General features: G+C 42.7%; 1 protein-coding gene and 2 long non-coding RNA genes across 3 annotated transcripts; 1 reads left to right on the plus strand and 2 right to left on the minus strand.

The window, feature by feature from the left end:
• Window positions 1–123,074: 123,074 nt before the first annotated feature.
• Window positions 123,075–127,061, minus strand: LOC310895619. The gene is made up of 2 exons (XR_014580802.1): window positions 126,971–127,061; window positions 123,075–126,217 (listed from the first exon to the last, which is right to left on the minus strand). It is a non-coding gene; the product is annotated as an uncharacterized lncRNA (long non-coding RNA).
• On the plus strand, window positions 127,055–243,521 carry SNTB1 (syntrophin beta 1). The gene is made up of 7 exons (XM_083827104.1): window positions 127,055–127,628; window positions 186,235–186,451; window positions 202,038–202,245; window positions 229,012–229,151; window positions 236,670–236,866; window positions 238,313–238,503; window positions 239,846–243,521. The coding sequence occupies exons 1-7, from the start codon at window positions 127,103–127,105 to the stop codon at window positions 239,936–239,938; spliced, it is 1,572 nt and encodes a 523-aa protein (XP_083683230.1). The 5' UTR covers window positions 127,055–127,102; the 3' UTR covers window positions 239,939–243,521.
• LOC310895618 lies at window positions 176,890–185,211 on the minus strand. Its single transcript, XR_014580801.1, has 2 exons — window positions 184,874–185,211; window positions 176,890–184,469 (listed from the first exon to the last, which is right to left on the minus strand). It is a non-coding gene; the product is annotated as an uncharacterized lncRNA (long non-coding RNA).
• Window positions 243,522–243,793: the final 272 nt, after the last annotated feature.

The raw sequence follows: 243,793 nt of genomic DNA on the forward strand, positions 1-243,793 counted from the left end.
TGGAAAAGACCTCCAAGATCATCAAGTCCACCCATTAAACAGATAGGGATGTTTCACCATCCACAGAGGAAAACCATAATTGGATCATAATTAAGTAAAAATAGTCATTTTCTACATCAGATCAATTCAGAGGTTACCATTTATCATTTTAAACGATGATTATCAATTTATAATGGAAAATCAAATGCATCTAAGCTACCACATGGCAAAATCATTTTTTCACAGAGGACACATTTTTACAATGATTATATTATATAATAATAAACCATGACTATAGCAAAGCATTCATATAGTATAATATATGCACATGGGACTTAAAAAATGGAAATGGAAGGAAGGAAGGAAGGAAGGAAGGAAGGAAGGAAGGAAGGAAGGAAGGAAGGAAGGAAGGAAGGAAGGAAGGAAGGAAATACAACAATCAAATTTGATGTAAAAGGGGATGCAAACTGTTATGGTCCCTTAAGTTTCCCTCTTATCCCAAAAAATTCCCCTAGAGACAATTTCACAAAAGAGTCAGCAAACATTATAAATATAATTTATAATAAATATAATTAAAAAAAAATTATAAATGAATGTGCAATCACAGAACCGAAACTCTGTATCGCAGCTCGGAGAGCATTAATCTCTCTATCTGAGTCAGAACTAAGCAGTCCTGGAGGAGCACCAAGAACACAACCTTTAATCATGACCTAAGATTACTTTTCCTTTTTTTTTTTTTTCCTTTTTTTTTTTTTTCCTTTTTTTTTTTTTTCCATGCTGCAAAAACTCAGTACCGCTACAGCTTCAGCAGAGTTTTTGGAAAAGCTGCTGTTAACAATTTTTTGTTCCTTGTGTTTCTTGTTCTTCTAGTAAAGTGAAATCAAATAGATTGGTTAACAAATAAAGGAATTTAAACCAGTCTTATAAACTTGGACATCTGTTATTTAAAATGGTATTAGTTCTCTCTGTCAAGGAGAACATACTTACTAGCTATTAATACATACCTAGACTGGAGAAAAGATAAAAGGTAAATTTTTTCCTACTATTTTACAACACATAAAAAATAAATAAATCATATTGTATCTGCCAGTTTCCAAACAAATATATTTTCTGTTGTCTGTGTTCTCTTTTTACATCTGGTTTTCTAGGGCTTTATACTTAGCTCATGCTAGTAGGAACAGACAGCCTTATTAACTTACCATGTTGTTTCTCTACATGAAGCAGATGATCTTGAAAGACATCAGAAGAGTATTATGTGCAGGCATGAATGATCCACCTCTGTGAAAATTCAAACACGAACAAAATTATTATCAAAAGGAAGACAGAATCATGCAAAATGACATGATGTAGGAGGATTGGAAGCCTTCAGAACTGCAGGGTTTATAAAGGGAAATCCATTAGACCAACTGCTACAGCTGAAGATGTATGTTTTTGATGCACAGACTGTCAGGTCTGAAGGGAAGAAGCAATATTCCAATTAGAAAGCATTTTTTTCTGAGACTAATTAAACCTATCAATCAGTCAGAGCTTTGGACAGACGGAATACTTGGTTTCTGTGGAGCAAAAGAAAGGCAAGGGGATATAAAGAAGGGGTATTTCTCTTATGAGAGAGAGAGAGAATCAGAGCTGTCTGTTCAACACAAAGGGTTACAATTTGATAGTCAGGAAAAACAGCATGCGATAAACCTTTGCTAAATCCATGATTTTGGTACCCAGTTCGGTTATGAAACCTTCCTTGGAAATTTGTCCTTCATCCTGTTTTATGGGATATCTTGTGAAGATACAGATTCAGTTATCAGAGACAGATTAGGTGGTTTGAAGAAATATTTCCCCACCTTCCTATAAGCATTTCTAGCCTTTTTCAGTTGTATGGCTGGCACCATTCTGCGGCAGTGCGGTAGCTCATTTCTAGCCATGTTGTTTCCATGAGGCCATTGGATGGCTTGGACGAGATACACCACATGAAAAAGTTCCATAAAGTAAGCGTAGACCCTGGTGGTTCTCTTTTCTCAGGTATCAATTGAGATGGTTGTGGAGGCATCTTGGAGATTTATACATTATTGCTCAGGTAATGACTGGATCTATTTTGTGTAGACACAAACTTCTCTGGATGTTTGTTACTGATGCCCAGTTTATCTCATTCCGCAATCCTACTCAATATTGCAATCTATATTATAGAGCTCATTTATTATTATGACATATGCATTATTTAAAGAAGGGTACTGTGATTTTTTTAATGTTATGTGATAAAAACAGTCAAATTCTGCCATGAGATTGTGGACTGCAAATAGGGTAAGTCTGTGTCACCTCTGTAATTCTTTATACAACTAATAAATAACACTAGCACCTCATAGGTATATATGCTTGCAAACACATGCTTTCCAATTTAGCGATGCATCCTCTTGAGACCCTGTTCCTCACTGCTATCACTGTTCTTTCCAAAGGTTAAATACTTTGCAATAGAGATCACTAGTAACACTGTAAATGGCTAATGGTGGAACTGTTGCAATGTACTCCTCCACTTGATAATGCACTTCTTTGCAGCTCCCCTGAGCACCTTTGGCGAGTTTGGAGCTATGTTGCTAAGATTAATTTGCCTCAGGTAATTATTAATGGGCTGCTGTGTCAAAAAGCTGTAGAGAAAGCATGGAATGTGTGTGATTAAACTCATATATATAATATGGAAGGAAATGTAAAAATTTGTGCACTTTCTGAAAAATGTACTTTTGTCAGCCAGCCAACACTCAAATAATGGATCTGTATAATGGAAGAATAAAATGTAATAGAAACAAATGTGCATACAATAACTTGAAAGTGCTATTAAGCTTGTTCCCTCTGAAGTGATTAGTCAAGGGCCAATTCATTACATGCAATTTAGTAGTAGGTATAATTATGGTTAGCTGTGGCAGCTAAAATATTTTCATCTCAATAGTTTGAACCAAACAAACCATATCCTCTGCTCCTACCTTATTAAGACAATCTTTCTCCAGCCAATTGAGTATGCAGGTATATAATGAACACAAGGACCAAATTGTTGCAGACAACCCAGAGCATTCTGAGTTATCATGGGACAGCTCGGGAAATTATTTTCACAGCCAAAGGAAAATCTGTCTTCTGAAGAACATAAAGTGTGATGTAAAGGGGATTCAGGCACTGACACCCAGGAGTATAATGCACAGAGGCCTAACATATTATAGGAAATTGAAAAGCAAGAAGCATCTAAAATTTTGTCTCCAAAGTTACATAGGCATTTAGAATACTCATCACAAAACCCAGCAGACACAGACAGCTCTTTTTGCTGTGTGAATTTTGCTCACTTTTTAGGCACCAATCTCATTCAAGCACCACGACCCCTCAGTGATAGGATCTTCTGAGGTTCAGCATTCACTCCTTCCCTCTCCCAGAAAAATGTACTAAAGGTAAGACCGGAGAAAGGCAAGTCCCATCCCTTCTCTTGAAGATTTGCCTGTGCACAAAAGGGACCAGATCTTTTCCCCAGGAATATGATTCTTTTCCAATGAGTGTTCTAACAAAACGTAATCCACAGAAAGGTGGAAGATTTAGGTTTGAATTGGTTCTGTCTGATAAAGCTACAGATATTAAACAGCATTCAACAGACCTTGGAATAAAGTCAGAGGGTGAATTATAGAGAATGCATTGAGTTCTCTGCATCTTCTCTGTGCTCAGAAGACTTGATGTAAATACTTTGGAAAAACTCCCAATGAGATACACTAATGCTCATGGATGTTGTCATAGGAGGGATTTCAGCCAGACAGCTCCACTACCTGTCACTCCACCTTTGATATATTTTCCCATCTGCCTAAGGCACTTCCAAATATATGTGATTCTGTGGCAGTTTATAAAGATATGCCAGGCACAGAGGAAGCCACGTGTCTCAGGGCCAGAAGAACTCATTTTTGGAGCACTCCATAGAAGAGGAAGGAGGACAGATGCTTTGAGAAAGAAAGGGGTGGGGAGGTGTTCTGTCATCAAATGTAGCAGTTAAAGAAACAGGACAGGGAGCAAACATATCACAGACAGATTTTGGCTAAAGGCTAATCATGCCGAAATTATCATCGATCCAAACTGATCTTGACATGATGGCTGGTCTAAAACAAGAGCCAACAATATTCCACAGTCTGTGATCTCCTTTCTATCATTTCACAAAGCACGATTAGCAAGTTCTGACTTTAAATGCAATCTACAGTTCATTCTGTCTGAAAACAATATACAAACTTGAGATGTTAATATTGCCCCACCTAACAATGAATTAACAAGTTATTTAGGTTGTAGACAAAGGGAGCAATCCTTAGCCAAAGGGACATTTTGTTTTCGGTTCTGAAGGTGGGAGACATTGCTTCAGCATTTCCCAACTGCATTAAGAAAGAAGAAATAATGAGCAAAGAAAGGATGTGAGGACTTAGTCAAGTAAATCCTCAGTTAAAAAGCAAATAAATATTTTAATAGTTTTCAGCTAACACCACAAAAAGAGACTTCTAAGCTATTCTAAGTGTTAGGGTGTGTAGGGTACACTGTTTTCTCTTCATTTACTTTCACTCCTCCCAAGATGTTTTCAACAATGCTGTTCCTATTTGAATTTGTAAATACATTTTCCATTTTATTTTACTGCAAGTTGCTTTGGATTACGGATGATTTCATGGTAATAGAGAAGTTGGGATAATGGAAATGCCTTCATGGCTAGTAAGGAAAAGTCCCCGGGGGAAGTAGATAAGAAGAAAAGAGCTTAACCTTTGGTGATTTGACATGTTAAACAGAAATGGCAAAGTGGGACTGATAAAATCAGGGTGAATCAAGATTTCAGGAATTAAATAGGCAAAATCAATGAATCTTGTTCTAGCAGAAATTAGGCAAAATAAAGTAGGAATATTAGCACGTTAAATGCAAATAGAGAATTGATTAACAATTAAAGAGAAACAATCAATTAGATGTTTGCCTGCCACTGCTCTCATTCTTTTCCTTTTGATTGACTCTCATTTTTTTCTGCTCATCTTTCTCTCCCCACTTGTGTATTTTTGTCACTTGTTACCTTCCTTTGGGAAAGAAGTCATCTTCTCAGTTCTGACAGAAACCCTTAGGTGTAGTAAAGGAATAATTCCACAGGATTTCATTAGAAAAAAAGAAAAAAAAAAAGTTGTTTCTCTGTAGTAACACCATTAAATAGGGTATTTTAACTAAAAAAAAAAAGAATTATTTTATCCTGATTCCATAAGTGTCGAGACAAAAACTGCCTTTGCTTTCAATAAGGCTAGAATTTCACTTCATTTACTTGAGAATTAGCTAGATCTGGACTCACCCTAAGGATGTTCTGTTCATAAAAGAGCACACCTGGGAAGCCTAGAAATATGACCACAAATTTCCTGTGTTTGCGTTTTCTGTCAAAGAGACAGAAAAGCTGGACAAGGCTGCAGTGGTCCCCATACCATATCCTTTCAGAAATACAAAGGGTGTTGGAGCGAGGGGCTGGATTTGCTGACCCACGCAGTATTGGAGTCTTTTTATCTGCCATGTTTGTAGACTCCCAAACGAAAGTGAACTGGCCAGGAAGTTTTGTAAGGGAGGGAACAGAAGTTGGATAATTTGGCCAACATAAATGTGATCTCTCTGTAATCATTTTCTAAATTACATTTTTATGTGCATGAAAAGACATAATGGAATTACTGTTTCATTACATCATTTGGGTAACTTTTTCAACCCAATGTTATCCATTCAAGATTAAAAAAAATAAAAATAAAAAATTGCTCAGAAATATTGAAAAACGCATTTTATTTAAATTAAAAAGAATTTTTACAAATCCCAGAGAATTAGACAACAATAAAGACAAAAGAATTTAGAAGAGCAAACCACCAAATTAACTCTCTCATCCACTCAGTCTCTGCTACACAAATGGCCACCGATGTGAACACCACCTAATGAACATGTCTCTTTAACATGACAGGCTGTTGTGAGCTATCAACATATCCAAAAGCCAGGTTACTTTCTCCTGATGTCCATCTCTATGAGAAAGATTTTACCCTTGTTTTCAGCACTGAAACAGTTTCCAGATTTATAAAATAAAAAGAATACATGGGACATCATCAGAAAGTTTCCAAGTGTACCTAAAATGTCATTGTGGAAGGGATCCCAGTAGGCCGTCTAGTTGATTCCCCTCTATTAACTACATTAGTTATCTATCTGGCTTTCACCATTTGTTTATCCAAGCATACTTAAAATCACTTTGTGATGGAACTATCTCTCTAGGCAAGTTATCTCTCTGTTTTATTATCTTTATCTCAGAAGTCTGGATTTTTCATTTCCTTACATATTTGAAAACATTAGGATGTTCCCCTATAATCTTTAGGCTAAACGACATGCTTTTTTTTTTTTTTCTTTTTTTTTCCTCCCCCATTTTCCTTGTAAATTATGCTCTTTAGACCTTTAATGACTCTGGACCGCTCTAATTATTAAAGTGAAAAGCCCCAAACTGAACACGACGTTCTGGCCAAGGCCTTACCAATGCTGAGTACAGCGGAAGGATTACTTCATGTGTCTACAGGCTGTTTATGCTGTTTGTGTATCTCAGTGTGTTGTTTGGAGGGCTTTGCAATAGCGTGACATTTTTAAATTATAGTAGGTATGTGACCGTCTATAACCTCAGATCCTCTTCTGAAGAGCCACCAGTTGTTCCCATCCACTTTTTGTTCAACTGATATTTTCAAAATAAGTATACTGTGTGGAAAATGCCCCTCAGTTTTTTGATTTTTAGTTTTCTTGGATAATAGCAGCATTATGTCCTCTGCAGATTTATTAAGATTAATCTCTATCCTATCATCTATGTTATTAGCAAAAATACTGAACAGGAATAGATGCAGGGCAGATTCCTGCAGATACCATTAGATTAAAAAAACTTACATCTTAATAATGAACAATTTGTAATTTTTCCCATAGTACAGTTTTCCAAATATTTTGACATCCATTCTACAGCTGTTTCTCCATGAACACATTTTTTACCTGCCCTTTGCAAAAGCCACACAAGACTTGTCAAAACTTTACTAAAGCCAAGACATGGGATTGTCAGCTTCTCTTTTTTGCTAGGCCTGTTTGTTGAGGAAAGAAAAGTGAAATGCTGTGCTTAAAATGGTTTGCTCCTGATAAATCTGTGCTATCTTCAATCTTTTTTTTTCTTCAGACTAAGTTTTTACAAATGGCTGTATCCTTTTTTCAAGTGGTGTTTTTTTTTTTTTTTTAGAAACGTAACTTCAGTTGACTGGTCCACAATTCCACAGCTTTCTTTTCCATTTTAAAGGTAGGCTGCATACTTGGCTCCATTGTGTGGGCTTTTTTTTTTTCCTCAGATTTTTTTTTAACAGCTCTGGTATTATTTCCAATAATCTCCAGGCCTAGAATTTTCTCTCTTTCTGCTGCTTTGCTGTAAGATCCAACATTAGTTATTACTTGTTGTTGTCCCAGCTGTCTGCTTCCAGCATATCTTTCAGTGGTGACTGAGACCATGAGGCAATAAACGTCTGAGCTGCCTCTTTACTTTCCTCTGTAAAACATGAAATTTGCCCCTCCTTGTCTTCTACTCCCAATGGGCAGACAGAATGATTCTTTCATGTCCCTTGCTAGTCGCATGTCAGCTTTGTGCCTTTCTGGTTTTGTCCCTCAATCTTCTCTTATTTTATTTTTTTTGCCTGACCCACTTTCTGTTTTCCTTTTTTTTTTTTTTTTTTTGTATGCTTCTGTCTTGTAATTGAGGTCAACAAAGATCTCATGATTTAGCCAAGTTGGTCTCATAATAAGCTTCCGATCCTCCCTCCACTTTTGGATGGTTTGTGTTTATGTCCTTCTCCAGGGGTTACTGCCAATAATGGGAAAAAATTAACTGTCTTTTAGTTGCTACTATTTAATTTTTTTTTCTCTAATCCCCGTTTCTCTTTTGAATGCAACCTCTCATTTGGGGCCTTGTTATGGCAGATCCAGTTAGCTATCGTTATCTTTTCATGTATTCTTTGCCATACCTATTTTTGCCAAGTTTAATTAGGGAACTATCCCTGTTGATTTCCCCTTTCCCAGTTGGGAAAGAATTAGAACTCCGTGCTGGCAGGAGTTTTCCACTCTCCTTTCATTTCTTGAAGAAACAATTCAGTCACTTCTTTTCTATCATTCAGTTGAACGACTAGTTCCCCTTTAAAAAAATGGTTTCAAGATATGGAAATGTGTGCTGCTGGTATCTGGTATTAGCCTGGAACACCCTACAAACCATCAAAGGCAGGCACAAACCTCAACATTTTCAGATGTTTACAGGGTCTAAATCTTGGACAATCTAAGAGGCTTGCTAATAATTTGGTTTCTAACGATCCAGTGGCACAACCTAAGTGCAATTACCCACAGCCTTCCAGGCTGCACACAAGCCCAGAAACCTTTGGATGACACATGCAGGGGAAGTACCAAACCACAGCAATTAGCTGGCTCAAATAACCCAAAATCAGTATCACCCTTTTCCTCAGGGAGCTGCTGAACTGCTCAGAAGGGTGTTGTACCACTGCATTAAAGGATAGAGATGGAGCCTTCTGCTTGTGGCAAGCTGACTCTTGAAATGGGTGCAGAAATGGGTGTAGAATCAAGACCTCAGGGACAGAGAAAAATATATCGAATGGATGAGAATATAAAAAACGTATTTGCAAATTTTGTGAGTCACGAAATCTCTCTTTGTAAAAGAAAAGACTTACAAGGCTTATTGCAAATTTTGGGGTGCATTTCTTGCTGTATATCACAAATATATTTTACTAAAACTGTAAGTATAGAAATAAACATGGCAATCAGAAAATTTTCTTATTCTTAATAAAATTAGTGGAAATGACTGCATATTTTGGTTGGATTCTAGACCAAAAAAAAAAAAAAAAGACCCTTGTGTCCCTAGAAAGGGCATCAAGTACATAAAATTTCCAATCTTGATCTTCTCAGTTTTTAAACAGTGGTCCAATTCCCATGCTCTTCATTCAGCTGCCTGTTTTACAACTCATCCACAAAAATATCATTGGTATAGTCATTTCGCATGAGCTTGCTGGTAGTTCATTCATTGGTCAGTCCATTAAAACGATATATTTCAGGGAAACCTTTCAACATTTCAATAATATCTCATTTCTGACAACTTCATTAAGCTGAAATATTATAGGGATATGCTTTTAAAACTGTTGAGGGAGCCCAGCTAAATCCTATCAGAGCATCTGGCCCTCTAAATCCCTACCTATATAAAGTTAAATTTGGCTGAATCTCCACAAAGAACTACTGTTGTACAACAAACCCTGACAAGTGTGTTTTACAGAGCTCATAGGAAGATAACGCACACTTTTTATATTACTAAAAATACTGTAGATATGATATCTCTGCTTTTAAGATGACATACATTTTTAAACACCTTGTACTTCTTTCAGTCTTCCTTGTGAGACATTATTATCACCTGTGTTGTAGAACTACCTTTCATGAATAATAAAGCTTTTTCTGGACAAGTGTTGCTAAAATGCCCCTTACTTTGTTCAAGTGTTACTTACAAGGCAAGCTGTAAAACCTTAAGATTTGTGAATTTGGTTTTCATTGCCATCTTCTGCATTCTTAAATATCTTAAGCAAGGCACAGCCTGCTCATACTTGTCCATTAAAATTCTTTATACTGAACATATAAAAAACTGTAAGATTGTACCTTTCCTATAATCAGCACAAAAAGCAATTATACATGAAATTTGACATACTTCCACCTATTTCCATGAGTTAAGCTATTCTGCTATAATATTTTCTCCATATTGGCTTTTAATAACAGTAGTTGAAATGGTGAATTTTCTGTCTCTTTTTTTCTCCAAGCAGTTAATCAAAATCCACTTCCCAGTTAGACAGAATACAGCGCTTGCACAGTTAAACTGCAGCTGTTTCTCATATGGGTAAGCTCCAGAGATGTTATGAGGGATTCAAACCCTGGGAGGAGTCAGGCACAAAAGGAGAAGGCTCTGTCTAGAGTTATTTCCTGCCTTCCTATTTATTAGAAAACCCTATAAAAATTCTAAGCTTTTCATTAAATTTTCTTTATGTTGGTTTTTACCTAGTCTCTCATGCTTTTTTATTCCTTTTTTTTTTTTTTTAATTTTAAGAATTTTAAATGCAAGCTATTTTTTGTGATTTTCAAAGGAAACAGAAAATGACACACAAGTATGTTAACACATAATTTTGTTCATCAAACAAATACTATGTATTTTATCAAATAAGAGACTTTTGAAACAATATTCAACCACTGCCAGCTGTCTGCAACTGGACAAGTACTAGGAAAAAAGTCAGATGACTTCCCACTGTTTCAGTTGGCTTTATTGCTTCTAAGTGCAGTTACTTAAGGGAATAAGATTGATGATACTATCACGCTCCCTATCTGTCTCTCACCAATTTTGATCCCATTACTAATTTCAAATAAATCTAATAGAAAGAGACAGGCCTCCAAGGTAATTAAGTTCCCTCAGGTTAAACAAAAGACGACATATAGAGTAAAAGAAACTGAAATATGTTTCAAATTTGTGATGAGCTTTACCACTAGATTCCCCTTTTAGCTTAAGAGGAAAAAAGCTGAAAAGTTTTGCACAGAGGAGTGATACATAGCCAGAAGTAGAAGTGTAAAGCACTTGTGCTTGTTTCCTGGGTTTCAGGCAAGAAGAAAAAAGCCTTACTCTTGGCTATACCTCATTTGCCACCATGGGAAGGACACATCCCCGGTGACATGTCCAGCTTTCATCCTTACAGCCATGAAACATTGGTTGAACTCTAACTTAAAGCAATAAATCATAGAATCTTAGAATCATAGAATGGCTTGGTTTAAAAGGGCCTTTAATGATCACCCAGTTCCAACCCCCCTGCCATGGCCAGGGAAGCCACTCACTAGATCAGGTTGCTCAGGGCCCCATCCAGCCTGGCCTTGAACACCTCCAGGGATGGGGCATCCACAGCTTTTCTGGGCAACCCCTTCCAGTGCCTCACCACCCTCTGAGTGAAGAATTTCCTCCTAACATCTAATCTAAATCTCCCCTTTTTAGTTTAAAGCTGTTCCCCCTTGTCCTGTCATTTTCGGCCTGAGCAAAAAGTTGCTCTATATCTTTTTCATAAGCCCCCTTTAAGTACTGACAAGCTGCAATAAGGTCACCCCAGAGCCTTCTCTCCTTCAGCCTGAACAGCCCCATCTCTCTCAGCCTTTCTCCATAGGAGAGCTGCTCCAGCCCTCTGATCATCCTTGTGTACCTCCTCTGGACCCACTCTAACAGCCCCACGTCCTTCCAGTGCTGGGGACCCCAGACCAGGACGCAGCACTCCAGGTGGGGCCTCACAGGGGCAGAGCAGAGGGGCACAATCCCCTCCCTCCCCTGCTGGCCACTCCTCTGGTGATGCAGCCCCGGATGCAGTTGGCCTTCTGGGCTGCAAGCACACACTGCTGGCTCATGTCGAGCTTTTTTGACCACCAGAACCCCCCAAGTCCTTCTCTGCAGGGCTGCTCTCGGTGAGTTCTTCTCCCAGTCTGTCCTCATGTCTGGGATTGCCCTGACCCAGGTGCAGCACCTTGCACTTGGACTTATTGAACCTCATTAGGTTCACATGGTTCTACTTATCTAGCTTGTCCAGATCCCTTTGGATAGCGTCCCTTCCTTCTGTTGTATTGACTGCACCACTCAGCTTGGTGTCATCTGCAAACTTGCTGAGGGTGCACTCGATCCCATTGTCTATATCGTTATAAACATATTAAACAGTACCGGTCCCAGGACAGACCCCTGAGGGACACCACTTACTTCCAGCCTCCATGTGGACAGAGAGCCATTGATCACCACTCTCTGGGGGCGACCTTCAACCCAATTCCTTATCCACTGAATGGTCCACCCATCAAATCCATATCTCTTCAATTTGGATATTAGAGAATCAAGCAAAGGACAGAGAGATTGGCTCATTAATAGAGCATCACTTATAATGGTTGGCTTTATGAAGTTTTATCTTAAAATAAGAATCTTCATAGCTATTAATGATGGAAAAAGCCTTTCTTCCACCTCTTTCCCCTTCCATCCACTACAGATTTCTCTAACGAACACTTAGCATTACTTAGCTTGCATGTTTGTATGAGTACCAAAGGACTGAGCTCCCAACATTTCCCTTGTGTGGGAAATAAGGCCACTGTGGCCTTATTCCCTATTAGTGGCCAGTAATCCCGCTCAGCATCACAGATTTTGGACTCATTTTTCAGCCTTCTTCCCTGCTTTTTCTTTCATTTCAGTACGCCGAATGCCTCACTTCCTGTAACTCCAATACTGTCAATGGAATTAATACCTGTGGATAAGGGGAAATAAGTGTTAATGAAGGCAGAATCAGATCCATAAAACAAACAAACAAACAAAAAAAAAAACCCTAACCAACCAACCTATAGCATAGATCACATATGGGAAGGTGGCTGGCTGCCCATGGATTCTATGATTCTAGTGCTTGTTAATGTATTGGAAATGCATAAGGTTATTTTTCTGCCTGTCATCTACAACATCCTTGGCATTTATCTCACACTTAAGCCCCAATAACAGCAAAAAGAGGAAATCTCAGTAAAAGAGGAATTCTTTCACCCGTTTCAATGCGGGACCAAATTAGTTGTGTGCATTCAAGTTACTTCTAACCCTTCTCGCTCAGCAGCTACTGAACTCATCCAAAATATAGGAGTCAGGAATACAAAACACTTTTCCTTTGCCAAAAAACAGAAAATTGGCATGTTGTGACATGAATGGATAGAGCAAACTGACTAAGGACTTCTTTCTGAACAGTCTCTTCCAGTTAGATGTTCAACAGCCAAGGGACCATGCAGCTGTGAGTAAATATGATCATGTAACTTCACATTTGGACTGTTTACCAAATGCTCTGGAGATCTAGCCTAGTCCTTGTTCCAGTGACAAGTTGGTATAATATTGCAAGGCTTGTGCATGAATAGGGCCTCTGCCCCTCTCCTGGTGACTATCCAGAAAAATTTATGCTGAATTTGTTAGGACAGATACAAAATCAGAATACCTCACTTTCTGGTTCCAAGAACGGCTAGGCATCTCACACAAAGCTGGAGCAAGAAATACCAGAATGATCTGAGAGTCCACCATAGTTTGTGGATTATTTCAGGAAGTTAGGAGAGAGTTTCCTGAAATTAGGAGGTTGGACGAAAGAAGTGGAAAGGCGACATCATCACAACTAGTGATTATTTAGGAAACATGACCCTATTCCCAGTTGTCTACATGTTTACAAGAAATGGAGGTGACCTAAATGAGTCAAGAAGGACACATCCACCTATGAAGGGAAATCAAAGTTTTGATCCTTGGAGAAAACAATTTAGGCACCTTATTTGAGATGATAGTTGATGGCAGGACTTTTCTACCTGTATCACATTCCCTGTATGTGAGAAGACCAAGCATCTGACCAAAAAGACAGAAGAGAGCAAGCAAGAATGAATTATTTCAATTGGCTGAACATGTTCCGTGTTAGCCCTTCCAAAAAACATCGTTCCCAAACAATTAGGTTTCTCTACTCTCATTTTTGGCCTCAGAAATCTCCCCATGCATACATAGAAATCACTGATACCACATTGACTATGTATCATCTGCCTTACATGCAATGGGGTGACTAAAATTAAATGTTATTGAATTGCAACGCCTAAATCCTCTTGAGGGTCTATTCCTATCTCTTTAAAACTTCTGCTTGTGAGTAGCAAAAATTAGCACAAAACTGGCACCTCTTGTAAGGTAGGCTGGTTCTGACTAGATTTTTCTGCCTTATGCTAGTATGAAAAGCCTACAGGGAGAAGTTTTTTGTTAGCTATTTCAGTGGTCAGAACAAAAAGCAACATGTAATAGTCAGAATAATAATAATAAAATTAAAAAAAAAAAAGGCCAAAATAACTGTGTAATTTGCATACTCCTTAAGAAAGGGAGTGACAAAGTGGTAGAAAATTGATATTCTGATGGTAGGGAAAAATAATGATGGAAGCAAAAAGAAGTGGGAGGATCTCTTTGGAAGGTCAAAAGGTTCCAAGATGAGAAGTCACAGGGCACTGGATTTCTGGAGAATTGCCATAATTCCTGCCAACAGCAGAAAGTTTCTTTTGAAGAGAAAAATAAGATGGGAGCAGTAAGAGAGAGAAAGATTGAAAATATTCCCGGATCACTGAACTTGTAAGCCATTTTCACAGAGCTTTCTGCTGCCACACTTTCACGGAGAGAGTTTGCACCTCAGGAACTTCTCTACATCTACACCAGTGTATGCAGGACAGACTCTTCAACACAACAGATTTGTTTCCTAGCCAGCAACACAGCTGTTTGCTGGTTAACAGCTGTCTGTGCAACAATACGCTTATTATTAATAAATTATAATTCAGTAGGTGACTTCCACACAGAGTACAATAGTCTAAGAAAATGTTGAATAGCACCATGAATAGCACCAGATCAGGGACAAACAAAAGTCCAAAGCCCCACTGAATGCACACTGACAGCAAAGTATCGACAATCATTTTCTGAGTATAGATTTTCAATTTAAAGACATTCCCTGTTTTTGCCAAGACCATGTTTCTCTAGCTTGCTTGTCAGTATATAATACAGCATAGCTTTACTGAAAAAAAAAAAAAAAAGGCAAGATGCTCATTATTCACTGTTTTTTTTTCCCCATGAACCCTGCTATCAAAACAACCTTCATTCGTGACAGTTTGACAAATCTATGTTGAAAGCAAGTATCCCTTCCCTTCCTTTTTTTAGATAAGTACCATGTTTACTTATCTTTAGTCAGTTAGGATCAGATGTGTACTTAGGACTCAGAAAGATTTGCACTGTCAACCCGTGCTGAAAACACTCAGATTTGTGTTCTGGAGTGTCTGTTTTGTGATGAGTGCTGTACACTCATCTTCATCTTGACAATGGCTCAACTGTTTGAAGCAAGGGAAGATGTTGGGAACAGGAATCTTCTTTACATTTGAGATAATCTTTATAACCTAGCCTGATAAATAAATCAAAATTTCCCAGCAAATTAGTATTAATTAGAAAACGCAGCTCCAGTAGTCCAAAACCCTGAGTTTAGTACCTTGAAAGAATAGTTATGTTTCACTTTGCTTGTTTTTGTTCTGATTGTTCATAGAATCATTGAATGGTTTGGGTTGGAAGTGACCTTAAAGATCATCTAATTCATTTAATTCATCTAATTCTAACCTCCCCTCTGACATTGTTAAGAACACTTTCCCTAGACCAGAATGCTTAAAGCCCCATCCAACCTGGCCTTGAACACTTCCAGGGATGGCCTGGGAGGTGGGCCTGTGCAAGCCCATGACGTTCAACATGGCTAAGTGCAAGACACTGCATCTGGGCCAGGGTAATCCTAGGGACAAATCCAAAGCATCCTTTTTACTATGACAGTGGTGAGGTACTGGAATAGGATGCCCAGAGAAGTTGTGGATGTCAGACAGAATCATAGAATCACAGACCAGTTTGTGTTGGAAGGGACCTTAAAGATCATCTAATTCCACCCCCTGCCATAGGCAGGGACACGTCCCACTAGACCAGGTTGCACAAAGCCCCATCCAATCTGGCCTTGAACATTTTCAGGGATGGGGCATCCACAGCTTCTCTGGGAAACCTGCTCCAGTGCCTCACCACATACACAGTAAAGAATTTTTTCTTAATATCTGATCTATCAGTCAATTTTCAGTTTTAATAGCGTTTAAAAGAAACTGGATGTTTTTCTCAAGTATCTGCTCCCCCTGTCCCCTTATAGCATTCTCCATATGTGAATCCAGCTGTAGATCAAAAATAAACGTGAGTTTTTTAGAGGAAGCTTCGAAGCTTGAAGGCCAATCAACATACTAGCAAACCCACCCATTTATTTGACTAGGTGTTACTGCCCTTGGGATTCTCAACTTAGTTTTGAAAGTTGTTTTTTGTCTAGTAAGGATAAAAATCCTGAGGTTAGCCCTACTTGTACAATGCGGGACATAAAGATTTGTAAATTACCTGAGGAATTTTTGTCCTGGGACAAACACGGGTTATAGATGTGACAGTTATCTGCTTTAGTCTCTGTACGGAGAGGAAGAATCAAGGTCTTGCCATGCATCAATGTTTTGCACTTTCCTGCAGCTGCAGCACAGAGAAGTCTGCTCTCCTTAGAGCAGCATGAGGTGCTGCTGCGTCCTCTGGGAGAAAAAGTGTTTTACTTAGGAAAACACAGCCCAAATCACAATAGATAGAGACACTGAGACTTATTCTCTGACCTAATTCATGATGAGTTACTACTAGGTGTTACAAAGCAGTTTTTTTGGCAGGAGCTTTGTAAGGGAACAGGTGGAAAGGAGCCAAACGTTATCATTGGAAACCTCTGTCCTAAAAGACAAAGGAAAAAAAAAAAAGAGAGAGAGAAAAAAAAGGAAGAAGAAAATTAACAGGAAATAGAAAAATTCCTCTTCTTGTGGTTGTTTAATTTACTCCTTTTCAGAAAGAGAAAAAAGAAAAGAGAAAGAGCCTAGAGCAAACTACCTACCATAGACTTGAAGTGACAGCAAGTAAGTTCCATACGGATATAATATCATATAATTGCTGAGCCAACAATTAATGACTCTTTATGCAATACTTCAAAACATTTTTTTTAATTAAAAGCATTTCTTTGTACAAATTATTCTGCTTTTCCCTTTCAAATCACTTGGCTTCTCTGCCACCTTTAGTGAGAGCCATAAATCCAATTTGTTTTCATCTGGCAACAAAGAGGAGCTGAAAAAAAACCAAACCTTCGCTCTTTGAGGAGATGGGAAGATTGCTCCTGCATAAGCGTTAACTCAGGGAAGCAATCCAAACACTCTTTAAAAAACAAAACAGCAAATATTGCTATTGACTCCAGTGGGCCTCAGCCCAGCTTCCTAATGCTAGTGAACTCCACTCCCGTAGGGCTTGGTGCTTCTACCTGAGCTCTGGAGAAGGCTTCATTCACGTGCACTGCAAGTATAAGCTCCTGAAAGCTTTATTCCTCCAGTTTATCCTGTCTTTAGTATGTTCTTTCCTCCTTGGAGTGTGCAACCCTTCATCCAGGAGCAATAGCAGTTTGACTCATGATCAGATATTCACCAGCAGCAGGTATGAAGCCTTACAAGACCCAAACTCAACTGATTCAGGGACAGCTGGGTGCTAGGAAACTTATGATGAGGGAGTGCCAGAAGAGTGCATGCTGTCCCATGTCCCCACCACAGTGAAACACAGGATTAAAATCGTCCAGGAGAAAACCTTCCCCAGCAAATAAACAAGAGACTCCAGATTGTACTTCGCCCTGCATGGTGGTTTCACACAAATGGACAGCTGACCTCCACCACACCACTCTCTCACTCCGCCTACTCAAAGGAAGAGGGGGAGAAAATTTTATGGAATAGGGCTTAAGGGTTGAGATAAGGACAGGGAGATTACTCAACAATTACCATCGTGGGCAAAACACACTCAGTGTAGGGAGATTCATGTAATTTATTGCCCATTACTAATAGACTAGAGCACTAAGAAACTAAAAGCCAACTAAAAACACTTTCTTCCCATCCGTGCTCTTCTACCTCCTTCCCCTGAGCAGTGCAGAGGAATGGAGTATGGGGGTTCATAACACTTTGCTGTCTGCCGCTCCTTCATGGTCCCTCTCTGCCCCTGCTCCATGGGCTCCCTCCCACGGGATGCCGTCCTTCCCAAACTGAGCCTGTGGGGGTGCCCAGAGGCAGCAGCTCTTCAACAACTGCTCCCACACGGCTCCGTCCCACGGGGTCCATCCCCCAGGAGCAAACTGTTCCAGCACGGGTCCCCCACGGGCGGCAGCTCCCCCCAGACCCCCTGCTCCTGCGTGGGCTCCTCTCCACGGGCTGCAGCTCCGGCCCGGGGCCTGCTCCTGCGGGGGCTCTCCATGGGCCGCAGCCTCCTCCAGGCCACATCCACCTGCTCCACCGGGGGCTCCTCCACGGGCTGCAGCGTGGAGATCTGCTCCGTGTGGGACCCGTGGGCTGCAGGGGGACAGCCTGCTCCACCAGGGGCCTCTCCACAGGCCGCAGGGGAACTGCTGCTGCGTGCCTGGAGCACCTCCTGCCCTCCTGCTGCACTCACCTCGGGGTCTGCAGGGCTGCTTCGCTCCCATTTTCTCACTCCTCTCTCTCAGCTGCTGTTGCACAGCAGTTTTTATTCCTTTTGGTAACTCTGCTCTCACAGAGGCCCAACCAGCGTTGTTCATGTCTTGGCTCTGGCCAGCAGCTGGTCCCTTTTGGAGCCAGCTGGAACTGCCTTCAAACATGGGGCAGCTCCTGGACTCTTCTCAACGGAGGCCACCCTTGCAACCCCCTTGCTACCAGAACCTTTCCACATAAACTCAGTACACCCTACAACTGCCCAGGAATGGCAATATATCCACAGTGGGAATAGGCACAAATGGAAATCGCTCTCAGGAGGTCAGGACAGTGTCCTGGAAGGAGTCAGTGGTTCTAAGCATGAGATAAGTGCGTGCAGCCCTGCATCATAAGTTAGTCGCCACCGTGCTGTCTTCATATTTGTATAGGCAGGAATCCACAATTTAAGACTCCAAAAAGGCCAGTTGCAGAAGGAAGAGAGTTTTACTGAACCAGCACATGCCAGGTGACCCAAGCAAAACAGAGCTGGGCCAGGCCACTAAAGAACCTACAGATGGCTGCTAACATGGGTATCTTTGGCATTAAGTCCAAAACACTGGCATCTTTCTACTTTGGAAGATTTCCTGCCCCTTTTCAGGGTGTACAAAAAGGCAAGGGTTATCTTTCTTGTTATAAAAAGACCACAGTAAATATAAAAGTGTCTTAGCTCATTCTTGCATTGTTCCTTGTCATTCCATTGAGTCATTTGAGTGGTAAGGAGAGGGACCATGATGAACTGTGAGACCACTGCAGGCACCAGCAGACCTCCTGAGAACAGCTAGAACAGCCTGTCAGTGGCTTTGCGTTGTGCTTGGGTACAAATATCACTAGAAAATCAGACAGCTGACTCTTTAGCTGACTCAGTAAAGGTTTTGAAGATAGCAAAGTGTATGACTTCTAAGTTTCAGCAAAACAAGTATGTAGGGCAAGAACAAGTATAAAGTTAAGATAATATTGAATTGAAATAAAATGCTAAGAAATGTCAGATATTTTCATGGTGTACAGTTAACAGACTAATACGACTTCAATTTAAATTATACTTCATTCCCTTTGGATTTGATGACATTGTGACCCAAATACGTATCTTTCCAAGGATGAAAAAATGCTACTTTTTCTAACTGTAGTAAGCGGATTTCTGGTACTATCCCATGGACACTTGTGTCTGTGAAAGTATTGAAAAGAAAAATATATCATTTTAAAAAAAGGAAAAAAAAAAAGAAAAAAAAATGGAAAGATGCCACATTGTATGCTTGCAAGGTTAGGCTAATTAAAGAAAGAATTTTGAATCATGCCAGGTGTTAAGTCAGACTTGTGCATTCAGGGTTTTGGAAGAGAGGAGTGAGGAGTTAAGCACAATATATGTAAATGCATATTCTTATGTGGACATATTCCAGCTTCAGATATTTTTGGAAGAAAGAATGGAATTGAGATTAAAGAGTGTCTGCAGAAGAGTCACACTGAACCTCAGCAGCTTCCTCACAGATTTTGTATCTTGAAAACGAGCTTGTGTCAAGCGAAATGCTTGGCTGAGGTGTTGGTTGGACAGGATCTGAAGAATCACACACTGTGATGTATGAACAAAGAAACAGATTACAGACTCACAACACTAATTGCCAAGGCCTCCGGTTACCATTCTCCATGTTTTGATGTATACAGTAGATTTATAATGGCCAAGGGCCTGATTCTCATTTACATCACCCAACACTATATGAAATGAAAGTGGAATAAAGGGACATGAAGGCAAGCAAGAATCTAGCCAAATACCTATAACTTTTGAAGTTTTGGCTGGCACCCAGAACTAATTTGGAGACTGAATCTTCTGGTTATTATCCAGTTACTGTAACCCAGATGTACTCAAATGAGGGTGCGAGCCTCCAGCTGGGAGGACAGTCCCCAAGGAGTGGTAAGACTGGCAGAAATCCATTAATCTGATGTTTGGCTGATGAGCCAGAGAGGTGGGGCTTATGACCAGGTGTGGAGGTGATCAGAAACAGGTCTAGTCAGAAACAGGTCTGGTGGTCAGAAACTTGGAATGGTCTTCATCTCACTTACAAGAAACCAGTGGTGATCCAAAAATAAATAAATAAATCTGAGGTCCGTGCTTCTCCTCAGGAAGTCTGGTCTTCAGAAAGCACCAGAATCAAGCTGCATCACCTAAATTTCTCAAAAAAGTCTGATATTGAAACCAGCTTATAAAACTTGCAGACACCTAGATGTTGCCAGCCATGTTTCTTAATTCAGTTGGCCAGTCCCACATAAGTATTATCAAGTTCTCACTTGGCAAAGCAAATGGACCAAGTGAATACAACCTAAGTCATTTCCCAGCTCTGCAACAAGTTAATTTTGCTTGGGAAATGTTGCTTAGGCTCAATTCAGAAATGGTTGCACTGGGTTTCTCCTCTGTATACAGGCACAATGAAGGTTTGCCCAGTTTGTGAAATGCTTCCAAAGTAAAATCCTGCATACTATCCTACATGCCAGCCTTTACGCTAATTGTTTATTCATAGGCTGCTATGTTTTTTTTTCTACCTCTCTTAATGGATATAAAAATTGCATCTTCCTGTCTCCAACAGTAGCTCCACATACACAGAACTGCCTTCTTCTCTCAGGAAAAAAGAATATTTTCTTCAAGGTAAAATTTCTATGAATTAAAAACAACTCCAGGCTCATAGCTCCAACTGATAAGGCTCACATTACCCCTCTGCATGACAAGGCAAACACAGAAGATTTATATGCTCTATCTGTCTTGTACTTCAGATCTGAAGAAGGGCCTGCGCATAAAAAAGCTTATCTATTTTCCAGCCATATCCAATGCTGTGATGAAAGATACCAGCTCTCTGTACAAATCTTCTTCATCTGAATTCTTAGGCCACTATAACAAAGCAAGACTGTTATTAGTATTGTTGTATATTCTCTGTTTTTCCTGGAAGCAATATGCTAAGTCTTTAAAAGAAAGCTGTGTTACTTCTGCTAGGCTATCTTGAGCACTTCACCTCAGCTTTTTCTTATTATGCAACATTTAAGGATCACTTTCTTTTTCCTTCATCACATTCAAAGAGATTGTGAGACGATAAAGTTGCCTTTTCATAGATGACATTACAGGCCAGAGATGGACACTGTCTGGCTGCCCTGCCTTCTGTGAGTCTGAGTCCCCAGCTGGTACACTGTACGCAAGGGCAATAGCACCAAACATAGCTTTGTTTGCTCTCTTTTCATCCATTCCTATGAATCTCAACTTCTGCCATCATCTGCAGCGGTGACGCACGCTAAAACATGAAGCACTTCACCTTAAGAACTGTGTTTCCAGTTTGTCTATTTGCTTATTTCATAGTTTAGTTCCCAGCTTGTCTTTCTAATGATAAACTAATCCAAGCGGTCTTTGTAGGGGAGTAGTATATGAGGTCTAGGGACTAAATCAGCCTCAGTCCAATAAAAAGAAGTGTCAGGACATTGACGCAATGTTAGTAATCATAAACTCCTTTAATCCTATGCTGAAGGACTGAAAAGCTTAACTTTTCTTGGAATTAAAATAAAAAATTAATATGTGCTCATGGGTGACTGTAAGCAATTAGCAGAAATTCCCAACACTAGCTGTAGTGAATCCCAGTGTTGAGAAAGTCTAAGCCGTAGACTTTGAACAGCAAAGCACATAACTTACCTCTTGGAGTGGTGGGTTTCTGTGTTGCTTTTCATCGACCACACTGAATAACCAATCTTGAAGGAAATACTGTGCTGTTTTTAGGAAACTAGCTGAAACTCAGAAGGCCTGATGTAATGGAAAAACTTGGAAAAACTCCTCTGACAGTCCAGCAAGAGTAGGTGAGTACCTTAGGTGGGATTTGCTATTAAAACATGACATGTAATGTCAAATACTTTTCCATACCCTACAACAGTATGGCTATAATCTCTTCACATGTGCTGCAGCACTGTCAGTGTATAACCAAAGGCCATGTAATGTAAACTCCAAATTAAAAGAAAATCCATGTTCTTGCTGCATTCATACAAGCAGGAATCTACAAAGAGAAAGCAGAAAGCAATTTTACTGACAGTTCAACAATTTCTTCCACAATGCTAAATAAGCAAGCATGAATAAGATAAACATGTGTGGAGGATATTTTCAAAGACTACTTCCTAATTTACATAATGTATTTCTCCTACAAATGGAAACAGATGAAATATATGAAACATGGAACATATGGAACAGGACTTCCTTTTTGAAAATCATGAGGGTGGGAAAGAAAACCTTTTTTAGTCAGTGACAATTTCCTCAATAACTGCTCTGTTTACTCTAACAGATTTTATTCTGGGGGTTGATCTAGCATGGATGTCTGGTTTAACCAGCCATACCTTTTTATTGATTATGAATTGATTGTGAATATCACTGGGGTGGTGGACATGGGAGTGTATATTCATAGTTTATTTATTATGAATCAAGGGACCATTTGCAAAATTCAAACATTCATAAATAACAGAGAAATCCAAATCTTGGGTTTTGGCCATGGCCCAGCTCTTGTTTACAGGAGGATATTACATACAGAAAGCTGGACTCCACTTTTGTGTTCAGAGGGCTAAAAGAGCAGAACTTCTGTGTTTTGTTTTAGGATAACATCCATATGCCCAGCAAGCGTTGAATGGGTACATATGAAAGATTTGGCAACCACTGAAGAAGATGCAGAAGAATAGAACTTCAGTGTTTCTGACAACAATTTATATTGTATAAGGAATAATGTAGCCAGCAGGACCAGGGAGGTGATTGTTCCCCTGTACTCTGCTCTGGTGAGGCTGCACTTTAAGGCCCTGGGACACGTCCAGGGAAGGGCTACGAAGCTGGTGAAGGGCCTGGGACACAAGTCCTGTGAGGAGTGGCTGAGGGAACTGGGGGTGTTTGGTCTGGAGAAGAGGAGGCTCAGGGGAGACCTCATTGCTCTCTACAACTTCCTGAAAGGAAGGTGTGGGGAGCTGGGGGTCGGCCTCTTCTCACAGGGAACCAGTGATAGGACCAGAGGGAATGGCCTCAAGTTGCACCAGGGGAGGTTCAGGTTGGAAATGAGGAGACATTTCTTCTCAGAAAGAGTAGTCAAGCATTGGAATGGGTTGCCCAGGGAGGTGGTGGAGTAACACCTGGGGGTGTTCAAGGAAAGGTTGGACGTGGTGCTTAGGGACATGGTTTAGTGGGTGGCATTGGTGGTAGGGGGATGGTTGAACCAGATGATCTTGTAGGTCTTTTCCAACCCTGATAATTCTATGATTCTATGTGTTATCTTATATGAATCTGAAACACACTTACAAGATGGCAGAACATACATTTTGACTTGCAGTCCTCCCACTTCCTTGTAGTTTTACAGACAGTTGGCTCACATTAATCACTTCAGTTCCAGCTACCCTTGTGCCTGTGTAATATGGTTGTATTTTAACTCTGTGTGCAGCTAATTTGACAAGGGTCATATCTTGATCTTAACTCAAAAAACTGTCAGCAAGTCTCGTCCCCTCTAGCTACTAGAATGCCCCTTCACCCTTCACACTGTCTAAAAGACTGGACATTCCCTTGCATGCTGGACAGAAGCAAAGAAACTGATGAAAAATTGCCTAAAATAGTTTTCTATTCACTCAGGTTTCTCCCAAGAAAATCTTTATCTGCTCTTTTTTGAAATGGCTTAGTAATGAGGAAAAACAGGCCCAAAACTCTGCATCATAATTAATGTAGGATCATAGAGGATGGAAATCTTCCAGGATTCATCTTCCCTAAAGGGAGAACCAACTATATATATGGCAATTATTCTGTCATCCCACCAGTTGTTAAAACCTCTAATTATGAAGATTCGACATCCTTCCTAGACAAGCCTCCACTGTTAGACTTTTCTTACCATTAAAAAATGTTTCCTACAATGTAACCAGAATCTTGTGTATTTTAAGCCCTTTATATATTTTTGTGTCCTTCACAGTCATGAAAAATTGGTCTCTTTCTCTTGGAAACAAGTTTTTAAGACTGCTGTCATTCCTTGTCCTTCCTGCCCCCAAGCTTCTCATTTTTAGCTTGATAACCTTGCTTTTGTTTATCCTCCCTCATGGGCTGTGCAGTCTGGCCCTTTCATTGCTGTTGGTGTTTCCTTCTGGCTGGCTTGTATCATTCTCAAATACACTGCAGTTGAAATACACTGCCAAGACTGAGGACAACAGCTCATCATCGTGAAGTGAAATGGAAATATCAATTCATGGTTTTACTTCTAACTCCCTATTTCAGTTTCTTTTTTTCTGCAGGACATACCGAGTTTGTGACACATATATGGAATGCAGATCCTTCCCCAATTTACTATTTTGTCATTGTTTCCTGTCCTCAGCCTGTACAGTTGAACAATCCTGCTGAAGAGAATTACCTCTCTATCATTCCTCTGAGTTTTGTCCTGTAATTTTCCTGATTACTTTTGCAGTTTGTCAAGGTCATTTTGAATTTCAAATTTTACCTCCAGTGTGCTTGAAGTTTCTCCCTGATTTCATTTCATCTGCAAAAAAATAAGCACCCTTAATATTCAATCACAGAAACAGGAACAAAAACTGCAGAATTTGAACAGAACGAGACTCAGGGAAAAATAAATAAACAAACAAACAAACAAATAAATAGATAAATTGTTGAGTATTGAATGTGGGCTTCTTTGTGAACCATCAATAACAGCTCTGTGAATACATTTTCCAAATTGTTGTACACATCTCGTACAAGTCCCGTAAAGATCATAACTTCTTATTTATCAGTAGGTGTGACATTTGAAAAGTCTCTCACTGCTTATATGACAGTTATGTTTTTCCCCTGCTCACAGTCTATTGTAACACATAGAAAATGTGATTGTTATGACATGAATCATTTCTGACAAAGATATGCTAGCTAATAGGCATTTCTGAGTATTTGAACACTCATCTCTGATATTTATCACTTCTTCAGCCTTTTCAAGGGTTCTCAGCCTGACTATTTATGAAATTCTTCCTCAAAGAAATGAAGTGAGACTGATGGGTTCCCTGTTGTCTTTTCTTTTTGTTTTTAAGTTCCTTTTTAAAAAATAGATGTTTTTTTCCCAGCCTTCTGGTATCTTTCCCAGCTATCACAAGTTCTAAAAGGTGGCCAAAAATGGCACAGAGACTGTTTCCAACCATTTTTAAGCATACTTTGTAATAGAAACAAAATTCAGTCTGGAGCTTGTTGTGCTAAGGCTGACTATGACTCCAAATACTCATTACAAATAGAACAGGAGCCCTCAGAAGACTAAATCAATGCAACATGTTATTTCTTACTCATCTTTTTTCTGAATATTATTCCCTCCATCTGTGCCTTAGGGTGAAAAACAGTCAAGGTAATTACACCCTGTGATTGAATATCCCAACCACTAAATTTCAGCACACTATCACCACAGTTTTTCTATCGTTTGTTAGAAGTGACATGTCCCCATCTTTTTATAGCAAGTTTTAAAAGAAAAACCATGGGCTGCGATGCACAACTAGAGCAAGGTGTGGGCTATTCTGAGGGCTCCAAATCTAGCAGGGAGGAGGGATTGAATCCTTTTCCTTGTCCCTGGACTTTCTATACCTGCTGGGCAGCAATTGTGCTCTCTGCTGGCCGTGCCATGTTTTGTGGGTCACACTCCAGATGCCCCATGCCCATCCCCATACTGTCTGGCCACAGTTCTGGATTTTCACATTGCAGTTAGATGGCTAAAACTGATATAATCAGACTCTGAGCAGAAGTGTGCTCATAACACAGCATCAAAAATGCTTTCAGCCTGGAGGTCAGTCTTGCACATTCTCCTTTTCTTTCAGATTTCTCTGGTTCCCTCTATTTGCCTTCCCTGCCAGAAGCTTTTACTCATGCTTAGTCTGACTCCCAGTACTACTCGGGCTTCCATTTCATCTTTCTCCACTTGAAAAAGTAAAATTAATATTTGAAATATTTCTCAGGCTTTATTAGCAAACCTCCCAACTTTATCCTTGACTCACACCCCTGACATAGAAGTTTTTCCTAACGGACTTGCTCCCACACAAACTTTTCTACTATTCATAGTGGTTTTACTCTTTTCTTGTTCCTTATTAAAGTCATATCCCTGTGCTGGCTTTCTTCATCTGGGAATGGGAGCCAAGCCTGGCTCAGGTGCAGCTCTCACAGGGCTTGCCCATCCTCCTCCTCCTGCCTGATTCATTCAGGAGATGTCCCAATCCAATGTTTATGAAATCTTCGTTTTGCAATCACCATGGTAGCAAATCAAATGTCACTAACGCTGCACCACCAAATGAATCAGGCAGGAGAAGGATATAAAAAGGGAGAGCTACTATTTATACACAGATACTGTGGTAATCAGCAAAGATGAGAATGCACGTGGAAAGTGATCTCTGAGCAGCGTGTCCATCTCCTCGGGGTCCTCCATGTCACATAGCAGTCAGTGCGTCTGCAGGAGCAGCAGAAGTGCTCCCCTCCCACTCACCAGACTCCGCAGGCAGGATTTGTTTAGGGAATTTGTCTTTCAGGGAGGGAAACCTCACATGCTGGGAGAGTGGCGAGAAAGCAGCTGCCTCAAACAAGCACAAAATGCAGGTTGTGGGACCACAAGGGACGTGTCCCGATGAACTCACATCCCTCTTGTTTTATGATATCTGGCTCTGGGTGATTTGTTTCAGTTTTGAGTGCTCACTGATGGTTATGGGGGGAATTTTCTCTCCTGTGATCATCCTTAATGCTAAAAACATGTAAGGCTGCAGAGGCTTTCAGGAGAAAGGAAGCAAAGTCTCCTTTCAAAATCTGTTCTTCTCACTTAAACTGGATTCACACTGGAGCAACTCCACCTCACTCCATGAAATAATTACTGATGTACCAGGACAAATCAGAATGAGGCCAGCTGGCAGTAAAAAAGCTCTGTTTCACACCTTTTATGAAGTTTCCCACTGTTCCTATAGACTTCATCTCTCATCTGCGATGCACAACGTGTTAATCTCACAGGGTTTGTATGACATGGTGCCACCGTGGCCTGAGCATGGCAATCCAGATGTCCCTCCCAGTCCCAGGTCTCTACGCTGGTCAGCAGAAGTACCATCAAAAGGAGACTAAGGAGAAAAAACAACTGTCTCAACATATGTAGCCAGTCTCATGATCGTCTGTTGAAAACATCTTTAAGTTCGTCAAACAAGGGCAGCTATTAGCTACAAATAGCAGTTAAAGCAGAATATATATATATATTTCAAAATTCAAATAGATTAACTGACTTTTTAATGATCCTTGATGACACAGACACTTAAAGAATCTAATGAAAATGGAGAGCTGACTAGAAAAAAGCTCAGATCAGAAAAGATTATATAGTAATATTATTCTCTGATTACAAAAAAAGTAACAAAAAAAACAAAAACAACAACAAAAAATACTACCAACAGCACATGAACACACTCAAACCAGAAGAGTTTCCAGCTTGAAAAGAAATACATTTTTGATTCAGACATGTGCCAGTAAGCATAGGAGTGGTCTGTTCTGAATTCAGATCTTGCATTTATTAAAACAAAATCTTCTTGGATAAATAATACAACTTTCATGTGTTTAGGCAAACAACCTCTGTCCTGAATTCCAGGCAGAAGAGCTCATTTAGATGCAGTGTAAGCTGGCATTGACTTGAATGGAATTTTCATTGTTTACCATAGCACTATAACTCCCCCCGCCCCCCCATTATGTTAAAGTCTTTTAAAAAAAAAAAAAAAAAGTCAATTCAGATAAAAAGTCCTTCAACATCAAAGTTAATAGAAACAAACAGAGTAGAAATAAATCGTGCCAGATAACTTTGAAGGTAGGGCACTTGAAAAGGCACTAGGCATGGGCCATGCCAGCTCGGGCATCTCTGCCAGCACAGGGGTGCCAGTGCAGGGGTGTCCCCATGCACCCCAGTCTGTGTCAGCGATGCTTCACCCTGGGAAGGGAAGCTGCAGGTGATTGTATGGAGCAGCTCGGGTGCCTGGAGGTGCACCATGTCTGCAAAATCGGCTCCACAGCTATGCAGCAGAGCTGCAAAGGTTCCTGCTGACGGGTGCTCTGCCTGAAGACAATAACTGCATGAAAGCAGACTTAATTCTACTTTTAATCCTCATATTTATCTTGTGTAAGGTAGTCTGGTGCTTCTCTCAGCAGGTTTATGGTGTAGCTACACGGTGCTTTGCCTCTGCACCCAGATGGATAAGTGTGAGATGGATAGGGTGGCACGATACAAAAACTCCTAGCTGCACTGTTGGACCTTTGTGGGGCCTTCCCATTTCTCAGTTCTTCAGGTTTTCTTTTCCCCATGACAGGAGATTACATGAGTGAGCAGGTGGGAAGCCAGGCAGAATTCTACCCAAGACCACGCAGATCTGGTTGAACACCCTTTTAGAGTGAGTCCTTTTAGCCAAGTGCATCAGTCAGGTCTCTGACCCAAGGAGGAACATTAATGGAATTTAGGTGCCCCTTCCTGATGCTATGGCCTGTGAACACATTTCTATATATACACAAGAGCTTTCCTGTTTGATGCTCAGCATGAGGAATGTGTCTGCTAGAGACATCCTTCCTGGGAACACTTCAGCAGAGGACATCCTACTCAGCCGATGAAATGACAGAGGGCTCTAAACACTGGCAAGGGGAGAGATCTCAATCGAGGACCTTGAAAGGTCAGTTCCAGAGAAGGAAGCGAAGGGACCCTCAAGTACTTGGGAGATAAGCCATCACTTCAGAGCACTCCAAAAAAGTGACAAGCGCACTCCAAAAAAAGCAAGTGGATATGGATGTTTGGATGTTCACAGTGCTTCTTTAATGCTTATCTTTCCTTGACAAGGAAATTCCTCCTGATATGAGGCAACTTAGGACAACAAATTTTATCAGTGAAAGTAAAATCTACATTTAAAACATTTGCATGGGGATTTCAATTGCATAATAAAACATCAAATGTTTCAGTAGGAAGTGAGCCCCCCTCAGAAGCTGACAACAAAATTTAAATGTTTCCCTCGACTTCCGTGACTTGGTTGTATCTGCAGTGTTTCTTAATATCTTCTGCAGCATCTCTGTCTTCTACAAAACAGCTTGCTCCTCAAAACAGCTTGCTCCTCAAATAGAAACCTAATCTGTCTTTTAGATCTCTTAAGGAAGATAACAGAGGGTTTTACTCAGATTTGTAGGGCTTTTTTTACCTGGGTGTTGTCATCAGTGTTGATCTTCTCCACATGTGTCAACCTTCTGAACATGTTTTCTCCAGCAGATTTTTTTTTTTTTTTTTACACCTGATCATTCAGTTACATCGGTTGAATCATCACCACTTTCTCTGATGCTGGCTTCCCTCTTTTCAGCAGCCAAATGGAGCGTGTCTTCTGGTAACTAAAGTTTGCCAATATGTGTTTGTGCTCCAGTAGATCTAAAGGACCATTGTGGTTTAATCCGGCAGGCATCTGGGCACCACCCAGACACTCACTCACTCTCCCCGGGTGGGATGGGGGAGAGAATCAGAGGTAAAAGTGCGAGGACTCATGGAATGAGACAAAGACAGTTTACCAGGTAAAGCAAAAGCCACACACACAGGAAAAGCAAAGCAAAGCAAGGAATCCCTTCGCCCCGTCCCACTGGCAGGCAGGTGCCAGCCACCCCCAGGACAGCAGGGCTCACCATGTAGCGGTGCCTTGGGAAGACAAACAATACTGCTCCCAGCACCCCCTGCCTCTTTTTTTCCCCCAGCTGCCATTGCTGAGCATCCCCGTGGTGTGGGATGTCCCTTTGGTCACTTGGGGCCAGCTGTCCTGGCTGTGTCCCCTCCAGCTCCTGGGGCACCCCCAGCCCCTCGCTGGCAGGGCAGTACGAGGAGCTGGGGAGTCCTTGGCTCTGGGTGACCTCTGCTCTGCAACATCTGAAACTGGTGTGTTACCAACATTATTCTCATCCTAAATCCAAAGTACAGCATCATATGAGCCTCTGAAAAGAAAATTAACTCTATCCCAGCCAAAACCAACACAAAGTATCAGTTTTAAGTCATGCTTGATCTCTCGCTGTTCTACATCTGGTTCTAGATTGAATCCTCTGAAATTCTGGAAGGTCTTCCACACTTCTTTCATGCCCAATCTTTATTTTATTTTATTTTATTTTATTTTATTTTATTTTATTTTATTTTATTTTAAACCTTTTGCTTATATGTTTTTCATATAAATTGTAGTGGTTTCTTCCTTTCACTTACTTGGAAGACTTTTTCTCAGATTTTGAGGAGGACTGCAACTCTATTTAACTATTTAACCATTTTAATATATTTCTTTCTTTCTTTCTTTTCCATCTTTTTAAATACTCTGATGCTTTTAATAAGAAACCAATGAAGTCCTCGATATCAAGTGAGTGAATAAGTTATTGCACTACAATAACAGTGGGTGGTCCTGTGCGGAGCCAGGAGTTGGACTCGATGATCCTGTGGGTCCCTTCCAACTCAGGATATTGTAAATTCTGTGAGTCTCTCTCTCTCCCTAGAATAAAGGATTTTTAGGGACTTGTATGAAAACCATCTCCCTTATTTCTTTTCTAAGCTAAAGAATTCAGCTTAGTTGTTTGTTTCAAACCTCCCAAGTTGGGAAACAGTTTATATGCCTGCCTGTCTTTGCTACCTTTCTGTTCAACCTCTGTGTCTTTCCTGGGGACAGAAAAGTTAGAACCATGTCCTGGATACAAAATCATGGCCTATTATGGCTTTGCAGAATGGCACAACTTCAGTACTTTTGCAATCCATTCTTACTTGCTTTTTGAAGTCTATTTGCTTTCACAGTTTCTTACGATTTCATAAAACGATCAACAATGCCTTTTCCACTTCTTTGCCAAGTATTATTCAGTGATCCCATCTTTGAACATCAGTGGTATTTTTCTAAATGAGGGTTACTTTACTTTGACATTTCCTCTGCTTGCAGACAGTTGCAATTGTAAAATCATTCTGCAGCTTTTTACACTTAGCTTTAGGTTTGACAGTCCTGACCCACTTCCTAAAACATCTGTGTAATTATAAAAATAAAAATGAATGGAAAGAGCTGCCACACTGCATGAGACAAGCAGGATTTGGCATTCATAGCAAATGAACATCACTGAGACGTAGGAGTAGCCTAAAAGCCAGACCTATAACTCAAATTGCTGCATAATAGCCATTTTTTAATTCTGTTACATCTGATGTTTCGTCATTTGCTTACTTTATATAATTGCTTTTCTTTTCTCTTTCAGTTAATTATTTTTGACTGCTTTTCATTGTATTAATTGCTGAATAGGTGCTACATTATATTGCTAAGAATGGAATTTTTTATTGCTTAATTGCAACCGTTCTTCAAGAGTAAAACTGCAAACAAAAAATAGTTAAAAATTTTACATTCAAGAGGGTAAAAGAAAAATGATATGTTCTCCTCCTATGTAATAGACCCTATCTTTACCCATATACTCTAGCATTCCAGACAGATGATGTTTATGTATATGGAGGAATATACTATCCTGAGAGTATTTTCATGTAAAACATAGTTCAGTGGATATCCAATGCCAAACTACACTCAGGTAAGTACAATACGTAAAATATTGCCTTGTTAATTTGGTTATCAGCTATGACCATAATTTCTCCTACTGTGAAGCTCAGAAAGCAACTGCTATAATGGCACAGACCATCCCTGTTTATCATAAAGTATCATATGTATTTATACCTTTTCCTTATTCTGAATGAGCTAACTGTGGGGCATCTTCCACTAATGACCACTGAAGTCCATCTTTGTCTCCCTGACATTGCAATTCCAGTTTAGTCCAAAGAGATACTTTCTTTCTGAGAACTGCAGGTTGAGAGTCAATTGGAGAAGCTGTTATGATCCATTCTGCTTAGTTTCTGCAAGATTCGAGAGACTTCCCAGTCCATCTGTCTTTTCCTGATCCATCCATGAAAACTCTGCTCATTCCAGATAAACATTTTTAATGGATCTAGAACAATCTTTTGTTCTAGATCTGTTTTTGTATAAACAAATTTTGTATAAACAAATCTGTTTTGTATAAACAAATCTTTTAGTTCCATGCAGGTTTCTACACAAAAGGTATCCATACAGGATGGAGGGGAATATCGAGCGCAGAGCTTGCTTCACAATGAGCATGGACTGGTATGCACTTTCCTTGAACCCCATTTTGAGAAAGGAAGAATTTTAAAGCCCAGCTAGCAACTCAGAGGAGGTGATGTAATTTGTTTTGGTGATATTTCTCAGTTACCACCTATTTAGGCTGGCAGTTTTAAATAATATGTGGTGAACAAATGGACTTTAATCAAACTTCCTTCAAAAAAAATAACAGAATCAGGTACAGCAAGTTGACAGGAAAAATATATGAGTTTAATTGGGGAAAATACTCTGGGTATAACGCTGGCTGGAATATTATTCACTTCATTACAAGAGACTATCATTTGTGCAGAATTTTTCAGCACAAAGAAAAGCTGCCAGAAAAAGCATTTAGCATTTTCATTCAACTGCTTTTGTCCTTTTTTTTTCTTTTTTTTTTTCCCCCAAATGATTTTTAGAAACGTTAATAAACAAAACAACAACAACAAAAAAAAGACGACACAAACACATGTGCCCGAAGCATTTAGTATTTACAACACAGGCTTAAAAAAAGAGCTCAGAACCTACAAAGAACACAAACTGGTGTAGTCAGAGCCCTGTGTGCGCCTTCTTCATATCTCTTCATATCTCGCAAGGAAGACAAGGTGTTCTGCCCCCTGAAAAATTAATTGCTGAAGTTGACTCAGTTGCTAGACTGGTTGCTAAAAAACAGGGTGGTGGCCTGCAGCTTCCTGCCTTCTCTGTTCTCGATGAACACTGCTGCGTTCAGCTGAGAAGAAGGCTCTTACTCTTCCTCTCCCAGGTCCATCTTGCTCCTGGTTTGCCCCTTGCTTCCAAAACGGGGGATCTTGCCCACCTCGTGTCCCACGCTGTGGTGAGCCCCACCACCCCTAGCCATGGCTCACATTGCTCGGCCCCTCCTCGGGGCAGGTTCATGTTCTTTTGGCAGGACACATTTGAAGATAGCAGAGGAATGCTTTCCGAGGAACTGACAAGCTCCCTGTGACTTTTCAAGTTTCCCAAGCGGCAAATTCACAAGATCTCTGTGTCCTATTATCCAGGACTCCATACAAAATTTAGATTTCCAGCCCCCCATTCCACTTCCTCAGCAGCTCCCCAGCTCTGGAATTACCTAACACTTCAGATGCTTCTCCCAATAAAATTCCCCAGATACCCAACTGTCTTTTGCTGGACACACCCAGAATTGCTTAATTCTTGACACTGCTGAGAAACTAGGCACTGAATTCATGGCTAAATTCTGTCAGACTTTATAATCTAAGCTTTTCCTCCATGTCTAGCAGCACAGGCAGAGACACCAGGTTTTCTGAGTACACATTGCCAGACAGTGCCTCACATAAAGTGAGGAGAGATAAGAAGGTGCTACACCCCTTCTCCTGCTTGACCCCAGCAGTCAGCTCACTCGGCTAAGATACGTGGACATTTATCATCAAGGCTAGAGGAACAGTAATTTTACCTCCTCTGCAAAAAAAGTCCCTGTGGTATTAGCACCACCCAGTACAGCGTACTTGCTTCTGTAATACATGACGCTGTTAAGAGCTGAATAGCCACCCTGTTCATGGGAAGCCTACATCTGACTCAACAGTGCAACGCGAATCCTTAATCCCGTATAAGTTAAGAATGTTCTAATAAACTGCAGAGCATCAGAGGATACAAAATACTCTTGATAGCTGACCTCAGCCTCCACTGTCAAGAAACCAGGACAGCTCCCTGATCTAGGGGCTACCATTTCCCAGAGCCATGAGGTTCTGAGCCATTGCTCAATCACCCATTCTTTCTCTGGCCCAATAAACATATGGTTTGCCATACAATTGAACATGCATAGCTTTAAGCTAGGACTCTGACTTCAGTTGGGTAGGAAGTGCCTGGGAGCTAGGTTCTCCAAAGTCTACACCCTTTCATGCATCTAGGCCTGAGTTCCAGCACAATGTTGTGAATGATATTTAGATCTTAAATACAATAAAGGTACAGTTAAGAACTGAAGAACACAGCTGAATATCCTTATCTGCTTTTGGAAACCTGACTGGGTAATCATTTACATTTTTACTTGACTCATACTCTTTCCAAATCTGGCTAGGGGGGCATTTTTGAAAATGTTACCCAGCCATCTTTTCACTGTGCAGATCTAAGCAGGCTATGCCAGGACAGACATCCTTGTGTTTACGGGTATCTTTAAGTGCATGAAGGTTGCCATATCAGGTTGGCTTCAGAGAGGTACCTCACCTTCTGCCTCTATTATCTTACTTCATCTACCTTACAAGTTTCTACCTTTCACTTCCAGAGCTGTTGTTCAATCTAGCAGGATGCTGGGAATCTTCATGAGACAAATGTTTGCTACAATGATATTGATGTTCTTAATTAATTTTGACTTATTAGAATCCTTCCTCTTGTTTCATTTAACTTGAAACTTGAGAAATACTTGAGGTATCTCTCCCTACTTTGCATTTTATCTTTTGCCTTTCTCTCTCAGGATTTCCCATCAGTAGCCAGAGGGTCGATTTGCTTCCAGTATGGATGAATTTTCCAGTGTTAGTTTTATTCTGCTCTGTTCTGTTGTGTATTTGGCCTGACAGTTTATCTTTTAATGTGTTTTTAGTTTGGTCTTATTATCTAGTACTTTGTGATACATAATTATAGATATGACAGTTGAAATCACAGAATCATAGCAGTGCTGGTTGGAAGATACCTCTGAAGTCTGTGGCCAAACCTCCCAGCCACAGCAGAAGTATCACCAAGTAGATGAGGTCAGCTGCAGTTTTGCCTAGCACAGTGTTGAAAACCCCCAAGGAAGACTTCACCACCACCATGGGTACCCTGTTCCATTTCTGCACTACCCTCCCACTGACTGGGTTTTTGTTGTTTTTGTTTGTTTGTTTCTAATGCCAACTCTGACCCTCCCAAACCACAATTACTCACCATTGCCCCTCATTATTGAGAAGAGTCACCATTGTAATTGTCCTTTAAATAGTTGCAGGAAGCTATTAGCTATTGCCCTTAACTTCCTCATTCCTAGAATAAACAAGTACAGTTCCTGCAACCTCTCGTCAAAGAATGTGCTACAGACTTTTATCAACTTAGTAACCATCTGCTGGACCCTGTCCAGTTGCTTCACATCACTCATGAACATGTCAGCTGGGGAATACACCAAAAACTAGGTGCGGTATCCCAATGAAGACTCACCAGTGCTCAGTAGAAGATGAAATAGCTTCCCTTGATCTGCAGACCAAGTTCCTTGTAGTGTATCTCAGTAAAAAATTTGCCTTCTTTGAGATGAGAGTGCAATGGTAGTTTATGCTCAGCCTATTATCCACTACCTTGATCACTGAGCCAGTCACTTACCAGATTACACCAAAGCAGGGGGTTATTCCTCTAGATACACAATTTTTCTTTACTGAGCCTCACAGGTGTTTTACTGGTGCAACCAACTTTACTGGGGTCACTGAAATAAGGGGTCATTTTAGTCACTCCCCCCCCTAGTTAACGCTGCCACAGATTTGCTAAGGTGCCCTCACTGTCCAGGTTGGTGATGACAGTGAACAGCATGTGCCTCGATATCAGCCCCTGGCACGCTCTCCTGTTACTGATGCAAGATATGCTGTGAGACTTCACCATGGTAACTCAAGACAAGATCCAAAACCTAGTGAGGCAAATGGGAATATTTTCATTGAATCTTCCAGTGACCCAGTGGTTGGGGTCCTTAGATATGATTAAACCTTGACTTGTAGCTCCAAGCTGCTTGAGCACAGGCAGAAGCAGTTTCAAGCAATTACCCTCATGATTCAGCCACAGACAACAGTGTATAACACATCTGGCCAAAAATATTGCTTCTCTGGGCAAAAGGCCAGATATTTAGTGGCTACAGGTACCTTGTGCCAAAACATACCTTTACATATTATGGAAGGTGATAGAATGAATATTACACGAGAGCTTTACTGTTCCTGATTGAAGTGTGGAATACTGTAAGATTACATTTTTTTTGTTATCAGCTGTGTTACAATCACCAATGTCTGTAAGAGTTTTGCTGTTCAGTTAAAGGAGACAGCAAGATCATATCATAAACTAACAGCTTATATGCTGTTAATGCAACATATTCCAAAGCATCTTTTTATCATTTATTTTCAAGAACAATTTAGTTTTAATTCCTCATATGTATGAATAAATCTGAACTAGTATATTCTGCTTGAAATTATAAATTTTTACTATAATGGGACAGGCATACCTTTCAACATTTTCCTGGAAAGACAATCTCCTTTTTTTTTTTTTTTTTTTGATAGTGAAAAAAAGCATTCAGTCAGGATGGCCCTGTATTATGCTAGGGCCTAAGTTAGCTGTTCCACTTTAATATTCTCTACACTTAAGCTCATATGATTTGAAATTATGTCTAAGTTTAAAAAAATGAGGCTCTGCTTTTCTGCACATGGAAACAGACATCTGTTACTCACTTGTAATTAAGAAGGGCATGTGGTAAAGTACAGCATCTCTGCATAAAACTGTTCTGGTTTGCTTGTGTTGTGAACCCCATTTTGTGTGGCAATTGCTTGAGCTCAGTAATAACAATCATTTCTATTTAACCAAGGGGGAATATAACTGAGGGAAATATCTAATTGTGGATTATCATCATGAGTCCTATCAAGGCCACCTTGAATAACTCAGTAACCGGGTCAATGATTTGCTGGGGTGGGTCCATCTGGTGGTGGAAATTCGTCTCTGTAAATGTCTGGCAAAAAGATCAACGAAAGAGTAATATACAATAAGGAAATCTGACTGACAAAAGAGAGCATCCAGACCACATACCAGAAGACCAACCTGGAGGAAGAAAAAAGAGAAACGAACCTGTCAGGCCTAGGATACTCTCCAAGGAAGGGCTCACAGGAAGAATGAGGTCAGAATTGGAGCAGGGAGTGGGGAGTCTAGGAAAGGGGTCTGTAACTTCTCTAGCATTTTTTTCTTTTTTTTTTAATAAAAGTGAATGTGTTGAGAAACTCTTCTGATATTACTGTCTGCCTCATGTATTTGTCACACAACTACTGAAAATGTTAATGAAGAACAGGGAAATACCCAGCTTAGCACTGGCTTTAGAGTTGTAGAGTCCAAAAAGGGCAGAAACTTCCACATTCCAAAAACACCTTGGAAACATGGAATAAGCAAAACTGACCTGGCTTTTCCCAGGCCCACTTGGCTCATGAGTACATGAGATCCTGCAATGATTCACAAAGCACTGTTCATCCAGAGCCAAGATGTGACTTTTGCACATCATGTTCCTGGGATGGATACACAATCTACGCTAGTCAGTTAACAAACTGAAAGCATCATTTAGCTTGCTGTTACACAGCAGCAAAGTTGGGTGAGGCTTTGTGGACCTGTGCCAATTTATAGCCACTGCATTGTGGCCTCACTGAGATCACTGGGGTGAAAGTTTTTGTTTTATATGCTTCAAATTAGCTTAAATTTGTGATTATTTTCTTATTAAAAAAAAAAAAATTGTTTGAACACCTGGGCCTGAAGCCAGAAACTCTTAAAAATATGACTAAAGAGCATTTCAGAGCACTGCATCAGCATGATGGGCAACCACAACCACATTAACATATATTCCCCTCCCTATACAGCCTTTTTTATAGTATCACGTTAAGTTTAAGATCTTAACCCTCACCAGCATTCCCCATAACCTGCTTCCTTGCTGCTTAACTTGGTTAAATGAGTCATTATTCTAGACCATAAGCAATACCATCACACCAGACTTTTTGCTCTACAGTAAGTTTATCTGTGCAGAACTGGACATTTCACAGGAGCTGGTCCATGGTTATGGGATAAATGCCCACAGTCCTCATCACCTTTATTCTATTTGCAACATGTAAATTTGTGCCTATGCATTTGCTGCCACAAAACCATAGTAGGGATTGAGACCAAAGAAAACAGTCCTGCCATACCAGACCACAATACTGCATACAAAATCCTTTTGCCTGAAGAGGATAAAAGAACCTAATAGATGTTGACAATACAACCTAACCCATCTGCAGTTGTCCAAGACAAAGGAGTGGAAAAGGTGGTATAGGAATCTGTCAATGAGAAGACAGAAGCGCAGCTGTCAGGGTTCTTGCCCTACATATTAACCCATGGAAATGTCTGGAGTAGAATCCTTAAGACAGAGATGGGATGAATAGCAATGCCGAGAGAAGGAGTTTGCCCATATACGCAGTCGATGCACTGAGTTACAGGTATTTCTTGAGCTCTGTCGCATGGAGCCATTCATGGAGTAAAGAAGTTGAAACTGGCTGAGTCTCCCACATCAGTTTTTTCATAGACAGACTGAAGTTATTCAGAATGTTCTTCACTGGAGGTTTTATTTTTCAGTTTTTATTTTGTACATTTTCTTTGGAACATCAGCAAAAACTCTGCAAAATACTGCTTACACACTACAAAAGGAATAATGACTCTCCTCCCTACTTATTTTTCCCATTCTTAAACCATTATCAATGCTAAACCTTGTCTACAGTGTCCAAGTGTTTCCTACAGCAACACACACCTGAGACAGATCTCTGCTCCCATAGGCTGTCATTTTTATCTCAGCAATGGAGAGAAAAGCATTTTTCCTGATCTGAACATAACAATGCAGTTTTGCGCAATGCTAAAATTTGTGCCCTGGAGAAGAAACAACTGCGATATAAACACCAAGCTGTCTGCCAGTTGGCTCTGCTTGCTGAAACAACAAAAGCAAGTCCTTTCCAATGTAATCTTTACCTAAGAAAGGTTAAAAAAAAAAAAAAAAAAGACACAACTAAGAGCAATCTGCCAAGTATCCAAGTATCCCTGTGGTGTACTTTCCAGCCAGCCACGGAGCAGCAACGGAAAGCTCATTGTTAGGCTTTCAGATTTAAATACGGACTAAATTATGACATTATAGCTCATTTACAAGTGTGGAAAAGAAATGTTGAGTATGCTTCCCCTTGCCTCTCAAAGAACTCCAGGAATGATTCTTCTCTTCATCTGGAAATAACCAGTGATGGGCAATTCCAGGCAGGAAGCAAAAGCATTTTGATTGACAGGTAGTTTTGGAAGGGACAGAGGGTGCTCATAGAAATGATGATGAGGTCATTGATGCTGAATATATTTCATGGATTTTCTTTTTGACTTGCTCCAGGCTGCCTGTAACAGCTAAAGCACTCTGGGGGTGCATCCTCCATCATCTTGCACCCTGAGACCACCAAGTAGAGCTTGATGTGTCAGGGCAAGCAGGAGCTGCCTTTCACACCTATGCTCCTGATCCAAACTGGATGGCAGACGCTGAGCTACTGCTGCTGTGCCACATAACGATGAGGCCAGGGCATCTGACACCCCCATTGCCGGGGCTTATAATGGTGGGGTGAAGCTAAAACCTGGCAGCGAGCTGTTGTTTGTGAAACGTGCCCCACAACTATGCTTGGATCTTGAGGGGAAATTTGCAAGCATACTTTGCGGGAAATTTATCTGTTGCAAATCAGTGAAACAGTTGAGAAGAGGAAGTTTTTTCTTTCCATTTATAATATTTTGCTTCCTCTGCTACGGTTTTTGTTTCATATTTTCCCTAACAGCAAAATTAATGAAGTCCTCTTCTTTTCTTAACAAAGAAAAGAACTGTTAAGAAAAAATTTGACAGATAACTAGGTCTTCTTTTGTGTAAAGGAGACATATGGCTAGCCATGTTTTTTGAATAAAAACTCAGTTGAAAGATTGCATGAAAAAGGAAAGGAAAGGCATATTTTCTTTGAGATAAATAATATATATTTTTGCCTTGCCTCGCCTCCTTTTCCCTTTCCCTTTCCCTTTCCCTTTCCCTTTCCCTTTCCCTTTCCCTTTCCCTTTCCCTTTCCCTTTCCCTTTCCCTTTCCCTTTCCCTTTCCCTTTCCCTTTCCCTTTCCCTTTCCCTTTCCCTTTCCCTTTCCCTTTCCCTTTCCCTTTCCCTTTCCCTTTCCCTTTCCCTTTCCCTTTCCCTTCCTTTAATCTTCCTTTCATCTTCCTTCATCTTCCTCACTTTTCCTTTTTTTTTGGGAATTAGTAGCTATAGAAACAAAGACTATACTGTGTTTAAGGAACTTCAGCAGTTTTCTCAGCTGTTTCTCAGCTGTTTCCTGCTGAGAACTTTCATATGACTGAAATACTGAAGCATTAAAAAGTAACACTCATCTATGGAAAAATGACAGAATCAGGGAAGTACTGACTTCATGACTTTTCTGCTCTTATGCCTTGTCTGTTTGTGGCCACTTGAATATAATGACACAAAGATATCTTACTGGGAAAACATGAGTATGGCTTCAGTGTTTCTTCTTATAGCCTTGTTCAACCAGCCAAGTCATCCGGGCTGCTCCAGCCAGCCACAACTGTGCTGTCTCTTCCTGTGGAGTCCTAGCACCTTCACTTACAGGGATGCAAATGGATCTAGAGTTTCTACCTGAAATGCTAATATTTGCCATGTTGTTAGGTCTGAGTTCCAGACAAAATGCAAAAAAAAAGTGACATTTTAATGACATTTCTGACTTTGACCTAGGTGGAAGAAGAAAATACCAGGAAATCTGCTCCTGGGAAGCTTGTGTTTTCTAATGTGTGAGATTTGGAGGAACACCAGAAATTGTGAGCACTTTCACAAACTCCTTTCTTGCCTATTTTGGTTATATCTTCACTACTTGTTAAGCTCCAAATTCTCTCAAAAACTACACTCTTCCCACTTCCCTCATATTGTGCTCTTAATGCCCCCCTCCAGCATCCACATGCTAAGGATTAGCTTCTACCCTCATGTCGTGCACTGAGGTAGACCTGAAGTGTCACATACTGCCATGCCTGGTCATACTTGCAGCAGGCTGCTGCTGGCTCTTCAGGCAGCCGTATGTCCTTTTTCTAATCGGCAAGACAAGTAGACAAGATGGTGCTTACAGCTAGCCCTGAGTCATTATCTTCTGTGCAGATGATGAGGAACTGTCATGAGTTTGTGTTCCACAAGCCCAGAAGAAAGTATTGCTAAAACTCACTAGCATGACACAGAATACTATGCCCAGCTATGAGGACACGGAGTCACATAGGTCTTCTGGATTTTTTCAATAGCATCTGAGAGTCTTTCACATAAAATCAGTAGTAATTTCAAAGTTTTTGGTGGACTTCACATAGTCAGCAAAATGTTTGGACTAGTTAAGGTGCTAAAAAAATTCCATCTGTATGAACTTGATGCTCACTATCTTTTACTGGTGGAAAATGCTTAGGAATTTCAGGATGCATGGTGTGATTTATCGTCTGCAAGGGTATTCACTAGTCAACAACAATTTATTGTACTACCATATGGAAGAATAGAATTTGGAAAGAGATAAGAGAAGGATGATCTCAGAATGGGGCCTATTAGAAGATAAGGATCGTGATCCCCCCTCCTCCTCCTAGAAGATGTTATTCAGACCCACATTTTGGATAAAACTCACAGAATATGCATAAAATTAGGGGCAATTCCATTGAAGGAGGGGAAGAGGCGACGGGAGTTATATCCCTGGAGTAAAATTCAATCTCTCTGGACTTGTATAGCTTCATTGTACGTGCCAGTTCCAACCATCATTGATCCCAGCAGGAAGGGGAGGATGATTATTTCAGAGCAAAAGGGGAAAGAAATCAAATCCAGATAGAACAAAATCACACATTTCAATTTGCATCTGTATCATCTTTGAAGTTGTGGTTGCGATTATTGAACGGAGATGACTGGAAATATCTTTCATACCAGAATGACTTGGTCGCTCTGAGTTTCTCTTTTAGCATGTCAAATCAATTAGCTGGTGTTTGGACAATGCTTTGAAAAGAGGAAGCAAGATATTACATACACACACATGCACATGTGTATCCCCACACCCTTCTGTGCAATTAGAATCTGTAAGAAGGAATGGAAATCAATGTTTTAACTAGCAGAAGGAATGCACAAAGCAGATATTTAAGGCTTATGTTACTTTGCCAATCTTGTTAAACCTTCTTAGCAGAGGAAAGAAATAAAATCACTTTTGAAAAAAAAAAAAAAGAGAGCAAACTACTGAAAAAGAGTGAATTTTAAAAGTTTTCAGTGTGGCATGTTAAGTCATGTTTAAAAAGGTACAGATACAATATGAAATTCGTCAAAAAACTGTCAAAAAAGTCAAAATTAAATGGAAGCATGAATAATTATCATTTATATGTCAACATAAGTCAAAAGATGAAATTAGTAATATGTAAAAATTCTTGATGACACATTCATAGATATCACGTTTTTTCCTTTGTTCTCTGCAGTTTCACTGTCCTTCAGAAGTGGCAGAATTCAGCTAAGTCAGAAGTATGCTGAAATTATAAAAGAAGAAGAAGATATTGCAGTACCAGTTGTTGCAAAATGCCTTGTGATTCAAGGCGAAAAGATGAGGCAAATCTTTGAAAGCTGTAAAGCTGAAAGCAGTGTCCAGGTGCTCTTGGATGGCACACTTTAGCATTTTCTACTGGAAGTTTAAACTGAACCTCTGGCTCTGGTGTAACTCTACAAGATTTTTCGTAATCCTCCATCCACTGGGCTCCATAAGCCTACCCCTGTTTGTGCAAACACATATATAGAAACAAATCATTTGTCTCTTCTGAAAAATCCCTCTAGGGTGATAAACATAAATTATAACTCAGATACCAATCAGAAAAAAAAATAAATAAAAATACTACTTTGGAGTAATATTCTTACATTTTGCTCATTTGATATCATAATGACAAATTATACCGAAGATATGAAAACAATGAGGGTGTGCCTACATTAGCACTTTAGTTTGGCTCAGAAGGACAACCCTGAAGAGAACATCCTCGTAACCCCCATTTGCTTGTTTTGATTCACATCGCAGAGCAGTCACAGAGAGCACACACTATGTTCCCCGTAGATGAAACTAAACCAGAAGTTGTGCATTGGCTGATAATGAGCATCCAGATCGGGGACCAAGCAAGAGCGAGCTGGAAACAACTCCCCAGCACAACGTACACACTTTGTACAGTGGATCCTCAGTACCATTTATCTGTTCATCAGCACCTTCTAGGTTAATATAGAGATTATTCCAGGGCATGACTACAGTTCCTCCCACTCCTCCATCCCTCTGCATGCCACAGCTTTTACTAATTCATATTTTATTAATTTATATTTATATATATATATCTATAAAGAACCTAGGATCTTCAGTGGTATCCCGTGGTTTGCATGCATTAGCTGCTGACACAGAACAACAAAGAACTGCTCCCCAGGGAGCTTCTAACAAGGTAAATAGGAGACATGGTATTAGATGGAAACAGATAGACCAGTGGCAGTGCCACAACATGAGTCCAACTGGGCTCATTAGAGATAACTCACATTCTCAGTACTAGATTAGAGATAGGTGAGGGAGATTAAGCCAATAAAAACTTGAGAAAAAAAGACAAAATTTTGCTTTGTGTGACAGAAATCGCAGAGGATAGAAAGAGACATCAAATCTATGCTTTTTGCAGCAATAGTCTGGACAGATGTACATTGTACAAAGTTAGAAAAAGAAAAAGAAAAAAAACAAAAAGAAAAGAAAAACAAAACCAACACTGTACCCAAAATGCTAACCAAGTTCTGCATGACCTGAACTAAGGGTAAGGCACAAACCTTTGGCATGTGATAACAATTCCTTCCTCTATCCAGTATCACTTCAGAGATGCAAATGTCCCCTTTTACACTTCCATTACCACACATATTCCATATTAAGAACGGAAGCATAATCCTAAAATAAAAATAGAAATGCCCCTTTTCACTTGAAATACATGGACAGTGCTGCTTTCAGCTAGAGTCATCTTGTGATATAAAGGGACCTGTGAATACTCAAACAAAAATGACTATGTGGCCGGCAAGTGAAAGAGGATATTGACAGAGCTGTTATCACCACGGTGAAGTGATTTAGAAGGCAGGAATTTAATGCACCAGCTGTTCCATTTACTTGTACTGCTTTCTACACAGCGTGCATATGTGAGGACACACTGGCAAGCTGTCTTCTCCTGCCCAGAATGGGAGCATGTCCTACTCTCTGATCAAGGGAAAACAAGAACTCTGATGACACGGAGGTAGTTGGTGTTTCCGCTAGTGACTGAATCTGCCTTAAGCTCACAGATCTTCACCCTGACATAAGAGTACCTTCAGTGAATTGAGCACCTGCTTCAACTGCACAGTGTATGTCTGGACTGACATTACAGAGCCTTAATGCAAGCGAGAATCAGGACTGTAAGTGCAGAACACCTTACTTGGTAGAGTATTACTTATTTTCAGTGCACTTCAGAGAATAAGAACCATATTATCCTGTGAACATTCAACACAGGAAACATTTTTCAAATGGCCAGACAGCTGCCAAGAGGAAGTATGTTCATTCCCAACTTTGAATCCATACAATATATACGGCCAACCTCTTATACTTACAGAAGTAGATCATCTGCCCTTACAAATCTGATTTTTTGGTTTGTTTTTTTTCTTTTTGCCTTTTGTGGCAAGAGCTGCAGAATTCAATTTTTGAGATAAGGATGAAATTCACTTTGTTCTATAGTTATAGCTGCAGTGCAGCTGGGTGTCAGAGCTGTGCCTGGGGGCACACCCAGTGCACTTAGGCATTAGCGTGGTCCCAGGGCTCCCAGCTGGTCTCTCTCTCCCCTGGTGACACAAGGGACTGCACCAAGACGAGGTGGTTGCTTGAGATCCCAGCCAACTTCACCTCAAAGCCTTTGCCTAATTCCTGCGGGAGCTCTCCAGGTGGGAATGTCAGGCAGTTCCAGAGATGTCCGCAGGCAGCTTCTGCTGTGCCTAGACCATCTGACAGGCATTATTATCATGCTTCAATGTGTTAGCGTCTAGGATACAGAATGTGGCCATGCTGGCTACTCCTCTAGGCAGTTTCTGCAGTAAAAATAACCAAACTATATACGGATATTTCTAAATAGTCAATAGAAATTATTCCTGTAGGTGCAGAAACAGTCATGTAGGAAAGCCTTTTGTGCATAGCTAAGACAGAATTTGTAAGTAGTTTATGATCATTTACAGTTCTGGATCATGCCTATCATGGAGTGGTCTGGTAGGAGCACAGCCCAGAAGGATCCTGAGTAGAGCAGAGGAGAGGTTCAGGGATTCCTTTTTCAGCTGAAGGTGCCATCACAGGGACCTTCACAGCAGAGACTTAGCCCCCTCTAGCCAGTGACTCTCCATCCTGTTCAAGAGATTTAATTTTTCAAGTGAGTTTTATCCAGTACAAAGATTCCAACAAATTAGTTTAGCAAGCAGTTTTTCTGTTATGTCTGTGCGGCAGCTCAATGTCATTCTGGCCATGCCCACTTGCATCCTGGCAGCTCCACTGATTCACAACAAGGGCTGCTTTCTCTGGCCATCTGCACAGGCAAGCTCTACGAGGCACTTTTGCAACAGGGCTACAAAAAACGTCTACTTAAGGGAGAAAAATGTCAGGTTTCCTTCTTCCTCTCTGTCTCTATGAACTTCTACTTTTGCTCCTTCTACGATGTTTCACATATGCAAACTGCCACCTGATCAACTCTCTGACCTTAAGCTTGCTAAGACAGTCACAGAAAGATATACATAACATGCAACTGAACTTTCAACTCTACTTCTGAATCTGGTCTGAGTTTTGGATGGCAGTGATTATTGCTTTTATTGATATTTAATGAAGGTGTTTATCTACTTCCAGTATTCATCCCAAGTAAAGAGGTACAGTACTATTAAGTCAGTTTCACCCAGCTACATCATAGCAATTCAATGAAAAGCTCAATATAGAATTTCTTTCCTAAAGTCCAATTAACTTTCTGTTGTTTTACATCACTGTATTGTTCTGTTAGATAAAGGATAATGCATCAGGTTTAAAAATTAATGGTACTCCTGAAATTCATTGGAAGCTTTAGCTGGAAGACACTAAAGGTGTTTGTTACAAACATTAGTATCATTATGGATTATTATTCAGGTTCGCTACAGATGAAATTCATTGACTGTATTGTATAGGACATGGCTGCCCAAAGCCGTATTTTGGCCAAAAGAATGCAGTAAGGACCAGTTCGCCTGTGGAATTTGCTTCTAAAGAAACAGGTAAAAAATAATTCTTTTGTGAACCTGTCTTTGCATGTGAGGATTAGGTCCACCACATTCTTCTCCACAGCACTATTAAAAGCTCCCAGTCCAAAAATCCATGCTTCTCCTAAACTCCCTAGACCTCAGACCCTGCAGAATGTAAAGATTTCCCAGAAATATCTTTTTGCCTTTACACTTGTTAATTGCAACGCTAGCTTCACTGTTAATAGCTGTGTGCCTGTTGCGATGCCAACTCTCAGCAGTAGCTCAGTGGTTCAGTCTATGTGTTACACAGTCCAGCATAAGGAGTCATCAACATTTTTAGTGCTAGTGTCTTTAAGAAAGTAGCTCATTTCTCTAATTCTAATCTTTAAAAACAAGCATATGAGAACACAGCGCATGAACTTGGCATAAATACCACAGAAATAACACACTGGTGGGCTGAATTCCTTCTGAAATGAGGTTCATGTAACCTTTATTTACCATCTGACACCAAAATTACTGGCTTGTTTTTTCTCTTAGAAGCCGTTGCCTACTTTAAAACCCATTTCTCATTGTTTTATTTTACATTTTAGAATGTAGTCATACAAAAATAAAACTGTCAATAAATGACGATGCTAGATAGTGTTTTCTGGTATCTCTAGATAGCATACATATCTTCCTGTGCATCTGTTATAAGAGGTGGGAAGTCCATGTACCCTTAGAAGATACATTTCTATATCAGGCGGTATAACATGGCAAACAGTCCAAAAAGGAAAGTGAAAAGTGTTGGGATTTGGTAGAAATGAAGCAGCCAAACAATACCTAAAGCTCTGTCCCATGAAAATGACAGGAACACTATCAACACAACTGCCACCACCACCCACATACTGAGGGAGTGTACATACTTTTATAACAATACCACTAATCACTGGGTCTGCTAGTTGACCAACAATATGGTAATTAATAACAGATGATCACACAAAACGACTATCACAAACAAACAAAAACTCCAGGGTGATTAATACATGTAGCTTAAAAAGAAACTTTAGAGTAACTACTAACATGCCACAATTTGTTCACCACTGAATTTTTTGACCCTTAAAATACACAAACTATAAAGCTGAAATAAAACTTGAAGAAAATGGTCACTTGAGTTTTCTTATTGCTTCTCTGCAGGAAGTAAGTTTCCTACCTTGAAGAACTACTCAAAACTTTAATGAAAAAAAAAAATGATGCATTCTGCAACATGATAAAAACGGGATCTTTCACAGTGTTTCATGAAAAAGTAAGCCTCTGCCCAAATAGCAGGTTACAAAGAAACTCATACTGGATTTAGATTAGCAGCAGTTTCAAAACATGAACTCAGTTCACATTCTCATATTTTCCCCGTGGGTGCTATCTACACTGGACCATGGTCTGTTCTATTGTCCTTATGTTACTGCCATCTCTGGTTTGAACTAGAAATTTCATTTTGAAAATAAGCACCTTTTCCCCAAAAGTCACTTCTTCACATTGGTCTATTCCCACACACAGAGAGGAGAAAAAGGGAGAGGGTATTGACTTTATTGATTTCACATTGCAAAGCGTTTTTCTTGGAAAAAAGTCTGACTGGTTCCTAGAATTAGTTCGCAGCAGGTGATAAAATAGCATCATCACCACAAACTCAGGGTCTTCCTCTGGGCTTAGCAAGCAGCCTGGAATAAAGTACACACTTTTATAACTAAGCTATAAATCATCAAGGCAGGCAGCTTAGTAATTGTTTACAGCTGATCATAGAAACTAGCTATTGCTCTGAAGAAATAGCAGCTTTGTATTACTAGAGAAACAAGGAAAAGGGAAATTCTACATGTAACACACACAATGTGACTCTCTGACTTTACAACAGTATTACACTGGTGTAACTGGTTGTTTCAGCTAGCTGATGGGGGTATCAGAGTACTGGAATAAGGAACAACCTGATAGGAAAGACATCAGTAAGTGTGGGGAAAATTATACATCTAATAATAAATCAGTGAAGTAGCATATGGCATGCTGTAGCATACAGCAGGTAAAGGAGCTGATATGGACTCTACCTTAATCTCATTACTGCTCTCCAACTGGAAATCATATGACTATTTACAAGAGTTAGATTGTACCATGGATATAGAGGTAGGAGTAGGGCAAGGACTTCCTCCTGCTCTGTGCACCAGGACATCGTCTCATCACTGATGGTCACCTCCAGGCCAGAGTGGTGCCACCATCATTCTGGCACTTGTAACAGAGAACGACAGTACCGTAATGAGCTTGATACACAGACAATCCTGTTTATTGTGCAATTCAAAGTGTCACTCAGGCTCCGGTGGCCAGATGTCCTTGCATGGTCCTCTACTTCCTATTTCTTCAGACCAAGGGCATGCAGCTCCACTTTAAAGGTACATGCCACACCTTCAGTCTCCATGCTTCAGTTTATTGCAAGTGAAGGCTTGGAAGTGTTGGCCAAGAAAGCTCTATCAGTCAGACATGCCTGAGTATGTATCCTTTCTGCATTTCAGGGTTATTCCTTCTCCATGTGGTAATTGCAAAATGAGCAGCTCTTGGGAGCCCATCTTGAAGCTCGTTAGGCATTCCACCAACTCTTACCTTCATTCCAAATACAGGACAAGGTACTGTGCCCAAAGTCCTTTTTGTTTGCAATGTGGTGCTATTAAAGTTAGGGAAGGAGCATAGAGGAGTACCAACAGTATAAAAATACATTGCTTAAGAAGAGAGTATGTGATGGACACCAAAGACTCAAACATTCCCAGCTCCTTGCACGAGGTTTTACTAAAACAAGGAAAAATTAACTTGGTAAAACTCAGAAGTTCTAGATAAGATGTTAAACAAAGGATGTGAAAACCAATCTCTCTTGCCCAGTGTGTCCCTGTGTGGTGAATTCTTTCCTCACACATGCTCTGCACTCCATCAGATTTCAGCGCTCTTCTGACTTGAATAAGTCATGCAATCCCCACTGTGTCCCTAAGAAAATTATCTACTCCCAATCCACTTGGCCCCAAAGATTCCCCTTTCTCCTGAAGGGTTTCCCCTACTCCAGCCTGGTTAAGAAAAATAGGAAATAGGAAACCTCACTGCTGCTGGCCACAGCATCTTTATCAGAACATCCAGAGTACTGCATTCATCTCTGGGGCCCCCAACATAAGAAGGACATGGGCCTGTTGGAGTAAGTCCATGGAGAGAAGGCCATGAGGATGATCAAAGGGCTGGAGCACCTCTCCTGTAAAGACAGGCTGAGATCATTGGGGTTGTTCAGCCTGGAGAAGGCTCCGGGGAGACCTTATTAACAGCCATCCAGAAGCTCAGACGTGTTGCCCATTTGCAGGGATTTAGAAGTCTCTAGGCACCAATGGGCACCAGCTAGATGTGCGTGTTCAGGCTCGGCAACTACAAACTAATTTGATTAAAGCTTGCATTTAAGGAAAGAGAAGGACCTAAGCCACATAATTTCACATTAGTTTGTACTATGTATACAGATAAGTACTACTTCTCAGCTGACCTGTATTAACTTGTTTAGACCATGGTAATTTGATCATATGTCTAAGTCTTTACACAGCATAAAAAGTATGCAAAAGCTTGTAATCCTTGCTTGTATAAAAGCAGGAGAAAGCTACAGAAGTCATTAATACAAACATTCAGGAGATATACTGAAATTTTACTCACTATCCCATTGTTCCTCAAGCAGGAGCCTTGCAATGAATACATCAGGATGAAATTAGGATTTTGGAAATCATACAGTGAATTTCTTGGGGAAAAAAATGAGATGACGAGAGAGATGGATAAGATCCAGTGCTATTAGACAGTAAAATAGGATCTGCAAACATATAGCTCTGTAAAATAAACACTGAGAGCGTCTGCAAATATATGTAGCCAAATTAGATCCACTGGCTCAGTACTTGAGGAAGTTTCAAACAGATAAATTATTATTTTAGAAGTCATGCTTAAGTAAACAGATATATTTAAAACTAGTTAAAAATCTAGTTACACAAGATAAAAACGAATAGGGAAAAAAAACTCTATTCACTCAGACAGGCTCTGCAGAGCTGAAAATATGCCCATTTTGGAAGTTATCTGAATGCTGTCAGTGTGAGCAGTGTGCCGTGTCCTACAATGGATCCCATTTGTTCCTCGGTTCCTACCGCTTTCCAGATGTTCCTCCGACTGCTCCTTCTGGCACGCGCAGCGGCAGCAGTCACAGTCTGTACTTCATCTCGCGTGCAGCCGCTGCGAGCAACACCCCAGGTACCTCCTCGTGCTCTGCCCCCGCCCAGCTCACCCTTGGGACCCAGCATATCTATAGCAAACATCACGGGAAGGAAGCTTAGGTGGAGGTAGTGCTGCCTGAGTAGAAAAATACTGCCCCCGATAAATGCACTGGTAGGTAAATCCGAATTTTTTGGAGCACTGATGTGGGACATTGCCTTGGGCTACATCATGCAGATGCTACAGTACACCTAAGGATGTAGGTCCATACCCGTCTCAAATGAGCTTTCTGCCTGAACAAGGCTGGGAGAAAGTGGTAAAAGCAGAGAAGTTGACATGGAGATAGGAAAATGTTGCCACCTTTTAGGTAGGCCCCTTTCTTCAACTCTGAAGTGCATTTCTGCTTGGGACATGTTTAAAACTATTTACAGCCAAGATATGAAATAGAATAGACATACAAACAACAAAGGTAATTAATACTTGTATTAATACAATATACAACTGGTGAATCTTCCCCATTTCAAAAAAAAAATAAACCTAAGATTTCGTACAGTTTAGGCAATAGTTCAAAGGAGGATTCAATCAGAGAGTGGGCCTGGACCCTGCTACCCTGGCTAGGAGAATACACAGTCACTGTGTGCCTCCATGGGCACCAAATCCAAGAGGCTCCACGATGCAGTGATGGCACAAGTTCCAAGATAGTGGCCTGAGTGTGGTATCAGAAGAGCATAAATAGAGGTATGCTGATGACACTAAACTGGGAGGTGTTGTTGACTCCCTGGAGGCACAAGAGGCCTTGCACAGGGATCTAGATGGATTGGAGCACTGGACAATCAGCAACAGCATGAAGTTCAACAAAGCAAAAGGCCTTGTTTTGCACCTGGGGTGGAGTAACGCCGGACACAGGTACAGACTGGGAGATAAGTGCTGGAGAGCAGACCCACAGAAAGGGATCTGGGGGTGCTGTCTGACAACAGGCTCAACTTGAGCAAGCAGTGTGCCCTGCAGACAAGAGGGCAAGCCTCATTTTGGGATGTGTTAAACACAGCATAGCCAGTGGTTGAAAGAGGTGATTCTCCAACACTATTTAGCATTGGTGCTGCCTCACTTTGAATATTGTACATCATTCTGGGCTCCACAATGCAAAAAGGATGTTAAAAGGTTCTTGAAAGCATCCAGAGGAAGGCAACAAAGCTGGTAAAAGGGCTGGAGGGCATGTCCTGTGAGGAGAGGCTGAGGACACTCATGTTGTCCGGTCTGGAAAAAAGGAGGCTCAGAGGCAACCTCGCTGCTCCCTGCAGCTCCCTGAGGAGGGGCAGCAAGGAGGGAGGTGCTGGTGATGGCAGGACATGTGGGAATGGCACAAAGCTGTGCCAGGGGAGCTTCAGACTGGACATTAGGAACAATTTCTGTACTGTGAAGGTGGTCAGGCACTGGAACAGGCTTCTGAGAGAAGTGGCTGATGCCCCAAGCCTGCCAGTGTTCAAGAGGCATCTGGATAATGCCCTCGTTAATATGCTTTGACTTTTGGTTAGCTCTGAAGTGCTCAGGCAGTGGGACTAGGTGATCTTTGAAGCTCCCCTCCAACTGAACTGTTCTATTCTATTCTATTCTATGCTATGCTATGCTATGCTATTCCATTCCATTCCATTCCATTCCATTCCATTCCATTCCCTCCTAGAAAAGGCTGAAGTGAAATTTTCAAGGCACTCCCAATAGAAAGGTAGATGGGTTCAGGCTGGCTGTTGACAGGTGTAGTAGCTTGCAGAAATTTTCTCTTGACCCCCTGACCTCCACTGACACATTCAATCTTTTGATCCTGTCCTTCCAGCTGCTCACATCTCTCCGGTATTTCAGAGAACATTTTTTCCTTCCTAGAGACATCAAAAAGTTAGTCTCCTTCCCTCCCCTCCTAGTTTACTTCTCCTTTTTTTATTTAAAGTTCACTTTAAACTTCCTTTTCTCCAGGACCATGTACTGCTTCATCTGTCCGTGTTGTCTGACTATATTTCAAAACGAAACACGCTAGGCTGGAAATGACTTCCAGGCTCTCCAAGAATCAGGTGGTTCGAATGTGTTAAGGGGACTACGGCTAGGATTGAGTCAGCAGAAGCACCCGTGTTTGTTCCTGGGGGGAGTGCAGCTGCAAAGCAGAATACAAAAACAAAAACACCAACAATAACAGCTTCCATGTCAGCCAGCTGAGTAATAGGAACATTTCCACGGCACACAGGACACTCTGCCCTCATTTAGGGTGTCCAAGAAATGTGATATTCAACAGGTCTCCATAACTACTATGTAGTACCTTTACAGTTTGGTGTTTTAAGGACAAATGAGTAGTTTTTTTTCTGTTAAAATTAAAAAGAAGTCCTTAAATGCACGGGAAGGCTGTGTCTTTTCCTCTGATTTTGCAGAGACCCTGAAAACCAACTTCTAAAAGACACAAGCAGATCCTTTTGTCTCTTAATCTTAACTCAGATACTTCCAGAACTCCTTAATGAAGTTTTCACTCCCTGAGGGGAATTATCTCATGAAGATCTACACAAGTGAACAGCATTTGCTCTTGATGGCTTGAGCAGATGAAGCTCAGGTGAAAATCCCAAGTGATGCTACTCCACTTGTGAGCAGAAGTACTATTGCCAAGAGAGACTCTAGCTTGCCACAGGACTGCTCCTCTCCCCAAAGACTTTAAATCAAACCTACAAATCCCTCCAAATGAAATCCAATTATAATAGGCTGTTTTTTCAGACAAAGGCTCAATGTTGCTTTTTTGTCCCTATTTCTTCCTGGGGGCTTCTTAATGCCTCTTTTCTTTTCTTGTGGAACTTGGGGGGCAAATATGTATGCTCAGCAGCCTGTTTCTTTCCCGAAGCAGAGCAACTCCTCTAAGGCATCCTCCTCTCCTTCCTCCTTGTTTCTTGACCGACCAGAAACCAATCTCCAAGTACACAGATTCACCTGGGACCCACTGCATCTACCAGTACTTCCGTCTGCCATGGCAGAGGTCAGTAAATGCTCATGTAAACCCAATTGCTTTTCATTTAAAGCACCTGAAAGTCCCAGATCCTATTTAAAATGCAAACATTTCATATTGTATTTCAGCATTTCTCCTATGAGAGCATTGACCCAAAATTACTGTTACGGATGTCATAATTCCTGTTTTTCACAATGAGTGCCATCAGTAAGTCAGTGAAACTCACGAATAAATCCTTATTAATAAAAGTATTGGACTAACCAGGAAGTTGGCTGACTCTGTCCAGAGGGGAAAAAAAAAAAAAAAGGAAAGAGAGAGAAAGAGAGAGAGAGATTTCTGTTTCTCTCACCACAAAAGAAGTTTGGATCACCTGATCTGACACCATAAAGTGCAGGGTAAAGTCACTGGAATGACAAGAATCAAAAGTGGTAGTTCCAAAGGACTTAGGATTGCAAGTGTTTTGACTCTCCTGTGTATTGCTAAAAAAAAAAGCATTTTTCCTAAAGTGTAAATTCCTTCATTGTGCCACCCTCCATCATATTTGAAAAATCATGGCAGTCATGCAAAGTACCCCACAACTGGAGAAAAGGGAATATCACACCCATTTTTAACAAAGGTAATTATGAGGTTCCTGGGAACTGCCGACCAGTCAGCCTCACCTTAGTACCTGGTAACATCATGGAACAGATCCTCCTGTAAGCTATGTTGAAGCATATGGCAGAGAGGGAGGTGATTAGACACAGCCAAGATGGCTTCACCAAGGGCGAATCATGCCTGACTAATCTAGTGGTCTTCTACATCAGAGTGACTACATCAGTGGACAAACGAATATCAACTGTTGCCGTCTACCTACACTTCTGTAAGGCCTTTGACACAGCCCCCACAATATTCTTGCCTCTAAATGGGAAAGACATGAATTTGATGGATGAACTATTAAATGGATAAGAACTTCTCTGGATGGTCGCATCCAAATAGTTACAGTCAATGGCTTGGTATCCAAATGGAAACCAGTAACGAGTGCTATCCCACAGGGGTAAACACTGGGACCCGTACTATTTCAAACCTTCATTAATAACATAGTTAGTGGGACTGAGTGCAACATCACCAAGTTTGCAGATGACACCAAGCTGAGTGGTGCAGTTGATATGCTAGTGGGAAGAGATGCCATCCAGAGGACCTGGACAGGCTTCACAAGTGGGCCCATGTGAATGTCATGAAGTTGAACAAGGCCAAGTGCAAGGTTCTGCACATGGGTCAGGGCAACCCCCAGTATCAGTACAGACTGGGTGCTGAATTGATTGAGAGCAGCCCTGTAGAGAAGGACTTGGGGATACAGGTGGGTTGAAACATTGGGTATGAGTTGGCAATGTGAACTTGTAGCCCAGAAAGTTGGTTGTATCCTGGTCTGCATCAAAAGAAGTAAGGCCATCGGGTTGAGGGAGGTGATTCTCCCCCTCTACTCCACTGTTGTAAGACCCCACCTGGAGTCTTGCATCCTTCTCTGGGACACCCAGAACAAGAGACATGGACCTGTTTAGAACATGTTCAGAGGAGGATGATGAAAATGATTAGAGGGCTGGAACACTTCTCCAATGAAAAAAGCTTGACAGAGTTGGGGTTGTTCTGCCTAGAGGAAAGAAGACTGGAAGGAGATCTTATTGCAGCCTTTCAGTACTTGAAGGGGTTTATAAGAAAGATAGAGAAACACTTTTTGCTAGGGGGTGTGGTGATAGGATAAGGGGCAATGGTTTTAAACCAAGAGGGTAGGTTTAGAATAGAATTATAGAATGGATTGGGTTGGAAGGGACCTTAAATATCAACTAACTCCAACCCCCCTGCCATAGGCAGGGAATAGATTGTATGTAAGTTTGTATATAAATTGTATATAAAGAAGATTTCTTTTATGAGTGTGGTGAGACACTGAGGTTGCCCAGAGAAGTTGTGGATGCTCCATCCCTGGAAATGTTCAAGGTCAAGTTAGATGGGGCTTTGAGCAAACTGATCTAGTGAGAGATGTCCCTGCCCGTGTCAGGGAGATTGGAACAAGATGATTGTTAAAGGTCCCTTCCAACCCAAACCATTCTGTGACTTTATGATTATCAAAATTGAAAATTATTGACAGTGACACATGACTATCTGCTAGTCTGCATATTCTGTGCAGTAAAACTGAAAATACTTCAAAATACCCCACTCTGATTTTTTTTTTTTTGTGATCTGTATCCAAACTGTTTGTTGTTCACACTACATTAATAACATATTCTTTATGTTGTTAACAAAAATAACACATATTCAGGCTTCCACGAACCGTATCTACCCATAAAATCCATAGATATCACTGTTTCTTTGGTTGTGGTGACAGAACTGCACAATAGATTATTTGGTTAAGAGATCAAGCAAGCTAGCCTACCACTTAAGTTTGAAGTGCATGGGAAAAAATAAGGCCGCAGCACAAATATTTGTTCAGCTCCCATGGTTTTTAAAAACATTGACCTAAAAATGAGGCGTTTGCACTGGAAACAAAAGCCAAATGCCACAACAGAATACAACATACGTAGTAGTCAGACTGCGTATTGCTTTCTTGCGAGGTCATAACTGCAGAGTGAGGGAGCCAACAGCTGTAATGTAGCAGAGATCCCCTGAAATACTTCGGCATATTTTAGGAAGAGAGAGACATCTCCTGGACAAACTGTAAATTTGCTCTTCAGTCTTCTATACACTTAACACATGAAGTTAAAATTATCTGCAATATAGCTGTACATTAGATAAGAGTTTTCCTGATTCTATATTGTATTCTTTCAAATGAATGTAAAAGAACTGAGTCATTGATATCAAGGGGAAAACAAGGCTGTAGCTACAAAGTAAAGGAAAACAAGTTTTAGGAGCATAGCTTCAGTGCCCAGTAATAAAACAGAGAACTAAACTGCGCTTTTTTTCTAGGCCTTTATTTTCAAGTGGCTTTTAAGCATTAAGTTTTTTGTTTGTTTTGTTTTTGTTTTCCTCTAAATTCATTTCACCGCTTTAGCTTTGAAATCCACTTAGGGGTACGTAACTTCTTAAATTACCAGACACATCGTATTGCTGTTGCTTAGAGGTAAGTTATTTTCCACTTTTATTCAGAACAAAAATTATTATGCCGTATTATTCAGCAAGGTATTGGTCCTCATCTTACCAGTAGAAACCTTAGCAGTTTCATGAGATGCAGAAAATGAGTAGGAAATCTGTTGCAATGTTTTCTATAGTAGTAATTCCAAGGTGATATCTGAAGTGTTATCTAGGTTGTTCCCTAAATAGTTTCAGATTGCCTGAGTGTGAAGTCCCTGGCTATTGCACTTTTAGGAGAACAGCCAATGTATTTCATCTTTATAGTATATTTTTATTCCTCGTAAGGAATTTCCTAGATAAGTTCTCAATGACACAGAAGCTAGATCACACATCTGATACAGAGATAGGGCTGTTACGCCTTACCCAGTTTTCACTAGATACTTTGTTTCCTGCTGTTATGCTAAGACACACAAAAAAATAAAAATAAAAATAAATAAAATAAAATAAAATGAAATAAAATAAACTTTCTGCAGCTCCTCGTTGATGAATATAAGGGAAACAGAACCAGCAGACTTCCCATTGCACAATGAACAAATAGCTTTTTATTTTATTTTATTTTATTTTATTTTATTTTATTTTATTTTATTGTATTGTATTTTATTGTATTTTATTTTATTTTTTGTAACAGATTGCCCCAAGGACCATATATAGGTCCTTTAGAAGAACCCCTGGCTCCTTGTCCTGTCTAAGTTGTCTTATATTAATGTTGGGTCTGGAGACAACCAAGGAGCAACAGTGAAAAGTTGTACAGCTGTGTATGGCAATTACTGAAATATCTCCGGATACCATCTTATCTCCACTAGGAAGGTAGCCTGGGAATCCCCTCTTCTCATTACGATGCTACAGTTAGCTAGCCAAATCAAGCTGTGATAAATCATGACCTTTGCTGTCACTCAAGAAACACAAGAACGTGAAATGCAGTGGTAGGAACAGATACAAACAAAAAAGAACTACACCATCTTTCTTTGAGGCATAGGCTGATTTTAATACTTAATTATGTTGCCTGGCAATACCATTCCTTTGCCTCAAAAAGCATTCCCAAAAGCCAATGATTACACAAAACCATGATAATCTTAATGCAGTGTTATTCATGCCACTCATCAGAACTGAGTTAATATGATTTCTAAATGTTTCCTTGTAGACAAGTAAGTTCTCAGAGCACAAAAATACATTGATGCAGGAGTTCAGAGGAAGCTTGTAAATGCAAGACTTTGCCCCCCAAAAAATACCCTCCGACCTGTCTAATTATAGTGGGATGCATGGATGTACTAAAACTCACAGTACAACTGTTACAGGCTGAATTCCAGCCTCTCAATGAGACTAAAATCCAGGTTATAGCATTAGGACACCAGGAAACAGCTAGTATGTGAAATGGCTGAAATACATGTTATAAAAGGGAATTTTGACTCAGGCTGACTTCCATTCTCTGTGGTCCTAGGAGCAAGGGAACATTTTGCCTTTCCAAGACTTCCAGGAGAGGCTGCAGGATATTGAATAGTATACTGCAGCAAACATGCCATCTTCTGCCCCATCCACGCTGCAGGTAAGTCTGTATTTGTACCTGTGATGGAAGGGGGTCTTGCTCCTGCAGCACAACTTGCCTCAAGCACACATTTGTATACTGTGGTTCTACACTGACTTCAGGCTTTGGAACAGGCTTAAACCTACCATGAGGAATCCTAACATCAAGCATTGAGAGTGTCTTTTATATATAGTGTAAGAGAATGGCTCTTGCTGTTATTTACCCATTAACAAAGAAAATTGAAGGTCCCAGATACTGCTCACCTCACACCTCTCTTGCTAGGACTTCAGTCTTTTTAGACCTGTGAAGTTGTAACAGTCCCGATAGCAGTTATGCTAACTGCAGAGATTGGAGAGGTTTTTCTTTGCCAGAGAAGTAGAAGAATGAAGGAAGTAGTAGTGACGCATGTGGTTTGCTTTCTTGCATTACCATTTATCATTTGCACTTTATGACCTTCTTGATTAATGTTTTATTCTACTTGGCTTGTAAGAAGTTGAAGCAGTTTCCAGATTTTATGTCTCTATATGCCATTAAATGTCATGCTAGCTTTCCACTTCTGGGCCTGATAATGATGGATTGTGGTAGCAAAACCTCAGAGTGAATGAATGCATTGGCCATATTGGCTCGTAATTCTTAACAGGCCCATGAATGGAACAACCTTGTTTTTCAATAGTTTATGTGTGACAGGACATTTTTAAACATTAAGTAGTCTATGTGATAGTATTTATGTAAGTTAAATTAAGATGCTATACTGGACTGCATTTTTCAGAATGCATGAGTTTGAACAGTCAAAGCCTTTCTGCAGACCTCTCCGGGAACATAAATTGAAAACTCAAGTTCCAAGGATTTGTTGCTAGTTATTTCAGAATCAACCATGAAAAAGCCTTAATACTAGATGTCCTGTTGCCTTCAGTGGTCAGGATAGATATTTGATATTGCATGGCATGGAAACAGCAGCAAGAAAAAACATTTCCTCAAAGTTTGTACTTACCCCATCAGATCTCATCCAGATGAGATAGAGCTCAATTGTCAGGCAAGCACAGTCCTGACCACGCATGAACAGTAATGTTCTCATAACACTTTTTGTGTGGAGATGTGTGTGTGACTGTGACTTCATGTTTTCCTTCAGTTTTGTACACTGATCAGTTTGCAATACAGTGCAGCGTGACTTAGCACACTGCGTACTGCACCAAGTGGATTGAGCTAGGCATTATCAAGGCACAGGTATTTTAATCCATTTCTCTTTAATCCACGCCTCTTTGTTCAAAGGCATATTGGCAGCGTCCTCTCAGAGAGTGCAATTATCTTTAAACTCAGAGATTTGATTTCCCCCTGACTTTTTTATCAGCACCCATCCTAGACACAGCTGGAGTCATCAGTCATTAGGCTTGGGCAGACAAGAGCAGCCCTAGGAAGCCAGGCTTGCTGCTATCACCAAGTGAGAAACGGGCTGCAAAGGACAGAGGCTATTTTTGCAGGCAGAAAGGGCAGGTGGTACTCTAGAGGCAGTGCCATCATTTCTGTCACCCACATAACAGCAGCAGGAACAGCAATAGCTATCAGACACTTACCCTCCCCCTGGCTGGAGTTACTGAGGCCCAGCCCCCGTTCTTGTAAAATTCAGAAGTCTGAAGCCAGCTTCGTTCTCCCCATAGACAAGCCCTGACTCACTATATGTAACTGAGACCACTCTAAGGAATATAGTATTGCAATGAGAAGTAGCATGAAATACTTTACTGGTCACACCGAATATACATTTCTGAAGTGGTCCCTTCAGCAATTTTGCACGGTCGTTTGTTCTAACTGAGGTGATTCTTGGGGCCTGGTTGAACCCAAAGAAGCAGGCTTGGACCTCTGGGTTGTGAAATTGTATTTCATGGAAAAAAAAAAAAAAAGGCTTATCATACCACATAGAAAGACAATGTCCCTTCAAAATTCACTTTCAGGACTACCACTTAGCAGGGATAACAGTTAGTGGGCAAATATTTCTTAAGGTCTAGCACTTTCCACATAAGAGCAGCAAAAATCCCTCCTAAGATGATGTAATTCTGAACTGATAAAGGGCACGGTCAATCATGCATCTACAGTCTTATCACTGAAGTCTTCCTGGACCAGCTGCTTTAACTCTACCTCATCCCAGTGGAATCTACTGTCCAGGCTCCCAGGCTGTACTTCATTCCTAATAGTTTCTCTTTGCTTAGTGGATACAAAGGATTAAGAACAACGGAAACCACGAAGGAATACTGCTCAAATCCTATTCTAGGCAAGCATTACCCAAGAATTTGACAGGTTTTCTGATAGATGTTTATTATGGTTTTGGCTGGAATACATTTAATTTTCTTTGCAGAGGCTCATATGATGCTGTGCTTTGGATTTAGGATGAGAATAATGCTGATAACACACAGATGTTTCAGTTGTTGCAGGGCAGCGCTCACCCAGAGCCAAGGACTTCCCAGCTCCTCGTGCTGCCCTGCCAGCGAGGGGCTGGGGGTGCCCCAGGAGCTGGAGGGGACACAGCCGGGACAGCTGGCCCCAAATGACCAAAGGGACATCCCACACCATGGGGATGCTCAGCAATGGCAGCTGGGGGAAAGAAGGTGTCATTCACTGGCTCTCTGTAATGCCTCTCCAGTGTCAGCACCAATGGGCTATTTCACAGCTGTACAATCTCATTCATGTAACAGCCCAGATGTGAGTTCACACTTCCTTAGCTACTGTTCCAAAGGTGACCTGGAATTTCAGGCAAAATATATCAAGATCTTATTGCTGAAGTTGGAAAAAAAAAAATGTAAAAAGTTATTGCTTTTAACTTAGCAGCACCTTGGAGCAGGAGCTTCTGGGTCCCTTTCTGGGTCCCCTTGACAATATATAAATAAAATGATGTGAGGAAGTATAGGATAACAAATGCAATACAAGAAAAAGAGAAATAGTCACCACCTTGAATTTGCTACACAGAAACAATACCAGACAATAGTCAGTACACCACCAGGAATAGAAAGAAGAAGGTATTTATGTATTTGATGTGTTTCTGTAAGTACTATGTACTATGTCTATACGTACTATTAACTCCATGTTATATGTAAAGGGATCTGTGATGTCCAAATCATGGAAGGACTGAGAGTATAGTACACAAAAAGCACGAACTGGGAATCATATTGCAGAGTCGTATTCATTTCTGTACTGTGGTCCCCAGTGCTCCAGGCTTTTCACTGGCTTTTTAGTTCAGTTGAATGCTATACCCATGCTTAGCCAAAGCAAATAAATCAAGCTGGGCCCAAGCTGCCTGTAGAGAACCATCTGGAAGTTTCTTGAAGATGTTTGCTAGTGGGTTTTTTTTTGTGCCTGTGTGTGGTTTTGGTTGGCTTATGTTTTTGTTTTGTTTTGTTGTTGTTTGTTTGTTATTTTGCTCTGGCATTGTACCAGAATATAAAATGTTACTGGACAGATCACCTGCATTTCATGGCACTTCACCTGAGTACATAAGTCCTGCAGGTCACACCTGATTCTGCACAAAGCCAATTTATGTGTCTCCTCCTCTGCAGCAAATTAAACCAAAGCCTGGACAAACTGTTGATAGTCATATTTTAACTGCATAACAAAATACAATTATATCTGCACTACTGATAGCCATGAGGGAGAGAGATGTGGCTATTTAGTGGGACTGAACTTCAAGAATGTTGGTACTTGATAATATTATTGCTGACTATCGTATGTTTTCTTTTGTCAATACCAAAGTCAGCAAATATTCTTAAACGCCCAGTATGCTGTCTTTTCAGAGGATTTTGAGTAGGAAGAAGCATATACTAAATCTCAGGTGTAATCTACCTCTAGTCTAGGTCCTAGTCTTTGATGAATCAAATATTTTTCAGATGAGAAATGCCACTTTCTACCAAAGCGTGAAACTGCAGGTTTGACTCCTTGATAATATGTGACTATCCAGGTGTGTCAACATTTCCCCTCCGCCCGAGGCAGGACCCATCAATTCTGTGTATCATGCCTGCCCCAGTCACTTGCCTAGACAATAATACATGTCATATCTGATCTAGTTGACATTTACAGTTACATTTCTGCTTTGCTATTTTGGATAGGCAACAGGATACCTTTGAAAAGAAATGTTGACTTGTGGTAATAAATTTTTTTCTGTTATTTGGGCAATTTTAATACACAACATCAAGAAAATTCTGGTGTGCATATGGCAGAAGAATAAATTACTCACTTTCTCAAAGTTCCAACCACATGAAATAAATCTTTCACAGAAGTTTCTGAAGTATCTATCACAATGGTATCTCAGCATAGTTTAGGAATTATAGCATATAGATGAACTAAAGTACTCTATCACCTGACGAACTGCTGATTAATGACTTCTCATTGCCAGTACCAGCACCATCAGACATGATATTTAATACAAGCTGAGCAGTCTTAACTAAGTTTAGTAGAAACACTCAAAATCTCTATCCTGCCATCTAGAGTTTCTCAACAAAAAGGAAGACCTGAGCATGAAATAATTCAATAGCATGCACTTAAGTCTCATTATGAGTCCAATCTCTGTGTATTTTAACAGTTTTCACAGAATCAGAGAACCACAGAACCACAGAATGCTACTGATAACAATTTTGGTACTGAACTAGGGGAGAGTAGTTCTTCAGCTGCCACTGAAGTATCTGACAACACTGGATTTTAAAGTGACATGAAGGTGCTATTAGAAAGAAGATATTGTCAGGTTTGCTGCAGCTGTTTCATGTGCTGTTTTGCAGCCTGCTGTGCAAGCACCATTTTAGATCATAAAATCATAGAATCACAGAATCACAGAATGATTTGGGTTGGAAGGGACCTTAAAGACCACCCAGTTCCAACCCCCTGCCATGGGCATGGACACCTCCCACCAGACCGGGTTGCCCAAAGCCCCATCCAGCCTGGCCTTGAGCACCTCCAGGGATGGGGCATCCACAGCTTCTCTGGGCAACCTGTGCCAGTGCCTCACCACCCTCATAGTCAAGAATTTCTTCCTTATATCTAATCTAAATCTCCCTTCTTTTAGTTTAAAGCCATTACTCCTTGTCCTATCGCTACATTCACTCATAAAGAGTCTCTCTCCTGCTTTTTTGTAGGCCCCCTTTAGGTACTGGAAGGAGAACTGAACAGTTCGGTTTTCTTGAAAGGAGGTACTGGTATTAATGGCCACATAGTGACTTACTCCCACTGTCCCTTAGGGAATGAAAGATGTTCATAAGATATTAGGATCTCTGAGCATTATTAGAACCTCTAGAACAGCCTGATTTACAAAATGATAAAGAAGATGACAAAGATAGAGTACTTTCCACTTCTTTTGCAGGTGAATACAAATCTGTGAGACCAGTAATGAGGGCACTGAGATAAGCTTGGTCTTGAGCTTTCCCGAAGCACTTTAGAATTTTTATTTAGTAGTTTCTATTCTGTTTTTAATGTGAAATTCATAAAACTTTCCAAGAAGCAGTGACTGGAACCAAGATGTCTCTTTGTACACATGAATCTCATGCTCATAGTAGCACTGTGGTCTATCTTCAACCAAAGTATGAAGATCTAAAATACTCATTTTAACTTAGGTGGTATCTGCACATTTAAATTTTTTAAAGTTGAAACTGCATCCCTAATCATAAGTCAGCAGCAGTAGGGTTGTGATGGGGTATTTCACTACATTGTTGTCTATTCTCCTTCAGACTCTTTGCAGTACCTACCTATCATCTCCCACTGCTATTTGTACGCTGTTTACAAAGGTGAGGAACTGTCCCGGTAAGATCATCTTTTAGCATCGTGTAGAGAAGATGCCTAATTCATTTGCTCTTGATCCTAGAATCAGATCCTTCTCATTTTCCTACCTTTCTGCCCTTCTCCAGTGTCATGATCAAATGGATGTTGTGCTTATTCATTTTCTTTGAGCTAAAGCATGATCTGAAGAAGAATCCTTGCTTTATGTCTGAGAGTTTTGTGCCTTACTTTTCCAGCTGGCTTCCTATCCAAGTAGCAGAGACACTTAGGGCTGCTGAGGATGCAGAATCAGGAAAGGTCAACATATATTTACCTTGGTGTAGCTATAGTGCTCAGTATGACAGCTAATTTAAGATATCTGCCAAAGGTCTACACTAATACCTGGCTCCTCATCAAAGCAATTATCTCTGCTAAAACTGAGCCATTGTTTTCCTACCACATTGCTGTAAAGGAACATAAACCTTTTGAAGTATCAGTAATTAACATTTCTAAGCCTACCTTTGTATTCCTGTGATAAATGAGGGACGGGGCATTTTTAACAACAGACTTACAGTGGACTGACGTACCTAAATCCCTTACATGCTTTGGAAATTTTCACCACAGACATTACAACAAACAGGCTGAACTTTACTTCTCCCTGCTCCTCTTCCTCTGCCAAACTAAGCTGTGTGATAGGCACTAAGTCCATCTGAGAAATGCTTAGCTATATTATCATGTGTTACCATAACCCCTTTGAACAAACAGAAATGTATTGCGTACTACACCCCTTCATAATTTCCAGCATATTCTTCAAAGAAAAATACACATCAATGTGTTTATTCATTGCACTTCACTTTCTTACTACACCATTTAACACATGTAAAAGCACCGTTGTTTTTGTAACATCTCCAATAGAACATATACAGACGTACCATCAGAGTTTCCCCTCAGGTGGCAAAACTTGATCTTGTCAAAATTCTGTTTGTTTTCCAGCTGATGTCTATAAAAGTTCTCTACAGACTGGATTAGCAGAATAGATTCAAGTTTCCCCACATAAATTTGCCCTTTGAGCTTTGGCATACTCTCGGAATTTTGGTCTAGGCCTGCCAGATGAAAGGGCTCTACATATTCTGGCCCTTTAAGTGGGGCTGGCATGGCCAGAAATATGATATCTGTAAAGTCTGAAAATCACATGGGAAAGCAGCATGTATATTGTGAAATTGTGAAGCTCTGGGCAAAGCTTATTTTCCTCCTGCTCTGTCAGTTTGTCTGGTGTTGCCAAATGAAACAAGTCACTTCTGCAAGAAGGAGTTTGTATGACTTTTCAAATGAGGAAAAAGTTAAAATCTCAGGGACTGCAATGTTATTGTTGCAGAGGATGAAGAACAGCCCAGCAACCAGCTTCTTGAGCAAAGAGGGCCACAGGTCTGTGCTTTTATCCTGGTGGGCTCTGGGAAGGGACTTTGCTAACAGACCGGAGATCACAGATTCCAAGACAAAAGCTTAGCAGCACTTTCAGGAATAACGATGAAGGCACAGCCTTTTGTAAAAGCTCTGCCAAAGCTGAGCAGTGAGTTAGCTGGGCTCCGAATTTGTTACCTTCTTATAGCAGCCGTTCTCAAAGCAGTGGTGGGCAGCATGTGGGAGGTCACTGGTAATTGAGAGGTGGCCCTCAGAGTGATGAAACAGCTGCTAATCTTCAGGCCATGTTACTTCCCACTGGAGGAAGGTCAGGTGAGGACTATTGGGAGGGCGGGAGGGAGAGTCAAGAAACCCTCTGCTAACTGCATCTGTCAGGTGTTTCTCCGGTGTAAATTCCCCTGTCGAATTTTTAAAAAATGCTGCAACTTTACAAGAAGCAATGAAGTTATAGGAGAACAAAACCAAGCTGGAATGGTATGCCCAGAGGTGTAGTGCAGTGAGATCTGCAGGCAACAGAGACTAAATGCTTAGACATATACACCATACCAAGATAACGTATGTGAATATAGCGTATGTCAATAGCATATGTGAATATAAATAAATAGCTGCAGGCATTTATACTAAACAAGCTGATATTCCACTGACATAACAAGTGTCCAAGTACAAAAGCTATAGCAGCTACAAGGACGAGATGAGAGTGATGTCAAAAAAATAGCTTGAAAGAAGAAGAGTAATGGGATGTGGATTATCTCCCTTCCTTTATGAAGATAGGTGTGTTAGAACAGGAAAAGAAGTGAGAGTGAAAGCCTTTATAGAAGGTACTCCACTGACTTCACATGAGACGGCACCAGTGGTTTTGTACAGCAGTGTTCTAAGGCAAAAATTTAATTTGGTGGGAAATGACAGGAAATGACTAAAACTCGTCAGTCTTTATGAGTAATTATGTTTTAGTCCTAACTCCGTGATTTGGAAGAGATTTTACTTTTGGTGGGGTTGATCTTTGCAATTAATGTTCCCACTCTGATTAAAAAAATTACACTGAAAATTAAATAAATAAATGGAAACTCATTTAACTACATGCTGAAGTACCACAGGAAGAATGTGCCTTGTGATTAATGGTTCCTGCCTTGCTGAATAATTGCATTCAACAACTTATCAGCACAATTTGCTGTCACTTTTCTCAGCATTGGTTTCAGACACATATGTAAAGTAATTGCCATGTAGAACCACAGCTTAGAGTGCAGAAACTGAGGGCGTCTAACCCAGCTCAGAAAGTTCCATCTAGCTTTTCCATCTGTTTTTTAAAGAAAAATCTTGCTTTCATGAAAACCTTTCAGATTCCAGTGAAAACGTGTTTACAGAACCACAAAGAACTTTTCAAGCCATTTTTTCCACAAAAAAAAAAAGAAAGTTTTAAGTCTACCCTGTGCACATTATAAATAAAACAGGAAATTAAATATTGGCCAAGGTTTTCTTTCCAGTATTTATTGATGTAAGGATTTTAACAATGTGTTTAACTGTGTAACACATCCAGCAATTGTTATCATGTAGCTTCTGCTCTTCTGAACAGCATTTGTTGCCCCCACTTTAGAAGTCTCCACAATACAAGGGGCATAAAAGTTCTTTTAAATTTTAAATTAATGTTTATTAAGAATTGTAGAATTGCCAGGAGAGCCACAGTGATGAAAACCCTCATATATGTTTTTCCAAGAAGATTTACAACCTACATTAGACACAGCACTCGGCCATAAAATCAAGTGAAATGTGCAGTCTTGACACACTTCCTCTGCTCAACAGAAATTAAAATATATATCCCATGAATGTTGTCATAGTAACATGTGGGAAACATTGAAAGAAGTCAACATGATGAACAGGTATAATTTATATTTCTCTAAAATCTTACCCCACACATTGCTCATAAATCATCCAGCTCAAGTCTGTAGTACAGAGATGTTCAACTTTCCATCCTGCAGTCTCACTGTTCCAACTAACAAAATAAGAGTAAGTGTAGGAAAAAATGACCCAGTGGCAATTGGGTCTTATGATCTGCTCTGTAATGGAAAGCTAAAACCAAAAAAGGCTGATACCAGTTTTACAGTTTTTAAACTCACACTTTGTATATTGACATCAGTAGAATTATTTGTATATTTAAAACTAAGCACATGCATAGAATTTGCAGGACTGAAACAAAAACCAATATTTTAAGCACATCTGGGTCAATACATTCCAATGCATGGAAAGCATTCCATGCTTTCAGAGCCCCACGCATTGCCTACAGCCCATGTTGCACGCTAACGGATATCACAGCAAGTGCTGCTTGCCACAGCATTATGGACTACTGCTACCCACCATTTGGGATCACAACTTCCAGCAAAGCTTTTCAGAAAAGAACAGTGATCCTAATTGTTTCTGGGTTTGTCTGTCCTTTCTGCCTGCCATAAAGCTGGATATTTGCATTGCAAGGGAGCTCCCACAACAGGGGAGCTCAAAACCTGCAGCACCTGAAACCTAATGAGCAAATCTGTCCTGAATGGTTTAACCTAAATGATTAGTTTCTTTAGAAAGCCTTGTTCTAATTATATGTTTAAGATTTTCCATTTTCATAAAAGCCTTGTGGTTCAGCCACCTGGAAAATGGAAGTAAAATACTGGTCAAAGCACCTGCAGACCAGCCATATAGGGAGTTTCTTGTGGTCCTGTAACTTAAACAAACCTCAGTGCTTTGACAAGATCCACTTGGGGTCTCTAAAGCTCCCTCTGGATCTTAAAGCCCACTGCCTATTTTTATGCTTAAAATAATTAAGTTCAATTTAATTTTAATGTATTTTTTTTAGCCTATATTGCCAGTAAAATAACTCTGTGGAGTGGATTTACATAAAAATGCTTCCTAGACTATCACATGAATAAAAGATTCTAAAATATGCAGCCATTATTTCACAGGCTGTAACAGTTCCTAAGGAGCAATCAAGCCTTTGACTAATATACAAAATTATTTGCACAGCTCTGTGGAGGATACCTTCCATATTATTTGTAATAATAGGTAATATGTGTAATATTTTAATATGTGTAATGATGGTTATGACTTTTCTTCAAATTTTTCAATAACTGTGGAGCTAAATAATAATAATAATAATAATAATAACCCCAGAGATACAGGAAAGTAATATAAAAGGTCTTCCTTAAACCAACTACAGTCTGGCTGTTCAAGGCTGAGTCTGAGAATCCAAATTTAATTCATACCCTTTGAGTTAAAGTCATTTTAATGGCAACAGAAGGGATGGGGTGTGCAAGAGAGGCTTCTGGGCTAGCCTCCACTGGAGCTAGAGGCATAGCTGTCAAGTATCCACAATGTGGAAATGTTGTGGAGCTGCTAACCAAGCACCACAGTGAGGACAGGGGATGGCGGGACAAGCCAGACGGTTCTGTGACTGGGAGAGGCCAGCAGCAGAGTCACACCAGTGATGCCTAGTGGCATCTGTGGGGTTTACGCCAATCTGTGAGATCAGAGGTGATTTTTCAAGGAAAGGAGATGCATCTGAATTTTCTTTCAAGTGGAAGAGGAGAAGGCAATCCTTCCCTTGTCCAAGGATGGTGGACAGCACGTTACACTGCTGCTTGCTTGCGGTGCCAGTAGCATTCAGCTCTTTGTCATATCCGGAATGCACAAAGAACCAAGAAAGCAACCCCAGATTACCTGGGGGCTCACCTGCTCAGTGTGGGAATTATAGCACCGACCTCAGCAGGACCAGCATGTCTCTTGTGCAGAAATCCACACCAGTCAGATCAAGACCTATTTCGTCTAGTGCTTTTTTCTATTGTAGCGGCCATCAGCACATGTTGAGATCAGCATGTAAGAGTATAAAAGCATAGGAGTACGAGAAGAAAGTTAGTTATAACAATACTCGCTGCATTGCGGTGACCAATTTTCAGAGCAAAACCTTCATCTAATAAAAAAAAGGTTTTGCTTAAGATATTTGAATGTGACTGAATATCTTTGAATTACCTGAGAGGCCATTTTCTCATGCAATACAAAGACAGCAAGCAGAAGTCAAAGAATATTGCAGAAAAATATCCTGAGCAAGGTATCTCAGGCTTTTAAATATAAGCTTAATATAATATGGGTCTTCCCTAACAAAGAATATCTTAAAAGAATTTTGCCCTAAAATTGCTACACTTCTCAGCAGAAAGGCCTAAACTTCTATTCACTGTATTCCTTTGAAGTATAAAATACAAATTGCTTCTTCTGGGTCAGTATTAACAACAACAACAAAATCTATTTTCAAAGTAACTACAAGCCTTATGCTTTTCAGTAGGGTCTTTTAATATAAGAGTTTAATTTCATGGATGGTTTTCTTAAAGGATTATTTTTGCTTTGGAAGCACACTGTTCTTCTAGCTTGTTTACTGATTTTTCTATGCAAATGCCTCTGTAGAAAAGGGCACTTTGCGAAGATTTATATGAAGAGTGCAAGTCGTTAATATGCTTCCTTCCCTCTGTTCTCCAAAAGAACCATCTTTTCCTGACAGTCCATATTGAAACTAAATGACTTGCTATAAATTTAATTATGTTGAAAACATCTGACCACAACACTTTTCTACTACAAAATAAATATCCAAGAAGACCACAATGCGCAGACATGATCCAAACCATTGAGCCATATTGATTTACATTATCTAAATTGCTTTGCTGTATTTAGAATTCTTGTGTTCACTTTCAACAGGTTTATATTATTCCTTTAGCTTTCCTTCAGGAAGCATCAGGCTTCTGAAATCCCAACATTCATTCAACTGGATTTATTAGAAGAAATAGTGATATGTAAGGCATCTACTCGCTGGTATCTTACCCCTTGTTGCAAAGCAGCCACACAGTTTGGAGAATGTCCAGTCTTAAAATTAATAGGTGTGTTCCACAGAGAAAAAACTCTAACCACAATTTGGCTAGACCATAAAGTCTGTTTTTTTTTTTTTTTTAATTGCTTTTGGCATCTGGAACCGTACTTCTAATGGATTCACTTCCCTTGAGATAGGTAGTAAAAGAAAGGTGCGTACTCCCAAACTAGAAACTTATGTTGTTTCTTTGCTTTCTTTTCTGTGACTTAAATAGTATTAATTACTTTGTAAGCAGAAAAGCCAATTGTCTTACAGTCGGACAGCATTTGGTTGTGTTCCTGAGATGTGAGTCTTTGTGCTAAGAAGAAATTACATCCAGCCAGGACGTGTTCCAACACTGACAACAGCCCTGGGATCAATGCTGTAATGGCTTTTGGCTCACTTCCCTTGAACGTGGCTTGTGTAAGCTCAAAGACCATGTTAAACACAAGGCAGTCCAGTACGTTAAGCTGGCTTTGAAATGAATCAAATGTAAATGAAGAAATCAAAGTAGTATGTTGCAACTTATCTAGTGAGGTTTTAACTTTCTCTGGCCGATGGACAGCAAAGCTGAGAAGGCAATATCTGTAGGTACCTACCATACTCTGTTAGCTCTGTCATTTTATACTGCAACAGGACCAAAAACATTAGGGAGACCTCTGTGACCAGCATCTTGCCAATGAGAGATGGACTGCAACCACTGGACTAACACACAGAGAGCTAAATGGACTTCTGTGAAGTGCCTGGCAAGGATAAAGGGGAGTAAGAAAAAAAAAAAAAAAAGTATTGTCCACCAAACCTTGTACTGAATGGTTGAAGTTTTTCTTTCTCTACAGCTGGCAGAGACATCTAAAGCACAAGGTTAGGTGTTAACTGAACACTTTTCCCAAGTATCTGCTCCTAAGTGGCAGAAGCTGGGATCTGGGTGATCAGTGGTGTTGAAGTCTATGTCTGACCTAGCAACCCAAGGCTCTCCTCGTACTCAGTGGTGAGAACTGGGCACTTTTAGGGCATCTGTCATTGGTTCAGTTATTTACTTAGGATGAGATGAATGACACTGTTCAAAATAAAATAAAATACCACTATTTGCTACTACTTACTACAAATTGCAGATTGCTATTTAATATTGTCCATAAAGAAAATCAGACAGTGATCTCAGGCCTGTGCTTGCATTCATTTACTCACGTACATCTCTGCTGGGGTTAAGGAATCTCTCCTAGGCTTCCCAGCAGGTGTTGTGGGTAAATTTTAGAAGAAGCATCTGGAAGACAGGCTTTTCTGGATCTGCTTTTCACCAGCAGTGAAATAGCATTCAAAATCATGAAAGTGGCAGGCAGGGGCTTCGAGTGACTAGGAAGGGTTTGGGGCTTTCTTCATTTAAAGAGAAGTACAGAATAAAAGCCTTCAAGAAAGCTAAGCACAATAAATTCAGGGAGCTGGCAGTTATCCTCCTGTAGAAATATGTCTAAAGGAAAGGGATCAAGCAAGCTGGCAGTTTCATTAAAATTAAAAATTAAAACATTAGAAGATTTAGAATAAAGCATCCCGAGGCAAAGAAAAAAAGAAAAGCAGAGAAAACAAAAGAAACAAAAGAGCCATACAGCTAAATGAGGGGCCTTCAATAACCTGAAATATAAAGAAGAATTAGCAAAGACAGCAAAGCATAGCTCAAATAGCTAAGGGTAAGAATTAAAGCTAAGCAAAAATGTACAAAACTGACATGAAAATCAACACAGAGGGAGATGCAATTAGCAAGTAATGTAAGAAGTAAAAAGGAAATATTTAATAAATGTATTAGATAGAGGAAGATCATGGAAATGCTCTTGCCACTCTCCGTAAAAAGGGAAAACCAGGAATGGAAGACGTTAAGAAACACTGAATATCTTTTTGGCTTTGCTAGAACATCTGGTTCTTGCCAGACAGCTCAACCACTGCAACCAATATGATGGTATATTACAGAAAGAACAAATCAGAGATTTCTCAAATAACTGGAGAGTACTTTGACAAATTAGGCCCACGTAAGTTATGGGTGATTAGGGAGGATCAGACATCAGCTTCATCTGTGTCCTGAGCCGGCCCATCATGTAGCAGCTGTGGTCTCAGAGGCTATGTGGGTTGACTGGCTTGGTGTGAGCCAAACCCGAGCCTGAAAAATGCATCAACCCTTTTCCTTCTTCTTATCAAATACCCAAGAGGAAAAGTGGAACTACATCTGTACTGGTTAGGATATTGGATGTACATGGCAAGGTTTTGGTAGCAGGGGGCTGCAGGGGTGGGCTCTGTGAGAAGAATCAAGAAGCTGCCCCATGTTAGATAAGGGCCAGTTTCGGATGGCTCTAACGGGACCTGCTGCTGCCCAGAGCTGAGCAAATAAGCAATGTTGTTTGTTCCTCTGGGGGAGCAGATTTAAGAAACAGAATAAAAAAATACTGTGCAACAACAGCTGAGAGAGTGAGGAGAGAGAACCAGCCCTGCAGCCCCCAAGGTGAGTGCAGCAGGAGGGCAGGAGGTGCTCCAGGCAGGCAGCAGCAGTTCCCCTGCGGCCTGTGGAGAGGCCCCTGGTGGAGCAGGCTGTCCCCCTGCAGCCCACGGGTCCCACACGGAGCAGATCTCCACGCTGCAGCCCGTGGAGGAGCCCCCGGTGGAGCAGGTGGATGTGGCCTGGAGGAGGCTGCGGCCCACGGAGAGCCCCCGCAGGAGCAGGCCCCGGGCCGGAGCTGCAGCCCGTGGAGAGGAGCCCACGCAGGAGCAGGGGGGCTGGGGGGAGCTGCCGCCCGTGGGGGACCCGTGCTGGAGCAGTTTGCTCCTGGGGGATGGACCCCGTGGGACGGAGCCGTGTGGGAGCAGTTGTGAAGAGCTGCTGCCTGCGGGCAGCCCCCCCAGGATCAGTTTGGCAGGGGCAGAGTGACCATGAGGGAGCAGCAGGGACAAAGTGCTATAAACTGACCGCAGCCCCCATTCCCCGTTCCCCTGCGCTGCTTGGGGGAAGGAGATGGAAGAGGGTGGATGGGGGGAAGGTGTTTTTAGCGTTTTTGTTTGTTTGTTGTTTCAATTTGCTCTATTTTGTCTGTAATAGGTAATAAATGCTATTAATCTCCCTGTGATGAGTCCGTTTTGCCCATGATTACAATTGTTGAGTGATCTCCCTGACCTTATCTCAACCCTTGAGTCCTTTTCATCATATTATCTCCCCTTTTCTCCTTGAGGAGGGGGAGTGAAAGAGCAGTTGTGGTGGAGCTCGGCTGCCCAGCTGGGTAAAACCACCACAGTTAGTGTTACCGTGGTTCAGAAATTCAAAGACAAGTTGTGATTAGAAACCCCAGACAAAGACAGCATAAACAGATAATTTCTGTATTTTTTTCAACATTGTGGAATTATCAGTAAGTTTCAGTATCTGTTCAGATAGCCTTGCCTCAGAAAGATCTGCAATGCTCCAAGCACTCCTTTCAGCCACCAAGATACCATCTTGGCCCAATATAAGATGCTTGCACTGGTCAAAGCCAGAGTGCTAGAAATCATAAGACTGGAGATATTTATCTAGTACAGATATTTTTTGTATTCAGGATGAACAGTAGCTTTCAGGTAGCTTCAGCTTATGACAAGTACAGCAAAGGGCTTTTTTTTTTTTTTCCCACCTACTACTTCAATTAATAAGTGCATTTCATATTTTTAATTTCATTTTAAAAGTACTAGGGGTAGCTGTTTAAGTTACTAGGAAGCACCTGAGCATGCTGTTTTACCAGCTAAGCAAATGTAAACAACAAACTTCTTCCTCTGCCAAATAAAACCATCCAGCCTATCAAATCCTACTTTCCACACCAGTAGATATGAAGGCCAAATGTTGAGCTGAAGAAATACTTTAAGAAAAGTGATGAACTAGAATTTGAGCTCTTTTTTCCTTTGCTAAAGGTATTATACTTCAATTATTCTAGAAATGTATCCTCTGACTATTCCCTCTAGTACAAAAAAGACATGCAATTATCAGATCAGATTAATTCATTAGGCATTTGTAAAGGCAAGTCCTAAACAAAGAAAGTGCCAGACTTTAGATTGCTCTTACTCTTATTAAATTGGCCTCCCTGTGCTGAAGTATCATGATACAATCTTTAATTATATGATTGCCTACAATCCTAGCTGCAGGATTGCTGCCTCATGTAACATTCCATGTGGATTTCAATAATAGTTCAATAAATGGTAGACGTAGCTGGAAAGATCCAGTCAACATGAAAAAAGATACCTGTAATCCACCCAGAATCCTTCAATAGAATCAGAAACAGTTCAGAATGAAAGCACAGGAATGATATCCTTACATTTCCAATGTGTATATCTTAGAATTTCAGAATTGTGGTATCTGGGAAATCTCGGGGTGTGCATTTTGCGGAAAACATTTCACCTTGAAGTGGAAGCTGGAAGGAACATGTAGCCATAAAGCATTTTACACATACCAATGTTTTATTAAGGTTAGAAGAATAAGAAATTCCCTTCAGAATCTTTTTGGGAAGAAAGAAAATACATTCTGAATTTTTCCATATATTATATGAAGTAAAGCAGAATATAATGTTGAAACAAAATTGAATGAGTATCTTTCTTCACTATTTGGGTTGTGTTAGGGAGTACTGTCATTTTCACACAAAAGGGAAAGAGACAAATCTGTCCATGCTTGGATTTTTCCTCTCCTGATACAGGGGTTTGTACCAGTTTTCCTAATACTAGTGACTGATACTGGTACTTCCAAAGTCCCCAGAATAACTCAAAAGTAATGAAATCATCTTCCTTTTTACAACTTGGTAAGGAAGTGAAAGTAAAAATTCAAAACTTCAAGACATGAAAATTTAAAACTTCAAACCATGAAGCTCATGAATTCAGAACAGCATTTTGCAGTCTTCTCTGTTCTTCAGGGAAGGCTGCATTTTCTTCATGGGATGTTTTCCTGAGAGGCAGAGTGGCAATTAGCATGTATCTTGAAATGAAAACCTCCTTTACTCATCTCATTCCATCTCTTTTGCAGAAGAGAAAATTAAATGAAGGCGTTCTGTGTTATCTCTCTGTATATATCAGTATGTACTAGGATCACCCTTGCTACTGTATGTCTTTTCTGTCATTCACATAATGTCTTTTTTCATCAGTATGCTGTCAAACTCCAGTCCTTGCCAGGGTAAGGAGAAATGAAGGTTGTTCTGCACCTGTAAGCAAAATCGGAAAAGGTGTTGGATCTGAGGGTATTGCACAGAATAGGATGGGGACCCAAGGGAAAATCCAGGTTTCGTAAACTGTTAGTACAGAAGTGAGCTGTGCTATTTCTACAAAATCAGTGCAGCAGACAAAAACCTCCCCTGCTTTTTGTTATTCTCTTCACACAGGACTGCTGGAGAGGCATGCCATGTTCTGCACCCAAACTCAATCTTTTTGCACAAGATACAGATTGACATTACATTACCAGCCATTAAAGACCATTTATGAAGATTTCAAACTCTTTGGGAAACTAGGGCTTAGATCTTGAGGAGAGCACCAGTGCTGAGCTGCACCATGGAGCAGGGATGTGGTGGTGCTTTAGAGATGATATCCTTTCTCCTTCACCCATATTCCACAGAATTTTTTCAGCTGCCACCTGTACATGTAGAAATGGTAGCTGTGGCATCGTAAAGGTTGTCTGCTGGTGTCCCAGGAACCATCATTATTTGCTCTGAGGCAGAATGATGGGCTAATGAACGGGCTAGGGGGAGTTCTGGCAGCATTTTGTTGGTAATTGCAACTCTGTCTTGCTCTGGGAGGTCTTTTTGAAAATGAGAAATTAAAATGTTTTAGAGAGGCACATACAGAGGGCTGCTGTTTGTAAAGGACATTTTAAAAGCATTCCAGCTCCTTGCTACTGTCTCAGAAACTCGCGAGTAACTGAGATACCAAATATTTTTAAATATCCTCATTGTCTAAAAGGTTAATAAACTATTTACCACATATATTCTAGAAAAGTTGTCTTCAAGCCATTTACATTAACCATCAAGGATGTGTTTTGTTTATTGTTTAGATATTCTTGGTCTTCGTTGATGTTCTTCTTAAGCAGGAAGCATTTGGCTCCCTGTCCCCAGATCCTACTAAACACCAAAAGACGAACAAACAAACAAAAATCCTCAACACTTTATTCACGTGCATTTAATATAATTTAAAATAATAATAATCATGTTTTTGTTTTGTTTTGTCTTTTTTTTTTTTCTTCAGAATATATCTTCTGAAGTCCAGGCTAGCCTTGAATCACATGTTCTACCTAGAACAGGTCAGAAAGGTTTTGATGAAATTCACTGAAAGACCTGGATTTTGAATGGAAATCTTTTAACTGAAACATCTCAAGTTTCTTGAGCTATTGGTACACCAAAGGCATCTCTCCAACAGAAACTTGCCTGGCTCCGGAAAGTAATGATGAGGACTCAATGCTTCTACAAGAAGCTGGAGAGACCTAGGCTCCTCGCAGTCCTCCAGAGCCAAGTCCTAGCCCTGTTTGACCTTGGTAACCTTGGGGACCTGTGCAGATCACTCAAGTGGTGCCTCTCAGATGAGAGATTTGACAGTGCCGTGCTGGCTGCCTGAAAGACAGGGGGTCCTGACTCCAGCCGCACGGGCACCCGCATTCCCAACCATACAACAACGGTGCTGAAGCTGGAGGTAACTGCACAAGCCCTCCAGGTCTTTTCCATGAAACACAATCAACTGCTCAACCTGGGAAATTTCCGAGCCTACCACACTAGCCATCAAATCACAAGGAATTTAGGAGGAGTGTTGTACAAAGCCCAGGGCACATGGTGGGACAGTCCTCCTGGAGACCTTCAGAGTTCATGCATCAGACAGATGCTCCTCTCCTAGCTGCAGTGAAAGAAACATCAGTGCCATTTTCTATCACACCGTGGAGCCTCTGTGAGCAATTTTTGTTTTCAACATGCCAGTTCATTAGATATTTTTGAGAAACAATTATTATTGTCTGCCAACTGGAAATTCTGTATTTCAGCCAACTCTAAGTAAAACCTGAATTGATTTAAAACCTGAGGACTACAGACGCGTAAGTGGCAAAGTATATCAAGACTCACAATATTGGACTCATTTTGAAGGCAGTGGACTGTGTTTGGTGAGAATCATGTCTGTTATTTATTTTTTTTAAAGTAATGGATGGCTGTTAACATAAATTGGGCTCTCCAAAGCACACTGGAATTATTTAGAGACCTTTCCTTCCAATCCTCTTTCACTTTTAACATCCATTGGCAAAAGCGTCTAAATGGACACAGAAACCAAATAATGTGCCAGAGTTCATATACAGCACAGACAGCAAGCAATTTAAATTATCAGTTTGGTTCTTACTAAAAAATACAAAGCTGTTGTGAATGAGGCAAACTAAAAATACTCACAGAGTTCACCTCCACTTCATTCCATTTCCTGTATTTATTTTGGAGTTGGATTCTGCTGTGTTTATAGCTGAAACTGACAGATAATTATGTACTGCCAGTGTTCACTTTCATTATTTAGGCATGAATCGTTCTAGCACTTTTGCATAAGTATAACTTCATTCGCTATTCAAGTTCATTGGGACAACCCATTTTGTGTGAAAGCAAGCACATGAATAGGTCTTGACAGGATCAGAGCCTTAATTTCTACAAGAAGAATTAGATGTTAGAGTAATCTGTTGTTAGTTTACTAAATGTTAAGTTCTTCCCAAAATACCAGATGTGGGGAAGAATGCCCAAAGGAAAAGAGTAGACATGACATCACCTAATTGTCATTGTAAAAATAACAGCTTGCATGTAGCATAATCCAACACGTGGCAGATATGGACCATTTGACTTAATCTCTTTGTAAAACCAAAGTAAAATTAACACAAAGTGTAGTTAAATAGTCAATTCATCAGTCAGTGCATGGGGTCCATTCTTAAACAACAGCACAAATCGAAATTCCTTCTTAAAAGTGAGTTTTAATATTCCAAATAAAACCAGTTCATTTCAAACTAGGATGCTGATCTTTCCCAGGGCAGGACATGTGAGCATCAGCTGACGCAGCAACCCCTTTTCCACCGAGCAGCACTGCCTCAGCCTCCCAGCTAGCAGCAGAGCAAACTGGTTGTGCCTAGAAGTCATGGGACCATCATGAGCACCCTCTACTACTAACCTCAAGCTGCTCTTTATATTTTGCCCCCACCATGTAATCAGTGGATGGATCCACTTTTCCTGAGGAGCAAGCTGAACCCAGCATAGGTACTACTGAGCTCTTGACACTCTGGCACATTATTTGGTTTCTGTGTCCATTTAGATACTTTTGCCAATGGATGTTAAGAAAGAGGATTGGAAAAGAAAGGTCTCTAAATAATTCCAGTGCGCTTTGGAGAGCGCAAGAGGTGGCTCACCCTGCAAGTATTTCTATCTGAAACTGGAAAAATCCTTCAGCTATTGCTACGAGGAATAAAAATAATTTTCTGCACCACATTAGCCTTATCTTAGAATTTTAGGGTAGTCCAAGCAGGTTTTTTTCTTTTTTTTCAAGGGCAAAGTTTCTACTGAATTCGCTAATGCAGGACTCGGCCTGAGTAATCACTGTGTTGTAAATTACAAAGGAATGATGCAGTTATTGCCCTGTATTTCTCTTCAAGTGCATTTATTCCTATTTTAATTGATGAGTTAGTCAACTTATCTGGTATGCTTTACTTACAAATGCTATAGCTATGGAAGATGAATTGTTATTGCTGTGCCTAAAAATACTGAGGAGCATTTGGGCATTTTTCAGTGTCTTATTCTTAAATTAATATAAACATACATTGTTTGGTCAAAAGTTCAGCTTCAAATGACTCTTAATATCCTTACCTACATCAGGTGAATAGAGCTAACTTTATGCTATCCATGATAATGTCAAGCTGGGTTTTATCACAGAAGGAAAACCCTGACTGCTGTGCTTCAGACGGACACAGTGACTCAAATGAACCCACACAAAACCCAGAAAAAATAACATGTCCAGAAAAAAAAAAAATATTTCAAGGTGATAACCGGTTCTGATAGCCAGCCTGGCTCCTTCCAGAGCCATTAAGCAATCTCTGTTTTTAATATCATGGATGTGAGCTAGTCAGGTTGGCAGTGCTCAGGGTCCCTCAGCAGACATCGGCTTCACCTCCACACCGAGTGACAACAGACAGACTGGCTACAGCCCTGAGCTCTCTTGGAACTTGTGACTTAGAGTTATTCCTCTTCAGTAAGAAGCATCCTAGTCTTGCTGAGCTTACTTTTCACTATTTCTAACTCACCTGGCCAACATACACAGTTCGTAACAGATTGATTGAAAGGGAAGACAGAGCTGGATTTTGTGAACAGGACTGTCAGCAGCAGTGCCACCAAATAAATAATGAAGGAATAACAAGAAGAAAATGAGTACAGAGGAGAAGCCAGTAACCTTCACCATTTTATTGATCTTTGCTTTTTGCAATGAATACAATCAAAAAGGGACCTACCCATTTTCAGCTAGAATTACAACCACGCTGCCAGCAAGGAAAAGTTAGTTTTTCATTTTCCTTTTTCAAGGAAAATGCTCTATAAGAATATAATGAAAACTAGTGTGAGACCTGATAAAAAGTCTGAGATGGGACAGTTTCTGATGGATTCAGCGTCTATCAGAGGATTCAGAGAAGTTTCTGTCATCGGGGTCTTCACTCCAGATCCAGACCACACGTGCTATGTAAGTTCTTATTCTCATTTGGGCAGCAAATGCAGTTCTGCTCTGTCAGGACCATATGCTGAAATGCCATGGAAATAACTCAGAAAGGGTGACTTTAAATAGGGGAACCTTCTGTTCTGCATTCAAACAATTTTTTTTTGTAATAAATATAAAGAAATGCAAACAAACAAAAGACTTAAATGCAAACTGCATTTAAAAATACTCTCGGATGCATGCTCCTGCTTTTATTCTCTCCATGCCTATTTTGGGTCTCCATGAAGAAACATTCTTGCAGTTTTGGTTGCAATGCCGTGGAAATAGCACTGAACTGTATGAGATTTCAAACACAGAAACAAAACCTTCATCCACTGAGGCATCTCTGTTGACATGATTGTTTTCAAAATCCATTACTTTGTAACTGGAGTGTACACCCCAAAAGGCCAATGCTAATGGATTTTTCCTGGTACTATTCAGATCCAGTGCCTACCAATCACTCAACTTTATCTGTTTTTGGAATTTTTCACAATTTCACAATATTTTTTAATATTTCGGGAGGAATAAATAAATAAAATAAATAAAAGAAACAAAATGTCTGCTACAGTCTTACAGACATCCAAAATTAATTGTAGCTCGTAAGTTCTAAATATCACTCAGCAGTTAAATCAAGATTTAAGCAATTAATTATAAGTCCATGTAGAAGTTCATTACTCCAACAGCAATTAATTGTATATGGCCTTTGATCTGTAATGAGTCTGTAGATATGTTACCTCTTTTTCAGTTGGTCTGCAAAGCTTCCTCTAGGTGGATCTCTCCAGGAATCCCCGGAGACACAGTCCCAAGACATCTCCCCAGTCTGCACCCTCCTTAGGCTGCTCTCCTGCTTCAGGGGCTGCCTGGCTCTCTGACTGTCTCCAAAGCACTCTTGATGGCCACTTTGTCTGGTAAAAAAAACACAAAACACAACCAGCTGAATCCCAGGCAGACCTCTTTTCTCCATTTTTCTCATTTTTTTAACTTAGGTCATCCCAGCTGAAGATTTTGCTGGCCAGCACGCCTGGCCCTAGACGAGGGGTTGTAGTGGAGCACACGTGCAGGCATCTGAGAGCACCTGGCCCCCACAATAAATAATTACAATAAGTGGCTTTCATCGAGTCCCTGTTCTAGTCAAGGGCTGCCTAAAATAACAGCTTCCCATTCTGAACACCATCTCCATTTCTTTCTGACTTGTTTTTCATTTCCGAAAGCCTACAGAGGTGATCCTTTCCTTCAGGGAGAAGGCCTGTGCACATGTAACTGCTGTGAACTCATTACGCCTGGAAAGGACCTCCTACCTCTGTTTAATTGAGCAATTTGACCGAGTGGCTCCTTCAGGGCTTCTCTGAAGTTAATGGGAGATTTATTAGTTACTTCAGCAGTAGCAGGATCAGGCCCTTTGACTTCATCAGGCATATCATCCGTCTTCACATGAACAGGCTGACAGGACAGGGATTGAAATTTCACAGTCTGTGATATATTTAGAGATTGTTTAGATTGGATTAGGCTACGGAAAAATACTGTGCTGACCAAGATAATCATCCTTCAGATATTGATCTAACCCCTGTCTGATCCAATTTGTTCTTCCAAATAACATTGCCTGCAGCTACCTACCACTATCTTACAGTGATATGGAAGTGACAGCTGCTAGAATTCCTGATTTTTCCCCAGTGGAAATCAGTGGTGAAAACCCAACTGATTTGAATGGTACAGGTTTGTTCCCTATCGTCCCTGTTTTCAGCACCACATTTCCCACTAATATGTTTTGAGCCACAACACTGAAAAATCAGACTAATATCTCAGGTCAGCCTCAATAATACAGGGTATAGTTATAGGGAATAGGATGGGGAATACAGCCACAGAAATCATACCTACAATGCCATATAGAGCTACCTAGACCTGATCCAAACACATTAGTGGGAGTATTCAGGGAACGTGCCAAATTTCCAAAAACACTCTACCAAAGCATAGACACATGGTTCCAACAGGGCTAAAATGTCCCCAGGAAACCATTGCAGCACCATGGCTGTACTGCTTCCAGCATGGCGTTAGCGTGCTCCAAGATAGCTAAGGTATCTCGGGACGGTGCTGCCTTGTCAGACTGTGATTTAGACACATTTTCAGACCTTTGCTGAACTGGACCTAAAAATATACTTGTGGAACAGCTCCGTGCTCAGGTTCTCCATTACGACCACAGATTTGGTATGCAACTCTAAACACTTGGGATGGCTGAAAAGGGCACACAAAGGGAACAACTCTCCACAGCCTGGAAAACCAGGGACCATTCCAGCAGGGTGTAAGGCAGAATAAAACCACCGCCTGTCAGATATAAGGCAGGCACAGTGAAGTGCTGTTGCGTAAAGAAATAACAAAATGTTATGTTAGTTCTGTAAGTAAAATTTCTGCACCAGTTTAATTCATTAGACTTCACATAGTATTTTGGTCAAAGCATGCTATGGAAATCAAATGGAATTTATTTTTCTAAGAACCTTTTGTGCTGGAGGGAGACAAGTGAATTAAGGTGAATTGAGCTGCTTCTTCTGATACCTACACACTTCAGAAAATAAATGTAAAGCTGTACCAAAGCTATAAAGATCTGGGATTTTGCAATAATATAAATGTTTGCCCCTGGGGCAGAACAATAGGCCGCCTGATCCTCCTTTCAAGGATTTGCTGCTAATTCACATAACACTAGTCTCTGAGTCATGGTGCTTTTCCTAGAATCCAAGATCTCGTGTTTAGCAAATCATGTAAGAAACTAAATATTCTCCCTCTCTCTCTTTTTTTTTTTTTTTTGATTTGGTTTGCGGTAATACTATGAACGAGGCAATGTAGAGTTCCAGCCAGGTGTGCAAGAGGCTTTCGTGTAATATTGCTAGGTGTTTACTGAGGTCCTATAGTTTTCTCTAACTTTTAGTCTCTTATTCCAGATTGTGCAGTGCAGGCTCCATGTCAGCAGCACACACAGTACAGTTAGAATTCTTAGAATTTGCAATAAAACAAATATTTTCAAGACTTTCGTCAATTGATTTATATATTATTAACCTTAATATTTGAGATAATTTTTTTTCAGAAAGTTGTATTAGAGAATGAGTGCAATTGGGTTGTAATTTAGGAGATTATTTGCTGCAGCTAAACAGATGGGATGCCTGAAGAGAGGAGGTAGTCACAACAGAGGTAGATGTGGAATGAGATCAGAACAGGAGGTTAAAATAGTCAAGCATCTATCAATATAGTAATAAAAATGACATAATAATGAAAATGAGCTTTCTCTTTAATTGATCTTTAGAGGGTTTGGCTGTTGGTATATTTTTTCTTTGTTTTTGCACCACATGGCTCTCAGACAGAGTACTGAGGCATCATCCTTGCTCAAAGAAGAGTATTTCATGGGTCTTGGTCTATAGAAAAGGCCTAGACCTTCTGGATGTGATTAAGAGAGACACAGTTAGATACCCAAACATGCCTGGGATGTGCTTGACACACATCATGACATGTTTTGTGCTGGTGAACTATGCAAGGTTTGGGGCAAAGATTTCTGAATTGCAGTCGTGCTTTGCACATCACCACTCCATCAACCCCCTCCCTCAGTGGGGTTTGGTGCAAACTTCCAATGTTCAATGCCTGCTATTGCCTGCCCTGAGTGAAAAACAGAAGCTGCTCCTCTGACAGTTTAGGTATACTTGGCAGCTAAAACATGACTTCTCCTGTCTCCAGATCTGACATGGAGCAGGTGCCTGCCTGTAGGCCCTGGCATCCTTCACTGCTTGCAGTCAGCTCACAGCTCCTCCAAACATCCAGATAACACTTCAGGCTAAGATGTGGCCTTGAAGCAGGCACTGAGAAGTGAATGCCACCTGAAGCCTCCAGGAAGCTATGCCAGGATCTTTATGGACCAGGAGGCAAGAGGTGAGGGCACATTGCAAGGGGGTACGGCTGCAGATCTGCACTCCTCCTCGGTGGGAGTGTGGTTGAGTTGGGGCATGAGGAACCACAGTCACCAGCTGGAGGAGAGAAGCAGACATGGTAGGCCCCCTGGTCATGGCATGACCATGGTGTAGACACATGGATGAAGTGTTACCACCACTGAGACTGGCTGAATGGAGCAGGAATTAACAGCCACCGCTATGGCTATGGAAAATACACTCTGGGAGATCACAAACAGCCATATACAGGACCGGGTTTTATACTGACCCTATAAATAGTCCACTTTTTCAATTCTGTGTTTACAGATAAGAAACAGATCTGAGCTCCAATACAAGGGGTGTCACACAACATGTACCGTGCGCTTTGACCGACAACAGCCCAAGTTCACTGCAGTACAGGCATTTCACAACGTGCAGGACTGCTACTTTCTTTCCACAAGAGGGCCCTAGAACTTCACTCTCCAGAACACGGAATCTGTGACATTTGAAGCAGGACTTGTGAATAACTCTAATTCCACATTAGCTCTTACATGCAACCACGGAGGGGTCTATGTTGTCACATATTCAGCAAGGAAACAGCCCGGCCTGCCACGAATGAGTCAACCCTCCTTGTGACTCCGCAGAGCCAGAGGAGTACGATTTGAGCAATAGCAGGACAATGAGCCTCTCTGAAAGAGAAAGAAGTAGTTTCCAGTAATCCCAGTTTAGAGTGAAGAGATGCAATTAGATGGGACCCATTTTCCGAATGCTCCAACGTGGGAGGAACCTGTCTCAGCTTGTTATGTAAAGCAGCAAACAAAAGCAACACCAGGTTGGAGATAAAACGTGGTATATAAACAGGATTGATTTCAACAAGAAGTTTTGCAGTAACACTATCCACTGGCAGGATAACAAGCAGAAATGTTTGAGACATGAGACAGAATATCACAGCCAGGCCCATCGGCGTGTTTCCTTGGCTGGCTGTGCTGACATGTGGTCACTAGATGAAAAATGACTGGAAGAAGCAAGCTGTAACCCTGACTGGTCCTTCCCTCACCATCTCCTGGGGCTCCTTGGGGAAGTCCTTCACGAAGCAGACTGCGAGGACTCCTGCCTGAGTTTGCAGAGCACAACACCCAGAGGACATCAGTAGCCTAGAAAAATGCAGTTCCACCTTCACTTAATATAGAGACAGTGAACTTGAATTGTGCTGCAGACCCTAGAGAGGCCAGACAGGAGAAATACCTTAAATAGTGCAATGCTGGTAAAAGGTTTCCATTTCTCCAAGTGGATTTTCACACCAAGAGCTGAGTCCACACTTTTCCACAGTAAGATGCCTGCTCTGCTCTGGGCTGAACAAACCAAGGGACCTCAGCTGCTCTTCATACGTCTTGCCCTCTAGACCCTCCTTCACCATCCTTGTAGCCCTGCTTTGGACACTCTCTAATGGTTTTATGCCCTTCCTATATTGTGGAACCCAAAACTGCACACAGTGCTCGAGGTGAGGCCGCACCAGCGCAGAGTACAATGGGACAACCATTTCCTTTAACTGGCTAGCCATGCCATGCTTGATGCACAAGAATGTGAACCAAGTGACGCACAAGAATAAGTGAAAATCAGCACAAGAGGCATTTTCACCTCTGTCACTTCTTCTCATTAGTGTGTGTTTGTCTTGCTTTGTTCTGAAAGGAAACTGGTTCAAACTTGAAAAATAACCAACTGAGGCAATTTTCCTACTATAGCTTTCTCAATGCTGGAGAAAAACTTAATGCCAAAACCTTTTTTCATATTTTGTATTTCAAATTCCCCTACTGAATTATTTTTTTTTCTTCCCTTAACTTCAGTAAACCATTAAATATTTTAAAGGATAGTCATATGCAATCACACAACACAAAACACCAATCACACGCACGCTATTGAGTCCACATGCCCTCCTGAGCCTCAGCAACACCCCTTTAGCAAACCAAAGTGATGGCACAACCTTGATCATTACGTAAAATTTCTCTTGTTGTCACAACAGTTATGAGAAAGGTGAAGGGAGACTTACAGCGACTCTTACAAGTGCAGACCAGAACAGATCCTTGCAGTGTTTGCAGAACAGATGAACAATAGAGTCTTAAAGGGCAAAACAAGAAAGCGAGTGGAACAGCCAGCTTCACTTAATACACATCATTCCTGGGGAAAAATAAATGTTTGTACAAAGCTGCACTACCAGTGCAGTCACCTGGAGTTTTTTTCATCATGTGTTTCGCATATTGACTAATTCCAAACATTTTTTTTTTTTTTGCTTGGGTTCGCTTCTAGGTGCAAGGACAAACACCTGGTAAACTCAAAACAACTGGGGGCTCATTTAAGCCTGGTTGAAAATGATTCCCAATTAATAGCTTGTTCAAAGCTTGCAGAGGTAATGCTGTTGCCAGACTATTAGTACAGTGCATTTGCCAACCACTTTCTGTAGCATTGCTGCATTTCAAGTAGTTCTAAAAAAATGCACATTTTTGCTTTGTTTATCAATGATTGTAATAGAAATCTGGAGACACATTGTGGAGGGAAGTGGGATAACAAAAGCTTATGGTGATGCCATTTTAATACACCATTTTCTTCAGGCTCAGGTTCCTGTTTCTATAAAATTCCTTCAGACACACTCAAAAGTGTTTATGAAGACAAATTCTGAGAGAGAGAGAGAGAGAATTATAGAAAGTTGTGGTTCCTTCTTTGCACTGTGGTCCAAATTTAGGAAATCATGTCTGAACTTACCTCTAGTCAGCAAAGAATTTAAGACAGCATTTGACTCTAAACACTTGATAAAGTTCCAATGAAATAAATGTAAAATATACACGTATGCACTGAAGTAGATCGTCTATATTGCTACAGAGGGATTTGGCCATTTAAAATATAATCAGCTAGTTTAGATTAGAGATTCCCCCAACCATGAGTGGAAAGACATAAGTCTGTTCCTGTGGCCACTCACCCAACCTGTCTGAGAGCCCTACACCAGACAGGCTGAGGGCTCCCCAGATATGCCCACTTGTCCCCAGCGTGGTAGAGGGACAGCCAAGCTGAGGCTCTCACCTCTCCCAGCCATTGTCTCCTATGTAGGGGATATTTCTGAGTGTCGCCTGGGGTACTTTCAGGAGAAGCAGGCGCTGCTGGGGGCTGTTGGTCTGGTTAGCTTGAGACTTCCTTTAAAACAGGTGTATCTCTAATTTTCAAAGTGCCTTTTTTCCTCACTGGTTATAAAGAGAGACAAGAGAAGAGACACACCCCTTGATCTTTAGGTCTTTAACACGTAATTGGTGTCACTGGGTCTAGGATGCTACCTCATCCCCTCATTGCACACTCAAAGTCAGTGATGAAGCCATCTTGACAGCCTAAGAGAGGGGGGCTAATTACTGGTGTTCAAATAAAAGTTACATTCTATTAAGGGGGGAACGACTTCATGACACTTCATTTATGATTGATTTCTGTTTCCTCTCAAGCTGCTTTGCAGTATCTGCTTGTCAGCAGAAAGGGCTTTTGGAGTCAGAGATCTTTTTATCCTAATAAAGTCATGCTCAGTCTATGACTGTCCTCAGTATCTGCACAAAATCCTTTCTGGCTTCCATTACAGAAGTAATGCTTGAAGCAGTATAAAGCTAGAGAGGCATCAGATAAAGCATGGGTTCATTACAACCAAGTGGAGCTGCATGCTATGAAAGCTCTAGAAATGTCATGAACATCTCTAACATGACCACCTTGGCATTACACCAGAAAGTCGCTCACAGAAAAACATGTCCCTACCCAATGGCTGTACATGGCTTCTGTAACAAAACAGAGGAAACATGCATTAAAAAGAAACAAACAAACAAAAGCAAAACAAATCAGAAGTAGCATCTTGTTCAGTGAAAATGTCAAAGGGGATATGCATGCTAAATTGTGCAGCTCCCAATATCCTCTGGTATTTGGCAGGGGGTCATTCCCATATAGGCAGGCTTCTCTCCACAGCCACTTCCAGCTCTCCTTTATTAGCTTTTTGTAGAAAGGACATGGTACAAATTATATGGCACTTAGCAGTACTGATCAGGAAATGTAACGGGTTGCTTTTGGGGGCCATGATTTTAATTCTGAATTTTCTTCCAGTATTTTTTTTTTCCAATTTTCTCTTCAGCTCCTACTTCTTTGATTAAGGTTCAGAAGCTTCCTGGAATAAATGTGTTATAGAGATTTGCCTGGTCCGTGCTTGACGCATCCTGAGAGCTATTAGAAGAGGTGGAATCAATTGGTATTTAGAATAAGTTTGCAAGCACTTCTGCCTATTTTATTACCCCTAGACACTTTCTGTCTGCTTTAAGATTCACTGTTGGTTATTAAGGTCAGGTTTATAAGCTAGTTTCATTCCATGTTTCTTTCAAACATCCTGTGAATCTTGTGCAGGATTCAATTTGCTGAAGATTTATGAGTCCTTCCCATTCCAGAGTCATATACATCATATGGAAAGTATTGTGCAATACAGAGCTTCAAGGTAGTCCCTCCCTGGCTGTCTCCAGAATGGCATTATGAACAAATAGCTTCTAAAAACAACTGCCATAACACTACTGTAGCTTTTTCTTTTTCTTTTTCTTTTTCTTTTTCTTTTTCTTTTTCTTTTTCTTTTTCTTTTTCTTTTTCTTTTTCTTTTTCTTTTTCTTTTTCTTTTTCTTTTTCTTTTCCTTTTCCTTTTCCTTTTCCTTTTCCTTTTCCTTTTCCTTTTCCTTTTCCTTTTCCTTTTCCTTTTCCTTTTCCTTTTCCTTTTCCTTTTCCTTTTCCTTTTCCTTTTCCTTTTCCTTTTCCTTTTCCTTTTCCTTTTCCTTTTCCTTTTCCTTTTCCTTTTCCTTTTCCTTTTCCTTTTATTTTCTTTTTTCTTTCCTTTTTCTTTTTCTTCTAATTTAATTCAGGCCAATTTTGTCTTTGTACTTGAATGTTTTCTAGCCAAGTCTTTTAATAGCACCAGGGATGCAGGGAAAAGAAGACAGAAACTGTGACTTGGTTTCAGTGGCTAGCTCCCAGTTAGAGGTAATGGTCTGAAACATCCAAACGAGGAACCCCTAAGGTTGTATTCAGAATATTTGCATGTGGGTATTGTAGCCCACAGTCTCCTTAAATGAAGATGTATATATCTCCACAGTATAAACACCATTTTTCTGTTATCTCACCTTTTGTTAACAAGTTGCTACCTTGCCTGAAAAAATATACAATCCAAAGACAGCAATAGATGTACTACATTAAAATGAGCTTTGTTCAGCACGAGGATATAAATAAATACTGGGGAGAGCCCCCCCTTAGTCACACAGCAGGTCCACCTAGTGCAGCGGCCAGCAGTGAGCACAATATGAAAGCACATTAGAAAACACGGCAAATATAAATACTGCCTGCTCTGTCTTACAGCTTCCAGCGTTCAGGAGGGTGGTTCCTAAAGCATTATTTTTAGTAACCAGTATTTTTAGTAACTAAAGACTAGTGTTTAGTAACAGTGTTTAATCCTCCCTAAATTTGTTTTTTTCCCTTCTTCAGATTATACATATGCCTGACCTATAGAAAGTCATGTGGCAAAGTAGCTCATAATTCGGCCATGCAATGGGTGAAGGTATATTTCTCTAGGTATTTTTAAGCTGCAGATTGTCTTCTAGTTCTTGTACTGTGAGAAACAGTGAACAGTGAAGCTCCTTTGTCCATTCATCTTCTTTTCATCATCCAAACTATAAGGAATCTGTTATATTCCTACTTTTCCCTTTGTAATTTCTTCCAAACTGAATAGCAGCAGCCTATTTAGCTTTTTGGGCTATAGAGGATGAGCCAACTGAGAGCTTATGGGTCAGGATTAGAGGGCAGGCCATTGTGGGTGACATTGCACTGAGTGTCTGCTACAGACCACCTGATCAAGACAAAGAAGTAGATGGAGGTCTTCTTCCAACAGGTGGAAGAAGCCTTACATTGCAGGTCCTGGTCTTTATAGGTCTGAACCAGCCCAATATCTATCTGCTGGAAGGGCAGCACAGAAGTTCAGGACACAACCAATCCATGAGGTTTCCAGAGTGCACTAAGGATAAATTCCCGGCAGAGGTGATTGAGGAACTGATGTACAGAAGCGCTCCCTGGCAGATACAAGCAGGGAAGAACTGGTGGGGAGGTGAAGGTTAGAAGCAGACTCGGTTGCAGTGACCACAAGGTGCAGAACTTCAAGATCTCAAGACAAGGAACAAGTTATATGGCAGGATCATGACCTGGAGTTTAAGAGAGCAGACTTTGTTCCATTCAGGAAAGTGCAAGGAGGAATTCCACAGGCTATGGTCCTAGAGAGAAGAGGGGTTCAGGAGAACTGGTTGATTTTAAAGCATTACTTCCTCCAAGCTCCAGAATGGCCCATGAGTCAAGCAAGACAGGTAGGACACCTGCGCAGACAAACAAATAGCTCCTGACAAAACTCTAACAAAAAATAAGTGTACAAGAGGTGGAAGGAAGGCTAGGTAACTCAGAAGGAACATGAGACACTCTCTGAGCGTACAGTGATGGGGTTAGGAAAGCCAAAGCCTTCCTGGACTTGAACCCATGTCCCTGGGTGAGGGACGTGAAGGACAAGGTAAATGGGCTGTGAAAGGAAGACTGGGGAAGGCATGGGCCCACTACCAAATGGAGCAAGAACATTCAGTGGCAAAGAACACAAAAGACCAAGGCACTCGATGCTTTTTTTTTGCCTCAGACTTCATTGGTAATCCCTGCCTTCAGGAATTGCAGGTGAAAGTCCACAGCAAGGAAGACTTTTCCCTGTGGGATGAGGATCAGTTAGGGAATGCTTCAATATCCCCATTTTGCAGACAGTTGATTTGAGCAGGAGGTTGGACTAGATGATCTTTGGAGGTGACTTCCAGCCTTCAGGATTCTGTGACATTTCACCTTTCTAATCATCCTTCACCACCTTTCTGTCTTACTTTTCCAATCCAACTATGATTCTTTTCCTTTTTTTTTTTTTTTTTTTAATATAGTACCTACTGGATATATTGGTCAAGAAACAGTCATACATTGGATCTACACAGTGGCATAATGATATATTCTTTTTTGCTCTTCTGTTGCTTTGCTAATCATTTCTAAATTTCTTTTTTTTTTTTCTTTTTTGATCTCTGCTGAACTTAAGGCAACATTTTGCATACCATGATCCAAGACAGGTGAAACAAAGTTCATCACTGTGCATTTCATCTAGGGGTTGTTTCTTTCTTTTTTTTTTCCCCACCTACATGTATCATTTTGCATTTACTGACTTGAATTTCATGTGCAATTTTACTACCAAAACACTCTCTATCAAGAAATCAGAAGGATTTCACGGCTTCAAAGACTTTTTCAATTATCCTTAAGCATTTTATATTTTCTTTAAGCTTTGCCACCTTGCACCCTCACTCCTTTTGTTGTGGATCATGTAAGGGATGTGCCCGTCAGCAGACTCAGCACATTTCTCTGGGGGTGACCACTGGCAATCTACTGCCTTGTAAAAGTGATCAGGAATTCCCACACTACAATTTAACCAGATATTAATAATCCATGAAATGGTGTTTCATTTTGTCCTGGGATGACTTAGTTTCTCTAAAGGTCTGTAGTAAAAGACCTAGTCAAAAGCTTTTTGGGAAACCAGTTTAACAGTACCAATCTCATACCTGGTGAGTTCTTCAGAGAAATCTAGTAAATAGGAGATACACAATTTTCCGTTACAAAAATCCAATTGGACTCTTGCTCATTTTATAACTTTTATGTATGTCTAGTAATTCTGGTAATTTATATTATACCTCCACCAATTTGTGGCTAGATATCAGATTTAATGCTCTGTAATCTCAGCGGATTACTTTAGACCCTTAAAAAACCTGGTGCCACCTTCATTCCTCTAATATCTCAAAGGTAATTTCAAAACGCCATAAAATTTACATGCTGCTATATAGTAAAATGTATCTAAAGTCTCTTAGAAACAGACCAGTGATTTGTAGCTGAAATGCTGATCTTTCACAAGGGCTGAATCACTTCGCAGATTAAAGTACAGGTACAGTTTTTTAAACTATGACTCTTGTAGTACTTTCTTGGAAACACAGCAGAATCTCATTGCAATATTTTTCAGAGTACTTCAGAACATGTTCTAAAAGCAGATTTAAACCTTGTGAAATTACTGCTTCTTTGGGGTATTAATATATATATATATATATTTATCATTGCCATCTCATACAAAAGCAAAGTAAAGCAATTATTAGCCCAGAAGCACAAGAGAGGATGCCAGACCCAGGAATAAATATAGGCATCCTACCTTTCAGCACCTTGTGCTAGACATAAGGTTGCATTTTCTCTCCCAATTTATTATATTGCAAACTGAAAAACAAACAAAAACAAAACAAAAAAAACAACAAGAAAGCCTTTAATTGTGTCCCTGCTTTAAAAGACACTTTCCTATGAACCCTTCCTGATTTTCATTATGCCTGTGGCTCATGACAACTGTGCAGAAAATAAATAAATAAATAAATAAATAAATAAAAACTTCAATTCCATGCACTTAAGATGTTCTTAATGAAATAAACCCCTCTAGGAATCACTTTATTTCCTAATAACTAATTGACATTTTAAAATTAGGTTGACCAGTGTTTACTTTACAGTGCTGTTCTGGCATGTAGTTCATACTATCAGAAAATATGCCTTCTGACTGAGAGAGGATATGAGGTATTTTTTATCCCCAGATACAGCAAGTGTGGGTATGTACCTACGCTGTAACGTCTGGGACAAAATTCCAGAGTCCTCCTGAATTAAAGAATGTGAATATGGACTAGCGGGTCTGGTTTTAATGCCAGTGCAAGAAGGGTTCTTATTTCCAGTTTCACAGCCTATTCAGAAATGTGTTTGTACATGTGTTTAATGCAGAAGTCTTATAAAGAAGAATTCTGTATTTGCTGGACAAAGATATTTTACATTTTTTTTTGCACGATCATTACTAATGATGCAGTGCATGTGGAACAAGAAGCTCAGATTATGTGTTTTCTATTTGGTCTTTATCAATTTGATATCCATAGGACATTTATAAGTCTTCTTTTGCTTTCTTCATATGTAACTTACCTTGGAATTTCCAGATTCCCTCTCGTGATGTAAAGCTCCATTCTTTTAACTAACCAGTGGATATTTACAACATGTATTCAAAATGGATGTATGACGGTAAGTGTTACCAGCATTCCCAACTTAACAGTCTGGCCCTTTTCCAAATGTTATAGCAGAACAAATAATTTTCATATCAGATTTCTATTTTGCCCACTGTTTACATTATTAACTGTAGTAATATAGTTGCCAGGAATAACTGACTGCAAGTAGTGCTTGCGCAAGGTTTCACATGTAATAACTTGATCCACATAGTACTCTATATGGTTTTCAATATTTTCTTGCCTTTTAGAGCACCAGAGGAGCTATTGCTTTTCTAATGGTTACTACTGAAATAGGAATGAGGCAGAGGTGGACCAGCACAAAAAAGGAAGTTATTATTTAAAGCACTGCATGTGTACATGTTGTACCCTAAGCAGGTCGCCTGCTCCTAAAGGCTTTCAAAGGTCAGGAGCTGCTGTGTCAAAACCTTTTGGCTTTTTCAATACCAGCAAACATTGCTCTGGTATCTCTGTAACATATACAAGCAAAGGCTGCCAGCTGCTGCAATTCTATCTCCAGTCTCATCCTATTCTGTAGTTTCCTGCCCCTTTGCTCAGGCAGATAATGATAGGACAAGGGGGAATGGTTTTAAACTAAAAGAGGAGATTTAGATTAGACATTAGGAGGAAATTCTTCACTCAGAAGGTGGTGAGGCACTGGCACGGGCTTCCCAGAGAAGCTGTGGATGCCCCATCCCTGGAGGTGCTCAAGGCCAGGCTGGATGGGGCTTTGGGCAGCCTGGTCTGGTGGGAGGTGTCCCTGCCCAGGGCAGGGGGTTGGAACTGTATGACCTTTAAGGTCCCTTCCAACACAAACCATTCAATGATTCTATGAAGACCCCACTGGTAGAACAGAGATCTTCCCCAGAGGTTCAGCTTTCATTTCTAAGGCAAGTTTCCATGCCCCATGATTAGAGAAAAAAAAAAAAAAGCTTGAAGATGAAAAGCAAGTGCCACTAAAGGATGGGCCCAGGCTGGCAACTAAAACCAGAATTCAGAATATGCTATCATAAAAGAATGGCTTGATTCTGCCAAGCTGGGTTTACCTATTTGGCATCTGCCTGTCAGATAGTGCACCTCAAAATACAAATAGTCCAGAGGTATCCGTGCAGTGCTCTTCAGCAATTAACGTCTGCCTTTGTATTTATGAGGGGATAAACAGATTGTCTAAATTATCGTGCAAATTCTGTTAAAATTTGTGAAACATTCAAGTTATTGGAGATGAATAAGGAATTTCCTCCAGACAGCCCATACCTCTCCCTTTACACTGTCTTTTTCCTAAAATTACATTAGGATTTTGGTTCAGGGCATTCATACAGTTTTAAAGCAAATTCTCCGATCCCACCTATTTACTGTATGTTGGCTCAGTTCACAGAGCGGTTTTGGTGCATGTGAACAAGCTTCCTTTCAGGAGAAGTTAAACCATGCCCCCACCAGATCCTCCAGCCCCTCGGGGGGGTTCGATGTAACTGGCTCTGCAGACATCTTCAAGCCCTGTGCACAGTGGGATGCTCAGGCCAGTCCCAAGCAAAATCCCAGAACCCCACAAAGTGCAGTCGTAAAGCCTCAGCACCCATGCTTTACCTACTGGTCCTCCCCTACAGCACTTGGCAAACCCATTGCTCCCCTTGGGCATCTCCTAAGACTTTAGATAACCCTCTTTAGGGGGTTATCCCGGGCTGACTAGCTCGACATTAGGGCCATTTGGAAAAAATTACATCTGAATCCTTCCTGCCTTACTTGGACGCATGAAGGGAGAATGGTTCATATTTTGCTACAAACCTCTTGCAGCATCTGTCCCTCTGTGCTGTATGTCCCTTGCAGTCCCCTTCTGCCCTCCTGCTGCTTTATCCCCGCTCCATGCAGATGTACCAGGTGCAAGGTGGGGGATATTAGGGCACCAAGCAGGAGAGCATCTGAGCCATTAACTCAGATTTTCTCCTCTAACGTCAGAAGATTCAGCCAAATAATTACAGCACACAGCTGGTGCTTGCTAATACACTTTAAATTTGATAATCTGTCCAGAAGTGAAGAACATTTTTATTCAGTAAAAGTTGGAAAGACAAGGCAGGAGAATTGAATGAGACAAGGTATTTTCAACATGAGCTTTTTCATTCCTGTGCTTCAACTCTATTGACTTTAAGGCTAGAGCAACAACTAGGCAAACAAAAGACTTCTTTTCCATCTTCAGAAGTTATATAATTTAACAACGCTGTCTTTTTTTTTTTTTTTTTGCTCTCCAGACTTGCACAGTCTTAGCTACTCCTCTCTGTCAAAACAGTGTCTGCACTCAACACCAAATTTTCTTAATTGCCCCACCTGAAGCAGAAATGTGCCAATTACGGTCTCGTCGTGATGATCAGACAACTCACTGGAATATGTTGCACCAAGGGAAATTCACTTCTGAAGACAAGCCTGTGTAACGAACATTTTGAACACATAAGGTGTGAAATCAGCAGTTATAATTACAGCCAGGAAAGAGAAGACAAAGCAGCTCTCTTCTGGCATGGAGCTCGGTGCAGGGAGGTCCATATGGGCAGAGAGCACCTCCATGTCCTCCTGGAGGCCCACCTGATCCACACCCTGCCCTCGCAGACCTGCTGAAGGCTTCAGCCCATAGAGAGAACACGTGAACCACAGATCCCAAAAAAACATATGCAAATATTTAGGTGGCCTCCTTTTATCTCTGAGAAATGCAAGAGAATGTAACTTTGCCCACAGTACTGGTGGGTAAACAGCATTCAGTGACCCAGGCAAAAGGATAACCAGAAAATGTAGAGTTTCCTGTGAAAACAGAGGCTCACATCTGCACGCCACGGCCCTTTTTGTGTGTGACATACCCCGGGATGGATATGCCCAGTGCTGAGAGCCACTGCAGGAGGCTTAGAGGAGTTTTCTGCTCCCTTCTCCTTCTTGAGGGCTCATGCTGTTTGGATGGAAACTGCAAAGAAAGTTTTGACATCAACTTGCAAGCTTTAAAATTCTGTAGCAAACTGTGTGTATACGTCCTCTGGGACCATTTTCCATATAAAACAGAATGACATATAGCTGTAGTTGCATACATTGAGAATGAGCTATGTGTTCGGAAAAGCAAAATTCACTCTCCCATTAGTAAAGCAACAGTGTAAAACAGCATAGTTCATCACGAAAGCAGAAGTCTTAAACTACGAGGAAGAACTAATCTGTATTTGGATATCCAGATGCAAATTATACCTCTGCTTGATATGAATTATCAATGGGTCATGCTGTCTATCCAGTATGTTGGGGACAACCCAGTGCAGGGTCGCTCTCAGGAGAGGAAGATGAAATAAACCAATACTTCATCACCAGCCCCTGCTCCCCAGTGAGATCTGCCATGTCTTCAGCTGGTCCCGCTCAATGTGCTCCAGGTTGAGATGACGAAGATGAAGACAGTATCTCCAGAGGGGCTGGTGTGAGATGCCAGCGTGGGCTGTGTGAGGGCCCAGCAGGTGCTCGCAGGTTACAGGCAGCCTCTGCCAGACTTCGCCAAGGATCTGATGACCCTGAGAGTTGCCCACGAAGATATTGCTGAGTTGGGCAAGGTGTGCATTCACTGGGAAGAGCAAAGGAGCGTTGGAAATATCAGCTTTTGTGTTCAAGCTTAGGGAAGGGAAGGGAAGGGAAGGGAAGGGAAGGGAAGGGAAGGGAAGGGAAGGGAAGGGAAGGGAAGGGAAGGGAAGGGAAGGGAAGGGAAGGGAAGGGAAGGGAAGGGAAGGGAAGGGAAGGGAAGGGAAGGGAAGGGAAGGGAAGGGAAGGGAAGGGAAGGGAAGGGAAGGGAAGGGAAGGGAAGGGAAATATGTGCAGCAAAATTGCATCTTTTCATGTAAAAAAGATTTGCAAAGTTGCAGCTATTTAAAAACAGGTAATATTATAGCTGCATGAAAACTCCTAATTCAGTTGGAGCTCCTATTGCTTTGATCAGGGACACGAAGTTCAGTGTGGGAGAAGCAGTCCCTGCCCTTCATGTAGCTCTTCTGGACTTGAGTCCAACGAATCTGGCTTTATGCCATGCAGTGTATATTCCCACACCACACCCCCCAACAAATATATATATACATTAAATCCTTATCCCTTTTGCATGACTGAATTTCCAATAGTGGCAGGAGCCCACAGAAGATACATCTGAGATGTCATGCTCAAAAAAAAAAAAAAAAAAGGAAAATTTAGAGTAGAATACATGAAAGGGAGGCAGATGACTACACAGAAAAATATTTTCCACAAGGAGTAGTGGGACCATTTGTCACCTCGGATTATAAAGGTGAAGCAAAATTGGAGGAATAGTCTTCACAAGCAAGAAGTCATGCTAACTTCTCTGATCCTATACAGCACGCAAAGACTAACAAAGCCCAGCAGAAAACAATGTATTTTAAAATAAACTTATTTCAGATCACTTTTTCCTTTGCTTATCCATCACGATCATAGATTAGACCCAAGACTGTCTATCGTAATAGATGATATCCTCATTAGAGTGGCTGAGGTAGCAACACAGGCTTTGGAAGTGAGCTCTGCACTAGGCGTTTAGGTGTTAGTGATGGGCACAACACAGATCTTGTCAAGCAATTAAAACTTTATTTCATTTCCAAAAAGTGCTTAGGAGTGCAGTCAAACACCATTTATCCAGGTAATCTTGGAATAATGGAATGGCTTGGGTTGGAAGGGCCCTTAAAGCCCACCCAGTCCCAGCCCCCTGCCATGGGCAGGGACACCTCCCACCAGCCCAGGTTGCCCAAAGCCCCATCCAGCCTGGCCTTGAGCACCTCCAGGGATGGGGCATCCACAGCTTCTCTGGGCAGCCTGTGCCAGGGCCTCACCACCCTGAGAGTGAAGAATTTCCTCCTAACATTTAATATAAATCTCCCCTCTTTTAATTTAAAACCATTCCCCCTTGTCCTAACACTATAGGTAAACATGTTTCATCTCTCGATAATTTAATATAAATCTCCCCTCTTTTAATTTAAAACCATTCCCCCTTGTCCTAACACTATAGGTAAACATGTTTCATCTCTCGATAGGTTCTTTGCTCCTGTTTTCATTATTTAGTGTATAATAGTGGCATTGTGGGAATGCTTAACAGCTTGAACCAAGAAGGAGTTCTCATTATCGGGGCTGTTGTACAAGCACACAGCAAGAGACAGCTCCTGCCCTGGAGAGATCCTGCCCTGAACAGAGAAGCAGGCACCTACTTGGAAAGGCAAACTGACACAGTGAGGGAAAGAAGTTCAGGAACAGCAATCCGTGGCAAGCACAATTTTTACACTGAGGCACAGATTTTTCAAGTATTTTCTCTTTTGTTGGGGCAATTTGTCTGCAAAAGATCACACCTGTGTTTTTCTGTGTTGGACCAACCATGATCATGAACATCATTGCCGAGCTGGCTTATTTCCCTATTATACCTCAGTGCTTTTTTGGCCCAATTTCCAGTTGAATTGTGTCATTGTTTTGTGTTTGTTTAACTCTCATCTCCTCCCAAATAATTTTTGAGTCTTTTGGCTCACAGCAGCCAAATTTGATAGAGGGGGAAAGGTCTCAACATTATTAAGCTCCTGGCAAGTTCTGGAGAAATACTGAGCAATCAGAGAGAGGGGAGAGACCTCGTTAATCCCCTCACTTAGATGACTGTGCTGTGACCTTAGCTGCTTCCAGAAACTGGGCCATTCCCACAGCTTCAAAACACAAGCACTCAGAGAATGATTCTCCATTAGTTCTGCTGCTCTTGGGACAATCTGGTCATGCAAATGCTGATATTTGGCTGATTTGGCTCACAGAAATGAAACAGAAAAGCCATGTCATGTTCACTGCAACAATACATCATTTTTTTTCTCCTTTCCTAGGAGTGCCACACTTTCTTAAAGAATAGACCATGTTAAACCCTGCTCCTAGCTGTGCTGGGACACTCAAAGCTGTCTTAAGGCTTTGCAGCCAGGTAGCAATAGTTGACTTCTCCTAGACGTAAGCATAGAAATATGCTGTCATTACCATCTTTGAGAGAATCCCAGTATTTATTATGACAACAGAGCTGATTCGCAGACTGTGAAGGGAAAAAGAGGCTGTGCAGGAGGTCTCTCTGCTGGGTCTTGCAGAGCTGGAGATGTTTCTGGTGCCCACTGGAAAAAGCACTCTCCTGTCCTTCCTTGCTCTTCCTGCATCCAAACCCTCCATCAGGAGCTGACCCCCACTGTCCCCCATTGTCACTCTGTCCCTCTTGGTAGTACATCCTTCACTGAAGATTGAACTGGTCCTGGGTAAAGCCCCACTAAGAGGCAAGCAAAGTATTTCACAGCAGAATTCAGACTGATGTAAGAACACTTGCTCACAGGAGGACATAACCTGTATTTTGACTGCACAATGCCTTGGTGTGCTCATTGCCATGCCTCACTCCCTTACAGAGCATCCCAAACTGCATCACCTGCAGCGTGCAATGGATACATCCCTAGTATAATGCCATAAACACCGCATGCAAATAATCTCCCTCTGTGGCCAGAATCACTGGACATTGGTATCAAGGCTGCTGACCAACTATCCCAAAATTTTCTCAGGTGCTGCTTGTGCAAGAGAGAGACAGAAGGGGAATGGTTTGAAGACAGAGACAGCTACAACTGCAAACTTGTCAGGGTCACACAGTTTTCAACATTTGTTTTCTTAGATGAGTCTGCACAGCATTTGTTGTAGGAAAGCAACAGCTAATCTTAGCCAGAAAAAGTCATGCCTCATGGGTGCGGCACAGAAAGACTGTATATGGGAGCTTTTGGGAAGAAAACCGAGTGATGGTGTGACTCAGTCAGCACAGCAACAGAGACAAACAACATGACCATACTGTGCTGATTTTTTGGGTGCTGCACCCTTAACGAGAGAGAAAAGTTCAGAATAGAGGCACTTTCCTATTGCTCCACTGTCCTGCAGTGCTCATCCCTTTCCCATCTGTGCAATTGGGAACCTGAAGACCCCAAGGTACCAGCAACTTCTGTTCCTGTGTTTTGGGACAGTGGGATCCATCCTGCACACTCCCCAGTGCACACTCTGGTAGGTAGCAACACCTTGTCATGCTTAGCTGACTTTCCTCTGCAAACCCCTGTCCTCAGCTAGCAAACAACCAGCTTCATTGCTGAAAAATAATGGATTACATGTAGGGAAGGGATAATGAAAAAGGAAAGGTGGATGGATTTACTTGTGCAAAACCTGCTCAGCTGGGTATTATCTTTGCTCATTTTTTGGCCAGATTTTAGTTTGGTGCCAGCATTTGGGCCAGATCAGATGGGCAGTCCATACCTCTGAGAGATTTGGAGCAAGAGGCTCTAGCACCGAGCTGTCTCCCAAAGGCAGTCAGCAGAAAGTGAATCAGCTGCTGTACTAACAGAAATGAGCAAGAATAGAAAGTAGATTTCCAGTCTTCCTGCTTTACAGCAGTTTTGTTTTCCCTTGCAATGGCAGCGGTGATTACCTTATCTGTGCGCACCAGCCAACCACACAATCCAGGAAAAGCCATCATCCAAGAAATACCCATTTAATAAGTCTTGGCATGGTGAGCGCGGACTCAGGAAGGCAGGATGCCTCAAAGAATATCTTCCCTCAGACAGGCTCTGCAGTGACAAACACAAACTTGCAGATACAAAGGAAATGAAATTTCCATGAAGGAAACATCTAGGAGGATATCTACCCTCTTTGGGAGAGCTTTGCAAAAGCCCTGGTTCCTGAGTGGGTGGAAGTTGCTTTCTAGTCATTGGCATTGGATAAACATGAATTTTAAATTTTAAACATGAATTTTCTTCAACCCAGAACCCCGTAGTTGTGCACATTTTTGAGTGGAGACTCAGTAGATGGGTATGTGAGCTGCGTCCTCCCTCCCATGTCACAGCTGGGCAGCATCTTCCCCCACGGAACCTGGATCTGCTTCACACATTTGGTGACTGCAGTACCAGGGGACCTAGAAAAGCTTGGCCAAATGGAGATAGAGAGATTATATGATTGCTCTATATAAATACATCAGGAGGTTAATCACCAGTGGAGGGAAAGAGCTATTAAATTAGAAGAATATGTTGGCAGAAGAGCAAATGGTTATGAACTGTCTGACCATGAATAAATTTAAGCTGGAAATTGGACAGAGTATTCTTCTCATTAAGGAAGCGGGTATCCAAAACAATCCCAAAAAGGGATGACAGAGAGAAAAATCCCAAGAAAGGGTTTGATTCACTAAGCAACGGACTACCTAAAATGAAAGCTGGCAGCTGGAGTGGACCAGACCCAGAAGCACACAGGGTCCTTCCCTTTGCTATGCTCTTGATGGCAGCTTGAAGGGAAAACCAAATACATAATGCTCCTAACTTTTTTATCTTGATCTAAACCATACCAGACCTAAAACACACAGAAAGGGACTTGCATCTCAGAAAGGAAAGGGGAGAAGCACTGTCGCTGCCTGAGGATGTGCTGGACCTCTTCCTCCAGCTGGCTGGAGCACAGCACACGTTAGGCAATTGGACCCTGCTGTAAAATATCCTAGAACAAGCACTTTGATTCCTGATGACTCTGTTTTACAACTGACTACCTGTCCATTGGGTTATAACGCTTGGAATTCATGAAGTGATATTATCATATCATTGAAGTAGTCATTTTTCCTTCTATCTCATTACTATTACTCTTAGAAGGACGTCACGTTTCTGTTAGTTATTACTTGCATTGCAGTGGCATTTAGATGTCCCCAGTATTTCAGGGTTCAGTGTGCTGAGCTCTACACAAATACATGAGTGACAATTCTTTCCCTCTTCCCCCAAAATATGTAAAGCCTATAGGACTGTCCATCCATTACATTGCACCAGTTGAAGTCCTATCACTGCAAGCAGCTGTAAAAGTAGAAATACATTTCTCTTTCATTGTGGTGCAGCCAAGCAGTCACCTGTGCTCCTACAGTGAAGTGCTGTACCTGATTCCCACCCTCAAAGCTGACAGTTTGAGACAAAATTGTCAACAAATACTCAAACGCTGAGACAAAGGGGTGAAGGTACCACTGGAAAGGAGATTCTCTGGTGGCTTGTGTCTCACAGAGTGGCCTTCATTCCTGCAGAATGGGCGGGGACTGTCTTTTTCCCATCTGGTAATGTTATATCCCACCTTGCCCTGGAGAAAATGACTGTATAAGGTTCAGCAGAGACCTGACCCCAGCAGAGTGTGCGTGAAGCCTTTAAAGCATCCACATGATCCTAGCTTGCCACCTGCTATCCGCCATCAGCTCCAGCAGCTTTCTTTCCACATTACTGTGGAGGTGAGCTTTAAATCAGAGCTGCCACTTCACTGTATTTTTACCAGCAGTGATCACCCCAGGGCCCACTGTCGGTGGCCACCAGCTGCCTAAAGAGAGCATCTTCAAGTAACAGTGCCTGAGACTGAAAAAAACTCTGCAGATTTCTTGGATGAAAAAAACTTAATGCAGCTCATCAGGGAGACAGATGGCAGCCCCCTCCTGACGGCACCGTGGGGGCCAAGGTTGCTCAATTCCCTCTCGCTGCACTTTGATGTATTCCAGCAGCTGGATGAAATTAATTCCAATAAATTAAACCTCTTGCAGGGACAAGCGATCCGGATGAAAACTATAGCGCTTGGGGCAATTGGCCGCTCGAAGCTCGGTGATCTCAGAGGCAGGAAAGCAGCACCCGTTCACTGTAAACCCACTTGTTCGGCTATAGCATAGGCATTCACTGAGGCAGCCAGAAAAATCCAGCCAGAAAAATCGGAGTGCCGGGTGCTGTCAGCAAAGGAAATAAAGTTAGGATTCAAAGATCCTTCCCTATAGCTGCACCAATGCCAGCCCATTGATTTACAGCGAGCAAAAATTAGCCCAGTGTGTCCAAGCACTCAGAGCCTGCCCTCCCTGAGCACCTTCAGGAGGCTCCTGGCCATAAATCCGCCCAGCCCAAGGAGCCACTCCACAGCTCGCTTCCACAGGGGGAATCACAGCTCAGCCTGTTTGAAAGACACGAGTCAGACCAAAACTTCATCTTTGCAAATTTAACTTCGCACCAACGTCTTTGCTGCAGTTATCCAGCTGGTTATGTCAGTTGTTCTCTGTTTTAGGGCCACTCAAATGAAAATGACACTGTGCATGCGGCTTGGGGGGGCTGAATGACGAAGGAAGAGCATCTGGAGCAGGTACCCGTGTGCTGCCACTTCTGCGCTGTCAGCACCAATCTCTTCTCAGCTATGCAGCAGGCAAACATTACACTCAGCAGGGATACTGCAGGACGCTTTTCTTCCTAAAATTTAGGAGTAGAAGACTTTCAAGGAGCCTGTGCCCACTAATTTAAAAACTTGGTTTTGCAGACATTATAGTAACGTGCCCAAAGATATGAAAAATTCAAAAATAAGAAAAAAGATTTTTTTTTTTGTGAGTACTACTTAAAATCAGTCTGCATCCTTAAATGTCCTTTAATTTTTCCTCCTTAATATGTTTATCCTCTGCTGCATGAAGTACCTCAAATGGAAAATAAATTCCTTTTTCACACTGAAAACAGTAACATAAGCTAGTGATAGAGAATGAAGGAGTCAGGAAATTTGGGTGCCAGATTTCTTTCTGCCCTAGCTCTGCCTCGGTTTCCCTGGCTATTAACTGGGTGCCAAAACATAAGCACCCACTGGCATCATGTTCTCCTCCTGGTTATATGGTGCTCTAGGATCCGTGCCCTTATGCACGTTGTGCTCTAAGAGCAAGAAAGGCAACAAACCACCTGCAGCTAAAGGAGAACTTGTTACTCTTTCCTGTTCTTTTCCAGGAAAACCGAAGCGAATAGTCAAATTATTTCTCTTTATGGCCTGCTTTACATGGAGGAGATTTCAACTCTTTCCTCTCCTGTTAGAATTAAGAAAGTATAACTGCTGGGAAAGCAGAAGGGATGGGCCTCTCAGGAAATATCATGGCCAAATAAAGCAACATGCCACGGGGAAATTTAGCCTAGCTAAATGGAAGCAACTAAATAAAAGCGTATAGGCTATTTTATTATATTTTATCACCAATAAATGTAGTGGGAATCATAAGTACAAACCTTTAAGAAGCACAGAATGAGATTTTCTGTATGTAAACATGGAGCAGCACCTGAACTCAAGAACCTGATAGGGTCTGAAGTCTATCCCAGCCTAATGTAGCCTGGACCCTATTTTGCTTTACACTGGAAAGAAAACAAAATATCACAACCAAAAATCTTAGAGGCCAAGCCAGCAATGTATTTTAAAGGGTCATCATTTTAAGTTAAAGCCTCACTTTCATATGTGGAGAGGAATGGCATGGATTTAATCATGTGCTTCTTTAACTCATTCACCTACTGATGGAGGATTTTACATACTGGCGTTAAATGGAAGTAACTCAAATGATCAGATCTGTCCCTCTGAGAATGACCATCCGAATGAGTGTCAGAACAGCCTAACTGGCTGGGAAATGAGGCCCCTGGACTCTGAAGGCCTGATTACGATCCATTTGAAGCTCTTCAGACTGATAACTGAAGAGCTGCTGGCTGGAGTGGGCTCCTGCTGTACCAAAGCAAACGACTGTCCTTGGTGTTGTGGTGTTACAGAGTGGCTGCAGACAGAGCGGAAGAAATATGAGTCAGAGAGATAGCCAAGATGACACGTAATGGGAAATAACCCTGCCCGATGATCCCCATTAGCAAATGAACGCGCAGAGAGCAGTGCATAGAGTGTGCCTTTGCAAAGAGCCACAAATTACACAACTAATTGCAGTGCCAGACAGACAAGCTCTCTGCAGCACTTAGCCCTGTTCTGCAACTCGTCCCCTGCCCAGCAGGGAAGTGGCATGTAGCTGCAGGGGATCACGCGCTTATGTCCCAAGAGCAATGACGCTGCAGGCAACAGCCTTCTTTTCCTTTTGAACCTTGTCTATCACGTTGTAATTCCTCTCCAAAGAAGACTGGAAAAGGTGTACCAGCAAGCCCACTTCTGTCTTCTTGTGTTATTCCCTTTTGTCTTTTTCTGCTCCTCTTCTTTGTCCAAGGAGCCACTAGAACTGCACCACACCAGTAGCTCCCAGTTTGTTGGTTTTTTTTTTTGTTTGTTTACTGTGGAATATGGGTTTAATGGGACATTGATACTGGTGGACAAATCTAATTTGGAGCCCTCCTCATCCCATCTCTCTTCAGGAGGGAGTACCTCCCAGAAGCTATTTGACAGCACCTATCCTCTGGAAACAAGCAATGCTGAGATATGTTATGATGAAATCCAACTGTTTCACATCGTTGATATTTTGAGGACCTGTGGGATCACCTGGTGTGCAGACGTGGGCTGCACTTGACCCTAAATCTTAAAGTCCCTCAGACTTGCTAGTCCTTGAGACCTGTGATGCAGCCAGGCTCTTTTAATGTTGTCGCTAGCACTTAGTTTTGTAGGGAAATGAAAAAGAAACCAATTAATGCAGAGTAGTTAAGTTCATTTCTTCATCCACCAAACACTATTTGTGTGACACACTTGCCCAGCAGAGTTCATAAGCCTTTTCTAATCCCCTGTAATTTGCAACTGCTCTCATTACCTTCTACAAACAACCCGTCTTCTCAGGCACCTGCTAGGACCATGCTCAATAACTAACTCAGGCTGCAGGAATGAGACACAGGGAGAAGTTCAGTGGTAGACATGTTACTTATCTTAGAAACTGTGACTTTGGAAAAAAGGTAGAGAATCGCTTCTGTGCTGTGCAGGTGATGGAGCATGGGCTGCCCCCAACACAAGGCTGTTGAGTCTGCATCCTTGGAGGTCTTCAAAACCCACCAGGGTCCTGAGCACCCTGCTCTGGGTGTCCCTGCTTGAGCAGGGGTGGGACCAGGTGGACCCCAGAGGGCCCCGCCAGCCTCAATCAGCCTGTGATTCTGTGATTCTGTAGTGTAAGTAGTCTGGCAGCAATGCCGATGTAACTCATCCTCTGGCTCCACACTTTGCTACTAATAGCTCCAGTTAAGTTGAGGGTGGGGCGGAGCTGAGAAAGAAATTGAAATATTTGTTAAATTAATCACACATGAAATTGGGGGGATAGGAAGAAACTGAGCAAGAAAAACATGGAATCTGTAATTGCCTTTATTCCAATTAATTACTTCTGGGGTGTAGGGGTATAAGTAACCTTAATCTGCTCTCAACCTGCTGAATTAAGCAAAACAAATAATTCCCACTGAGAAAGAGATTCAGAAAGGGGAAGGAGGAGGAGGAGAAAGACTGGGGAGGGCAGAGAAAAAAAATAACAGTTTTAAGAAACAATTCACTATTTAAGAAAAAGGGCTCCCAGCCTTGGTGGGGGAATTGTTACCTTCAGGCACTGCAGGGTCTCGCCCTTGAGCAGCTCCTACTCAATGGCAGGATCTGCAAGTATGCAACAGCAAATACGGTTGCAGGGTTCTGTGGGTCTAGGGTGATCTTCCTGCCTCTTTTGTGCTTTGCTACACAAATGTACCAAATCTCAAGAACAGAGTTCCAGGTGGGATTTAGGGCTACACAAACCACAGGTAATGAATGGGGTGCAGGGGGTGGACAGAAAGACAGAAATACAGGTGGGTGGCCTCCAGTAATCTTTAAAAAGAAACTATGAACAGGAAGCTTAAACCAGTTAAATATGCGATACAAGATTCCAGGATCTATCAATGAGATATAGGAAAAGAATTACAGCATTTATTAAATTCAGTAATTACAGTATATATTCCATTTAGTATTAAACAAAATTTAAAAATAAATGGTTTAAGTATGAAACAAAAAATTGTGGTCAAGGATTTTAAACTGAAGACGAAGTCAAGATTCCTTGCTGTCTCCCAGTTCATCATTGACCTTGTGAACGCTGCACAATGTAATTCACTTTACTGGTCTTTTTACTAATGTCCTATTCTTATAACTATATTATTTTGTCATACCTACCAGAAATATTACAACATTCAACTTATTGAAGCAATCACAGATAATTCAGTGCAAATTCTGCCTAAATAAAATCCTCAGGACTTAGCCACTTTGACAGCCCGACTGTGGCATTATAAGTCTGACATAAAAACTAAAATTATGTGGATATAACCCATATAAATGATGTAATAGCAGATGCATGGAAAATAAAAGTGTAAGAAGAAACAGAAAAATCTCTGGGCTGTTCTCCAAGAGAAGTCTCTGCGGATGAAGCTATTACAGGAAAATAGAATTAAATGTGACAAATACATACTTTAAAACATCAGGAAACTGGAAGAACAGAAATGTCAAAAAAATAACCGTGAGGGGAAAACAGAGAATTACTTAATGAAGCCACCTAAGCTTTGCCGCAAGTGTGTCCTTTTGGTTTGCCTGTGACTATTACAACACTGATGTCAATGTTTTCTTCCGCGACAGGAGTTACAGAAGACAGGCATGTGTGGAATGCCTCAGCCATCCCCAGGGCATGAGTCTGCCTTACTTCTTCCTTCTATTTTTTGTAGACAAAGTGTGGATTAGTAACCCTGCATGCCTGAAACTGCCAAATTTAATCCACAGAGCCCTAAATCCATACATATCGCACAGAGAGAAAGCATTACAAAACCTTTCTTCTTTAAATGAGTATGGTGATGTTTTCATTCCAGATGATTTATAGCAAGTAATTAAGGGGATCATTAGCAAAGACATGCACAAAAATCCTTAAGCCTCCCATGATCAGGCTGCCTTCTAGTGAGTAGAATTGACACATATCACCATGTTTAGCACATGTTGTTCAAGGCAAGCACTATTATTTCTTTCTAAGTGCAAAAGCCAAACATCAGCTGATCAGATCTGCTGTGTCTCCACCTTGCTTGAGCAATGAGTCCGTCCTTACAGATCCATCAAGTGCTTTCCTAGTTGCAACTTTTGGTAAACTGCATTTTCTCTTGTCCAGGGCAGTGTGATCAGTCCCTTTCTTCTTACTGACACTTTGTGTGTGCAGAAGCAGCTGTTCCAGGTGGGGACAGTCTCCCAAAAGTTTGTCCTGTGCATAGCAAATAGGTGTTTCGACACCGTTTGGGCCTCCAGGCACTCCTGCAATACAAACAATAATAACCGAACCATTCACTGATGTGATAATACCAGTGTCTGCTGTGTTTGCTTTAAACTAGATAATGATGGCCCTGTCCTGGATGAGTGAGAAAGGAATGAGCAGCCACACTAGCTTTATCCAGCAGCAATACTACTCTGTGTCCTCACGTCATGCTTTCATGAAGGAGCTAGAAAATAATAATCTGACTCCAGACCCGCTGAAGTTATGAAACCAAACCAACCAACCAAATAAATAAGAAAGAAACCAACCTACCATTAATTCTGGTAGTTTCATCACGGTGGTTGAATTTGGGAGCAGCCACACCAACGCCTTCCACCACCCTTTCGGCTGGTGGCAGTTGTGTCGTCACCAAGGCCACCAAGGAGACTGTGTTCAGGCCAGGTCAGGATACCCACAAGCTTGCTAAGCACAATCCTGACTGCAGCAAAGTGCCTGTTCAGGATTTGTCCCTCTCTTTGAGCCAGAGCTGCTGTTGTCTCTAACACTGCTTTCATTACTGTCCTCTCCTCCAGACTTGGTGGGTCAGCTCAGTTCTGCTGCTCCAACCACCCTCTAGATCCCATGCTCTGCCCCAGCTCCAGCCCTGCCTCAGCTCCTTCTTCTTTGGGTTTCTGTCTTGGCTTGCTTCACCTTTGGGAACCCCATATCTGGTTGCTGGAGCTGTAACAAGTCCCTGGTGTGGAGAAACAACCAGCCAGCATCCCTGAAGGAGATGGAGGGGGCTCCGGAGGACATTACCAGGCCAAACGAAGGAAGCATAAGGCTGAAAGTGAATGTTCACTTGTGCATTAATGCAACCCTTACAGCTCTGAGCCAAAGACATGTCAAATTAGGCAATCACTTTATCATCTAAAACTGAGAATCTGTGCCTGCAGAAACTCAGGTTAAGTTGCCCTGACCTCCTGAGCAAGTCCAACATGCAAAATACCAAGTATGTGCAATGGCAGAGGAGGAGAACAGGGCTCAGCCCCATCTGGATGGGATGCTGCAGCTCCAGCCCAACAGGCTGCTCAGGACAGTCATGGTGCTAATTTTGTGTGAAAGGAAACATGAAAATAAAGTCCTAAAATGCCAAAAGTAGAGGTAATGCAGTGACTCAGCCAACAGGTCCAGTTCCCTGCCTTGCTCTGCTCCACCACAAAATGTGCTCCAGGTCTGCTTGGCTCTCAGCAGAGAACCAACCCAACTGATGTCAGAGCTCCTCGAATGGTGACAGACCTGCACGTGCTGGGCTCTTTTGGGCCAGAGCCAGTTCAGTCATCACCTTGCAATGCTGACTTCTCAGGTACAGTAAGACTTTGATTCTCATCTTGTCTTTGGCCTTCCATCCCTTTTTAAAGAAAACTGTTACCTCCTTCATATAAGGACGGTGTTTGTACATTGGGATATCAGTTATCCCAAACTTCGTTACTCGAATATTCTGTTCTGCTCAGATGGAATCAAGAAAAAAAAAACAAAAAACTACACAAAATCTGATTTCAGTACAGAATACAAATGCAAATAACGCCAGCAGTGAACAAAGCACCGGTGAGTAATGCTAATGAAAAAATAAAATCAAATCCAAGCTTACAGGTTTTTTATGGTCTTTTTCTTACTATTGTAGGATAATTGTTGCTGTTCTAATTTACTTCTTCTACCCTGGTTTTTGTTTTTCTTTAATTGCATGAGCTTCTTTTATTCTCGGCAATTTAAGATTCAAAAACTAGTTTAGGTAAATGGAACAAATTATCTCAGTTCCCAGTCCTGTTCTTTATAAATATTTGCCTGTGCCACAAAATCAGCTCACATTTTGACAGAACTGTTGGCCAGGACTGTTAGGAGAACAGAGCCTCAGATGCGAAAGAAAGTGTGTGGAGCATGTGGCAAAGGGAAAACTCCTCAATACTGACTGGCACAATGCTTAGCCATTTCAGAAACAAAACCTTGAAATGGTACTGAATTCACACGTATTTAATACTCAAGCAGTCGGGCAGTGAGCAGCCATTCTGTTCAGTTTGGATGGCCACACTCCAAAACTGCAGCAGCCAGGTCTGACTGATGGGCTTAGTACAGAGGTAAGGAGAAGTGAAAGGTTTGAACCAAGACAAAATGAATTCATTTCTTAACTCAGGCAAAACTCCCATTCACTTCTACTGCAACCCATCTGGAAAAGTCCATATTGTCCTCACCCAGGGTTTTGCCTGGGTAAAGAGTGCAGGTTTTCACCCTGCAAGCCTGAGCTCCCAAATTCCTGAGGGAGGAATTAATGCCAAGCAGTTTTTAATGATTAACTCCTACAGTCGATTGACAAGTTCCATCCCCATAATTAAGGAGCTATAGTTGTATGGCTAATGAGTGCTTTAGCATGAGTTAGTTGCATATCTTCTCATCAATGAAATGATCTATTGAAATGCCTGTGATGCAGTGAATAATTTTTCTTCACTTTGAAATGGAAAACTCTGAGGTGTGAAACAGTTTAAGAAATTCACAGCCACTGTCAATATTCCTAATTCAGCCACTTGGCATCCTTGGTGTTCTTCCAGCTCCCCATTTCGTCCTTCAGAACTGAATATATTTCAGCAACTATCAGGCTTCACATATCGAGGTGAAGAAGAAAGAAGAAAAGAACTGATGTTACATTATTAATGTCACTTCATTCCTATTACTGTTGTTCTACTCTTCAGTCTGAAAAAACAGTTCAGACAAGTTCAGAGCAAATCCTTGAAAAACCAGCCTCAGTCAGCTGGGTGTCAGTCTCTGGGAGAAAAATGAATTTATTTCCCATTTGATCTTCCTTAGCTGTCATATTACTTCTTCATAATATCATTTAGAAGCATTAAAAGATCATTCGAATGATCTCTGGTCAGAGGTATATTTGAAGGGACCACACAGAGCATATATTTTTCTTAAAGAAAATAACCTGGAAATGAAGGAAGAATACCTTCTGGTGAACATTTCATGGTGAAAAATAGCAAGGAAATGTACGCACTTTTCTGTAAAAGGCAGCAGCGTTTATGTTTGTTGTTTACCAAAGGCTATTTAAATACATCGTGTAATCAGATTTGTCTGAGCACATTTGAGCCCGGGAGTTACTTGCAGACTGACCATTTATTTCGGGTATTCAAGCTCTGCCTTTAGTCACCTGAGATACGTGACACTGATTCCTTTCCTAATTGGGAGAATGAACCTCTGCAAACTTTTACTCTTTTTAGTCAAAACAGGATTGGTTTTGTCACCAGTGTGACCTAGAGCTGTGATTAAACAGCTCCTGCCTGTCACCTCGGGTTGTGGTCTTTCTCCACACAGAAAAGTCCCATTTCACAGCCAGCTGTGGAAAGAGTACTGCCCAAGCCAGAGCAGGCCCCTGCAGCCTCCTGACTAAGCCCAGCTGAAGGTGTACTCCAAAAGCCTGCCTAGAGTCCACCAAAAAGCCAGTGATCGGATTTGGATCCCTGTACAGACAACTCAGATGTGAAATCAGGCTGGTGCTGACATACCTGCCATTCATGAGTTCAGCTCGGTGCCGGCTTGGGTTTCTGAACCAAAATCGAGCCCGTCTCCAACACAGGCGCCCGAGCAGCTGAGGGCTGTCAGAGCCCAAACTGTAGCAAATTCTGTGCAAAACTATATTGGCAAAATAGCCAAGCCAACATTCAACCCCCTTGATTCATGACAGAAGATACACATGCCCGGTGGCTTTATCTTTTTTTAAGATAGAGAAGGGAGTGCGGCTGAACCATAGTGACTTCTGACCTGAAATGGCAGTCAGGAAAAAAAAAAAAAGGGAAAAAGGGAAGTTTCATCCAAAAGTTTCATCTGTAGCAAGCAGCAGAACAGGCTGTTGCCTGCAGGATCTGAGGACGTGGTTGGTCTTGACCAGAGTCAACACTGAAGCCAGAGAACCAGTCGCAAAAAAGCTTCAGGCCTGTCATCATGAGGGGAGCCTTCGGAGGCACAGGGCCTGGCCTCAGTAATCCCTTGGGACATCTGCTTGGGGGACACCACTAACACCTGTGTCAGTCTCTTTCCTCTGTCTTTGACTCCTTGAGAAGGTTAGGGCCTTTCCTGGTTCTGGTTTAATAACTCAAGAAACAACCCCAACAAAGCGTTTAACTCAATGCTTTTAATCACTCCGAGGCTGCAGGATTTTCTGGCCCGTCAAAGTATGAGAAAAGGGAAAAGAAGCATGTGACTGTCTTTTGACTAGCATATGCAGCAGTGTGGGACAGATGTCTCAACCAAAAGGTCAACTAGTGATATTTCTTTCACTTCACTAAAAGGCATGTCGCTAACCATGGCATCCCCAACTGGGAAATGTCACAAGCCGCACGGCCGAGGGCTGCGCTGCTAGGTAGGGCACAATCCGTAATAACAGCCATGTTGCAGAAATAACAAAATGGGGGGGAAATAAACCATGCTTTTATTCTCCGGTGGCTGCCCGGAGCCTGTGGTTTCAGCCAGGAGCTGCTCGCAATGGGGGCGGCAGCTGGCAGCTCCGGCTTTCCGACCCAGCCTCCGCAGATGGCTCGCTGCACAGACCTCCGCGCTGCTCGGGCTTTCTGCACCTGCCATTTCTCTTCACATCTCGGATTTTCATTTTATTCGGTGCTCGTGCTTCCTGCTGCTAAAGCCTCGCACTCTGCTCATTCTCATCAGGATGCCCCGCCACAACAGAGGGGTATCGGGGTTCCTGTTTCAATAAGATGGAGAAATTGAAGTGTGGAAATTAAATTACCAGTCCACAGTCTCAGCCCTCTCTGAATCAAAGCAATATCTTTTTGAGTTGTAGAGCTATCCTCTCACTGCAAGATCATTTCTTTCCATCTAGTCCAGAGATGATAATATCTCTGTAACTAATCCCTGTGGTTGTTGTGAGAACCTGCCATCCATTGTGTTGAAAATATAAAGCTGTATAAAATATATTACTAATTAAAGATGAAGATGAAGTCATAGGGCAGGTGGAAAATGACAGTTATTCCTCTTAATTTTCAGGTTTTCATCTGTGGTAACATGAAATCTCTCCTGGAGCCTTGGCCCACACTCTATTATTGTTACAGTGCTTTTCCAGAGGAGATATGCAGACACTGCTCAAGGAATCATAGAATCATGGGATGAAGGGACCTTAAAGATCACCCAGTTCCAACCCCCTGCCATGGGCAGGGACACCTCCCACCAGACTGGGTTGCCCAAAGCCCCATCCAGCCTGGCCTTGAACACCTCCAGGGATGGGGCACCCACAGCTTCTCTGGGCAACCTTTTTCAGTGCCTTGCCACCCTCAGAGTACAGAATTTCTTTCTTATATCTCATCTAAATCAACCATTTTTTAATTTAAAACTATTAAAAGGTAAAGCGCTCTTTTGAGCAAGCTATGGACCATCGTGATGAGGCAGGAAAAATGTTAAGAGAGAAGAGAAATGCATATGACCAGGTGGAAGGGATGGTGTGAGGGTTTTCTACTGCTTTGAAGTAATTCGAAAACGATGTTTCTGTAGTTAAGAAAACCTAAGTTTTCATGCCTATTCCTTCTGTGTCCCTCAAGGGTTAAGCCACTCGCACAGCTCCTGCAGATGGGACTGAATTCCAGGGAGTTTGTGTAAGCCTCTGGGGACCTGAGAAATCGGAGGCAAACGGTTTCAAAACCAAGGAGAGCTGGGCTGCATTGAAAGGAAGGGATGAGGGAAGAGGTTGGATCTTTGGTTGGCAGTTTTCAGATCCCAAACTAGACGTGACCTAGGCTTTATCCAGATGCAGCTGGCTCAATAGCACAGAGGACCCAGCACCTCGGCCTGTTTCCAGCAGCCTGCTGTCCCTGTGGCCAGGGAGGGGGGCCAGTTCTTAGCACAAGATGTTGAGAAAATCAGGCAGCTTTGCGTACAGACAGCTAAAAGCAAATGTGTAGGTTCTGCAGCATTAATGTAAATTTATTATTGTAGCCAAATGGTGCAAAAAGTGGTCTTTCAGGCAGACAGATGGTGTTAAACTTGGCCCAGAGTCCAGGACAGAGGTTTCTCTTGTTTAAATCAAAGGTTTTGCTGGCATAACTATGTTGTTTGAGAGTATGAAGAATTCATACCACTAAACAGCATAGCTATATATAGAAAATCCTTTAATTACAGGAATAATAAGCTATTTTTTATTTTATTTTTTAGCCCCTTAATTCCCAAGTATTTTATCACAGCTAAGTGCTTTCCTAGAATAAGGAAGTATGCAGGGACCTTGTATGCACCAGAGGAAGTCTGCAAGTAGCGTTAAACCATGGAGACATACCAGCAAATCCTCTTAGCGGAGACAAATTTTATAATGGCAGAGGAGATATATATCTAAATGGCCTACTCATAATAGCAAACTCCTTCTAATGCAGGCAAAACTACTGTTTATTTTGTTATTCTAATAAGCACTAACTTGTGATAAAATGCTGGAGAAGTATTAGATTTGAAATTATTAAACTTTGACCTCTAGTTACTCGGCCACTTAAGAGACCAAATCTTCCCAGAGATCCTAATTAGAAAAAAAAAAAAAAAGACAGCAACAAATCAGGCACCAAAATGAGTTAGGTTCCAAATAGTTTCAGCACGGATGAGATGCTGTCTTTCATCAGTTCTGGAAACCTCCCTTCTCCAATTAGAGAATACAGCTGCTCAAATAGTGTCAGGTCTGTTCAGCAAGGAGCAGGCACAATGTGCAAGCACTTGGAGCATCAATAGGGGCCATTGTTCAGGAAATATTGCCATTGAAATATTGTAAATGCCAATGGAATTAACTTACCATTCATCTTCCACTGTCACACTCTGTTTATTTTACTGTGCTGTTTGAATGAACGTGCAGCCTCTCGTGTTCCTGTAGGTCCTGTATCACCTAACAAATGTCTGATTGTTTGTACTTGCTGCTCTTCCCTTCCTCCCTGCTGAGCTTCTAGCAAGGATTTGGGCATGAACGAAACCCCTCCCAAACTGTAATTTCCCTGCCGAGTATGTTATATAATGCTTATTCCTTCTGTATATTATTCCATGCAAAGCCTTTTATGTCACTGCTCTCCTTGGGGGACAAAAGACACTTGTTCGGTTACAGAGGAGAATCAAAAGACCATATTCTTTCAGGTAATGGCATGCTTCCATTGATCAGTTTTCTCCTGTGAACACTGTGTACTCCAGTTCTTGCTACAAAAGAGAATAAGATGTCAGATCCCAGAAGAAGTTAATCACACTTGACTAGCTACAGTGTGTCCTGAATTATGAGTATCATGAAACAACACAAGTTGCTGAAACCAATATTCTTTGATCACTTCATTTCTTTTATAGCCTCAACCTTCTTGTTTTCCTGCAGCGTCCTTGCAGATTTAAAGCAGTTTTATCTATAATGAACAGAGCATCATGCTCTTATTGACAGTAAACATGCATCTCTCTTTTAATTAATCTGAGCACTGTAGGATTTGCAGTCCAGAATGGCAGCTACCACAAAGGAGGTTGCGCGTGTGTGAGGGTGAGTGTGTGTGTATGTGATACAGAGCAGGGGGAGGGCAGGCAGATAATTCTGAACTGAGCTGCTGTGACTCCCACCTTTAACGCTGCAGCTTTTTAAAATCCTCCTGTTTTCATGGGACCTACATCAAATCCCATTATACGGACAGGAAGCTTACAATGGGCTTCAGTGGGAGGTGGATTAGATCCAGGCCGCTAAACAGTGTTGATGAACAATCTATATGGTTGCATCTATCTCTTACTCATTTTCTGGTATTTGCTAAAAATAGGGAAGGCACAATTGATACGGGCAGGGGAGTGTGTCTCTGCTGGGACCTGCTGTGGCTAGGACAGCACAGATCCTTTCTGATCCTACCTTCCCAGAGGCACACTATCACAGAGCCACAGAGGAGGGCACCCCTGGAGGTCTGTAGCCCACCCTCCTACGCAGATAAGGGCCAGAGGTAGAGCAGGTTGCTCAGGGCTGTGTCCAGTTGAGACTGCAATATCTACATGGATGAAGATTCACAACTTCTCTGTGCCCCTTTTTTAACATGACTGCCCTTGGGATATACTTTTTTTTTTCCAGGTATCAGGGAATCCTTATATCCTCGTATCAATTTCCCATGTCCCATTATTTGTTCATTGCCTCCCTGTTCAGCCCCAAGAAGAACCTGGCTATTTCTTTTGTACCCCCTCTTATTATCCAGCTGCAAGCAGCACTAAGATCCCCCTAACCCTCTTCCAAGTCAAAGAAGCCCAGATCTCTCAGACTCTCCTCCTACAACATGTGCTCCAGCCCCTGACCATCTCAGAGACCCATCAGGAGACTCATGGTGGTTCATTAATGTCTTTCTTGCAGTGGGAAGCCCAAAACTTGTCACACTGCTCCAGATGCAGTCCTACAGATGCTAAACAAAGGGAGAACAAGAGGACAATCACTTCCCTCCTACTAGCTACTATTTTTTTTTTTTGGGGGGGGGGGGGGAGGAGTGTTTGTAATATGGCCCATTATTGTTGCTGCTGGTGCAGTGCCTCTTCTGGTCCAATTGCAAGAATTTGTATGACCGTTTGCTGAATTTCCTAAGTACCTGCCAGCTCACATCTCCTGCCTATCCTGGTCTCTCTGAAGAGCAGTCCTGCCCACCAGGATGTCAACTGCTTGCCCACAGACTCGCTGAGAGTGCACTCTGTCCCATCATCTTCATCATTAATAAAGACATTAAGCAGTATTGGCCCCAATATCAATCCCTGAGATATACCACTAGCTGCCAGTTACTCCAGGCCATGGACCACTAGCAAGCTAATTTTCCACCCCCCTTGTCATCCAGTCTGTATCTCATCCCTTTGGCAATTTTAGTGATAATGTGATAATGGGTAACACAGGGAAAACTGCTGTCTGCAAAGATGTATGGGAGAAAATGATGAATGGGCTAGAAAAGCACAGAAAGGGAATTTGCTTTATTTATGATCCTAGATTCCCTTCTGCTAGACCCATCTACTGGACAGTGGTGTTCCCTTCAAAGCTTACTAGGAAGCTAAAGTATTATTTCAGGAAAATGGATATGAACCTTGAACTTACTTCTTCTATTCTGGAAAACCTTCTGAGACTAATTCCAAGCAGATTAGAAGAGAAGCATGAAACCTGTGTGTTTCTCAACTGATGAGTCTCAACAAATCTGGCACGTACATGCTAGTATCTAATGCCTGTAACAGGCAACGCTTGAACCCTCCTAGGGAGGACTTTGTGCCATCTTGTCTGCCTGGTATTGCTGCAAGGGCAGCTAAGCAAATGGAAACAGGCACAACAAGGCAGGGCTCATCATGCTGAAGGAAAGTGAGATTAGCAGACGCATTCAGAGCCTGCCTCCCCTCCCTAACTCATCCTCTACACACACTGAACGGTTGTCTGAAGAACGATCCCCAAGGAGCTCTTGCAGGAAAATGATGCAGATGGAAAATCATGTCTCCTGTTTGCGACTAAAACTGATCTAAAAGACAGCATGAAGGTGGTGCCTTGCTTTCAGGGTCTTTGGCTCTGATCCCAGGGCCTCAGTTATGATTCTGAGACAGTTTACCATGCCAGGACTTACAGGCCACCTGCAATGGGGCTAGAAGCCTTGTGTAGCAAGAGCTATGGAATTTAAGATACAGAAGCTCATGGCTGTCCTATGGTTATAGCTGTGGTGCAGCTGGATAACAGGGCTATGTATGAACGCAAACCCAGTACACTTTGGCATTAGTTCCCTGTGTGGTCCCAGAGCTCCCTGCTGGTCTCTGCAGAGTGACACAAGGGACTGCACAAAGTTGTGCCAGGGGAGGTTCAGGTTCGAAACGAGGAGACATTTCTTCTCAGAAAGAGCAGTCAGGCATTGGGACAGTTGCCTGTGGAGTGGGTGGAGTCACCGTCCCTGGGGGTGTTCAAGGAAAGGTTGGACGTGGTGCTTAGGGACATGGTCTAGTGTGTGACATTGGTGGTAGGGGGATGGTTGGACCAGGTGATCTTGGAGGGCTTTTCCAACCTTAATGATTCTGTGATTCTATGAAGACGAGGTGGTTGCCTGAGCTCCCAAGCCACCTTCACAGTTAAGCCTTGGCCTAACCTCTGCAAGAGCTCTCTCTACGGAAATTTGGGGAAATCCCAGAGATTCCCCCAGGGGACTCCTGCTGTGTCTCGACTGTTTTAGGCGCTGTTTGTGCTAGCACCTAGGATGGTGAATCTGGCCGTGCCAGGGACTCCCATAGGCAGTCGCTGCTAAAGCATTGACCAACCTGTACGCTGGTGCGATACTCCTAAATAGTCAGTAGAAACTGTTCCTGCAGATACAAAAACAGTCGTGTAGAACTGCCTTTTGTGCATAGCTAAGAAAGCTAGGAGGTGTTCTGTTTATAGTTTAAGATGATCTGTAGCAATTGTTCATGCAGGTGCCCGAGTGGTCATGTAGGACCCAGGAACTGAGCAGGGTGGCAGTTTGGTTCAGTAGTCGCACCTGGTCCAGCAGAAGACACTGGGAAAGGACCCTTGTAATAGGGACTCCCATTATGGACTCCCATGTGGATAGGGACCATATTTTCTGTTCAAGGGACTTAATTTCCCACACGAGCAGTACCCTACTCCAAGACCCCACTAAATGAGGGATTTTCTTTTAAAGAAACAACTAACATCCAAGAGACAACAGATGTTGCACATTTGTTGTGCAGATGTACAAGATCTGAAGCCTTAGATCTCTCTAGTTATCTCCATCAAGACCTATAAATTTGAACACAAATTCTGCGTGGAAAAAATGATTAAAATAAAATCCTGCCAACATGCAATGCTGTTTTTGGGAGCTGTAGCTGCTCCCTCACGTAGGGCAGGTGAAAGCTGTTTATTCAGCAGCATGTGGTGCATGTCCCCATGCAAGACCCTCTCCAGGATTCCCTCTCCACCACCAGGACCAGTGGTACCAGCATGTGGGCACCCCCACGGGGCTCGAGTTGTTCTGCCAGGCTGCTCCCAGCTCTGCTGGTCCCACTCCCCTACTTTTCTTCTATCCCAGCCTGAAAACAACATTAAAGAGCCTGGATCAAAACCCAGCAACACCTAATTCCAGTAGGTTCAAACACCACTATCTTTAAGAATTTTGTATTCTCTAGCCAAACATGCACTCCAATTATGCAGGCTTATCGCTGCTATCATGAGTACATTTTTACTCTTATAGTAAATGCACAGCAATTGTGCTTTTATTGTTTATGTTTTAATAATGGATTGCCACCCAGAAAAAAAATGAGAAACACTGCTGTAGGCAACTGGGAATCTGTCCAGGGCTACCCTCCTGTGTGTTCTTGGTGTGGGATTTGAGAGGCTAATGGTTGTTTGTCTCAGTTCAAATCTAGTAAAGAAAGTTATTCTGTATTTGCATTAGCACGAAGGAGCATATTCTGCTAAATTCCCCCCTTCTCCCTCATGTGTTTTTTCTCATTACATGTGGTGGAATCAGATTCCCAGAGGAAGTGTTCTTGGCTAAAGACTGCACTGACTACCCCACCAGTTAAAAACACTGTGCAGTTTCTAATACTACTCTCATTTTTAAAACCAAATTCTGAATTATATTGTATAAATACCCAATTCTGAAAGAACAACCTCAAAACAATGTTTTCCATTAACAGTGCATTGCAGCACAGTCCAACTAATATCACCTACCAAAAGACTGAACTTTAAGAGAGATGCTAAAAATTTTGGCTTTACCATGCCTCTAATTTTAAAAAGGACTCAAGTCTATTCCACCCTGCCTCAAAATGATTCAATATGCTCCATGTTAAATATTATTCTATCCAGTGAAGGGGGGAATTAAGTATATAAAGTACATATATATGCATATGCAAATGTACATGTATCTGGTTAGTATGTTACATTTATTACTCATGTACCAGGGCCTGGATCCACAACACAGAGCAAACAGAGAACTGGAAGCTTTTAACATCAAGAGCTTCAGATCTAAGAGGAGGAAGAGGTAGATGTAGATGCAGTGCCAGTGGCAGCTGGGGGTACACAGGGTAGGTGGCACAGGAGAGGATAGGGTCAGATCAATAGGTATCAATAGGTCAGATCAATAGGGTAGGATAGGACAGGACAGAACAGATAGACAGTCTGTTCCTGTATCGCATAACCAAGAGCGTGCACCGAGTGGAAAGGCTAAAAGGGATGTGGTTTGGCAGTGCAAGGTGGTAGGGAGAGGTTGCATCTCGAGGTTGCTGCATCCTCTGTGACTTTCCCACCTTTTAATTCCACTCTGACTATTGTAAAATGTCACTGTCTAGCTCATTTGATAGCTTCCATTAAAGAAAGTCAAAGTACTTTATAAAGAAAGTCAGTGTTATTGTGTCCATTAATGGATAGGGAACCAGGACAAAAAGTGATTTGTCCATGGCCACAAAGTTGGACAGTGGCTTTCAGAGCCTGCAGGCAAGGGCTCATATACAAGGGAACACTGATATTAAAAAACAACAACAACAAAACAGCAAAACTACCACCAATGAAAACCCCTAGCAACACCTTTCTAATTAGGGAATTTCCCTGAGGAATCTTCCAGGCAGATGGGAAAAGTACTAAAACATCTCTCCTAGGACCCATCATGCAACAGGTGGGATTAAAAAAACATGTTTTAATGTCACACAACCAATGTCACTTAGATTTCACTGTCAAATACCTTCACAGTTTTTCAAAATGGCATTTAAACAACTTGGTCACTGATTTGTAAATGTGATTTCATTTTTACTTCCAATACAAATCTCTGATTTAAGAGATAGGATAGGTTAGGACAGGTCCATGCTAAAATCTTAGCAGTGAACAGATCTGTTGTGTCTAAAGGATCTGCTCCTACCCTGACTCAAACACCTTGCCAGGCTTGCTTGGGTCTCGCCCTAGATTTCTTTCAGATGATTCTTGCCCATGAAAAGATAACTCAGACTGATCACACTACAATAAAAGACATGTTCAATGTTTCCTTCCCAGACTTGTCTTATAAATTGACCTGGGCAAATAAGCTCATTGCCATAATTCCCCCTGAATGGGATAGTTCCTGTCTCTGCTAACTGTAGGCACTGTAGCTCTGTGTCTTATTTCAGGAGCACACAAGAAACATCCAAGAAACAAAAATATAGTGACGGTAATTCTCTTTTCTCTGAGAAGAGTCTTCCATTGTCCTCCTTGGACTTACACCTGATTTACAATGCTTTGGGAAGAGAATGGGCACAGAAGACACCATCTGAAGCAAGAGGAGGAACTGAACCTTTTCAAAGGTCAAAAGTGAGACAAAAAAGAATATGGCAGTGCTGCATACACGTGTAAGCAATATAACAGCATTTTACAGGGCCTGAAGGTGGACAGCGTTATTCCCAGTGCTCCGGTGATACCGCTGTACTATCCCATTCCTCAGCTGAACGTGCCTTCTGCTTGTTCACGAGTAGCCGTGCAGTACAAGGCGCATGTTGGGAAAGCCACAACTTCCCCTCCGACGTGGTTCTGCCCTGCGATGGCAGAGAGCAAGGTCCTGTTCCTGGTTGAGGCTTGTGCTCATTGCTGTGGTGCAGAGGTCAAAGGGGCTGCCTGACCTCTTTGCCCTTCCTGTAATGGAGAAGAGGGAACAAGGTGCTTCTGAAGACATTTGGGACATCCACCCCATTTGGGTTCTGGCGTATCAAGCTGTTGCTCCCACACGGATAGGTAGGAGAGTCTTGCTAAGGTCCTGAAGAAGTACCAGAAGGCTTCCAGCGACCAGCAGGACCATGCTGCTTCCTCTTCTTGGGCCTGGGTTTGCTCCTGGGGGACAAATTTGTGCTGAGGACATAGCCTGAGCTAAACATCATCTTTCCAGGACACTCTCGGAAAACTGCCTGTTTTCAAACTACGAACCCTTCTCTTCATTTGCCTTCTGCCCTAGCAGACCATCTCTGTTTCCTACCACTCTAGCAGGCTGATTTATGGCCCTGGGGTGGCACAGAAAGGGGGGAGATGGCCTTAGTTCGCATGTACAAGGGTAATGTCAGAGCCCAAGTTGACAGCAGGGGCAAAGTAGCTTTTCTAGCTGAGCTCATTTGCACGAAGGGCAGGAGGCTGCAGGCGCGGACGTTTGGGGACAGTTGAGCAGCAAATCCCACAGGAGATCCCAGGACAGGATGAGCCTGGAGACTTCATGGACAGTGTGCTTCGCAGGGGGCATAGCATGAGTGGGGTGAAAGGCAGCGAGCCTCTGAGTGAGCCTCGCAGCAGTGCACGGGGTTTGACTGGTGTACAGCACAAGCACGAAGCCTTTGGGCTGTGAGGTCAGAGCTGCGTGGATGTAACACCCAGCGTGTCAAACCCCAGCCGCATTCAAAAAATAGGTTAAGGACAGGAAAGAACAAGGTGGTAAAAATGCTTTGTTCGCTTTGACACCCAACCAGATTAACCTGTTTCTGATGAAAACCAAAACGTGGCCGAGACGTGTTGGATGAAATCTGGAGCTCCATCACCTCTTTTCCTCATTTTTTTTATTGCATGTTCATGAACTAACTGCAATGCAAACCTCTGATCTTGGCATTTAAAACATCTCGGGCTCAGCTTTAGGAGTAGGGGGAGACTGGTATGCAAGATGTAACAACTAAATTAAGAAACTGCAAAGTGACAGAATGAAAGGAACTTGGAGCAAAAAGCGTTAAGAAACTAACACGTGGATGGAGATCTGCGGAGCAAGTGCAGGACACGAAGAAAGGAAAACCTTTCTTTTGCTGTAGTGTCAACACTGTAGTTACGAACCTTTATTTTTAGAGTTTGTTGGTTTTAGTTCTTTCACAAAATTGCTCGAAGCCAAGGCAAACATTTTTACATTTCTGGGCTTGATACTGCCCCTTTTAAAGTCATTTTCACAGGAGCAAGAGCTAGCCCCAGATCTGTGCGCACAAGGAACCTGAATGCTTCCTGGCACCCGCTTCTGTGCTCCCTTGTGCCAGGGCTGTATATGCCGAATAGAAATGTGCTCGTTTACAGCCTGGCCCATCACTCCCCAGCTGTGGGAACATTTTCTCAGTTCGCCTCGCTAACATGTGACTCAGGTAGGTGCACATGCAGATTTCACACACATACTTCTTTCATGTACGCACAAGTAGGTTCCTGCTTTGAAACACTGACTCCATAAAGCACTTGCTGGCAAACAGCGAAGCACTCATTTTATTTTTAAACGCTGTGATGTGCGTAAAAACCTGCAGAGCTTCAGACTAGGAAAAGGGAAACAATGCTTTCATCGTTTTGAAAATAAGCCATAATGCAACCTCCAGATTATGGAGATCTTCAGGCATTCTAAACATCTTCATTACCCCGCCAGCGTCAGTGAGAAATGATTGCTGGCTGCTGGCTTTAAAGCCAAGGCTCCCTCAATGCTGAGGAAGGGGTGGATTGATCAGAAGGGGCTAGGCAAGGGGTTGACAGCCCCCAGTAGCTATGACTTTTGCAAGGCATGACACCAGTCAAGTGAGAGGTGCCTCTTTTGTGCGATGGGGACATCTGGACCAGGGCTGGAGTGCCCTGCTGCATCCTAGTATGCATAGGAGGGGCTGCCGTGGAGGAACACATAGGGTTAGTTTAGGCACGTTCCTCAGAAAGACTTCCTTAAACTTGGCTGCTGCAATGTTTGGGATCACCGGAGGAACTGGACTCCCTTCCAGCTCTCATTACTTGTCGGGTTTCCAGCACTGGACTTCCGACGCTGGCCTTCCTTCCCGTCCAGATCCGTCTGCTGGGCTGCTCGGTGTCAGGGTAACAAGATGGGAACGTCATTAGCCGGACCTGACTTCGTCCAACCGCCGTCATCTGAAATGTGCTTAAAGATCACAACCCTGTTTCTGATTTTAAGGCATTTCAGATGAAACAATTTTCAGATTGAACAATTACTGCTACACTGGCAATGTAAAAGGGAAGAACAGCAACATCGGATGAGTTTGAGTGTTTCCCCCAAATCCTTGTAAAACTACCTCTGCTACAGACTAGGGCAGACAGCCATAAAGCCACAGCTATAGACAGGCTCTCTCCTGTCCTTATCTTCTCTGTATTTTCAGAGTTTCAGAGGGTCTCTGTATTTTCAGAGTTTCTGTGTTTTCCAACCCCCCCACTTCTTCCAGTTCACTGAGCTGCTTCTCCCACGTAGCCCATTGGCTTTAACTGAGCCCACAGTTGCCCGCAGAGCAAAGCCCCATTCAACTGCAGCTATTAGCATTATCTCGCCCAGCAATTTGTTTATACAGCAGGAGTGAAAGGGGCCCTAATCTAGTTCAGGCTTTTACTTGCTGCTAAAATACAAACGGTAGGTAAAAGACGATTGTTTGACTTGTTTGAAAACGTCTGCTTTTCACAGCAGTCCCTTTCAAAGGGGCAAGTTACCTACAGAGATTTTGCTATGACACGTCCAACTGGAAGCCTTTCTAGCGAGGAAGGAGGACAGCCCGAAGTGCTGAGTGCTCCGCTCCCCCCGCCGTGCATCCTACAAATAGTCACAACCACACCGCACGCTGTGCCTGCAGGGTGGGTAGTCACAGGTCATGTCAGATATGTCGCTCTCAGAAGACAAAATTAAGAGTTTGCACTCAGTCACACGCTGACAACCACTAGGGATCAGCAGCTGACCTTGCACTAACAGGTTTCTCTCTTGCAAACGTTAGCATTAAACAGCTGCACACCTGACTAAATACCCGCTTTTATCCTCTGTTCCTCTTCCTGCTGCATAAACCTGTATTTCAGGAGCTACTTTTGCAGGCGTGATTTACAGACCTGAGATGGCTGAGGACACTACTGTTGGCTGGGGTGCCAGCAGAGAAGTCTCAAGGCATCTTTTCTCCTCCTCCCCCTCCACTCCCCACCCAAATTCACAGCCAGAAAGTGCTCTTGGAGTACACAAAGTCTTGGGCACACAAAGACAATTGGGAGCCTGCACCTCTCAGCACAGGGAAGAAATACATCAGGTATCAGCCCTGCTGTCCCCAGGCTCGGAGACAACCTGGGAGACTGTTTGCCTTGGGCCTGTACCGTAGCATCCCTTACACCATCTCCTTTTCACTTTTATTTCCAAGATTCAAATGGCACGTCTGTTTTCTTACAGCTCCAAGGTGGGCAGGAGGGGGAGGAGGAGGCAGTGAACGCTGCCATAAAACCTCTTTCATACCAGGGACCCGTATATTGGATGTTGGCCCTGGGATAATAAATAATTTATATTATTTACCTCTGCTGGAATGGGAAAGGAAAACAGCTGGAACAAGCACAGCTCTCAGCCACAGGCGGTGCAGTTGTGGATGCACAGGAACCCCACAGGACAACCAGGCACCCTCAGAAACCAGGGCAAAGCACACGGTGTGCTGAAATAGAACGGTGAGGCACTAAACAGTTTCTTTCCTTCCTCTATTACCTTTTATAACAGGACAGAAAACATCTGACTCTCCTCTGACTCTCCTTTTTTTTTTTTTTCTGGTAGATTTTCTTAAATTACTTAAAAAATACTAAGGGACACATTTCCATTAGCAGCAGCGCTGATTCTTTAGTAATTCATGAAGAAAATACATGAAAAAATTGGCAAGAGCTGATCCCTCGGGAAACAGAAATGCCTGATTTGATAACTCAGCCTGGTCACTTGGACAAAATAAGCAACAGGGTATTGTAACCTAAATTAGGCAGCAAGAAATGCTGGAGAAAAGGGAGTGCTACAGCCGAGTCCGTTCTAGGGCTGAGGTGCCCTGTTCAGGTTCAGCGGGACATGCTTCTTTTCACTCTAGATCCACGGCCCTGAAAACTTAATTATAGTTTTTCACCTCGCATTAATTAACATGAGAAATGAAGACACCTCTCTTCTGTCTGCTCTCTCCCCGCCCACCCGTTATCCTCGAATAACCCATCCCGGTGGGTTAGCGCTCTCCTTGGGCGCAGGTTTGCATTCCTCTGGGGAGGAGGCACCTGGGCAGCCTGGGTGAGGCTGCAGACGGAGGAGGGTTGAGTGAGGCCTCCTTCTGCTGGCTTTTGCAGGGAAGGGAAAGCATTTTGTGTAGCCTCAGCCCCCCAAAGTGTTGCTCCTGCATGTGCCGAGCGTTCCTGAATTGCTGCAGTTTTCAGTCCAGCTGATGGAGGAGCTGGAGCCAGGCTGTATGGAGGGGAAACTGAGGCGGTCTTGGTGGCTGTTTGTGTCCCACCGTGCCACGGCAGCACCCCCAAACTGGTTGGTGGCACCTCCAAACTGCTGGTGTGATGGTCTGGTCCTCTCTCATGCCTGGGTTGGGGATCCAAGCCCCTCATCGGGCACACAATTGCATCCTAGGAGGAAAGCAAGCATGGGAAAGGCAAAAAAAAAAAAAGAGGGGGGACACATGGACTGCAAGGGTCTTAAAACTTGGTAATCAAGGGGCAAAGAAAAGAGTTTCAACACGTGCAAAAGGTCCTATGAAAATAATTTACTGTCTTCATCTTACGATGCAGTGAAATAACTTCGATTCTACAACTAAAACTGACTGCCTCTGAGCCACCTACTTGCTTTAATCCATTTATTTATGCGAAGTGCCTGAGAAAAACTTGCATTTTAGCCGCAGCCCCGCCGCCAGCAGCCCCTTGCCCCCATCCCTCCCATCGCCCTCCTTCCCCTCACCGCCGCGGAGCGCAGAAGGCACGCTGCGTGGGGCCGCCACCCCCGCTCCCGGCGTGTCCCCACGGCCCCAAACGCCACCCTACACCGAGCCACGAGCCTGGAGGCAGACCCCACAGCCTCCTCCGAGGCTCCTTTTCCCTCAGCAGCAGCAGCAGCAGCAGCACCGAGCCGACCCGCGGGCGGGACCCCGCCACCCCCCCGCCTTCAGACGGCTGCAGCGAGCAACCGGGCTCGGAGCACGGAGCCCTTCCCCGCGTGTCCACCACCCCTCTACGGGAAGAGGGGACCCCCCCCGCGACCCCCACAGCCCCCCCCCTTTAGCCTCTCCCCCTCTCCCCAGCTGCGGGCGGTGCCGCCAGGTGCGCCCGCCCCGTCGCGGCCCCGGGGGGGCGGCCGCGGCTCCTCGCCCCACCCCGGGCTCTCACCGCCCCCGGCTGAAGTCCGGTGGCTCCCGTGCCGTGCCGAGCCGGGGGGTGAGAGGGAGGGAAGGAGGTGTGTGTGTGTGGGGGGGGGGGGGGCGGTTTGCCTTCACTCGGCGCTTCCAGCATGCTCCTAAGATGGCGGTAGCGGCGGCGGGCGGCGGCGGGGGCGGCCGGGCGCAGCGCAGCGGCTGGCTGGAAGTTTTGGTGCGGGAGCGCTGGCACAAAGTGCTGGCCAACTTGGGCGGCGAGGCGCTGGTGCTGAGCGGCGAGGAGCGGCCCGACGGAGCGGCCCCCAACGGCTTGGGAGGCGATGGGGCGGCGTGCCGAGGGGCCGAAGGGGGCGGCGGGGGGCCGGCGGCGGTGCGCACCGCTTTCACCGACCCCCCCGAGCAGGTGCCCGAGGCCGTGTCCAACAAGAAGAGGTGCGTGAAGGTGCTGAAGCAGGAGCTGGGCGGGCTGGGCATCAGCATCAAGGGGGGCAAGGAGAACAAGATGCCCATCCTCATCAGCAAGATCTTCAAGGGGCTGGCGGCCGACCAGACCCAGGCTCTCTACGTGGGCGACGCGATCCTGGCCGTCAACGGCACCGACCTGCGGGACGCCACCCACGACGAGGCGGTGCAGGCGCTCAAGAGGGCCGGCAAGGAGGTGCTGCTGGAAGGTAGGGGACGGGGGGGGCTTGCAGGGGGTCCCCCGGCACGCCAAGGCTCGGCTCGGCTCGGCTCGGCCGCCCTAGAGGTGGCGGAGGGACATGGGGGACGGCTCCGCGCTCCCCGCACGTCCAGTCTGCCTCCAGCCTGCTTCCATCTCCCCCCGAGCCTCGCAGGGCTCCCCCCACGACGGCAGGTTTTTGGGGGCTCAGCCCTGCTTCCTCTCCTCATCCGAGGATCAGGCGGAGGAGCCCCGGACCCCATCAGATTCCGAGCCCGCTGCGGGGGCCCCATCACGTCGTGGCATCTCTGAGCCTGTCCGCATCCCGCTTCCCACCCCAAATGCACACTTGGCCTGTTTTCACTTCTTTTCAGCCCAAGAAGGGTGAGGGGGAGGTTGAAGGGGTGAGGGAGACCCCCAGCCCCAAAGGCAAGGGGTTGGGGGGCTTCTCCTGAGCCCGCTCTACTCATCACCCCCTGCCACCACCCCACTGCAGGGCTGGGGGCAGCAGGCTCGGATGGGGCCGGCAGCGCCCCGCTGACACGTGAACCGGCCCCGCAAAGCGCAGGCTTTCGTTTCGTTTCTCAAGGGGGACCGAGGTGGTTTTGTTCTTTCAAACAGCTTCAAAGCCGCTTTGGAAACCGAGTCCGGAGTGAGGAGTGCACGGTGGGGTATGAGAGGGAGGAGTGCAGGGGTGGTGACCCCAAAAAGGGACGGGTGTTGGCGAGGGGCTGAGCAGAAGCAGGACAGAGCTCCCCAGGACACCCAGCTCATGAGGGGAGAGGTGTTCACAGATGTTCTTATCCTTGTCTTCTCACCGGGATTCATGTAGTTGCTGGACCTGAGAAAATGAGCAGCTTCAGCAGTGCCCTTGGCACATGTTTGATAAAGTGATCACATATTTGCCCACAAGTTCATTTAACTGCAGGTCAGCAGCATTTGCAGTGTGCTGCTGCACCGTCCCTCGTGCCATCGCCTTCCTCCACGCCCTGGGTGCTCCTGCCTCGGCGTCCCCATGCCCTTTAGGTACCACACATTGTTTCACATGTTTTTTTTTTATTTGGAGGAGTGGAGGGAAGCACTGCTCCCGGTTAGGGCATGCACCTGAGCATCAGCTGCAAACAACCACCTCTGGCAGAAAGTTACAGGAAAAGCTTGAGAATTGGTTCTGTGCAGCGAAGGAGGGCAGGCGAGAAAATTTCATCTGCAGCAGCATCTACTGAGAAACTATTCGGTGTTGTCCACATTGCAGTGAAAACCTGGGGAAGAATCCCTGCCCGGTGAGGATATAACAAGCCGAGGGCCGCTGCATCCCCCCTCCGTGTGCCCCGTGCTTGTATGACCAAACTCTGTCATTTCCCTGCTTGCTGAACTGCGTACAGAGATAGCCGCGAAGGCTTAATGTGAACTGCTCGATGGGGTCTGAATGGAGCTGTTACCTCTAAATTCTGCCACTGGTTTGTTTACACAGCACAAGGGCTCCCTGGGGTGCAGGCCAGACAGCAGCTGACCTGTGGTGTGATCTAACGAGGAATGCAATGCATATCGTGCTTGCAGGGTGCTCCCTCCATGTAGTGCCTGCAGTGACAGCACCTGAACACCCTGCTGCTGCATGAGCCTGTTAAAAAACCTCGCGTTTGTTCCCAGAAGGGGCGAAGATGAAGCTGTTTCAGCAGGGACTCATCACACCCTCCTTCTCTCCACTCTTTTGGCCACTGCAGCTGTTTCCTTACATTTCTTTGCTCCGTGGAGGTGTAGGCTGATGTGTTTCAGTGGTTGTTTCTGCAATGGAATTTGTAATTTGTAAATCGAGAGCCTATTTCACTAGTCATCCCTGTGTGTCGTTAAAATATTCAGGCACTGAAATCAGTATTTCGTCCTGGCTTTCTCTTGCTGTTTTAGCGGAAGATCCAAACTCAGGACTATCCCCAGCGTTGCCCCAGGAGGTGCAGGAACCTCTCTGCACGAGTGCCTTGTGTAAGCAGGCAGTTGGAAACAACTCTCTGAGATCAGTTTCTCACTTCAGAGCTCTTTCTTCCATAGCACAGTCTAAAATGGTCTTTTTATTACTAAAGGAAGGAATATCCAAAAGTTCTTTTTTCTCTCTCTTTAAAAGTATCAGAGGGAGAGCCTCGGTTTTCCTTGCCTTCCAGACAATAGGAATTTGCTGTTTCCTGACTTCTTGGAGAGTTCTGCATTACAAAAAGCTCTGTGTGCTGGGGCCGGGGAAGGCACATGCACAGTTCCTCCCTGAGATATTCCTCCAGTTAGCAGGGCATTGCCAGTGCTCATTTCCAGTGCCAAAATGTAACACGTGCATTTTTAGGGAGTTTCTGAGACTTTCTTGTGCCTTGAAGAGCCAAAAGGCTGAATTCGGTTCAAAGCAATTGAAGAGGCACGGCAAGGTGCTAAGCACGAGAGGCAGATTTAAGGGTACGACAGGGAGACAGGGGGCTCCCGGCATTGCTCAAGACCTTGTGTGCTCCTGGGAAGGGCCCAAGGGTTGTGCGTTTGCTGGAGGTTGTCAGCAGTGAAGATGCGGTCAGCGTGGCTCAGCACACCCCACGTCAGAGCACTGGAGCCCTGTTATACGGCGTCCTTCCTAAAACTGCTTGCTCAGTGAAACGAGGCATTCACCAGCTCAGCACTAAACTGCCATCTCTCCTGCATTCCTGTGTGGGGAGGAAGGGAGCAGAAAATCCCTTGCCAGTGCCCCTGCGTGGGAGGCAGGGCTGGCACTAGGGGGGGGACGGGCACAGGGCGGTCTGCAAACAGGGCAGTGTGTGATTTTAACACTTGCCCCTTTTGCCTCCTTGATTGCCGTCTCTGAGCTGGTGGAAAGGGAAATTATTTGCTGAAGGGTTAGGGGTGGCATGGGTGTAGTAGCTGTGCTGGTACGGGGTGGCCCAGCTGCAGAGCTCCGTGGGAGAGGTCCTGCTCTAGCAGTTGCTGGCCATCCTGGGTTGTTCTGTCCTCTCACTTTCCACCCCCGAAGGACATGGGTCTGTCACAGCCCTCGTGTACACTCCGGCTACTGAGCTAAAGTCATATAAACCAGTTCCTTCCTACAGGTCTGACTGGCCATGGTGCCTTGCAAGCAGGTGACATTTGGTAAGTGGAAGGGAAGTTGGGCAGCAGGCAGCACCGCCAGGGGAGGAGTTGGGAGGCAGAAGGTTCAGGAGGTGGCGATGACGATGCAGTTACACTCTAAGAAATACTGCTCTCTCCTCATCTGTAGGGGTGGACCTCTTCTGCCTCCAGGGTTTAATTTCCTGCTGGCTTCCCATCACAGCCTGGGCACGGCTGCAGGGGAGCAAAGTGGCTGGTGAGCAGGGGCAGGGCAAGTGCCGGTGTCCAGCTTGTAGCCCTGGCTGTGATTTCGGGTGTTCACTACACACAGGATTTAACTTCTCACCAGCATTCAAAAGAGCAAAGAATTTTTCTATGTGAGAGACAAGACAGTCTCCTTGTATGCTGGATATTGTTTGCAGGGACGGAAGGCAGCTGAAATTATCACAACAGCTCCTGTTTGTACGTGTAATTTCCCTGCTATTCTGTTAAATTGGGTCTTCTCAAATAAGCATTTTGGAGAATCAAGCAGCCCCTCATGTTCCATATGAAGCACATTACATTCGAGTGACTCTCAGGACAGAAAAGATGTTTGCTTTTATGAAAGCATCCTGGATGAGAGCAGTCCCTTGGCATGCTTGGTAACTGAGGAGGTTGTACTTTACTCATATTCTTCATGCGTTCCGTGAAGAAATTAAAAATCAAAGTAGCCTGTGCTCAAGTCAGACGGGACCTCCCCACACATGATGTTGTATTTAGATGCAGAGGGGAAAAAAAGTGTGTTTTTTGCTAGCTGGATTCGGGATTTTTTTTTAGCTGGTATCACTTTCTGACTTGCTAAAAGTGTGCAGACAAGCTTCTGATGATGGTGGTGTCAGGTATGCAGCAGGAGAAGAGCGTCTTCTTGGCATTGCTAGAGTTCTTCATGGGTTCGAGCAATTCTCAATTAAACTAACACAATTGCAAGGCAGTGGCTACAGCTCCCGCGAGATGAGGCTCTTGCAGTGTCCCTGGGTTTGCAGAAATTGCCCACAGAGCTGCAGCCACTGGCATAATGAATTTTAGCATATGGACAAATATAGTTATCTTCTGCGGGCCTCTTGGACGTAATCCACAACTTTAAAGCGGTCTAAGAAAAAGCATGGTGCACTCTGTACTGCAGTAACATGTGTTATTCTCCAAGCAATATTTCCGTAAGAGTTGTAACAATTCTGTACTTCCTACCCCTGTGAAATTTTTTGTTGATGAAACAAAGCGATTCTGCCCGCCTGTCAGTACTTTTTTTCAGTAAAGTACTGACAACGAGAGATTTGGGGGGGGGGGGGTAAAATACATTATTTAACCAAGGAAGTGTGTCTCTTGCAAGTATAGAGGGAAAATGAGACACGGGACACTCGGTAAGCGCCTACCTCACGCAACTGCTTTCTACAATCAGCGCTGTAAATCTCAGTGATTGCAAATTGTGTGCACAGCTACTCCTTACAGTTCCAGTAAATGTATGGAGAAAACACTCTGTTTGTTTGTTTGTTTTTATTGTTCCAGCAGATACGCAGGTAGGGAAATGTTTTGTACTTTGGGGCTGTGTCATATTTCATAGACCATGTAGCTGCCCTTGGCACGCATCTGCTTGAAAGTGAAATTGAAAGGTAAAGGAGAAGGTAATCTTGTTCCCGACCATACCGGAGCTGAGCAGCCCCTGTGAATCTCAGTTTGGATTGTTTCAGCTGCCTGCAGCTGATGGGGAAGCTTGAGTGGGAGCACTCGATGTGTCTTTCATTGATTAGATTAGATTACAGGCTAATTTAGCAGTCCAGACAGTCTGTATCACCTTTCACAGATAAGAATCAGTACATCCTCTTTGCAGTAAATCTGGTTCAAGTCCTCTTTCTCGGTTACTGTAAAGAAAATAAGGCAGTAGGGGATTTATTTGGACCGAGTGCAGGGTTCTCCCCTAACCCCCCAGCTTGGAAATTAGTCTTCCTTACGGCTTAGTATTGTCTCCTTAAGGGTGCTTAGAAGATTAAATATATCGAGGGGATTGGGATTCGATCGCACATACAAAGTCTAGGTACCTGTTAAGCATCACTAGAAAAGAAGCATTTTCTAAAATCCTAGCGTTAATTCCTTTGTGGAAGATTGAACTGAAAACTTGGTATAACTCTGTGAAGAATCTTTAAACCATTAGACAGAATGAAATTAAAAAAGTGAAAGCTTTCACTGTAGTTAATGAAATAGTATTTGTACTTTAATTTTGCCAGGGCAGAATTTTTCATTGAAGGGCAGTCTCACCCTCCCAGGAATGTGGAGGATGATATGGGATCATGAACAGTGCTGTCCCCAACCCTGTCCTGCTGGGTTTGGATGGGAAGCGGTCCCCGCACGTCCATCGCAAGGGAGCTGGCAGGGCATCCCCGTAATTCAAACCAGAGTTTGGCTTTGGGACAGCCCAATCGAGGCAACTTTGCTGTGAAATTTTACGTAGCATGCTTTGCAGCACGATGACAGGTGCTGATCCCAACAGGCTGATAGTTTCAGATATAGGTTTGGTAGGGTTGGAGGGTTTTTTTTGTTTGTTTGTTTGTTTTTAACTTTCTTAATCTCACTGTCTTCATAACACGTGGTGTGGAGCTTCTCCCGGTAGTAACTTATCTGTAAATTTGACTTGAAGTATAGCATTCATTTGTGTGCATCAGAGTTCCTAAGTGTTGGAGAATTTACCGTATCGATTTGTAATCTGTTCCCGTGGTCACTTACTTCCAGGGTTTAAGAACATGTTATTTCCATTCCATTTTTCTAATTTAGATTTCTGATCATAGGATTATTTTGTACTTTATTCTGCAAGATTATGTTGCCATGGCTACTTGGTAGAATTGGTACAGCTACTTCAGTAGAAGGGAAATTGGAGGAAGCAGCAGTTCAAGAGAGCAATAGCATACGTAAATGAACAAAATACGATGGGAACAAAGGTGTCCCAGTAATGCACAAGAGACTCTGGCTTTTCAAGTCTGAAATAATTCTTCAGGCACCTCAGAAAAATAGTTGGTTAAGAAGGGATGGTAGCTGTGATTCGTGGGAACACGGGAAGTCTTTTAACTCCGTTGTCATATTACAGGCTGCAAAAGGGTTTAGTGAGTAGCCTACAGAGCAGTTTTGCTGGCCTTGATATGGTTGGAAGAGGTGAGCAAGATTCATTTCCCTAACTGCCTCCCGACCTCCTGCATTGGTCTCACCACAGCAGTTGTAGCTGGTGTGAAGTGAGCTTTGCTCTTTTTGCTCGGTTATGTCACCTCTGCAAACTTTAAACTGTGCCGAGCAGAAAGAAATCCTGCTGTCAGCGTAAGCTGTCGGGGCTAAGGGTCTTTGCCAGCACATCTGTACTTAATGGCAACCAGGGAGAGAAAGACAGTGTTGTGGCAGATTGGGAAACAACTAGAAATATTAGGAATAAATAGACTGTTTTGGTACAGACACAAAACTTGTTGTACTGATGGAAAGGAACATCAGGGAGTGGCAGCGTTCGGTACATGCCTCGAGGAACATCACTGCAAGGAGTGGGTTAGACGTGTTTGGTACGATGCATGTTTAATTTGAGCTAGAGAAGTTTGTGAGAAACTACAGGGGCTCTAGAAATCAGTGCAACATGTAACATGTGCTACATGTTGGAAGGAGGGTTATGAGCTTGTTTCATGCTCTTAAATAGGCTGCTGTCAGTTGCTATTTTGCAGGACCGAGAAAACTGCTCTGTGAGGCTTGGTCTGCATGCTTTAAAAGTTAGTTAATACATTCCTTGCCCTCTGTGCCTTGCACTTTTAGAAGAAAGAGGGTTCACTGAAATTATGGCATCCAGCATCCTGCAAATTCTGGGAGTACAGCACCACTGGGTAACAAACTAGGATGCAAAAGTTTGTTAGCTAGCTCTGCTTGCAGAGAGAAGAAACAAAGTTGGTCTGTGCACCATCCACTCAGCTATCAAAATGTACTTTTCCCCAGAACGTAAGTTAACAAACTTGCTTACAAAAAGTTTAACCAACTGTGAGTTGTCCTTCCGATTGCTTCACTGCTAGATACTGCCTTGCTGTTGGGGTAGGTTTGTTCCATCATGCAAATTAAATTAAGGGACATAATTTCTGAATAACTGTTTGGCAGACTTGGATTTCTGACTGCTGCTACTGTACACTTCTGTTATGGTCTGGCTTTAATTTTGTCTGTCTAGAATATGAACTACTGAACTGGTTATGGCTCTCACTGCGCGTATGCTAAGGGCACGACACAGTAGGTCACTGCCAAAGTAGCACATCTGTATTGTAGCAATTGGGGAAAATGGAGTTCTTAATTGTAAGGAAATGAGCCAGAACGGTAGACGTGGAGAAACTGTCTCTGATTAGAAGTGATTAACATATGGCACGCTCCTTCTAAAAATGTTATGCAGCTTTTTGCTGAACTGCTGGAAGTCATGCTTGTTGGCGCAGCTCTAAAAGTCATCGTATAAATTCAGCGATGTTTATTTCCTCACTGTTCTCAGGGATGTTTCAGTTGAAATCTTCGGATGTGTTGGAGCACCGAGTCTGCTCCGGGCATCATGAAGGTGAGTGAAGTCTGTGGATAGCTTCTGTTCACTTTAACAGCATGAATTAGTGTAAATTCACGTTATGGTGTAAATCACTGAGAACCGGGATCCTTTTCCCCAGTATCTGAAAGTTATGGATATATCCTAACATAAAAATAAAATAAAAAGGAACAGTATCAGGATATAAATACCCTTCTGGCAAAGGAGGCACAACTTTGCTGATTTGCTCCAACAGATAATATGACCTCATGTGACTATTTGTCAGCCTCATGTGCCCTTTCAGGGAAATATGGCCATTAGTTATGCTTTATGTTCTATTTGCCATAGGCGTATTCTGATGGTGTAATAAAGATTTTGGCTTTTGACATAATCGAGTAGTTGTAAGGGAGTAATGAAAGATATACCATGGAAATAACATATCCCCACTCCTGTCAGATGATAGTTATTTCAATAATAGCCATTTCCAGGATGACTTACTGTATTAACACTTGTGTTTTGACTGTCATTGGCTCTAATTCCGCAAGGGGACCATGAGACAGCTGCATGAAGGTGAAGGTGCTGGAGAGGTTTAGTGTTGTGCAGCGTGTGGCTTATGAGATCGCACGTAAGCTAATAGTTTTAACTCAGACAGTGAGAGTTTATCTGTTTATCCTGGAGTTCAGGCTTTAGTCACTGCAAAACTGCCTGGCAGGAGGGCTGAGCCCGCGGTGGGGCTGGCAGGAAGGCAGTGGATGACGTGACTGCCCTCCCAGCGGGCAGCTTCCCCTTGGTCTTACTCTTGCCGGGCAGGAGCCAGCAGGAGCCTTCTCTCACGGACTTGAAGCCAAAGGAGGGATTTAATTATTGGACGTTCAGGAGTATTTTCCAGGAATGAGATGAGCAGGATTTGCCTTCGGTGCTTGCTGCTTACTTATTTATTTATTTATTTTCATGAATGCCTTTACAGTTTATTGGGGATGCTCTGGACTTTAAAATAAATAAATAAATAAAGGTTTCTAAATTACCACTGTTTGCTAAAGAACACATTATCCTTGGTGATTCTCTGCCCCTTTTGACCTATTTGCCCTGTCTCATGCAGTGACAGACTCTGCTGGTACACGATCAGGGAAGGGTGGTTGGGGTGGAAAGGTGTCTCCAGAGAACCAGCAAGATTCTTGTAGGATTATGTGTAATATAAGTATGTACCTATGCACACACACTGTAAGATGTATTTATATACACACCTCTGTAATAAACAGCCCCATCAATAGGCGTGCCTCATTTTGGCCTCGACCTTCCAATGTCAAGAGGAGGTGGTGGATACTGCTCCTGGCGCGGGGCAGCCCTGGATATATCTACGGATGAGAGGCTGGACTGCAGCCCTGTGGAAGGGGATCTGGGGGGTTTGGGTCACAGCAAGTTGAGTATGAGCCAGCAGTGTGCCCTGGCAGCCAGGAGGGCCAACCGTACCCTGGGGTGCATCAGGCACAGCATTGCTAGTTGGTCGAGGGAAGGGATTGTCCCGCTCTGCTCTGTGCTGGTGCAGTGTTACCTTGAGTACCCTGTGCAGTTTGGGGCGCCACAGTATAAAAAGGACATAAAACTGTTAGAGAGTGTCCAAGGGAAGGCTACAAAGACAGTGAATGGTCTAGAGGGCAAGATGTGTGAGGGGGCACTGAAGTTTCTTGGTTTGTTCAGCCCAGAGCAGGGCAGGCTGAGGGGAGGCCTCATGGCGGCCTGCAGCTCCCTCACGAGGGGAGCGGAGGGGCAGGCGCTGAGCTCTGCTCTCTGGGGACAGCGACAGGACCCGAGGGAACGGCATGGAGCTGGGACAGGGGAGGGTCAGGCTGGGGGTTAGGGAAAGGTTCTGCACCCAGAGGTGGTCGGGCACTGGGACAGGCTCCCCAGGGCAGTGGTCATGGCACCGAGCCTGCCAGAGTTCAAGAAGTGTTTGGACAATGATCTCAGATACACGGCCTGTTTTTTGGGTGGTCCTGTGTGGATCCAGGAGTTGGACTCAATGATCCTTGTGGGTCCCTTCCAACTTGGGATATTCTATGATTTTGTGATTGTATGTGGTTGAGGACCACATGGATTGAGGCCAGTGTGGTTGCACCCACCTTTGGCATGTCTGGAAGGGCTGATCCAGTGCCCCTGCTACCCACTGGGTCTCTGCAAGGTCGGCTTTGTGGGCTGTACTGATTCAGCACTGCGTTAGCAGGCTCTGTGTATCGCACCACTGGAAAACCTCTTCCAGAGCAGGGGATGTGGCTGGTTGTGAGCTCTGTTGGATGAAGTCAGGAAGCTATACTTAGTGCAAGGGAAAGGGAGTGAGCTTCAGGCTGGAAAGGATCAAGTGATGACAGCAAGTTCTTTGTGAAGAGCTCCAGGTGTTATTACTAAGCTTTGCCTAAATTAAACCCATCTAGAAATTAGACACCGCTCAGGTAAATAGCCTGTCAAAGAACTCACATAGCTCAAAGTCTACAAACAGCTGAGGAAGTCCTGAGCGTGCTGGCAGGGAGAGACATAGGCAGCACGTAAACCTGCAGACAAACCTCAAGGTGCAAGATGCTGCAGCTGATCTGTTCAAAGCCTCTGCTGCTCTCATGGCTTTTGGAGGCCTCTTCTTTGTAGTGGTACCTGTCAGGTTGCAGGCTGGTGCCGAGATGCTTACAGACAGAGGGCTCTTGTCTAGCTCCAGGGAGGAAATCTGTATTCATGCCTTAAAAAAGGTTATAAAAAAAAGCTCAGAGCAACTTCAGTCTTTTTTATGTTTGTGGAACACTGCAGGAGTGTCCAGCCAAAACAGCAATAAAAGAAAACAGCGTTTTAATTCAGGAAGAATGCAAGTGAAAGCAGCTAGTTTTCAGAAGTTCCCAATCCATTGAATGAGCGGCTGTCTGCATAAATAAACCAGACCTACATGATATGTGAGGGCAGGTCGTAAAGAAAACATTGCAGTAACAAACTAGAGGAATTTCCACTTAACGCATTAAAATCAGCCCTGAAAGGCTCCATTAAGGAAAGCCATAAATTGAAGTTCTGAGAGATAGCTTATAAAATACCCTTGAAACTGAAAATGATCCTCTGTCAGTTTTATGCTTGCCTTTCACTGTGTTGTATCTATTTTAATAAACATGTGGGATAGACTTGCAAAAGAGGAGCACTTTGTCTGTGAAGCCTTGAGGAAATAAATACTGAGTTCGGGCATATTGTAAATTTCACCCAATAAAAATAAACTTAAATTGATTCTGGGGTTCGCGTGTGTAAGGACTGCTATGCTGTGTTGATTTTATTTTATATATATTGAAGTTTTCTGCTGGGCATACCTTGAAATGTTGGTATTAAATACCTGACTTTTCATTCAAGTGCTGCCAGAGCTTTCCGTCTATGTGCATAAATAGTATTAAGACCTTAGAAGGGTTTCAAGGCTCACACTCTTAAAATAGTATTGAGGAACAAATACCTTTTGGTTTTTGAGAGAGGAAAGGGAGGGTTGTCCTGGAAAGAAAACACACTATTTTCTGCAGGAATCTTTTATGATGTTTTAACTTGAAACGACATTTTATATTTCAAAAGAAAGCAGTTTGCTTTCAAAAGGTTGATTTGAACTTGCAATTAAAAACTTTTCCAACTAAAAGTTTCTGTGTGGAGTAGCATGCAGTCACCAATGTACATCCTCCACTTGCAGAATTTCTGCAACCATTTCACGTTTATCAACAGGAAATTTTCGTAGCTAAAAAGTTTTGACCAACTCAAAGCATTATTTTTTTCTCATCTCGTTAAAATATGTTGTTCATTTATATAAGTGCATGTATTTATGCTGTTCTTTGGAGACTTCAGACATGCTGTTCTCCTAAAACACTTTGTTCTCTTGCTTTTCGATCAATACACACATGGTATGAAGTGGATAAGGACATGTATTTGTATGAGCCAAGACAGATACACTTCTAGTGGAGAAGTCCCAAGTGATGTACTACATGAATTCCTATAATCCATTTATGTTTGATCTTTTCAATTACTCATGGTTATGGGGGTATGCTGCTTTATTTCTGTGAAGCTTACAGTAAAAACCTTGAATACAGAGGGAAATGAAGAAGAAACTTCTCAAGTCTCTAAAAATTGCTTAAAATAGCTCTTCTAGGTGTAACTTTAATAATACCTCCTCAATGTAGCTGTAAATTAAATTAGACGTTGCCTGCAGGTGCACCACTTCACTCTGTTGAAGACTGACGTAGAGCTGTGTGTGTATAAATGAATCAAGAAGCATTCATAAAACCCAAAAGGGTGAAGAATGATTTATGTGGGGGAATCTGGGATGCATTATTTTGTTTCTTCATTTTCTCTTTGTTTCTGTTTGTTTGTGTGATGCTGGTTAAAGAAGATATTTAAATGTTGCTGCTTAATTCCAGAGCTCAGCTAGCCTTGATGCAGGCACAGCTACGAGTTGTCCGTCACCTGTATTGCACCGGCACAAGTTATAAGTGGATACACACATATAGTGTACGCTCTGAAATTGCTTGCATGTTGCACATGCATTTGCTTGTATGCAAGACACAATTTGTTTGTTGTCAGTGCTATGCAGATTAAGTTAATTGTTCTATGAAAATAAAAATAGAGTCTTGATTATAGCCGTACTGGAGGAATCTCAGGGTTGATGTATTTGCCTGAAGCTGGAGCACTTCATGGAAGGCTGCACCTGCAATTTTATTTTTATTTGGGACTGTGTTCCCCACCCAGCCCCATGTCTGGGTCCGGCTCTCTGCGGCTGAACAGGCGATGGCCAGGCTGCCAGGGACACTCTGCTGTCTGCCGGAGTGTGCCGAGACAGGGGAGGGAAAGGTGAGAGAGCAGAAGCTGCCTTCTGTTCAAGTTGGCCTGAATTTTCCCATTGATTTCAGTGGGAGTAAGTTATCAGCCTTGTGTATATATATATATATATATATATATATATATATATATTTTAAATTTTAGCAGGCAATATTAATATAAGTCATTGATGGGAAAAAAGTCCTGATGCAGTCTTATCCTGTCTCTCATACGTATTGCATTAATTCATCTTTAAAACAACATGGGTAAGTCTTTGGTCCCTACTGGGTGTTGATTCACTTTGTTGTCTTCCTACATAGCTAAAAAGAGCTGCTAGCAAGTGGTTCAGATGAGAGAGACCCGGTGCGAATGTGCTGCCTTCCTGGGCTTAGCAAACCTCACTCCACGCTGCCCCTCAGCAACCTGTTCACCTCCTCCTTCCTATCCTTCTTGCTCCCAAATACCTGATGAATAAAAACCTCTGTAAAGTTGACCCAGCAGCAGTTCAGTCTCTGAGCACGGTCATTTTACGCAATAATAATTGATTAAACAATTGCGATTTCTTAATTTAGTGCTGCTAATTCAGCACAGCCAAATCTGGGCCAGAGCCTTGGATCCTTGTCACAAATTAGAAAAGCATTGAAATGCTACTTCTTCAAACCTCCACAATTTGCAAAAACTAAGGTTTCTTTTAAAAAAATACAGGGTGACAGGAGATAGTGTATCAACAGCTTTCCAAAGGATGTTTCCTTCCTTCCTTCCTTCCTTCCTTCCTTCCTTCCTTCCTTCCTTCCTTCCTTCCTTCCTTCCTTCCTTCCTTCCTTCCTTCCTTCCTTCCTTCCTTCCTTCCTTCCTTCCTTCCTTCCTTCCTTCCTTCCTTCCTTCCTTCCTTCCTTCCTTCCTTCCTTCCTTCCTTCCTTCCTTCCTTCCTTCCTTCCTTCCTTCCTTCCTTCCTTCCTTCCTTCCTTCCTTCCTTCCTTCCTTCCTTCCTTCCTTCCTTCCTTCCTTCCTTCCTTCCTTCCTTCCTTCCTTCCTTCCTTCCTTCCTTCCTTCCTTCCAGCATGGCTTCTGTAAGTTCTGTAACAGCAGATATGCTTTGAAAATAATATTTAATGGGGAGCAGGAAGCAATCCTTGGTTTTGGAGACAACAAACGTAGTTTCGTGTGAAAGTAGGTTTGTAGGGAGTTACATTTTTCTCCAAGATGCTGCATCTAGCAGAAACGTGGCATTTCTCCCGTTGAACAGGGTGACTGTAAATGCCTACCTTCCTTCTCTGTAGCACTGTCACTGTGTAGATACTTCTCCAGAAGAAATTCCAGCTTGCTGCTGAGCCCTCTTAGTGCCATTGCAGTGTATATAATGCAGGACAGTGGCAGTCCTCGGAGATATTCTAGGTTTGCAGAGCACACCAAGCCCAGAGTCTCTGTACATCTTCTCCCCGACCTCACAACATTTTTCTGCACATCATTGACCTCCTTTCTGGCTTCCGACTGTGTCATTTAGGATGCAAGGCAATGTTCGTTAAAGTCTGATGCTTATCAGCCTGATCATGCAGGAAAATCCGCAGTTGTAGCTGGGTAAGTAGTTGCATAAACAAAATGTTCGCTTGCTGCCTTGATCCCCCCGAACACTGGCAGACTCCTGCTGGGGCTGAAGGCTGGGTCACAGAATCACACAGAATCACAGAATCATCTAGGTTGGAAGAGACCTCCAAGATCACAGAGTCCAACCTCTGACCTAACACTAACAAGTCCTTCACTAAACCACATCACTAAGCTCAACATCTAAACGTCTTTTAAAGACCTCCAGGGACGGTGACTCAACCACTTCCCTGGGTCCAGGCAGGCTCCATCAGCTGCTGCTGGCCTTCTGGCTGGCAGGCGGGCCCGAAGGTTTGCTTTGTCTCTGAGGATGTGCAAAGTTGCAAGTGCAATTTAAGAGTGATTGAAAGGTGACAGAAGTGGGATCGTGGCGGACACTCCATGAACTGCAACCATGCTGTATTTTTGTTTCTGTGCTCTTGGGAGAGTGTGGCTTAGCTCAGGAGCTGTGTGGTTTCCAGGCCTGGAAGGGAACCCAATCACCTTGGATTTTTTTTTTTTTTTTTACTTTTTTAAATGTAGGCATCATTAGAAAATACAGTGAGTTGAAAGTAACTCCTAATTTTAAACCTGTAATCACAGCTTTGGAGGAGCGTAGCAAAGAAAGCTTTTACTGTATTACATGTGAACGCCCAGTTAAATATAAGAATAGATTCAGAAAAGTCCAGTGAGACACAGCTCTGCGGTGATAACACCGTGCTTTTTGAACACTTATTTCCTTTATAAATGGCAGCGAAAAGATCATGTGGGTCTGATTCAAAAGGCTCTTGAACTGCAGTGCCCCCAGGCATCAGCTCTGTGGGATTCAGCTCGGACTAGAGGCGCGGAGCTGCTGGCTCTGAATAGCCCTGCTGTAGGCTCGTGTGAGTCATGGCAGCAAAGGAGACTGCTGCCTCTTCACCCTTTAAATTAAGGTTGGATATGAAGTATATATGCAAATATTCTTCTTCCCAGGCTGGTGCGGGGTGGCTGGGGGTGAGGACAGCCAGAACGCCGTGACCCCTTCCTATGGCATGTGCACCACGGCTGAAGTTTGCTCTCCTCTCCACGCCCTGATCCTGTAACCACTTGGATTCAGGTGACCTCTGCAAAGACCAAATGTCTGAACTGATTTCACTGAAGCTAGGTTTGGGTAAGGCTAGGCAAGAAGAGGACCCGTGATTTTGTTTTTCCTCTTCTGTAGGCATATGAGTGCTGATACAGCTATGTAAATATGTTAAATAGCTCCCTGCTATTGAGCCTGTCCAAGCTAAAGGTGAGAAGAAGTGTTAACATTTTTATTATTTCCCCCCTCCCAACCTAAGCCGCACCAAAGCAAGCAAGCAAATGGTAGCGATTGCCAAAGGGAGAAGTGCCATTCGTAGCTTTTTCCACTGGAAAAAAACGTAAGCCTGGTTAAGGTCTTTTTAAAGAGTAGCAATGTCAAATATACAAATTAAACTCCAATTTACACATTTGGAGATTTTCACGAGCACTTCATATAAGTGCTCTCGAAGCACAATGTTTAAAAATAATTGCGTCTGAGGAGTCTCTGGGGAGGTCTTTGGGGACAGCTCCCGTGGTGTTTTCCCCCTTTTCCCCCTTAGGCTCCAGCCTGCGCACAGCCAGCGGTCGGAGCCAGGCGGGGAGGCCCACATCCAAGTCTGCAACAGACTGGGCTTTGTGTCCTGAGCACAAACACCCCTCTTCTTTCCGAGGGAACGGGCAAAAGGGGATCTGACCCAGAGCCACCGGCTGTTTGTGGCTTGTCCGTCAGCGAGCGCGAGACAAGTGCCTGCTCTGTATCGCAGCTAAAACCAGCCACTGACCAGGCAGCTCAACAGTTGGGCTTTATTAGCCCGAGTTTAACATCGGCCACGGGGTGTTTCAGCTGTGTCACAGGACTGCACAAGGAGCCTCCCTTTGCTGTTTTTCCTCTCCCATTCACAGCTCACAATTTTTACCAAGCGTGCAGTTTGCAGCGTCTCCCATCCTCAGCGACAAAGAAGTGAGATGTTTGGGGGCTTTGTCAGTGTTGTTGGCGTGGCTTGTCCTTCTTTTATCTGAATTCCTTATGAGAAGAGGAGAAGACATCCAGAAGCGGTCACCGTCCAGAGCACTGCTGAACAGCTCTGCCCCGCCAGAGCCATCCCTGGCACTGCCTGTCCTCACTGCTCAGCTGGCACCTCGTGAGCTGCTGAGGTTAAGCTGTCTGTAGCTAAGCACGGAGTGCTTCCATCACCAGGGCCAGTGCTTTTCACACCCTACCCACTGTGTAGGTAGCCTTGTATGATTTCTGTGTTTGCTAGTTGTGCTCCGGGCCCTTCCACCCCTGTTAATGACATGGAGAGGGGCTGGGGGCATAGGCAGACCCGCAGCTGGAGCCTGCAGGAGATGTGTACACCCCCTCCCAATGTTCTCTCTCCTTTTATTTGCAGCAAGGGTGATGGTAATCGGCTGTGAGAGGTGAGCCCAGCAGCTGGCTGCCAGGATAGGCAGATCAGTTAATGTCCAGTAACACTGATTACAGACCGAGCATTTAAGAAACTTTGTGCAAAGTCCATTCTTCTTGTTCTCTTTGCTCACTTGTTAGAGACCGATCCTTTGCTCTGTGCTTGTGGGCTGGGCTTCAGCAAATAAAGCCAGGTGAGACATGTCTTTTCAGGCCTGGTTAGCTGTCACCTTAGCTTCTGGGTCATGGTTTTTGACTTTCACGCTGTAGAGGTGCCAACAGAGGGGAATCACGCTCATGACACCTCGGTGTGTGAAGCCTCAGCGTGCTCTTCTTTTCAGGGTGGGGAAGGCTGAGCATTCACAGTGTAACACTGGGTTGTTGCTGTGATGCTGTCGTCACCTACCAATATCTGTTGTATCTCACGGGGCAGGAGGGAAATGCCCTGCTGATGCCATCCCCATACCAAAACTGCCAGAGAAATCTGCTTCCTTGGCAGTCTCAGACCTTGCTGGGCTCCCCAGGGTTCCCACTGCACATCCTGCAGCCAGACCTGGCTTTCTAGGTAGACTTAAATTTGCTATGAACACTTACCATATTAACAACTTAATTTTTTTAAGGAACTGTGAAGGGGGTGTCATTGTTTTAGGACTCAGTGCAGAAAAGAGCCATTTACCTCTTAAATTTTTGATGTTTGTGAGTAATTAATTGTTAGACACACTATCAGGGATTGTGTTTTAATAAGGATACAGAGCTAGGGACCATGCAAAATGAAATTTTAATCTAGGCTCCCGTCAAGCTGTAAAAAGGCATTTAACTTTGTTTTGAGGGATAATCTGTGGGATGCGGTCTTTGTTCTTAATGGAATATCATCAAAATGGTTTGGGCTTTTGGTTGAAAGAAGAAATCATTCCTATTTTCCCTCTTTTTTATTTTTTGTTTTTAAATAAAACAGTTGCTTGCATCTTTGAATGCTTCATTTTGCTGGCTTTATGCTGTGCTTTGTTACTGATTGTGTAGTGACCTCTGCCACCCCTAAAATATTCATTTCTAATTCTCACCACTGGAAAGTAACAGACAGAGAAAGGTATGTGTGATTTTGCTTTTCTTTTCTCCTTTCTCAAGGGTGTTCAGGTCTTTAGAGAAGATTATGTTAGCATTCAGGCTAGGCTGAGCATCTCGGCTCTCAGGTTGGGCAGCAGAGATGGAAACAGGATGAGTGGTCCTCAGGAGATGCCACTCTCCCTCTTCATCAGCTACACAGAGACTGGATCAGCTTCCAGCTACACCTTTTGGGTGATTAATGTCATGTGAGATAAATCCCCCCTTATGGTTTTGAAGCTTTTTCTTTGTAACCTGAGGACAGTTCTTTATTTCTCAGTTCCTACTCAGTGACATGCTTCTTCAGACCTGGGATTTGGAGAGAAACACAGAATTTGTGCAGAGCAGGGTACGGTCCCCAGAGCAGAAAGTGCTACATATCTTTGCTGGAAGTAGTATAAAGAAGCATATGTGCTGTTTGAGAATATTAGCGTGTAATTGCATTATATGTTGGCCTTGGCCAGAAAGCTTGCGTAAGAAAAGCCCATCCCTGTGTTGCAGTGCACCTCTTTATGGCTGCCCTGATTTCACTACACACAGTGCCATGCCAGGAGCAGATTTTTTTAAAGCGACATGGACTAAAGGAACGCTCCAAAAAAGATGTCACCTCTGAAGCTTGCTTTTTTTTTCAGAGTTGGAGTTTACAGAGCAGACTCAAAAGCTGGCAAAAGGGAGCAGTGGACTCCAACATGAGGCAGAAGTGGTTGGAGGAGGAACCCGGTGAGATGGTTTTGTCGCTGAAGCCAACTCATTGTGAAACCACAGCCTGGGCTGAGCACGACTTTCCTGCCTTCCTCCTGGCCTCAGCAGTACATTCCTGCCTCCACACCCCAGCTTTGACAACTGCTTTTCTCTGGCCAGGTACCCTGGTTGGCTACCCACATGGCAGCAAGGCCAGGGGAAGCTTGAGTCACTTTAGGTCCCTTTTTGGGGACAGCTTGTGATCAAGATTTGTGTAAAGCCGTTGCGAAACTTCATTCATCATGCTGGGACTTGCCCTGTTATTGTCAATATGCAGTGGATGAAATCTGGCCCCAGCAAAACCAACTTCAAACACTCAGTGATGGAGCCGGGCCAGGATCTCTCTTAGTACTGCAAATTGTGTCACTGTTGATAGAAACCTTTTTTTCTTTTTTTTTTGGAAGGCGCTAGGCTTTTACGTGACAATCTTGAATTTCCAATGTTAATTGTGTCACCTACAAGTTAAAGTGTGCTTCTTATCTGCTTTGTATTCTGCATATCCTGGCTTTTATATAACCGCGTGTTGCTGCATAAAGGATTGATATAAATCTTTCATACAGGCTGTCTCCTGGATTGTGTGTGGGAGTGGGAAATTCTGCAAAACTCAAAAGTGCCTGTCCTGAACAAAGGTTGGGTTGCTTTGCTAGCAGGAGGGATGATCTTACAGTTGAAGTGAGGAGAAAAAATTGGAAACTCCAGAAAATTGGACACCCCCAGCTACCTTGGGTGGGCAAGAAAAGGGACAGCCTGGTCTTGTGGTGCCCAGGAGCAAAGCACAGGCTCAGCTGAGACTGCAGAGTTGTTTGTGCATGTTGAAATGCTGGTTTGGATTAAGGGAGAAGGGAGTCTGAAGTGCAGCAGCTTTATTTGTGTACAACTTGCTTAGGGAATAAATGCATTTTATTCATGAATGGGTATATGTACAAATAATCCCTTAGTTCATGCTCTCGCTAACCATGCATGTAAGTGAAGCTTCTTAGAAGCTTCAAGTTCACTATGTTCTTGAGCATGCTAAATTTGGTCCATACCGTGCAGTGGTAAATGTGGGACCCCTGTGATTTTTGTAGGGCTTACATGGGTCTCAGATCTAGATAACTTGTGTGACAAACCTGGCCACTCCATATTTACTCTGCCTTGAGGCCATTTAATTACATTGACTTTCCTCCCTGTTTCACAGAGTGATAGCTGTTTGACTAGCTTTCTGAGCTCTGCAACCTTTCCAACTGCTTCAATTTCTTTTTTTATCTAAGTTTTTTTAATATACTAAACCCTTGTGTATCTGGTCCCTGTCCTATTAGTACCCAATTTAAAATTTTTATCCGATTGCTTATCAGTTCTGGTGCTTATTCCTCCTCCCTTCATCTCTCAGTGACCTCAGCCTACATGGGCTGGTTCTTTGTACCTCTACCAGCATTTTGTTCTCTTCCAACATATGAATTAATCGTGCGGTGCTTCTCAGACTGCCAGGTGTTTGAATGGGGTCTGTTCTGGAGAGTTAAACCAGCAATAATTTGGGCCTGTTGCTCTGCGGCCTGCAGCCGGCCTTGCAGCCTGACCAGCCCCCGCCACGAACACCAGCGCTTTTGCAGTCAAGCGGGCAGTTGGTTCGTTCAGCTGAAAGCAAGGAGGGTGTTTTCATGATATTTCATCAACAGGATGAAAAAGGTTCCCGATCTGAGCTTCTCTTCTGATCCCTTTGCTGGCTCCTGCCCTTGTTCCTCTGCCGCATCGGCTTGTGGGCAGTGAGTGAATGGCACCTGGCTGGGTTAACAAAGCTTGGTCCGGTTCATGTCATCCCTTTTATCTATTCTCCCCCAGTATAGTGGCAAAAGCACAGCTAGGTAGGTCTGAGAGGGTGATCTGGCACTTCTCAAACCTGGAATATTGCTAGAAAAATTACAGCTGCAGGCTGACAGGTTTCAGCCTGCAGTGTGAAAGTGTGGCCTGTGCTAAGTCACCGACCCATTGCTTTTTGTGGGCAGCAACATTCTTTACTTACTAATACATAGTTCCTTTCCTTTCCTTTCCTTTCCTTTCCTTTCCTTTCCTTTCCTTTCCTTTCCTTTCCTTTCCTTTCCTTTCCTTTCCTTTCCTTTCCTTTCCTTTCCTTTCCTTTCCTTTCCTTTCCTTTCCTTTCCTTTCCTTTCCTTCCCTTCCCTTCCCTTCCCTTCCCTTCCCTTCCCTTCCCTTCCCTTCCCTTCCCTTCCCTTCCCTTCCCTTCCCTTCCCTTCCCTTCCCTTCCCTTCCCTTCCCTTCCCTTCCCTTCCCTTCCCTTCCCTTCCCTTCCCTTCCCTTCCCTTCCCTTCCCTTCCCTTCCCTTCCCTTCCCTTCCCTTCCCTTCCCTTCCCTTCCCTTCCCTTCCCTTCCCTTCCCTTCCCTTCCCTTCCCTTCCCTTCCCTTCCCTTCCCTTCCCTTCCCTTCCCTTCCCCCTTAATTGGTATATTTTAGCATAGCAACAATTAATCTGAAACTTCTAAATTCTGGGAAAGTATAAGAAATAAGAACTGCTGTGTCTGAAACAGTGACTAACTCTTTTTTTTTTTTTTGGTTATTTAAATGAACAGAAGTGACTGTAAAGCACTACAGCGGGGAGACCATGGAAACCCCACACTGACAATAGCTCAGGTGGCTGCCCACCAGCAGCTTGTGGTGTGGACAACAGACTGGGACGCCTCACGTGCCCCTTTACATGCTGCGTTTTCATGGTTTGTGAGTTACAAGCACAAAAGTTTCCCATCCGTGAGAGGACTGAAGTGCATCAGCACTTTTCAGAGAGGGCCTCAGCGAGGAACTGGGCCTTTTTCTGAGGTTTTCTGTGAAGACGCAGCACACCATCAAGATATGAAGGCCTGGAGATCACCACAGCTGCATGAGTTGCTGGCCTTCAGGTTGCCTTTTGAGTATCCCTAAATGGTGTTAGGCTGGTTGCCTGTGAGAAAGTGGAGGCAGTCAGGAAACCTTCAGGGACTTGTGAATATGAAGCAGATGAATGGTGTCACACTTTATATTAACACTTGCTAAAATAAAATTACCGTGTTTTTCTCTCTCTCCTCACCTTCTTCTTTTTGTTCAGAGATGCGGTGGGATGGTGCTGGTGCCACTGCAATGGAGAGCGTGGTACAGGGTGAAGGTAGAGGACCTGGCTGTGTAATTGTGCTTTATGCACCCGTAAGAATATTTTGTTCCTTTTTCTTTTTTACACGAGCTGAAATTGTACCTTGAAAAGCCAGTTGGGCTGACTTGGAGCCTGCGCAATTTGCAGGAGCAGGAGCAGCTCTCTGGCAAAGCCTTTCTTGACCTGTGAACTTTGAGCATTATTTACAGAAAGTCCTCAATGAGTTCTAGTGGTGGGGACAAACCCAGTTCTCAGCTACACATTTCTGAACTCCGCAGAAAGGATAAAGCCATTGGAAGTTCAAAACCTTGGAGCTTACCAATTTGGCAATTTGACACAGGACAGAGGAGTAGGGAGGATTTGGCATGTGGTTTTTTTTTTTTTTTTTTTTTGTAAAAATGAAGGCAGCAGGAGATGTAAAATATGAGTTTGAGACTCAGAATGCTTTTTTAATTTACCTTGAAATTAAGCAAGCTGAATCTGGAAAGGAATTTAAGCATTAGTCTGTCCTGAATTATATTTGCAAAATGTAAGCCCTCTTTACTCCACTAATGGTCCTGAAGGAACAGCACGGACCTTAAAAAGTATGATTTCTTGTGCAATAGCAATTTCAGTCCTTCAATTCAGTGGAGATCAAGTTTAGCAGATATGCTAATAAATGTGCCCAATATTGAAACCTTTGTAAGTATTAAAATACATTACTGCTGATAAACCTAGGCATCTCTCCATGAAGGTGCAGTGGGAGAGGTGGTAAATGTGCTCTTTATGCAGAGAATCATCTCTGAGAAGGTAAAAATCCTCTCCAAAACCAATAGAAATCAGAGATGAGGAGTCATCTGCCATCTGATCCAGGAGACCTGGCAGAGCAAAATGGTGAAGCTAGCGACCTTCATTTCTTCTCAGGATTTCTGATCATTTCTGCTTGAAAATACAGTTTGTAATTTCCATGACAGAATAATGCAGAGTTTCACTATTGTTTCCAATTCACACATAAGAATAGATAAATGGAAATTGTTGCCATCTACTAAAGCTTCAAAGGAAGTAGTTATGTTTAGTTAATTAGTTTTGCTGTTTAAATACCTGCAATTCATCCTGTTCTGGTTTATAGATTTAGTACAGAAACCATTAAGGGTACAGATAGCCTGGGGGGAGATATCTGCCCTGTAAACCCTTTTAGCTGATCTGTATTATGAATGTATGTGAAATGTCAGCTTTGTTCGAATGCAGGAATAAAGAATGCTTTTCTAACGTGCGCTCTCTTAATCTGGTGCTCGATCAGAGGTTTTGGCTTCACAAGCTGAAGTACAGTGAGGGTGAACAGGAAGCACTGTAGAAAAAAAAGGAACTGGAGCATGTTCTTTGCAAAATGTATGAGGTCGATGCCTGGAGAGTTTGGCGGTAAGGGTGTGCAATCAGACTAGCCTAGCGTTTTCTTCATTTGGTCTGTCTGCATCTGTGAAACGTTCTCTGAAGTGAGTCTTCATCCATATGCAAAAGGAGCCCACTGATTCTCAGTTTTCCTTTTCTCTCTGCTTTCATATCTTCTGGGTCACCGTCATTCGTGTTTTTTTTTCTGGTTCCCTCTCTGACATGACGCCTGGTGCAGCGTCCTCATCACAGCAAGCCCTCATTGCTGCTTCAGCATGCAGGCGTGATCAGGCAGCCTCTGGAGCCTGGGCAAGTAGCTTGTGCAGATGCCTTGGAGATGGGATATTTTGTTTGTTTGTTTGTTTTGTTGATGTTTTTTTAAATGGTCAGAAGTTGAGGTGCTTAAAACACTTGCTGTTTTAGCCCCACACTTTTAAGTCATGACTTTTCTTGCCGTTTCTGTTCTGTATTTGCTTTGCACTAAATCTGTGCACTAAATCTGTGCCTGTACAACCCTACAAAAAGGACAATTTAAGGGAATACATCCTTTCAGTATTGGGTCTGCTACAAGCTAGACAAGAAAGCTGTCCTCATATTCCTCACAGAGCAGTGGTATTTTCTGCTCATTTTCCTCCCAGTATCTCAGTTACTGAAGAAAATTTGGGAGAATATCTCTGTCAAAGCAGCATGTTACAAGGGCAGTATTAATTGAAGGCCAAAGTCACGCACACAGATGTTTGTACATTTCTGTGCACCGTTTAACACCTTTGAAGCTAAGGAATGTAAATTTGGCCCCTTTCAAAATCAGCAGTCACTTTCAAAGTTGCTGATTTTAATGACAGTAAAGCACATTGGTGTTCTCTGGTGGAAAATACAATCGAAAAATGAGGTCTGCAGAAGTTATTCCAGTGAAGCCTTGCATCCACTAGATTTTTAATAATTGATTCCTTCTTAAATTGCAGGGGAGCAAATATTATGATTCAGTTCAGTTGGATCTTTAAAGTGATGAGTACTAACATACTTTGTTTGCTGTAAGAGTGATTTTTTTTCATTTACATTCCTCTGAATCGACTAAGACTGTAGGACTTTAAAAATCAAACAGTGTAATATGTGTTTTCTTGAATCTCAGTCAGGCGTTGGAACTTAATCCAAAGCCTTTTTAATGTGATAAAGTAGAAAGGATTATTTTCTTCAGGATTCTTTGGATGAAACTTCAGAAAAATAAATAAACATTTGGGCAATTTTATTCTTGCTACATACCTGCAAACATAAGCAACGTACGGGTTTGGATTTATGTATGTACATTTTTAAAGTTTTTTTTGTTGTTTTTATTTGGATGGTTGGTAGACAAACATTTTAATTGGGAAGAAAAACCTGAGTCCTATCTGACTTCACTGGTGATTAGGATTTGGTAATTTTTTTCTCTTGTGGCCTTCTGATGTGCTTTTGGGAACATGACACTGAAATTCCCCAGCAGGTTTAGTGCTCTGAACTTCTAATGGAAAGACCTTGTGATACTCCTCCTTAGTTGTGTGGCTCTTCCATTGAAGTAAGTTTTGAGTAGCTGGGCCTCTGTAAACTTCCCGTATTTACTCAAGAACAGCTTTTGGGGGGAAGTAGCCCATCTGTCTATGAGGCTACTAAGGGTATGGATGTTTCAATCATCTTTATGGTGGCAAAAAGACTACTAATTGTGGGGCTGGTTTCATTCATTTTGTCAATACTTTTTCAGAAATTGAAGCAGCAAGGTAGACCAAGAGAAAAATGTGCTGCCTTCCAATAGTTTTTGATGCTGCTGAGAGATTCAGAGTGCTTTATAGACTCAGTCCGGCAGACAGACCAGAGACGTATTTTGTCTTGATCTCGTTATGGTGAAGGTATGAGATTACCTCTGAGAAAGGGAGAGCTGGAGGGAAAATTAGTCGTGGGGCTTACTCAGGCAGTCTTATCTCCAGCTGAGTCACTTATATTTGTCAGCATAGTGTTGCTGTAGGGATTTTTTTTTTGCACTCGTTAAAAATAAAGGCGAACCTCAGGGGCGTGCGGGAGTCTGGACAGTATCGCATCGGGGTGTGGGAACAGCGTGGGCATCGGCCTCCTTGCGACATCCTGTTTCCCCAAGTTATCACAACAAGTCTGCACTCTTTTTCCAGCCTTGACTTCCTGAGTGGCTCCTCTCACCATGCCTTTCTGGTTGCCTTTAACTCTTTCTTTTCCCTACTTGGCTCGGAAGGAGGAGGACTGGAGTGCTGTGTGCCAGGCTGTCTCTGCTGCTGTGCCATGTGGAGCTGGAGGATGGAGGTGGGGTGAGGAGAAGGACCTCACCTGGTGTGAATCCAGAACACGGTTCTGGGTCAGGCCCCCACCAAAGCATAGGCCCTTGTGGGAAGGGAGACCTCCTCCTGCTTTGTCTGCTCTTGGCATCATGTCCTTCAGGGGAGAGACAGCAGTTGGTGAGCATCCCTGGTGAGGAACGGCACGTACAGTGTCCACTAAGCTGATATTTAGGGAGAAAAGTATTAAAATATGCATGAGGTTATGAGGTGCTCCTTCTCTTTGTGTCTCCCTCGTCCAGGTAGTCTGCCACTGCATTTCATCCCCACCATGGACCAACCGCCGTGGGTTTGTTTGAAGGCCTTTTTAAGCCCAGGAATACCCCAAACTATGTCTGTGACATCACGTGGGAAGCAAATGTATTATGTGGAAAAATATTTCTTTTTTTTTTTTAAGCCTACTAGCTGATAATTTCACAGTGTGCTCATTAGTTCTCTGGTAGGAGAAATAATGACTGCTCATTGTTTTCTGTCGTACCTATCATCAAACATTTTTTTAACATGTACTATACTTAGTCTCCTGCTATGTCTGGGAGCTGGTACACACAGGAATCCCTTTTATGTTTCTCAGTGCCTTTTCTTGTTTTTCCAAATCCTTCTTCGGATGGGGTGACCAGCAGTGAACGCAGTTTTGGAGATGTGAGCATACTATCAATGTATTTCTCTCTTTCACAGTCCGTGAGTGCTGAGCTGATGTTCTCGGAGCCCTTTCCACTATCACACATAGGTTTCTTCACTGAATTGTAACAGCTCATGTTAATCTCATCACTAATCCCTTGTGGGACTATCTTGATAGCCGTCCAGATTGGGTTGAAGTAACCTTAAAAGACTTTTTGTCCAGCATGAGACTGGGAGGCAGATAGCATCTCCACGAAGAGCTACAACATCAGAGGCTTTGGCGGAGAGAAAGCAGCGGGGGGGATTAAGTGTCAAAGCGTGCCTGAGTGAATTTGTGCTGTGAAGAACTACTGACGGCTCAGTTTAATAGAAGCTTGAGAAAGAATACATTTTTTTTTTCACTTCAGCCGTGGAATAACTTCAGTGGCCGTGGCGTAAGGCACATGGGGAGGGTTTTAGTAGCCTTCTGTGCCTCTTTGATTTACTTCTGTTGGTGACTGCCCCGCTCAGCCCTTCTGTCTCTTACCAAATCCTTAAATCTTGACACAGCCCCATGCCCTGTTGATGTGGCAGCGCATTTGTCCTTCAGCTATGTTAGGTCACTACATCTAAATTACACTGGGAAAAAACTTGCTTTTGAATTCAGTGGATGACAGGGCACAATTTCACCCTCTGTGTCTGAATTTCAAGGGAGATAAGGATGGAGTTGCAATGATCTAAGACGAGGTAAAGTGAAATCCTTCGGCAGACAGCACTTCTTGGAAACACGGCATGGCTTTCAATGCTCCACTACCTGGAGAAGTGGTTGCATCTCCAGCAGCTTCCAGGGCTTTCAGTCAGCTGTGGCAAGCTGAGAAGATGCAGATTTTTCCCTGAAGCTTTGCTCTGTGTCCACTCTTCACCATGATGGCCACAGCCACCCCTCGGCAGCTTGTGTTGGGAACAGAGACCTGGAGCACGTTTTTCTCAGTTTTTTTCTCTGTGTTCTCTCCACGAGGTATGGGCAGCATTTTGCCAGCAGTGTGCCAGGTGGTGAGGGCTGCTGGTTGCTTTAGCTGTCCGATTGATTTCCATTGTAGCCCAGAGTTCAGTGACTTTAAGGTGGTTTGCTTCATGGTTCAGTTTTGAATGTGATTGCTTGATCTAACTGGAGGGATGAGAGAGAGCTGCATGTCCAGGAGTTAAAAGGAGGAGCAGGGTCGCCTCTGTAGAGGTGAGGTGTGTGCTGAGGCAGGTTGCTTGAAGCTGCTCTTTGTGTAATTTAATTTTTATTTTTTTATTATTTTAAATTAACTTTTTTTTTTTTTTTTGGGAAAATGCAGAATTAAAATAGGCTTTACCAAAAATGGCATTGTATGCTTTTTGCAGAAGTTTTAAGGAAACTCAACTTCTGCAGTGGAGGTTGTTGCTGGCTTAAAAGCCGTACATTAATCAGATGCTGAGAGCATGTTACGTTTAGGGTGGCTGCACTATATAAAACCCTGCTTTTCCATTTGTAATTGGGTCCTCATTCCCATCCAAGCAAAGAGTACCACAAGCCATGAATTAAAAAAATTAGAAATGAGGCTATTTATCCTATGTTTATCTTCTTACAACCAGAAACGTACCAAATGTAATGTCACAGTAAGTAGTTGCATGTCAAAGCATTTTGATAATGCAATTCTCACTGTCAGATAACTTTCTTTAAGAAATACCTTGAAAGAAAAAGAAATGCAAATAGGATACAAACATAGTGAACATTGAAATCAAGGCTTCCTGTCTGTGGACTTAAATCACGATAAACATCACAGAGTAGCTTTTATATAAATTAAAATTATCTACCCCTGTGGAGGGGGGCTTTAAGGATATGCTAGGAAGTGACTGGGAAGGTGGTAGCGCCGTCAGGCCTGGAACAAGGAAGATGAAATCTGAAAGGTGCCTGAGCATCCATGCTTGCCAGCAGCGCTAATTTGCTTTGCAGCCTTATAATATACAGGTAAGGCAGCCGCAGAGGGGGGGTAGCTGGAGTTTTGGAAGAGAAAATACATGTCATTTTTCAGTCCGGCTGCCTTAGTTGCACCAGCACCTGTGGTGATCTCTCCCTGTCCTCTCAGGCAGTCGAATCTTGTAATCTGCTGGTTATTAAACAAACTGCGTTATTTATTTCTAAACTCTCACTGGCGTGGAGTGGTTTGGTTTTGTTGTTTAATGACATCCCTTAGTTAATGAGTTAGCCCCGTGGAGAGGGTCACCAGCTTACTGCTGCCTGGCTTCTGTCCCTGTTTGTTAGAGCGCCTTGACCTGTTTCTATTAAGGTACGTGCCTGAAAAAACAGCGGAGGTTGGGGTGCTGGCATCCCACAACAGGCAGGAGGAGTGTCCCTTCCTCAAAGCATCCGTAGTCTAAATAAACAAGATCAAGGGAGGGAGAGGAAGAAGGAACACAGTGTGTGCGCATGTGTGAAGCAGCATGTCCTAACATTGTGTTAGCTCCATAACAATTTATATTTTTTTAACCCTCATTTTATGGCTTTACCCTTGAAGTAGCAGACTGCAGCACCTCTCCCCTTGCAGTGTCTGGGACTTGGCAGAAGAAGCAGGTGCTTCCTTTTCTGTTCAAGGCACGTGGGTCCTTTACTGGGCAGACCAAACGCTGGTGGTGGTGGAATTATCCCTGGGGGTTTTTCTCCTTTTCCCTTTTTAGTGATTACATAGCAATAGTTTGAAAATTGCCTCTCCTGAAAGCGGCCCTTTTTCTTGTAAAAATGCTGAAGAGAGAAACTTGTAAGTAAGCTCTCAAATCCCTGCTCCCAGAACTTTATGCAATTGCAGCAGGTAAATACACTCTTCAAATGCACTCTTGAGCACTGAAAAAGGAAAATAATCGCAGCTCTATTGCACTTCGATTTCTCTCCACTTTAATCCATCTAACCTCACTTCTACTCAAATTTGTTTTTATTTCAGTGGAATAATTTGTTTTTATTTCAGTGGAATCTTCCAGTGCTGGTAACCATGGCTGTTTTGGGAGGGTCCCTCAAAAAAGAATTGTGGGTGTTGGGAGGAGGGTTCATTGCCCCGACCTCTTTTCCAGGAGACTTGCAAGGGTGAATGCAGAGTCTGGGTCAGTGGAAGACTCGGACTAAAAGGTCCTTGGGTACCTACGCTGACAAACTGCTAATTTGACAGTCCCAGAAGATGAAAACTTTTACCCCAAGAAATGGTATGTTACTGTGGTACTGTCTTTAGACTTTTCCTTTAACGCACTGCAGACCTCCCGTGCCCTAACCCGAAATGTCTCCCCTGCTCACTTCTTGGAGCACCAGCAACCTTGAGAGCGTTTGAAGGTTTGGTCGTAAAATTAAGAATACAAAATAAAGCCTTCCAGTGGTGTTTGAAATTCAGCCTGTGTCAGTAATGACTGAATCTTGTTATCTGATGGTTGTTCGGTGACCTTCACAAAATGAACAGCTCATTTGGTTTCCTTGTAATTCTCCGTGGATTAATACCTCCATTGCAGGAGCTGCGCATTTATGAAACTTTTCCGATTGTCTCAAGGTATTTGGGGATGCGGTTTGGTTTTCTCTTTCCTCCCCGAGGGATTTTACCTACTCTGTACTTCTGGAGGGAAATGAGCTTTGAACCAGCCTTTAGGAACGGCCACTCCATACATGCTGAGTCGTAGTGAAGGCTTGCCAGAGTGCTGGCTAAATTAGTGGGAAGGAGCAAGTATTTATTAAAGATGGGACAGCTAATGCAAAAATATCATCCTGCTGAGCACAGGAGGGGTGCAGGACAGTACCAAAAAAACAAGTCTTAGTCTAAGGAGAATTTAATTAAAGTTATGTTCAAATATGCTGCACTGGCACTGAGGCAGCTCAGGGGGCAGTGTCAGATGGAAAGCAGCAAGAGGACTTTTTTCTTCTTCTTCTTTTTGATCAGACCACATTGAATATTTGATTCTGGTGCCCTTTTCCTGCTGGTTGCAGGCATACAGCTTTTTTTCCTGTCTTTTATAACCCAGGAGGCAGCCAGATGTGGGGTTCCTCTTCCAGCTCTGCTTGCAGCCTGTTTGCTGCCCGCACCAGCTCCCCGCTCACAGACTTCTTGCTGGGTTATTCAGAGCACAGAAAATCCCTGTTGTCGAAGCGTAACAGGTTATGTAAGGATTTTGAAAGTACACCCTCTAGCATTTGAAGTCTTTCAAGTGTTTAAAAAAAAATTACAGGCTTGCTGGGTTTTTCTGCCAGGGCCTTTCATGTACGAAAAGGTAGGATCCCTGGTAACATTATGTTCTGCTCTCCCAAAAGGTGAGTGGCCACGCACTTTCTGCTGCGTTGATCAGTGGTTTCATATGAAAAAACAGAGCAGCCCCATTAGTTACTGGGTAACTTCGGCATGAACCTGTGATCAGACTTAGATCTGCAATGGATTGACAGATCACAGGCTTTTTAGAATTTCTTTATTGAGAGAGAACCAGAGACATAAAAATTAATAAGATAGTTTTTTTTTTTTTCTTTTGGCCATAAAGTTTAGTAGGAAGTTTTCTACCTGGGTATAGAATTTAAAATGTAGTTTAATTCCACCTTGCGGCACAAGAACTGCATGTTGTGTTTCCAACTGAGAGACACAAGTTTATGAACAGATAGACTACTTTAGTACCACCTGCCAAAAATAATAATAATAATAAAAAAGCCCTTCAAAACTGCTTTAGTCATTTGATTACCTGCTGTGTATTTAATGTTTTATTCATTTCTTATGCATGGTCTTCCTCTCTCAAGTAGCAGGTGATTCCCCTCACGACTTGGCTGCAAATTAAACTGCCTTGGATTCTGGGGACTTCTGTCACTGTTTCATGTATAGTCCTAAGGGTTTTTCTATGAGGCAGTAGTAGCAAGAGAGTATCAAGCTATCTGTCAAAATGGTGCAGTTCCTGCAGGCTGCAGTACAGGCATCATTTTGCCGACAATACGAAGCCAGATGGGTATGACGAACAATAATCAGGCAGTCAAAGTGTCTGTGGTGGCCACAGATTTTCAAAATCACAGCTGTGCCCTGCAGATTTCTGGGTCCTAGTGGATGACGAAATGGAGTCCTTAATGTGACTGAGGGACAAAGAAATCCAGGAGTCGTGTCCTGCATGGAGGTTGCGTTTTGCCTGTATTACTTAGGCATGCTTGTTACTCCCTCCTTCTTGCTTTTCTGTTCATGATAATGAGATGTAGATTCAGAGAGTTTATCTTAAATAGATTGTTTCTGGCAATTTAATGCTGATAAAATCCAGCACTTTTGTCATATCACATAACAGTTGCTGTAGGTCTACCATAACCTTTTTGTACTGTGGGTAACTCAACAATCTAAGATCCCAAGGTGATTTTTTCTAAGGATTAAAACAGCAAGTCCCAAATCCATGGTTTCTGTTCTCCCACAGTCTTGTCTTGTGAATTATTCAGGCGGCCTCCTTGTAATCCACTTTGTCCATCTGTCTTGAGGTGAGAGAAAATTCATCAAGATTATTGTAATGAAGTTTGATATCATGAAGAACGATCCAAGAGATCCTAAGATCTATACCACCAAAAGCCAACGTTTGACATGATTTCCATCCTAAAGAATGTTTTGCCATTCACATTTGCTTTATATCAAAAGCTTTTAAGTTTTCTGGAAAACTTTCATGTCTTATCTGCACGTTTCAAGGAAGACATTCAGTATGTCTGTTTATTCATCAACTATTCATTTAATTACAACATCCTTATGTTGTTATGAAATGGAGACTGTGGCCACCACTGAGCTGCCAGAATAACCTGATCAGACTGAATTGAGTAAGTACTGGACAGAAGGCTTTTGGTTTTGATTTTTTGTTTGATAAATGAGTGTAGTTGTCATATTTGCTTCGGCGGTATGACTGAGCTGGCTGATCTGTTTAAAGTTTATTCTAATAATGACTGGCTGGCCTGGCTGTGATCTGTAACAGAGACAAGTGAAAGAAGAAACAAACAAAAAAAACCCCGTCATGTACAACCTAAATGTATGATACAAAACTTGTATTAAACCCTCCTGATGGAAATGAGGAAAAGAACAAACTTTCTACATCTGACTTATACAAACTGGTACCTATGCTTTATATATCTAATGTCTTCTTGCTTTGTGAAATAGCTTTTAATGTTGTCTTTCTTCTTTTTGTCTTCATTGCATTGAAGACAAAGTCTTTTAATTTTTTGAGGAAGTAGAATTGTCGGCTGACCTCGTCTTGAGATAAAAATACACTTGCATATTTTACTTGGGTCGGCATTACATTAGAAATTACCAGCAATCTGTAGACCTTCTGATATCCAGGAAACACTTGGCTTGCAGCCTGAATAATTCAAGAAAACTTTTGAAAATCTTCAGACCAACTGAATCACTTTTTTTATCTGTTGTGCTGTTGAACAGAGTTTGCTTTCCTGTTAAATTTGGCTTTTTAAAAAAAGAAATAGTTCTGCACATGAAAGGAGAAACATCAGGGACAAATTTAATGACACAAACAATGCAAAAGTATTTCCATTGCGTCTGTTAGTTCTTTGCATAATCTTTTCTTTGGTAAATCTTATCTAACCAATGGTATCCAGGCAACATGTTTTGAGTCTTTAATCTTCAAAATCCACAGCGTGTGAAACTTGAAAATTCCCTGAAGTGTGGATTAGTGGTAGGATTTGGTACAAACACAAACAAAGCCCATGCTCCTCACAGCACTGACCCTATCTGGGAATCCTGGGTTGGAGCAATGGTCAAAAGATGAAATATCCGAATTGGCTATGAGAAAAGTGGGGATGACCACGTGCATGTGGTTCCTGGCTTTCCTTACCAGGTGGTGCAGACAGACCTCACTCCAATCCTTTTTCTTTTCCCAGTTCTACTTTCTGTGCTGAGGAGTTGGGGTTTGCAAACACCTGCAGGTCTTAAGGCATCAAATTGCCTATAGTTGATATATATATATTTTTAATTTTGCAAGTTGGAACAAGGAAAATTCCAATTAAATATAAGGCAGAAAATCTTCAGAATGTGGGGTCATGCAACGGGACAAATTGCCCGGAGAGTCTGTGTAATTGCCATCCCTGGAGGAATTCAAAACTTGTCCGGACAAGGTCTTGAGCAGCTGGCTCCAACTTTGAAGTTGGCCCTACTCTGAGCAGGGGGCTGGACCAGACAACCTCCGGAGGTCCCTTCCAACCTACGGTCTTGTGACACTTTGCTCAATGATTAATTAAGATCTTCTGAAGGCTGTCTAAATGAGTCCAGGATAAGGAAGGTAAATGTAGAATCTTTGGATGAATTTATCCTTATTTTTATAAAAAGCCAAGCATAGTACTACCAGTCAGAGAAGACGATTCTGAATAGGTGTGAGGCATGAAGAAGATGGCAGAAATTGGTAAAAGGCAAAGTTTTGCTTTTGGAAATCTTTGTTAACCATGTAATAGTGCAAATAGTGTACAGATGGGGAAAGAGACTTACTGTCTTCCTAAAGAAACTTGTATTTGCTGGTTTTATTTTTATTTTTTCTTGGTAATTGAAGTGTTTTTTTTTTTTTTTTTTTTTAAACTGTATTCTGTATGTCCAGACCTTTCTTAAGGTCTCTGATTTTTGTAAGCAAACCCATGCCTGGCAGCAGCCTGCCTATTGTATGTGCTAGCAAAGCCTGTATCAAAGGATATTTGAAGTCTCTAATCTTGTAAAGAAGTAGTTTACAAATGCATGCCCAAGGATTCCTGCATAAACCGGCACTGTTTCCCTGCAGACTTTTTTGCTAGTGAAAGCTCAGCTGAGTTCTTCTTTTAGCTCAGGCTGCTACAAGGTGCTTCATAGTAAAAACATATATGGATATTTTGTGACTGTTTCTGGGATTATTGATTTTGTGTCCATCTATATGAGGTTCATGTATTGCCTTTGCATAGATTCAGGATGATTTTCTTAATCCAGAGTATTTAAGAAAGGAGCCAAAATCAGATTATATTGAAGCTATAGCTTCTAATACCTTTTGCCGAAGTAACACCTACTTTCTTCCACTTGGAAAAAGTGGTAAAGTCTTCCCTGCTAATTCTGGGACTAATTTTCCTCTCTCTTACACCGCTAAAACTGAAGAGTGGGCAAAATTTGGTCATCTGCTGACAGATCAGTAGCCAAATGACAAACCAATAAACAATGATAGGTCGAATGACCGCAGCAATTTGCTGTGTAAATCTGGGTGGCTGTAGGAGTTAGAACAAGGTGGGAGGGAACCCAGGAGCAAGGCACAGGCTGCCCATAACCAGCTCCTAGTAGCTGCTGTGAAAATAAACGTCTCTCTTTAAAATCACATTGCATCCGTGAGCAGCAAGGCTAAACAAAATGGAGATGATGAAGTAAATTGGGTTCAACCTCAGCAGGCCCACTGCGTCCTCATAGCTAACACTTTGTCAGCTCTGCTGTTGTCAGCAGGGCTTTTGGACAGCGCCGGGAAGGGGTATACGTTTTGATTTAGCCAAGGCATGTAGCTCTCTGTTGGAGATTAACTGTGATCTTGTTTCTATTGTAACCAAGAGACCGTCTCAATAGAAGGGCTGTCTGGGCACAGAGTGGATTTGCTTCATTGTTAGAACAACTTTTGGCCCGAGTCTCTCCCGTGCAGCTACTAAAAAATTCCTTGGAGCTTTACATTTCTAACCATTATTTTTACCCATCCTTGACTGAAATTGTGATGGAGACATCAGTGTCCTCTTTTTAATGCCAGGAAATAAAAAAGGTTTTCTGTGCAAACTTAAGTATGCTGTGGTCAGCTTAGGCATGTTGTGGGGTATAGGGTTGGATAATCTTGGAATTTATTTTGGTTTGATTTATTTTATTTGTTATATATTTGGTTTGATTAAACATAAATTTCCTATATATTTTTCCTGTAACTTATTTTTTTTTGTTTATTGGACACCCATCTGTAGCTCTGACTTCTGAAAAGTCAAGTTCTGTGCCCTCCCTTTCTACATACACATTTTAGCATTGAAAATTGAAGAACCTTACAGTAACTATTGGTTGACAATCAAGATGAATGTGACCTGCCCACAAAAACAACTCCTGAACGACCTTAACTCATAGCTTTAACTTCTAACTTGAGCCTTGAAATTGTGCATGTGGGACTGGAAAACGTTTCTGCAATGCAAGCCTGGGCAATTAATGTGATGAAAGCCTTGGGCATAGGTGCCAGTTGTCTAATGTAGCTGTTTGGAACAAGCCTCCCATGTGGACACTTCAATTTTTCAGAGGGAAAGTGAGTTGACTTTGGTTTGTGGGTACAAGTCGTTACGCTTGAGTACCAATTTAGAGTAAATTCTGAATTAATTTTGTTCCATACTAGTGCTTGAAGTAGAGAAAATTAATTTATAAAGCTGAAGTATTTTTGAATAGGGAATACAACCATTTAGTTTCTCCTGTCCAGTTAAAATTAATTATTGTCATTTTACCATTAAGAAACAGAATAAAGTGATAGCTGATTCGGTGATAGAGGAGGGTTTGAGTACAGTTCAGTTTTCAGTTGTAGAAGTAAAGTCTTCTGTTAAACAGAAGAAAATGCCAATTAAAACACAGGCTATACTATCTAATTCTTATTAACTGTTTATCATTGTTATTTTATAGTTAGATTGTGAATTTAATTCTTTGCTGAGGAGAATCCTCACTGTTTAGTCCAAATGCATTAAGTTCAACAGCAAAGCTCTTTGCAATAAATATCGGTGGCAAACAATAAACTGACTTGGTAAATTTTGCAGAACTGTGTTTGACTACACTGTGTTTTGACAGCCCAGTCTTTAGTTGTATTTCTTGGTAATTTTGTTAGGAAGTATCACTGAGCAAAGCTGCGGAATGAAGGCAGTGAGACTCACCAAGTCCAGCACCCACCCATGGACCACAGCAGTTGCTTCTGCCTGTTCAGCTCTCAGGTTACCATGGCTAAACAGTGCCTTGTTGGTACCTCCCTTGTGATCTTTGATCTGTGAAGACAAAAAAAAAAAAAAACAAACAGAATAATTGAAAACACTCAGCCTTCCAGGAGAGATTTCCAAGGAAAGGAAGGCCTTGCTCTAGGTTATGTGTGTGTTGTGGTGGTTCCTAGACACTTGTTGAGTGCTGTAGTATATTTGCTTGGTGATAGAGATACAGCATTATGTAATTCTGTATGAAAAAGGAAAATATGTAGTTTATACTTTGATGCTTATAATCTTTAAAATTTATCTCTCTGTTTAATTTTGCCTCACAGAGGTAGTTACATTAACAGATTATTCAATTTCACACCTGCTGAGAGAAATAAGTGTCTGACTTTTTTTTTTTTATCATCCATCCTTCATTGTTTGTGCAAGATGCCATCAAAAAAAAAAAAAAAACTTGCTCAGACAAAACCCTGGGTGTCTTTGTCCTATCTCTGCCTATACAAACTCTACACTGGAAACGGCATAATCAGCATCTTTGATTTGGAATAGGTTTAGGGAGGGATGGGAAAAGGAGGGAGGGTTCCATTTTCTTGTTTTAAGATCCACTAATTGGGATTTGCAAAACATAACACACTGCCTTGCCATCTCAGATTATGCTTTGCACTCAAAAGAATATATAAATAAAGAATAAAGTGTATGCATAGATTTGGGTATGCTAATGTAACAAAAAAACAAAAACAAACACCAACAAAACACACCTATGGAAACTCCAGCATTTAATTTACTCTTACTTTCCTGTCTCCCAAGTCTGTGCAGCACTACTTCAGCCTTTACAAATTGTAATTGACTGATATGACCTTGGATTTTAAATACTGGATTTGATGCAAAATCAAATGCAGGTTGCTCAGGTCGCTTGGTCTTCTGGGTGCAGTTCATCCCTCTGAACTTTAGCTAAGTGCTTGGCAGCTAGCTGAGACAAGATAGCGACTTCCCTGTTGTTAACAGAGAAAAAGAGAAAAACTGGCAGCTCCAAAAGCAGATTTCTTCCCACTTTACAATAACTGCTGGATGAATTGTCCTCCTGAGAGGTCAGTTTATCCCTGTGAACTATGGAGGTTGCCAGTTTCTAAGCTAGTCATTTAAACTGAGTGGATCTTTCCCTTTATGCCACAATGTTGGCTGTTCTCTTCACTTTAGACTTTAAGTTGTGTTAGATCACATTAAAGGCCTCCTTCTCCCCCTACACTCCTCCTGGACTTCTCATTTTTATCCATTTGATTTTGCCAACATGGTCTCTGGGGGAATAGCAACAGCCTGTGTCTACCAAAGGCTAACTGTGCCAAAGCAACGGAGACAATTAAATCATCTCCTGAAGTCTCAGGAACTCAGCCAGCGCCTGGTTTCTGTTCTACAAGAAGGCTTTCTTGTCTGTTTGGCCTTAAAAAACCCATGTCACCATGCTTGGTTAAACGCGGGGATTGATGATGGTGGCGACTTTAATCCTGTGCTACGGTAGGGCCAGCTGCTGGACTGGCTGTTTGTCACCCTGCTATAGCTATGCCTCTGAACTGGAGGGCATTTGTAGGCAGATGGGGTTTTACAGCTCTTCGGGTCTCAGTTGTCTTCTCAGCTTCCATCAAGGGCTCCATCTGGCCCAGTCTGCAGCACTGCTAAGTAGGGATGACTCTTTGTTTTTGAGTACTTCTGGCAAGGACTTGACACAGGCTGAAAACCGCCACATGCTTTACACAAGGCAGTCACTTTCCATTGCGAGGGAGCAGGTTCCTGCTCAAACTCTAATCTGGGGCTTGGGCTCTCTCCACTAATTCTTTGAGGAATCCAATGTTCTGGGTTTTCGTTGTTTTGTTTTGTTTTGTTTTGCTATTCTTGTAATTGGGCTTCCTGGTTATTTGTAAGAAAAACGAAGTCTGACAGCCTCAGAATTAATGGAGACTAGTTTCCAGAGAATCTTGTTTTGTGCTTGATTGACTTCTTAATCTAATTAATCAACCAGAAATATTATAAGACTGCAGTGGGGACTCATGCCTTGTAAACATCAGAGAGTCCAGAGGCAAGAGCAACATTCATAATGTCCTAGTGCAGCAAAAGTTTTGCTGAGCTTTTACACCTCCTTACCAAAGATTCTGCACAGGGGAGAAAGTATTTCATACCATTTCCCTTCTGTAGAGCTTCTGGTGCCTAAGGAGGGCTTGCCTTATGTTATATCCTTTAACAGGTCTTTCTACCCTGTTGCATTTGCAAGTTTATTTGCCAGTCTGTCAACATTGATAAAAGTTGATCAGCAATCTTCGTTATTAGGAGGGGGCTGATACAGTGTGACTGCACAAACCCTCCTACCACACCATACCAGCTGAAATAAAGAGAAATTTCCTGCCCCAGACCTTTCTTGCTGTGCAATGACTGCTTTTTCTTGGTGCTTTTTCTTGCTGTCTTTGACAAGGAGCAGGGTGCCCAGTGGCTGTCCTGTGTCTGCCCTCTGCCACATCAGCAGACCTAGTGTTTATGAACAGGATAGTCCAAAAATGAAAGAGGAGAGAAGACCATGGTAAGTTCAGCATCACACAGTGTAGCCACATGTGTAGCTGCTACCTGACGGAAGGGGGACCAGGCAGTTGCTGCCAGGGTGCACTTTGCCAGGATATGAAGGTTTCCAGCTTCTTTGTTATCACTGCTATAGCATCTCACCTGGTTTCTGCTTGTGAGACAAAACTCACAACTTCTTGCAAAAGTAGGTGGTTTTAGGGGATTTATTCAATCCTCCTACTGGCAACTATTCTCCCAAGAGAGTATATTATAAGAAATACTACAGCTTCTCCTTCAGTTCTTACCCCAGGCTTGGAAATCATTGTCAGCAGCACCTTGTTTCTTAGTTAGACTTTTTTTTAACTTTGACAGGATTATGTGTTGTACAACTAAGACTTTTTAGCGTGCTGAGTATCCAAGGCATGACTCAATTTCAGTAATGATTTTAGAGCAATACCTGAGTTGCCTCACATGATTCAGTGTTTCAGTTGCATCAGTTCGTAAGACTTGTCTCCAGCTACAATTACAATTTCCCTTTTGCTGTCACTCTCACAAATGGCTTATCAAACTGTCTTGCCTTTAACTCTTAAAATTAAATCAGCTGGCAGATATAAAACTGAGCAGAGGTTAGTGCTTGTTTGTACGTGGTATATGAATTTGTTCTTACTAGCTGGCTGAAGTGGAGTGACTTGGATTTCCAAGCTGCGATTCCCACCAACTCACAATATTTACCCTGATGTAGTCAGTGAAGTAGAAGCACTATCCAGCAAGGCAAGGGTTAAAAGACATTGATGCTGAGCTTAAAAAAAGCCTTTGTGTTATGCTGTGACTTCACTTCATGCTGTTTGTCATGACTTCCTCCTTTACTGTAAATCATACTTCAAGTGACCGTATAGGTTTGTGCATCTTTCTTTTTAGTAAAAACAAGTTACAACACTTTTTCTGGTTTAAACCTGGTGGCATTGTTTTAAAACTACATAGCAGGTTTTATTTTTTATTTTTTTCAGTCTGAATGTTTTCATGGAAAATAAAAGTGCAGTTTAGGAATGAATCCCAAAATGTTCCTAAAATTCTACAGCTCTATCTGAATTGTAAGCACAGAGTTGGTATTACTTTGAATATTGGATAAAGATTCCTTGACAAAGTATTCTGAGTAATACATATATACTTGTTTGAGCTGTCTGTAGCAGTTAACACACATGGAAAATGAGAATTAAAGTATATGCCTTAGCACTGTGGCAGTTTTCTGCTTCACTTCATTCAGTTACTAGAAAGAAACAAAATAGTTAGCATGCTAGATTATGGGAAGGGAAGAACTCCAGGCATTTCCTAAAACCTGGAAATTTCTAACTTGCCACAGCGATAAAATGTTGCACATATCAGCATACCCTGTATAGGATATGCTTCATTTCTAATCTCATAAACGGACAATAACTTTTCAGATGGAGATAAAGGTCTCACTTTTCAAGATAGGAAACGAAATCTTGTCTGCACTATCTCATAGTGTGCCACGGTTCTGTAGCTTTCTTAATTTAATGTTTGCTTTGCTGTGTGTATTGGAGCACACAGTGTAGCATAGAGGTTGTGTTTCTCATCTTCAAGAACCTACAGTTAGAAATAGCTTATTCCTAAAAGGATGTGCATTTACAAGAAAGAGCTATTTTTATATAGACTTTTCAATTTTTTGATCTGGTTATTCTCAGGGTAAAAGCAGAATAACATGCTTTATAGGGTTGAGATTTCAGGTTTATAAACTGCCTCTGTGATCTTTAAATATTATGGATATGTCTGTTAATTTTGATGATGAGTAGAAATACACATGCAGGAATATGCTGGCAAAATTTTCTAGTGGAATTTTTCTTTAACACATTGAGAAGAAGCCATCTAAACCTTTTCTGCTGCAAAATATTAGGAACCTCTGTGTGCCTACCGTTCTTTTCTAAGAGAAATAGTTTTTGTCATTAATATTGTAAAGAATTCAAATATTTGTTTTTTCCTCATTGAGTCAAACCCATAAAAATCTCACAAAACTCCTCCAGCCGTCATTCACCTCTCCCACTGCTTCCTCCAAATTTACTTTCATAAGACTTAGGCAGGAATTTGTTCTGTTTTATCAGGTTCATTGACCGTAGTGGGACTTGGACCCATTCACCAGGAGCAAACGTTATCCTCTGATATTTATCACAGGAAGATTGGCTAATCTAAAATTTACAGTCTAAATTTTGTGATGGGCCATCTGTCAGTTCACTTTATGATGCAGAAATTGAAATTTAATGTCATAACTATTCTAGCTCCTGCTTGTTCTTGTATATTTTTATTTTACTCAGCTACCAGGGATACAGGTAGTATCCCATAGAAATGCTCAGGGAGGGGCATGAAGGAAACTGGCTGGGGATAAGTGTCAGTCTTCATATTACCTATGTTAGAGGCCAGATCATACCGTATTTGTTATGCTGGAGGAAAAACTTGGTATGAGGATTGTGTTCAGAGACTCTGCTGAGTTTGTTGTCCAGTGCACTGCAACCGAATCAGGACTCCCAATCTCTGTTTCCAAGGAGGTGGAAATATTGTGTGAGCCTTGAGGTGTGTTTTCCTTCCTCCCGCCTCTCCAGTTTTTGGCAGGGGTTGATTGGACTACTGTAGTGCTAGTGTGGGTCACGTCTAGGTTTAATGTAACCCAAAAAAAGACACGTTTTCTTCATCCCAGCAAACATGAGGTTCATATCCCTGCAGTGCTGGGCAATGCAGAAACAAGCCAGAAGAGACAGAGCCTTGCTTGAAGAGATCAGAATTGAAAGATGAGATGTGACAAGTGTGTGTAACTGTTGATCGGAATAAAATAGGGATGAAAGGTGAGAATAATAGTGAAAGAAAATGAGTGAGCAATTACATGGACTTAGTCCTGTGGAATTACTCAGCCTTGACCTACCTAATTGGTTGATCAGAGGAAACAAATCAGAACGTAATAAAACGGAGTTAATCTCTGCTCTTCCCCTCCTTAGCTATTATCAGGTGTGAAGCCTTGTAGGTTTTGCAGCAGAAGCAGAGCAAAAGCACAAAGGGGTGCACTTAAAAAGGAGTATAGTCAGGGTGTCACAGGCAGAGGCCAGTACGAAAAAATCATTTAAATCAAATGCTTGTTTGAGGCTGCTGAAGAACCGTAGAGTAGTAAACAATGCACTGTAGGAAAATAAATAGGAAAAAAATCAATGTTTGTATTTCTGATCTGATATTTCTGTGTCTGATAAATGACTGCAATAGGTAGCATTAATGAACGTGCTATTTCTGTGTGAATGGTCTGGGCTTTTTGCTGTCCATGTCCAGCATGCCGATTAAGAAGGCATGAGGGCACCTGGAACACTGGGTGTGTGGGTGCAAACACCATGTCCTCCCACATGAGGAACAGCTGTTAAGTTTAAAGAAAAGCAGTAGTGCATCTAAACGTGATCTCCCACTTCAAAGGAGTGTGCTCTTCATCACAATATGGGTTCAGATGGTTCAGTTTGTTCAGCTGTAGTTACAGTGGTGGTTTGTCCTAGAGGGGCTGTGGGGCCTGGCGGGCAGGAGGGGACCCACTGGTGCATCTCTGTGGCCTGGGGGGCCCCTGAGTGAGCTCTCTGCCCTGTGCTGGGAGCAAGTGGCAGGCAGCCCAAACTCTCTGAGATTTCCTTTGCACCAGAAAGAGCAAAACATCTTTGCCTGCACATCGGTTTGTCACATGCTGTAAAACTGCCTCCTACATAGGCGACAGTGAGCGCAGCGATGAGCCAGGAAGGGGAGAAGCAATTGAGATGAGGAAGGAAGATAACAGTAAAGGGATTGCTTTTATTATTTGGTTATCTGTTCTGCTTGCAGAACAATGAAAGATGCATTTTCTGACCAGCAAAAGCTGCAGTTTTAAGACCTTGTTCCCGTAAACACCAACTGTTGGGTGTTTGCATGGCCTGCGGGCAAAATGGTGCCCAGGGCACCAGCACAGGTGTGAGGGGAACGGGGACAGAAGAGAGGCACGGCCCAGGCCCCGACTCCTTGGGCCTGCCTTCCTGGCCTTTCTCTGGGGGAAAAAGAGACCCTGGTGCTACAAGGACATTTTAGGAGATTTAGGAAATGTTTTCTAGTCAGAAGAGTAGAGGTGAGTCCAAGGTGGTGGTAGCCCAGCCCGTTTCCCCCTCAGCCATGTCATTCGGGAGGAGCTCATCTACCAAGAAAACCCAGGTCACAGACTTCTAGGTAAATATAGCTGCTCATCTTTGAGCCTAAAGGGTAGTCACACAGTTCTGGTGTGTATTTTTAAAAATGAATATTTGCGATCAAAAGAAGGAAATAGTAAGCCACCACAGGGGTTTAGGGGGATGCCTAGTGGGGAGAGGAGCCATGGGTGGCCATGTGGGTTAGTCTTGCTGGAAGGTGAAACCTTGTTTAATTACATGAGTTTTCTTGTTGTTATTTTTTTTTCCTCCTGAAGAACCTCTTGAGCTTTCCATCTTCTGAGCACAGCAGGCGCCTGTGCGATTACTGCAGCACGATGCAAAAAGAGGGGGGAGAAAACGTTGACTGGGGGATCCTGGCAAACATTATTTAAAGCGTTAGAGGAGTGTAGCAGATTGACTCCCAGACCGTCACTGCTGATAATGCCGTTCGTGGAGCTTGTCAGCATTCCGGCTTCGCGTTTTTATAACCATTTAATTACTGCCTGTATTGAATATAGCTAGCATTCACCATTGCAGCTAACACTCTGGAAGTGCACTGTAGGCTGTAAGAAAGTGGAGAATATCAAGCATGCAGCCAGACTGTAATGAGTTTGCTCATCCTGTTAGGTAACGTCTCAGTAACAGCCCCAGTAACTGTTCTGTTCCATTTTTTTATTTTTTTTAGGATACTGTGTCCTTCATTTGATAATGCTTTCTTTTTCCATTAAATCCACAATCCTTTTCACGACACTTAACTTTAGCATATATTGTTAAATATATTTTGTTTTCTACTTTCTCCTAGTTCTTTGTACATGACAGAGGCACGGTGGTGGGCCGTACCGTGGTCTGGCATGGGCACCATGTCACCGTTTTATCAGAGGCTTGCCTCCACATGGCAGGATGGCTGAGTGGTGCAGACCTGCTGCCGCAACTTGATCTCACCATGGTGGGTGCCGAAGGGCTGTGGAGTGATCTGAAAATACTGACGTGCAGCGAATGCTCTGAATGCTGTAAAGAGATTTTGTCAGGGAGGCAGTATTTCTGTGTAATGGTAGATTGTTAGAATTTCTGGCATGAGCGTGTTGGCGTCACTCACCATAGCTCAACACATGGCTCATAGGATGCTTCTGGCTTTGCTGTCGTGCTTTCTCCTGAGGACTGGGCGTAGCTGTGCAAGTGGTAAATTCAGCCCCAGTGCGAGGTGCTTCTAGGGTGGGACAGGTGCCGGGGTCTTATGCAGGAACCAAGGGGGCAATGAGCGAGGAAAGCCTGGCCCAGCAGCAGTGGTTGTCTCCGTGACTTCTCTTTTCCCTCCTTCCTCTACTTTGCAGCAAAATTTAGAGGCTGCTGCTGTGGAAGTAAAGAGTAAAAGGAAAGGTGAGATGCGGAGAGGAATAGATGAGAAAAGGATTTGTTTTTTTATTTGTGGGGACAGGACAAGGGGCAGTGGCCGCAAAATGGAGCACAGGAAGCTCCGCACCAACACGTGAAAGAACTTCTTCACGGTGAGGGTGACGGAGCACTGGGACAGGCTGCCCAGGGAGGTTGTGGAGTCTCCTTCTCTGGAGATATTCAAGGCCCGTCTGGACGCCCACCTGGGCAGCCTGCTCTAGGGAACCTGCTTTGGCAGGGGGGTTGGACCCGATGATCTCTTCAGGTCCCTTCAAACCCCTACAATTCTGTGATATGTGTATATATTTGCACAGGTCTCTATACAATTACATTGTTGTGTGTGTATGTATTTGGTCTGTTGCTACTAAATTTCATCTTTAACGCTTAAGTTGAAGAAGTTTTTCTGGTCATTGGTCAATAATATCTGTGCCTGCAAGGCACAAACTTGTAAGCAACAGAGCGTGCGTCAGATCTAGCGGATGTAAGTTAAAACTGAGGTGCAGAGATTATGCTCTGAACACGGAGGAATCCCATATCCCACGAGTCTTCCAGTCCTTTCTCTGAAGGAGACTATGATTTGTCCCTTTGGTTGGCTGAAGCAAGGCAGTGCAATATAAATTGTGTGTAAAAGAGTCTTGAGGAAACTGAGTGACCTAGAAGCACTGCATTTATTGGCACATACTTCTTTCAAGTTAATAGGATTGTACACTCTCTAATCTATTGTTCATTTAATAAAGCAGTTTCAGAGTAACACTTGGTCAAACAAAGAGTATGTACAGCAGTACAGTATTCTCAGCCCCTAACTTCTGGTAACTAGTGGACCATAATTTACTCACCAAACAAATAAGTTTCTGGCACTTCCTATGGTAGAAGAGGTGTAAATATCACAGGCATACCACCAACATCAGCAAGCTTAAAATCCTCTTCCACCTCCCAGTCTTCTTTTCCTAAATGCAATAATCATCCTGACAAATTGGTCTTCGGGTTACTAAAAAGTTTTACGTTACTCTCAGCCTGCCACCAACTTTACTTCAGTCTCTTACAGCCTCTGCAAGGGGAGCAACTGCAGAAGTGGTCTTTAAAATGCTGCAGATAAGCATGGTATAAATATTGAATTGTTTATCAGTTTCTGACATTTGCTGAAATCTAGAGTTTCAAAGTTGTCCTTTAAAAACTGGAGCACAAACCTACTATGGCAATAAGCCCAAAGGTCAGCTTACTTACGTGAGTGATCTCTTGAGAGATACGTTGATAATATTCTGATGGCCTTTGGTGTGCAAGATGAGAAAAGAGTCACCCCTGACTTTGGGGACACAGACAGGCTGGTGTTTATGATCTGCACTGAGCTCAGGTCCTGTATGACTGATAGGAAAACCTTTTCCTACTGGTTCCGTTTGGGATATGTCTTGGTAAACTGGGGTTCAGCAGCTGTTCAGGCAGTAACTTGTCAGTGTTAATTTTTCTCTCACTTCCCATTCTTTCCCTGCTGCCTTTTCAATTCTTCACCTTTAACAATTTAACCTGATCTAATTCCCATTGAGGATGAACTCAGACTTTGGCAGAAATTTTAAGTTGTCCTGGGATCAGAAGCTGTTTGAGGCAGAAATTCTGTTCTTGAATAGTTTATATATATATATATATATACACTTACACATATATATATATTGCTGTGCCCATCTGTGCTGAAGTAAAAAAAAAAATAAAGAACTGATAGCATCTGATTGTGCTGTCTGCAAGAAGCAAGAGAGACCTGTCCTTGAACTAAATAAAGCAAAGAAGCCTCAAGCAGCTATTTTTCCTTGTTGCGTATTCCCAAGCCTTTGTAAAAGCATAGAAGGTCTGGGTGGGAAAGCTATTCTTTCAGCTCCCCTTCTGAAAGGTGCTCCTGCACTGGTGCATGAAGAAAACCAGTTATGCTAATGGTGAGCATGCACATGCACCATCCTTTGCTTTCATTCTGTCTTTGCCAAGCTTGTTTACTTTTGCAATGGAATTAGTCTCAGGACTTGCAGGACTTATAGGAAGCTTTTTTTTTTTTTTTTTTCCTTTTGTGGGAAGTGGCCTTAACGTGTGAGGCCAAGCCTCAGAGGTTCAGCACAGCTTCAGTTAATCTGCACATGTATGGAGGACTCTTCCTTGCATTAAATGTGCCTCGAGTCCAGTTCTGTCCATGCAGACCCCGGTGTGCATCCCTGTCTGGCTTGTTACTCTCATTTGCTTGAGCTGCCCTTGCTCCAGGCAAACCAGTGTAAGTATCACCAGAATTGAGGCAGACTCCAGTGCAAAAACCTCTTATCCCCGAGATGGTGCTGAAAGTTTGTGTCTCGATGGAGTCTCTGCATGGGAAACGCTAGTGATACCAACACAGAGAAATTTCTTACCACTACTAATTACAAGTGCATCCTAGCAACTGTATCGCCCTCCTCATATTTCCTTTTCTTCCCCTTGTTTTTCCTGTGTTTTTTGCAAACAGCACCTGCTACAGCTGTCTGTGTTACAGGGGAATACAATGCAACTGTAACAACAGTGGGAGATCCAAGCATGATTTTTTAAGGGAGGCTTTCCTGCCTGCTTATTTCCTTGTCATGTCCCTATTGTCTCTTATCTTGTACTTGAGTTTTAAACTCCTTGGGAGGGGACCATCTCTTTGTTCTGTGTTTGCACAGCATCTGAGGCTGTCATGCCCTGGTTCTTCACTAATCCTGGTAAGTGCTCCAGCAGTACAAATGGCAAATACATTTTAGATACAAACAAATTAACATTCTTCTCACCGATTAAACAAACATTTTTCTCTGTGATGATTTGCAATGGAGTTGCATTTCATTATAGCCCTTTGCAGCTCAGCTGGGAATTGCCAGTTTCTTTTCCAACCTCTGTTATCGGCCTCCTATACCAAAGTTGACCCAGAAGTACTTGGCAGGCAGTTTGCAGACTCCGAAACACAATAGGTTGCACTATTTTAACCTGGCTTTGACCTAACCTGGAACAGTCCGGATTGGCATTTGGGGTAGCGAGGAAATGTGTTTTGATGTACCAAGTCAACTTGACACTTGCTGGTCAGCAGCTGCTGTGAGCAACCTGTGTTTGCCTTGTCCGATGGAGAGGTGGGGGGACCACGCAGGTCCCAGCATCGCCGTGGTGCCAGGCAAGTCGTGGTAATTCTCTGCAACAGGGCCTGGATGAATCAGGGAATTACTTCGCCCTTAAATTGAAGATGAACGTGTGTTGGTTTTCTTTCTTTCTTTCTTTTTTTTTTGTTTTTTCTGGGCCAGAAAACATTGCCTGTTTTCTGGAAGGATAAAGTGTCCAGTGAAACAGGATTATGTTTACATTATTATTGCAGGGCCATCTGTGAAATAGGCTTTCTGTACTACAGTAAAGAGCCGTGACCCCTCGCTGAGTTATCTTTTAAGCTGCATGCTAAAACCACGGGGGCTTATGGCTCAAAGCTAATGGGGATTTAACTTCTCACTGAAAGGAATTTGAAGCCTAACCCTATTTAGATGCTCTTTGCTCTCATTGATTAAATGCCCAGTCCACTGCAAGAAACCTAATGGAATCATAACTGTATGAATTTTCCATCTAACAAAATGGATGCCAGGGGACACTCCATGCAATATTTATTTGAAAACGAGTTTGATCTTAAAGGGACATTTTAAATCAAAATGTCAATTCAAAGAGCTATTTTGCTTGTGGAGAAGAAAATGAATTTCAGTAAGAACATATTTTTCAGAGCACCCACAAAACCATTTCACAGAAAAAAAATCCAGTTTCTGTACTGTGATCTTTAGGATTTTTATTAGGATTTTCACTGTTTTCCTTGCTTGCTGTGTTCCCTAATTCATTTCTGAGAGCTATTTTGCTGAACAGTTTTAAGTGATACTATTTAAAAATAATAAACCTGCCAAATCAACGAAATCTAGCTTTTCACCCCTAAATTCAGTTGTGCACTGGAGTTTCAAGAGGATCGTGTGCCACCAGGGATCGACATTTTTTTGAGATACAGTAGCTGCAGCTTCTCAGGGATGAGAATTGGAGAGCTATAACCTCGGTAAGAGACTTTGAGCTGCACTGAACAGCACGTCACACCATGGTCCTGTGGCAGCACCGTTGGGTTTTAGTCGTGGTCTCTTTGGTTGCTGCACTTCTGAGAATTTCCTGTCTTCAAAACTCTGTTTTCTGAATACCTTTCAGCCGGTGCTAATGACTGTGGGTTTATTCTGTAATTATAGCATGTTGTTAAGGCTTTACTGGTGGTCTATTCTAGGGAAAACAATAGTCCCTGCGAGGAAAGAGGTCTATTCAAATGGTAGCCCGAGCAATCAAGTGTGAGTGCGTAGTCTAATTTTTTATTGTCCTGCTCTTTCCTGGATCTTTTCAGTGCCCTTGCTGGATGTACAGTCCTGCCTCCTTCTCTCCTTGAAGTACAAGCGTGTGATGTACGGTCTCATCTTCCTTCGGGTGCCTCAACAAGCAGTCTGTCTGCTGCAGGTTTCTTGCTATTGGTTTTGTCCAAGTCTGTAGACCAGCAAGGAGGTAGGTGTGGAGACACTCCAGGCCTGCCACTCACCTGCTGGGTCATCCTGCAAATGTCTTCAGGTGAAGGAGAGGCAGTCTCAGACTGTACTTAGACTTCAGAACCAGGCAAAGAAGGGGTTGAGCTATCATTATCCTACACTGAAACAAATGAAAATGTAGCTGCTACCTTATCCTCACCTCTGATAAAAAACCTGATCCCAGTTCCCTACAATTGATTTAGGCGCCTCCTTGGATTTATGTTTCCTTTTTTTTTTCCTTAGTTATATAGAAGTCTCAAAACTATTGTACAGATTTTCTTGTTTCTCATTAAAGGAGCCGTTGCGCTTGTCCTGTTGAGCTGCTGTGGCGCAGCAGCCTGGATATGGCAGTGTTTGATGCAGAGGAGTGATTCCTGTGGGCTGACGGTGTAGCACTGACTGGCTGCGTCCCCAAACTTAACAAAATTTGTTATTCCCAGGTTAAAGGAGAAAGGGAGAAGGAGGTAGGCAGCCGCATGAGCACTCAGTGCAGTCCAGGTCACTGAACTTCAGTAGTGTTCACGTTAGAGTTGTCTGTGTGTATTTATATTCATATATACATACAGATATACATATTTATAACTCTGGCACTTGCGTATTCTGGGTATGGCCATTGGTCTGCCCAGTTGAAATGCTTGCAAACAAAAGGATTCCCCAAAATAACAACTTGTCTGGTGGTCTGATGCCTTTCGATGGATATCCCAGCCAGTGAAGATGGGATGAGTTCTTAGGTGAATGACTCTCCTGAATTTGTTAATTTTGGAAGTTTTTGGTGTTGTCTGTTGACAAATGAAAAAAATAAACTTGGAAATTTTGAAAGTGCTTGCAGCTCTGTTCCACAAAATAAATCCCAGGGATCTTGGAAGCTTTTTAAGGTCTTCCCATAGTGAGAAGATTACAGGCATTGTGGATCCTGTTTTCACGAGGACTGTGATCGCTTTGGGATGTTTAAAAATGAAAAGTCACAAAGGGGTGGAAATTAAATTGACTGCGAAGAACTCTGTCACTGACTTACTGCATGACTTTGAGGAAGGCATTTTAACTTGCCTCTGTCAGCCTAGCCATCTGTAAAGCAGGTATAATCATACACAGCATAATAATTTCCCTCAGTGAGTGCCATTTTCAGTCTATCTTGTACTACTTAATGATTTGTGTGACTGCTGAAATAACAGCATGCTCTAAAACTGTAATATCCTTATGTATTTTTCACATAATCACTAGTGGTTGAAATATTTGTTCTGACACTTGAGATTACTCATGTAAATAGAAAAATTACAGCATACTGGCAATGCCAGACACCTTGAATTCCATCTGAGTGTGTGGGTGATTGGAGAAGGATCTATAAATACTAACAGGGAGGGTAAGCAGCAAGCATGAGCGGCACATGAGAAATTCTGAGTCGACTGATTCCTGAGATTTAGATGAAAAAATTTAAAATGCTGGTCTCACTTATGTCAATATTAGAGCCAAGACTGTCCTTAAGAATCTGACTGTTGCAACGGTAGACTGGAGAAACGCGTGTGCCTTTCCCTGCTTTACATGAAGCCACATTTTTATGTAGTACTTTGAGTAGAGTGACAAGGAGTATGACAGCCTAGTCCTAGTATCATGTGACTAAAACCTCAAATTTTCGTTTGAAATCATGAAGCATTCTGCCTTGGAGACAATCTGAAGCTCCGGTCTGATTTTCAGTGAGTGACTCACAGGTCCTGCAATGATTTTTCTCAAAATGTGACTGCTAATTTCCACGTTCAGCTCCCAAATTGCCTGTTTCAGATGTTTTCCTCCTCCATTATGAAAGATTTGCATAGCTCTAATTGTAGAGTTCATAATGTCACATAACAGTGTGGCAAATGAGCTATGTCACATTTTACATAAAAATGTGGTAAGTTATTTAGCTGCTGCTTGCGCCTTTTGACAGTGGCCTTTTTTATTTTTTCATTTATCAGATAAAGGATACTTGTACAGTGTAACTGCTTCCTGATCTCCACTGAGTAAGACTTCTTCAAGATAGCACCGTTATCTCATACCATCATAGAATAAAAGAATGGTTTGGGTTGGAAGGGACCTTAAAGATCACCTAGTTCCAGATGTCTCCTTCTAGATCAAGTTGTAGACATCTTTTTTTTTAACCAAACATTGTACTGCTGGGGTTTACAGAATATTTACCAGCTAAAATTTGTTTTTCAGATCATGAAGGGGTAGATATCTCTGCATTTATTTGGGGGGATGTAGTATAACATTTTGGAAGACAGATGAATAGCCTGTGGACCCTTGTCACTAGAATTCACGCATTTATCCTTAGTGACATTTCCTAAAACAGAATCAAGCATCCAATTTATTGAAACAGGAACTTTGAAACTTATGAGAAACATCATCTGTTGAAGGATCAGGAGAAAAACCTGAACAAATTCAGTGTGGTAGGTATGAGCAGTGGAAATTATAATGGAAAGTATCGAGCAACATCAGCTGTAGAGTCTGTCTGTAGTTCACTGTTAATTTGTCAGTCTGAAGTTTCCTGTACCAGATTACTGACAGCCTGTGGCTGCTTTATATCACATCATCAACTCAAGTGCTAGCAGAGTCTTCTGTTTAGAGCTGCGAAGCAAGGCAATGATCCCATCTTTGGTTTCATTGTGATTCACTGTGACAAAACGCAATGTTTGCTCAGTTTCCATTAAGCTGTTTTGAACAGGAACATGAAAATCTCACTGTGGCATTGAAACTTGGCATTCCTTGAGTGTGTGTGCTATTGGCCTGGAAGATGGACTTTATTAATTGAACTTGGTAATTTAACTCACAAACAGTTCAGTGGCTGAATCAGCCCACGTCCTAGGTCCTAGAAAAGGAAGCAGAGGAGAAATAACTCTTTGAAGACTCAACTCTGTCAAAGAAGCATGGGACGGCCTGGGAATGCAATCTCCAGCTCCACAAATGCTGGGAAATCATGGAGGAAAATGAAGGTCCCTGGTGCAGGTGGTAAGGAGAAGGCATCCCAAGGGGCTGCCCACCCAAGATTTGCTGCTGAGTTTGCTTCTGCAGCTCCTCTGCCTCTGTGACAACTTTGGTGACAAGATACAGCTTTTGGGGATCTGCTATGCATACTGCAGGGCGGCTGGTCCCTGTGCCCCTTTCAGTTTGTAAAAACCATGAGGTTTCACAAATCTTCAAAAATTCCTGAGAGCATCCTGGTTCCCCCCCCTCCCATGGGTGCTGGCAGAACCTTGTCCACGCTGTTTGATTCTTTTTTCCTCTGTGGTGATACAGAAAGGAAATACACGTTCTGTTTATCACTTAATGCTAGTACTTTTCAGAGGAAATAAGGTTAGCACTGGCTTTTCTATTTGTATCAGCACAAGCTTAACCTTAGCACACTTGTGTAATAAGCAGTTTGGTGGGGGACTGGACACACTGACACCTCAGTCCTCTGGACTGAAGGTCTCCTTGCCACATTGACAAAGTTCTCTTAATCACACAAAATTGCTGATTGCAAGGTGCTTTAAACAAGAACTACCTTCATTTTTTTGGGTACTGGAGCGTGATGATGCTTACCCCCACTGCTTAACATTACTCTACCTTTTCTGTATGAGTAGCTGATAATTTAAAGGAGCACAGCGAAAGATTAGAGTTTGTAAAATGCAATTGCTGATCATTTTCAACCAGCCCATTTGAAGCCCACTGAAAGTTTGAACCTGAAGCCTGGTTGCTTACCAGCAGCCTTTTGGCACCCATTGCTAATGCTTTCCCTTCTGGTGAACTTTATCTAAAGGTGTGTTTGTCTCCTGAATCCTCATCCAAGCCTGTCTCTGTAAGAAATGAAACATCTGCTGAATTCAGCTGAAATAATTTAAAACCAGGAGAAAATGGTACATTTTGTCTCAGTACAGGGTGAGAAATGGCCAAAATGTGAAGGGGATTTCTGTTCTCTCAAGGTGTTATTTTAACTAATTTGTGTCATCTCCCTGAGGTGGAGATCTAATGCTCTTGGCAGATCAAGAGGCTTGCTACTTCCCATCCCTTCCAGCGTGGGGAAAGGCGGTGATGTTACTGGATATTGCTTGTCTGAATGGAGTAACAGATGTTTCTGTAGGAAATTGAGTGGAAGCACTCACAAACAGTATTGTTGACTGGTTCTGAGTTTATGCCCACGTTAAAGCTGTTGAAAGGGTCATATATCTTCATAAGCTCTTTTCTTTAGTTATTTAGGTCTTAGTTTTGATTCCGGCACCAGAAGCTGGACAGATTCTCATCTCGTTTTTATACATGTGCCTCCGCTGTAGTGAGTGCACTTTGCATGCCTGGAAATGAGTTCTTTAGCATGAAAGCCAGCAGGTAAATTTGGTTATCATGATACTGAATTGATTTTAATACAGTGGCTTTTTCTGCAGCTCTATGAATCTCAATTCAATTGACAGCAGTGTAAAGTACTCTGCATTTATGTTGCCATAGCTTATAATTTTTTGGCATGTCTTTTCCTTTCAATTACAACTAGCTGTGAAACTATTTGGGGATATGGTGTTGTGCCTTACCAATCCTGCTACACCGCAAGCCCTGTGTTTTAATGTTTCATCAAGCAAAATGGCATTGTGGTGCTGAAGGACTGATTGACTTGCTCAGGCGGTCTGCCCTTCTGAAGCCCAAATACCTGCAGTGTTTTCTTGTAGGCTTTGCTTCTGCCCGCTTTTTTTCTTTTTACAGTATCAGCTCAGAAGCTATTGGATGTCTCTGATTTGTTAACTCAGACCTGCAGTGGTGCTACCCAGAACATCAGAGGTGTTTGTCTTCGTTTGTCTCCTCCTTTCCATGCTGGAACTGTGTACCCGCAGGATGGGCCTCCTGGACTTCTGCATTAGCAACTCTTCTCAAACTAACCAAGAATCATTTCTGTAAGGAAAGTTTTTCCATGCCACGCTGCCCACAATACACTTATAGATGTTCTGGCGCACTCCCTTCAGCACAGGAGTCACAGAATCACAGAATCACAGAATCGTCTAGGTTGGAAGAGACCTCCAAGATCACCTAGTCCAACCTCTGACCTAACACTAACAAGTCCTCCACTAAACCATATCACTAAGCTCTACATCTAAACGTCTTTTAAAGACCTCCAGGGATGGCGACTCAACCACTTCCCTGGGCAGCCCATTCCAATGCCTAACAACCCTTTCAGTAAAGAAGTTCTTCCTAATATCCAACCTAAACCTCCCCTGGCGCAACTTTAGCCCATTCCGCCTTGTCCTGTCACCAGGCACGTGGGAGAACAGACCAACCCCCACCTCGCTACAACCTCCTTTAAGGTACCTATAGAGAGCGAGTCAAACAGCCCCTTCCTGCTGAATAAGCTGATAAAAGCAACTGATCTAATCACGTTGAATTCCATGGGCTCGAGTGACTCCAGGGGCCGATCCCTTAATGCAATCTTAATATGGCTTAAGTATGGTGGAGGACTTGCCTAGCTGCTCTTCTCTGTGCTGGCCTTCACCCAGGCAGAAACCAGACCAGGTGAGTATGGATTTACGGGAACTTCAGACACCCTATGTGTTTGGGGTGTAGGTATCTGTAACGTGAGCGCAGCCTTTGAAATTAGCTTTACGAGGCTTCTGGATGATGTTTTCTATTTACTCTACTTATTTAAGAGAGAACAAATGCATAAAGAGGAGACTGCTTTTCCCTGCAAAGGAGAGGTCCTGGATTATCTTTCTTTGGGCAGATTCGGGCATGTTGTTCCTTTTACTTTCATATTGTAAACCTACTCTTCCTGTCCTCATTCCTATAGTAATGAAAGAGCTTTGCTCTGGAGCATTGGCTCCTCTTCCGCGGTCTTTTTTTTTTCTTCCTAGCAAACAGTTTGAATGTGTCAGGAGAGTCCCAGTTCCTCGGAACTGTTTGGCCAAGAACCTGACCACGTCCGTCTGTAGTATTTCTCTCATTAAAAGCTTGCTTCTTTCTCTTAAAAAAAAAAAAAAGTCATCTGTGAAGTGTAACAAAGGATTAATTGTGGCGACTTGGGACTTGGTGGAACTGCATGTAAATGAAGTGGGTTTTTGGAAGCTGCATTGCCTGTCTTGCAGATCAAAAAAAATCAATGTGAAGTATTTCAATGCGTATCAGTGGATTAATTCATGTCACTGCCACTTCCGTTTGGCTTCTCCTCGTGGGGAGGGCTGCTCTGGAGATGGGAATTTTAATTGCCTGACCGCACTTTCTAATTAGTGGTGTACCGAAAGGGCACGGATCATTAATTAGTACTGAATATAAGGATCTCTGAGGTTGAGGGATAGCATCAAATGGATGAATTTAGACAAGTCTTTACTGGATTTACAGCATATCAGTAAATTGAGTTACAATAACGAAAGCATTAGATTTTTTTTTCAGTCCCTTCAAGTTTGTTTCTGTGCTTGGAGAGTGTGTTCTGGTGGTCTTAGACATCCTTATAAAAGTACATATTAGATAATTGTGGCTATATTATACATATATACCTATCCTCTAGATATGTGTGTACATGCCTAAAGTGTAGTTACACATCATTCAGAATTATTGTTCAATCACATGCCTTATTTCATTTTATCTAACATTTGGGGCTTTTAATCTATTAGGTAGCTTCATTGGCAGTTTTAAAAGGTATAAAATTGGTATTCTCTGTAGGTGCTTTCTCTTTCAGTCGGTACCTGAATTTATGCTGCTGTATCCAAAGAGAAATGTAGTGCTTGAGTGTAATGGTCTGAAAACTGAATCTTATCAACATCGTTACTTTAATGTCTAATAGTCTGTATTATATTTTTTTCTAGTTTTAAAACTTGAGGATGGAAGGGACTGCTGCGTTCAAGATTCCCAGACAGTTCAGGGTGGAGCAGGAATATGCTGGTATCAACATTTGTGCTGTATCGACATATTTTCTGCTAAGTGGGTTAGGGACCTGTTAACGGACAGATTGCAGAATGGAGACGTGGGGTCACCATACATTTTTATTTATAGGAGGGTTTCTGGTGCACTGGCATAAAACACAGTGTTCTGCAGTATTGGCATCGAGAGTTTGAGGTAAATAGGAAATACTTGCTGATAAAACAAGTGAATCATCTGAACAGCGTGTGCCTTATTTGAGGTAAATTCATGAAATGGACTTTAGTTGTGGACATATAATTATGGGCATTTGCGGGGCCAAATGGAAAGGAATGGCTCTGAAATGCAAATAATACCAAAAAAATTATAAATGGGTCAAGTTCCACCACCTGTTCCATTTCCACGTTCCATTTGGACATTTACATGTAACCATTCAGGGGGCTTTTAAAAGATGAAACACATTTGAATATGTAAGAGCCTTAGGGTCTGTTTTGTAAAACTGGGGAATTCAGCAATGAATCTGGAGAGCTATGCTTGTATTTGGTGGGAATTAGGAAGTAATTAGTAGAAATATACTAAAATCCACTTTTTTAGACAGAAAACATATATTCACTTCATTTTTTAATTCTCCTCTAGAGTTTTGTAGCAAGATGGTCTTCAACATTTTACCAATAAACTTATATATATATATATATATATATGTGTGTGTGTTTATATATACCAAAATATTTTACCAATACTTTAGTGGCTCTTTAGTCATATAAGTTTAGGGCCCAGTGTCCATCTCGTGTTGAAAGTCAGTAGAAACCAAATGTCAGGGAGTTCAGAGTCTGGACATGGCTGGAGTCTTTGTGGGATACTTTTCCTCCAGGTAATTTACTTGGCTTTTGCTGTGTTTGGGACTCAGTTTGTGGAAAGAGGATTATGTTTCTGCTCTCTCCTGCTGCTCATGCTTCCCCTTTCGCAGGAGTTTCTGAAATAGCTCAGCTGCCTGCCTTGAACTCACCGGTACATCTCATGGAAACTTAGCTTCTTGGCACAGGGAAGGGACAACTCTTTTCTGTCCCTGCATCTTGGGAATTAAATTCACATTATTTGTTCCTGCTTATAGCTTACGTTTAGAGCCAAATTCTTCTCTTCAGTTTCCTTTCTTCCCCTGCCCCTCTCTCCCGTGCTTAATTAAAAGATGCTCAGGTCTAATGCATGTAGCTGCAGATGAAGGAAAATGAGAGTAGCACATGTCAAATAGCTACACTATTGGGACCTGGCCTTTTTATAGCATCAGATTTGCTAGCAAAACACTGTAACACAGTTCAAAAGCATACTGGATATCTTTTTTCAACAGGTTAACTGATAATCCTTAATTTTAAAGGAAAAAAGATTTTATTGGCAGAACATTTTTAGAGCTTGAGCTGTCCTCCCATCTAAGTTAATGACAAGATGATATTACTTCAGAGGAAACAAGCATAGTTTCACCACATCCGTATGCGTTCAGTCTCTCTTATTTCCAAAGGCTATGGGTACGTCTGAAAGTGAGATGTCAACTGTAAAGAACCAAACTGGCACGACACTGACAAAAACTGCCCATTTTCAACACCTTTGAAAATCAGATGATTTATGGAGTGCCCAAGGGTAAGCGCTGGTCTTGAGAGTTGGGTGGCACAGATTTTTCGATAGTGGAATCCAATTAGGTATCTAGAAAAAGATAAAAAAAATCGGTCTCAATCCCTTTTGCCTTAATAAGTTTCTGGAAGCCCCATGGAATCTTATGACAACACTTCTATGAGCATTAAAGAAAGGAAATTCAAACCAGGATAGTATGGGACAAAGAAATCAAACCAGGTAGGACAGCATTTCTGATAAATCGCAAACAATCCTTGTCAGAGAGGAATATCTGATAAAATAGCTAAACACAGAGGTCTGTATCATTGAAGGTAACAGACTTCAGAGGAAGGACGGAGTGTACCGTGGCAAGGCATACCCCGAAGTGATTTAGAGGAAGGATGCTCCCAGGACCTGCACTCTAGTTTTGCCCGGGCATCTCTCTTGGTAAAGCTGTTACGAAGTGCCCTACAAACAGTGCTGCTGAAAACACCCACCTTGCCTGTGGTTTTGACAGAAACACCAGTCTCGTTCTCCACTCTGAATATTTCGTTGCTTTCACTTTGAACTCCAAACGATTTAGTCTGCTTTCCCTAATTCAACCTCCTTCACCACAGTGCCCTTGTGTAATTCACCCATCTTTTTGTTATTAAATTGTTCACTCTTCAACCAAGCTGATACGATGATCAGCACTACCTCCTTGAAATCCCATCTTGAGGCACTTTAATCAGGTCCCCAAATAAGTTCCCGGTGCTCCTGCCCTTTGAGCTCATCCCATCGCTCTTTGAGCTGTGAGGACAACGAAGTGACAGCAGTCGCTTTGGCAGCCACGTCTGCGTAAGTTAGCTGCGTGCATTTAAACAAGGCGCTCGGGTATGAGCTCTTGTCTTGGCTGAGCTCTGCCAGGCTGTGAAGGGGAGAGTTGGTGTGGGCTCAGGTGCGTGGTCACCGCCGAGAAAGGGGACAGGAGTGTGGCAGTACTGAGAAGGGCTTTGGAGTGAGTATATGGCAAAAGTGGTCAGGAGTCCCCAAACAAATCAAAATTAGGAAAAAACGTACAATGTTAGCTTGCGTAAAAAGAGGAATATTGAATATAAAAGAGGTATTAATTCTTATATACAGCACAAGTAAGCTTGTCTGGGAATACTACGTTCACTTTTCCTATCCATACTGAAAAAAAGTTTTAAAAGAAGCTGAGAGCAGATCTAATCTGATCCCTCGAGTATCACAAAAGGCTTGAACTCAATTTTATCTCCTCAAGAGAAGCCTAATAGGTGAATTGGTTTGTGTTTACTCCACAGATGTATGTACAAGTAGATCAGCTGTAGCTGATTCCCAGCAAGCAGAAGCAGCTGCTGAGATCAGTGCAGGATGCTGACAAGCGTGAACCAGAAGTGAGACGCGAGTTCACAGCACTGGGAGTATCACTGGAGCAGTTTAGATAAGGGAATAATAGATTCACTGTCACTTCATTGAGTGTCTTTCTAAAACAACTTCCCTGTAGCTCATCCAGCCCACAGCTTCTGTACATGAGAATTGCTCCGTGGGGGTTTATAGCCTTCTGAGCAGAGGTCAGATGGCTCTCCTGGCCTTAAACTCCACGTATCCTTATGTTCTTATTTCTACTATTCTGTGTTTTTTTTTTTTCCATTTTGCTCATTGTACCATACTGAGATGGGCTGCAATCAAATCTTGACCTTCTGTATTTGCACAGCTTCCGATGCTGTGATGCTACACGTAGAAATAACAAACAGCGCTGAGGGTTGGTGCCAGCTCAAAGAGCTCACAGCAGATGGATCTACTGAATGTCCACTTACTTGTTGCTTTTCTTTTTCTTTTTTCCTTATTTTTTTTATAGTGAAATACATGAGAGAAGCAACGCCCTATGTGAAGAAAGGCTCCCCTGTTTCGGAGATCGGGTGGGAGACGCCTCCCCCCGAGTCCCCCCGGTTGGGGTGTGCGTCTGCTGACCCGCTGTCGCAGCTTTCGCTCTCCATCCACCGAGACAGGAAAACAATACCACTCAAGATGTGCTACGTGACACGCAACATGATGGTCTCAGACCCCGAAAACAGGTGAGCAGGGTTTTTGCCTGGGGCTGGGTCTTTGTGTTGAATAGTTGTTGGCCTCTTCGTTTGTGGGGTGAGTGAGCAGGAGCTGGTGATGGGCTCCAGCCACACACGGGGTGCCAGCAAGGGGCAAGTGAGCACTGCTTTGGGAAGGGCATGTCCTTGTGCCTGAGCCACGTGGCGCTGGGTTGAGTGCCCAGCTCTGGACAGAGATACACCAGCTTTTGGGTTGTGCTAGACAACCTGAAAGGAAGGTGTGGGGAGCTGGGGGTCGGCCTCTTCTCACAGATAACCAGTGATAGGACCAGAGGGAATGGCCTCAAGTTGCACCAGGGGAGGTTCAGGTTGGAAATGGGGAGACATTTCTTCTCAGAAAGAGCAGTCAGGCATTGGGACGGGTTGCCCAGGGAGGTGGTGGAGTCACCGTCCCTGGGGGTGTTCAAGGAAAGGTTGGAGGTGGTGCTTAGGGACATGGTTCAGTGGGTGACATTGGTGGTAGGGGGATGGTTGGACCAGACGGTCTTGGAGGGCTTTTACAGCTTTAGTGGTTCAATGATTCTATGATTCAGTGAACTCTTCAGAGTGGAAATTCAACGTTTCTGTTAGAAATAGAAGCTCAGGATTTTGTTCGTGTCCTGACTGAATGTCTTCATTTGGAGGAAAGGGAACTGTACACACTAATTGTCTACATGTTCCAGGCTGGCCTCATGTAATTCCACTAAATTGCATTTTCTTTTCTTTTTTTTTTAAACAAATATTATTTTAAGAATGGCCTGTTTTGTCCATTCAGTTCTGGATATTAAAGTCAGGAATAGGAGAAAAGTTCCGCTCAGAGGACATTAATGGGGAATTTCTGTGACTTGTTCTTTTTTTTTTTTTTTCATAATGTTAAAAATAGGATGAGCTTACCAGCCCTTATTTATAACATATGTGGAACAGCTGCACCACACCAGCACACTGCTCTGTCTGATCCCTGCGCTAACAGCTGCTAGTAGAAAAGGGACCAGTCAAGTCAGTAACAGACTGATTCTTCCATCCAAATAATGGCCTTTTTGTTTTTCTCCAATGCACTGGCTTATCAAGAAGCTGTGTGGAATGCCTTTGATTCTCAGCCCTTACCTTTAGGCCTGAGCACAAATCACATTTTCTGTTGCAGACAAGAATAATGAGAAGAGGGGAGAGCAGAAGGGGTTTGGGGGGGGATGGGTTCCCCTGCATTCTCTTGTACTGCAATCCAGAAACTTTACCAGTATCTGTGTAATTTCCTTCCTTTCTTTTTTATATTTTCAAACCTTCTTAGGGTTTTTGCTTCTCCCTGTGCTACCCCCAGCTTTATTATTTAGTATTGGTTTACTTTGCTTCTACTCTTCATCTCACCAGGTGGTTACTGACCACTACAGAAGTGCAATTTTGAAACAGCAATTACCACTAGCAGTCTTTCTCAATTTTGTACCAAGATGCTTGTTGATAGGTGCAGCTTTTTTCACATATATTTTCAGATGTCAGGGTTTGACAGCTGTATCACTAGCCTGAGAGTTTGTGGTTCTCCGTTCCGTGGAGTGCGTCTGAAAAAAAATAATGACAGGCAGGCCATATCATTTGAATCAGCGCAATGTTACAGTGCTTTTACACATATTGACATAATTCTTTTAGCATCTTTTTCTTCTGTTTTTTTTTTTTTTTTTACCTTATTGTAGTTCTCAGCTTTTACCACTCTCCTGGCCCTCAATTCCATTTAAAGGACAGGAGGAGTGATTCGGAGGGGCAGACTCTCACTGCTGATGGTAATTCTGCGATGGGGCTAGCTCTTTTGAAGCGTGCTACAAATGTGTACATTCTTAGGTGTAACTAGGAAGTAACGCGTGGGAGAGTCATATTGCTTATTATCATGGTTTTCATTTTGTGTTGCTGTCATTTCCTGTGGAAAGAGTGACTTCTGATTTTTACTGTAGTCCAACACAGGGTACAGTCTAAGCTGGTTTTTCCATCCAAGCAAACAGCACTTCACCATCACCCTGGCTGCGGTGAAACAGTAGCAGTATCCCATTGATTCATGTCTTTACTGATAGCAGGGTTTTGAACAATTCTGAATACTGGAACTGATATTTCCCGGTGGAAATGCTTTTGTAACGCAGTGAACCTTTCCCACTGAAATATATCCCAAGACAGAAATCCGATTCCCCCCAAAATAATTGGATCTTTGTTCACAGCAAAGACCAAACCATGTCCTTACATGCTTATGACACTTCTGTTTTATAACCCAGTGACCTGACACACACAGATCTTATAACAACAGATGGTGTCACTTTGCTGAACGGTTTTGGAAGACCACCACTGGCAGGCTGCCAAAGCATATGCTGGCCATAAAAGGGCTTCTCTGGGCTCCATCTGAACTCATTTTCAGTGGCGGCTAACACCAAGCATGGACGTAGAAAGCATGAGTTTTCCAGTGCAGGTGTTTCTCCAGAGCAGGTTACAGCTGAAATCATGGCACAGCAGCCTTTCGGGACCAGGCTTAGCTGGTTTAACTTTCAGCATAAGAAGACACCTGTTTTAAATGACCCGGAAGGAAATACCTGTTTGACACTGAATCATCTCCAGTTCTTAGAAAGCTGGGGAGAAATGCGGGTTTAACAGGCAGGGAGAAAGTTAAATGTCTGGTTTTCCCACTAGATCTGGTAATCTTGCATAGTATTTCTTCACCTAGATTGGACCCAGTTAAGAGAGTCCTAAGTTTGTGTTACCCTCTAAGAGTTTGGTGAGCTTGTTATTTTGGAGCAGGAGCGAAATTTGCTGCCTTTAAAGTCATCAGTTCTCAGATGTCTCCTTTACCTAACCTGCCTGTGAGCTCAGACTCAGTGAGATAAGGGATTGTTTTCCCTGTTACCTGATTAAAAATGCTGTAAGATACCAAGCAGAAAGTACCGTGTAGTACAAACCAATGCCAAGCCTAAGCGTGTAGGAAAATATTTTTAACAGTACAAACACGGCAACAGGAGAAAAGATGCAGAACATTTTAGTTGCATCTGTGTCATTCTCATCTAGCCACAGGATCTGTGGTTATATTTTAGGCTGGAACAAACTAGGTTAAAATAATTACTACTTATACCTGTTGTTTGCCCATGTTTCCACCGATAAGCGTCCTTGGTGGCAGCACTAATGGCTAATGTCAGGACTCGCAGGGGAGTGTCCCCCCAGTGAAGGGACATACAGGAATGGTCACAGCTACTAACGCCAATAAGCTGTAAATGTTACTGCAGCACACAACGCTTTTCAGCAATTTCTGGTGATGACGGTAAGGAATAGGAGGAAACAACAGGAAATAAGTGTCTGAGATGAAATTTGTGCGATTTGTGCTTGGGACCTGGTACAAAAGTACTGCCATGAATATAGGAGACGTGACATTCACTGTAGGAAGGGAGGCTGTGCTGCACTGACTGAAAAGGGTTTTCCTTATGCTTTTGAAATCACCCTAAAATCCTGCTCGCGCTTCATTCAGCCAAACCCAGGAAGTGGGGGCCTGATCCTGCCAACACTTAGCATGCACGCAGCACATTTTTCCAGTGTCAGGAGTCCAAAGCAGTGTGATCCCAAAAGAGAACTTCAGCAGGGATCCAGTCTTAGGATTGAATTTTTCATTGTCTTACCCATTGGCAGGATTTGGCCCTTTGATGGGAGAAGGTCGGTCTGGTTTTGAAGCTAGGAGAAGTGAGCACAGGACGATCCCGCAGCAGCACGACACGGGCTGCCAGGTGCACCCTGCGGTGCGTGGCAGTACTCGAGCAAGCACAGGTGCAGTTCACAGACTTCGTCCAGCAGAATGGCACCGAGGACACGCAGAGGAACAGATGAGGAAGTATTCTTATCTGTTGCCCATTAAAGGTTGGCCTGAGAATTATAATCAGAAGATAAAATTCAGCAGGTACATTTAAAGGTGGTAGATTGGGCTGGAATCCATTCATCCTGGGCACTGAGCTTCTTCTGGGAATTACCAGAGCTTCCCAGGATAACTGAGAGGTGTGAGACAGACTGAGACCTGGTTACTGTAAGTGCAGCTGTAGACTTAATTTGCTTCATTGCTTCAATTAAAACTTTTTCTTTTTTTTTTTTTTGCATTGGGAAGTACTGATTCACTGAAGTGTTTGCAAGATTCCTTGCAAAAATGGCACTCCCCAAATTGGTTCCTTTTGCACACATTCTTTTTAAAACCTTTTTCTTACATTATTTAATAACTTGTCAGTAGTGTACAGCATCAGAGTCGGTGAGACTTGATATTTTGAATTGTACTGGGTGTGACATTTATGGAGGAGTTATGTAAACATGAACAGAAGTATCCATGTGTGATTCCGAAATGAAATTTCAAAATCTTAAATTCTGGTGAATTTGGGTGTATTTACTTTTGTTGCAATAAGGAATGAAAACAAAAGGTGTTTTTTTTTTTTAAAATAAAAACTTAGTTTCAACCAGATTTAATATGACATAGTAAAAACCAGTCCTTGCACCAAAAAACCTGAATCTCGAATGCTGCTTACAAACATAAGCAGAAGAATGCAAAAATGGAATAAAAACCCAAGCATCTCGAAGTAGAAGTCAGGGAGCTGTGGCACTAGTATAGGACAGAAGTGTCTAAAAATGGATTTCTTGAATGTTTTTCCAATGCATTTTTAGCTGTGAGGCTGAATGGTTATTTATACTCGTGGTGTCTGGAATACAAGCAGAAATTCCGTGCCTGTTCAGTAAAACTGCGGAAGATGAGTGTGAATAGTTTGGGACCTGCCAGGCTTCCAGCACTCAGTTTCACCACTGATCTAAAGCACAGCTATTGTACTTCGGCAGGGTTGCAGGAAGGAACTAAAAGACCTTGAGCTTTTTCATTCCAGCAGCTCTTCAAGACCGTGCCTGTAGGATTTGCAGGCAGCCACGTGGGGCGGGGAGGCAGTGCAGAAGAGTTGGGACACGGGGTGGCTCGTGCCTCCACCCCGCCTGCCTCCTGCCTGGGAAACATGACCACGCTTTGGTGTTGCCAGGCACGTGCAACCACCAGTGTGCAAAATAAAGGCTGGCTTCTACTTGAAGAGCAGCGTGATGGAGGTGTGCAGCTTTGTAGCCTGTGATGCCTTCCTGCTAACAAGGGAGTCGATGCCCCAAGTCAGAGTGACCGGGAAGAGTGAGCACGGTACAGAGAGTGAGTTACTGCTGCTCTTCTGGAGCACAGTTCCCATTTATCTTACTTTATTTTCTGTCTCCCCCTCTTAAAGTAGCACTTAAAGCTAATGCTACACGGGACTGCTGGTTACTGGCAGAAGGGTGAGGTGCTGAGCCCTGGACCCAGGACTAAGGAGGTGTTGAACCACTTCGGCCTCTTCCCACAGATAGCTAGCGATAGGACTAGAGGGAATAGCCTCAAATTGAGCCAGGGGAGGTTCAGGTTGGAAATGAGGAGACATTTCTTCTCAGAAAGAGCAGTCAGGCATTGGGACGGGTTGCCCAGGGAGGTGGTGGCGTCACCGTCCCTGGGGGTGTTCAAGGACAGGTTAGACGTGGTGCTTAGGGACATGGTTTAGTGGGTGACATTGGTGGTAGGGGGATGGTTGGACCAGATGGTCTTGAAGGTCTCTTCCAACCCTAATGATCCTATAATTTTCATGACCATGCCAACAACACTGCAGCTTGCGAGAGCTCCTTCAGCCCTGGGCAGACACCAGCGGTTCTGCAGGGCTTCCTGCAGAGGTGGAAATCTTCCCTTCCTGATGGATAGTACATATTTAACAGGATTGGCCTCTAGTTTAGGAAACTGGGCTCCATTTTCTCTTGCTGTTACCATGTGTTCTAGATGGGCAAAGGAAAGTGAAACGACCTCAATATGTGTGGCGGAGAGAGCAAAGGTACAGATGCTGTAATGGGCACATTACCGGTATAAAAAATCCACCCCCACCCTGCAAGGAATTTGGGCGTAGCTCCTTATGCTCTTACTGAGCTGCTCTCTGACTTCAGACAAAATCTCTGTGAAACTGAGAGAGCATACTCAATTCGCAGTGTTGTTGAGAGCTACAGCTTGAGATCGTTGGATGAAAGGCATGTAGCACTTAATTATCATTATTGGTACAGACATGTTTTGCTATTTGAATATCAATAAGTCCTTTGAAGAAGTCATTGAGCCTGCAAGAGTCCAAGTCGTGATTTATATCAAGAATTTTTGTTACTGTTTTATTTTTTCCTTGGTGGGCTGTGTTTATCAACTGTTTAGATTAATGTTAAGCTAGGGAAGAAATCAACAATCCAACATTAAAGTAAAGCAACTTGAAAGGATCTAATTCAAATCCAGAGAAGAACAAAAAATGACTATAATCAGGGTGAAATTCTGGTCGACTCTCTCCTCAAGCTTAAGCCACGCTGCTGTACTATGCAATCACAGCGTGCACGGTGTGTTACAGAAGGATAATCTGCCTCTGCGAAGCCCTTTACATTGTTGCCCACAAAGGGTAGGAAATTTCAGATCAAGGCGAACCTGGTTTTTTAACCTTACCTCCAAACTATTTTACTCTTACGGATCCAGATCCTCCTTTCGTGTAAAGCTGCATGCTTCTTGTTGTGTTCTTGTTTGCTTGTAATACTGCCAATCTGTCCCCCACATCTGCTGGAAGGGGTGAATAAGTAGGAGGTACATGAGATTTACCCAGTGTTCCCTCTTTTCAAATGGGGAGAAGTTAGGTGATTTAATTAAAACACATTTACAACATCCCATTTTATACTGTGAGGATAGGAGAGGGAAGAAGTTGAGGTGTGGGCAGAGGGGTGATAAGAGGGCAGTGGTGGGATGGATGAGTGGCTGGGTAGTGAGGAAGGAAGGACTCCTTCTCCTTGATACACTAAAATGTCCTCTCTAAGAGCTGCACATCTGTGGGACCCTCCTTGGTACCTAGGTTAATGCGTTCAGGGCTAGGGATGTCGGATGAGAGGCCCAGGTGTGTAGCTCTTCTCCTCTCACAGAATTTTGTGGCAAGTCATTAACTGCTAGAGTTAATAATTGGTTCAGGCTGGGCTGTCTGGTGGTCCTGCAATCATCTACATTGTTCTTTGGGCAGTTCTGCAATTGCTGGTATATTTTGGAAGCTGTGATCGTCTGTCTTGCTAAGGGACAGTTTTCTATCTGAGCTGGAGCTCTGAAGCCTCTAGGCAGAAAGGGTATTTTTATTTTTTTATTTTTCATTAATACAAACAGTTATTTTCCATCATTTGTGAAAATCTACACCAGTCAAACAGGTCGTTTGTTTTGCTATAAGTCATATAATCTTATATTTCAGCCTCAGTTTCTCCTTAGCCTTCTCGGTAGGGCAATGAGATCAAACACCTCTGTAGGTGTTCCTTCTGTTCCTTCTATAGAGCTGTGTGTTTCAGTCTCTTTTGAGTTCGATCACCAGCTAATTTTTTTGACCAAAAAAACCCTAATGAAAGACAAAGACCATTTTCTGCAGAGCAACCTCAAGGGTATTCATTTACACAAACAAATTGACAGATCAGCTTGAACTTCGGAGGTTCGTTTACTTTTAGTTACTGCAGTTTTGGGTTGTTTTCCTGCAAAGTGTGTTGAATTTTTGTTCTGTTAAAATGGTTAAAATAGCCTTCTGATGTCCTAGGGACTAAATTACTGGGGGTACGTGCCAGGATTTAGGCACACAATGAGTTTTTCTACGGTGTGTTTGAGATACCAGTGAAGAGCTCAGTAGGTACAGTATGTTGTGAGTGACTTTCAGTCTTTACAGGTCCTGATGAATTTTTAGGGTCTGGGATTAGTCACGTCTTGTTTTCATGAAAAAACAACTCATGTTTTTTCCCCTGACATAATGACATGGGGCTTTCTCCCCTTCCCATCCTTCTCTGTTGGACAGACAAGATCCTGGTGTCATTCTCATCTCTAGCACAAATAGAATGGGTGAGAGACTCTTGCACGTTACTGAAAAAAATATCTGTAAGTGCATGATAAACTTTGCGTGTCTGTCTTTGTGAAAGGGACCGAATGTGACCTGAAGATAGGAATAAAATGTGTCATGGTGAGTGGGTGGCAGGAAAGGATGTGTGTGGTATGGAGGTGGCAGTAACTGAAGTTGGTAGAAGACTTTCAGACGGATTTTGATTAATAGACTTTTAACCAAAATATTTCTTTACCATGAAAATGCTTAGGTAAGAAGTTAGTAAAAAAAAAAAAAAAAAAAAGAAAAGAAAAAAAAAACAATGCTGTTGGGTTTTATGTTACTTTTTTTTTCTGTCACTGTTTCAGATAGGGTAATTTTGAAGAAGTCAAAGAGTTTTTCCAGCCAGCTTCCACTGCAGAGAATTGAGCCGAGGAACAGAAATAAGAGGAAAGTCACTGAAATGATTCAGGGGAGCAGGAACAATGAGAACAAACTGCCTTGAGAAATACATAGTGGGATGGGAGGAGAACAAATTTAGAAAAGGTGATAGAGAAAGTAGCTAACTAGCAAGGTGAAGCAATGAACCAGAAAGTGAAAACTGCAGTAGACTTAGTGAACACTGTTGGAAAACAGAGAAAAATCAAATCACAAATGAAATATGTCACAAATTAAAGGAAAAGGAGGGGCCTTGTGAGTGCTGTAGGGCAGGACAGCGGAAGGCAAACAGTTAATCGTGTTTTGTGTGTGTCTGTATGTAAGGTATGTAAGTGCTGACATCCAAGCTGCCCCTAAATAATTTTGGAGAGCAATTTTAACACCCCAAGATCTTCTAAACAAAGGAAGTTGATATACAAGGGTTTCAATTTCCTGCGATGCTCCTTGTCCCCACAAGGACATCTGTGTGGTACTGCTTGTAGCCAGGTAGAAACCTCGAGCCCCCTTTTCCTGCCTGGCCGATACCCTGTGCTCTGTGCTGGGCTTTCCCAGACCCCTTATCAGTGGGTCTTCAAACTGCATTTCAGTCTTACAGCTCAGGTCTTGTGCTGTTAGCCAACGAGCAGGATTTTCAGCTTGTGCATTCACAACTGCTCTCTCCCGCACCTTCTGCAGTCATTTGTATCTCAGCAAATTGCAAATTACAGCCACACCAGGAGCCTCCGATGATGGGCTGCTACCTTAGGTGCTCCAGCTCAGCGTCAGTAGGTGCTGAGGCTGGGATTTAGTGCTTTAGTTGTATGCACAGACATAGCTATTTTAATACCCTATTGTCAATTCCTGCTTTAACACGTTTCTGCTTGTTGAAAATCCTTTTTCCCTGTAGTAGGAGTCAGAGAGAGTTACACTGAAGTTGTTGCTTCTTCTCATCACTTACACAGAGATTTTCCACTGACCTCTGAGTCTGTTAAATGGGAAGCTGTCCTCACAGAAGAGACCAGCAGCATTACGGGGGTGCTGGCTCCCAGATGTTGCTCTCTCCCCAGCTCTCAGGAGAGAATTTGGGGTTTTGTCATCATGGCTGTTGAACAGACTGGCTACTGTTTTGTTTTACTTGGCAACTAATCAGTGATTCCTGAGGTTTCTTTCATATAAGCCGAGAAGTGGGCATATAAGTTAATGAAACACTCAGGCACTGGCTGCTAGATTGGGGTGCACCTGCTCTTTGTCTCTTCCAGCGAGACTTTCTCCCGTGCTAGTTCATCAGCAAGGCAGAGCGGATCCATCAGCAGCCCTGCTCATTCCTCCCCTCTCTGTAGCAGTTTTCATCCGTCCTTGTGGATCGTGTCCCACTCCTTTCCCCTGGGTCCTACTATGGTGTTGTTCTTTCTCAAAAGACATCTAATTCTTCTCCAAGTCCCTGATATCTTACTTAGGCAGCAAAGTGAGACCGTCTGCCTTCACCTCTGAACTGTTCCAACCTGCAGGTCATTTACCGCTATTATCAGCTACAGTCATTGCTCTTTACTCTGACCAGATTCAGCTCAAACTGCAGAAGCAGCAAGCTTTGAGGTTGGCTGTGGCTTTACTAGAGGTGCAGTGTTTGTGACTGAGACAATTTTTTTCTAGCAATTTTTTCCCTTTTTCTATCAAAGAGATGCTTCAGTGATCTGCGGTCAGTGTATTTACCACACCAATCACAGCATCTTCTGATCTCGAAATTTTAAGCAACATCATTTTGAGGTTAAATCAAACTCCTACTGTCCCTCTGAAATAATTCCTTTTTATTTTATTAATTCCCTTTTATTTTATTAATTTTATTTTATTTATTTATTTTTTCTTTCCAAATAACTGACCCCGCTGCTCCTTGAAACAGCACTTTTGCCATTGTTTGGTGTAGAATCCACTGTGAAGAGGGCTGGACTGGGTGTTTCTGCATTACCAGTACAACTGTAACAAGAAAACTAGGAGAAGGAAAAAGATAAGAGGTCTTTCATGCAATGCAGGGAAAGAAGTCTGCTTCTTAATGTCCATATATATTTAAAAAGATATTAAATAACTTGTTCTGTGTACAGAAGGCAGCCTGTGATGTGCTCTGCATATCGGTTGGCATCGGCACGCAGTGATGTCAGCAGGTCCTTTCCTCACTTGCATGCTACACAACTCCATCGATAGCCCTTTTATTAAAGCCCAGCTGGCAACAAATAGAAATGAAATCAACTGTGACAGCTCGTTAGTGATATACACACCCTCTGCGTGGACCTCAGTCTAATCCAGCTCCCAAGAAATGAGTAACTGCACTTACCGTGACTGTGCTAAGGTGAAAGTCAGCAACTAACTCTTGAGACAGTGAGTACCGTCGTGACAGTGAGGGGACCTAGACACTGTCACACAGAAAACTTCTGCTGCATTGCCAAACAGTGCTTGCTTTGTAAAATTGCTTTCACCTACATTTAGGTGCATCAAACACACAGGTTTCTTCAGTGTAGGCTGGGGAATTCGTTGCACCGCCTAATGTTATCTCTGTGGAATATTTTCCTTGGAGACTAAGCCCAATATTTCCACTGCTTTATTTTTACATGCTTTATTCCTGGTTCATCTCTTGATGCTGCATGTAGCATTACACAAAAACCTTAACGGTTTGGTTTTTTTTTTTATTTTATAAAAAAATTACGCTTTTAAAATATCATTTCTGATTGTGTTCACTAAATCCCCTGTTATGCTGGAAAGCCTCCCATATTTGTACACTCAGAAATGAACATAATTACGTGCTACCATTTCATGTGTAGACAATGAAGGGGAAATGGCGTGAGCAGTTTTGCCCTCAATCCCTTTTTAAGTTTGCAAAGTCCATGGCAGAGTGTTTTGTTCCTGGCTATGCTGGTACAAAATCAAAGTAGCGTGATGGACTTGAATAACTCTGGCTCCAGCTTATCATTAACTTCAAGGGATTTACTCCACACTTTAATCAGTCACCGAATACATAATCTGACCCAGGAAAAGGCACAAAGTGTAAAGCAGTGCCTGGGTTGGTCCTGAGCCAATGGTGGTGGGAGAAGTGCTTTCAAGAGATTTGATAAAAGGTATTTCTTAGATAATGAACGCTCCTACACAGAGCCTTATCAAATGTGGAATGAATATGGGCTATCAAACATTTGCTTTCAACTTCTTCTCATCCACAGTAAAGTAAAAGCTCTGGATGCAGTGAGGGAGAGAGAGGTTTGGCCTCGTACTTGCAAGGTTACGGCGTTTGGAGGCACTGGGTTTTGTGTCACCCCCATGTTCTGCGGGTGGAAAATGGGATGCTGGAAATACTCCTCCGCTCAGAGAAACTCTTTGAGAAAGAAAGAGAAAATTACTCTTTTATTACGAGGTTTGCCAAATGATCTCTGAGAAAATGTGATATCATTCATATGCATTGCCAAGCTGGAGAGATGCCGCGCATCTTGGCAGCCATCTAGAGCTAACATATAATTCCTTTGGGTTGGTATGGGCTTTATCAGAAACAGCTCCATATGCAGTATTTACATAACTGTGGTGGAGTGTGAGAATAAACACAGCTGTGGCATTGCCCTAAATATTTCAATTCAGCGGGGAATTAAGGGAACTTTATCACTGAACTGCAGATAAACAGAAGTCAGTAAGCGGTGGTCAGTTTAGCCAAGGAACAAATCAAAGCTACAATGGCTGGACTGCTTGGAAACATTTAAGTGCTTTAGAGTTGGAGTTTACTAAGGTCAACGGTATTTTTTTGCTCTTGAAAAAATATGGAAATGCCATCAGTCAGCTGTTAAACAAAAAGCAGCGTCCAAATGGACTGGTGAATCAAAGCAGCATAGACTAAAAGGCAGAAAATAGAAGAGTTTATAGGGACGTAGTGCTTTCAGCGTGTGATTGCAGTAGGAAACCGCGGGTTTCCAGGAAGAAAGAAGGTAAGAGGAGTTTCTGTTAGGATCTCCATCAAGTGGCTGCAGAGGTGGGAGTTCTGGATTTTTAGGGGAAATCTGTAAGGACGGCTTCTTCAAGGTAGTTTAGATCTCATAGCAAGTAGTAGCAGAGTTCAGGCGGTTGAGGGTTTAGACTTTCATCCTTACTCCCTATCTAGCAGCCTGCACACAAATGACACTTGCAGACATATTTTTGGGGATGGACCACTGTGGAGGATAAAAAAAATTGAGTTTCAGTGCTGTCAGTGCAGCGTTTATTCCCATCTGAAGTCACTTTGGGTAAGTGCAGCACGTATTGTCCCATCTTCCTTGTCACTCCGCTAAGGCCACAAGGTAGTCTGTCTGCATCTGGTAGTGTATCAGCATCAAACTTTGATCACTGGCAAGCAGTGCCCAAAATAACCCCACGTAAAGTCACTGACAGATGATAGTTTAAGTATTCTTGCAAGTATGATGCTGTATATGTGTGTTTATCTGTTAGAATATATAAATTGATATCAATACGATGTATATAGATTACAATACAGTATGAGATTTCAAATTGAAATAGCACTTCATCATTTTGAATCAATTAAAGCAGTGAAGAGCAGTCTAAATGTTCATTATTTTAGGGGACAGAACTATCACAGAAATACGTAAATAGCCACTATTAAGGGAAATACGCTTTGATGAAAGCCCAAGTAGCAAAATACCTGTTTGTATCCACTTGCTGTAAGAATTTAGTGTATTCCAAATTGTAGGGAAGCACGTTGCCATTTGGAAGCTCTTACAGCTTTCGATAATTTTATTTTTAAACCAAAGGTTAAAAAAACAAAGGTTTAAAAATATAACCTAAAAAGAAATGGCACAAGCTTGCTATTCTTTTGCAGCCGCAAAGGAAGCACGTTCTTCTGTCTTTATAGTACTTGTTCGGCACTCTGTTTCCAGCGTGATAGGTGGTGACTTAGAGGTGGGAATTCTCTTACAGGAACTACACACTTTGTAAAAAACATTGTTTCACAAAATCCATACAGCGCACTAACATTTTCCAGGACTGCCACAATACATACCAGGTATTTTTTTCTCTTTAAAAGAAGCGTTAAAACGAGAGGCAGAGTGCGGAAAATACCTAGTGCTGTTCCTGGCTGCTTCCCTACCTCATCTGGATGCTTTTCTGGGTGCTTTTCCCGTGGTGAAACGGGGACGCTGTCACCGGCATTTGTAAAATGTTTTGAGATCTTGTGCCAAAAAGTTCTCAGTGAGTAGGAAGCAACGTTTCACTGATTACCACAATGTGCAGGTCTGTGCAGTTTGTTACCATTGCTGAGCTGCGTGCAAGAGCAAGCTCAAACCCAAGTTCCTAGGGTCCACTGGGACACTGGTGTTTCTGATGAGCAGAAAAAGCAGGGTGTGGTGGCTCAGATCTCAACAACCATCTGACACAAGTGGCTAAACCATAACTGTCAGGGAGACAGCTTTTTTGTGCAGTTAAAAAAAAAAAAAGAGAATTTGATTAGGAAAGTGCTAATCTGCAAACATAATTTTCTTATTCACCATATCTGCATCATCTAACAAGGCATTTTCCTTTCGGTACCTGAAGTTGACTCCTCAGTGCCTGCTGGAGCGGCTACATGACAGCCTTTATTTTCAGAAAGTGCTGAAAGTCCGATGACTTACCGAGCAAAGTGCACTGTTGTGTTGGCTCAGCGCTTTCTGAAAAATCAGCCCACTTTTTGAACTATGTAAGCAGTGATTTAGAACCCTCAACAGTTCAGTTGCTTAGTTTGGAAAATCGTGACCTTTTCTATCTTTAGAGCAGTGTCTGCTCGGAGACCTCCCCTTTCCAAAATGGGCAAACAAGAGACCAGCAGCCCTCATCCTCTTAGCCCCAGAGAGCTACACAGATTGAGTCGCCTTCTGTTCTGGATTCTGCTCTCTTTTAATCAATTAATTAAAAACTCTTAATTGTTAGTTAAGCTCCAAATTGTAGGATTTTGTAATTGCATAACAAATATTTGGATTACGGTACTGTCTTGAACCTCAACCTGAATAAATCCCATTGAACTAATTACTTTTCTGATACAGAAAGGAGTCATTACATGTCTCGGAGATCAGGCAGCGGTACACGAGACAGAAGTAGAGACTCAAATCTGAGGTTGAATTTGTGTGGGTAACATTCAGGGGAAGCCACTGTATGTTTACAATGAAAAGACACCAATGTGATGTGGAGTTGAGTGATGGGCATTGACCAGAGCTAGGTTTTATAATCACTACATAATGATAAACCAGACTGTTATTTAGTTATTTAGTAAACGTTCAAGTAACACTGATCCACAAAGCTATAAAGAGCACACAAAGCCCCGCTAATAAATAATAACCTCGCTGAGAGCAGCGCTGAAATAGCAGCAGCTGTCTCTCAAAGCGTTTTTGTTGTTGTTAGTAGAGGTGTTGGCACAGTTCCTATAACCATGATGGACAGGATTCGTTTCTCTGGAAGCTGTGTTCAGATTAGCTTTTGAAAACACAGTTGTGGGGTGAAAGCCCACAAGATGGTCGAGTAAATGTGTTTTTGGGGAAAAGCATCTCTCCCTACAGGAGTTTGGAAAACCGTAAAAGATGCTTGTCAGCAGTAATCACACAGTTGGGGTTAGCACTTCCTTGCCACCACTGTTAGCAGGACCTAAATGGAGCATTTGGGAAATCTGTTGCTCCTGGGGAAGGCCAATTACACCGGGCTTCTGGTTCTGCTTAGTGGTGTCACTGAAACCACGGGGCAGTCCTAAGAAAATTCCATCATTTAGGGTTAGGGTTTTTTTTCTTCGCTTAGCTCTGTATGTATGAAGTAAGCGTATTGAGAAACGCTGGGCATGCTGTGACACACAGCCAAAGAAGGTAGCAGCTTATCCCCAGCTTCTCTGCAGTCATCTGCCTTGTGGTTCCTGGTGGTTGCCCTGCCAGGGTGCAAAGCCTGGGGAGCATGCTGAGCAGGAAGGGGCAGCCCCAGGGGAAAACTTTCGTGTTATCTTTTAAGGTTATGGGTGGACGCTCCTCTTGCCTTTATATTTGAAACTCCTATTGACATGTTAGATGTGGGGTTGGATCAGCCCCTTCTCGAAGATCAGTAATGTACAGTTCAGACCTGGCTCCAGTTAGGTGGATCTCACTAGATTTGGGTGTTGTAAAGGTAAGTTTTTAGTGCCAGGCCTTGATATTAGCATCCTTCTTTGTAACTGATAGCTAACAGTAAGTGAGGTAATAACTTCAGTCACCTAACGGTACATGAGTGAACGTAATGTTTTTCCCCCCCCATTTTTCTAGACTTATTGAAGTTCATTCACCTGATGCCAAGCACACCGTGGTTCTCAGGAGTAAGGATTCAGCTACAGCCCAGGCCTGGTTCAATGCCATCCACTCCAGTGTCAATGATCTCATCCCCAGGGTGATTGCAGAGGTCAGAGACCAGCTGGGTAAAACAGGGATTGCTGGAAGTCGAGAGATTAGGCATCTAGGCTGGCTTGCAGAAAAGGTAACGGAAACATTCTTGTTTTTATTTCTAAGCTTTCTCTTTCTTGCTGTCTGAGATTCTGTTTTTTTTTTTTAAATTATTATTATTTTTATTTATTATTTAGCTTTTGTTGAAGACCTTTCTTTTCCTAATGTGTCAAATTTCTTTTTTTTTTCAATGTAACTGGAAGGTCCCCTGAGTCTTCACTTCAGTATACCAAATAGCAAAGGCTTTCCTGGGTGACCAAAAGTCTCATGACCTGTCAAGTTCAAGTGTGGGACGTGAGTCACAAAAACTGACACCAGCCTCAAGCTCCCCTGCTGCCATTACATCTCCTGCATACGACACAGTCTGCCTCAGTCTCCTTCCTGCTCCTGGCCTGGGAAGTAGCCAGATACTTGGTCCTTGGTCCACCCCTGCTTGCGTGGCTGCAAGAGTTAGCCATGGTCTGGAGCACGAAGTGGCTGATCTGGAAGGCAGAGCTAGAGATTGCAGCTCTGTCCCCATGTCTTGCACAGTTTGAGTCTCAAAAAATTTTTTGCCCACAGAGGAGAGCTGGTGTCCAGTTTGAGAGTAGCATGGCATTTAGTGACCTCTGGGACGCAGACCCGTGAATGCACAGGGATGGTATCAGGATGGGATCATCTGGTTTTAAATCAGTACTTTTAAATCAGGAATTGTTTTTGGCACTGTACCAACTGATACGTGTGGATTGGCTCCTGTAACAGCATTCGTATTGTGCCCAGATGTGCCTCTCATCCAGATGTTACTTGGGTGGCCGTTCAGAGCATCTCAGCCTCTCCAGCTGGGTTGCATGCAAGAAGAGTCACTGTGCTACAAACTCTCCTTGTAACCTATGCTTCTAACACAGGAGCAGAAAGCTGTGATGGTACCCAGTAGCACTATCTGGGATTTTGTAGGTGGAAATACAGCAGCCACAGGCACAGCTACCATCTAGTATCCTTTAAAAGCACACACCGTTTGTTTTTAGGCAAATGTGAGTCAATCCACACTACATGTAACAAAGCAAAGATTGCAGAACTTTGCAGATGGATTTTATACATTTTCCTGTCCCTCCAGACAAGCTTGCTGTGTGGAAAGCAGCACAACACTGTGGCTTAGTGTTGTAGGGAGTATGAAATCTGGGGTATAATCTCAGCTCTTTTTTAAAACACAGAAGACCCCATAAGGAAATTTTCATAGTATTAAACTGGACAGCCACGGGATGTTTAAACTTGCTTTCATGTTGTATCCTTTCTATAAAGTTATGAAAAGTTGAATGTACCAGTTCTTTTGTGTTTCCAAATCCTCTTTTCTGAAACAGTAACTGCTGTGTAGCAGATCAGATATACTTTATACTTAATAAACTAATCATCATCAAGTGATCAACAGATCATTTAAGCGGATGCACAGCATGCTTCTTGTTTGTGAATTTCCTCTCCCTATTATGAAGTGTGATCGACAGCACTTGGTTGTGGGATCAGGGAGCTGTGGAAGCTTAGAAGCAGGGCCACAAATAGGATCCTTGGACTGGAAATGGAAGCAAGCATTGTGCATGGCACAGGGCATGAAACATCTGCTGTGTGCCACCTCTTTCACTGGTGGGTCGGTGATGCCTCCAGTTAATGTTGAATCGATTATTTGGGATGAAAAGTCTTTTGGCTGAAAACATTTGTAGAAATGCATCCCAATGTTTTAAAACTATGCAAGATTTCTATTCTTATAATGCTGTAAGTAACGTTTCTTCATGCAAAGAAGGATGTACCCTTAACCTGTCTTCTTTGTGGCAGTTACTGCGCTGTATCCCATTCACACGCATCTTTCCCCTCTTCTTTTTGCCTTGCAGACTGCAGTCATAGTTCATGTTATTGAGCATGGGCCAGTTCAAGATCCTGCTGAATTAGTGGTGAAACTCGTGTTGCCTTTAATAGGACCAAGTTGTGGTTCTGTGCGCATTCCAGAGTATTTACAATGGCTGTCATCAAGAATTAGCCTTGGGAGATTTCTAACAGCATTGTAACCAAATGTCAACATGTTTTTTTAACCATACTAACCATCCAGAGCTTTGCAATAGTAACGCAGTGAGGTCAAAAGTTCCCAGCTTCTTCTTATTTGGGAGACCAGTTAAAAAGCAGGGAAAATCACTACATATGGTAAAAAGCTAAGTTAAATTGCTTTTATTTTGTTACTGGACTGCGGGCTGTAAATGCTGGATTTAAGACAGATAACCTGCAGGGTGGGAGAGGAGGGTGCAAACGCTATAGATACTGTTTCAGATGAGGTGTTGGAGTCAGCCAGGCTAGGTGCTGACCACAGGGCATTTCCTAGACACTCCCTGTGCAAAACCTGGGTTAGCCAGTGGGGAGAGATTAAATTCTCCAGGGACTGTTGGAAGCAGACCAGGAATACCAGCTTTCTTCTCCCGGGGTGAACTTTCCTAATACATGCACTCCTGGTTGGTTTCTAAATGCTGGAGCTTAGAAAGCAAAACCCTGGGGGAAAGGGACCTCAATATTAGTAGCCACATGTGCCTTGTATTCCTCCTAATGCCATCATTAATTATTTTTGTATGATATTTTGTGGCATATCTTGCCATTTTTCCACGGACTGCGGTGGGAAGAAATCTGAACTCCACTTTGGAAAACATCTTAGGCTGTAACTTTTAAGGCAGCTTTTATGGCATCGCATTATGTTACTTACATAGCTTACCCGTACAGTGAATTTGCAGCAAGATGGAGTGACGCTGACGGAGATGAATTCCTTTGGCTGTTTGGGGAATGCAAAATGCAATCCCATAGAAATTTCACCGTAATTTGCCGTGATTAGTCTCTGCTTTCATTAAACTATTTCCTGGTTTGACATTTTTTATATGTCTCTGCTCTAAACTTAGCTCTGAACTTCAACCTTTACATTACTACAAAAATAGATTCATTAGCTGAGCCTCCCTCAGGTGGGTAACATTAAAATAAATAGTAGGTTATCTAAGGTACTATGCGATTGCATGCTAACAGGCTGCTTCTACCTTCAGTGAACTTCCCTGTGAAGACTGCCCTAAATTTGTCATCTTCAGCATGAAACCTCCGCCCTGCAGGTCCACCTTCAGAGCTCCCTAGCTTTTCCCCAGGGTGCACACAATGAGCCCGTCAGCAGGTAAAGCAAAAAGCCATGGATCACGTTAAGAAAGCAAACCTTCACTGTGGCTTTATCGTAGGCAAGGAGAAAAACAGCCAGAAGCAATCATTAGAGATGCCAAATTCCCTGTTTTATTAAGACGCTAACCTTGTCCTATCCTTGACCTCATGGGAAGGGTTTCTGAAGCCAGCCAAGGATTAGGGAGTTATGTTAGTTACCAGCATCCTAAAACTTGCCTGTGACTAACAGAAATGTCAAGTGCCGGTTTATAATGAAGTGCATGTGCTCTCCACAATCTTTTCTTTCTTGTATTTCTTTGGAGCTTCAGCAAGACCTGTGGGATTAACTAATATACAAATGGGAGGGAACAGCTGCATGTGGTTTTTAATCTTTCCAGGCCTTTTTTTTTTTTTTAAGGTTCCCTGTAAAGACACTTCCAGTGACCAGATACAAAAAAGTAATGTAATCCCTTTCCATGTGCATGTTAATTGTCCCTCTTCTTTCCAACAATCCTTTCGATCCTTTTAGAAATGTCTTTTCCACCTCTTTTTTTCCCCAGTTTTTTATAGTTCTGCACATCCTGTGGATTATAGGGGGGCGAAACAAGCATCATTGCTTTTCTCACCGTACTTATCCACCTGCTGTTGAGCTCCTTCATGAGGTGCAAACTCTGCTCTTACACTGGAGAGTCAAAATATCAAGGAAATGTTACTTTATCAATTTGTATTGTCAGTTCCAGTAGACCGAGATACTAATGACAAAAGCTTTATGTCCATTTTTGCTTCTTTAATGCAAACACTGCAAGGTTGTTCTGGCAAAAGTGTTTTTGCAAAGGGTGTTTTTTCCTATTCAGTAGTCGGCCATACAAGCACTGAAGCTGGAGTGAGGTGCCAGTGCTGTAGCTAGGTCATTAAGAAAAAAATAAAAAAATAAAAAAATAATACACACACACACACACAAAAAAAAAGAAACACACCAAGAACAGAAACAAAACCCCCAGTTCTGTGTCTTTCACTGTTCTTACTGTGCCAGGGATGCTTTAAATGTAGACTTGGCGAAAAGAAAAAGCACTCCTGCGGCTGGAGAACATTCTCCTTCCTGAATGTCAAATGTCTTAGCCGACAATGGGGTTGTTAAAATAGTCTCAAGGTTCCTTTGAGAAACTTGAAAATAGGGGTAGCTGCAAGTTGTCTTTTATAATGGTAATATTTGAAGCGGCAGAAAAATTCCTTTCTGTTTTTTTTTTTTTCACTGACTCCAGCATTTTGCTCGTGTTAACGTAGCTCTGCGTGCTCAGAGCAAATGTGTACGGGCTCCCAGAAATCTGATGGGTAGATCAGAGTGGAGAAAATACCTGATGCTGGAGGGGAAGCAGCCACACAGCATGGTGAATTAGAGTTGTTTTTCAGCTCGTGACACTATCTCTGAAACGAGAAGTGTGTTCATACGTTACGGGCTGTACAGTCTCCTCAGACCTTAGACAACCATATCATTGTTTTAGAGCTGAAGTGTGGGACGTGTCATCACAGAGTGATCGTCGGTATCGAGCTGTGTATTGCAGCGTTGTATTTATATTCCTGCTCTCTGCCTAATTCTGCGGGGGGAGCGATAGTGGTAAGATTGTGAGACACGCAAGCTGTCCAAACAAGATTTAGGCAAATGACATGAGAGTGTATTTGAGGGTGTTTTTCCAGGATGAAATGAAAACGTTTCTCTTTTCCCATTTCCTTTGCACCTATGCTCATTGGTTAGCAAAACAAGTAGACAGCAACAGAGCCACATTGTTATTCTCATCACAGACCTATGAGTTTTCAAAGAACAGAAGCGAAGCTTCAGTTTTAAAATTTTATATAATTTCTGAATTTCTAGAACAGCCTTTTAACAGCGACCTTAAAATGTCTTTGCACGAGAAAGCCACCGGCCTGTCAAGTAGTTCAAACATTTTGACTTTCTCCAACAGCACGCAGATCTGATTTTAACCACCTTCCTGCGACACGGTATAAAAAGCACGGCAGCTGCTAGACAACATTTAAAAAACCCTGGCATGGCCGTGTCCGGGGCTGCAGTGCCTTTGATGCTGTGACGTGGCCTCTTGAACAGCCGTGGCTTGGGGCTGCTGCCGACCCCCTTGGCTCCCCCAGCTCTTCCATCACAGCGGTGGCAGCACTCACCTGACCCTGTAATGAGCCAGATCAGAAAGTTACGCTGGCAGAAAACTCATTACTTTTTGGGGTGGAACATTAGCTTTCTGCAGGTTTAGGTCCCTGAACCAGCTCACTACGGGTTTTTTGACAAATTCAAATTCCAGTGCAAGGGCATGTGGCAGAGGTATAGGGACTGGGAGATGGGGCTGCCGCTTTGGGCAGCCTGCAGCTCTTTGGCTGGGCTGGCTGACCGCACAAACGGAACCAGCAGCTTGTTCAGGAATAAATCTGGGTTGTGTTGATCCCCAGTCAGTCTTCGTTCTGACTAGAGAAAATAGCTGTGCACATTTAGTCTGAAACGGCAGTGAACTTTGAGTTGTACTGAGTCTTAACCCCTGTTGCAAATCAGTGTATGCTTTAACCAGATAAATAACCTGCTAGGAACATTCGTGTTCGCTAAGAAAACTGTTATTCCAATGCTTTTTTTTTCTTTTTTTTTTTTCCCCAAGGAAGTTGTATTCATGCAGTGTGGTCTCCTTTGCCATTTCTAGTCTCTACAGCTTTCTTTTTCTACTTTCATTCCCTCTTTTCTTTAGTAATTATCTACGCATGTTTGGAAGTGCTACCCATCTATAATGCCCAGGAAGAAAAGCAAGGCAGTTTGGTCCTGGCCTCCTGTTTTGAATGGCTAAAGAAGGAGCTGATTTGTCAAATTAATACCATGCAGGTGGTCATAATCTTGATATTGACCTGGCCTTTTGGAGATTACACATACCTCAAATCAGAAAATGTACTATGTGGCCTAAATTCGAAATCGTATTCTGGCTAATTGCTTGCTGTGGAGCACTTAGATACAAATGAAGAGTCCTGCTTTTGCCCTGTGTCACTTAACCTCGTAGCTTATTAGCTCTAGAATTTATTTGTTTGCTTTGTGAAACACCACAACAGAGCACTTAATTGCATTAACAGTCTTCATTATCTGGGATAACGATCAGCCTGTACTAAGGAAAGACGTAAACCTGAAGTAGCATGAAGAGTAATTTCCTCTCCCAGATTCGGTGAGGTTCCTCCACAGGCCAATTCATCAGCAGTAACATTGTTCTCTTGTTGCTTTAGGTGCCTTCAATAAATGGATATATTAAGAAAAATTCTGGCTAAAAACAGCCATTTAATTCACCACACTCTTAGGACTTTGCCAGTCTTTATCTGTAACGCATACGCTATTTCTTCACATGCCAACGAGAGCTGAGCAAAGGATAAATCTAAGTCAGGCACAAGTGCTCAGTACAAGGGGATTGGAAAGAAGAATAAGTGTAAAGATTGGGCTGATAAATCGTGAAAAATGATGATAGTAAATGGAAGATATGTGAGTGAAAGATCTGAGCTTGAAAGTTAGCCTCTATTTCTGCAGCACAGTTTGTTTTTTACAGTGCAAAAAAACCCCAAACCTTTAATCAGATAATTATGGAGCACAGTTACACAGTGAGTGAATGCTGTTGTGCCCGTGTTAGCCTTCAGATGTAAAATTATTCTTGCAGAATTTGAGATGAAGTGTAAAATTGGGCCCTGCATGTCCCCTCACCCTTTCCACAAGGGTTGCATTAGTTCTGGCCAGATTCCAGCGGAAGGAATTACACTTTGCCTGTTCTCCCTCCCAAGTTTTGATCTAACCATCTTAACGTTGATTGTTCTGATTTTTTTTTTAGATGAAATATTGCTATTGCTATTCATATAAACCCCAGGAAGGATGAGAAGGTTTCTTTTCAATGATATTCTGCCATGACGTTTTATTTATTTAACTTCTCCCCTCCAACATCAGGAGAAACAGAGAGCCCAGAGGTGTAAAACCTGCTCCAGCCTGGGCTGGAGGGGACACGAAGCACTGGTGGGAATCCATGTGGTGGCCCATGGTTCTGGGGTGGATGTCCCACAGACAGACCCAGGGCAGGGCTTGCACCAGGAGGAGAAGAGGATGCCAAAAGGAAATGGGCGAGTTTGCTGCTTCCCAGGGTATGGGAGCTGTTTCTTTGGGTCCCCCATCAGGGTAGGGCAGTGGGAGCACATCCCAGCATGGTCCTGAGCACAGGCAGCCATGGCACAGGAGCTTAATCCCTTGTTCTACGTAACCCAGCCTTGAACTGCTGTGGGCTGGGCTGGGCAGGATTTCACAAGACAAAGGAACTTCTTACAAGATTTTGCTTAATTTTTAGAATGTTGTTCTCTCCATCTTTTGCCTCGGCATCTGCAGGTGCATCTCGAAGAGGATCCACCTCCCCTCGGGCAGGTGCCAGGTCAGCTCACCTTATGGGGCTTCACAGCTTTGAAAGCCCGTGTTTGAATGTATATGCATTCAAGTTCAGTTGGAAAAAAGCAGGAGAGATGCAGGTATGATAAGAAGAAAAGCTTTGATCCCTTTCCTCTAAAAGCAGGTGAAAGGCCTCCTTTTTTTCTTTTAGCCTCTGTCAGTAAATATTGCAAGAAAGACAGTGAAAGAATTGGGGACAGTGATGCTCCTTGGTTCTCAAGTGTGATTTAAATGCAACAAATGAACCACATTCTGTAGGGAAGCAGAGACATCTCCTGAACACGTATGCAGCCTTGCCAATGGGGAGCAGAGGGTGCAATTCCCAATGATTTTAGCCACTTAAGAGCCTACACGACTGGTCTCCTCCTGCCCCACTGGTTTTCTGCCCCGTCCTCCTGCAGGTACATGTGCTCAGGGGCTGAGCTAGAGCAAGCTGGCTTTGAATGGGACTAAAGAGACCTGATGTCTGTGTTGATTTTTTCATTTGGACCACTGGTGGACTTCTGGTGCAAGCAGGGAGTCAGCAGTGGACGGGCAGAAAAGGGGAGCTCCTGCTCTAAGACAGCTCTAGGGATACACAGTGAAGAAGCTTGAAAGAAAAGGGATATCCATCTTGGAAAATCCCAGATTTTCACTGGAAACTCTGAGGCACATCATTTGACAGTTAACATTTTTCAGCTCGTATTGCTCTTGTTGTTTGTCCGGGTGATGTTGTACAGAGGTAGGTGGGGACAGCCCCGCAGCCACCTCCCATGACACTGGAGGGGACGAGTTTTCCTGGGGCCCAACTGCAAAACACCAGAAACAGAGCTGCAGGGCTAAGGAAAGCTCTTCTGCCTCCCCATGAGCAGTATCTGCTGTCAAACACATATTCTCATTTGCTGTTTTGTCTCCTAAAGTTAAAAATCACCTTCGGGGAAATGGAGGGGTCCATTAGGGGTGCTTTGACATTCAGGCTCTGGCCAATATGAATTCCTCTCACCCCAGTCATCAGTTTTTTTTCTAACACAATACTCCCATTTCAGCTTTTTTTTGATTAATGGCATGAATAAATAGATTAGAAAGCAGCAGAATAGGCCATAAAAAAATGAACTATTCCCTCTGCTCTGCAGCCCCACCAAAACCCTCAGCTAATGCTCATTGAGAAAGCTGGCAAATGCAGAGCTGATCCTAGTAAAAACGCCCTCATTTGGAGGAAAACATTTTTTTCGTTGTGTTATTCTGTAGTGTTGCCCCATCCTGATCTTCCAATTCAGCTTCCAATCAAAGGTGTGCTGTCTCCCCCCACAAGTGCTTTTAGGACAGATTAGCTAGTTAATGTTTGAGGGATGTTGCAGAACAGCAGAGCAGAGCTGCTGGTAAAAGCAGAAGCAATACGCCTCGTATCCTGTTTTGCCAAACAACTGCTAACAGGGAAAAATAAACAGATTTTCTAAAAATACCTTGAGAAGAAGCTGTGCTCTCTGTTGGAAAGAGGGATTGACCTTTAGAAGAATAGGGGAGTTAAAAAAAACAGTGGTGAGGGAAAAGTTACATGCATTATAATTTTCAGTGTGGCAAGACATTTACTCAATGCAGACTCTACAAATCCAGTCCAATTTCAATCCTCACCCTCTGTTTATGAAATAGGCTCCTAAGGCTATTAACGCCAGCCTCTTACCTTATTATTGTATTCTGTAAAAATAAAATTATACCCATAATACCGTGACAGCCCTTACAAAAATGTGCCATTAGACAATTACATTGCAACACAGCGACTCTGGGAACTGCAGGGAAGTATTTCTCTTACAGCTTAATTGTTGTATCAATAGCATTTTCAACACTCTTGGTTGCTGAGGAAGAAAGGAACATGATGATACCGTGTGTAAAAAAGCGTATTTGGAAGTATTGATTGTGGGGTCTGACTGTGGCAAGAATGCTTGAGTTACGAGTGAAATCCTCCTAAGAACTGTACTTGAAACAAATCCATGGTTGAAAAGGTTTCTTCTTTCATTCCTATTCTCTCCCACTCTTCTGCTAGTGTCTGTTTTATTTTAGTTATTTTAAGACAGGAAATGTTTTGACACTGGAGTTCTAACTAAAAGAAATCGTAGTGCTGATAAAAAAAAAAAAAATCATTTCATTCCCTTCCCCCAGATCCTTCAATTCTGAAGATTTATCACCAGCTGCAGAATTATGCTCTCTGTTTAACTGGGCAGTGATTGATAGTGCACGTCAAGATAATTAGGCTAAGTAGTCTCCTAAACCCCCAAGCCCACAGCTACCTTTAACCTCCACATTGTCTTTACTGCAACATAAATAAAAGCTTTAGCAAAGGATAGAAAAAAAATAAAATGGATAGTGAGGGAGCCTCTTTGCCCTCTCCAAGGGGTTTCCTCTTCTCATTTTTAATGAGGCCCATATTAGTTGTCATTTGTACCTTCCCTGATGAATAGTTTGAAAGAAAAGCTTTTCTCTGTGCGCAGCAAAATTTGTGCCAAGTTGCTGACCTTTGCTTTCGGTAAGACCTCGTTTGAGTCTCAGTCCCAAGCCCAAACATATTGTTGGATCAATCATGTTGATTTTTGGCTCTGATAGTAATGCACAGCTAATGAGTTGTGCGGTGTACGTATTAACCTCAGGCCTGACAGTGCCAATGCCAAGCACGTAGCAAAATCACGCTGGGGCTTCGGAAAAGACATACAGTGCTGGCATCTTAATAGGAGCAGACAATTAAAAACAGTAGAGCAGTATCGTATCACAGGTTCACTGCTTGTGGGATGCAGGATTTAATCAAAGCAGGAAAAACAAACCATCTTCTGTCTGTTCGAAAAAAAATATAAAATAATCTCAACATCATAAAGGTGCTTTATGAACTGTGAAATAGAGAGGAAAGCCTGCATGTTTAAGCAGCAAGATAATGATTTTACTACCAAAAGGGAATCTACCTGGGGGAACAGCCATTGAAAAGCACTAGATTTAACCTTGTCAGAGATTACCGTGTAATGATTATCATGGCATTTCAAGGAATTTGAGCCCAGTGCTATAACTTTTTGATTAATAACTGCATGGTACCTCATTTAGCAATACTTCAGCAAAGTTCTTCTGTCCCCATAAGTGAAAGCTCCTAAGACCAATTGTTGGATTCCCAGAAACAGACAGCATCACTGGTTTTGAAAGCAGCTGTTTCTGATCACTTACAAAAGTAACACTTCCCTCAAACGGCCAGATTTTGATCGCATTTTACAATTGTAAATCTAGGGAGAGACAGTACTTTGCTAATCAGCCCCATGGAGAGATGGGCAAAAAGCTCAATGTGCACAATATCCTTCTCTCCTGGAAGTTTTCCTTCAAGGATTAGGAAGGGAAGGAAGAATTGCACAATGGCTATATAAGAAAGCAACATTTTCAGTTTTAATATAAGTCCTAAACAACCAGCTGGAGGGGACAGAGAAGCAGAATAAACATGATTTCCAGAGGTCACACACAGTTTTATGGATCCCTCTTTATGCAATGAAAACTGGTCAATTAAACTGAAGGAACGTTACTGCTTAAAACAGAAAATCAAATGACATGGAGTGGAAAAACCCAAAGTACATAGATGTGCAATCTTTGGTCTTCACGTTAGCCTTTGGATGCAAGATAGAAAAAACAGCCTGACAGGTAACAGGGCAGCCTGAAAAGGGGGGGCAGTAGGTAAGAGAATCCAAAACAGGATCTTCTGGAAGTATAAAGTTCTCTAGATGCAGGAGGAATTCCCCGTCGTGCATGGTTCCTTGTAGAGCACCCTGCCAGGAGTCAACATGGCAGCATTAGCGAGTCCTGGAAAGAGTAAGCATGAGGGAGGTGAGTGGCCTCACACTCAAAGTGATGCAGTGGGATCATTCCCTGTCAGATATACCACAGGTGTAGAGAAATTAGATGCTGGTGTAACACCCTTGACCCCATGGCAGAACCTGGTGGAATGATGTTGGATTTTTTTTGGCAGCAACACAGCTCACAAAAGTAATGCAGTTTTATCAGAAAGGTCGTACATGAATTTGAGAAATGGCCACAAAATGGGATTTGTGGAAAAATCCACAGTCCATTTTACAGTTTCTCTTGCTGAAATATCACATGGAATCGTGGCTTTTTCAGCTGTAATAGTGATGTTAGGTATTTTCCTCTTCTCACCCGGCTGTGGTATTGGCTGTATTAACGCACAGCTTAGTCTGATTTCAGTTAAGACAGGCGGGAGCAGTAGTTTCGCAGGTATAACAAGCAATAGCAATTAAACTTGTGGGAGATGAGGATGAGAAGAGTCAGAAGAAGTTGGTGAAAAATGACAGGACTTAAATGGCATGCTGCTAAGGAGTGAGTCATCTCATCAGCGGGGAAATAGGATGCTTTAACTCCAGCAACTTCAGCAAAAGCACACCCGTTTTTCCAAGCTTCAGTTCCAAGACTGCCAAGGATCATCTCAGAGATCTGGTTAGACACCTCGGAATATATATATATTTTTTTAAGTACAGGGTTTCCCCCTCTCCTTCGAAAGGATTTGTCTGCTTGTGCAGTGTGCCTGTTTAATAAATTCAGGGTACGAGGAGGCACTCTTGAGGCAGAGGCTGTTTTTTTGTGTGTACATTGAAAAGAAAGCATATGTGTGTATTCAGAGCAGCTGCTCCCAGTGCGGTGATGTTGCTGCTGAAGACAAATGGACTTAACAAACATTTCCTCTGATGTTATTTGGATTCCCTGAAGTTCAGGTTCTCGTATAGTAACAGTAGCCCTACTGGAAGGAAACACCTGGGTTTTAATCACTAGACGCTAGCAACTGCCAGCCACCACGAGGACTGCTGAAACTCCATGTGCACACATCATGTTATTGTTGGGGCTTTTTTTTATTTATACGTTTCTGCTGAGCAGATGCTGCTGTGCAAACATTCACGCACCGATCTTGTACTGAAAATAGTTGCAGACATCGGCCATAGTGGGCTGCCCACGCATAATGTGCATATAGCTGCTTTATGCTAGAAATGCCAGGGATGTTTATGGAAGCATCTCTAAAAAGTTCACATTGAGGAAAAGCCTGCTATGGAAATAGAAGCTTTCCCATTTGTTTATGGAATGAAAAGCTTGTACATCAATATGAGAAGTGTTTTCTGGTGTTCCCTCTGGCCTTATCTCCTGTCATCCCATTGTGCAAGGCATTCTGCAGGGCCTTTTAGGAAGGAAACACGTTAAAACTTTAGGTTTAAATGCACACGTGTTCATTCCCCTTAAAAATGCTTTATCATGTTTGGATTTATGCTTGGATCCTGTAATCATCGGGTTAAAAAATACATTAACATTCTCCCCCGTGAAATTTCCAAATGGAGGTTTAAATTTGCATGCCCCAAACTGCAGTCACAACTTAACAAGGCCGAGGGAATTGGCAGAGGTGGCAGAAGCTGTTGGTGGCAGGGGTACTGCAGAGAGGAGCGGCGTGGAGAGGGATTGCACAGCTGCACGAGGTGGGCCGAGAGCCTTCCGTGTGACATTGTGTCTGCGGGCCCCCTGCTTCTGTCCCTGTTGGGAGGGTTGGTTATTGAGGATGAGCTGACAAGCTGTTGGGTTCTCACTTGGACGTTGCTGGAGGTTGGAGTAAAAAAGACAGCAGCAATGATTTTCACAGAATCACAGAATTGTAGGGGTTGGAAGGGACCTCCAGAGATCATCGGGTCCAACCCCCCTGCCAAAGCAGGTTCCCTAGAGCAGGTTGCCCAGATAGGCGTCCAGACAGGCCTTGAACATCTCCAGAGAAGGAGACCCCACAACCTCCCTGGGCAGCCTGTCCCCGTGCTCCGTCACCCTCACTGTGAAGAAGTTCTTTCGCATGTTGGTGCGGAACTTCCCGTGATCCGTTTTGTGGCCATTGCCAAAACATTTGGTGGAAATTGTTGTAGTTGGTAAGCACATTAATGTGAGAAGGCCTAGGGACTAGCCAAACCTGTATGCAGATTGGGGTAGGGAATAGAGGGACAGCTTCGGAAGAGAGTGTGGGCAGTTGTGAGATAAAGCTGAGCTAATGGGATCCTTCGGGAAGGTGACAGTGGAAGCAGCTGAAACTGCTGGGCACATGCAGGTGTACCAGTCCTTGAGTGGTCTGGAAGGTGTTGAAAAATCCCCTGTTGGAAAGGATAAGACCAGCCGCCTCCGAACCTTTCATAACCTTAGAAGATGGATTCTTTGCAGCTGCAAGGAGACCTCAAAGAAAGGAATTCGAGCTTCTCTGTGTTCTTTCACTTCAGATTGGCTACAGGGCTTGTTTGTGCTCATCAAAGGTCATGTACATCATCAGTTTCCATTGGCCTGGACACCGTCAAGTAAAACTTCAGTCTCCACCCACTTCAAATAATTTTAAACAGCTGCTTGGATAGTTGCAAGCACGAGCAGAAGGAATGGGTTGTGGTTATAGGATCGCATCCAAGCAAATGAACGGTTCTGAAAAACAGTTAGGAGGAGCCGACCACTAACCGGTAACTGGTGCGCACCTGTGGGCCTGCAGGGGCCTGCAGAGGGGTTCGGTGATGAAGTGGTGGCAGCAGAAGTATTGCAGGTTGCTCTGCTACAAGACAATGAAATACAAGAATGCCAGTCCCAGAGGTAACACAGATCACAGACTGCTTCTCTACTAGAGAAGCCAATAGCCACCATGCTGTCATGTGTCAGCCCCAGGGTTATCAGCTCAGGGCCCAGGGTTCAGCAGCAATGAAGGTTACGTGCACGTGCAGATAACAGCAGAGGGAGTTTACTCCTGATCTCTTCTCCTTTCCCTTTTATCAATCTGATCTTCTCCCCTTAAACTCCCCATCACTGACCACCCCTTCTGATTTTATCTGGGTTATCTGAGGAGGCATGTTCTACTTTTGAATAAACACTACTTTTAAAGAGGTGCTGGTTATATGCATGAAGCCGTGGTAATAGCTAGCCTGATTTCCATCTGGCATAACTTAGGAGTAAATCCATTGACGTCAGTAGAATTGAACGGATGTAAATATAATTGAAGTCAGGTCCTATATTTTTAAGATTAAGCCTAGAAAATGCTGCGACTCACTCTCCCCCCTCACTCTCCCTTTCAAGCCCTGCCACAAATATGAATGTCTTAATTGGGACTTAGTCTATTTCTGCCTGGTTTAATCAAAGATCTGTCAGTAAAGAATTTTTACGAGATGAAAAGGTGAAGCCCTCCTGACCCCCCCACCTATCTTTAGAAAATCTCCTTGGCTGCTGTTTCTGAAAAATCTCAGCAGCAGTTGTTCTTTTTTCTCTTGGTCAGTTATGTCAAGCAGCATATCTGCAGCTATGTTTAGTTCTGAACACAAACATGAAGCAGAAATGAAAGCTTTTTGGCAAGCCAAGAACATGATTTTCAGCTCATTCTCACAGAATGGTGTTAATTAATAGATTGTTTTCTGACAAATAGTGAATTGTGCCTGACTATTTTCCATATGGCTAAGGATATAAGCCAATGAAGGCACGGCAGTTATAAATCCAGAAATTTTGGTATGAAACCACTGGTATGATATCCAATCCTATTTGCTGTATTTCTAAAAAGGGTTATGTGAATATTAGCATATGAGAATGTCACTGGAGTACGTAGGTTCCAATTTTCTTTTGCACACTTTTATACTGGTGTTATTCAACGGAGTTACTTTTTCTACCAATATATGTAAGAATATGTTTAGACCAACACAAACTAAAAAAGAGATCTCAATTAAAAGACAAATATATATCTTCTTAGTAGGAATATAAATGGGATTAGTAATTTTACAAAATTTCTCAGTGACTTCAGTGCAAATACATTTCTAACGCTGAGGGTAAAATCAGGGGTAGTGACATTGATAATATTCATACCTGTTTGTACTCTTGGGCTCTTCATTTTGTTGTAGCTGCAAAAGTAATCTTAGGTCTACGCTGTTTGTGTTCCCCTCAGCCAGTTCTTACTGTAAATGGCTGGCACTTGCCAGCTGGGGTGATTTATTAGCCTGCAGCAGGAAAGATTCTTCCATTGATGAAATCAGTTGGATCATGAGATCGTATATCTCTCATGCCAAAAAGCATTTCTCTTCAGATATGTGACGTGTTTGTAAAGAGATAAAAAAGGCTAATGCAGTTACCAGGAAGTTCTTTATTTTATTAAATTATCTATTTCAGGAGTAATTCTTAAATCCTTCGTTCCACATGTTGGCCCCAGAGAGATAACCTGTAGCACACTATCGGTTTATACTAGCTTTGGAAATTAATTCTGTTCCTCCAAAGTATTTCTTCTAGAGAAATGTTCAGTTCTCTGTAGAATTGTCCAATGAGTAATTAAATGCTACAGTTATAGAAAAAATATGAAACACTGAGAATTAAAAGCAGATAAAGAGCATTAGCTTTCAAAATTGCATAGCTTATAGCATGTAATTTGCTGATATTTGTAGGATTTGGGTCTGCAGATTGATGGCCTTAATTGTGTATCTTTTAGTAATCTCGATGAAATAACATGGCACAGCACTAAATCCATTTGTCCTGTGTGGCTAATTTAAAGCTCAGCATCAATAATTGCCAAGTAGAAGGTTCTTTATGTCCGTCTTGCTTATATGGCTCTGCTGAATATTCATAGCTCCTATTAACACATGCCCTTCAATATTTGCTACATTTTTGTCGTAGATAGTAGATTAATTAAGCAAGTTGTTGCCATAAACCTCTGGGCTGTGATCTTGTCAGGTCTTGTAATATACACAGCGTCAGGTCTGGAAAAATGATGCCCCCTGGTCAAAAAAAACAAGCAAAAAGGGGCATCAGGAGCTTATGGTATTGCTTCAGTCCAACTGTGTGCCCAGCCAGCTCCCAAAACATCTTGCTGGAGGGCTTGCAGTTTGAATGGGAAGGGGCAGCTCGCATCCTGACCATGGCTCTGGGCCTCATAGTTTGAATCCTTTTGCTTTAGGGTTATGTCTTCTACGACCATCATTTGAAATAGATTTTATGAAAGCTGAGCTCTCATTTTTTATTGTTGGTTCCTGGCCACAGTGCAAAGCTTGAAAGTATGGAATGTCAGCAAAACAAAAAGGCTTGATGGATCAGCAAAAATTAAAAAAGAATAATAATTGAAAATGTATTTTAAATACCAAGCAAATCTCAGGCTGACTTTCAAGCCACGTTTAATATTCCTATGGGAGCGTTGCCTGACTAAAGTCGGTAATACTGGTTTAAAGCTGTCTTGTCATTTATTTTTGCAGCATTAGGGACGTGTGTGTGTTTCTTCATGTACCAGACACATGGTGATGACAGCTATTGAGTAAATCACAGGACCCAGTGACAAACTGCAGTTATCCTCTAGCTCTGAAATTTCTCTCCTGCATTCTTACCACTTAGCCATTTCCTCTGTGGCCACCGCTCCCCTGAAATTACTTTGGGTTAGAGCAATGACCATCTTAAAACGATGTCTTGCTGAAAAACAAGTAAGAGTTTTCTGTTAGTCGTGCAAGCACGTAGTGACACCGGTACATACAATATCCCCAGGATCACAATGGCACGAGCTCCAGCATGGGCAACAAGTTCCTAATGGTGAAACCAGTCAAGCCCTACAACTGAGTGGCTAAAATTCAGCTCTGTCCTGGTTAGCGAATGAAAGAAATCAAATTGGATATTAAATGGATATTAAATTGGATATTAAATGGTGTAACTCTAATGATCCTATATTCCATGAGGATCTTAGATAGTTTGTGGAGGTCTGATTGTGCTGGCGGAAATACAGACTTTCTGTTTCTGTCCATTAAAAAAAAAAAAAGGGGGATATGGACTCAAATAATTGAATTCCTTTGAAAATTATAACCACGTAAATAAATAATTAATAAAAAATGCAAATATATCAACTTTGTGTTCATAGATCTTTACATAGGCATTTAAATAACTGTGTTTGGATTCCAAATTGTGAGTAATTTTCACCATATTTTTCAGAAACCTGTGGCCTCTCAGCATAAATAAAATTACAAAGGATCCTATTTATTTTTGCTTTTAAAATAAAGCATCCAAATGTTTCTCAGCATGTTCAAATTTTCAGTTGATGAAACACAGCATAGATTTTGATTTTTTTTTTTCTAAGAGAATACATTTTTGTGCCAGGCATGTAGCGAATTCCCTCATGTGCTTGAGGTCAATAATTGCAATGCAGTCCATCAGTATCACTGAATATTGATCAATGACACAATAGACTGAAATGACACAGTATTCGGGACTGTCCTTGAGACAATATCATAGCAATGACAAAGAAACTTCTTGTTCTCTCTGCCTTGCTGTCCTACTATTTTTTGTTCCAGCGCTTCTGATTTGTAATGACCCTTGGGTGAAGTAGCAAAGCTGTCAGTCTTGAAAAGGCATCAGTCACAAAGGGCCGTCATTTCTGAGCCTGAGCGTTAGGAAAGACGATGTGATAGAGGAAGGCAGAGAACATCTTCTGGGACAGATTTCAGTCACTGTAGTTTTAACATAGATGTTGATGACTACCTGTCCTTCACCAAACAGACACTGCAATCATTTCAAATGGCATTTTACGTGTTTGAGCCATCATTAAAAACTGCAAGCTGCTTTCAAATCAAAACTCCACCTCCAGCAGTCACAGCTGATTCAGCGCTGTTGACAAGGGTTCTTGAGTTGCTCATTAGAGATCCGTGCTCTTTTATGGAATTGAAAGGTAAAATGTATGTATCTTTTGAGGTAATGGGTGTTATTACTACATTATCCTAATCTAGCACCCACTTGATCAGCTGAAGGCAGACTCAATTGTAAATTAACGATCTCGAGAGACAGTGACTCGAAACTGTGATGTCTTCACATTGATTCTGCTCCTGTACAATTACCATTATAGCCCACTGATGAGGATGAACTACTTCATAAAACACTTCACCTTGACTTGAACGGAAAAACCTGCCCACAGCAAAGCTCCAGCGTATAGCAACCTGCGTAGCATAGCAGAGAACAGAGGTTGCTCTTGATATCTTGGAGCACATGTGGAGGAAACTGCTTTTCTTCACCACTGAATAACAGCAGCCATTCTCGAGCAGTTACACAGGAGGTGTGGTAGAGCCTCCAAATCTTCCCATCTTTTTTCTTGCCTGTAATAGAAAGCCATTCACCAGTACGATCCCTTTCCCCTGTGGCTGACCCTGCTGTGCACAATGGCTTCATGGACCGAAGAGGAAGATACAGGACCATGCCGTCGTCCCTTCCTTGGGTTTCCTAGGGCTTACTGGAGGAAGGGAAGTAGTGTTTTTCCCCAGTGCTAGGACTGTTGTGCTGTGAGGTCCAGTGATTATTTTCGAGACAACACAGCTGCTCATATGTCCCAGACTTGATCTGTGTCCTAGAGGTACAGTCTATCCCACGTATTAATCTATAATTTTTATTTAAATATTTATGAAACTGCAGGCAGCTGTTATCACCAACCTTTCAATGATACTTTTGTGGAGGGTGTTTCCGAAAGCAAATTTTCAGACAACCTCTGTTGCAGTCTGAAGAGTCCAGACATCCCAAATTTAAGCCATGTGTACTCAAGAGGCATGAACACACACCAGATGCAGAGGTGTCTACTAGTAGCATCTTCACATTTATCTTCACTTTTTATATCCAGGATATTTTTTCACTTTTTATCCTTTTTTGCTGGGTGAAACACAGGTGCTAGCTGGCCAGGGATGTAAGTACTTGTTACTGCCTGTTGCACAGGGGTTTGCTTTAATATAGCAGCTTAGCGCTCACATCCACTCTTCAGACTTTCTATTCACTTGTTCAGTTGGTATAACTGATTAGAAAAGCCCAGGGTTAGTGATGTCTTCCCTTTTTCTCCCTTCTCCTATGTCCCTTATAAACAGGACTTAATATGTGACCTCTTCCAGAACGGGTTTGTTCCCTGTCAGACTGGCTCTGAAGGTCAGTAGAACTGTAGCTAGCCTGTCCTCTATCTCTTGATCAGCCTCAATTCCCAGTGCTAGCTGGGCCTGTTCTGACCTTCCCACCTGCCTGCCTTGCTGTTTTTCTCTGTCCTTGCATGTTACAGGTTGGGCCGGTCTCCCTTGCCCCAGCCTTTGGGTGATGAAATGTCCTCTTCCCTTTCCCACTCTCCCCAGCCAATTTCTGAGAAGCAATAAAATGGGGAAGATAAGTAGTAAAGTGTAGATTTTTCTTCAGAAGTCGTTTAGTTCATCACTATCTTTTCAAGCATAGACCTTTGCTGTTTGCGAAGCCTTGCTGTCATATCCCTAGTAAATTGTCACTACTTAATTTCAGACAGCAGTCTTGTGGTCTGAAGAAGTTGCTACAGGACAAAACGTATTTTATTCAGAAAGTATAAGAATACTTTTTAAAATGCAGTGCAGTTTCTTTCTCCTTGGCTGAGATGAAAAGCAATCACTGTCTTGAACAAATGATGGTGCATTTACCACCTCTGTGCTCTCTGCCTGTTTGCCCTTCCCTGGGTGTATTCTTGATATTATCAGAAAGTTAGAGTCTTCTATCTTATTGCAAAGGAGTTCTTATGGACCTTCAGATCTCAGCTTCATGCATAGCAAAATGATCCTGGGTCATGGCAGAGATTTCTAAAAGGCATGAATTACCCTTTTCTTTTTTTTTTTTTTAACCTTTCTGATTCCAATAGTTTAATTTCTGAGCATTTAGTTAGCCGCTTTCTGTGGGCTCATGGATAAGGAGAAGAAAAAGAGCGTATCAGGATTTTAACTATTTCACGTGCTTTATTTAAGGTATGTTGTACAGTGAATAAAGTTCATGTGATGCTGGGTTTGTCACTGTCTTACATTTTGTGTCTTCTGCAAGGAATCTACTGCAAAGGAAATACAGAGTGTTAAACTCTACCAAATCAGAAGAATCAAGGATACATATTTTATACAGCTATAAATGATTTAAGGTACAAGCTAACTACAAATCCTGCAAGCCTTTAGGCTGCGATGACCATTTTATATAACTACTGCATTCACGTTCACTTGATGTTCATGCAACACGTGCACGAAAAGCTGCACGTGTGCAGAATAATTGCATAGTCTTCAACTCTGGAAATCTAAATCATGACTTTCTGACCCAAGTTTGGGTTTCCACCTTCATTTTTGCAGTGTTTCATAGACCCATGGAGTAATACAGGTTGGAAAGGAGTTTGTGTGGTTCAGTCCCCCTGCTTTAAGCACAACTAGACCACCTTGCTCAGGGCCTTGTCCAGTCCTGTCCAAGGGTGGACATTTCACAGCGTGTTCCAGTGTTTGACCGCCGTCACACGGCGGAAAGGTTTTGCCTAGTATCAAACCAGAATTTCCCTTGTCTCAGCTTGTGGGTGATGCATCCCATCCTGTCACTGTGAGCCTCTGAGGAGAATTTGGCTCCATCTTCTCTGCAGCTCTAGAAGATGTGCAGCCCTCCAGGCGTGTTCATTAGAAAAACTCCAGCTGACTTCACTGAGCTCTAGAGCAAACCTCTGCTACAAAACTCACACGGGACATTATTTAGCTGTAGGAGTTGTCTGAGGAGCTCACCTACCATTGCTGTGTTAGTGAGTACAGAGAGGACTGAGGTGCTTCTACGGACAGTTATTGCTATGTGGATATGAGGCAGAGCTCTTATGAATATTAGCCCAGAGCTGGGACATCTGGTTAAACATACTGCTGTGCTGTTGTGGTTGACTGTCTTACTTTTGACTAAATCTGGCTTGTGTCTTGTCATTTTAAAGGTTATCTAGAAGGGTTGAGACTTGAACAGATCTGTCTTAAGAACAGGTGTCCTGTTCACGTTCATCAGAGCCTGTAAGTGTAGCTGTCGGTGTGCCCCAGTCTGCATGGTCCCCGCTGTGGCTGCTACACATGCAGCAGCACCAGGGCCAAGCGTGCACGTCGCTCCTTCACTGCTCAGTGCTCCCAGAAAGCAATATCGGACCTTTTGAGGGATTCTTTTTTGTGCACTGCCTGTGCTTCAAATCCAAAAATGGCACAAGCCACCTCTGAGTTGTCGCTGAGGTCAGAGACAGAGAAGAACAAAACCAGACGCATTTTTTATTAGCTTTTCTTTTTTTTTTTTTTCTTAACAATGCACATATCATTTCCTGCTTAAAACTACAAAGTTTAGCAGCAAAACACATCTCGTCTGTGTGTGTGGCGTGGGAGGTGTCGATGTCCCCTGCCTATGGCTGTCACTTACACCCACCCTTGCATTGAAAATCGCCTCCTGTCAAATGAGCTTGCAGAAATGTGAGCGGTGTTGCATATGCTGGTGTTTGCGTGATGTATTTCTGCAGTGCTGCTGTTCATCTTGGAAAAAATACTTTTCAGTCCCAGATGTTATTTTCAAGAACTGACAAGTAGGTTTCTGTAAATGAATCAAATTTATTCTGAACATGGACATAGTCCTTCATCAAAAGACAATGAAAAGGCAAGAAAAACATAGCAGAACATATCCCAGCCTGTGTCAAAGCTGTCTCTTGGCAGCATGGAGAGATTTTAAGTGAGGGGAAAGGGGAAAACAGCATGAAAAAACTTCCAGAAAATTCTTTCTGGATTGTTCCTCCTGTGCACTGTGTGAAGGGGTATTGTAACTTCTCGATTTGGGGCAGCAGGTGAAGGAAAGGGGGATTAAATCACTTACTGTGAACGTGAACTTGCTACCTTACCTCTGAAAGGCCACGTTTTGAATACCTTCTGCTGTAGAGTCTGCTGGCAATATATAATTTGTTTACTAAACAAGGAATGTAATTGAAATGTCCCTTTTGAGTTAATGAAAATATAAAACAGCTTTCCAGAATAGACCGAGTCCTCTAATTTAATTACCTGTGAGCCTCGTAGATTAAAAGTATTCTTTCATCCATTCCTGACAGCCTGAAGTAGATGAATAACTGAAATTCAAAGCAAACCCTTACAAAAAGGAGACCTGGTAGATGAAAGAGCAAAGGGCCAAACCATTTCCAAAAGGCTGTATCTCCACTGGGTTGCCTGTTGCCGTTATGGCAACTGATTATATGTGAAAACTATTAAAGATTTGGAAGCTGTGTACCTATTAGAGGGCCCAGAGGTTCCTACCTCCTGCAGGAAACGCAAGCTGGCTCCTCTTTGAAATATTGTTTGAGGTGTAACTTCTTGTCTGCCTTCACATCCACGCCTGTGATCATTGTGTGCGTTACCAGCATTTGCCACCGTGATGGAGAAGCACTGAGCACTTAAACTGACCGCTGGAAGCCCGTGGCAGAGGTAGGCATGAGTGCAGGTCTGCTCTGGCCTGACCTCAGGTCTAGCCATGTTGTTGCACGCAGAAATATTAGGTTTCATCCCTGTTAAATATTTTCTGACTCTGGAAAGACAAAACAGGAAGGTGCATATGTGAAAAGTGGGGTTTCCACTTCTCAGGGGCAGTATACGAAGAGCAAAGAGGTCTGCTGGGTTTCTGAGTAGCAGAACGGATGTTTCACTATACTTGTTTTTGTTTTTTTTTTTGTTAGAACATGTTCTCCTTTTTCAGGTTTGTACTTCAGTAATTTGTTCTGGCAAAGTTTCTCTAGGAAAGAAAAAAACAACAAAAAATGCACTGAAGCATTTTATTGTGGTGGGTGGTTTGAAGACTACTGAATTTTCTTTCCCCTAGTTCATCAAGATTGGATCTAACATTCTGACTTTGAAAAAGGTTAGCGTTTGGTATTTTTTTTAGAGTGGATGGCCACTTTATTGGTCTGCAACATGGATAAATGTACTTTGAACTGTATGTGTGCAAGTGGGAACTGGAGTGAAGAAACTGTACTGCAAGTGCCAGATTTCTGCCAAGTTCTGGCTAAGAAGCCTGCCCTGGCTATCGGCTAAAACGGTGCCTCTAAAACGTGTCTCCAATGACACTTAAATGTACTCTTAGAGAAGTATTTCGTGTTAGCTTTATGATATGTCAGATTTTAAACCCTTTAAAATTTGAACAAATCCTTCGCTTAGCTGCCAATAAGCAGTATGCTCTTTGCTGTTGTTTTGTAATTTAATATTTTACTCATGCCTGGTGTGACCCTGGTGCTTGATCGGGATTAATTTCCCACGCTGATTTGTTCTGAATGTGCCCTGCAAGCTAACATATTTGCAGACTCCGTTCTTCCCTTGTAAAATTCCCTGTTACCATCTGCAGGACAAAATGTTCTCTTTGACACCTTACAGAAGCGCCGACTGCCTGTCGAACAGCACGGTGTCAGCTGTTAAAGCCTGATCCAAACCCCACTGAAATCAGCGAAGTGTAGTGCAATTCAAGGTTTTTAGGGAAAGGCAATACCTTTTATTAGATCAGCTGTTGGAGCTGGAAAAAACAGACACGCTTTCAGGCACACAAATCCTTCTTCAGGTTCGAAATAGCAGCGGCGTTGCTTACACCAGCATTCCTTACCAGTGAGGCAGCTAGAGGCTCGGCAAGGTTTAAAAAATGTGATTAAAAGTGTGTGTGTCGCAGGGCCCTTCCTGCTGGGCAGGCGTAGGGTCAGGCTTCCTAGCAGGACATGGGCAAACACCATTCTCCTCTCTCCTCCACATCCCTTCCCAGTGTACACCTTACAAATAGGGGATGCATCCTGCAAGGATAAGGTCACTTCAGGCAGAGCTGTGAAAAAGCCTTTAATGCCTTAATACAAAGCCATGTCTTCTCCACAGTCACCGTGCTACTGGGAAGGGCAGGGGCCAAGCTGCAGGCTTTGCTCTGCGGGTTGTGACCACAGCATCCACTCATTTCTGGAAATTCTGGCTCCTGACGCTTACAGCTGTCCTGCAAATAGGTGCGTGAACAACGGGCAAAATGAGTTTTATTCCCTTTCTTGTGGTTGGTTTACTGGGAGCTGCGTTTCTCAGAATTTCTGGAGTCACAGTTGGCTGAGCAGCCACCTAATAACAAAGCTTGTGATTGAAAATACTGCACAGGAAGGATAGTTCTGTGGAAAAGCCGTAAGCAGCTTCCCATAGTCTTTGGGTTGTTTGTGGTCATGGAATAAATAAGTAAATAAAAAAGAAGTAACAGCCCAGTGTAGTGTCTGCTTACTCCCCTGGATAATGCATCTGAAGATCCTGCTTTTTCATCCCATAATAGACTTCATATTCATTTTCCATTTTCACTTCTTGAAATCGTAAAAGTGTGTACTAAAATCTTTCTATTTAAGGAACACAGGCAGATGCTCAAAAATTGCATGTTAACATTAACTGTAACATTTATTTCTATTTTTCTGTGCTAGAAGTCGGGGTGTTAACCGCAGCTAATAGCTGCGGTGTTAAGTAGCTAACAATGCTTTCTGTTTCTGTGGGTGTTTCTGTGGTACCGGGGCTGTGAGAACTTCGGGTGTTACATTCTTGCTGGAGTGTATTAATAAGTACATTAATTATGTGTCTGCTCTACTCAGGCCCATTTGAAAATGAAAGGTTGCATTTCAAGAAACTGTCACCGTAAGAAAATTGTAAATAAGGATTAAGGCTCCTCAAGAAATTAAAAAGATGAACTTTTATGAGGTTAGGTTGGTTAGTATGCAGACATGAACAACCAGTGAGAAAGTTAATGCTGTAAACAGGTATATGATTATTGTAAAAGCTTAATTTGGAAGGAAAAATATCTTTTAAAAATCACATAATCACAGAATAATTAAGGTTGGGAAAGCCCTCCAAGATCATCTGGTCCAACCATCCCCCTACCACCTATGTCACCCACTAAACCATGTCCCTAAGCCCGACGTCCAACCTTGCCTTGAACACTCCCAGGGACGGTGACTCCACCACCTCCCTGGGCAACCCGTCCCAGTGCCTGACTGCTCTTTCTGAGAAGAAAATGATATAAGCCAAGAATCTTTGGCTTAGGCTTAAGATCTGCTTTGGGCGTTGGTATTCTTGTATGAAGCTTTCCTACAACTGGCTTGAAATCCCCTAAAAGTTCAGAAATTTATTGGGCCCTGTCTTCATATAAAATATGGGTGTTTCAAAGATGCTTTTCAGTCTGAATTCATCATTTAAAGCACCTTGAATTTATGGATCTGAACTACCATTTCTGGTGTGCCATTCCCAGCCTGGCTAATCTTTGACTTACCCCTTCCATATGTTTCTCTACCCAGTGCCATGCCCAGTGACACACATCCATGGCAAATTCGTTGGCATCAAGCATAAAGCATATGTAGACAGCTGCTTCTCTTTTCTGGAGGTTTTAATGAAGGAATCATGTAGACAATCAGATAGTCTGGTGAATCTCAGAATTTGTTCAGTCCTCTTTTAATACCAAGGTGTTTGGGTTTGAAAGTGTGGCTGTGAGGTTGTTTCTGCGTAACATGGTGTCTTTTCCTTTATGTGAACCAAAATAAAAAGGGTGAATGTGTCTGTGAAAGCCAAGACCCTTTCATATTCCCATCTATTTTAAGACTCCTAAATGCTGCCAGATTAGAATAAGTGAAAACTAGGGACCATACTTAGTCCTTGTAACAGTAATTGTGTGGCCATGTGGACAGCTGCATGCCCAAACTGCAAATATAATTCTGCATCTGGATTCTGCAGCCAGTGAGGGGCTTTGATGTCCCGGTTGTTACATATCTTCTACAGATGGGTCTGAAATATAGACACAGATCCATCTCTGAGTCAATGCTTCAGATCAACCCCGTGTTTAGGTTGGATCTCTTTATAAACTGGCCCTCATTGAATTGTTGAGAAGCAAGGTATGAAGGAGAGAGAAGCAATGACAATGTGAACTACAGAGGAAAGAAGCAAACCCATCTGCTCCCAAACCAGTATTTTTTGCTAGTTGATGTTCTTTAATAGTGATGATGTTGCAGCTTTTTTAGTTTTGAACCTAGAAACAACAGCAGCAGTGTCCAGCGCTCAGGTTAACGTGACAGCTACACATGAACGGTGCACATTACAAAAATACATCTAAGGTCCTTTCATGCATACCACAGCCAAATAACAGACAGCTCTGTCTCTGTGTTCTTCCACTACTGCATTTATGGAGTAGCCTGTAGTGAGTGAAGGCTGCTAGGAGGGTTGGAAACAGTAGTGCTAATGAGAGCAGCAGATTTCATTGTGCCTTACTCCATTTCTGCTGCATCTGGTTATAAGTTCATGTGGGAGATGTCAAAAAAACACAGAAGGAAAACTCTTTTGTTCCTTATCTTGCCCAGGACTCAAGATGTTCGTATTGTCAGGCTTTGCACCATGGCTTTGCCTCTTGTTTCACCAAAAATTTCCTCCTTTTCAGGTGCCAGGAGACAACGAGAAGCACTGGAAGCCAGTATTAGTGGTCTTGACAGAGAAAGACCTCTTAATATATGAGAGCATGCCGCGGATGAAGGAAGCTTGGTTCAGCCCTCTGCATACGTACCCCCTCCTAGCCACCAGGTACCTGTGCTTTTTTATTTCAGCCACTTCAAGAACATCGGGAATGGCTGAATCAGCCAAGATCAGGTGTAGCTGGTGCAAGGCTATAGATCACATTTGAAATGCCGTAGTTTGAGAAACAGATTCTTCCTAAATGGGCCGATGTGCTCAGCTTAACAGTTCCTCTTCACTTCTTCTCCATTTCAAGTTTTGGCCAAGGCTAATTGCCAGAATCACACCAGAAAGGATTATGAATGCAGTAGTTTGGCCCAGATCCAGGAGTGCTGAAAAAGTCAAGTTTGATCTCCTGAGATCTCTATCTCAGCACGCAGACCTGAGGACTCGGCAGATGCATTCGTATTTCCAGCTACTTCTCCAGGATGAAAAATGGGAAATTGTTGCCCTGGTTTGAATGTGCTGGTGCGGGAGTACTGTGACAGTGGTTTGGGGCTTCTGGGGTCTTGCACAGGTGACAGAGACGCTTAATTTCAGTATGGCTTGTGTTCCTGCTCTAGGAAGTGAAATCCTGGTGTTTTTAGCTTAAAATGTGAGCTTGGAAGACACATTCTTGAATCTAGGTTGGAAATAACCATCTGCATTGTTTCAGAGGTATCCATCAACTCTAATTCAGAGAGAGCTTTCCCATGGTTGTCTTTATACAGTGGAAACTGTCTGTGCTTCTTGATGTGAATCTTAATCACATTTCTCTGCCAGTATGGTCAAAGGGCTTGAGAAAGAGCTGCTGCTTCATTGTTTTGGCCTTGCTACAGGCCTCTATTGTACTATTTTCAATGTGTTCTCTTTCAGAATGGCTGGTAGTACATGGCCAAAAGCAGTGGGTCTCTTACTGCACTCTCATTAGTTAATTTTTGTTCTCAGTCTCTTCATTCTCTCCCCAAATGAGCTGAGACTTTGCTGCTAAATCATTATATTAAATAAAAAAATAGCAAACTATGCTAATGGTTGCTTTGTCCCAGTCAGTCTACCCATGATGAAGCTTTCAAGACTTTGGGGAGACGGGTTCTGATTTACCCTTTGTTACTGCGAAAAGAGATGTGTCACCATAAAATGAGGTGAGGGTCCCATGCTCCGCAGTTGCAGCCTGCTGTGTGTGGTGGCAGCGCAAGCTGAGAATTTCAGCACAATTTGTCAATTCCAGCTGACGATGAAAACTAGGTAAGGTGTTGGGGCAGGAGATTGTGTCTGGGCGTGTCACTAGACCTTGATGTGTTGCTGCCCCAAGATAAATGGCATGTGGTGTGGTGTTACCTCATGGTAATTGTGCCGCTGTGTGTGTGCGCCAGTGTCGTCAGGGATTTATCGCTCCTCCTATTGCAACATCCTGCCTTAAGGAAGGCTCTTCGGTGTGTTTGACCGAGCAGGGAGGGAGTTCTGGACAGCATCAGTGCAAGGTGGAAGGAGCTGACAGAGTTTGTAAACAGACTTATAAATAGAAGTCCCCAGTGATGAGGACCGTGCGCTTTTTCTGGAGAACCCAATTCAGCACCTCACCTACACACCAAGCTTTTTCAGAACCTACCCCCAACCTCCCTGCCTCATCTGCTCTTTGTTCGAGCTGCTGGAGACTCACCATTTGGATAATGCATCTTGCACAAGCGGAAGAAACACTGGGAATTCCCAAGGAGGTGGTTCATGGTTACTGCCAGCACGTGGTGGTGCCTGCTGTGGGCTGCGCGGAGTGTGACGTTGTTCAGCTGGGCCTGTTCCTTTATGAGTTCCCCACCCTGTTTTATAGAGTGTCGGTTATCTGACCACATTCCTTCCGCCCCAAAACAAACTTTGCTACCTTTCGTGGAAAACCCGCAGCAGAAGGTGATGCAACTCCTCCCCTCCGTTTCAGGGAGTCATCTGTCAGTGGACAGTGAATTTAATCTGTCGTTAAAGCGACTGGAGATCCTGCCTGTGGTAGGCACAGCTCAGGGATGCTGAGGTTGCCACATCCTGACATCCAGACCCTCCTGTTGGCTGGGCCCTGTTGGCTGCTGATAATGGCCTGAGCACGTCCTTTAGCCTGTCTCAGGTGTGAGGCAATTACTAATCTCTACATTTTAACCAATTTAACAAAGTCACTTCACTGTGGTGGATCATCCTCCTGGCAGGAGCAGGGTGTTGCTCACCTTCAGGAAATGAGGGCTGGATGACCATGGCCCCCCGCCCTCCACACACTCAGGGGGCTGCACAAAGCTCGTGTTCCTTCAGGATTTCCCTTTAGTGAGTGCTGCCCGTGAGCAGCCCATGCATGCCTGTCCTACAGCTCTGCCGCTTCATTGGGAAACACCTGTGTCTTGCTCAGACGGTTTATTCTCCTCATCAGCGCCAGTTTGGCTTTGTGTTGCTAGCCAGTGCACCCTTCCCCTTCCTGCCCACACGTCTTCATGAACATTTGAACACTGCCAGGGTTGGGGCATCCACAGCTTCTCTGGACAGCCTGTGCCAGTGCCTCACCATCCTCAGAGAAAAGAATTTCTTGCTAATATCTAATCTAAACCTACCCTCTTTTAGTTTGAAACCATTACCCTCGTCCTATCCCTACACTCCCTGACAGAGTCCCTCCCCACCCTTCCTGTAGGCCCCCTTTAGGCCCTGTCAGGCCGCTGTAAGGTCTCCCTGGAGCCTTCTCTTCTCCAGGCTGAACAACCCCAACCCCCTCAGCCTGTCTTCGTAGCAGATTTGCTCCAGCCCCTTGATCATCTTTGTGGCCCTCCTCTGGACTCAATCCAACAGGTCCATGTCCTTCTTGTGCTGGGGGCCCCAGAGCTGAACACAGGACTCTCCACATGGGGTCTCACAGGAGGGGCTTCCCTCGCCCTGCTGGCCACCCTTCTTTTGATGCAGCCCAGGATAGGGTTGGCTTTCTGGCCTGCAAACACATATTGCTGCTTCATGTTGAGGTTCTCATCAACCAACACCCCCAGGCCCTTCTCCGCAGGGCTGCTCTCAATCCATTCTCTGCCCAGCCCATATCTGTGCTTGGGATTGCTCCTTCCCAGATGCAGGACCTGATAAATACATGAATTGTTGAATCCCCAAGGTTAACAGTTTGCATGAATTGACAAATTTCCTAAATCAGTACACCTACTGTTGTGTCTGTTTTTGACTAAAACCCTACAGGATTCTGATTTTATGTTCTGTCACACAGAGTGGTTACAGCAGCCGAATAAACATGGTTTGCTGTTGTTATCGACTGCTGTGTTCATGCTCAGCCAGTGATTACCCTCCTCATGACACATTTTTTTAATCCCTCTGCGCATTGATCAGTGCAACTGAGAACTTTTCACCTGGAAAGTTTGCAGACCACATGTTGTAATCTTGGCTGCTCCCATCTTTCAGATTTTTACGAGTCCTTGAGAAAACGTTTTTGCTTAGCTAATGCATATTTGAAAAGCTGCTGAAACTGGAAAACTTCAGTGCCAGATACTGCACAGAGTCATGCTTAATCTACCCAGGACATAATGAGCAGAGAAAATTGGGAAGTGGTAGAAGGATTATGATCTTCTGACAGTATTTTAAAAGCAGAATTTCAACACACCCTTTCTGTTTGTTGATAAGTTTGCCTTCAAACTATGGATGCTATTAAGATCTAAAAATATTTTCTAGGCAGTGTTTCCCAGGTTTGTGTGGAACATAAGTAACAGCTCAAATAAACCTGAGATCAGGAGATTTAGGTCGTTCCTTTAAGGCTCTGCACTGGGAGGCACAGCAACTGGCTCGTAGCCCTGGCTCCAAGGACCTTTTTGTCATAATCCCTGTTTCAGTGTTTCCTTATGCCCGAAACAGGAATAACAGTGCCTCCCTATGGCATGGGAAAGGGGCTTGAGCAATTTCATCTTAAATGTTTGCAATCAAGTTGCATTATCTATCAGAGCAGATATCGGAAAAAAAAAAAAAAAAGCCACATGTTACACCCTGATTAAGATCAGGTATCTCTAAGTAGCTTTGGGGCAAAGCTGAGCTCTGTGACCAGAAAGTACTAAAGCACTTTGATACGGGATGCTGATACGAATTGCAAACATTTTGTGATTGCGAGCACAGGGCTGCTTATCTAGATAAATCCATTTTTTTTCATGAACACCACATTGTTACAAACATTCACCAATTTCTGTAGTGTGGCTTTCTAAACGTGCAGCAGAGCACCCCCGAGAAGAACTGCTTGAAGCCTTGCCAGCTGTCCTGCCATGGCGTGCTGCAAGGTAGCGGCAAGGGCTCCAGGTGGGAGGTTCGGAAAGGAGTTTGGGCAGTGATTAATCGTCTTTGGGCACTGATTAATCGTCTGTGCAAGTGGACAGAGAGGCAGGCAGAAAGTATAAGGGTGCCCGAGCACGCCGGGGAAGGAGCATGAGGCAGCATGCAGGCTGTGCAAGGTCTCTGCTTGACGTCCTGGGTGCCTGTGTCACCCTTGAAGGCAGATCTTGGATGAATGAGGGCCTGCACGTAGGTTTCCAAAGAGTACAGCTGCTCCAGAGCAGGTTTCAAATGTTAAGTCAAGGGTTAAGAAGTGGTTTCAACGTAAGAAAGGTCAGATTGTAGTGGCCTTCTGCTGGGCAGAGCTGCATGACTGTTGATGCACTTGTATCACGGCCTCCTCTGAGATAAATCTCCAGTGAGCAGCTGAACACCTGCTTTGAATGTCAGTGCTCGTTTTCACTGAAGAGACCATTAGATTTTGCTGCGTTGAGGTGTTTGAAACTCTTTTCAAAGCACTGCAGTGAGGAGCGGCTCCCGGAGAGCCTCACCTGGCACCCGCACGTCACGCCGTACCACACGCGTCTCGCTGTCGCGCACCCGCGGAGAACAATGCCGTAAGGCTCCCCACAGCACAGACACACAAGGGAGAAATTAGAGATGAGCAGGGTCTTCCTGGCTCCGTGGAGCATGTGAAAAGTCGCATTTCCCTACACACAGCACAGACCAACCTTCTCCTGCCCTCTTGCGGCTCTGGGCAGAGCTCTCGGGGACACCTCAGGCAGGGGCGCAGCGGCAGCAGGGCTGCGCTGGGTGCTCCCAGAGCAGCTCGGGGTGCCTTGGTGGCTCTTGGGTGCAGGGTACAACCTCCTCTGCCTTCTCCAGAGCCACCTGTGAAGTTTGCAAGATTATATTTTTGCCTTTTGAGGTGTTTTTGTGTTCTTCGGGATAAAGTATTTTTTCTGTAAGTGAAACTAGACTGAATTTATCAAAGCTTGGGAATCCTTGGACTTGTACCCAAATACATCGGTGCTGATACATAAATGCTGTCAAATGTTCCCCTGCCTATTTCTCTAGTTTGTGTTTAGCTGCACGATCTTCCAAAGCATGATCTGGAGTTGTATGATAGAAAAGGATTTTTAAATGGTGAGACTGAGTTTTTGATAATGGGGGGATAATGTGAATGAGAAGGCAGGCAAGAAAAAGGCTCATGTTGGATGTGTCCAACACACTTTAATTTGTAAAATGCATCTCCATTTTACTCATACGATGAAAAACCTAAAAAGCCAGTGCAGTAGATGATTCATGAAGACCTGGGTGGTTTTTTTTGTGTGTGTTTTGCTGGTTTTTTTGAAAGGGAATAAAACCTTTGAACCATCTGTCACATATTTGGTATCGTAAGTATTAGAGCATAATTTTTAGCGCAGCTCTTCAACTCTGTATAAAGGAGCTTTATCTGTAATATCAAACTTGATGTGAACAAAAGTTGTGGGGCTGTTTGTTTGCTGCTCGCCTCCCTTACTACAAAATCTGCCCGGAGTGCAGTTAGGAGTGCTGGTGTATCAAAGGGCAGCGGGGAGTTTCTGTGGCCCTTACAGAGACCAAAAGGCAGGCAGGGAGGTGGTGGTGCTGCTGCGCGAGAGGTTTTCCTGCCCAGACACAGGGGCAAGTCCGCACGGGCTCTCTGCACCTGGACTCCTGGCGCTCCTGGTGATGTGAGATCAAGGAGGATGCTCAAAATTCACAGAAAGCTACCAGAAACCTGAGCATGAGCAAACCCAGCAAACCTGACAGCGGGCTATGAAAGAGGGGTACGTCTGTTCAGCACAAAGCGTATCCCAGCATGAACCCCCAGGGAATTTGGGAAAATCAGATTCCTTATGGCTAGTGTTTCAGTAACTGTAAAGACGATGTTCTTTTTTCTTTATTTTCTTTCCTTTTTGCCTTCTTTTTTTTTTCCTATTAAAACATCTACTTCTGTGATCTCAGGTAACCTTCCAGGTGCTAAGCAATAATTTGAGGGCAAATTAGTATTTAGTAGATCATATGTAAAGTCTAAGGTTTCATGCTTCAGCGTGTGTTCTTACTACCATGATATATATGTATTTTATAGTCTCATACAAAGCATATTGTTTGCCTACAGAAAGGCAAACAGGAGACACAAGACAGAAATAAGATTTTCGGAAGAATTTGCCTGGTTTCGCGTTGTGATTCCCTCTGAGGGTTAGTGCCCGGACCTCACAGTGTGACGAGCTCCTCTGTTTTATTCTTCCCAGCTGAATCAGTGTCACAACCCCGGGTGATGCTGTGTTCACTGTCGCACACTTCTGCAGGAGAAAAAAAGGAGAGGACTGTCTTTAATAGGAATGAAATATTATGAAGTCTTGATTTTTCTCTCAAAAAAAAATCCTGCAATTAATGTTGGCCAACGTGAACAAACCTTTCCTAGTCTCGGGAGAACAACTGTTCATGCCCAGCAAAGAAATTCTAATTGCAGCAAAATGCGAGAGCATTTCAGGATTACAAATAGCTGCAGCATTTTGCATTTTACAGGTACCTTATGGGAAAAGTATACACAAGACAGCACTTGGCATCTCCGTATTTTACAGAATTTCAGACTTTATGGGAATTGGTACTTTATCCAGCAGCATTTATTGTAGAGTTTGTCTGCAGATGTTTGAGCTTTATGGCAAATGCAGCTTGACAGTGAAAGCTGGATTCAGCTGCGTTGTCTGAGCGAGCATTTCCATCTGTCGACCGAACCCCAGCAGCACACAGCGGTAGGTGAGTTCCCTCAGATCCTCACCCACAGGGTTTTTTTGTGCAATTTGTTGTACTGCCATGGACGTTCATTCTCTGAGTGTCACTGGCAGTCACTTTAGGCTTAAATACAGAGGAGATGTGAGTTCTGATGCTCCTAGCCACATACATTTAGGAATGTGCAACGCTGAGTTTTAGTTGGGTAGGGATTTTGGTGCAGTGCTCAGCAGTGATGGTCCTGTGGCCTCTGTGGAAGCAGTTCAGGGCTCTCCCACCTGATGGGGAGGCACAGCCACAGTGCTGAAGGGAACAGCACTGTGTGCTGCCCTGCTTGGTGGCGTTTCCCATCATGGGACCGAGTTGCCTGTCCTGGCATCGGGGTACAACAGCCCAGAGGCACTTGCGCTGCTGCTTGTTCTTCTGCTTGTACGGGTAAAGGGGGTCCTTAATTCACAGTGGACGTTATGGCCAGCACTAAACGTCCTTCAACAGTCGTACAGAAAACCAGCATTCAGCCACCAGCCTCCAGCTTTGTCTGTGCTGTAACCACTAACGTATATTCAAATCCAATTCCAGGTTGGTCCACTCTGGCCCGGGAAAAGGCTCACCGCAGTCTGGGATGGATTTGTCTTTTGCAACCCGTACCGGCACAAGGCAAGGGATCGAAACCCACCTGTTCAGGACGGAGACGAGCAGAGACCTCTCACTGTGGACACGGAGCATAGTGCAGGGCTGTCATAATTCTGCAGAGCTCATCACAGAAATCACAACGTGTGAGTAGCAGATGCAGTGTTGCTTCTTCACGCTTTTTACTCTGTTTTACAGACTGATGGCTGTCAGTTCAAGCCCTTTCTGCTACAGTTGATTCATTTTTAAAAAAGTACATACTTAGTGGTTTGTGTGTTTAAAATACAATCTTCTTGCTTTCCTCCCCAGCCCTAGCTGGTATGGTACCCATGGCCAGTACAATAAAACAAGGACACAGTCACTGTCATTCTGACTTCTCATCCTGTTTTCCTGACCCTGTTCAGACACAAGTCTGTTGCCAGCCACGCTGGGCTGTGTGTCATAGAGAAGTAAATGTGAGAGGTTTGTCCAGAAGGCCACAAAGAGTGAACAAGGGACAACAATTCACTTGCTGTGTGCTAGGAACAGGCAGTTGTGTTGCTCTTGACATGCATCTCCCTAAAAGGTTCTTAGGAATTTTATTTTGAACAGGAATCAGAGCTGGAGCAGAGTAAATTCATTATTTGAGGCCCCTCTCCATCACTGCCTCCTCCTTGGTATGGAAGACAGAGGCAGCTGGTGCCGTGCTTTGTGCAGCAGGCAGGCAGTGAGGGTTGTCAGGCTGTAGACGGGAGCCCCTCGGAGGAGATCAGGTAACACACGGCCCGATTCTATTCCCTCAGCTCAGGTGTGTGACAGTCCCAGCCTGCTCAGCTCTGCTGGAGGAAAGGTGCTGTGGTGTGTGCGTGGAATACCTCAGCTTTCTGGGAAACTGTTAAAAAGCCTTGGTTATCAAAGAAGTTCACAGGAAGATGGGGGAAAGAGAGAATTTGGGATGCAAACATCGTGATATGTTTTGGGATCACGATTTGGGATCGTGATATGTTTCAGAGCTGAGGGAAAGATGCAGACTTTCTGCTGCAGTTGCTGTTAGATACAATTATCTGGGCCCTTTTTCAATTACTATGACACTAATGAGGACTCCAGAGCGTCTTCATCTTCGTCAAAATTCTTCAGGGATCCCCTTTACAGCTTCTAATTTTGCCACGCATTGTGCGACACGTTCATTGATTTTGGCTCTGTCACACATAAGAAGAGGAGCTGTGACTTTGTTGAGGTTTGGAAGGAGGAGATGCCAGCCCGGGTCATCTTAAACTTCATTCCATTGCTTTAGTGGCAGCACGTAGATGTACGCTACAGTATGAAGAATGCAGCAAATAAGCAGAAGGACTGACATCGGTGCTGTTACCACCAAGCAGAAGCTTAGTCCCTCTATACAGACCCTAACTAACAAATGGTGCTTGGGCCTTGCACAGCAGAGTGACTTGGGTTGTTTTTCCAAATCTGCAGGTTTACCATTAGAGCACGATTAACCAGTTGTAGGAAAGGTTGGTTTCCACAAGGCGTTGCTGAGATCGAGTGTAAAATCTGCAGCCAAATGGAGTTTGTTGCTTTTCAGAACGTTACAGTCTGCATTTTGTTTCCATGTTTAGCTTGCACATATAAAAGCCAGGAGTGCCGTTTGACCATCCATTATGAACATGGATTCTCTCTTACAACCGAACCACAAGACGGTGCCTTCTCTAAGACAATTGCACAATACCCCTATGAAAAACTGAAAATGTCCTCAGATGATGGGATAAGGATGCTCTATTTAGACTTTGGAGGAAAAGATGGAGAAATTGTAAGTACTGCATTTAGCAGAGGGGTGCACATTACCATCTCTGTGGTGCTCCTTAAGGCTGTGGGAGTGGAAAAGCACTGATAGCAGCTGGCCAGTGTGGTTCCAGTACCAGGATATAGATGCCATGCTTCCCAGTGCAGCATGATCTGGCTTTAGAAAGAAATAATCTTAAAAAAAGAGGTAAAAAGGTAAAAGCATGCAAGGAAAGGTGAAAGATTTCTTCTGTTTAAGAGAAACTCTCTGTGTAGCCAGATGTTAGAATGTTTGTAGGTTTTCTTTACAATTTTAAAATGATTGTAGGTAGAAGAACATAAGAATGAGACATTGTTAATAATTCCAACGTGCACATATCTACTTTATCTGATATGACAACAGTTCTAGACACTTTCGAGCACCTAGTTGCTGAAAAAATTGAGGACTACAGATGTAGAGCAAACTGTCTGCTTAAGCCTTAAAGTTAGCTGTCACAAGGCCTAAAAATAAGGTGCTTGTTCCTACAAACAGTGTAGATACCATAAATTATGCAAACGTAATCTTTCCTGTCAAGCTTTTCAGCAGTTCCTGAGTATATTGTGTGCTTAATTCTTGATACCACCTTTGATAACATACTCTGTGAAGCCTTTATTGTCAGGCTGTAAATGTACTTCAGAAAGGAATCTGTTACTAGCTCTCAATAAAATTTGTTATTAGCTCTCAATAAAGTTGATGTGTGACTGGTGGAAAGACCAGTCTGTTTTGTTCTGGTGTGAACTTAGTGCTCAACCTGTTGTCCACACTGAGAGAGTTGTCATGCTGTCATGCTTAGCAAGCACATGGTGAGGTGATCTGAGCTGTGACCATGGAAAAAAAAATCTCAGTTCAGTTTCACTGCCAGCTGCATGAAGAGAGAAGCAACCATGCAACTCGAGGAGCAGTGTTTTGGCTTCAGCAGTGACCGAGAGCAGGTACAAAGGGAAGAGTGCAAGGACAAGGTATTGGACACAGCAGTCACACCACCAGCCCTGGTCAGAAACAGGCTGAAGAGATGGAGGGGTTGAAAATCTTGGAAAAGGGCTTGCAGCCTCCTAGTCGGTTTTACGCTGCTCTCCCAGGCAGACATAAGCCCAGGGGCACAGGGATCTCATCTGCTTTCAAGATGCTTCTTACTCACTTTTAGTGACCTAAATATTTGCAGCTGCATGCAAAGAAATAACAATGTGTTGTAATACAGGGTAGCTATTAATAGAAGTCTGTTGAAAATACCAGGCAGCAGTTAATCTAGTAAACACTGCATAAATGACTGCTTATTTGAGCTGTAATCTAATCTAATTATTCTCAACTTTATTTCTTCCTGTAATTTCAGCAACTGGACCTTCATTCCTGTCCAAAACCAGTCGTGTTCATCATCCATTCCTTCCTGTCGGCTAAGATCACAAGACTTGGTTTGGTGGCATAAACGGGGTACACACATCTGGTTCTTCAAAGAAAAACGGAGCAACCCTGCTAATCAGAAGTACATCAACATTAGCGACCTGCAACGGATAACAGCCTGCACCAGACTGGGGTTCGGCACCAGGCCTCGGTCATTTCTGGCAGCCTTTCAAGGCCAGGTTTTGATTTTGATCAGCTGAAGAGGTGGCATGACAAGGAAAACAGTGGATTTCATTGTAAATAGTGGGATTTTCAGATCCCGTCTCAGACAGTGACCGAGTGTAGTACCATGCGTGTAATTGTTCAGACCCATAAGTTGTGCCTATTTCAATGTACTTGTTTATATAGAATCAGTAAAGGGCTAAGCAGAAAGGATAGGGCGTTGGTTATGATGCAAGCTCAAGGTTGTTTGAGTACAAGTTCTGTAAGATGGTCCCACCGCCTAGAAGGCAAGTGGTTTTTTTCTGTTCTAACCCGTGCACCACTGACAGATTTCTCACGGGGAGCCACCAGACCGTGCTGCTCGAATACCCAGCAGAGCGAGCACCTACGCGTCTTTGAGTGGGGTGCTCTGAAGCAACACAGAGCTGCAAGGAATGCCAGCTGCAAGGTCCGGGCTGAGGGGCACTTTCAGATTAAAGGGTAGGGCCACCTCGTGTGCGTTCCTCGCGGTGGATGCAGTGCAGCGCTAGCTGGGGGGTGCACTGGGTGCTGGCTGGCACCGAGGCATAGGTAGGAGCCTCCTCTGTTACCGAACACACAGGATGTGTTTTCGTAATGACTTTCAAAGCGGTTCAAATGACCTTGAGCTTCAGGTAGAAGAGAGCTGGAGCCATTCTGAAATGTGACCTAAGCTTCTGTCAGCATGCTTCCACTTGAGAGTTCTCCAAGAGAAAGTCAGGCTGAGCCGTGCCAAGAGCTTCCTGTCCTCGTACCCCAAATTTATTACACCCTCAGCTCTACCGAGTCTGGTTGTATGGTCTTCATTTTGCAAATTTGGGCAAGGAGGAAGACTTCTTTTTTTTTTTATTATTTTCTTGATTTGATCAAGAGCAGCTCCTCACCGCTGAGGAAATGCACGGGGGGCAGGAACACGTCAGAAAAGCCTTAATATGGAACTGCTCCTGTGAGAGTGACTTGGAGCTTAGACTTCTTTCATGCTGCTAAATCAGCTACGTTAAGAACTAGTGAAGAAAGGATTTGTCATCTTTAGCCTAGGTTAATATTAAGTGCATTGGGTGCAAGTCCAGATTTATTCCTTGCTGGTAAAACTTGCTTAGGAAGGTCACCTGTGTACACATGCCTTATGGTTTCCTGTTCTGTACCACAACTTACTGCTCTAAGTCAAAACAGTCACAGCTAAGCTCCAGCCCTGTTCACAGTTAGGTTGTGGGCAGCAGGGCAGGCAAGCTGCTCTTCATTGCGGGATGATACAACTTGCACCTGGCGCTACTGAATTGGCTCAGTGTCGCTGGGTGGGAATAGCAAGAAACAGAACAGGGGGTTGCATTTATATTGCTCTTAAATTTTAAATTGAACTGCTTTAGGTAGGGTTGTTTGCTTTTAGAGTTTTGCCCTAAATTCCCACTTTGAAGGACAGGAACTGTCTAGGAAATGATAAATGAAAAGCTTGTAAAAATTCACTTTTCATGCTACAACATTTGTTTTATTCTTCAGCAAGCCAGTACGTTTCAATGTAACATCACTGGGCTAGTAAAGAAGAAAATTAAAAACAGAGTTTGGTTCTATGTTGCTTTTAAACTAAGTCTTGAGAGTTAAGAGTAAGTCATGCTGTTTTTTCACAGTGTAGGAATTAGCTTGTGGTGGTTTCCATAGGTATCCTAATCATCAAAACTAATTTAAAATTAAGATAGACTGAAATACTGAAAACAATTATTTTAGCCCATTAGCTACGCTGACATTTGGGACACCGGCCCCACTGCCAGCGCCTCTCTCCAGTGAGAAGTCTGGAAGGTGATCTACCTGTCTGTGAACGTTGTTTTTACTGTCATGGTACTTGCACTTGAACCTTAATTCCTTGTGTAAGATCACAAGTTAGGAGCTATGTTACATAATTTACTGATAATTTCCAAATGTACATTGCTTGCTTTGCTCCCACTGCCATTCACGTGTCTTTCTGTAGCAGTTATTTAGGTCTCCTTTGGCTTGGAAGCTTCTAGGACGTAACGTCTTCTGAGAGCTGAGAGCAGTCGGTACGCTGGGGGACGAGGGCTCCGAACATGAACTCAGATCACATTGTCAAGTAAAAACGTGTGAAGTTTTTAAAAAGCGGTCGAGGACGGTGTGTGCAAAGTGGTTTATTGCTGTTCCAAAGTGTAACTTAAAAGTTTGGACCCAGGCTCCTATAAAAGTTCCCGAGGTTAAAGTGAGAACTTGCATATTGTGGGGTAGGTTAAATACATATGTAACTGTACTGCACTATTTCCTTATTCTTTTAACACTTACAGATCACTGGAATGTTATACTTAACCTGTATGTGCATTGTAAATAGTACAAATTCCTATATTAGTACCAACAAGTAAATTACACAATATGTAATCTAAGGTGCTCAGTACTATATGAAGTATAAGTGAATAACTAAACAGTTTGCAAAGAAAGTTCATATTATATATATTTATAGAAAAAAATAATGATAATTACAGATGCTATTTCTTCATTTTCAGATTTTGGACTGATTCATATTTGGATGGGATAGACAAATGAAATATGGACCTACTCCACATTTATAAGAGTATAGTGAATATTTATATTTTAGAGGAAAAGAATATATTTAATAAAGTCATTTATTGGATTTTTGTGAGGTGAGCTTACTTTGTACCCAAAAGAGGTGTTTAGCAGGCTGTCCTTTGGTTTGGGGCTGGGGAACGCATGTTCTACACCTCAGTCATTCTGTAGGAGTTCAGTTACTTGAAAGAGCCATTCATCATATCGACAGAATGACTTTTAAAAATAATAATAAAAAAGTATTGACGTACTGTCAATGGCACGTTGGTGCTTTCTATTAAATAAACATTATTCCTATGACAGTCTGAAAGCATATTAAATAGCGTTTTTTTTTTGCTGCTGGCGTTTACTGAGAGGCCAAAGGGGTGTTCTGGGCAAGGCTGTTCAGACTCACCTGCTGAAGTTATGATGCTTTCTCTGTTGCTTGTACTTAACTGGGCAGTTCCAGCAGTTATAAAATACTTCTGCTCAAGCCTCTGCATCCAAGGAGTGGGGCCAACACGTGCCTTGGTTAGTTCTTACGAACAGTTAAGGAAAACGTTTGTTTCCCCTCTACTTTAATTCTTAACCTCGTGGCCCAAATAGCTAACTGTGGGGTTGTACGTCTGTTCTGTCAGTGTTACAGGGGTGTGGCAGACCAGCCTGGTGGAAATCCTAAAAAGGGGTAGTTGTAGAGTTTCACTCTTCACAAGATACTGATTGTAGATTGGACATTCTGATCAGGAGGTCTGCGTAGAAGCTTCACCGTTAGAAAGACTTGGATACGTATCGGAACATGTATGTTACTGGAAAAATGTGATATAAGGTGTTTGTTAAAAAATAAAAAAATAAAATAAATCTGATCTGCCTGTGTTCAGGGAAGCATACTGGTGTTTCCTAAGAGTCCTGCTTTTTAAGTAGAACTGGCATTTCTCTTAAGGTGTTTAATAAATCAGAACACAACTCCTTAGGCACTCCCAAGTGAACCACTACCACGAATGTCACTGAAGGCTGTCCTTGCCCCGTAAAGAAAGGCATTTTCCCCTTTTTGTGAAAGGTAAGTTTCTTCCCCCAGGCCCTGGGAGCGCACTCCATCCCACCCTTCACATCCTGAAGGGCAGCTGATTTCAAGTAGAGCTTGATCAGATTTCCATCT

The sequence above is a fragment of the Anser anser genome (genome assembly GCF_964211835.1).
Source record: "Anser anser genome assembly, chromosome: 2".
In the NCBI taxonomy this organism is placed as follows: domain Eukaryota; kingdom Metazoa; phylum Chordata; class Aves; order Anseriformes; family Anatidae; genus Anser; species Anser anser.

Excerpts from the sequence above, each read along its gene's own strand:
- SNTB1 (XM_083827104.1), top strand. The coding sequence starts at position 127,103 with ATGGCGGTAGCGGCGGCGGGCGGCGGCGGGGGCGGCCGGGCGCAGCGC. Across the intron at positions 229,152-236,669 it reads TACCCCCTCCTAGCCACCAG|GTTGGTCCACTCTGGCCCGG; the intron begins GTACCTGTGCTT and ends ATCCAATTCCAG. Across the intron at positions 236,867-238,312 it reads CATCACAGAAATCACAACGT|CTTGCACATATAAAAGCCAG; the intron begins GTGAGTAGCAGA and ends TTCCATGTTTAG.